Source organism: Chrysemys picta, chromosome 3, assembly GCF_011386835.1.
Source record: "Chrysemys picta bellii isolate R12L10 chromosome 3, ASM1138683v2, whole genome shotgun sequence".
Taxonomy (NCBI): domain Eukaryota; kingdom Metazoa; phylum Chordata; order Testudines; family Emydidae; genus Chrysemys; species Chrysemys picta.
In genome coordinates this window covers 155,646,772-155,897,741 of record NC_088793.1, presented here as the reverse complement: position 1 = coordinate 155,897,741, position 250,970 = coordinate 155,646,772, and the positions used below count along the sequence as shown (strand labels likewise).

Sequence of the window (250,970 nt, the reverse complement as noted above, 5' to 3'; positions counted from 1 at the left end):
ACTTCTGGGCTATCAATTCAAATCTAAGAGTGCAAGGCCACCTGTCCGAGACAGCCTTCACCCACTCGCACCCTCTCGGAGCTGTGTGGGGTGCTACACTGACTCAGAGTCCGTTTCTCCCCTTCACACCATCCGTCATTTAGTTCTGTGTCTATCAATTTCTTGCTATAACCAAGACTACAATTTAGTCATGGGAATTTTTAGTAAAAGTCATGGACAGGTCACGGGGAATAAAAAATTCATGGCCCATGACCTGTCCATGACTTTTACTATAAACAGGGCCGCTGCTGGGTGGCTGCTGTTGGGGGGGCCTGGGGCCAGCGGCTCCAGCTGCCGGGGACCACTGAGCAGCAGCTGCTCCGGCTGCTCTGGGACTGCTGCCAGGGTCTGCCGACAGCCGCTGCTCTGGCCTCCCCCCGGACTGCTGCTTGGGCGGTCCCAAGGGGCCAGCTGCACTGGCCGCTGCTTGGGCGGTCCCTGGGGGCTAACTGCCTGGGGCTGCCTGAGCAGTGGCCGGGTCAGCTGGCCCCAGCGCTGCTCCTGCAGGGGCTGATGAGGCTGTTTCTCTCTCTCCTCCCCCCTCCCCCCAAAGCAGCAGTCCTGGGGGAAGCCAGAGCAGCTGCTGTCCTGGAGCCAGCTGCTTGGGCGGCCCTGGGGTCAGCCACACTGGCTGCCACAGAGGTTGCAGAAAGGTCGTGACTTCCGGATCCTTGTGACAAACACAGAGTCCTTGTTATAACCTCACCTCTCTGGCTGGGCCTGACGAGGACACAGCCAGAGCGCTGTGGTTATAACAAGGGCCCTTTCACCGTAAATGAATCAGAAGGCCCATGGCTTTAGCACAGGGTAGTCTCTGACTATGCCTTCTGTTGGAGGTGATGGGGGACCCCCACCTTCCCACTCCACTGGTTTCCAACTCAGAGACACTGTTTGAGCAGCTAGAACCAATGCCTTGCTGCTCCCTACCTTATCTCCTCCGTAGGTTTTCCCTAGATTCTCATTCTAGGGCTCCCACTCTGGAAGACCAACTTCCCTAGCAACTCCTTGTCAATCTGTTGAAGGGAGCTCCACTCTCTGGTGGTCACCCTGCCCTTCTGCCTTGAAGCCCTTTTATCTTTACAGCTGTTTTGAGGCCCCCAATCAGATGAGCAAGCAGTTTTCAAATAAACCCTGTAGGTGCCAAGGCAGCATGGGGGCTATACACCCCATGACTCCACCAAACAGCCTTCAGACACTGAATGCTTCTGGCCAAATATATAAGATGAATTGGTGGTTTTCAGGCTGATTCCTATTGGTTATAGCATGGGATCAGGGAGCTGGAGAGCAGAGTCCTTTTTCTGAATACTGTTGCCTCGCTGTGTATCTTTGGGCAAGTTACTTTTCTTCTCTGTGTCTCAATATCCCCATTTGTAATAACTCATGCACCTTTCTTAAAATCACTTTAAGATGCTCGATGGAAGACATTGTATGCATGCAATCAGTTATCACATACACCACCATCACCGTTTTCATATACATTGACACAGTAACAGACTCTAAGGGCATGTCTACACTACCCGCTGGATCGGCGGGTAGTGATCGATCTATCGGGGATCCATTTATCGTGTCTAGTGTAGACGTGACAAAATCGACCCCAGATCGCTCTGCTGTTGACTCCGGAACTCCCACCGCAGCGAGAGGTGGAAGCGGAGTCGACGGGGGAGTGGCAGCAGTTGACTTGCTCCCATCCTCACGGCCAGGTAAATTGACCTAAGATACGCCGACTTCAGCTATGCTATTCGCGTAGCTGAAGTTGCAAATCTTAGGCTGCCCCCCGCACTCCTCCCCGCTAGTGTAGACCTAGCCTAATGTCCAGAAACAGGTTTTTCTTCATTAGAAGACTTTTCATTAGTAACGAACAGTAATATCTCCATGAATTACACAAAGCACCACTAGATGGTGCTCCATCCTTAGGGGGAAGACTGCCAGTCTGCAAACACAACCAAGGAAGTATGAGATCCTGAGAAAAATGTTTTCCCTTAGGAAATACAGCTGGATGGATGGACGGACATTTAAAACGACAAGGTATAAGGTATCCTTTTCCTTTTGCAGCTTAGGAAAAGTCAGCTATGGGGTGGATCAAGAGCCTGGTGATGGGATATGAAATACAATATTGCCAAACCCAAACATTCATAAGGGTCAGCTCCCCCATGAGATTTTAAAAATAGTAAAGGTTGGGTCCTTTTAATTTCCTTTTGGGGCTTGGGGCCTTTAGGGTCACTGCCTCCATAATGAGGGATAGAAACTTCCTTGGTTTTAAAAATGAAAGTTGCAATTCTCCCATAAAATGCTTTAGGAAAAACACCCAATAGCACAAGATTTGCAATAAAATCGCATGAGTTGGCAACGCTGGGCCTCGTTGCATTTCTGAGGATCACCCGTATGAATCCTGCCCAGGCTGGTACTGAATGGCCGCCACTGCTATAGACACTGCGAAGCAGGGCCCCATTGCTCCCATAAAGTGCTCCAGGGCTGACCTGAAGGAGGTGGTGAGACGGTAACTCCCACCCACACTCCCCTCTGTCTGTGGCCTCCCTGCTACATCTGCCAACGGTGCGTGCGTGGCCACGTGCCCATTGGGAGCTGGGCAGAGAGAGTCTATCTGCTTGCAGGATGACTGTTTTCTTCCCAAGCTTTGTGCTGCTGCTCTGACTGCCCATGAATGAAACACAGGTGCAAGTAGCAGAGGGGTGGGGGGGGGGGAGAGGGGAGGGACAGGGCAAGGGTTCCCACAAGGGATAATATTTAGAACTTGAAATCAAAACAAGTTGTGAGTAGCAAAAAAAAGCAGAGTCATCATTATTATTTATACTGGAGTAGCACTTAGGGGCCTGACTTGGCTCAGGACCCTGTTGGGCTAGGCACTGGTCACAGTCCCTGCCCCAAAGAGCTTACAGTCAAGATAGCAGAAGGGTGGGAGAACAAAGGTATTATTAGTCTCTTTTTACAGCTGGGTAATTGAGGCTCAGGGAGATTAAGTGACTTGCTCAAGGTCACCCAGGAAACCTGTAGCAGAGCCTGCAATTGAACCTAGCTCTTATGTGTTCCAGTTCAGTGCATTAATAACAGGCGTATTCTTTCTTTCTGTAACAGAAAGCGCTCTCAGAGTTGAGTTCATCACACTGTTACGAGCCCTGTTTTCCCATGGGCAGTATCCCCTCTCTCTAGGTTCGGCTACATTGAACACTGCTGGTGGGGGGCATGTAGGCTATGTCTGGCTAGTGGCCAAAGTGAAAAGCAGGCTGCATCCAAACTGCGGCGTGTAGCTACACGTGGCAATCAACAGCAATGGCAGAAGCGAGGCAGCGGAGAAAGGACTCTGGCCGCGGGGATGCTGGTCTTATGTGGATACTGCCGGAACCTTTCCCCACTGCCTTCCTGCAGCCAGAGCCTTTCCCCTGCTGGAGCCTTTCCCAGCGGCAGGGAAAGACTCAAGCAGCGGGAAGGCAAGTGGGATGCTACACTGCTGAAAAATAGCAGCCTAGCTGTGGGAGGCACAGCTTGGGTGTGTAGAGAGCTGTGTAGGGTACATACACTGGGGTTCAGGTGTGTCTTTACTCACCTAAGCAGTACTTCACCGTCTATATTACTAGTTATACCCGTGCTGGGGGCCTATGTGGGTATGTACTCAACACGCTGCCATAAGGAGTGTTCAGTACAGACGTCCCTTCTAACCCTAGCACCTGGTTTATGATCCCTCACCTGAGAATGGGGAGGGGCAAGGGGAGCTCATTTTAAATTAACCATTGTTCAGCAGGGATCAGGGAAGGCCCCTCCACCCGGCTGTGCACACAGACAGACAGACAGAGCTTATTACATTTCTGAGATGTTGTGACACAAAAGGGGGGAGGGGAAGGGAAATGTTTTTCCCAGCAAGCTGCTTTTCACTAAATGAGATGCTTCTCTTTGCCTCGGCTTCTTGCTGTGTCTTACACTGGATTACACCTGCGAAGGAGCCTCACCACGCTGGAAGTTCAATTTAGCAGTGCAGTCGGGATTGATTTGTTATACCACCTATTCCAGGGGAACGAATGTCTCCCTTTCTGGGCACATCTCTGTTTTTCTCCGATCATCTGTGTAATGAAAGAAGCTGACATTCCACAGATGAAGGAAAAAAAGCCTATAAAATACAACCTCACTGTCCCCAGCAAGGCAACACCAGAGATTAATGCCACATGGAATACAAAGCAAGGCCTAGGACTAGGCTGACCAGGTAGCAAGTGTGAAAAATCGGGACAGGGGGTGAGGTAATAGGAGCCTATATAAGAAAAAGCCCCAAATATCGGGACTGTCCCTATAAAATCGGGACATCTGGTCACCCTACCTAGGACTGCCCATGCCTGGCACTTAGGTAGCTGTAGCTATCTGAGGTGGGCAGATTACCTGTTTGGTAATGTAGATTTTTGTTGCCTGCTGGTGAAATGTCTCAGATGAATGAGAATGAAGTCCCCTGTTTATCAACTGATTACATAACATACAGAGAGTGAGGCAGATCCTCTGATCCAGGCAAGCTGTGTTCAGCACCAAACGGAGAGTGGGTTTAAGTCACCCTTTTCACTGCAGTGATCCTCAGGCTGATCTGCTCCCTGGTGCAAGTTAAAGCTCCCTGAATGGTCAGCTGTTTACAGTCCAGGGAGCTGGAACTGTATGACAGCCCTGCAACAAAATGGTTGGTGCCGTCATTCTGAAGCCGAACCCACCCCCTACCACATAGGCAGTGTGGCCTAATGGATATGGTACTAGAGTGGAACTCAGGAGCTCTGGGTTCTATTCCTTGTGCTACCAGTGACCTCCACCTTGGATCACCATGAGATTTAGGCTCCTAACTTCCATTCATTTCAATAGAAGTTGATTTGTGGATGTTGGCGTTTGCCAGTCTGTAAAATGGGGTTAATGATACTGCCCTCCTTTGCAAAGTGCTTCGAGAGCTAGTGCTATAAGAAGTCAGCGCTATTATTTTTCGCAAAGATTTCCACACTCCCAGGCTGACTTTCAATGCAGTGTGGGCTGGTTTTACGGGAGGGAACAATGTGATACATTGTGGTTTCATCTTGAAATTATGTAAAACTAGGCAGCATTAGCTGAGATCTGCTTTGGGGCTGGGGGCAGGGGGATTCCTTCAAAGCAACATTCCAGGTGTGAAAAATAGCGCTAGTGAAAAAATGGGATTTTTCTCCCTGCAGAAATTTTCAATGCAAAATTATACTTCATGAAAACATCATTGTTCCCTTGAAAAAACCATTCTGAATGAAAATTTGCAACCAGCCCTAGCACAAACCCACAAGAATGAACCTCTCTACCCACAATAAGGTTTGCCAAATTAAACATTGGTCCAAACCATAATCATAAATGCAACCCCCATCTTTGAGGAGGGCCCTGGATCTGAACCTAGGTGTAGATCCAAAGAGAGTACATTCCCCTCTTCCCCCACCAAGACAGGCATGAAGAGGTTAATCACCTGCAGAAAGAAATAAGGAGATGCTCCTCCTCACCCAGCAGAGCTGCCAGTTATGAAAGAGGAAGATGCTTCCAGGTGATGCTCATTAAGGCTTGACAAAATAAAGAGAGGATCCCCCAACCAGTAGCTTTCTCTCTTGGGAAGATGCAGAATTTCTCTCCTTTTTGTAAGACACCTATGGGTATAAACCAGCTGTTGCTGTATAGAAGGCGAAAGGAAGTTGAGAAGACCCTGAGCACATGGTGCAGGAGTTGAAACCAGTGAGTGAGAAAGTGGAGATTTCTGATCAGTTTGCTCTGACTTTGGCTGAAGGAAACTCTGATGGTGCTGTTCTTTTGGATTGTGGTTGAAGAAAACTTATTGTACCTGGGCCTTTAAAGATGACTCATAAATAGTCACCCCTTTCTCCCCCCCCAAAAAATAACCCCAAGTCTTAATTTTTTTACCAGTAGAAATGCAGGACTTGCCTAGTCTAAAAGACTCCAAAGCTGTGTCTGCACTAGCCTATTCCCCTTATATGTAACTGCAACAATGGAAAAATGTAAGTGCTAACCTGGATAAGGTACCAATGGATGCTTTAATTTCTTTAAACACCTTTTTATCTAGAATTATGCCAAGTAAATGAAAGGGGAAAGAACTCCTCGGTCAGACTACTTAAACTAGTTGTTTTTGTTAACACCTATTTAACTCCATTGCCTGATGAACACTCTGGAGACATGGTTTCGCTAAAGATACAACACCCAGGTCCCTTTGTGACACTGCACCCCATATTTTTAATAGAAATATTGTTATGATATGAATATCCCCTAACTAAAATGTTTTGTGCAAGATGGGTCGTGAGAGGTATCACTGAAAAGATTATGATCTACTGAATGTGTTTATCCAATTTGTATGCATGTATCATTTCTGTATCTCAGGTTAGGAATATTGATATTGTAACAATTACAACTGTGCGGGCATTTGGGGGAACGCCCACCAGACAGTAGGCAATCAGCCTCAATGAGCCATTAAGAAGAATAATAAGACTTGGAAGATACTAATCTCCTGCCTTCCTGAGAAGTTGCCAGGGTTGCTGCTTTGACACTACAGGGTCAGGTGATCAGGTCATCTGGTTCTAGACCGCCATCTTGGACTTTCAGTGTTTTTCCATTAAGAGGGGATGCGGGGGGAGTTAGAATGAGAAACAAAATATTCCTTCCTAATGTAAATTCTATTTTAAGGCTGGGAAGTAAGTCAATCAAGACTCTTCTCCAAGAAGGAGAAGACAGGACCCTTCCTGTCCAAGAAGGAAGATTGCTAAAAACATCTGAAGGAAAAGGAACTAAACTGAGGGAAAGGCAAGGGCTGAGTCTAGGCTGAGACAGAGATCTCTTCTGCAAAGAGAAATAACTAGAACTGTAAGCTACAGAAACTCTGCAACCTGCCGAAAACATTTAAGGTGAGAAATTACATTTTGTTACCTGTTTCTTGAGGGTATTAAGCTTCGTTTGTATGTGTTGTTTTATTTGCTCAGTGATCTGCTTTATTCTGTTTATGATCCCTTATAATCATTTAAAATTTGCCTTTTGTAGTTTATTACAAAACCCAGTTTGTGCAATTCATATCTGAGGGGAGGCATCAAAAAGCTGTGCATATCGCCTTCCACATTGAGAGAGAGAGGGTGAATTTTTGAGCTTGTGCTGTGCAGGTCTTTTTTTATACAGCACAAGACAATATTATTTTGGGTTTATACCCCAAAGGAGGTGTGCATGTGAGTGCTGGCTGTTCCCTTAGCTAAACTGTCCCACACAGAGCTGATTTCAGTCTGTGCCTGCAGCTGGGTGTGGCCTTACCTGTGTGTGCTGGAGAAGGCTTGAGAGCCTAGCACAGAGAACAGGGTGAGGAAACCCAGGCTAGTGGAAAGGGTGGGCTCAGTGAGACCCCAGCACATCAGGTGGCACCCTATGAGGGGGATTCATAGAATATCAGGGTTGGAAGGGAGCTCAGGAGTTCATCTAATCCAACCACCTGCTCAAAGCAGGACCAATCCCCAACTAAATCATCCCAGCCACCTGACCTTAGAAACCTCTAAGGAAGGAGGTTCAACCCATCACACCCTTCAGGTGAGAGAGCTCTTGTTGTGCCTTCTCAGGTACCCTACAGGAAATCCTGTGGCAAAACCATGGGGGCTAAGGACTCTAAAATTAGAGTTTCCCACTCTTCTTAACCTTCCAGGCTTTTTGTAGACCTCTCTAAAGAGTCACAAGCCCAGTTTGCTAAATCTCCTTGGCAGGTCACCTTTAAAGAGGGAGGCCACTTGCTTTTCTCGGGGTGTGTTAAAAATGAAGCCCATTGTAAACGCAGGTAAACTCCACCCCACTGCTTGTTTCTTTTCAATGAACCACTGTAGACCATTACCTCATGTTGGAGAGTCAGTCATTGTTGCCAACTCGTGCAATTTTATCACAAGTCTCCTGATCTCTGTGGCCTTCTCTTAAAGGCCCAGCTCCTGGCATCAGGTGAGCATGAGAATCTCTGTTTAAAAAAGTAAGCTTTTAGCCCTTCTCTTGCGAGGTGGGGGGAGGGGAGTGGGAACATGAACCCTAAATGCTCAAAGACCAGATGGCAAACACAAAGAACCTAAAACTTTTGGGTTTAAAAATCGTGCGCTTTTTTTCTAAAGGTGCATTAATTTTGGGGCCGGACTGTTGAGTTTTGAACACTTCAGGTTGGCAATACTGATTTAATTTCCACCTCCCCATCTGTGTACATGACTGAACCAAACCCCCAGATCTGAGCCACATTGGACATCCTTGTGTCTGAAATCTGGATGAGCATTTTGTAACTTGCATGACCATCTGACGATTGAAATTGCTGAGTTTTTCACAGCTCTAATTGCATCAAATACAAGAAGAAAGGAACCTTCTATCAAACTCAGGAACAGGGAATAAACTGCGGGGTGTGTGTGTGTGGTTTTTTGTAAAAGTTGAACAATTAACCTGGGGAGAGAGAAGAACATAATTTTGAGCCATGGCAGTAATTCAGAGGGGAGGCTGAGCATCTGTAGTACTCCTGGTTAAGTATTTAAGAGTATGGGAGCACCAAACCCACTCCTGCTATAAGAGGATGAAGCCAGAGGGCTCATAGACTGGCTGGGATCTGGGGCAGAATGAAGGTTGTGTGGCCTACCCTAACTCTGCGTTTCCATACTTCCAGCTTCTGTGGGTTTTTTGGGGTTTTTTTGTTTTGGTTTGTTTGTTTGATCTTAAAGGAGTATGTCCTGGGTGTGTGGGTGTTGGACTCATTTACAAACTTCTCTCCAATAAAATTATTTACCTGGAGTTAGTTGTGAGCAGCCAGCAAGGAAACAAGACTGGTCCTATGGAACTTTTTGTTGTCTGTCTTTAAAACTTGGATAATACATGGTAACTACGTGATGAGACTTAGGTTGGTCTCCTGCTTGAATTGTGTGAAAACTGCTCAAAGCTACGCTTGCAGCCTTCCTAAAACCTTTCATTCCCATACAGATTCTCTACTGTGCTACAGCCCATTGCACCGCTCAAGTGGTACAAAGCGGTTGTTACCTGGCTGCAAATGCCCAGCAGAGTTGTCAGAGGAGAACCACCTGTTGGTATGAGTATGCCAAGGCCAGATCCTGCATCTGTGAAGGGGATGTGCTGAAGGTGAAAGGGAGGCTCAGGGAGGGGGTATGGTGTCAGAGCCTCCACCAGAAGGTCCCAACATGAGTGGCACAGCTTAGAGCAGGTGCTGGGCTGCTTAGTTGTCTCAGGGCTGGGGTCAGCCCTGAAAACCAGGAAATATATGCAACTCCTTGACTCCCCCAGCCCTGCCATCTCCCTGTGTTGAGCAGAGTTCTGGCACAGAAGAGAAGCTAGCCTATTAGCCAAACCATTCTTGTGTGTGTGCTTTCAGAAACCCCAGACTTTTTTCCATACATGAGTTCAAATTTCTCTATCCCAGAAAGAACTCTTCTGATTTTTCCTGACACCCACCTCTGTTTGCTGAAACTTGAAGCTGAAAAGACTCTATGTATATATTTTAAAACAAGCATTTTTACTGGCTGTCAAAATCAAGCACCTACTACAAAGGTGACTATTACCTTAATGATGGGGAATATTTACCCTCTCCATAATGAGCAAACTCCAAATGAAGTAGACTGTGTGGACACACCCACTGATTAATTAGATAAATGCACGTGAGCACTTTGAAGTGCGTAAGGCATTAGCTAAGTGCTAACTCTTACATATAGCTTAGTTCTAGGCCTTTAGACACATCTTAATCTGTTTTTATAAACAAATAACACATTCATTTACATGAATAATCCACATTTCTTATGCAAATCATCTTCCCTACTGCTGTTCCACTGAGAATGATAGTCTGTATAATTGCCACATCTATTTACTGAATCTGTTTACCCAGGGTAGCTCTGTCCATGAACATTGTTTGCCAAAGAGGCCCAAGGAGCATCAGGGGAGCCCAAACTGAGACTCGCGTGCTCCCTACTCCTCTTGTTTTTGTTCTAATGAAGGATCTATGGGGGATTTGTGATGTCCATGCAACAGCAACAGGATGGCAGCATTTCCTCCTCCTCCTCCTCCCAGGGACTGCATCTGCTGCTAACTGAAGGCAACCCTCCCCTGTTTCCTACCCTGCTGCTTGCGCTAACTATAATGAGGTAAGACACTCTGAATAATAGCCCGACACCCAAAGGAAGGTTATTTTAATTTTTTAAAAGTTGGTAATTGCCATGGAGTTTGGAAACCTTCCAGGTTTTACCGTTCTTAGATGATGCATATGCTTGAGCATCATTATCTGCCCATGTGCTCATTAGTGCAAGGAGATCAGAAACCAACATTTTGGAATGGGTTCCTCTGCATGTCTCAAATGTCTATTCCTGTGAAACATCCCCCCCCCCCCTCCCCATAAATGGGGCAACCCACTCTGGCTGGAACATATTTTGCCCGCTAGAGCAAAATCCTCCCAGTGCAATTAAGTCCAATCGGCTTCTGCTTTCTTGTCACCCTACCTAGAAATCCTCCTTGTCCCGTATCACTCTGTTTAATTGCTTATTCAGTGGAATTATTACAGTGCCCTGCTGGGCTTTATTTCAGACCTGCTAGAACACTGATTGCCTGTCTTTACCTGCTTTGTTTGTATCTGTTGATCTTTCTGGCTTAAAAAAAGAACAGCCTTTGGAACTAGCAAGTTCTAACAGTTCTGTATGTTAGTGAAGTGTTTTTATGATGATTGATTGAGGTTTTATGGTTTTAATTTAAAAAAAAAAAACACTGTTGGATTCCTAACTTTTTTTAATTCTTCCTCAGTGACTCCAGATCAAATTCACACTATTGGCAAGTTGAAAGATAATTTTATTTTTCCTAACCAGTAGCCCTGAGATCTCAGCCTGGGATCTGAAAATCAAGCTCTGTTTATGCCTTGGCTACACTCGGGAATTCACAGCGCTGCCGCGGCAGTGCTGTGAAGCGCGAGTGTAGTCGTGCCGCCAGCGCTGCGAGAGCTGTCTCGCAGCGCTGTATGTACTCCACCTCTCCGAGGGGAGTAGCTTGCAGTGTTGCGAGTGAGCGTGCAGCGCTGCAGGCTCTGATCACGCTGGCCTTGGCTACACTTGCGAGTTACAGCGCTGTAAAGGCTCCCCCAGAGCTGTAACTCACTCCCCGTCCCCACTGGCAAGGGATTTGCAGCGCTGTATCTCCGTGGTTGCAGCGCTTCATGTACTCCACCTCTCCGAGAGGAATAGCAAGTATTGCACTGCCGCTGCAGTGCTGCGGCGCCAGTGTGGCTGCCCAATGCGCTGTGAATGGCCTCCAGAATTATTCGGCAGTATCCCACAATGCCTGTTCTAGCCACTCTGGTCATCAGTTCAAACTCTAGTTCCCTGGCCTCAGGTAACCAACCATGTGACCGACCCTTTACATTCACCGGGAATTTTAAAAATCCCCTTCCTATTTGCTCAGCCTGGCGTGGCGTGGAGTGCTATCAGCAAATCTTTCCAGGTGACCATGCCGCCATGCGCCAAGTGAGCCCCAGCATGGAGCAATGGCGAGTTGCTGGACCTCATCAGTGTTTGGGGGGAGGAAGCTGTACAGTCCCAGCTGCGCTCCAGCCGTAGGAATTACGATACCTTCGGGAAGGTATAAAAGGACTTGATGGAAAGGGGCCATGACCGGGACACCCTGCAGTGCAGGATTAAAGTGAAGGAGCTGCGGAGTGCCTACCGCAAAGCTCGCAACGCAAACGGCTGCTCGGGTGCTCCCCCTGCGACCTGCCAATTCTACAAAGAGCTGGATGCGATACTTGGGGTTAACCCCACCTCCACTCCGAGCACCACCATGCCCACTTCAGAGGTGGGGGGGGAGGAGGAGGAAAACGGGAGTGATGGTGGTGGGCCGGATGGAGACACCCCGGAATCCCTGGAGCCATGCAGCCAGGAGCTCTTCTTGAGCCAGGAGGAAGGTAGCCAGTCGCAGCGGCCAGTACTTGGTGGAGGACAAACAGAAGAGCAGGTTCCCAGTAAGTGTTTTTTTTTTTTTTTTCGGGAAGGAATTTTTTCAGTGCGGGCTCTTTGGGAGAGGAAGGTTAGGCATGCATGCCTAGATGCGGAATAGTGCATTGATGTGGTTTATCACATCGCGGTAATCTCCTCGAATGTCTCATCCAGAATGTGTGCAATGCGCTTGCGCAGGTTTATCGGGAGAGCCACTGTGGTCCTTGTCCCAGCCAGGCTAACGTGTCCACGCCACTGTGCTGCAAGGGGCGGGGGCACCATTGCTGCACACAGGCAAGCTGCATATGGGCCAGGGCGGAAGCTACATTGCAGTAGAAGACCTCCCTTGCTTTCCAGGTCACCCTCAGCAGCAAGATATCGTCCAGAATAAACTCCTATGGAAAATGTTGGGACAGTGTTCAGTGTAGGTGCCCCCTGAAGCTGTTGGCTCTCCCCAAGGCACAGAAACCCAGAGGACAGTGCAGCCCTGAAACAAGACCTCCCTTGCTTTCCAGGTCACCCTCAGCAGCAAGATATCGTCCAGAATAAACTCCTATGGAAAATGTTGGGACAGTGTTCAGTGTAGGTGCCCCCTGAAGCTGTTGGCTCTCCCCAAGGCACAGAAACCCAGAGGACAGTGCAGCCCTGAAACAATCAGTCCCCCTTACTCACCATTTTGCTATTGTGTAGACCCTGTGTGTTTTCTACTCCTTAAGTGCAGGGGGAAACATTACTCTGTCTGGTATAAACAATGCTGCCTCTGTTAAATGTTGCATTTTGCCTATACAGCTTCATCAACCTTGAGACCTCAGCCGTCCCTCTTATCGCCTGCTCAGAGACTGCAAAGACTCAGGAAGAGACCATGAAAAAGCAAAGAAGACATGCTGCAAGAAGTGATGCGGCAATCTATTAAAGAGAATGAGAAAGCAAAGAACTGGAGGGAGAGAGAAAGCAGGATCCGCCAGGAAAACTCAGCACACCGGCGGCAAAGCACCGCGCACCGGCAGCAAAGCACTGATAGGCTCATAAGCATCCTGGAGCGCCAAGCAGACGCTATCCAGTAGCTGGTAGCCATGCAGAAAGCGGAGAGGTACCGCAAACGCCACCCCCCCGCCACAGCCCTTGTCCCAAAACTCTTTCCGTTGTGCCCCACTGTCATCTCCAACCCACTTTCCCCAACTTCTGTGTTCTTCACGCCACCTGCTGCCTCCAACACCAGTATCTTCACCACCCAGCCCTGAAACCCACGACCCTTACCCTCTGCACTCAACCCCCATTACCATGCAGTATAGTTGTCCTGAAGTGCAGCACTCACTGCACAGCACACCAGACAGGACATATGCGAATCTGTGATTGTAGTGTTCCCCACTCCACCCCCTTGTTTCTTTTCAATAAATGGATTCTTTGGCTTTGAAAACATTCTTTATTGCATAAAGTAAAAGATTCCTTAGCCCAGAAAATAAACAGGCACTGCAAGTCTGCTTGTCTGCTAAGCAGACACTGATTCCTAACGATTGGAACTACTGCACTTCACTCCCGTGCAGGGCACCAGATATCACTGCTGGTTTTCAGCCTCAAATTGCTCCCTTAAGGCAGCCCCTCAATGGGCCCCTGTAATAGCCCTGCTCTCTGGCTGTGCAAATTCAGCCTCCAGGTGTTGAACCTCAGAGGTCTATGCCTGAGTGAAGCTTTCACCCTTCCCTTCACAAATATTATGGAGGGCACAGCACGCGGATATAACCACGGGGATGCTGTTTTTGGCCAAGTCCAGCTTCCCATACAGAGATCGCCAGTGGCCCTTTAAATGGCCAAAGGCACACTCCACAGTCATTCAGCACCGGCTCAGCCTGTAGTTGAACCATTCCTTGCTGCTGTCAAGGCTCCCTGTGTAGGGTTTCATGAGCCACGGCATTAACGAGTAAGCGGGATCTCCAAGGATCACAATGGGCATTTCAACTTCCCCTACCGTGATCTTCCGCTCTGGGGAAAAAAGTCCCGGCCTGCATCTTCCTGAACAGCCAAGTGTTCCGAAAGATGCCTGCGTCATGCACCTTTCCGGGCCAGCCTGTGTTAATGTCAATGAAACGCCCACGGTGATCCACAAGCGCCTGGAGAACCATAGAGAAATACCCCTTCCGATTAACATACTTGGATCCTAGGTGGGGTGGTGCCAGAATAGGAATGTGCATCCCAGCTATCGCCCCTCCACAGTTAGGGAACCCCATTTGTGCAAAGCCATCCACTATTTCCTGCACGTTACCCAGAGTCACGGTCCTTCTGAGTAGGATGCTATTAATGGCCTTGCAAACTTGCATCAACATGATTCCAACGGTCGACTTTCCCACTCCAAACTGGTTTGCGACCGACCGGTAGCTGTCTGGAGTTGCCAGCTTCCAGATTGCAATAGCTACCCACTTCTTCACTGGCAGGGCAGCTCTCAATCTCGTGTCCTTGCACCGCAGGGTGGGGGCAAGCTCCTCACACGGTCCCATGAAAGTGGCTTTTCTCATCCAAAAGTTCTGCACCCACTGCTCGTCATCCCAGACTTCCATGACAATGTGATCCCACCACTCGGTGCTTGTTTCCCGAGCCCAAAAGTGGCATTCCATGGTGCTGAGCATGTCCGTGAATGCCACAAGCAATTTCGTGTCGTACGCATTACGCGGCTTGATAGCATCGTCAGACTCTTCACCCTCACTCTCACTGTCACTTTGGAGCTTAAGGAATAGTTCGACAGCCAAACGTGATGTGCTGGCGAGACTCATCAGCATACACCTCAGCAGTTCGGACTCCATTTCCCGCAGACAGATCACGTGGCACAGAAACCGTTGAAAGATGGCGCCAAAGGTGGACGGAAACAATGGGATTTCTGGGATGCGAAGTGATGCATCATGGGGCATTGGGACAGGACCCAGAATCCCCTGCACCCACGCCCCCTTTCCACAACCCACGGCGCCAGAATGGGAAAAGGTGCTCTGTGGGATAGCTGCCCATAATGCACCGCTCCCAATAGCACTGCAGTTGCCGCAAATGTGGCCACGACAGTGCGCTGGGCAGCTGTCAGTGTGGACAGACTGCAGCACTTTTCCTACTCGGCTGCACGAAGTCAGGTTTAACTCACAGTGCTGTACATCTGCAAGTGTAGCCAAGGCCACTGGTGCTCTACAGCGCTGCACTCACTGTGCTCGGGGGGAGGGGGGGGGTGTTTTCACACCCCTGAGCACAGCAAGTTGCAGCGCTGTACAGCGTCAGTGTAGCCAAGGCCTTAGACAATGAGTAGTAATGGCCCTGCAATCAGAACTTAGCTGTCAGTTCTGATGAATATGCATGAGCCCGAATAGAATCCAGCGTGTTCTACCGTAGCGGTACTGGCTCTGCAGAGGTAAACACTTGCTTATGCCACTAAAATAAATGGATGTGACTCAAAGTTGCATGGGGACAGACTGACACCTCCTGATTATCCCTCTCTTCTGATCACAGCCACCTCTGGCTTGTGTGTGCCTTTCAGGGAGCTGAGTAGTTGGGTTATACATGTCCGTTACTAGCACTTTGAAGCTGATGCTTTGAGAAAGCAAGGGTGGTGTGATCAGATGGCAGGTCACCCAGTCTTTGCACTTACACAGCTTTGATAGTATCAGACAAGAGGATGAGCGGTTAGTCTCATGAATTTTTCATCTAAGAAACAAAGTGCCTGGATGAGCTTTCAGTTCCGTGCTGTGTACAGTGTGTCAGTCCATTGATCAAAGGGATAATTAGTTTTCAGCACTTATGAAGATGGCTTAAACTGGGGTCATGTGCGTTTCCTAGAGCTAGAAGCTCCGGAGCTTAAAAACCAACAGGCGTTTATACATTTCAGCTCTGCCCCTTGTGTATTCGACCTGGCCATGTTCTAACCCAGGCAACATCCAAGCAACGTGGATGGGACTGAGTTCTTATCACTGACTTATAAAGCCATGAGTGAGTCCTGGAAAATATCATCTGCTCCCAAGCAAGAGTGCACTGTTTGTTGCATGACTGCTCCCTCCCTCAGTGCTTAATTTGTGCTAGGGCTGAGCCCCGGCACCTCTGGGCTTGGCAGTTCGTAGCCCCGGCACCTCTGGGCTTCCCGCATCAGTTATGAATGTAAAAAAAATTCTTGTGCCCTGGTACCGCTTTCATTACAAATGAGGCACGGTCGAAGCTTATTAAACAATTGCATTTACAGTCAATTTCATAGTGTAGCTAGGGCTGAGAGTTGCTCCTGAGTAGATAGCTGTCTCAAAGCTGCCTAGCTGGGCTATTTGATCTCTCACTTTGTGGGGAGTTAGGGGGCGTGAATCTCTTCTGACTTTTGCTTAAAAGTGTTTATATATAATAATAATAATAAAAAGTTTGGGTGCTTTGTCACCTGATACCTTAAGCTTTTTTTGTCAGGATTGTGCATGCTTGCAAGCTTTTCCAGGAGGAAGGTGTGGGGTGAAGCCTGGTGTCCAAGTGTGAAAACACTCCTATCTACAAACGGGAGATGTAAAGCTACACATTGCCAGCTGTGTTAACTCAAGCCTGAATGCTCACCGGCATCAGGCCAAAGAGATGCCTGTGGTGATTGGCCTCCAAACACTACTCAGCGTCTGCACATGGGATAGTGATAAAGGGACAACACCCAATTAAGATAAAAATGTTTTGCTTGGTTTCTTTAGTCTCCTGTCTGAATTTCACCTGTCTGAAGTGTGATTCTATTTCTGAATGTGGCTAATGGATAATCATGCAGCCAGATGAGAGACTGATGAGCTAATGCATTCACATCTGGATAAGCCTTTGATCTGCAATGTGGCTCAGCTCTAATGAACATTGTCTATGTGCAGTGTGGGGGGGTATATGCACGCCATTGCCCTCTACTGGATGGAATCAGAACTGCTCAACTGCATCAGCATAAGCCCTGTACTGCTGTTAAACAAGATACTCCGTTAGCTCAAGTGCTCTTTTTGAGCAAGAGAGTTCGAGAACTGGGCACAGCTGCCAGGGGCCATGGAGTGCAGCCTAATGACAACTGTGATGTCAGTGGTGACAGATTCACTACGATATTGGTAGGGAGCTGTCAGCAGGGTGCGCCCCGTGATAAACGGACCAAGATGTACTTGCGCCGTCTTGTAGGCATATTACCCTCTCACTGTTGCTCCACCAGTGCTGCTGGGTCCTTCCATTGGTCTGACCTGGAATTGAGACACCAGGCTTCTCAGAGGCCTGCTCCTGTGTGATGCTGAGCTCCCACACAGAAGTCTATGAAAGCAAAAGGTGATAGCACCAGGCACTGGGTGAGTAGCTTTGATATAAGCGGCTAATTCTGCTGCGCTAGTCTACAGGCAAATTGATAGCTGTAACTTGGCACATAAAGGAAAAAAGATGCCATTCACATTTTCCCCTGCTCAGCTGCTGGTGACTTCCTGGCTGCCTTGAGTGGCTTTAATTCTCTGGCTATTGCCCTGATTCACAGTCAAGTCTGCCAATAGCCCAACCCAGCACCTCCCTGAGCACTTGCCATCCTTGACCTTTGCAAAATGCTTTTCCTGTCCTTCTGGGCAAGAAATTGCACTGAGGCTCTGTGCTTTGCTTCACTTGACTATTGCTTAATGTAGAAAAAAGTATCTAGTTCAAAGAGGTTGGGCATCAGGACCTGGTTATTGGTTCCACCACATCTTGGGGCACTAAGGGAAAGAGACACAGTCATGAATTTAAACCCCACGTACGACTGACTTTAACGCAGTTAGATGCAGAGGCTGTTCCCCACTGGATGACTTCTTAAAACATCCCCCAGTTGTGCAGTGATCTTTAAAGTGAGTTTTTTTTCCCCTTAGTCTCCTCCCATTGCTCTAAAGCACTTGTGCAGCTCCATCAGTGCCAGCAAAGGTGGGAATGTGAGAGTAGACTGATCATTAGCATCCCTATCACTATGACACTGAGACCTGCTTGGAACAGGGTTAAATGACACTGGTAAAAATGCCTGTGTCTGGTCTACTTCATAGAATATCAGGGTTGGAAGGGACCTCAGGAGGTCATCTAGTCCAATCCCCTGCTCAAAGCAGGACCAATCCCCAGACAGATTTTTACCCCAGTTCCCTAAATGGCCCCCTCAAGGATTGAACTCACAACCCTGGGTTTAGCAGGCCAATGCTCAAACCACTGAGCTATCCCTCCCCCCCGCAGGAGGCTAATCAGTTACAGCAAAGGGGGGGGGCAGCTATGAGCCTGAACGGCACTTCATACACATCAGTAATTGGACTACCAATGCTAAAGATTGGAAAGCTTTAATATATCATCAAGGACTGGTTTGGTTTTTTTACCCCTCTCTGTCCATGCAAACAGGGTTTATAAAAGGCTCTCCAGACAACTTAAGTGCCACTAATACCTTTTATAAAGATCTTCCATGATGGAAGTTCTTGCATTTACCTTCTACAGTGGAGGAATTCCTACATTAAGTTCTTAATTAGTTCAGTGTGAATTAGAATGAAAGCAAGAGTCCAGCTTCCAGGCCTATTAGACAATTCTGTCAATTAACCCTTGATTGAGTCCTAATCCTCCTGACCCCATATGCGTGGAACAGCCCATGTTACTGTGGCAGTCTGAGGAGATCTTCAGTTAACCATCACTACTAAAGAAGCTCTCCTCTTTAATTTTTTTATGCATAGCATCTCCTCACAGCTTAAACTTTTTAATTAACTGGAGACGTCATCAATGAAAGTTTGCCAGAGAAGAATGTTTGTGATTTAATTAAAAAAGATCCTCAATAGTTGGGGTGGGGGGGAAATCTATTTGCAATTTATTCCTAATAGTGAAGAGAAGCCCATGAGAATTCCTCCATTTCCATCTTTGATGCATTTAATGCTAACATGATGTGCAGTATTGACACAACAGCTCTGGTGGAAAATAAAGCACTTTAAAGTATCACATTTGAATCTCCAATTCAGGCTGCAGCTGTGAAACAAGCTAGAATTCAGTTAGCCTGACAATGGAAAAGGTACTGAAAACTTTCTATACACTAATCAGTCTGCTAGCTCATAAACAGAAGCAATTGTTTTGTACGATTTCTCCTTGGGGATACCTATTTGGAGAATTCATTGCTCTACGTAGGAGCTACCTTCTGGAAGGACTAAACTAAACTGACTCATAGGAACAAAGAGAAATGCATTTTGTATTGCATTACAAAGACACTGCAAAGGGTGAAGCGTATCTTTCTGGCATGTATTTTTGGTCCAATCAGCAGAGTCCCTAGGCATCCACTCCAAGACTTCCTGAAATGAAGTCATGTTCTACGCAACACCTGCAGCAGAGCTAGTCAACTGTGCTGAAGATTTCAGTGCCTTCATCTGCAGCCCTTGATGCAGGAGTCTTTTAAGCTTCGATGTGGCTGTGGTTAGGAGCAGGCTTGAGATGTTTTTCGGTGTTTGTCTAAATCTATGGGATTTAGATAGACACATACCTTCCATGAAAAAGAAAAGTCTGTCTGTCTGTCTCTGTCTCAGATGACTTTGGAAATATCCACCATGATTTCTGCTTCACTCTATGGTGTGGTTGGTTTTTGCATGTGATGTGTCCCCTCAAAGGAGAGGCAACACAAAGAGCACTCTTTCATTGCACTGGGAGGAAGGCAGCGCTAGAGTACACTGGAATCTCTTGTCAGACTCCCACAGCTGGGAACTCTTCCTGAGGAATGACTGATCTCCCCAAAGGAATTAAAGGCAGCTAAACTTCAACAAAGAAATAGTGTCTTTTGTTTTTTAAATGGGGAATGTCCTTATGGATATCTGAGCACTCCTTTGTGGCAGCAGCATCTCTCTTAAGGTTGCCTAACACTGTCTCTCTTCCATTGCTTTTAATCCTAGCAAATCTTGAGCATTCAGTCTGAAATTTTCTATGAATGCTCTCTGAGGTTGAGATTTAAAAGAATATTTGAAGAGGCCTGAACCATTTATGATCAGGACAGAGGCTAGGAACAACCGGTAGTTCTTTTATTTATTTATTTATTTTAAATTTAACCTTTTTCTGAACTGGTCTGAAAACTACATTGAAACCAACCTGAAACTTGGCAGGGGGTATAGTTGTGGGCTCATAGAAGTATCTGTTACTGTCCACTTGAAAATCCAGATCTGGTCAAGTTACAAAATCTGAGGGGGGGGGGGGGGGAGAACCACTGGCTCCTCCAAATTTTGTGACCTTTCCAATTGCACTATCCCAAACACTCCAGAGTCTTTTGCATCATCCTGAAGCAGCCACAGACAAAACAGACCATTTGCTTGTGCACTGATTTAGGCAGGGCTCCTGTGGAAAGAATAGTATGTGATCCTGTAAGTAAAGATTGTATAATAAGGCATACGGACAAGGAGCCAAACTAAAGTTGTGAAAGTAACCTTTAATTCTGGCATTTGCTAACTTTGGATTTTGCAGTCTTTATAACATTATTTTAGCAGCTCTTTGTATGTGCTCTGTAGCGCCTTATCGTAAATGATCTTAAAATGTGTGTGTGTGTGTACAGGGATTGCTCAGCCACTTCTATGGTGGAACTCAGCCGTGGTTCAGCACTATTACATAGTAGTTTAGGGCAAGAAATAGACAGCAGTATCCAGTTATAGTTGAAAGGTGAATTTAGGTAGGTAAAATAAGAATGTTAGTGTCCTCTCCAAGTTTCATTTAAAATCCCCGCATCATACAGGAGGTAGTGACCAAAAGTAAGCCATGAGATATTGGTGTATCACTCAAGCCAACAAAACTAGGGCCTGTTAGTTCAAGCGGCCAACTCGAGTGCGATTGCCATACTAGATCATGGAGTGTGGGTGTCACTGGGTTTAGACATGTTAGTTTAATTGGCCTCACTCATTGTGAGCCCCTTGGACACTGTGTGGGCCAGATCCTCAGTGGGTGCAAACTAGTGTTGCTCTGACTCCAGTGGATCTTATGCCAGCCTACACTAGCTGAGAATCTGGCCCAATGATTGAAATCTGGGCACACATCCTCAGTCCAGCAAGCTTGCATATCAAACACGTTGCCTGGGTCTTGGGAGGGGGCTGCACTGATGGTTAAGCACATTTGTTGCAAGTTCAAAATGTCTCAACTGCTGTTTGTGTAAAAGATTTCATGGGCCTGGGCTAATTCCCCACTTACAATCACTTTCAAGCCCGTAAGCATTCTCAGTCAGCTAAGGTCTGGGATTCCCTCTCCAGGGCTGTAGGTGAGGGCACATTTGGGGGGCTTGCTAGTCTAGAGTATGATGTTGTGCGGATTATTTAATGTGATTCTTCTAGGAAAGCTACAGTGCAAGGGCATTTGGGTGGGAGAGGGAGCACAGAATCTACCTTTTTCTAAGGATAGGCTTGTTTTGGAGCTCTTCCAGGATTTCCTCTTTCCACAGGCCCTATAACTAATCCCTCCTCTGGTAAAGGAGGGCTGGATTCCTCTGAACTCGGAGCATGTGTCAGAACAGGCTGCTTAAAAGCAACTTGAGATGTGATCTGTCTCCCTCCTCCCATCTACCTCCCCCCCCCACACATAGCTACCGCCTCAGGTAGGTTGAGTGTGCAGTAGAACCAGTATGCCTCTGCTCAGGGGCTGAGAGGGAAATGGGTGAAGAGGGAAATATCTACTCACCTTTTTTCCCGCCCACCCCCTGGGCTCAGATCATCATGGTTCTGCTGCACTCTTATCAGGAGCTAGGGGATGAAGGAATACCATCTAATCCCCTTCCTTGGCTATGTCAGCAGGTTGGCACTTGGATAGGTATTCCCCGTCCATGTTGTCTTTGCTAGCTTGGTCTGTATTCATGTGGAAGGAGAAACTCTTCTGACAACCCTCAGCCCTGGCATAATCAGCAGAACTGCACCCCCTTAGGCCAGTGGTGACATCTGGCCCCTGTGTTCTCACTGATTCACTGTCAGATTCTTTTTAGACAGCAAGTTCCCAACATCCTAAGAATTGTGCTTCAGTCTTGCCCTGCTCAAACTGCAACAGGTAGAACAAGTGGCAATATTTAGCCAGAACTCTCCAGCAGGCCCACACATCTAGTGCTGTCTGGAGGATGGGCATTCCATTTCATGACCACTTTTCAGGGTTCAAACTTTATTTTCATTCCTCATTGGAGCAAACCCAAAGCCTGTTGAAGGCTTTGGAAAACAGCCATTGACGCAATTCTGTTTTGCGAATCAAGAAGCTCAGCCTTTTGATTTGGGGGGGAGAGGGGGTCTCTCTGGTCAAAAGTGAGCAGAGAGCCCTGGACCTCACAAACCTTTGGGAGGGAGGGGGGACAACTCTGTCAAAACCAATCTCTCCTTGAAATGTTTTGCTTTTGATGGCACAGCTTATTTTGTTGAAACTTAATTTTATCAAACATTCCAACCAGCTCTGCACAGTCAGACATTGAAATGCTTGGAAGCAATTATTCTTTTTTTCTCCACCCACTCCATGACATTCACAAAGCACCACTGGTAGCAACTTGAAGCCTGAGCTTTGAGACTCCTCCTCCCCATTTCCACCCAGAAAATCAGATCCTGGTTATACTCTCCTGATTTCCCCTGTTCCTGGAATTAACTAACAGAGTGACCCATTTCTAAGCTGACCACTTCCCACTCCTCAAACTTGCCTAAAGTTCCTTCTTTCCAGGCCCTTATGGTTGTCTTTGGCTCTAGGTTGATCTAAATACTGTACACCCACCTGTTGCTGTAACAGCTTTCTGAATGTGTGGCTTTTCTGCAGTCTCACTGCTACTACACCAGCAGAGGAGCAGCAGATTGGGAAAAGGGACATGTCCACTACTGTAGTAGCGCAGTAGAAGCGTGCTGGGCCCATAACCCAGAGGTCAATGGATTGAGACCATCCTCTGCTAGCTTGTCTTTGGGGGGAGGGATAGCTCAGTGGTTTGAGCATTAGCCTGCTAAACCCAGGGTTGTGAGTTCAATCCTTGAAGGGGCAAAATCAGTACTTGGCCCTCCTAGTGAAGGCAGGGGGCTGGACTTGATGACCTTTCAGGGTCCCTTCCACTTCCATGAGATAGGTATATCTCCATATATTAAGAACTGCTCTTGACAGTTAATCCAAAATATTCAACCTGTTTGAAACAGCCCCAAGGTTAAAATATTCAGAAGTAGGCAGGTGCCCTCTTATTGGAACACACCAAGCTTCACTGGACCCACTCTTTCCCATTGCTATTATCTACCTAGATACAAAGACCAAATTCTCCTAGTTGCTGCTACAACTCATTTGGCATCAATGCAGTTGCAGCAATGTATCTGAGGGGGAATTGGTTCTCTCGCTCTGTGTGTGTGTGTAAAATCAGCCTGGCTCTAAATATAACTTCCCAACTAATGAATGTATTTTCTCCTTCTCCTCCTCTGAACTGTTTTTTTGTAGCTTGCATGATCACTTGCTAAATATGTTACTGTGTGCCATTTGCCTCAGCCTACAGATGCAAGACCCTTGCATGGTCCATAGGTCCACCATTAGGGATTTCCTTGTACTTTGCAGAGTCACTGGCATCTGTGCAAAGCAGCTATAGAATGTAATCAGATTGGAATTCTGCAGTCTCAATAGTGGTGTTACATCCATCTTACACAGGTGTAAATGACCACATGAGGTGCAAGGCACTGGAGAATGGGCCCCAAGCTACTTATCCGACATCAGGGGTCTCAAACACACGGCCTGGGGGCCACATGCGGCCCGCGGGGTTATTTTCTGCGGCCCGCGAGCTCCTCGCGGCCCCCCCGCACTCCCCCAGCGTTTACCTACAGCGGCTCCGGCCCGACGCGCAGCAGGGGCAGGGCAGGCTCCCTGCCTGCCTGCTCTGTCCCTGCGCCGTTCCGGGAAGCGGATGGAACCTGGGGAAGGAGGGGCACAGGGGTGTGTGTGGCTGTTGCTTCAGGCACCGCCCCCAGCAGCTCCCATTGGCTGGGAACGGGGAACCGCAGTCAACGGGAGCTGCTGGGGGTGGTGCCTGAAGCAACAGCCACACACACACCTGCGCCTCTCTTTCCCCAGATTCCGTCGGCTTCCCGCAGCAGTGCGGGGGCAGGGCAGGCATGGAGCCTGCCCCGCCCCCAGTGCGTGTTGGGCCGGAGCCCACCGCCCAAACCCCTCCTGCAGCTGAACTCCCTGCCGCACCCAGCACACACCCCGACCCCCTGCTGCACCCTGCACCCCTCCTGCAACCCAACCCACTGCCCTGAGCTCCCTGCTGCACCCTGCACCTCTCCTGCACCCCAACCCCCTGCCCTGAGCCCCCTGCCGCACCCTGAGCCCCCGCCATACCCCACACCCCTCCTGCCCCCCTGGGGGCAGGGAGGGGGCGGAGTGGGGGTGGGGATTTCAGGGAAGGGGTTGGAATGGGGGCAGGGAAGGGGTGGGAAGAGGCGTGGCAGGGGCGGGGCCTCATGGAAGGGGTGGAGTGGGGGCGGGACTGAGGGCAGCAGGGCGGAGGTGTCAGTAAATGCGGCCCTCGGACCAATGTACTTGTCCTCATGTGGCCCTCGTGGTCATTTGAGTTTGAGACCCCGTCCTACATAAATCACTGGCTATTTATTGCATTAACTGGGCCCTGTCAATAACTCTTTCCCTCAGTAGAGGGAGTTGTTTCTCAACATAATGAGAGAGCATCATCTGATTGCATTTTTTGTCAGGATTGTCTTATTTATTACCTTTACCTGTCATCTAATTTGTACTGTATTTCCTTTGCCATTCTATATTGTTATAAACTTTTTATTGAAGTTTGTACTGTAAAAAGGACAAGATTTTAATCCACAAGTGAGTTGTCCTGCTTAAGTTCCTTCTGCATATTTTTTAACCTTTTGACCCACTGTGAAGTCTTCTAGAAAAATGTTGATGACCAGGTGGGAACAAAATTATTAACTTCAATTAAAAACTGCAATAGCTGTGTTGCATTGACAGCACCACAGGATCTATGCCCATACCAAAGTAAAAATGGTGGTTGGTATGGTAGTACTGTATCAGAGCTCCAATGTGCCAGACCCTGTACCTTGATCTAATAAAGAGATGGTCCCTGCCATAAAAGGCTTATAAACAAAATGTGTGACAGTCGCTGGATACATTGTGCTCCCCCATCTACTTCTTGTAAGTGAGAAGAATATGAATAGAATCATATATCTGTAGGCCTCAAGAAGTCAAAGTCCAGCACCCTCTGCTGAGGCAGGTCCAAGTAAACCTTGACCATCCCTGACAGGTGTCTGTCTAATCTGTTCTTAAAAAGCTTTAGTGATGCGGATTCCACAACCTCCCTTGGAAGCCTATTCCAGAGACTAACTACCCTTATAGTTAAACTTTTCCCTACTATCTCTCTGCAGATTAAGGTAAGATGTCTTACCCTCAGTGGACATGGAGAAGAATTGATCGCATCCTCTTTATAACAGCCCTTAATATATTTGAAGACTTTATCAGGTCCTTCCTCAGTCTTTGGTTCTCAAAACTAAACAGCTCGAGTCCTTTTTTTTAAACCTTTCCTCATCGGCCAGGTTTTCCAAACCTTTTTATCACCTTTGTTGATCTCCTCTGGACTCTTTCTCCAATTTATCTACATCTTGCCTAAATCGTGGCAAGCAGAATTGGGCACAGTGCTCCAGTTGAGGTATCACTAGTGCTGCCTGGAGCAGGACAATTATTTCCCATATTACACTCCTACTCATACACCCCAGAATATTAGCCTTTCTTGCAGCTGCATCAGAGTGACTCCTATTCAGTGTGTGATCCTCTCTAACCCCCAGAGGCTTTTTGGCAATACTACCACCTAGCCAGTTATTCCACATTTTGTATATGTGCATTTGATTTTTTTTCCTCCTTCCTACATGCAGTACTTTATCTTTACTGAATTTCATTTTTGTTGTTTTCAGATCAAGTCTCCAATTTGTCATCGTCATTTTGAACTCAAATCCAATCCTTCAAGATGCTGGCAACCCCTCTCCCCAATGGTGTTGTCTGCAACTTTTATAAGCATGTTCTCCACTCTATTGAATAGTACCTAACAGTGTAAGATGGGAACCTGAGAATACTCTGTTTTTGAAACTAGGGGGAAGTTTATAAGTAAACAGAATCGCCCCAACTGAAATCTTGCTAGAACATTGGACTCTTTAACCATGTTAACTGGCAGAAGAATATTAATTTATGTTTCACAAGGGGGAAAGAATCTCTGTATTGTCTCCTGGAAAAAAAATGGGCCTCTTCACCTGCTTACAGCCTGCTAGGAGAATGACTCAGTAAGAAGAGTGGTAGAATCACATTTACTAACCCCACTTCTTGCAGCACCTGTGTTTTCCTTTCCTAAGCTCAAGCTTGCTTAGCTGCAAAGACAGTCTTCTCTACATTAGCACCAACTGCTTCTGTCATTGTTAAAGACTTCTGCATATGGATATGGATTTCATCACTTTATCCTTCCACAAACCCCCTGGACAGAAAAGTCTCACAACCTTAAAACAAAGAAAAGATTAAATGTCTCTTTGTTGTTGTTAATGAATTTTTTATCTGGGCATCTTTCTAAGCACATCAGGCCTAAGAGGCATGGATTACATTAAGAGAAAGAGAGGAGTCAGTGAGCCTTGGAATAAATCAAAAGAGGACAAAGGATGGAGAATGGAAACAGTAAATTTAATAAGTGACACAAACAACTGCAGGAAATCATAAAAACAGGAGAAGTGGGAAAAATGCACAGGAGAGAGTGTTTGCAACATGTGCAGTGGACTGCCCAGCTTTCTGACAGCTTATCTCTGATTCCTTCCATATGTTGCTTTATGCATGGGTTCCTGTTTTTATAGGGTTTTGTTCTATAGCTTTTATACTAACACGAGTGCTTCACATCTGCTCTGATGTCTAATTTATTCCATCTTCTCTGGCAGGGGAAGGGTCGGCTTACTCACTTCTGGCCAAGGTTAGTAATGGAAAAATAGGAAGTTGGGGAAGGGGACTGAACCAGGTTCTGAAATGTGACTTTGTTGTGTTTACTATTGTCTTTCTAGTAGTGTGTGTGATCTCAACTGAGTTCCAATTCCAATATTCTATCTTAAGCCCTTACTCTGTAAATTGTTCACTGCAGGTAAACCCCTTTATCTCTACACAGAGCCCTATTGAAGTCATTGGGACTCTGGCTGAGTGCAGATATCCTATACCAGGGAACGACTTGCAGGAGCAGGGCCTTAGCCTTGGGCTTGTTCAGCCTGAAACATGCTCCATCCATGTGAAGTGACCTACCCCCACTGACCACAACCTACCCTGCTAGTGTCCTTCAACTGCTCACTTGCAGGTACCAGGGTCCAGGGCTGGTGGTTTAACAACAGCAGACCTGCCCTGCCCACTGCACTTATGCACCTGAGGTTGTTAATGAGAGCTCAGTAAAAGAACCTCTGGTTCCAGGTTGGTAACTTTTATGAAACATTCTGATTCTCACAAGCTGTTGACTTTAGTGCTGTAATCTTCAAGGAAACACGCCCCCCTCCCCACCATTGAAATACCCCCCCCCCCCCCGCTTTAAAAACCCTAAATCATCCTAGGCAGGAGGGTGGCCACAGGCTATCACCCATGAACGAGAAGGCTACCCGCACACAGACAACCTGATTCTCCTCTTATTCAGCACACCAGCGTCAGGCAGGCGGTAGCTCCACCGCCTTCCCTGGAGTTACCCGGGTGCAGGAAGCGGAGAATCGGGCGCACTGTAATGGGCAGAGTGGCCCTGATGGAGTGTAAATCTCCTGCCCCTGGAAGTAGCCCCCTTCCCATGGTGGGCTGCGAGCAGCGCCGTGCACAGCACTAGCCGGGCGGCCTGGCACGAGCCGGTCAGCTCAAGCTTGCAGCGAGAGGCTACCTGGCTGCAGGTTGCCCCTGCCCCGGAGACTTGAGCCAAACCTGGAGGCTTCCCGCTCAGCTCGGAAGTGCTGGAAAGTTGCAGGGCCCCCGCCCCACAGCCCGGTTCGCCAGCAGCTCCCGCGGCCGGTGGGCTCGGAGCTTTTCCTATCCCCGATCTCCCCGGACCCGCCCCGCTCCGCAGCGGAGCCTTGTCCCAGAGCCGAGCGCTCGCCCCGAGCCGCAGGGCCCGGCCCAGCGGCCGCAGAAGCCAGAGGGCTGAGCCGGTGTGATCCCGGCGGCGCTGGGGGAAGGAGCCGTGGCTGGCAGCGGCAGCGCCTCCCCCTGCTCCCGGGGGGCTGCCAGCCAGGGTGACACCGTCAGAGACACACCGACACCTTCCTGCCTCCCGGGGAGCCTGACACTGTCTGGCGCCGCAGCTCCCTGGGTGAGCCGCTGCCGCTTTGAGCCAGCCTCTCCCTCCCCGCTCCCCAGCCCTCTCCACCCCCGGTACCTCCTCCTCCCCCGCCCCGCGCAGCGCCCAGCCCGGGGCTCGCCGCTCTCTGTCTCCGCCCAGGCTCGGAGCAGCCCCCGCTCCAGCCATGCCCCGCGCAGGGGAAGCAGCCCGCTGGTAGTGCTCCCCCCGCCCGCCGCGAGGGTGCCAGCCCCTCTGCCCCGCGCCTCGCCGCCAGGCGGGACTTTTGAGCGATGAGACGGCCGAGTCGCCGGCTGGCTTTGTCTCTCTTGGGGATCCTGTGGATCGCTGCTCTCCTCTTCTTCTTGGGGGCGAGGAGGAGACTGGAGGTGGCAGGACCCGAAGGGCAAACGCCAAAGGTAACGAGCACCCGCTTCTCTTCGGGGACTGGTGGCTGGGGTCCAGCCCGGATCGGCGCGAGGGGGCTTTGCAAGAGCAGTGTGGTGTGCCCAGCTGTCCCGCGGGCTAGAGCCCCAGCAAGTGGCCGCGGGGAAATGCCCCGAGCACACGTGCAGCTTTGGGAACAGTCACATGTGGGAGAACCGCTTGGTTCGGTGCCCTTCCTGCCCCTGTGCTCATGCTGTACGCCAGGCTTGGGGAACTGGGTGCCAACTTCTTTGCAACAGTTTCACAGTCAAGTCCTTTAGGCTCTTACTTCCCTTAGAGAAGGCAACCAAACCAGGGCGTGATGCACTGAGAGCACCATCACCAGTGGCTTACATTTGTCCATTAAGCCCCTGCCACCATCTCTTCCTGCTCCCCCAAGGGGTTTGAATGTGTGTAGGGCTGGAGGAACGAACAGGATTGTACGGCAGCCTAGCGATAGCCCAAAGGCAAGCAGCGTTTGCTGTGATGGGACTGGAGATTAGCTCGCTGGTTTCCTTGCAATCTGCGGGACTTTTGCCCGTGTAAAACCTGCAGGATATGACCCGACCTGAGCATTCGGTCATTTGTGAACGCTGAGATAAGGACCCCCTAAGACATGTTTGGGAGCGGGGTGGGCGCCAGAAAGCCCCTCCCAGATTGCTCCCTCTCCAGAGGTTTTGCAGTTGTATAAAGTACATACAGCAAGTATTTTCTCGTCTTCGCTATTTGCTTAATTCCTTTCTCCGAGTCAGATTAGTGGCGCCTATTGCTGCCTCTGAGAGTTTTTAATCTGTGTATTGTCTGCTCAGGATGGACCCGATTCTCCTCTTGCTTACCCCAGGTAGCTTTATATCAGTGTAACTTCATTGCTCTCGATGAAATTACTCCTGATTTATACCAATGTGTGTGAGTCAGATCAGAATCCTGCCCCACATTCATAGAATCATAGACTTTAAGGTCAGAAGGGACCATTATGATCGTCTAGTCTGACCTCCTGTACAACGCAGGCCACAGAATCTCTCCCACCCACTCATGTATCAAACCCCTAACCTATGTCTGAACTACTGAAGTCCTCAAATCCTGGTTTAAAGACTTCAAGGTGCCGAGAATCCTCCAGCAAGTGACCCTTGCCCCACCCTACAGAGGAAGTTAAAAAAAAAAAAAAAAAAAACACCAGGGCCTCTGCCAATCTGCCCTGGAGGAAAATTCCTTCCCGACCCCAAATATGGCGATCAGCTAAACCCTGAGCATGTGGGCAAGACTCACCAGCCAGACACCTAGGAAAGAATTCTCTGTAGTAACTCAGATCCCACCCCATCTAACATCCCATCACAGGCTATTGGGCATATTTACCCCTAATAGTCAACGACCAATTAATTGCCAAAATTAGGCTATCCCATCATACCATCCCCTCCATAAATTTATCAAGCTTAGTCTTGAAGCCAGATATGTCTTTTGCCCCCACTGCTCCCCTTGGAAGGCTGTTCCAGAACTTCACTCCTCTGATGGTTAGAAACCTTCATCTAATTTCAAGTCTAAACTTTCTGATGGCCAGTTTATATACATTTGTTCTTGTGTCCACATTGGTACTGAGCTTAAATAATTCCTCTCCCTCCCTGGTATTTATCCCTCTGATATTATGGAGAGCAATCACATCTCCCCTTAGCCTTCTTTTGGTTAAGCTAAACAAGCCAAGCTCTTTGAGTCTCCTTTCATAAGACAGGTTTTCCATTCCTCGGATCATTTTAGTAGCCCTTCTCTGTACCTGTTCCAGTTTGAATTCATCCTTCTTAAACATGGGAGACCAGAACTGCACACAGTATTCCAGATGAGGTCTCCCCAGTGCCTTGTATAACGATACTAACACCTCCTTATCGCTACTGGAAATACCTCGCCTGATGCATCCCAAGACCAGATTAGGTTTTTTCATGGCCATATCACATTTGCAGCTCATAGTCATCCTGTGATCAACCAATACTCCGAGGTCCTTCTCCTCCTCTGTTACTTCCAACTGATGCGTCCTCAGTTTATAACAAAAATTCTTGTTATTAATCCCTAAATGCATGACCTTGCACTTTTCACTATTAAATTTCATCCTGTTACTATTACTCCAGTTTACAAAGTCATCCAGATCTTCCTGTATCATATCCCAGTCCTTCTCTGTATTGGCAATACCTCCCAGCTTTGTGTCATTAGCACATTCCCACTTTTTGTGCCAAGGTCAGTAATAAAAAGATTAAATAAGATTGGTCCCAAAACCGATCCCTGAGGAACTCCACTAGTAACCTCCCTCCAGCCTGACAGTTCACCTTTCAGTATGACCCGTTGTAGTCTCCCCTTTAACCAGTTCCTTATCCACCTTTCAATTTTCATATTGATCCCTATCTTTTCCAATTTAGCTAATAATTCCCCATGTGGAACCGTATCAAATGCCTTACTGAAATCGAGGTAAATTAGATCAACTGCATTCTTGCTTCAATTCCTGTTATTGGTTGGATGCCTTCTCTGAAGTTCATGCCACCTTGTCAGTGTCTGAAACCACTGTACTCAGCCTTGTAGCCCTTAGCTGTTCTGTTGGCCTTGGGAATTAAAGTATTCTCTCAGAATGCCAGCCTATGTTTCTATGATCTTTTTGACTAACCAAGATTCTCAAGTCCATGTATAATTTTTTCTGTCTGCTGTGTCATCTTCCTTCCTATGCTACTTGTTTTTATATGCTGACTGTAACTGCGCTCGGTGTTCCAAATATGACCTCACCAGGCCTTACCACGGCTAGATAGTTTTATCATGCTCTAGTTTTCTGCTTATACGATCTGTGCCAAAAGTTTTAATGTCTCTATCCACTCCCTTTCCCCTATATCCGTCTCAAGTTTAATATTTGCCTGTTAGAGGTATATAGACTTTTCTTGTTATTTGGTTTGCTGTGAGCACACTACCTTGTACTCTAAATTTAAAATAGTAATTGAATTGAATGCTCTGGATAGCTCTGTGCTTGGTGTATAACTAAATTGGTAAGAAAATGATGCACTCAGCATAGTAATGAATACAACTTTGCACACTTGTAATGGTCGTCATCACTAATGACTGGAGCTCCGAGCTAAAAGCATGAGTCTCTCTAGTGTGAAATGAGCTAAGGCCCCAATTCAGCAAAGCATTTCAGCATGTGCTTAAATCCACCCCTATTCAGCAAAGCCCACTGGGACTTAGCACATACGTAACTTCGGGCATGTGTTTATGTGGGGTACAGATGGGCTGCTGAATCCGGGCCAAGTCCCCTAGCAGGGTATTATAGCAGACCTGTGTCTTCTGTGGATCAGGCACAAAGGGGGACATGTAGCACACAAGGAGAGCTGTTTACACTGTCAGTTTTCATCTGTGGATTTCTAAGCACTTGATAAACAATAAGTAAATGATGCTCACAACCCTCCTCTGAGGTAGGCATGACTATACCCATTTTAAAGATAGAGAAGTACACAGAGAGAATTTAAAGGACTTGTCCATCATGGTGAGTCCGTGGCAGAGCCGCAGATGCCATCAACTGGTTTAAATCACTACACTTATGTAGTTAAACAAAAAAGTCGGGGTCCTAATATGAATATAAATATTTCAATGAAATTGGTTTTCGTCTCAGTGAAAGCTAGGGTGACCAGATAGCAGGGGTGAAAAATCGGGACAGGGGGTGGGGGGTAATAGGAGCCTATATAAGAAAAAGCCCCAAATATCGGGACTGTCCCTATAAAATCAGGACATCTGGTCACCCCCGTGAAAGCAGTTTCCGGTTGGACTTGAGCATTCCCTTGCAGTGTCTGAGCCCAAAGAACAGCACTGTACAGTGCATGAGACTGCAACCTGCAACTTACTTTAAACAGAAACTGAAACTGACCAGTTTAGTTTCACAGTCCAAACTGCATGAAATGCAAAAAATACACAAGCTGCATAAACCAGGAACTTTTTCAAAATTCTTTCCATTTTAATAACCTATGGTGGTACTAACATTGGTAAAGAACTGACAGTTTGAAATACATGGGACCAGATTCTGATTTTAATTATACCACTGTACATCTAGAATGACTTGGTCGAAATCCAAAGCCAATAACGTTAACGGGGATCTTAAAGGGCTTTAGATCAGGCCTTCACTCCAGATTTACACCAGTGTAACTGAGATTGGCATCTGGCCCATGATTTTTATATGAGCTGTGTCTGTGTAAGCTATTCCTCACAAATGACCATGTATATGCCAACTCTGGAACTTTAAATCCAAATCACTGTTTGAAAAATTCTTAAATTGGTAAAAATACATTGGTTTTCATGTGGCAAAAGTCACTGGTTTTTCATGCTTTTTTTCAAACAAAAATGACTGAATGGATTTTTTCAGGCTTTCCATAATCTCACCTATCTAGGATGAGAGAATGAGCTTGTGCAATTTCAGGCCCAAAGATCATTTTTGTGGGGGAAGGTAATAAGTCACTGGAAACAGAGGTTTAGAATGAAAGTGCTCTCTTAACCATAACTATCCCTTTGGGTAAATAGGCTTGTATTGAAAATGCACTCTTCAAAACTGCAAAATAAAAACTCACTTGTCAGCCATGATGTACTGTATTCTCCTTCAAATGAACCTTTTTACCTAACAACAGTTGCAATAGAATTGATTCTTCATTTTACAGCCCACTTTGAATATCCACAGAACACATACAGATGTAGTTCTCCCCTGCTCTTTGGACGGCTAACCTTGTTACTGGCCTGATCCTGTTCCTATTGAAGTCAAGGGTAATTTCCTCATGACTACAGGATCAGGCCCTAAATTTCTAAGTTACACCTGCCAAGTTGCCATAACTCCAGAAATCTGACAGCTGAAATTGCCTCTCCTTCATTTCCTCTGAATTTTCCATCAAAACAGTTGCATCCCCCTGAGATTCATAGAGTACAGATTCATTTTTTAGTGCATTACATTTTTGGCTTTGGAAACTACTTTTGAGTAATATGAAATATGAGCTAGTTGTGAGAAAAGGAACATGATGTCACTTCATTTAACCCCTCTTAAGGGATCCAAATCTGGTTTCATATATATGCATCAAAGCCAGTGAAGCAGCAATAAAGGGAGAACAGGTGATTGGGCATAGGACAGTACAATCCTCTGGCCATGAGGTTATGTACTTTGGATTCTGGCTAGCTGCTAACCCAGTAGCAAGCAATACTTTTGAAATATGCAGATAGTTCCTCCTTACCCTCTCCAACTTCCTAGAAGGAGCTCATATTGTAATGGCAGAAACATCATTTGTAAAATAATGGGATAAACTGGATGTGCCACTCCTAATGGAGAAATGAGGTGTTTCCATTCATCAACCTCCATGGCAAAGCATTCCTGATCTACACTGGTGAGAAGAGCATCCTAAGGAATCTAACCGAGTCTCTTACGTGGGAGTCCAGGACATTATCACCGTGGCTAGGCTTTCCCTATGCTGATATTCTATTGGCAGAATGGATAGGAGCATGCTTGTTTTATTTTACCTGGTTTCATCGCCTCTTTCTTCTTACTTTTATCTCCCTACACCACACTCTGAGGCTCCATCTACGCTGCAGCTGGGGCCAGACTTCCCAGTATGGGTAAACAGACACGTGCTAGCTCCGATTGAGCTAGTGCGCTAAAAATAGCAGCGTAGCTGGCGAAGCACGGGCCGCAGCTCGGGCTAGTCACCTGAGTACAAACCCGTGGAGTCCCTATGTATGTACTTGGGTGGCTAGTCTGAGGCACCGCCTTTGCTACCCCTGGCTACAGTGCGTATTTTTAGGGCACTAGCTCAAGCAGACCTAGCGTATCTGTCTAGCCATACTGGGAAGCATGGTTCAAGCTGCAGTGTAAACTTAACTATTACCTTATTGATCCTCTCTCTGCTTCTTTCCTAGCCTTGCCCATTTTTCTTCTAGTCACTTTCTTCATTCCTTCCTAATTCAGAGCGTCACTGGCTAATGGCTGCATCAAGCCAGCCCTTTATCACATTCAGGAGCTGCCATGGAACATTTCCTCCATCCAAGGAAGGCCAGCCGTGCTTTACTCAAGCAGGGGACTTCTTGCTGAGGCCTTTATTTTAAGCAATAACCTCATAGTAACAATGAGGCACGGAATTAAAAATGTGTCCCACTCAAAGTTATAAGCGGAGTCTCGCCTAGCTGGTTATTGAATGAAGTCCCGAGTCCATCCAGGCTGTTATTACTGTTGCCACTTGCATTTGCAAAGGACAGTTTGAATCTTATTTGCCTGGCTAAGGAAAACGTTCTTGTGCTTCTCTTCTGTTCTTTTTGGAGTCCCATCAAGTTGTGAAGGAAGGTGGGTGCGCCGAGCGCCGCTGGAATGGTGTGACTGTCTTCTAGTATCTGCTGTCTAGCAGGCACCTAATCAGGTGAGCCAGTTAGCCAGCAAGGGATTAGTAAAATTAATCCTGTCTGCTGGATGGTTTACGAGGGAGCAACTGTACAGCAGTTCTGTGTTTCTGATCAGCTGAGGTTCAGTGATTATATTCTGTACTTACAGAGCCTTTCATTTCAGGATCTCCAAGCACTTCACAAGCATTAATCAGTGCCAGTCAATGCCCCCTACCCCTTCTGTTTTCCAGAGGAGCAAACTGAGGCCTTCAAAGGCGCTAAGCATGTCCAGCACCCATTGACTCAAGGGAGAGAGAGTGGCTCAGCACCTTGGAAAATCAGGTCATCCATGACTTGCCTAAAATCGCCTAGTGTGTCAGTGTCAGAGCTTGGAGCAGAATCCAGGAATTCTGAGTCCCTGCCCCTGTTCTAACCACTAGACAGCACTGCCTCCCTGTGTTTTATACAGGAGTTTTGTCTTTCTCTCATTTAAAAAAAAACACATAGAAATTAATAACTTAATTATATTAAGAAATAATGAGAGGAATTGAAATGCTGGATTAATTACAAGTAAATTCCCAGATTGGTTTGTGAGGAATACGTGCAGTGGGCTCTGCTTAGTGGCACTGAGCTGGCAAAACCAATTCCCAGTGCTTGTGCTGATGCTGGCAGTGGTCAGGTTTCCAGCTTGGTTGGCCTCTCACTTTCTGGGGCAGGCAAGGCTTGGGAGGGCTTTAAAAGGGAAAGAAGCCCCCTGTTACTCCTGCTGGTGTATGGATGAAGCATAGCTGATGGATTCTGGAGGAGATCAGGACCTTTATGAGTGGGGCTGAACCGTGAAGGAAGGAGACATCTGGGCATTCCAGAAGACTCTCCAACTATCAAAAATAACAAGGCCTTGTTAATGTTATGGTAAGAAACATGGAATTAAAAACCTCCTGGAGAAACAAATGTTATTTTCAAGTTTCCAAGGAGGAGTTACAAACACTGGAGAGTATAGAAAAATAAACCACAAAATATGTGACATGACATGTCCTGTTACTATTATTGTAGATATAGTTTGTTCAACAAAAGGGAATGGTTAATGTTAAAATGCAGTGTGTGTGGGGAGCTGATCCTGTGAAGTGATCAGAGCATCCTATAAGCTGTGGAGGATCCACAATTCCTTCTGGAAGCAACTGGGGCGGGGGAGGGTGCTGTGCACCCCCCCCACACACTTCTACAAAGGTTCCAGCACCCTTGCTCTGCACCCTGCAAGGTTGGGCCCATAGTCAGAAAGGCGGTTGCCAGTTCTGCATTTGGGATCTGAATAGCACATTGCATTCTTTCTGCATCAGCACCAGCTGGAAAGATTCTGCATCCAGAGTTCAGCTGATAATCTTTCTTCCTTTAATTTCTCCAGGTTTTACAGCACCAGTCTCCTGGAGGTGTTTAACATAGATTAAAACAACAATGTACACTGCCAAAATTAAGATCTTAACACATTAATTAACTGAACTGCCTATTCCAACATGAACACTAGCCTGCCAATTTAACATAATAGAGGGCTTGATCCTGTGCCTGTTGAAGCCAGTGGGGGATTTGGCACTGACTTTGATGATCACAGGATGGGACCTATAATGACACTTGTCAATGAATGCGCTCCCTGAAATGTCCAGGAGTAAAGGCAGGACTAGCTAGAACACTAACAAACTGGTGATGCGTGAGCCAGAATCAAATCTAGTTTGCGCTCCCATACCTGTATTTCAGCTGCATGTCTAACAGTGATAAAAAACAACACACTCATTTTTGTGTTCGTGTGACTTAGGCAGAGCCAAGGAGCAGACCTGCTGAATAAGAAGGAGCTGTTTTCTCAGTCATTTTCCTAACTGTAGCTAGGCTTTGAAAATAGTTTTCCTCCACAGTATCCACCCGGGTTGCTAACAATTGTGTCTTTGTTGAACATTGAGCAGGACACAAAGTTCCATCAGAATTTAGCAATCCAAGTGGTCAGGCAAAACTCAGGTGACTATAAGAATAATAAAACTGTCATGGACAAATGGTGTCAGGCTTATATTATCTGTATTGTTTAATTAATCTATTGACTGCACATGAGCGGTCTCTCTGAGATATCTGAAAAACAATAGTCAGTAAATGAAAACCTTGTTAATTTTCCACTGGTAATTACAATGAATGAATTTACCCCCATTCCATTCCAGCTTCATGGGGCAGCTGTGAGTGATAGGGGCATAAATATTGATTGAACAAGGCCTGTTTGCTTTATGAAGTGATGAGCATCAGGGCATCCAGGAACCTTCCATTGCTTTGTACTTGCAAAACAAGAAAAATTTTAAAAAGGTAAAAAATTGCTGGCTGTTTACTCAGAAGAAGCCCAATAAATCTTGGATGCGGTTAAAACCTTTTGTTTGACATTTTAGAGGAAGGAGAAGAAAATTTTCTTCCTTCTCTGAGAGAATGCACAAAGATTTTGAGAAGTCCCAACACTGCCAAGAAAATTCAAAGCCATTCACTCTTGGACTGAGATTGGAAGGCCACTGAATCTCAAACACAGACCTACAGAGCTGCTAATGAACACCTCCAGGTGGCCACCCAGCAATGGCTGTAATTATGGTAATTTGTGTCTCACTACCCATTAGCTTCTGTGGACACAGACCATGGGAAGTCCCACCTCAAGGGGTCTGACAGGCAGAAGCCTCATGGCTCCTGATTGGCTCCCTGCCCTATACAAACCTAAGGGTCGTTCCAAGAAGGTTCCAGGCAACAGTGTGAATCTGCTGTAACTACCATGACCGTTCTTGATCCTGAACTCCTGGCTTTGACCTCAGCTCAGTTTGGACCTTGTCTCCAGCCCCGGAACCTGAAATCTGACTCATACTCTGATCCTTGCTATTGACCCTGGCTTGGAACTTGACTGCAAGCTTCCCTGCTACTCTCAGCCTTAGGTTTGACCCTGCTCTGACTTTTGGTCCTGACTGCCCTTGTCAGGACCCTGGTAGAGATACTCTGAAGATATGGTTCTGATCATTGGGAAGAAGGCAGTTGAACTATTTAAAAGAACTTCTATATATTCAGTGGCAGGAGGGTTAGATTTATGTCACTTCCTCCCGTGTTTCTTTTTATCTTTATTCCTTCGGGGCTATGCAGTTGTCTGCTCTTCTGGGTTAATCCTGTCAGAATTCCTAATCTAAGTAGCTCTGAACTAGAGCAGTATGTGGATGGGAGACCTTCCTGAAACACCTGGATCGGCAGTGGCCAGTCTGAGGGCCAAATGTTCTTTCAGAAAGGTCAGGTGGTTACAATCAGCACTGTGGGGCAGTGTCTGGCCTGTTCTGCTCTCTTTGTGCTACGCAGCCAGAATGCTGATATTTCAGGGGTTGCTGTAACCTGTGCCAGCTGGCAACAGTCCATTAGGGGTCATATGCCAACCGGGGATAGTCCTAATGCAACATGCTCCTGCCTCTCTACCTTTGCACGAGGGGCTGTGGAGAGAGAGAGAGGTGTAGGTGCTGGCTCTGTGCCTGCTAAGGACTCCCCAATGCTGTGAGAAACACTGGGAGTGGAGTTGCAGATGGTTTCTGCTCCCTTTCATCTGTCTGGTGTTGGTTCTCAGCTTCTTCTTTTCTAGGGTAACCCGAGTGGCTGTGTTGAGGAGAGGACCTTTGTCAGGCATTCCCCTAAGCTCTAGCAGAACTAGGAGAGCTCCTAGTCTCATCTTCTTGGGACTTCCATATTCCAGCGGCTGATAGCGCAGCAAGAGCTACTCTTCTCCTTCCCCAGCCATGCAGAAGGGGGCCAGCAGGGGGGCTGGTGAGCAGCTGCAGCTGGTGCTGGAAGCACTCCTGGCTTGGCTCCTACTAGAGCAGCAGAGGAAGCTCTCGGAGGTAGTTAGGGAGGCAGGGCCCTCTACTTCCTCCTCAGAGGGATGCAGACATGTCAGCTAAAAAATCACAGGGTGAAGCTCAGCGAACACACATTTGGTTCATAATCAAATATAGATTTTCTTCTTAACACAGTTGGCCCTGGACGTCCCTGATTTAGAGCCATGAGGGATGCAGTGAGCACCACTGACCTAGATGCTGCAGGAAGTGCTGGTGGCAGTTTAGTAGGAGGCATTGTCCTCTTTGATTCAGTGCTGAGCCTTGTATCTGACCCGAGTACTGGGGGTGCTGTCCTGCAAAATCTCCTGGCATCTTTGCAACCCTGGTATCCTGGTAAAATTCCGAGAACTGCATCCCGCCTACCTAAACTTCCCCCCTCAAGTTCCAGGTGGAAATAGTACTCTCCATTTCTTGGCCTACACTATTGCACGGCAATGCTGTGTGCAGCTAAACAGCTGCTCTGTTCCATCTCGGAGGTGGCAGGAGAAGTGACTGTTCGTTTTATTCCAAAGACCTTAGGGCCAGTTTTTCAAGTGCTCAGCACGTGCAACTGGGGCTCAGCTCTCACTTAGGCCCCAAATCTGTCTAAAGTGCTTGCTGCTCAGCAGCTCCCATTGTGACCCTGATGACCAGATTGCCCTAAGAGCTCTGAAGAACCCAGCCTGCAGAGTGAGCTCTTCTGAAAATCTGTCCCCAAATTGCTTTCAGCTTATAAACTCTTTGGGACACAACTGTATCTATCTGCATGTCTGGAGGGTGCCTACATATATAATGTATATGTTGTAATTTGGTGCAGTGGCTTCATGCCTTTCATAAGCATCATCTCTGTGGGAAGATCTTCACACTAGTTTCCATATCAAAGAGTGAGGGTGATCACCATCAACTGAAGTCCCTGTTTTCCTCCCCTACCACAGTAGTTTGTCACAGGAATAAGATCTTTTTGCAGAAAATATAAGGTACAGTCTATTGAACCATTAAAAAAAATTCTCAGTGCTTTATAGTGATATTTACAGGCCAATACCCGGGTAAATATGCATGTATAAGGCACAGGTATGTATACAAATTTTAGGTCTAATACCTGGAGCAGTGTTGTTCTGCATAACACCACCATACAGTGAAGTATATACAATGTATTTGGTACGTCATTGTTCTATCCTGATAAGCTGAGTAGATTTTTTTATACAAAGGTGTACTTGGTGCAGCGTTGTTGTTCTTTGGGAAGGACGCACGTTGTTTACTCAGGATATAAATAAGGGAATGACAACTTTCCAGATATAGGACAGCTGTTTGGAAGGAGCTGCCTGTGCAGCTTTCGTGACCAAAGAACCACAAAGCTTGGCAGAAGGCACTGGCTGTAATGAGTGTTGGATTTCAGCTCCGGAGCGAAGAGCCCTGCTTTCCTCTAGCACCAAGACCTGTGAGCAGCCCCATTACAGTCAGCCCTTTAGTCATTCAGGGGCTGAGCCTGGCCCACTGAGATCAATGGGAGTTTTGAAGTGACTTCAGCGGCAGCAGGATCTGCCCCTAGAAGTGGTGCTACCTCTCAGCTCAATGTCGTAATCCCCGTGGCGGGTGCGGTATTTTGCACACGACTGAACAAGCTCTTTTAAAAACACAGTCCCTGTGAGCACGCATGTTGCTTTATATGCAAGCTCTGCAGATGGTATTAGGGTTGGCAGCGCACACGCCCCTGGAGGATGCCAATTTGGTACTTTTTCTTAGCTCGAGTCTCTGTGCGGATGGAAAAGAAAACATGGGAGAAATAATAAAAAATGCACAGGCAACGTGCTGCAGCTGTGCAAGAGAAATGTAGTTAGAGCCATTCCCCTTCCACGAGGACAGCCCAGCATTTGGTGCAATAAAACCAATCACTGGGATGTATCTGCGGAGAAGGCAAAACTGGGATCTGCTAAAGAGAGACGCTTTGCATGAAAGGGTAATTACGTGTCGGATAACAACAAAGGGTGCAGTGGATTGACTATTAAATGGAATAGTACAAGCACAAAATATCTACCACTAACTGTGTGCCTCTTGAAGGCTTCCTCCTGTTTAAAGAAGGGGAAGGGGTGAAAACCAGATGACAGCCTGGTAGATTTGTCATCACCCCACTTTCCCATGCAATGAAAAGAGCCATTCCCCCCTCCCCTCACAATAAAGTGCTCACATTTTGCCAGCAACACTTAGCACATTTGCTTACTAAGCTGCAATTAAATTGATTTTTCTCTCCCTCTTCCTCTTCTTGGTTCCAAAGCCGCTGCGGGAGTCAATGTAACAGGAAGATCAGCTGGGAAAGAGACCCTGGGCCAGATCCTCAGCTGGTATAAATTGGCCTTGTTCCATTGCCTTTAGTGGAGCTGTGCTGAATTCCATCGGTTGTGAATCTGTCCCCTCATTAATTTATAAAGGGATTTATAAGGTCTCTTCTGAACAGCATCGTCAAAGTGCATGTGCGGTGATGCCACTAAACTGCCTTTGCTATGGGAGATGAATGGGATGTAGCTGAGAATGTTTTACATCTGACTTCTGTCCAATTCCATTGGTTAAGAATGGAGACGGCAGCCGTCTCCCTCCCAATGGGGCTCGTGTGATTGCTGATTGCCTGTCTGTTTACATGTATTTTGCTGTGTTCCAGACACTTATCATTAGATTCCAAGCACATGCACAAGTCAGTATTTAAAAAACGTCTCTCAGAGCAATCCAAAGCGGAATCAGTGACCTTCCTGCAGTACCCGCCTGCTCGCCTGTTTAGCTCCGCCCCTCGGGCTGGGCCTGATCCTGTCAGCCCTGCTCATGTGAGTAATTCTTACTCACGGGAGTACTCCTGTTGACTTCTATAGGACTGTGCATGTGTGTAAAGCCTACTCACCTGAGCAAAGTTTGCAGTGCAGGGTCCCTTAAGCCTGGATCAAGGGATCTTACAATGTGCCCTGAAAGCCAGCTCGAGCGCTGTTTGGTTGGGTGGCAGTTGAGAGCTCTCCATTGAGTCTCCTACCTTGCTTGAGCATCCAGGCTCATAATGCCTGCTGGGTTAAAGCTCAAGAAGAAAAGCAGGTCTCTAAGATATGCATGTCCCAAACTCTGATATAGGGTTTCCTAGGTCACACATACCATCTTGAGTTGCACCCAGTAACTAACTAGAAGCCAGTGGAGCCACTTCAGCCCAGGTGTAAGGTGCTCCTTGCAGAACTGTGGCCAAGTAACCAGGCAATCTCATTCTATATTGCTGTTTCCAAGTGGCGTGAGAATGCAGCCCTAGACAGAGTGTGGTACAGTGAACCAGTCTAGAGGAAACCAATGCACAAATCACTCTGCTGAGGTCTCCCATCTGAGAAAATGGATTCCATTCTCCTTGCTATAAGCAGATGATGGTTGGGAATTACTCTTGGTCACTGCTGTGATCTGAATAGCCAGAAGCAACCAAGGATCAGACATGACCCCAAGCTGTGAATGTAAGTCACAAGAGGTGGGCGAGTCCCTTCAAGGTGGGGTGCAGCACAGATACTACCTCCATCATTGTTAGCTGTTGAGGAACACTTTAGGTCCCAGCTCTTCATAATCTATTTCTCCCTTTCTTCTGGCCTTTCCAAACCAGGCTACTTAGTTTGACTTTTTTCATGGCTTGTCTAATGAGTTCCCACATGGGTCATCAGTAGGACTTGAAACCAGGACCTTCAACACCAAAGCACAGATCTCTATCACTTAAATGAAAGGAATTACTCTATTAGCTAGTAGCAATTGTGGGCTATTATCCACTACTAGGTCAGCCACTAGGAGGGGATGCACACTCTGCCAGCAGTACACTTGCAGCTGTAGCATATTATTCTGAAACAATAAGTGAAGCTGACCAATCTAGTGGAAGGCAGAATGTAAACAAAGGATAACTTATTTCAGGACAAATAATCTATGGTGTTGGCATTAACAACATATACAGTAGGTTTTCTGATTCTTGGATCAAGCTGTGATCTGGGTGGCATATCTCACACAAGGTCTCTTAATCATCTAATATTTCTGTGAACTGTTGTCCACGAGGCTGCTTAAAATGTTGAAATTCCAATTGGCATCATAAGTTCCAGAGTCAATATGCCACTGAGCTGATGGACTGTTTGCTCTTCCCAGAATGGCTGTTTCAGGGTATGTCTTCACAGCAATGGGGAGGTATGCTAGCAGCATGTAGACAGACCTGAGAGAGCTTTGCTCTAGCTAAGGTGGCTAGCTACTGTTAGTCAAACGAGTACAAGCTGCCTGGGCCACTGGGTCTGTACTCTGGCAGCTCGCATGCGGCTGCACTGCCATTGTAATTTGAGCTAGCTAGATCAAGGCTGGTTTGGGTATGTCTACACATGCTGCAATCACACCTCCTGATTGTAATGTAGACAGACCCTAAGACTGTCTGTCTCCAGACTAATGAAGATAGGCCTGCACTGGGTCTGTATCTGGACTCATTAGACAAGAGGAGATGTACCTCCATGTCAGCTGCTCAGCTGTGGGTAACAGACTATGGCAGTGGGGCTGCTACTTTCTTAAGGCAGCTTATTCAATTGAAGGCAATAAAAGACTGTGCCACTAATGGCCCAGTGTATACGTGTGGCTCCTGGAGCTTCGTTTGTCTGGGTATCCAGGCTCCAGAATGGCTCCACCGAGCTCTTTTCTTTGTTTTCATATGGTATGTGCTGAGCGTATGCGCTGGGAGCAGGGATCGATCATGGTTAACATTTGCATTCAGAAAATGAGCGGTGATGACATCTTCATCAGGCATCCACTGGTTTATTTATCAAGGCGCTATTTGTAATACTAATCATTTGCCTTTCATCCAAATATATCAAAGCTCCTTATAAGCCTTAATTAACCCTTACAGTACCCTCAAGAGGAAGGTAAATACAGTGTTCTGTGCTTTTCACTGTTAACTTTTAGTTCAGAAATTAATGGGTTGACTTGCCTCAGAGTACATGAATATGATCTAAGTTGGGGCAATATGGGTGCTGGATCTGAGCCCGGTGCTGGATCTGAGCCCGGTGCTGAAAGAATTGGGCCCCTCAAAGTCTGAGTTACTGTGTTGTAAGCAAAAATGATCTTTGGAACAGCAAAAATTGGTGACACATTAGCTGTCATAATGTGTTAGTCTGCAGCTGTCTCTAAGAAGACAGAGGTAGTTGTATAGGGCAGCAGCTTGGAGGATACTTCAAAGCAGACCGAGCTGTCTGGAATCTGGTTACCCTGCTGGTTTGTTCACTCACTCTTTGGACTCTGTTTTTGTTGTTTTATCACAGTGAAGCATTTTGTTGAGGAAATACAAGGGGCTGCTTGTGATTCACAAGTACACAACAACATTGTCATGATGTCATCCCATTTTACAGCTGGGCAAACTGAGGTACAGAGCGGTTCAATTACTTGCTCCACCTTATGTACAAAGTCAGCAGCAGAGGCTGGAATAGAACCCAGCACTCCTGACTCTGGGCCTAGCCTTACATTCTGACCACTAGATCCCACCCCTTCCCCTTCCTTCGGTATATAAGTTGAAGCTGGGAATTTACCATAAACAAGGTTGAGCTCCAAACCTAATACTATTTGTGGGAGCAAGTGAGCTAATCATTGCCTCTCGTTTTAAAAAGAACTGCAGCAACAGCAGGAAATATGGTGTCAGAAGAAACAAAATTGGTTCATTTGAAGATCAGGCTAAAAGAAAAGGAAAAGATTGTATTATTATTATTATTTATTTACTATTTCAAGTGGAACTGAGGCTTTTACTCGTCAGTTTTATAGTCCGAGAGGCTGACAATAAAATATTAGAAAATGATGTGAGGAGAAAGGGCCTTGTGCACTGCAAAAACAAATGAGCTCTGAAATCACCTTCTATCCTCTAACTATTGTTTCCAGAGCCAAGGCAATTGAGATAGATTCTTTCTTTTCTTTTAAAGCCATGGAAGGAGTAAGTTCAAAGGCTGTAATTTGGCCCATGCAAGAGGGAGAAAGCTGCTTTGTCGTGGCTTCCTAAGGAGCTTTGTCTGCATTTAGACACACACCATTTCCTTTTCAAGGACCAGTGCCAGCATCAGACAATTACAAACACACCTCATAACACATTATAGAGACGCACGGCTCACAGATAAGACAAAAAGATGTTTAATGGTCATGGTGCATAGTGGCAGTTACAGCCTCTTCACACTGCAGGGTTTTGTAGAGGTGCCATTTTTATGGGTGCACATTTCATTTTTGCTTAATTATAATTGGACATAATTGAGCAAAATCAAGGTGAGAACAGAATCTTAGATGACGATGGGCTCATTTGAACTCGTTGAGCCAAATTACTCTCTCAAGGAAATCTGGAAAGATTCTGCTGACTTTAATGGAGTGCTTCCAGATGTACACAGGTGTCACTGAGAAAAGAATGTGGCCCCTTTTTGTAGCCCTGTCATTTTCTCATCGCATTCTCTTCTAAGCTGTGTCTATACCAGGAATGATTGGTGGTTTTTGTAAAATCCCCACTGCTGCTGTCACTGGTTGAGAACCCGAGGGCAGATGAATCTCTGATGGCGTCCAGCTTTTTTACTACCGTATTAATTTGGCCACTTGGGCATATTTTCCTATGGAGTCAGAACATAGCCTATAGTTGGTAAATTGCTTTGGGATTTTATAGGATGGAAGGTGCTGTATAAACTGTAAGCTCATTTAAAATATGATTATATGAAATGCGAGCTATCAAATGGGGCCTTTCTTTTCCCAGGGACAGACTGAGGGAAGCTTTTTCCAATGAGCATAATCTTTCTGGAGTTTCAGCCATTCAGTTCTAAGCTTCCACTGAGCAGTGAAAAAGCAAAATGTCCTTGTCCTTTCCTTTCAAGAAAGCAGACATTGCAATTCCAGATGGAAAACCAGGCCCGCTCCTTCCTGAGGATGTTTGCAAAGCTATAGTTCCCTGTACTTCCAGCTTCTAAAACTTGGAAAAATGTACTGTTCACACTTAATTCATATGTTTCTTAGTCTTTGGCAATGGAGCAGCTTTTGAAGAATTTATGTTTGGATCTGCCACTTAAGTTCCCAAGAGTTATATTTGTGGGGGTGTGTGATGACATGAGATGCGTGTCCACTCCACACAAGACCTGAAGTAGTTAAGGTGGCTAGGCAGGCCAGTTAAGTGCCCAGGCTGCCCCTGGAGGAGGAGCCAGGGAGCAGGGATTAATCAGAGAGGAGGCTCAACTGGACAGGAACAGGAGGGGCCTGTATGAAGCCCAGTATCTTAGGACAGCTGGGGCTGCAGCGAAGCAGTGTGTAGCCACTCCCTGGGTGAAAAGCATGCTTGGGACTACACAGAATAGTATACATTTGCTTGCAGGGAGTTTGGGCTGGTAAACCTAGAGCGGGGGAGAGCCAGAAGGTAAGGTAAGGCTCAGGGGAAAAGGCAGCAAGGTTCAGGAGGGTGCAGACCTTAGCTGCTGACTAGAAGGCCCCTGATCTAGAACCCAAAGTAGAGGGTGGGTCTGCATTCCTCTCCTGGCCACTGAGGAAGTGGCACAGGCTGGACTGCTTGAAACAGTTTGCCTTGAAATCCTTTGATACCCTGGGAGGGGAGGACCCTAGTGAGGTGGCTGGAGGGCCAAGGGAAGCTGCAGCTCCTGGAGTGAGAGGGGCCACAGGGTGAGAGAGAGAGGACAATGGGTGGAGAGACCACCAGAGGAGGGTGCAGCACCTGGGAGGAGCTAATCCCCAGCGCAACCATGAGGAGGTGCCCCTGGTAAGTGCACCCTGTGACATGGTGCTAAGCCACTGTAGCCCCTTATGCTTTGGGCTTTGACAGCTGCAGTTTGAAACCCAGAGTTCAAGTTTGGTCAGTGACCTAAATTTAGGCTCTGCATGTGTTGAGATTTTCATGATCCCGCATACTAGCTAAGGAACGCAGAGTATTCTCTCAGCTGAGCGGACAGTGATTAGATCCAAGAGAGCTGTCTGACTGGATGTTTTGGCATTGAAGCCAGAGAACCGAAGGATTTGGTCATTTTGCAGGAGCATGCATTTGCGTGGGAGTAGAGTGGCAGTGGTGGTATTTTAATGCCCTCAGCGATCTTCTAGCGTTTTAATGCAGTGCAGCCTGTGAGGAGGATAAGGGGAAAACAGCCTGAAACACAAATTAACCAGCCATCTGATTTCCTGTGGCTAAAATCAAAACAAATGGATGAATTTCCAAGTAACAGTAAGAGTTAAAATGCATACAGCATGTAGATTGCATACAGCCCATTCCTAGCATCAGTCACGTGAAATGGTTCGTAAAACGCTGCCATATTCTACAGAAGGATCGTCTGGTTTAGATTTGTTTAAAGTATTAGGCCTTGTCTACACTGGGGATTTATCCCAATTTCAACTGTTGGTAGCAAGTCACCGGTGTAGCTGAGCTGGAGCAACCTCCTAGCGTAGACAATATAAACTGCTATGAATTGTGACTTGTGCTGGTGCAGCTGGCTACTACTTGAAACTGCTTTGCTCCCCCCTCCCCCCCTCCATGGGATGACTCTCACAAAAATGTTGTCTGACTCTTCCTATGGGTTTTCTGCAGGGAATGAAGGTATGATCCAGGTCTCTAATGTAGAGGCATTAATAGCCACTCCATAGTTAAGCTGAACGGAAACCTACCAATAGTCAGAGGATGACTGAATTAGCCATGTCATTTTTTTGTAGTAACTGATATATTTTATTACACACACATAAAACTACATTAAAAGAACATTATTAAGGTTGCAAAGTCAAGCACTCAGAAATAGGAAATGCCAGTATTAAGGTTCCCCGTGCAACCTAATTCAGCCCCCTTGTGCGTATGCATTATATCACAGTCTTTAATTACATGATCACATACTACTTTTCCGCTAGACCCCTGTGTCATTCAATGCACGAGATGGATGGCAGTCATAGAATGAGCAGCTATTTAATGTTTGCTTTTATCCCCGTTGTTTAATGTGTGGTCCCAGGCCTTATTCACTTCACACTATTCAAATCCTGCTTTGAAGATAAAATTAATTTCCTCATAGGCTTTTCTATGGTGCTAAACTATAAGACGTTCCTACTGAGTATGTGAGAACTGAGATTTTTTTTTTTCAAGGGCTTGTAACATGGTAAAATTTGTGCAGATTTTCACAAGACCAGCACAAGGCATATCCCTGACACACACATCATCCTTCTGCCAAATTTCAAGCCTCTGCTAGAGCGTCTCAAACAACAGATCACCAGAACATCGGCAAAACAATGTTATTTCTCCCTGGCCTTGCTCTTGGAAACTGCTGAACTGTGTTGGCTGAAATTTCCCCCCAAAATTCTGCCTGAGGCAGATACTCAGCATGGGAAATTTCAGCCCAATAGTTAAAGTTTGGCAAAAATATTAAAGCATTTGATAACAAGATCCTATAATGGGAAGTATTGGGCAATCTTAATAGGCAGTGCCACAATCCTTGCCTATCGTAATGCATGTACACATTAAGGAATTCCGTAACAAGGATCGCCATGATACAGCCAATGAATCCAAGAAACAAGGAACTTTCAATTTGGCTTTTCCGACCAGATGCCATGCTGGTCTGTAGCAGCAAAGGGTAAAAATTATTAGCACTCAAGAGTGTTGGTTTTTGAAAGATGAAATTTGGTCCATATACCTGAATAATCAGAACTGGTGTTATGGCACATGGAGAAATCCTGTTTTCCAGACCTCATCAGACCCTCATTCCATCAGGGTTGGTATCAGGCCTGCATGCCATGGCCAAATCCCAATGCTGCAATGAAACATGCCACTTAATTGAAAAATTCCTGCTGAGATAGGTGTTTTTTTTTTTAATCGACACCTCTACCCCGATATCTCTACTCCAATATAATGCGACCCAATATAACACGAATTTGGATATAACGCTGCGCTCCGGCGGATCAAAGAAAGTTCAATATAACGCGGTTTCACCTATAACGTGGTGAGATTTTTTGGCTCCTGAGGACAGCGTTATATCGGGGTAGAGGTGTATATCACTGGGCCTAATTCACCACTGGAACTGCATTATGATAAAAAGGAGTAACCTAGTGGTAAATCAAACCCTTTGACTCCGCTCCATGACCTCCTCCTGCAGCGGTGAAATCCACAGGTTGGTTATATGCTGCTCAAAGTAGTAAAACGTATTTACTACTTGTAAATCTAGGCCTTGTTTACACACAATCTTGTCCCAGTTTAACTAAAGGTGTGATTTCAAACTAATTTAGTTAAACTGGTGCTGAACTGTGCATTAGACACTCTTCTTTCAGTTTGAGTGGTATATGTGGATTTAGCCTTCACACAAACCGGAACCAAAATAACAACAGAAGGTGTTAATTAAGCCTTATCTTTATTTCTATACAAGTCTGTGTGGACACTTATTTCATATTGAGTGTCCTAATTCAATCTAATTTACTATTGATTTAAGTTAAATCAAAATAGGACTCTTTTAATTGGGGAAACAATATCGACACATGGTTTTTGCTCTGCAATTACTACAGGTGTGAATTAAAACCCATATAGCTATTTCAGTACCAGTTAATGTGTAGACAAGTCCTAAGCTGATTCTTTGCTGATTTAGGCATCGTCTCAACCTAAAGCCTTAGGTTGACCTAGCTATATCGCTCAGGGCTATGAAAAATGTCATGCTCTGTGCAATGTAGTTAGTCAACCTAACCTCCATTCTAGATACAGCTAGGCTGACAGAAATCGTCTGTCAACCTAATGACTGCCTCTTGGAGAGTGGGGGAGAAATTTCTTCCATTGCTGGAGTAAATGGCTACAGCACCACACCTGTAGACGTACCCTTAAACCAAACCAAAATAAGCCTTTCTTAAACTAAAATAAGAGTGTCTACACAGGGTTTTGTACTAATCTAATTAAATCAGTTTTAAACCAATTTAAGTTAAACCTGTGCAACTTTCTTGCATGGACAAGCCTCACTTGCCATAAATACCACTGACCTGATGAATCCGATGAAGTGGGTATTCACCCACGAAAGCTCAAGCTCCAATACGTCTGTTAGTCTCTAAGGTGCCACAGGACTCTTTGCTGCTTTTACTGACCTGATGGTATGCACGTTCTGGGACAGCCTAAAAGAATGGACTGCTCAGATATGTGCAGTATGGATCTTCAATGGGACTTAAACCTATGCTTAAGTGCTTTGCCGAAGAGACTAGACTTACGCATGTGCTCAGAGTTAAGCGCTTGCTTAAGTGCTTTGCTGAATCAGGGCCTAGTATGGTGTCTGTAAGAAACTAGTAAGAATGGTGTTTATCTTAGTTGTCAGGTCACTTCATTTTTTTTGCATCTGGGGCTGATTTCTGATGCCTTAGCAGGTTCTGCAAAATGTAAAAGCTGGCATCTCAGTTTAGTGCCAGCAGTAGCTTTGCCTGGCAAAGGTTCCTACTTAGAAGCCACAATGTGATTACAAGGGCAATTAAGAGCCCCTAATATTCATGCTGTTTCAGAGACTATTTACTCCTGCAGGGTCTGCTGCTGTCTGCAATAGCGTTAAATTGATGATTAAGTCACAAATACTACACTGAAATAACATGCAAAGCCCCAGTGGCTGGGAGACAGAGAGGTAAAATTAAAGCTCTGTCTGATGCCCACCACATTTTTCCAGGGGCTCTGGCCACCTAAGTGAGGGTAAGGGTGTTTCAAAAGACAAATTGGAAAGAGTTCAGAGGAGAGCAATAAAAACAACAAGGGATCGGGGGGGAAGGGTCTTTGAGGAGAGGTTAAGAGAAGTGGGCATGTTCAGTGTAAGGGAAAGAACCCCGAGGGCAGTTAAGGTAACAGTCTATGAATATGAAAAGCGATGTTACTGTATCTAGAGTACAAGGACCAATTATTTTCATTAGTCAGCCAGGACAGAACAAGAAGTCATGGGGTTAAGCTGCAGCAGGGAGAATTCAGACGGTCTCTAAAGGACGTGGCAACAGAACAAGTTGCCAGGGGAAGCTGCCTTGTCACTAGAGATGCTCATGGTCAGACCTGGAACCCACCTACAGCTCACATCCAGAGCCCATATGAGTCTAGTCAAGCCTGTCGGATGATATGTGCAGTGGGGAAACACCAGGGTTCCAGAATTAACACCACTGATGGTGACCAGTGAGTTTACAATAATGATAATACAGTTTGTCATTGGTGGGTGGCTTTTTTTTATAAGCACAAATCCCCATTAGAATCAACAGTGCAGGGGCAACATAAGCTAAAAGCAGTAAATGCTTATTCTTGTCTCTGAAGTCAGCATATGTGACCCTGAATACTCCTGGGGAGCAAGCTTGCTGAGTAAGAAGGGGCCATTTTTATATAGTCACGTTACAGGGCACAACTGTGCTTCAATAATGGTAGCACCAAGGGGTACGGATGTGATGGCTAGGGCTGGACCTGGTCCCTGTTCACATATCTGGGTTGTAACCACGGTAGATCTTCACTGGGTTCCCTGGGTCTTAAGGAGGGAAACGCTCCCAAGTGTTAGTGCTTTATATGGTGCACAGGCTGCACAGAGTCATAGATTTGAGAGTTAAGAAAGATTGATCTGGTCATCAAAGCCCTCTGTCCTAGCCCATGGAGGACTGTCCCTAGAGTATACCCTCCAGTCTACATTTAACTGACTCAAGAGTTGAGGTTCCCATCACTTCCCTTGTGGGGACACTCAGCAATCTAACAGATCTCACAGTGGGGGAGCTTGTCCCTAATGCCCAGCTTGTGTCCCTATGCATAAGGCCTAAAATGTGTCAAGCGCTCTACAGAACCCATGGGAAAATTGCCCCTTCATTTGCTCAGTTTCGCCCCATTACTTCTAGTTACACCTCTGTCTATCAGGCTAAACCATTTTCTCCATTCCTTCATACTGTGTAGTGGCTTCCACCGTCAATGAACATCGCTTCCTTCTGGCCATCAGGAATGGCTTGCTGCAGAGGAGTTGACTTGATGTTGCTCTAGTTTATATATAAAAAAAAAAAGCGGGGGAGGGGGGGAAATCTCAGATGGGATGCACTACCTCATCCAGCGGACAGCTTCAGTTTAGCTCTGCTGTCCCAGAATGTAGTAAAGTTGGGGATTTTCAAAGGCAGCTAAGTGAGTTAGGCACCTAAATCCTGTTGAATTTCAGTGAGACTTGGACACCTACCTCCATTAGGCCCCTTTAGGTGGTGGGGAAGAGAACCCAAACCCAGCAACCTTAATTCCTACATTTGAATGAATGTCGGCAGGTTTCCTAGTGATGATGACTACCTGAGATGACCATGTGAGGTGGACTGGGGACAGCCAGTGTATCCCTCTGCAGCATCTCTCTCTTTCCACTCTTTCTGAGCTGCTACTCTCAGGCCAGGAGAACCCCCTCGAACCAGTTTTTTAAATGCTGTTTATTTTCTTCTAAGGGATCTGAGGGAGAGAATTCCAGTGAGGTGAACGTTAATGAACTTGTCAGCTAATCATTGCCCTGTCAGTTTCAGTTAGAAAGAACACCCAGGTGGGAGTAGTGGGAGAGGCAGAAAGTTAGGCTGCAGCAGAAGGCCCTTCTCAAGGTTCAGTGAATTTCAATTGATCTTGAGCAAGTCATTCTGTCACGCTGCTCATAAGTATATTGAGGCTGGATCTCTTCGGCAGTAAAAGTACACCAAGTTCATCAGCATACTAGGAATTTCTCTGCTGACAAGTCAAAAACCCAAACATCCCCCACAACAACTCTGTCACCTGATCAGCCTCATTCTTGGAGGGATATCAGTGCTCATCCGTTGGGTGCGAAGCTATCCAGCCAGGGCTAAAGAAGGGAAGGTGATAACCATCTACAGCCACCTGAAAGCTGCAAACATCAAGGAGGGAGAGGAATTACTTAGGGTGACCCAAAAAGTCTATGCTCCTTGAATAATGGGATAAAATTGAGCACAGGAAACTGTAGGATATCTTAGTGGGGTAGATGGTGACTTGGGTTATTTACCTGTGCAAGGGAATAAGAAACTCCCCACCCATGTACCCCTATAAGAGCTACCTGGATGTTGGCACACAGGAGTAAGCAGGGTTATGTGCCTATTTACTCACTCCCTAGAGCAGGTAGGGGTGGAGCAGGTGGGGAACAAGGGGTTCCACTGCTACCCCCTCACTGCACAGCTGACTCAGCAGACAGTGGGTAGTAACTTACTGCTGGGTATGGGCTATCCCATGGAGTGAGAGGGAAGCAGGGGAGTAATTGTAATTCGGAACTGTGTCTGAGTCACAATGCCTCCTGGGGCAACTGCTGCAGTTGTGCAGTTTATGCACTACCCCTTGTTGAGAAGGCACCATTTATCCCACTGCGATTTATTGGGTGGTGGGACTGGTGTCCCAAGGGAAGTGGCAGAAACTCATCATTTGAGTCACTAGAAATTAGATTAGATAAAGCATTGGAAGGAATAATTCTATACTGGTGAGGGAGTCTCGGTGGGCTAGGCATGCTTAACCTTTAGAATGTAATAAAAGGAGATGCTTTCTGTAGCTGTCTTGAGCCATCCGATAGAATTCTACCGCTGGGATATAATTTTCTATTAAATCCTGTAGAGAAGTTAAAAATTTCTGTTAATTTGGACTTTTCCATAAAGGAAGAAAGTTAAATGGAGTTCCTCGGTTGCTTTCTGCTTCATTAGAAATACAGGAAGGGACAGGTGGGTGGAATCAGTGCTTACTCAAGAGAGAAGGGTAAAATCAGGACATGGTGTTGGGGTACTGGTAGGCACTGAAGGAGTTAACGTTGGCAGAGGTCTTGCTAAACTGGGAAGTAGTGCTGCTGACTGCTGTGTCACTAAGGCTTGCCATCAATAAAGCACTTACCTTTGTGGTAACCACATGGGCCTCTACCAGCCCAGCCACAGCTGGGCTTGCAAAACCAAAACCAGAGGCTGGCTCAGATCCAGAAGCTTATTTTATCCCCCGGGAGACTGGCTATCAGGCTCCGGTTCTGGCCCATCCCCATCTTTCCCATAAGAGGGAGGCAATTAGCCCCTGTGGCTAGACATCTGGCAGGGGAATCAAGGGGGTGGAGTTCTGTGCCATTGACTAGCTACCTGACTTTGGGCAAGTCACTTCTCCGTGCCTCAGTTTCCAAATTGGCAAGATGGGGGAGGGGGCAATGCACACACACCGTTTGTATGCAGCTGTGGGGACTATGGATGGAAAGCACTTTAAGAAGTTCTCAGTATTGTCATCATCACAAACAGTGGAGAGTTTGTGTGTGGGTGGAAATATAGCTATCACAGACTATTTTAAAACCCAGCAGTTGACATGTGCTCCTTTTTAATTGTCCTGATTTAATCAGACTGATCAAATGCCACAAGAAATCCACCCCTACTGCAGTGGCTGCCTGGCGTTGATATCTGTCCTCCTGACCCCTGGTGTTATTACTGTCAGTTCCCTTATCTCCTCCAGCAGGCCTGGTTCTTTATTCCAATGTATTCCCTACACAAAAGCTTAAGTTGATTTATTTTTTCCTGAATCCTTTAGTTTCTGGCTTTAAAAAGGGGGAGGGGGGAGAACCAACAAAAAAGCACTCCAGCTCATGTTGCCTTCTGACAAGATGTCCCTGTGTATTAGATGCCACACGTCACAGGAGCCTTAATCCAGTGTACCAAAAAAAAAATACCTTGCACTAAAATAATCCTCTCTGAACTGCTGCTGCTTTTTGCCAGTGGGATGTGGGACTGGCGCCTTCTGATGGGTTTGTCTCTTCTTTTTAGCCTGGAGGCCTTAAGATGAGCTCATGGTTGTTTATGGACATGATAGGGAATAAAATTGCCCTCTTTTGATTTGTTTATGAAATAATTTTCTATTCCTCCCCCCAGCCCGGCCCCACATTCCATTCCCTGCACTCTTACGTGCCCAGACCCTTGTTTCATGCCAGCTTTGATCCATCCCTTTTTCATACAGCTTGTGCCAGAGCTGCGCTGATAGAGGCAGTAAATCAACGTGGGCACCATGGAGACAAATGGCAGCTGCAATGTGAACTGAGGGGGAATCCGATTAAAAACCCTAGAACGATCATACCCAAGAAAAATCCATCTTGATCAAGGGCCCTTAGCAGAATGGGGAGGAATTGAGGGTAGGAGAGCACTGGACTTTTCTCATGAAGTTCTGGGATTGGAGCCCCACTGGCAGGAAATATGCCTGCATCTATCATGCTATATGCTTGTTCACACACACACACACACACACACTCTCCGACATGCTTCTGCTTCCATGTGCCCCGGGCAGACATATGTGCACTAGCACCCCGTTTTATTCCTTCTGCTACACACGCACATCCCATGCACACACGTATACTGTCACATACTCCGGAAAGCACCCGAACACACACTCACCCTAAGTTTCAGAGTAGCAGCCGTGTTAGTCTGTATCCGCAAAAAGAACAGGAGTACTTGTGGCACCTTAGAGACTAACAAATTTATTAGAGCATAAGCTTTCGTGGACTACAGCCCACTTCTTCGGATGCAGTCCACAAAAGCTTATGCTCTAATAAATTTGTTAGTCTCTAAGGTGCCACAAGTACTCCTGTTCTTTTCACCCTAAGTTCTTCACTTTCCATTTCCAGGCAACAGCTGTAAAAGATGAAGGATATGAGTCTGTTCCCACAGTGTGTGAGGAAAGGAGGGATTGAAGAAAGGCCACTAAATGGAGCTAAATCACAGCCCAATTTACACTCTCGCTGTCTGTGGCTGCTGGAGAGGTTTGATCTGAGATACCATTGTTCAGATGCCTCTACAACTCGGAAGGTTGCAACCTTTCCATTTGCTACCTGGCTTAGCTGGGTTTTTTAATGACTTTAAGTGGATTCAGTACTGGGAAAAGCCTGACAGCCCTTAAGACTGAAGCCCTGTATTTATTTACAGAAGAGGCAGTGACAGTGTCAGTTTCCCCCCATTACCCTGCCAGTGTGCTCCAGACCTGGCATGCCTCTGGGTGGGGAAGAGAGTTTGGAGTTCAGTCACTGGCTTCTTTGCTGTGTGGACAATTATCCAATCAGAACTGAATGGAAACCAGCACTTCTCATTAATCACACAATAGCTGTCAGTTGACAATGATTTACAGCCACTGTCATCCTGGATACAAACCAGTGATGATGATTAGCTCTATTTTACAGATGGGGGAAATTGAGACACAGTTTGTTAATGGGGCTGGATTCTAAATTAGCTGTAATTGCTCAGGGATGGGGTGCTATAGTGGACAGATCGATGAAAACATCAGGGGTGATCAAAAAGCAACCAGTATGGTAGGGTAATGCAAAAGGAAATAATGTTGATAATGTTGTAAAGCCATGATCGAAATTGATGGTATGCGCTCATCTTGAATACTGTGTTCCATGCTGGGCACCTCATCTGGAAGGGACTTATGAAATGAGGGATTGAGATGGACATGTAAATGGAAAGATGTCTATAGCAGGAGGGATAGAATTAAAATTAGAATGAATAGAGGGTACATGGTAGATATATAGGAAAAGTCATCAGGATGCTCCATTTTATCATCACATGATACAAGAACAAGGGGATGGACAATGAACTGGAAAGGCAACAAGTGCACAACTGATAGCAGGACATAATGCTCATTATGTAGCTAACCTGTGGAACTCATTGCCACAAGATAGCCTTTGGATCAGGAGCTAAGTAGGAATAAAAAAAAAAGACTCACTAAGCATTGGTATGCTAAATGCATACATGGTTACATTTGAGAGGATATACCCTCATGCTTCAGGGTATAAATCAGTCTGTCATGGACAGGAGTTAGGAAGAAACTTCACCTATGGACAGCTTATTACACAACTTCCCATTATGGATCTTTTTGCACCCTTCAGAGCATCTGGTACTGGCCACCATCAGAGCCAGGATACTGGACTAGAATGACCATTGGACTGATCTGGTATGGAAGTTCCTATACTCCTGAATGGCTTGCTTAAAGCCTCCCCGAATTAGTGGCAGAGCATGGAGTGGAGCTCAGATGTTTCAAATACCCAGTCCTGTGCTCATTTGAAATGATTATTTCTACTACAGGAACACTTAGGGTAATCATTCTGTCCAATGCAGATTCGGTTGGATACAGTATTCTTCATTCCTTTTGCTAAATCGGTATGTAGAGTTGCTGTGCCCTGTTAAACAGTTGCTGGGTTCTATCCCAGAGGTGGTTGCATTCTACTTGTGCGTAAAGTGATTTCTGTGCCAGGGCTTTTGGATCATTCAAGAGGAAGTATATAAATGTAAGGGATTTGGGGCAGGCAGTGATGCCTGTGTGCTGATTTCATGTCAGTTTTCAAAGCTTTAGTGAAGGGAGAGCTGTGATTATAATTGCTCATTTGTTTTACCTTTGCTAGCTAGGGCACAAAGTAGGCCCTTGTTGTTCTGTGATTGTTGGATTGGAGGCTTTAATGTCTCCTGTGTATCACCTGTGCACCAAAGTGCAGATCCTGGTTTGTGTGGTGATTTGTTAAAGCAATTCTGTAAGTGCAGTTAAAATAAATTTTATTAAGAAGATGTTTAAAAAAATATTGAATGGTACAGAGTTTAAGTGTAGACGTTTCTGGTTATCACAGTTTTGATTGGAACACCTGGTTGAAAAGGCCACTGACCGGGCCATTAAAAATCCGGTCAGTGGCGCAGTGGGGTTTAGGCTGGCTCCCTCCCTGCCCTGGCTCTGTGCAGCTCCCAGAAGCGACATCATGTCCCTGCAGTCCCTAGGTGAGGGGCCAGGGAGGCTCCATGCACTGGCCCTGCCCCAAGCGCTGGATCCGCAGATGCCATTGTCTGGGAACGGTGGCCAAGAGCTGCCTGGCCATGCCTCTGCCTAGGTTGCTTCCAGAAGCAGTGCGATTGCCAGGGCAGGTAGGGAGCCTGCCTTAACCCCGCTCCGCCACTGATCAGGAGCTGCCTGTGGTAAGCACCGCCCAGCTGGAGCCCGCACCCCAACCCCGTGCCCTCGGAACCCTCTCCCGCACCCAAACTTCCTCCCGATGTCTGCACACCAAACTCCAACCCCCTACCTCAACCCTGAGCTCCCTCCCGCACTCCAAACCCCTCGGCCCCAGCCCAGAGCCCCCTCCTGCACTCCAAACGGCCACCCCAGGGCCTGCACGCCCAGCCGGAGCCCTCACCCCCTCCTGCACCCCAACCCCCTGCCCCAGCCTGGAGTCTCCTCCCGAACCCCTCATTTCTGGCCCCACCCCAGAGCCTGCAACCCCAGCTGGAGCCCTCACCCCCTCCCACACCCCTGCCCCAGCCCAGTGAAAGTGAGTTAGGGTGGGGGAGAGTGAGCAATGGTGGGAGGGGGGCTGGAGTGAGTAGGGGGCGGGGCCTTAGAGAAGGCACAGGGCAGGGCCTTGGGGCAGGGGGCAGGGCAGGGCTGTTCAGTTTTATGCAATTAGAAAGTTGGCAACCTTACTGGTCCTGCTCCCAGCAGAAGCAGCTCAGAATTACTGAGGCGCAGGACTACCACAGCCACATCTTTCCTCCCTCAGCATAACTTCTTTCTTTTGGCCTGTCCCAGAAAACCTCCTGGGCCTGGGAAGATAGGAGAGGAGAAGCACAGCTGATGTGGCAGATCTGGCTGTGTGGCTGGCATCAGGGTCTCCTGGGCTGTCTCCTAGGGGGCTTACACTTGCCCTACTCCCTCTGAATTGAGCCCTGGTTTTTAGGAAGGCGAAGTGCAGAAAAGCCTCTCTTGTTGAAACCACAAGGGGATTGCAGTAGGGCCGCTGCAAGTCCCTATGTTGAAATTTGGCCAGGACACTGGGGCGAATGCACCTAAGCTTGTGCAACGTGTCATGGGAGTTTTAATGAGTCAGGGCCTAGTTTTCTTACAACATAACGACATCTCTCTGAAGCCTTTAAACTACCACAGAGGAGAGAGAGAGATCACTGCAGAGGGCAGGACACACTTTCTTCTTTCATCCCCTTTTATTTTTGAGAGCAACATGCCTGGGGGACGTTATTCCTAGGGGAGAACTGGTTGTACATTGGTATTTTCTCTAACTACTGCATTTTCTAGGAGTCAGCCTCTTGTAGCTGGACTTTTCAGTGGCCCAAGCAAATAGTTATAGTTAGTTACAGTTTAGCCATAACTGGGAAGCTTGCAATCACTATACAGCCTTTGTTGGGGTCTAGCTCTCATCTGTAGATTAACACAAATGTCTCTGATCTATAAGAAGGAACCAGAGACGTAGGTTTTGTTTAGCCTTCACACCGTTTTGATAGCCGGATGAAGCACAGGGTCTTATTTTCCCACTGCAGTGAGGAGAGAGAAAGAGATCAGGAAAGTTTTGGGTGGAATTTAAAGCTGAAGCCATGAGCACTCTAGGTCATTAAAGATCCAGCAATGTTTGTGGAGGAACAGGATGTTAATCCTGGCAAACGGACTAAACTACAATTTGCGTAATTATATTCCACCTACCTAGAAGGCTATCCTTGTGGTGTTCGGTTGCCGAAGTTACTCTTCACAGTCTCCTCCAAAACAAAGCAAAACACAAACCTTGTGGTGCAGATGGCAGCCGGGGGTCAGTAATCCTCATGTACATTCAAAGGCCGGATTCTGATATCTGGTACACCAAAGTACATCAGGTCCCATTGATCTACTCTTGATTTAAGTCTCTCTTGTATCAGGGTAAATCCATTTCAGTTCATTGAAGTCAGTGGAGTTACTGCAGGTGAATGGGGCAAATGAGAACATAATTAGGCCTATTGATGCTAAAACTTGCCAAACTGGCTGCTTTTTAGTGGTCAAAACCAGCAAGGAAAACTGGACTTGATCCTTGGCCTTGCTCCCTGGCCGTGGCACTGTTTTGAAAGTGCAAAGGGGAAAGCGAGCCTGTATAAATAGCTACTTGGGGATTCCCCTGGGTAGCACAGGAACTGGTATAGCCTTGCTTTTGTTAATTTTCATTTTCGGTATCTTGTGTTAAGCTGTGACACACTGAGTACCTCATCCAGATCTGAAGAGGAGCTCTGTGTAGCTCAAAAGCTTCTCTCTCTCACCAACAGAGGTTGGCTCAATAAAACAGATTACCTCACCCACCTTGGCTTTGGTGCAAAGAGACCCCCAAACTGGGGGGCTGTGGACATGTTTCAAAGCCACTTTTGAAAACACCCCCAACTGTGCTGCATGCTCCTTGGCGTCAGCTCAGGATCTGACCCTTGTTTTTTAAAAACATATGGTTTATTAATCAGCGTCCCTTTACCGAATGCCTCACACTCTGCTCGAAGCAGGCAGTGGACAGATTGACTGAGTTATTTCCTAACTATCCCAGGTATGTAGTGGTGGCTCTGAGTCAAAATTCCAGCTGGAGCATTGGAAACCCTCTTTCTGTATCTGCACCTTCCTCTAAGACCCACTCTCCCTGCGCCCCCCCTGCTGCCCCCAGATTCTCTGACTGCATTTCCACCTGTCTGCACCCACTTCAAAGACTCAGTTTCCCAAGAGCCCTCCCTTTTGGAAAGCTGTACTTAAACTCCACTTCCTGGCTTGCCAGCCCATGTGGCTGACTGGGAAGGGCATCGAGACCAGGATGAGGGAGGCCACTGGCAGAGCGTGACTGGGGTCATAGGCAGGCAGAGGTGGCTGGTATGTGTGTTACATGTGCACAGTGATAGTGAGAGCCCATCATAGGGAGGGAACTGGATGGGGTCCAACACACACTGCTGCATGTAAGGCCCTGCAAAACAGCCCTGGGTTTGTGAGGGCTGGTGATTTCATCCAAACCTGGCCCACGGCTCACTGTAACACGCTGGCAATGCGTTGCAAATCTGCGGCAACCAACATAGTGAAATGCCTGGAAGATGGTGGAATGTGGCTCCCACTCTGTCACTTGTGAGGAACCTTTCTGGCCTTATTAAACGAGGCAGTCCCTGGCAGCCGGGAGTTTTGTCAAGCTCAGCTCAAAGGCGGTTGAATACAGCAAGGAAATGGACAGCAATATTTTCTGCACTGTGAGCCTCCTGGATAGGGTGACCAGATGTCCCGATTTTATAGGGACAGTCCCGATTTTGGGGCCTTTTTTTTATATAGGCTCCTATTACCCCCCCCACCTCCTGTCCCGATTTATCAGACTTGCTGTCTGGTCATCCTACTTCTGGAGAACATCTCTTTGTAACCTATTATAGCACGGCATTGGCATGGTTTAATCAATCACATTAGCATGCATGACACTAATGGGCCCTTGCTTTTGTTTCCCAGAATGCACTGTGTCTGGGCATCTCTTGCCAGTGCTTTGCCTTTGCAGAATGGCCTGGATCTTTTGCCCTCTCGCTCCTCATTGTGTCCTGTGAAGTTGTTAGTGGGAGGTTGTTATGCTGTAAATCTTCACGGCCTGTGAATACACATGAAGTTAAGCCGCAGGGTGGTGGTAGCCGGAGTGGTCTGAGTGGGTGGGGTTACCTTGTTATAGTGTGACAGAGGAGGAAGAATGAAAGGCAGAGAAAATCGTTAATCAGTGACTAATAGGGAACCATGCTAACTAGGGACTAGTATCTGAAGCATGTAAATGCGACAGCTGCCATCTTGGCCAACACACAAGAGATCGAAACGCTGTAAGTGTAGCTGCTGCAGCTTGAGCTAAAGAGGCAATGCTCTCTAGCTGGAGGCTGTGCTGCTCATATCCTCTCTGGATTGGCACAGAAGGGGTCTTGTAGCACACGCTCACCAATTGGCTACATAAGTGTGACGGGTTGGATCACAGAAACCCCCTTGGGAGCTGCCACCAGATGTGCAAAGACTACCCCTGCTTTTGTTTTCCCTGCCAGCTCAGGACTCCAGCACCCTGTCTTGCTGAGCCAAACACTCCCGTCTGGCTCCAGACACAGATCTAGGGTCTGAATCACTTGTCCCAAAGCTGCAAGTTTACCTGAAAACAGCTCACAGTAGAGTGCTTGTCTTTAGCACTCAGATGCCCAACTCCCAGTGGGGTCTAAACCCAGATAAATCCGTTTTACCCTGCATAAAGCTTATGCAGGGCAAACTCATAAATTGTTCGCCCTCTATAACACTGATAGAGAGATATGCACAGTTGTTTGCTCCCTCAGGTATTAATACATACTCCGAGTAAATTACTAAATAAAAAGTGATTTTATTAAATACAGACAGTAAGATTTAAGTGGTTCAAAGTAGTAACAGACAGAACAAAGTAAGTCACCAAGCAAAATAAAACAAAATGCGCAAATCTATGCCTAATCAAACTAAATACAGATAATCTCACCCTCAGAGATGCTTCAGTAAGTTTTTCTCAGACTGGACATCTTCCAGGCCTGGGCACAATTCTTTCCCCTGGTACAGCTCTTGTTGCAGCTCAGGTGGTAGCTAGGGGATTCTTCATGATGGCTCCTCCTCTTCTCTGTTCTCTTCCCCCCCTTTATATATCTTTTGCATAAGGCGGGAACTCTTTGTCTCTCTGGGTTTCCACCCCCCCTCACTGGAAAAGCACCAGGTTAAAGATGGATTCCAGTTCAGGTGACATGATCACATGTCACTGCAAGACTTCATTACTCACTTGCCAGCACACACATATACAGGAAGACTCACAGGTAAATACAGCCATCTGCAGACAATGGGAGTCATCAAGATTCCAAACCATCATTAATGGTCCACACTTTACACAATTACAATAGGCCCTCAGAGTTACATTTTATATTTCTAGTTTTAGATACAAGAGTGGTACATTTATACAAATCAGATGATCACACTCAGTAGATTATAAGCTTTGTAATGATACCTTACAAGAGACCTTTTGCATGAGGCATATCCCAGTTACTTACATTCACTTATTACCGTATTTTCTCTAAAACTATCTCAGTTACATTATATTGACTTATTATCAAGTTTTTATAAAACCATATAGACTGCACAACATCACAATAAGCACTAAGGGGAGGAATTATTTTGAATGGGAAAAGTGGCCATGGCTGGGCCTGGTGGGATGGAAGTGAGCCAGTCAGAAGAACGTAGGCTAACGATAAGAAAAAAGTTCAACTGTGAGATCTATTTTGAGTAAGGAATAGTCTAAGGATGTGGTGGAAGCCCTGTTCACCAATCATTTAAAACAGGAGTGGGCAAACTTTTTGGCCTGAGGGCCACATCTGGGAATAGAAATTGTATGGCAGGCCATGAACACTCACAAAATTGGGGTTGGGGTGCGGGAAGGGTGAGGGCTCTGTCTGGGGGCGAGGGCTCCTGGGTGAGGCCAGAAATGAGGAGTTCAGGGTGCAGGAGGGGGCGCGGGGATGGGGTGCACGGGTGGGGTGAGGGCTCTGGCTGGGGGTGTGGGCTCTGGGGTGGGGCTGGGGGTGAGGTGTTTGGGGTGTAGGAGGGTGCTCTGGGCTGGGATCAAGGGGTTCAGAGGATGGGAGGGGGATCAGGGCTGGGGCAGGGGATTGGGGCATGGGGGGAGGCTCAGGGGTGCAGGCTCCAGGCGGCACTTACCTCAAGTGGCTCCCGGAAGCAGCGGCATATCTACATGGAGGCACGACCAGGCAGCTCTGCGCGCTGCCCCATCCACAGGCATCATCCCTGTAGCTCCCATTGGCCATGGTTCCTGGCCAATGGGAGGTGCAGGGGCAGCGCTTGGGGCGGGGTAGCGTGCAGAGTACAGCCCCCGACTGCTCCTTTGCATAGGAGCAGGAGGGGAGCCATGCCGCTGCTTCCGGAAGATGCGTGGAGCAGCCCCCAACCCTACTCCCTGGCTGGAGCACCGGAGCAGGGCAAGCCCCAGACCCCACTCCCCAGCGGGAGCTCAAAGGCTGGATTAAAATGGCTGGTGGGTCACATCCGGCCCGCAGGCCATAGTTTGCTCACCCCTGATTTAAAACTAACTTGGTCAAAGTATTGGAGAACAGAAGAGAGGGGGCGGTCAGCCAGTGGTAGACTCCTCACACCCTAAGATTCTGTTGTTTGTATTATGGTAGCGCTTAGAGACCCCAACCAGGGAGGAAAGATGGTCTTGTGGTTAGCTTGGGATGTGGGAGATGCATAGCTAATTCCTTGCTCTGCCACAGGCTTTCTGTGTGACCTGGGCAAGTCATTTAGTCTTTCTGTACTTAATAGCACCGCCCTACCTCACAGGATACATACTCAGATGTTATAGTGCTGGGGGGCCTGATAAGTAGTTTAGCTAGAAACTGAGATCAAGACTGCATTAGCAAAGGATTACTATGAGGAAGTAGTCACTTGGAAGGGCAGCACATAAGTCTCCTTTAAACTTTCTAAAAAGTTGTCTTGCTTTGTGTGTGCGCACGTGCTCTCTTCAGCCTAGCCCAGCACCATCGTATTTCTGAGTTTACGGTGGTCTCTTCTCTAGGACTCAATCGCTGCTGGTCTGTATAGAGGATGCGGGGGAAGGGAGGAAGGGGTTACTTTGAGCAGTAGAGTAGAAAGCTAGTTCCAATCTTGTTGCTTGTTTGATAGAAACTTTCACACATCTATAAGGGAATCAGCCTCAGAAACACAGTTCCTGAGGTAAAAAGGCCAATACCATAGAACTTTTCTAACTTTTCATTTAGGGAGTTAGGACCAGATCATGCAGTCTTTATGAAAACCAACAACAGAAAACCCAAACAAACCTCCCACTGACTTTAGTGGAGCACTGTTCTGAGCAAGGACTACTGGATTTGGCCCACCAAAGATGTGGGCTGGACGGGAGGAGATCATGGTTAGTTAACACAATTCACTATTCAACCCTGGAAATCCTCTGCAGAGAGGGAGATTTCAGTCCTTGTGTGGGAAAAACACTCTAGGTCTTGCTCTTGTCAATCAGACCATTGGTCAATCTAGTACAGTGTCCTATCTTCATTCATGACCAATACTGGAGCCCTCAGAGAAGGCAAACAAACAAATAAACCCACCTGATGTAGCTGGTCAGTGCTACATATTGTATTCAGATATCCTCCTGACCTCTCAGCTGACAGCCTGAAGCATGTATATCATTTTCTGAGATCAGGTCAACCCCCTTCAGTCCCCAAAATTGAAATTCCCCTTACAGGAAGATAAATCTCATGCATCATCCCTGGAGGAGATGTAACTTTTGCTGCCCACTTCTTGTATTTGTGGGCAGCTGGTGATCCAGATTTACTTAGAATCTAGACTTCTGAGACAGTGCACAAGCATGATTATATCCCTGGGTCTGTGCATGCAAAGTGCGGAAGTAGCAAGAGGTCAACAAGACTTATTCCATTCCACAAGTGTCATTATTTTAATGACTTAGCTTTGTTGCTAATAATCTATGTGAAATAGTGACATTAAAGGAAAAGTCCTATTGAATTTAATGGACAATTATGGAAGCTGTCTCTGAGATTTTGAAACTAGCTTATAGAATTTCACAGAAGAGATCACTGTTCAATTCAGTATGAAGGATACCATTAACTATTACATTCTGTAGATTTATAGAGTAAACAGAATATAGAATCCTATTAGTTTCAGCCATATTAAATTCCCTAGAACATTCCTTAAAGAGACAGCGTCAAGATAATTACACAAATGTAATTGCCACCCTCTTCTGAACAGAATAAACAGATACAGGGTATGTAGTCTAAATGTATCCCCTTCCTGGGGTTTGGCTAATAAAATCACCAGAGGCAACATGTCCTGGAGGGGGTAAAGAGACTCACTCTGTAAGATGTAATAAGTTAGAGAGTGTATCTAATGGGGCCCTTCAGGGGTAATTCCTGTGTCCAGTACTAGTCAATATTTTCATTAATGACTTGGATAATGGAATGGAGAGTGTGCTTATAAAACTTGCCAACTACTCCAACGTGAGAGGAGTTGCAAGCACTCCGGAGGACAGGATTGGGATTCAAAATGACCCTAACAAATTGGAGGATTGTAGGGTTGCCAACTTTCTAATTGCTGAAAACCGGACACCGATGCCCCGCCTCTTTCCCTGAGGCCATACCCCAGCTTTTCCCCCAAGGCCCCGCACCGGCACTTCCCCCTGAGGTCCCGCCCTCTGTTCGCTCCCCGCTCCCAGGAAGCTGATGTGATTGAGCAAGATAGTGCTGATTCACGAGACTTAGAACAGCATGGGAGGTTTAAAAGAAGTGTTTGTTCTTTGCCTTTTGGAAAACGTTTTTCTCAAACTTGATTCCTTTTCTCAAACTTGATTCCTCCACAGAAAAATCATGTAGAAACCCCCTCTAGCCTTAGCAGCATTCATTAAATGTCTCACCTGTTCTGTAGATAGGCTTTCTCCACACATCTTCTCAGGGACTTCTTTATTTTTAAAAGAGAAAACTGTTTGCATGCTCAAATGAAGCAAACCTAATCAGCAGATTCAGTGTGGTTATACAAATACACATTGACATTTACCCAGTGTGCATCTATTTGCAATTGTGTCCTAATACTTAGGGCATGCCTGTATTAGGAAAGTTGTATAGTCTTAACTAAATTCATTTGAAGTCTGTGTTGTTAAATAGGGGTGTTGAGGGAGCAGTAACTGGCATTGATAGGATGTGGAGGGAGGACTAACTGGAATTGAATGGGCATGCTGTGGGTGGGGGCACTAAGTGGCAGAGCGGGGGCGCTGGAGTTGGGAGACCACTAACTGGCAGCAGGGAAGGGGGAGGAGAGAGGTGTGTGTGTGTGTTGGGGAGAGGTTGTAAGAGGCATAAAGGGGGGCATGCTGTATGTGGAGGGGACGGTAATGGGCAGCAGGGGGCATGTGCTATGTGTGGGAGAAGAGGTAGTAATGGGTGGGGGGGCACGTGCTGTGTGCAGTGAGGGAGGGGGCTCAGTCCCTGGAGCGGGGAAATCGGGGCAGAGTGGGGTGGAGGGGGGATGGACAGGATTCCCCCTTTCCGGGCAGCGGCAGCACCGGTCCCTACCTTTCCGCTGGAGTGTCTGGAGCCGGGTCTGGGAGCCAGCCAGTTTTCTCCATCATCATCATCATCAGCTGCTCTTCCTGCCCTCTTGGCAGGGTGGCTGATCGTGGTTACTCTGGTAACTGGACTTTTAGTGTCTGGTCAGCAGTCCTGACCGGACACTGCTAGGTCCCTTTTTTTACTGGACTTTCTGGTCGAAAACTGGACACCTGGCAACCTTAGAGGATTGGTCTGAATTCAACAAGATGAAACTCAATAAGGACATGGGCAAAGTACCTCACTTAGAAAATGAGGAAAAACTGGCTACGTGGTAGTACTGCTAAAAATGATTTGGGGCTTATATTGAATATGAGTCAACAGAATGGTGCTGCTGTGGAAAAAGGCTATCATTCTGAAGTGTATTAATAGGAGTATTGTACGTAAGACACAGGAAGCAATTGTCCTACTCTTCTCAGCATTGGTGAGTACTGTCTACTTCGGGGTGCCACACTTCAGGAAAGATATGGATAAACTGGAGGGAGTCCAGAGGAGAGCAACAAAAAATGATAAATGGTTTAGAAAACATGATCTATGACGGGTGGGCAAAATACAGCCCGCGGACCGGATCAGGCCTGTGGGATTGCCACCCCCATGGTGCCTCAGGCCCCGCACTGCTCCTGGAAGCGGCCGGCCCCACATCCCTGCAGCCCCTGGGAGGAGTGGGGGGCAGAGGGCTCCGTGCGCTGCCCTCGCCTGTGGGTACTTCCTCCCATAGTGCATGGAGCCCTCTGCTCCCCCTCCCCCAGGGGCCAAAGGGACGTGGTACCGGCCACTTCCGGGAGCGGCGCGGGGCCAGGTCAGGCAGGCAGGGAGCCTGCTTTGGCCCCCGTGCACGCCGCTGCCACCCCGGAGCCGCTTGAGGTAAGAGGTGCTGGGCTGGAGCCTGCACCCCAACCCCCAAATCCCTGCCCTGAGCCCCTGCCACACCCTGCCTGCACCCCAACCCCTGCTGCACCCCGCACCCCTCTTGCACCCCAACCCCTTGCTCTGAGCCCCCTGCCACACCCCACCCCCTCCTGCACCCCAATCCCCTGCCCTGAGCCCCCTCCTGCACTCTTCCCTGCACCTCTGCTCTGAGTCCCCTCCCACACTCCACACCCCCTCCTGCACCCCAGCCACTTCCCTGAGCCCCCTCGTACACCCCGCACCCCTCCTCTGCCCCAACCCCTTGCCCTGAGCCTCTTCCTGCACACCGCACTCCCTCCCACACCCCGCACTGCCTCCCGCAACCCAACCCCCTGCCACAGCCCTACATTCATGGCCCTGCATGCAATTTCTCCACCCAGATGTGGCCCTCAGGCCAAAAAGTTTGCCCATCCCTGATCTATGAGGAAAGGTTAAAAAACCCAAGTATGTTTGGTCTTAAGAAAATAAGATTGAGGGGGATAACTGTCTTCAGATATGTTAAGGGCTTTTATGAGGATGGTGATCAATTGTTCTTGGTGTCCACTGAAGATAGGACAAAAAGTGATGGGCTTTTAATCTGCAGCAAGGGAAATTTAGGCTAGATATTAGGAAAAACTTGCCAACTATAAGGGTAGTTGAGCTCTGGAATACGCTTCCAAGGACAAACAGGTTGGACAGACCCTGTGAGGGATGGTCTAGGTTCATTTGGTCCTGCCACAGCACAGTGGGCTGGGCTTGATGACTTCTCGAGGTCCTATGATTCTATGTAAACATCCTGTTAGAGATTGGATGATTATATTACTGAATAATGTTTCTCTAAACAAAAAATAAACTCACTGTTGTAATGATTGTCACTTTGTTTCTGACATTTACCGGGCAATTATTTGTAAATCTGTTAACTTCCTAAATAAATAAAAGCTATAAAATAACAAATGAACAAACTTCTACCTAAGTTTTCTCCCTAACATCAACAGTGCTTAGCTTTTCCCCTGTATAACTCTGTTTCAGATCTTAATCCCATCTGCCCAGAGAGAGACTCTAACCTTGTTGCAGCTAACAAGATCATCCGCTAATATGAGTCAGCAGTAATTTACCCTGTATCTTCATGCAGGGTTCAAACACCTGACATCCAGATGGCTTTACAAATAGCACTGCATCCGTATGCAGGGATCTTGGAGCTGTCTCCCTCTTTGTGTTGCTACCAGTCAACTCTTAGTTTATTAAAAATGAAAGTATGTAACAAATCTAATTTACTATGCTGATTGCTTTCTGCATTTCCCTTAGCTTGGACAGTGAAACTGGATCGGTCTGTTTCAACCTCTGCGTATGGTCACTGTCTGATTCTAGTAGCTTAAGGTTGCCATGTCTGAGTTGCAGACATGGTAGGGGACTTTTAAAAGTAAAAGCATGTTACTCACTGAAAGAAAGAAACATGAAAACATCTCTATTAACATTGAGTTTTGTGAAAGCTTTATAGGACAAACTATGTATATCTGGACACTTAAAGTTACGCACGATCAATAAATGAAGAGTGATTTCCAGCAATACCTTGCACTTGCATCTTCTAGTTTCGTTTGTGGCATCTGTTGGGGTTCTGCACTTCTGAAAACTGGGTCATTTTTAGGTACTGAACTTTAAAACACGATATTAATTTTTAAGCCTAAACTTCCTGACAATGTCCCCTTTAATGATTGGCCTGGATCCCACCAGTCTTCAATATGTGGCATTTCCACAAGTACAAGGTTCAGTTTTAAGGTGACATCACTGAAAAGAGGGGCTGACTGACACACTTCTGACCTTAATTGCAGGTGGCAAATGCAGTTTAAATATATTGAATCAGCCTCCGCAGAGAGAAATTTAGCCAGTTCATAAAGCATTTGTTAACCATTAACTGAATTAACGGAAGCCCTGTTGTTAACGATTCTTAATAGCAGCGACTTGAGTTCATACTCATCTCTTTTGATGCACTTTTTATGGACAATCAGCCTTAAACGTGTAATTCCATGTTGTAGCCACTTACGAGTTATATTGTGGCAAAATGAACTGGGTGTTATGCTTAGATTGATACTATTTCTGATTTCTGTCAGTTAATGTAATGTAGCAGTTTAATCTATCAGACATGTTCAGGAGTATTGGTGTGGTCACAGGAGGAGTTGTAGCAAGTACAATACAAAGCTTAAAGGCGAGTGAATGGGATAATAGATCATGAATAATGATGGGAGGAAGAGAGGGCCAGTAGTAAGGGTGTTGTTCTGAGACTCAGAAGACGTGAGTCTATTATGATAATACAAAATTTTTAAAAGGCCAATTTAAATGAGATGTTTTGATTGTTTGATTTTTGTTGAATCATTTCCATCAGCCTGAAACGAAACTATTTTGGAATTTTTCCTTCGCAGAGAATTTTTGAAATGTTTGGGTTTTGTTCCAATTTGGAGCAAAGCCAAATCTCAAAATCCTCCATGAAACAGAATTGCCATTCTTTACACAGCTCTCAGAAGCACTTTAATGTAATGTAGCCTATGGAACTTGTTGCTGGAGGATATTATGAAGCAAACTTTGGGATTCAGACACTGATTCCTTATACTAGCTAGGATAAAATTGCAGGGAATATCTGCTTTTATAATTTACAACATCTGTGGTGGTCTGGAACAAAAAATCCCTACATATTATATAATACCAGTATACATAAGAGGCATAACTGGGGCATTCCTTCCATCATCTATTCCTCTGAGGCAGCTGTTGTTGGCCACTGCTGGAGACAGGATACTGGATTTAGACTGACCATTGGTATGTTCCGGTCTGGTAACTTCTACAGAATGACCCACATCTGGGGCCAGTTTTTTCTCTGTCAGCTCTTCTACATCACCACTAGTGACGTTTCACTGAGGAGATGAAAGCAGATCTTTGGCCCATGGAGATGTTGTCAGAGTTACAGTAGGAAGGAAATAGTTCCAAGGTGGAACAACCTTAGCACCAGGTACTGGGTCAGATCCTCTGCCCTGCCTAAATCCCTTCACACTAGTCCGGTGGCATAGAGGGGACTCAGGCAGTGCTGGCAGAGGAGGTGGGAGTGCCAGGGTTAGGGCCAGAGTGTACAGTGATTCTTGGCCAGCAGAACAGTCTATATGGAATTGTAGCAGCTGGCATAACTTGGAGCAGGCTTTAGGCTACTGTCTATTATGCCAGAAGCTGTTGTAGGCCCCAGTGTCAGAGGAACAGAAAGGTCGCTTAGATCTGCCTCTTCTTCCCACGCCTCTGCTGCGCTGAATGTAAGCTTGTTGCTGCCGAGAATCTAACCCACTGCTAGTCTGGATATGCAATAGCATATGTCCCTTGACTTCAGTGGAGTGACTCAAGAATTGGAGCAGTGTAAACAAGATCTGAATATGGCCCTTAATGAGTTTCTTGCCATTTAGAGATGCAGTAGTGTGGGAGGAGTGGGGCGTGTGTGTGTGTGAGAGAGTGTCAGACCTGGAAGTGAGAAAGGGGAAGCTGCATCTTTGAATGAAGCCTGCTCAGAGCCCATCTTTTTGGCACTTTCCTTACTGCCAGCTTCTTTCACCTACTGTCTCTTACAAAACCTTGACAAAGTGACGAAGTGAATGTAGTGCTTGTGCCTCATTGCTAGCCCTGGAGACTGAAGGGTTCTGTTAATGCTGGGTAGCATGCACTGCCTACAGGCCTCCTTGCCAGTGTGCTTCGGTGTCTCCAGAGGCTGAGAAACAAGTTTCTCCTTAGTGCCCATTCAATCCTTGGCCTCTCTGTTGAGATGGTCATCATGGGCCCAGTTAGTGCCAGTCAAGGCAGTAATTTTTGTAACATGCCTTAGGCCGAAATCCCAACTTGTTTCAAATAGCTACACCAAAGGTGACTGGCATTGTATAACTCTGCTGGGGAGAGCTCTTAATTTCTGCCCTGTTTTTGGCAGACTTGATCTATAACAATCCACTTCAGCATTTATATGTTCTCCTGCCTCTGAGAAATAATCTAGTTCCTCACATCCCTCGATCATTTAAAAACAAGAGTCATGCTTGTTCCCGGTTCTGTACTGGCTAATCCAAACTGACCTCCAGGCTTTCTACCTTACTGTGCTTGTGCTGACTCAGAGATGGAGTTTTGATTTGAAAGACCATGGAGTACTGGTGAAAAGCACTAGACTTCGGAGACCTCTGCTTAGCTTCAGAACATGTACAGCATCAGACAGGGCAGGGGCATGGCAAACAGTCATCAGCCCACACACACTACTGATGTGGCTTGAGCTTGACCTTGGAGGAACCACATCTGGACATGAAAGGGTAGTTCTGTCCCTATGGCTTGCTCAGTTCTTGGACTCTGCTGTGACTATCCAACAAGTGCGTCAGCTAATGCCAATTGGGTTTTGTCCTATGGAGTCTGTGGTGTCCCTTGTAATAGAGAAGAGACAGGACTCAATTGCAATTTTGTTTTTTATTGAGGTTGCTGAGCAGAGACAGTAGTGTAGTTTTTGCTGTCTTTCTAGTTCCCAGACTTGCTTACTGTCTGTGCTGCCTGATGTCCCGTGGTGCCCCCCCTCCCCGCCCCGGGGTCTTGTTAAGTCTTGGCCATAACTGAGCAGTTATATAAGAGACTGCTGACTGGAGGTGGCTGGGAAATGTTATATTTTTCCACTGAAAATTTCCTGAATTGTTTTTCCTTTCGAGGGAATCAGCAGACACTTTAAGTGAAAATTGTCATTGTGTTAAAATCCAACTTTCCATGGAAAATGGTTGACCAGCCCCACACCTGACTATCTTAGATGCACCTGCCTATGAGAGAATGGACTGAGAGTACCTCCTCACTTCATGCAGCCCAGCAAACAGTCACCAGGCTACCAACCCTGTCTGGATTGGGACCAATACATACCTTCATAAACCAGATCAATGGTGATCTCTCCCTGACATCTCTGATGCTTCAAGTTTGCACCTTCACCTTGTGCATTATATGTGACTGAACTGTATTATCTGCACTTGAGTCTGAGATGGGTTTGGAAGACATGAATGTTTGAGCATGTTCAAGTCAGGAGGCTTGGCCCCTGAGAATGATAGGCTTGGGCTGTAAAATTCTCACCTAGGTTTGGGTTACAACCCTCACCTCAAATTTTGAGTGTATTTGGAGCCAGGAATTTAGCATGGGGTCACTTCTAGTTTGAATTGGACTGTGAGCCCTTTGTCAAGGACTGTCTCACTACATGTATGTACAGCACTGCTTTTTGTGCTCAGAAGGAAGGAGGGTCCAGTGGCTAGGGCACTTGCCTAGGACTTGGGAGGTGTAGATTCAAGTCTCTGCTCTGCCCAAAATTTGTGTGGCCTGGCCAAGTGAAGGCTGGTCTACATTGGGAATCCACCATACCCCTGAGAGATGTAGCTATGCTGAACTAACCCCTGGTGTAGACAGTGCTACAATTCATCTGTTGACCTAGCTATTGTCTCTTGGGGTGGTGGATAACTGACAGTGACAGAAAAACCCTTCGCATTGGCATAGGTAGTGTCTACACTGAAGTACAGCTGCAGCTATGCCATTGTAGTGTTTTAAGTGTAGACATACCCTTGGTTACCATCTGTAAAACGGGAATTCTTGTACCGCCCTACCTTACAGTTGAGACTGAATGCATGAAAGATTGTGAGATGCTTTGGTAATGGGGGCGACTATCAAATAGACAGGTGAGGCCGTAGCTTCTTGTAATCTCAAAATATTATGATGTTTCAGGGGGAGGGGAGAGAACAATACAAACCAAGCTGATTTATGATACTATATTTTTTCTACTTAGCGCTTATTAGAATGGTAAAGACTCACATGCTGTGCTTGTGACTTTTCCCCCACAATGCTACTTTTATTATGTAAATAAAAAAAATCACCTTCCTTGCAATTCTCGCCTTAGTTTGCTGAGTCAGAGGAGGTGACAGATTCCTTAATTAAAACTCTTACAAGCATTTCATCGTCATCATCCTGATTCAAGTGTGTGCATTAACTTGCTAGTCTTTGAGAGAGCCGCTTCCTTTCCAGTGTGTTCTCTGATGTGTCTGCATGTAAGGGTTCTATTCATCTGCCTTCTGTTGGCTTCAATCTGACAAAAACAGAAACCAAAGAGGACTGGCTGGCTCAGGGGAATGGCCGTGCGCTGCCGTCTCCTCTCTGTTAGTCGTTCTCATTTGGCTTATGTTGGTAGTGACTAGGTCTGTGTGGAACCTTTTGGCAAACTGAAAGCTGCTGTTGGGTTTGGGAAGTAAACCAGCCCTTGCAGTTTGAATTTGATGAACTCGAGGGGAAATCCTCCCTCCCCCCCCCCATTGAGTCCTCAGGCCCCTGCTTCTCACCTAAGGACTGAGGAGAAAGGGTAAACCAGGGTTTGTCTTGGAGAGTGGTCTGGCTGAGGGAAGGGCGGTTTGCAAAAAAACCTCAGCCAGGCTTTTGGGAAACATGTGCCACACTTTCCTGAGGATGGGCTCACATCGAACCGCAAACCCACAGCCCCATCTAGCTGTTTTGGGGGTTTGCCATGAATATTTTGCCTGTTTGAATACTACTGGAAAGGCATTTCCATCTAGAAGGTCCTTGGCCTTTGTGAAACAAATTGTAGGATATTAGTCCACTTACTAAGTAGACAAGGGTTGGAGAGACAAGGCCACCACACTAGTCTCAGCAGAGAGGCCCAGGACTCAATATTTATTAATAAGAATGTGTATTGCTGTAGCACCAAGGAGCCCCAGTCATGGACATGGCCCCTCCACAACAGGGCTGAGGGCAGTTTGGGGAAAGCTTGCCCTGCTGTCCATGTTAGACCTTCTCCGTGACTCAGATCTAATTTTTAAGCTGGAACTGGACCCAAGCCCACCTGACCTGAGCCCAAGAGGACTGACCCAACCCTTCCCCCTCAATCTGAGTAACCCTAACCCTGAGTAATTGCCTCCTGCCTCTGGGGCTGGCGGAGCAGCAGCTGCAAGTGCCCAAGCTGCTGCCCAAGTTGTGCTGTGTGTGAGAGGCACTGCAACTCCTCAGTGCGCTCGCTCCACAGTGCACACCGGGCAGTCAGGTGGCAGTGGCCGTCAGGAGAGGGGCACTGAGCCACCCCAATCTCAGGAGCAGGAGGAGGTGAGCAGAGACAACCTGACCCGAGCTGGAGCGAGTCTGCTTGTTTTCCAACCTGACCTGAACCTGACACTTGTAGTCAGGTCCCACTGGATTCGGGTCAGGTTTCAAGGCTCTATAAAGGAGCCCTGGTAGCTCTGTGCTTAAGGTTACAGTGAGATTTGAGCTTAAAGCAGGACTAAAACTCCTCATTTAATTACTGAATTTACTCTCCGTATTTAACACACTCACTCTTCGTGAGCCTGTAGTATTTTCTTGCTCAAATATTTACCCACATTGGCAGAGGAAACATTTAAGAATGAGCCCTTTGGGAGATATCTAAAACAGTAACGTTTCTTCGGGCTCCTCCTGCTGCAGAACCACAGTTGCTGCCAGCTCTAGCCTTCCCCACGTGTTTATTCCTGCCTCGGACAGAGGGCACTTTGGAAATGTTAAATTTAAACACACAAGCGTTATACGCTTAGTTCTGTATTAGCCTCCTTTATCACTGCAGGAAAAAGCCAATGGAACTGTCTTCCACTGGCTAATGCCATCTTCTGACCTTTGGGAGGAGGCTGGGCAGCAGGGGGTCATGATGGGGGATTCTAGAGGGGCACTGCGGGTGGAGTAGCTCTGAGAGAGTATGTGGGAATTAGGGAGGCCAGGAGGCTTGAGTGGGGATAGGGTTATATGTGCACATTGTTAACTCCCCAGACCTACATTTTTCATATAGAAATGACATGATAGATGTTACCACCACCTTCGTGTCTGGGTCAATCGAGCTGCTGTTAGTCAGACTGTTGAGGAGTTTGCATTGAGGTTGGTTATGTGACGGAAGTGCAAGGGGATTTGCTATTCCGGGGAGGAGTCAGACACTGTTTGGATGTTACGGCATGTGACTAATGCTTGCCTTAACTGGGGATTTCCTTGGTTTCTAGGGATTGTGTTGGTGGGATTGCACTTGAACAAGCTGAACTGGGGGCAAACAACGTTTGGTTTGGTGCGGGTAAACAGCAATCTCCAGTGCTGTCAATTTTCTACCTTTCCCCAGCAGTAAAACAGAAAGCTAAGAAATCACCATACTCCTAGTGACAGGATCAGTAGGTTTCACTGCATGTTGCTGAGCGTGACCAGGGATAAACCAAACCAAGCCTATTTGCTTACAAGAACTGTGCCCTGCTGGAATAATATAGCAATCATCTCTCCCCTGCTGAACATCTTGCAGACTTGTCCCTGATCGCAGCTCAGCAGAACTGCTAGTTGCTGTTCTCTGCTTCCAGCAGCTCTGCTAGATTTGAGTGACCTGCACCTGTTTTTTTTTTTTTTTTTTTTTTGGAATAATGAGACTTTCTCTGAAAAATCCTTCTCTGCCTTTGAGACAGATGACAGGAGCATCAAGGAGCTTCTCAGTTATGTCTGACATGTAACATGCTGCTGAGGAGTGTCCTCTGGATTCGAAACATCTCTGCACCTCTCTTATGGTTCACCATTGGGTTGCCAAGAAATTAACAAACAACAACCAATTGCCATTGGGAGTGACAACAACAAAAATAAGCTGTGCTGTGAGCTTCCCCATCCTGACTCTAACCAATAACGTTCTCAGAGCTGTAGGTGGTGACACTAGCTAGAAACCAAGCAGAAAACCAGATGTGTGTATACCAGCTTGCTAGAGACACAAGGCCAAGCAGGAACCAACAGACGTAAGCAATGTGGATTAAGGGCCAAATCCTCCTCCTTCTGCTGCACCTGCAGAGGGCCCCTTTGGAGTGGAGCTGGGGCACTTTTGCAGAGCCCACTCATGGGGTGTGCACCCGGCAATCTGCACAGCTCCTTGGTGGTTCCGTGTGTGCCAAGGCAAGAATTTAGGAGAGGGGCAGGACAAGTGGATCAGCCACCTCACAGGTTCACTAGCTGTTCCCCTCCCTGCATAGTAGGAGGGAGCATGATCATCATGGAGCCTGTTCTGTGGCTTGGGGTGGGGGTACAGTTTAATAGAGGCAATGTTGATTAGTGGATAGTGGGATGTATAGAAAACTGTATTAAAATTGTAGACCTAATACTTTAAATGCACAGGGGTTTCCTGGTCCTGCCTGCAGGCAAGGGAATCTCTGTAAGGAAGCAAGCATGCAATCAGTCATTCTGCAAAGAGCCAGCCTAGAGCAAGGTGTGGTGATTTGTGCCTCACTGCCTGAGGGGAGCAGCCTGTTTTTTTCCTCTCTGTTTTTGGGTTCCTGTGTGGTGGTTTAATAAATTCTAAGAAATAAAGTAGGGTTACACTGCAACTTTCCAGCAAGTGTATTTGTTTTTATTCAACTTCTCTGTCTGGAAGCTGTGAATGTCACAGATTATGGGACTGGAAGTCAGGAGACCCAGGTTCTAATGATGACTCTGCTCTGTGGCCTTGGGCAAGTCATGTTGCCTCTATTTCCCCTCTTGTCCTTTGTTTGCTGTGTGAATTTAGAAGCTCTTTGGAGCAGGGACTGTCTGTTATTGTGTGATTGTACAGCACTGAGCGCAGTCAGGTCCTGATCTTCAATGAGGCCTCTAGCTGCTACTGTAATATAAATAACTAAGGAGACTTTCCAGGTATATTATGGCTGAGGGAGGGTTTGTCTCTGTATGAGGGAACGGCAGAAATCACTAGGGGGTGAAAACCATTTTCATCTTTCTAAGATGGTTCTTGCTAGCATGAGTGAAAAACAGAACCATTAAACTGTCATTAAAAAAAACAACGAATGTCCCTTTAAGAAAACATTAGACACTAGATAAATATAGGTTTCAGAGTAGCAGCCGTGTTAGTCTGTATCCGCAAAAAGAAGAACAGGAGTACTTGTGGCACCTTAGAGACTAACAAATTTATTAGAGCATAAGCTTTCGTGGACTACAGCCCACTTCTTCGGATGCATATAGAATGGAACATGTTGGCTGCAGGGATATCTTGTGGAAGGGCATGTAATTCAGTGGTAAATCACCAAAGAGGGACAGTTCTGGGAATGAACAGTTAGCAACAGAGACAGCGCTGTATGTAGGTTAGCTGCAGGGCTTCTTTCATTGGGGGTCTGGTGGGGAGAGAACTGCTCCCAGAGGACACTACCTTCTGGGACAGAAACCTTTGAGTTTTGCCTTTTATCCCCCACTCTGGTCTGATCTCCCTCCACTGCTGTCTGGTTCCACCCTACAATGTGTGGACACTTTCAGGCCTTTTGCTCTGGATCTTTGCACTGCTGTTCTGAACGGAAATGCCAGCCCCTCGACAGCAGCTGCTGTGTCCATTCCCCATGGCCCCGCCCAGATCTGAAGCCATGGAATGCCACCCCACTACAAAACAGAAAGCCAAGGGGGATGTCGGGCATTGGCAGAGAAGAGGGAAGCTTTTAAAATAACCTGGATATGTTTCCTTTAGCATCAATAGAGATATTTTATTTCCATCCCTCTGAACACTCAGTTCCCGACTCAGGGGTTTTAAAGAGGTAGTTGGCTGACCTGGGAAAACAGCAGAGGCTGTGTGTCTAACTGGAGTAGGGTCTGCATGAAAATGCCAGGAGCTCAGCAGATGCGATGTGTTTTGATGACATGTTGGGGAAGCAAAAACTGTCAGGCTGATGGGGCAGAGGATGCATTGAGGCTTCTCTCCTTCTGCAAGTCAATTCTCAGTCTTCAAGGCATGGAGCTATTGCCAACTGTGGTCTGGAAGGAATTAAACTAATGCAGTTAGGTGAGGTCGGGTTGGATCGCCCCTTCCTTTGATGCAAGTGGCACCAGCTAGGGTTAGATATTAATCTGGATTATATAGTGTGGACTAGATTATTAGGCTCTCAGGTATTTTTTTTAATGATGATAATACCTTGCACTTACTTTGTAGCTTTCATCGGAGGATCTTAACACACTTTACCTGTATTAATTCACCATGACCCCGGGAAGTAAGTGAGCATTATGATCTGCATTTTATACCTGGCACAAAGGGGTCAATTGCAGAGCTGGGAAAAGTTCTCTAGAGTCTATAGACTCTCAGTCCTTCGTCCTAACTATCCCTAGACCACATTGCCGCCTCCTGATGTTCTTGCCTGAACATTTTCTGAGATCTTTTTCTTTTCAGCTGATGGAGGATTACTTTCACTGTGAATGGAGAAAGGTATGATAGTGCTGAGTTGTACCATAGTGAGTTGGATTTTTAGCTCTGGGGAGACAAAGGGGAAAGGTTTGTGTCTCTCTGGACCTCTCTGTTCATCTGGGCAGTAATATATACTGTAAAAAAACAAGCGGAGGAACCAATGCATCTGTGCACAGAACTCTCGTTGACTGCAGATGGCTTGCAGGATTGGGCCTTCTGGAGTTTGCCTGTCACTAGTTATAGGAGACCATACTCTGAAGATTCAAAGGTGTAATTCATACCTATGCAAAACAATAGTCTTATCCAAAGCTCTTTACTTCTTGTGAGACTTCCTTTGCTACCTAGTTCCAACAGAGGCAGAAATAATGTGAGAATATTATTTTGGCAATGCTACGGCTAATGCAAAGTTTGGAGCCAGATCTGAATTCTTGCAAAGTTTGGGGTGTGTTTGGATCCAGGATTTAGCCTGTCCCTGGTTTCTAGCGCCTGTATTTGCTGTGTTAATGATCTATATCGGCAGAGGTCAGGTTGCCCAGCTCTTGCCTGGTACTCAAAATGTTTTTGCGGCTTACAGATCCCTAGTAGGAAGGGTGTCCTGATCCTGGGATCTCAGTAAAACTACACTGTATGGCTAAGCCAGCTGACTTCTTTCGGACAGGGAAGCTCCTTCCACAGCTGTGCACACTCATTCTCTCTCTCTCTGTCCTTCCTACTCCCTCTGTTCATCTCACACTGGCCGCCTCCCTGTACCTCCCCACAATCTTCTCATTCTCGGTGCGAGAACCTTCACCTCTGCAGCTCCAGCTGTGCAGAACAGCCTCCGTCTCTCCACCTCATCTACTTTCCACCTCCTTTAAAATTTCAACTGCAGATGTAACTTTTTTCTCCTGTCTCTCCTGAACTGGGCCCTGCCCGCTGCCGCTGCTTAGTAGTTGAATGTAATTGCATTACTTAGCTCTGTAAGTGGTTTTGGAATATGGCTTGTACAGAGAATGCCGCACAAGATAAACATTGTTTTGATTGTATTAGACTAAGATGCGCTATATTCCTCTCTCTCTCTTTTCCCCACCCCCTTTACATAGCATCTTTATCTTTGGCTGGGAGGGCAAGTTCATGGCTTCCTTTGCAGCCAGTTAGCAGCAGTCTCTGATCTCGTCTGCAGTATTGTGTCTGATCTTCTTGGCTTCTGGATGCTACAGACTCCTAGCAACTTGAACCCATCCCCCTGAGAACCGAGGTGAATCAAGCATGTACACAGGGCTATGAATTAACCTTACAGAGTGACTGACTAAAACCAAAGTCCAAGCCCTTGCTCTATGCTCCCTGGGTCTTCCTCCCATCCCCAAAGAGGGTTTTTGAAAGCAAAGTGCTTAGTGCTTGGTAAATATTTTATAGCTTCTAATGGAGCCAACATGTTTACTCTGCAAGAAAAGCGGAAAAAAACCCTTAGTTAAGGAAAACAGCCGGCTGCCATGGTGCTGACTCTTCTAGTTTAGAAGCTGAGAACTTGAATGGTTTTCTACTTCAGGAGTTTCAAAGCCCACAAGACAGCCTGAGGGTCCTAGAGGTGACTGGTTTATAGACTGGCAGGGCAACAAGGCAAAGGGAAGGGGAGTAAACAGCTTGGGTGACCAGGCATAGTAGAGAGCATTCTGGGATAGACTCTGGGATATCCCAGGATGCTCTCTGCCTCTACTATGATTTTGCAGGCATTCAAAGAAGCAGGAAAAGAGGGGAGTAAGTGTATTAGCTAACCAAACACTTGAGTCTCCTGCCCACATGGCAAGATAGAGTGCAAATGGGGAGGGGAAAATGCCCCGGGAACTAGAAACACGTTCGAAGCTGGTGAGCAGTTTCTTCATTCAGATGTACTTTAAATATGGATATGTTTGGGAAAGCATAATCTGAGGTTCTGATGAGTCCCCAGAAGTTCTGCTTCCTACTCAGGTCTTTAGAACCTGCTATGTCCTTACCTTGCTGCACTGCTAGGTTGCTCTTGACCCTACATGGTTTTCTTTTCTACAGCTAAACGGGCGTGTGTGACCCCTCTGTTTCCTGCCTGTTGCCTGCAGTGGTTCACAGATGTGCTAGTCTTTCACTTGGGGAGCTCTGAGGCCATCAACCTTTTGTGTGTGTGTTGTTTTTTTTTAAATATCTAAGCAAATACTTCATGTTAAGTTGCTGCTTGCAAAAGGTGCTGGATTGGCAGTCCTGACAATCTGAAGGCCACCGCTCTAACTGTGAGCCTCAGCTCTAACTAGCAGGAGGGACCCCAGTGCAAGGTGTGGGGTGGTAGCTGAGTCTCCATACCCACTCCACTCCTGGGCATCTCTGCTGATGGTGAGTGCTGATTAGAACCAGTTGCATTGATGTAGATACTTGCTCAGTTGCAAGCTGACGAAGACCCACCAATTCACTTCACACAGGTCACTGAACATCCATCAAATGATAACTTTCAGTCACTGTTTACTAAGGGTGAGTGTGAGCATTGATATGCTTTGAATCCCAGACTATTACTAATCCCAGCAGTTTCCCTCTGGGGTCAAGTCTGGGGTCAGGTCTCAAGAGACAACAGCTTTGCTGGGTCTCCTCTTCATTCATATTTGGGCACCTCACAAAACTGCTGCACAGTCCAGACTGGCCTGTCTGAGTTTCCAGCGTCTCCCAGCTCCAAATGCAAATGATAAAAATGTACCCTCAAGCAATGTTTAAAACCTACAGGGGGAAAAAAACAAAACCAGGCCAGCTGTGCCTGTTTGCCTGCTTCCCTGGAATGCAAGCAGAGAGACACCTGGCAGAGTTTCCAAGCTGTAACCTACCTGCCTTCATGGTTCAAGGAGGCTTTGCAGCAAAGGCTCCATGTCAATCAAAGTGGCTAGAATAGCACTGGAAATGGACCAGAAATATTCAGGGAGTTATTAAACAAGCTGCATCTCATGTTGCAGCCTTATATTTTGGCTATAATGAAAACTCATTCCTGTGTCAGCAAAGGGAACTCATTTGTGCCTGAGCAGTAACTGCACATCAAGGTTTCTAGGCTGCATTCTTGTTACTGACAATGGCAAAATCCACTTTTCTTTATCGATAATGACACGTGTGGGGGTAATCAGTGTAAAATTAAAATACTTAATAACAAGAACAAAAAAACCTTCCACCTCTGGGTTTTCATCTTCATCCAGAACCACATGCTTCATGGGGCTCTTTCACCGTTGCCTTGTCAGATGACTATCAAGTGTCTGGGTTGGTTTATTTTTTGCTCCAAGTTTATAGGCATGTGCAGCGACATTGATCCCATCCAGACATGCCTGAGTGTGTGTGTGTGTGTGTGCAGGGAGGGTGCTGCTGCTGCAGTCTTTGACACTGAAATGCTTTCTGAATTTGAGCCAGGGTAAAAGGATTTGACAGCTCCAGTGTTTTGCCTTTGGTGGTAATGCAGCTGCGTTCCAAGTTATAATGATCTTGCGTTGGAGAATGTAGCCGAGTTGATTCCTGTGCTGGCCTGAAATATATTCTGGGCATTGCCCCTTTGGGAACCAGTCGGCTGCCAGGATCTTTTCTAATGCAAGATAATGTGTGTAGCACCTTTCTTGCAAATTCTCTCCCCAAGCCCTTGGCCGATGTAAATGATCAAGAACAGTGGAGAGAGTGGTGCCGACAGAGTTCCGGGAGAGATGTTTTCAGATTAGATTTTTAAAAGGGCTGAGGGATCAGTGAGATGGAGAGACCTGGAGAGGCTGTTTGATGGGCAGAAGAGAAGGCTCTCTCGCCAGCGGAGGAGAGATTGTAAGGAGGGACAGATGGAAGGCTGGTGGTAGGAGGACACATGGAACAGTGAGGGGAGCAGAGTGAGACAAGGTCTGAGGAATGCTGGGGCAATGGAGGGTTTTGAAAACCAGTAAGTTGTAACTGTGGGACAGAGGGGCCCAAAATATACACCGCTTCCTGTGTGTCCATTCCGGAGCAGTGGCCAATGATCTCTCCATATTCTATGTGTACCATTCTCCCACTCCTCTATTCGCTGCTGCCAGGCTCAGCGTCCTGTCACTCCTATTGTCTGGGGAAACCCTCCCACAAAGGAGCAGTAGAGTGCCTGGGCTGAGAGAAAACAAACTACTGCTTTACTCAGTGCACAATAAGGACCAGTGTGACTCTGCCCATCATCCACATGTCATGAAACCATTAGACTCCAGACAAGGAGGAGAGGGAAAAGGGGGCAAGTGTGACGGACCTGAAAAATACTGAAACGGATTTACAAAGCCATTTAGCCTCCTGTTTTTTTCCTTTGGATTCATCATTTAATTGGTGGTGCTGATGAACTGAGTCATCTGAGCCGAGCTGGTGGCCTGCCAGATCCCAACCTCCTCTTCCGATAAAATTGTTAACGCACCGAGAAGCAGCCGGGATTGTAATTGTCATTTGCTACAACGCCAATTAAAGCTTTTCTTGTTTTCCTTTCACATCTCAGTGAGCTTCCTAGAAATGCAGGGAGCTGCGGTAGGCGCTTCCTTCAAGTGAGTGTGGAGGCGGTGGCGGGGGGCGGGGTGTCTAGTTCTTTTGAGGAAGAAAACTCTCTGTAAATTCTGTCCCTCTAGGAAAGCAGGTGTTGCTTATGGTGGCGGAGGGGTTTTTTGCTACGGCAGCTGCTGTTATTTTTCCCAGCGTGATCTCCTACCTCCCCGCAGGGATGATTCTACACTTGTAGAGAATTCTGTAAGGCAGCCAAGTGTCGTTAGGTCAGCCGGTGACATTCTCTCACTTGGCAAGTTCCCTCACGTTGCTGCAGTGAGTTGCATGATTAAAGCAAGCAAGGAGAAGTCCTCTGGAGAGGCAGGGGTGCAGGGGGTGAGAGCTTCCTATGGAGAGGGAGTGGCCCTTCTAGAGGGGACCCTGAGAAGTTTGTCGCTCAGGGGATTCAGCAGCCTAAAGAATTAGAAATCCAGGCTTAGGTTCCAAACGCAGGGCCAGATCCGGAGCTGGTGTAAATTAGCACTGTTCCATTGACTTCAGTGGGCCTAGGCTGACTTACATCACCCAAGGAACCGCCTCAGATTTATAAAGTTGAATATGTCAAATGTGGCTCTTGAATTTTGGAGGTGGGCCGAAAGCAGGATCAAAGATCCACGCCGCCCCACACCCTCAAACTTGTCAACAAACCTTGTGGCAGTGAGCCTCTGAGCCCAGGTCGCCAGACTCAGGCTTGCGCTGTGGCACTGAAAAGAGCTCTGTAGATGTTGCAATTGGGCTCTGAAGCCGAGGGAGGGAGGGAGGGAGGCGTGTTATTTGTCTCACAGAGCGCCCCAGCGCAATCCCACAAGGGACCTTGGGTACATACTTGGGTTGCTAGCCCACGGCGGAGTCAGTGCCACCACATCTTCACTGCTGATGTTACCTGCACTATCTAGATTAACACTGGCATGGGTGTGCCTTCCTGTGCTGCAATTGCACCTTAATTTGTGGTCTAGATGTACCCAAGTGTTCCGGGGATTGAGACCTTAATATTTACTAATAGGGCTGAGCCTGTGGAGGTGGGCAGGACCTCAGAAGAAAGTGACTGGGGCTGCGGGCAGCCATGCCAGCTTTCTGTGCCAGGCTCTTAAAGTCTTGCATGTGGACTGCAGTGGTACGAGCTTTTGCCCTCAGCCGCCTCCTCAGCCTCTTTTTCCTGAGTTTCCTCTGCCGTGGCTCTGCTACTCCCTGGATCACTTCTCTTACTCCTGAGGGAATTCTGCACCCCCAAATCAAAAATTCTGCACACAATATTTTAAAATTCTGCAAATTTTATTTGTCAGTAAATAAATGTGGAGGCTCCTGCATGGCAGTGGGGAGCACAGGCCACTGGCTGCACAGAGGTGGGAGATCAACTTGCAGACCTTCCCCCCGCCCCAGGACAGGGACTCAGGGGTGAGGCTGCACCTTGACACAGCACAAGGACCAGGCCTGCCCAAAAACTCCCCAGGGCCCGACCCCTCCATGCCAGGGACAACAGGTGTGCACAGGCAGGCCCAGCCCAGCAGGATCAGAGTGTGGAGGGGCTTAGTGTGTGTCTGTGGGAGGGAATCCAGGTGTGGGTCGAGAGAGTTCTCTGTGGGGCAATCTGGGTGCAGGCAGCTCAGTGGGGGAACTGGGTGCAGGGGGCTTGTTGGGGAGTTCCGGGTGGTTGGGGTTCAGTGGGGGGAGGGTCTGGGTGTGGTGGAATAGGGCTCTACTGGAGAGTCTGGGTGTGTGGGGCTCCGTGGGGAGGGGTCTGGGTTCTGGGGGAGTGGGACTTGGTGGGATGGGGTCCCTGGTGCAGCTAGTTGGGGTTCGGTGGGGTGGGGGTCTGGGTGGAGTGGGCTTGTCGGGGTGGGGGTTTGATGGGCCTACCCTGCTTATCGGGCAAGCCCCACCTACTGCTGAGGGGACGCCGCATGCCAGGCTCCCGCTTCCCCATCCCCCACCCCACCCTCACTCCCACATCCCCTTCCCCCTGCCCCATTCCATCCCCCTCCTTCCACACTGCCTCGGCCCTGCTGTAGGCACTCACTGTTCTACAGAAAACAGGATAGTAGCCATGCATGGTGCCCAGTAGAAGGGGAAGATGACCGGCACTAGAACCCAGGAGATGGCGTCCAGCTGCAGAGTCAGCCTCCCTCACCTGGGTAGCTCTTTGCTCACAGAAATGTGGGGAAAGGCAGTGGCATGTGACCCCGCATGTCTCCCCCTACACCTCAGCACTGTTGGGGGGGGCAATGGCCCCCAGCAGTGATTTACCTTTCTGCGGGCTGCTCTAGGCACAGGAAACAACAGACCTGTGCTGCTGGGGACGGGTGTATGACTGCTCTTGAGGCTTCCCTTTGCTTCCCTGTCATTTTCTGTGGGGAAGCAAAGAAATCTGTGGGGGACGTGAATTCTGCACCCATGCAGTGGCACAGAATTCCCCCAGGAGTTCTCTGGCCCCCCCAGCCAGGGTCTCCTGGCATTTCTCATCAGTGAAACTTACCCCCATCCACTGGGTAAGCCTCAGAATTTACACAGATAATGCAAACATTTCTAGTGGTAAAAGCTCGTTCCACTTGTCATGACCCCTGAGTTTTCTCTGCGCTGGAGAGGGCAGACACTGCTCCAAGTACTTTGCCTGATCCCATCTTCTCAGTCTGCCTGAATGAATTACTTGGGCCTTCGCCTTTCCCCAAGCTGCCTGGCCGCTGCACCACAGCCACCTTCCCCTAAGCCCCTCATCTTTTCCACTGTCTAGGGCCCTTTTTGAGGAGCTACCTGTGAATTACATGGGGCCAAGAGTGAATTATGTGGCTCTTTTGGAACAGGCTGGTTTATTTTCCATTACTGAGGTGAGATAGGAGAAACTATAGGCTGACACAATTCCCTAAATTATGCCTGCTGTATTTTCTGTGCTGTCAGTCATGTCCCTTCCAGGCCTGGAACCTAGTGAACACTGCAGCAGCAGGTACCACGCGATCAAAGGTTTAGATCAGTTCCTGCTGTCACAAACATTTTACATCCAATTCCTTCTCCAGGAGAGTTGACAGGAGTGTGGGCTGGCGGCTCTTCCGTAGCTGAGCTCTGTAATACTATAGCTGTGACTTGAGCCCCATCCTCAACGTGGGCCATGGAAACACCTGTCCCTTTGCAAAGCCAGGTTGAGCCGGCATTGTTCTGTATGCTGGAGCCCTTAAGCTGTTTGTTTGTTTTCATTACAAGATGCAATGGATTCTAAGGGCATAACTTTCTGCTTGTCCCTAACTGGATTCCCATCCCCCTTTGATGCACCAAGGTTATTGGTGGATGCATTGGGACTTCCATATCTACGTGGCCTAAATTGCGCCCGCAAATAGAGACCAGATTTTCCAAATCTGGCCCTAAAAGTGCAAAAGCTATAGTTAGCCTGTCCAGTGAGCTTCCCTCTGCCAGTGCAGGACACAGCCACACAGTGCATTGTGCAATTGCCTTTAAATAGCACATGGGGGGCTCAGAAGGGCTCAGATTCTCCCAAGGGTAGTTAGGACAGCAGCAGTGCTGCCTTTATTCTAAACAGGGCCTGCTGGAAAATATGAAGATGGTATAGGCAGTGCCCCAGAGCTCTTTGGTACAGGTTAGTAAAAGGTGCTGTTTATAAACAGCACCTTTCACCTGATTATCTTACCACACTCGGTGAAAGTTATCACCCTGAACTCCTCAGAGCAGGGATCAGTGTTTGGAGAGTGCCTTGCACCTTGTGGGCATTACTGTACATAAATAATGGGGAAACTGAGGCACAGAGGTCTGGAAGGTCTTCAAGGTCAGTGGCAGAGCTGCAAATAGAACCCAGGAGTCCGGAGTCCTCTCCTCTACTATTTCTTATTTCTCCATGACGTGTGCCTTGCTCTTCTTGTTTTAGCATTAGCTTTGTAAATGTCTATTTCTTAAACCTTCTTAACTGACAAAGGGCCTAGGGAAAAGGACCTTTCTCAGAAAAGTCTAGAGCGGAAGATAATTGTCCTGTCATGTTGGACACTGTTAAGTATCTTTATCGTGAGCCACTTTTGAGGGGAAATTCAGGTGCATTAAAAATGTTGACTGGTAAAAAGAAAACCAAAGTTCCCTCAGTTGAGGGGACGAGGCGACGAGTAGCAAGTGCCTGGCTGCTCAGTGAGTGCTGTTTCAAGTCAATACACTGCTGTTGTCATTTGCCCCCCAATCCAGGCTGGGTTGGAAGGGCAGCCATCCAGGGGAATGATAGCAGCAGTAGCCTCTAAAGCCAGGTAAATATCCCCACAGAAGCAATTACCGGATGTATTACCGCTGGCTGCGCTGCTGTGAAAAGGCCACATCGGCTCGAGGATGCCAAGTGTATTAACCTCAAGATCTCTTTGCCTGAGCTGCAGCTGGAGGGCTCCAGAAGTGCAGTGGTGATTATGTGCTTTCTTTTAACAGACTCCTCTCTGAGCAGTGCATTTTCCTGGGGGGTCTCTTCCTCTGCTCCCCTCTCAAGACAAGAGGGTTGCTTTACAAACCTGTCCACCTCCCACTGTCCTCCTGAGACTGGAACATGCATCTCTGCAGGGACAGGCTTAACCTGCTCCAACCTCAGAGCTACTGAACCTTTTTTTATTCAGAGGCTTTGGGCTTAGCAAGTGATGGAGCAAATCCTGGCTCGAGATTGAGTGCGCCAGGCTCCGAAATAGAAAGCGTCTCCTGTTCCTACCGACACGCCGTTGGGGAGGTTGGTTTGACCTTGAAGGCTGTGAAGTGCCTCCAGTGTATCCCGAAAAGGCACAATCAGTGGGAAAGCTTATGACAAAAACAAATAATAGCATGTCTCGCTGCACAGATTCTTGCTCCCTCTGCTACCCATGGGGGTCTGGGCTGTTTCCAAAGGTGCTTGACCTCGGAAGATCCAGGGGAAAAGCCGAGCATGGCTGGCACGAGTGAGATAGCGCTGCCTTCCTGTTTCCAATTTCTGTGCCTCTTAATTGCTGCCAGCCTTCAGGGGAGTGAGACTCCGGCTTGCCTGCCTGCTGCTCGGTTGCCTTGCAGGAGTGCAGCAAGCCAGCTAAAGATGGCATTAAGCACTCACATTAGGCAGTGGAGGAGCTGCCCGCGGTGCTCCGCTTAATGAGGCGCTCGACAGCAGCTGAGACGCACTCTGCCTTCTCCTGACACGTTGGGGAGCCCGCCCGAGCAGAGCCGGAGTTTTGTTCCAAGGAGCTGGCTCACCAAGAGGGAGGACAGTAGAGAGGGGAGGGTGTCAAGGAGAGTGTCAAGAGGTCGGCATTGTTTGTGAGAGGCAGTCAGCAAATGTAGACAGGTCGCAAGGGTAAAGCTTGCAGCCCAGCCCAGTAGAAAAGGGTTCCATACAGGCTCACCGAGGGGATCATAGAAACCAAGGCTCTATCTGATCTGAGGGGAAATTAAAGTCCTGTTGTCCGTCTCACATAAGCCTAAGGTCTTTGACCAACCCTTCCCTTCTGCACTGCATTGTGTGCTGGAGAGTTTGCCCTGGCCCCCAGAGGTGAATTCCAGAAGTTGGAGACCGGAGAGGCCTAATGCAGCACCCAGCCCCTCCTCCAGCCAATGCAGACTTGTTCCCTGCATTCATTAGTCAGCAAGTGCTTTGTCCTGTACAGTATTAGCAATCCCAGCTAGTTTCCACTGCTTCCCCAGCTAGGGTTACCATACGTCCTCTTTTTCCCGGACATGTCCGGCTTTTCGGCAGTCAAACCCCCGTCCAGGGGGAATTGCCAAAAAGCCGAACATGTCCGGGAAAATGGCGGCTCTGCTCCTCCCCGACTCTTCGGCTCTGTTTAAGAGCCGGGCTGCCCCAGCGCTACCGGCTTCGGGCAGCCCCGTGCCTCCAGACCCTGCGCCGCTGGAGCCCGGGAGGGGAAGTACCCGGCTGGGGGCGCAGGGTCTGGAGGCACGGGGGCTGCCCGAAGCCGGTAGCGCTCGGGCAGCCTGGCTCTTAAACAGAGCCGAAGAGGAGCAGAGCCTCCAGCCACAGCGGCTCTGCTCCTCTTCGGCTCTGTGTAACTGACACAGTGTAAGTTATGCAGAGCCACCGCGGCTGGAGGCTCTGCTCCTCTTCGGCTCTGTTTAAGAGCTGGGCTGCCCGAGAGCTACCGGCTTCGGGCAGCCCCCGTGCCTCCGGACCCTGCGCCGCCGGAGCCCGGCAGGGGAAGTGCCTGGCTGGGTGCGCAGGGTCCGGAGGCATAGGCTCAGGCTGCCCAAAGCCCGAGCGTTACCGGCTTCACGGTTTGCTGGGCAGCCTCCAGACCCTGCGCCCCCAGCTGGGCGCTTCCCCTCCCGGGCTCCAGCTGCGCTGGGGAAGCGCCGGCTGGGGGCGCAGGGTCTGGGGGCTGCCCGGCAAACCCTGAAGCCGGTAGCACTGGGGCAGCCCTTTCCCCCTGGCTGGGAGTGGAAGGGAGGAGGGGGCGGAATTAGGGTGGGAAAGGGGCGGAGTTGGGGCGGGGCTAGGGGGTGGGGAAATGGGCGGGGCCAGGGCCCGTGGAGGGTCCTCTTTTTTTATTTATGAGATATGGTAACCCTAAGGAAGGGCTAGTCTGTAGCCTAATACTTCTAGGAAACGCTCCTGCACTCTGCTGTAGTTAGGGTTGCATTGCTTTCTGTTTAAAGGTTCAGAGGGGTAGCCGTGTTAGTCTGAATCTGTAAAAAGCAACAGAGGGTCCTGTGGCACCTTTAAGACTAACAGAAGTATTGGGAGCATGAGCTTTCGTGGGTAAGAACCTCACTTCTTCAGATGCAAGATGTCTTGCATCTTTGATGCAGATGTCTTGCATCTGAAGAAGTGAGGTTCTTACCCACGAAAGCTCATGCTCCCAATACTTCTGTTAGTCTTAAAGGTGCCACAGGACCCTCTGTTGCTGTTTAAAGGTTGACTCTTCTAAGTGCTCTAAAATCTGGCTGCTTAAACAGATTATCTTGAAATTGGTGGTGCCTTGTGGCAGCGCTAGGTAGTGGAAGTGATACAAATGTGGGGTCCTTTGAGAAAGGGGTTTCTGAGATACTGCCCCTGGAAAAAACCTGTATTTTACAAAACCATTTAATTCTTCCAATAGCTTAAATGCTGCCTCGCTGAATGTCATTTGATTACTCTGTGATAGCCATATACGACTCTATGGGAATGATTCCTTTCTCTCCCCTCCCTTGCAATATTTGTAGGCTGTTCTCATGCACCCCCTTTTAACCAGGTTCTATATAATTTAACTCTTTCAGTTTTTCCTCAGACATCAATTTCTCCAGCGCCGTATCCATTTTTGTTGCTTTACTGTAAACTTCCAGCTTGGGAGCATTTAATAGCAATCTACATACCAGTAACAAAGTACCAGTGGGATGGAGGTGCTATACAATAATAAGATAATATTTACTTATTCATACAAATCCCGGGCCATGTATATTTCAGACCCAGGAAAATTAGGGGGCTAATTTATCTGCTGCAGCCAAGTTCTCCTTGGGGTACCAGTATGTGTGTGGTGGGGGTGTCTGTCAGGGAACTGATAATGGCTCCCTGATTCTTTTCCCAGCTTTGGCGTAGGTTAGAGCAACCCCCAGGGGACTGAATGCCAGCTGGGGCACGGCACACTCCTACTCTGCTTTCTCCCTGCTGCTCCCCTTCCCAAGACAGCCCCGGCCACTGGAATGCTGGCTGGAGAGGAGGAAGAGGCTGGCTGTGCCTGCTCTCTGCCTACTGGGGACTCAGGCAGTGCAGAGGGAGCAGAGAGGGGCAATGAATATGCACTATGGATTTCAGGAGACGCAACCAAAACTCAGCTTGCTCCAGAATAATTTCCTCCTAGAGTTTGCCACTGGCAACTACATGAAATGCTCCCTCTCCTAGCCCTTCAGTTTTAATCCCAACTCTCTTCCTAAGCACACACAGTGCAAGCACCTCCTGATCACACCTGGCTTGCTTCACATAGCCCTTGCTAGCATCAGCGAGACACTCTCAAAGGTTGTGAGATGCTGCTCAGTTACATTCTGCTTCCGGAGGTGTCACTGGGGAACCCTCATCTGCTTTAAAGCAGGCATGAATCAGCCACAAGGGCCTCATTGGCAGAAGCATGGGAGGATAGTGTTCCAACAGTCCTATGCTGAATTTAATTCCTCCTGCTGAGGGAGAGAGAAGAGCTTAGTGCATTCAGAAGCAACCTTTCAGCGGCACGCATAGCTGCTGTGAAACCAATGTCATTTTCTTCTAGCCTTGCTCCCATCTATATGGGCGGGCGCTTTGACTCTTCCTCCTCCATTCTAGTCTGTCTTGAAGCAGTTCTTTGGAAACTCCACAACTCTCTTGTGTGCTATCCATCCATCTCGCTTTGAGTCTTCCAACCCTTCTCTTACACTGAGAAGTGGACAGTAACAACCTGTTTCCTGTATATTCTTTTGATCTTCTCTTCACATGCCCAAACCATCTAAGCCTGGACTCTTTCAACTTTTCTGTAATTGGTACCATCTTCACACGTCCCCTAACTAGTTCATTCTGAACATGGCTCATCATTGTAACTCCAAGCATCCATCTTCACATTTTCATTTCCACTGTGTTCAAGATCTGCTCCTGTCCACACTAGAGAAGGTTTGCTGGTATAGATCTATTGGCAAGAGACTTTAAACCAGTTTCCCAAATACAATAGGCTCTGCTGCTCAAAGGATTCTTTGCTGATATAACTGTGTCTGTACTAGGGTTTTTGCAAACATAGGTCTCTCACTTCTAATTGACAGCTATTTTGGCAAAACTTAGGTGTAGACCAGCCTAAATCAATGAGGGTTAGGGGCCTTAATATCTTCTGAGGATCTGGGCCCGAGTGAGTTGCCCTAGGTCACTCAAGAAGCCTGTAACAAAGCAAGGACTTAACCCAGGTCTCCCAAATCCCATCCTTTCTCACGGAATAGCAGCATAGCCCAGAACGTATCCAGCTCTGGGAACGTCAGTGCCAGGAAGATATCAACAAACTGGAGGGACCTCTGTGTAGAGCAACAACGAAGTCAAACAATGATCAGAGGGCAGGAGAGGTTGGCATACAAAGAAAGATGAGGAGTGAAATCTTAGATAGCTTGATTAAATGACCAAGTGGGCACTGGCCTGTCCACAGGTCCTTGAAAGGCGTAAACCCCAAGGAGCGAGGCGTGGATTGAGGTGGAAGGGGAGGGTAACAAGGAGCAAGAGATGAAATTCAGCAATAGGAAATGATATGTTGAGTATTAGGAAACATTTCTGATGGGGGGTAGAGTGTGGAATAGTCTCCCAACAGATGGGCCTTTTGGAGCTAGACAGGAGAATGTACCACAGGGAACAATCTCCCAGTGTGTGATTGGAGTAGGGGGGGAAAGAGATGATCCATGTAAGAGGTCTTTGCCAGCAGTGAAATGAGCAACCCCCCACCCTCCCATACCCACTGCCTGGCTGTGAATCTATACAGAGTTGGGTATTTTTTTCTCCAGGCAACAGCTTGCTTTATGCTGACCTCCTAAATATTCAGCTCATTATACAGTATCATGTATAAATAAAACAGAAGCAGGCAGAAGTGGTCTCCAGGAGGATATAATCGCCTTCCTTTTCTTTATAATTAAACAGGATTTGTCTCCATGTGTCAGGCTAGCCTCTGGGCTAATTTATGGTTTTAAGGAATTAGATACCGGGTGCTGGGCGCTCGTGAGTGATTCTAAATGGAGCTGGGTCCTATGTGCCTTTGGAATTCAAAGACCCCCTCCGCCGATACCAGGGGTGTTCTGTGGTGGTGTGAGCAGGGGGAGGCATTGCAGCGATAGGGAAATTCGTATCTGGGTATAGTTGTGTATTTCAGGCGTGCGTGCGCACACGTTTTAGGAACGTTTGGATCTGGGGAGCTCATGCCTCACAGTATGAAATTGCTGCTCATGCAGCTCCCACGCTTATCCAGGCTGCTGAGAAACTGGACCAGAGTGCTCTGCCTGCATTGCCTTGGCTTTAGGCAGAGTGAGCAGAGAGCCGGGCCGAGGAGCGCTTCCAGCTCCAAGCAGGGTGGGATGCACTGAGCCAAATGGACACGGCTGTGAAGGATGCCCGGTGCCCCTCCCACTACTTCAGCACAAGTAGTGGAGACCTGTATTTCAGTGCCTAAATTCCTAAGGTCTCACCTTTGGAGTCATCAGCAGGGAATGTCTCCACTGCAATCAGGAACTGTGATTGCAACAGATGAAAGAATCCCCAAGCTCGCTTGCTTAAAAAGAGCAGCGAAGCTGTGGTGGCGTGGGCTAGCTATCAAAGTACAAGCCTGCCTGGGATCTGGCCATGTACTCTGGTGGCTAGCCTGTGCTGCCATGGCTTCACTGCTATTATTGTTGGAGCTAGCTCAATCAAAGCTAGAATGGGTATGTCTTTGTGTTGCCAACTTTCTAATCGCACAAAACCGAACACTCCTGCCCCGTCCCTTCCCTGAGGCCCCGCCCCCAAGGCCCTGTCCCTGCCCCGCGCCTTTTCCGAGGCCCTGCTCCCCACTCACTCCATCCCCCCGCCTTGTCGCTCGCTTTCCCCCACCCTCACTCACTTTCAGTGGGCAGGGGGTTGGGGTGTGGGAGGGGGTGCGGGCTCCAGTGGGGGTGCAGGCTCCGGGGTGGGGCCAGAAATGAGTGGTTCAGGGTGCAGGAGGGGGCTCTGGGCTGGGGATGAGGGGTTCAGAGTGCAGGAGTGGGTTCAGGGCTGGGGCAGGGAGTTGGGGCGCAGGGGGTGCGGGCTCTGGCTGGGGGTGTGGACTCTGGGATGGGGCCAGGGATGAGGGATTTGGGATACAGGAGGGGGCTCAGGGCTGGGGTAGAGGGTTGGAGTGTGGGAGGGGGTGTGGGGTTCAGGCTCTGGGTGGGGGCTCAGGGCTGGGGAAGGGGGTTGGGATGCAGGAGGGGGATCGGAGCATGGGCCAGCCAGGCGGCGCTTACCTCAGGCAACTCCCAGTTGGCAGTGCAGTGGGGCTAAGGCAGGCTCCCTGCCTGCCCTGGCTCCACGCTGCTCCCGGAAGCTGCCGGCAAGTCCCTGTGGCCCCTAGGCGGAGGGGGCAGAGTGCTCTGCGCGCTGCCTGCAAGTGCTGCCCCCCGCAGCTCCCATTGGCCGGGAACCACAACTTTCATTTAAATCAGGCCATTGTCTCCCCTTCCAGTCTTGTTATGAAGAGCGGGATCTGGCAGTGAGTTTTTGCCATGCCCGCTGATCCTGCGGATGGAGAGAGGGCTAGCTTGTGGCTTGGTATTCCTGGAAAAGCAATGGCCAAGCATTAGCTTGCTTTCCTTACACTAGAAGCTGGCTTTGATCATTGTCAGAACTGGCACCTTTCCTGACAGTTTCAGCAGAGGCCAAAGACTGAGCAGGCCATGGGCACTGAAGTAGCTTCTACAGGTGTCTGCTGAAGGAGGACAAGAGAGGAAGAAAGAGCAGACAGCTCTGGAGAGGAAGTCACAGTAGAAGGCAGGCTGAGACAAAAGAAAAGGGGATGTCATTGCAGGGGGAGAGAGCAGCATAAGGCTGGGTGTGGGAGGAGGAAACTGGGGTAGCAGGAGCCACACACATGTTGGTTGGGGGACATGGATCCTCCTCCCTGCTAGCCCCCCGAGGGCACTTGCTGTGGAGAGGGGACAGGTTAGAGGGAGGACATGCAGAGATGAGCACATGTTGCACCCACAGTATGGGTAATAGGGCGGCAGCTGCCGCATCCCCAGAATACTGGACATTCTGGTACTTCTGGAAACAGCATGACCCCGCCCCCTCTGGTGTGACCTTGCACACTCCATTAAATTAAATGGAGCCATTTTGAAGAGTGTGCCACCTTGCCCCCACTGGTGTGACCTTGCACGCTCGGTGTGAGTGAAGTCATGCTGCATGGATGAACTCATTTTGAAGAGTGCCCCGCCAACACTCGTATGACTTGGCACACATGGTGTGTGCAAGGTCACGTAACACGGAGAATGACATTCTGAAGAGCACCCTGCCCCTCACCAGTGTGACCTTGCATGCACACTGCGTATGAGGTGGCAGCAGACTCCTGACGATGGCGTCATCCATGTGGCATGACTTCACTCATGCTGTATGTGCGAGGTTATGCCGGTGGGGGCGAGGCGGGTGCACTCTTCAAAATGGCATCCCCTGTCTGTGATACTGGACAAAACCGGACTGGGAAGAGAACCATAGGAAGAGGACTGTCTGGCTTCAAACCAGAATAATGGCCTGCCGTGGTAGTGCTGCTGCCCTGGTGGGGCTCCCAGTGAGCCCTCAGGAAGAAACGATTCATCCAGAATTCCTGCTGGGGAGTAGCACTGCTCTGAGGTACCCCCTCTAATGGGCATGCAAAAGGCAGAATGTAGCCCAGTGGGAGCAACATGGCGAGAAGAGAGGGCAGAGTGCAGGAATGAGGGGGGGAGAGATGAGTGTAGGTGGGAGCAGAGCCTTAACAAGGAGGACAAGGAGTGTAAACTTCAGGTGGGAAGAGACTGGGAGTCAGTGATAAGACTGAAGGAGGCCACATAGAGCCTGATGCATGTCTTTCCATTGGTTTTTGGCTCCGACCCAGGTGAGAGAAGATGAAGATTTAGTACCTGAATAATTCTGGATTGAAGGAAGCCAAAGCGCGCGGGGGGCGGGGACAGGAGGTTATTGCCTCTGGAATAAGTAAGAGACAAGTTCACTGAGGAACCCAAACAGACCTCACTGCCCCACTGATACAATGGGAGGTGATGTATAGCCTTTTTCTATTTGGACATGGAGCAGCTCGTGTGCTTCTCTGGGAGTATGCAATGCTCATTGGCAAGACAAAAGCATTAAAGCAAATGCTTTGAGGTTCTCTGGAGTGCCCGGCTGCAGGACAGACTTTGCAGGGAAGCATTTTGCTTTATTTAGCCATCTGTATGAATAGTCTATTTTAAAAGGGGTTTCCCCCGTCCCCCCCCCCCCATCAGGGGCAAGATCAATTTCTGATTTGCAACTCCTCTGGCATCAAAGATGCCCGCTCTGGGTGTTGGTGAGGTCTCCAGCCGGCCCTAGCCCACTGTTCATTCCACCTGGGTCATGGGCTTGAGCGCTTTTGATCCATCACGCTTGCTAAGGCTAGGCTGCGAGTTGCATTGGGATCCAGGCCTGCTACATATAGAGAAGAACCGCACAGCCCACAAAACCAACGAACAGCCCCCTATAAAAGTCCCAGTAGGGTCAAAAGACTGATTGCTTTAAAGGTGAATGATAACTTGAAGCCAGCACCTCATAGAAGCTGCCTAAAACTCTTTCAGAACAGAAGTCTGATGGGATGTTCATCATGCCCATGTTGTGAAAGGGTTAATATGGCCCAGAGAGGCCAGTTAACTAGCCTGCTAGCACCTGGAGAAATTTAGAAATAAAGCCCAGCTGGGGCAGAGGAGGGCGTGTTTCCATAAGGAGCTGGGTTGGAGAGGGGAGATGGAGAGTTCTCTTTCTCTGGGATGCACCCTGAAAGAAGGTGAGCAGAGCCAGGGGTGAGCTGAAAGCCTGCCTTGGTGCTAGGGGCTCTGAGGAGCTCTAGTCAGTCTAAACCAAAGAGCAGGTCAGCTGCTGGGCTGTAGGGTTTATTGAGGCATAGAAGTATATGGCGCAACAGGAGGACCATCCAGAGCAACAGAGGTATGCCTGTGGTGAGGTGGCTGCCACCTGGGCTGAAGGTTTGGATTTTGTATATACACTTTAGGACTTTGGGTAAAGGACTCTGGCTGGAGGGCCAGGATGCGCCTATGGCCACAGGAGGCCAAAAGACAGTTTTGGTGGGGGAGGAAAAAGGTGCTGCAGCACCATAGCCAGTCTGGAGGGGTGAGCTGGGGTGGCAACTTTGCCACAAGAAGAAATTCAGTAAAAATGGGCAGACCCTGGCTTTTATTCTGTGACTGGCTTGACACCATCCAGTTCCTGGTGCACTGTTGGTGCCTGCACAAAATGACCACCACAGCTGGTAGTCTCAGTACAGAGGCTAGCAACTCAGGCTCTGACTCAGCAAAGCACTTAAGCCTGTGCTTAACTTAAAACATGTGAGTACTGACTTCAAGGGGACCCTCCTAGTGCCTAAAGTTTAAGTGTGCACTTAAGTGCTTTGCTGGTTCAGGGCCTAAATGGTCCGTGGAGACAGAACTATCTTCTCACACCATCCAGATTAGGGAGGAGACACATTGCCAAGGGTGGCATGGAAAGGCTCCAGAGAAGAATCGCATGTGGTGAAGGCACTAGACTGTCTCTGGAAACCTGATTTGCATTCTACACCCTGTGTAACTTCAGGAAATTTGCATAGTCTCTCTCTGCCTCAGCTCCCCACCTGTTAAATGGGGATAACACATGCTTTCTCCCATGCTCTCTTGTCTATTTAGATTATAAACTCTTTGGGGGAAAGGACTATCTCTACTCGGTATATGTACAGCACTCCTGGGGCCCTGATCTAAACTGGGGCTTATGGATACTAACGTAATATATGTAATAGCTGTTCTGAGCCACACAGAGGAGTCAGGCTGTGATGCTGGCCCATTTTGCTGACATTGTACATAGAATTTACCCTCCCCTCACTGGATGGCCCTCTCAGCTCCCCTCGGGTTAACTGTGCTCTGAGGGGGAGGTACCTGTTATGTCAAGCTTGTTGCTTTCCACCAGCTGCCCCTGCTGGGGTTGCGTTCCTTCCTCAGAGCACACGCTGGCACCAGAGGAAAAGGTGGGATGAGCTTTTCTCTGTGTGAAGTGATGTAATCCTTTCAGCTGGCATTAGTGCCTCGGACGGTAACAGCTCTATAATTGAGCCTCCCCCGATGCTGCAGCAGATATTTAAATCTCGTTTGTATAATGCCTGGTTACAATTCCTGCTGAGAGATTACTGTCCGCCTCCAGTACCCCTGAATGGAAACAAACAACTTCAAGCCATCCAAAAGCGGGGAAGAGAGTTACTGCCCTTCTAACGAGCACAGGACAGCAGGGTCCCCAGAGGCAGGCTGTGCCAGATGGCCAGGAGTTCTTGGGTGTTTGCTGATGCTGTGGTGCCGTTGGCATATTATTATATTCATTCTGTAATGCCTCAGTCATGGCAAATACACAGGATGTTAGAGGCACAGGGTAGAATACCCCATGGGGGCATTACAAAGGCACACAGCACCCCATGCGGCTATTAGAAGCACATGATACTGTATACTCCAGGGGCTGTTACAGAGACACCTGACTCCCCATGGAGATACTGTAGAAGCACCCAGAATGAGTCAGGCTGGTCTTTGCACAGGGACTTCTCCCCACTCCCTTGCACACTTGTGCAAGGCATGGCACAATCAGTCTCTAACATGTCTGCCAGCTACACTGGCTCATTCTTTCAAACCTGTTGTTTTAGTCCCTTTTATGATTTTTGCACCAGTGTGACAAGGTTCTCTGCTCCAATTGGTTGGCTCTGTCCCGAGCTGGTCTCTGCAGGATGTTTAAGCCTCTCTTAAAGAGCCATTGGGTGACGGAGAATGTGACTCTGTAGCTCAGTGGTTAGAGGGGAAAGAGTTCAGAGCTTGGAGAGCCCTGTGCCATGTGAGCTTCATTCCTAGGGAGGGGTAACACACCCAGCGTTGTCCTTCCAGGAACGTGCTGGCTCTGGGCAGGACCATTTCCAAAGCCCATTGATCCTCAGACTGACAGCAAAAGCTGCTGTTCAGTCTCTAACCCCTGGGTGTCAAACACTAAGGGCAGGCAAAGCTTCCTGAGAAGGGATCTGCAGTAGCCCTTTGCCATGTTGCTCCCTCTTCATCTTGGGTCCAGTTGTCAAACATCTGGTTATGGTGCCATCTTGCTGTACCAGGCTATCGTGTCTTCTGTCACAGATACTCCACCTCCAGTGAAAGTCCGAACCCCTGTTGTGTGGAGCCCTGGGCCTTGACCCAGCATCCCAGACAATATGGTGCAGTGCTGCAGTGTTTTTTTTGTGATGCATGGCAGAAGAGACAGGCCGAGAGGAAGCTGGGTTCTTGACCCCCATCTTTGTTCTGGAGACATGTGATGGGCATGAGGCATAGAGCTGGGAAGGCCTGGGCCAGATTCCTGCTGCCTCAAAGTTTCTCAAGTTGCATCCTTCTTCCCCCACTCCATCTGCCCCCACCAACCCCCGCAAGCCCACTTGTCCTTCTGTCTCTCCCACATGCATTCTATCATTTCTAATACCCTGATACCAGAGTGATGGGGCATCAGACTTCTCCCTGCATGGTTGTGTCTGTCAAACTCATTCAGACTCTTCCTCTTCTGCCAGCACCCCAAGGCATGGGGATGTAAGAGGCTGGCATGCTGCAATGTGGATGGCACTGATTGGCCACCAGCTACTGCCCCATAATGGACAGCTCATCAACTGTCTCTGTCACCATGGGTGAAAAAGTCTTGGTGGCAATGAGAATTAGCCAAGCGCTCAGGTTTTTTTGGTGACTAAAACTGGTTCCTATAGAACAGCTGCCTGGTGTCTTACATGTAATGAGCCTAGTGGTCTCAGTTCAGCATTTAGTAATCCGATATCTGTATTGTGCAAACTGCCATCACAGGTCAATGAGTCATCTCAGTGCCAGCACTGTGTGAGCCATGGAAACTGACCTCCCCTTTCACCTCTAGGAGGTGTTTGTGGCTCGGGACAGCTTGGCCCACTGCTATCCCTGCTGCATTTTTTATCTTGAGGGGGAGGGATAGTTCAGTGGTTTGAGCACTGGCCTGCTAAACCCAGCGTTGAGTTCAATCCTTGAGGGGGCCACTTGGGGATCTGGGGCAAAATCAGTACTTGGTCCTGCTAGTGAAGGCAGGGGGCTGGACTCAATGACCTTTCAAGGTCCCTTCCAGTTGTAGGAGATGGGATATCTCCATTAATTTCTATTTCATTTCTATTTCTTGAGAATAAATAGAGGACATTGATCCAGTGCCTGTCACTGGCATGAACAACCCTTGGGATGTGTAAATATGATCTTAATCTTCAGATGAGCCCTGGGAAAAGGCAGCAGGAGGTGATGGGCTGTCTCCCAGGAAATGAGGCAGGAAAGAGAAGGATGGGGAGCCAGAACCTGTTTTCGTGTTTCTCAGACAGTTATACAATCTGATGCGTTTCTTTTACCTGATAATTAGTTTTTTCTAAAGAACGACAAGGTGTTTGCTTTCCTGGATACTCCAGCAGAAGTAGAATTTTAATGCTCTTTACAGGTGACAGGCAGCATATTTTGCAGACAGCTGGCATTCACGCTGCAACTGGCAGTGTGTTGACACTTGTCGAAGACTGGTGAATAGAACGGGCTGTGCCAAACTGAGGGGTTCCTTTTTATTTCTTAATGTCTTTCACACCTTACTGGAATCTTTAATTTTCAGTTTCAGAACATTTCCCCCAGACTCGGTATTTATAATTGTTGCCGCACATATTGTGCATTCTGTATAAGTCTCTGGGCTGCCTACAAGGGAACATAGTCAGCAGTTAAATTATACATTAGAACTTGGGACCCTCTTTTCCTAGAGCACAGGCTGTTGTTGCACAGGCTCCTGAAGAATCCCCCTTAGCATTCATGCTTTTTCTACTCCTTGCGGGACTGCTACTACCCCACAACTTAATTGCATGCACTTTGTGCAGGTCTCATTCCAGCCTGAAGAGGGCAGTGGTTTGCATGCTCACAGAACCTCTGGTTCTTGCCCAATTCAGGTCTACCTCTACAGCCATACTCATCAGTGTGTTTCTTACACCACTTGTTTTTGTTGCCTCTGATCTCAGCTGGTTGTGGGGACTGTGTGTTGTGGCTGTGATCGGCAAATGCATAATGAATGAATTGTGTGGATGGTATATAAACCCTAGGGATAATGCTCGGGGTTCTACTGATCGCCATATTTGGGGTCGGGAAGGAATTTTCCTCCAGGGTAGATTGGCAGAGGCCCTGGAGGTTTTTCGCCTTCCTCCGCAGCATGGGGCAGGGATCGCTAGCCGGAGGATTCTCTGCTAATTGAAGTCTCTAAACCACAGGATTTGGGGACTTCAACAGCAGAGTCAAGGGAAAGGGTAGGGACGGCTTTGTGGCCTGCATCATGCGGGAGGTCAGACTAGATGATCATAATGGTCCCTTCTGACCTTAAAGTCTATGAGTCTATGAAAGAAATGCAGTGAGAACCCTAGTACACTTTGAGGGTTAGATGTCTCAGGATGGGCAGTGGAAGAAAGCAACCAGGTGCATACCTTCTAACATTACAAGTGGCTAAAGCAGGACACAGCACCATTCAGGTTTGGCCCATCTCTCCCTCCGTAGACTGAGATAGAGGAGCAGAGGGACCAAACCTGAGTGACACTGTGATCCCATGCAACAGGTTGCAACACCACTTGATTTGGGGGTCCTCTCAAGTGGCGGGCCTCGGTCTAACTGCTATTTGACCAGGACAAGAGGGTTGGGGGTTCAAAGCAGGATAATCCTGGGCCCGTTGGGAGGTCTGAGAGTGTATGGCAGAGAACGGAGGCCCTACCTCATGGCTGGCAGAGAGAGAATTAAAAACCTTTAATCTACAGCAGATGGCTGCCCTCACGGCAGGCATTGCCAAGATTCCCAGCCAAGGGGGAATGAAGAGGGGGCTGAGCTGGGGTCTATGGCTCCTTTAGGAACTATAAAAAGGAGCGTGTTGAGTCGCTTTCTCTCTCTGAATTTGGACAGATCCTTGGGTCAGACTCACCCTGGGATAAGGGCACATTTGCCTGTGTTTGTTATATCTGGGTTGGATGCCCATTGGCCTTAGGTGTTGGGAGTGGCCCTCTGTAAACAAAACTTGGATTGGTTCTCCTGCATTGGGCCTCGACAAATGGTGTCGTTAGGCCTGCGATTGAAAAACCTCCCAGACTGTACTCCTGCAGATCTCACCGTATGCTTTTGTGTTGCCACTTCACCTCGTCTGATCTGCTGAGGCAAAGAACTGTTGCCTGGTCTGTGGTTTTCACTGGCCTTTACAAAGGGCTTGGATGTCCCTTGAGATGTATATAAAACAAGGGTTGGCCTGTACTCCCAGGGTAAAATTTATGCCCCTTCTCTCCTTGAATTAATCTTCTGTTGCCCTAAATGTAGTTGCAATTTGCAGATACCACCTCTGGTGCCATGGTCCTTTTTTTTTTAATTTAAGCTAAGCAAGGTTGGATGGCAGAGCTCCAAGGAAAACCCAAGGAGCTGTAGGTAGTGCTGGTGATCAGCGGTGGCTCCAGGCACCAGCGCTCCAAGCGCATGCCTGGTGTGGCACCCTGCCGGTCCCTGCGAGGACGGCAATCAGGCAGCCTTTGGCGGCATGCCTACGGGAGGTCTGCTGGTCCAGCAGATTCGGTGGCAATTCGGCGGCGGGTATGCTGAAGCCGCGGGACCGGCGCACCTCCCGCAGGCATGCCACCGAAGGCAGCCTGCCTGCCGTGCTTGGAGCGGCAAAAAAGCTAGAGCCGCCCCTGCTGGTGATTCAGCCCCTGAGCTCTGTTTATACTTTTCCCAACCTGTTTCTGTTGGGTTGGCATGGCCGCATTTGCAAACACTAATCTCCAGGATACTGGCTCTCATAGCCCTGGGGCCAATAATAAAAGCAGAATGGCCCAGCAAGGCTCATTCTTGCACACAGCACCTTTCTAGGTAAGGGGCTGGGAGGAGCAGGCAGGGGAGCGTGCATCAGCTCAGCCCACTGAGCTCTTCCTTACTGCGCGCAGCATCCCAGTGGGCAATGCACCAGGGGCAGGTTGGGTGACATGAACCTGATCCTCCTACAGCAGCGTTGATCATTGCATGCAGCACCACACTGAGTAAAGCCCAGCGGCAGGCGAGGCATCTCAAACCAGCTGGGTGAGGCACGCTGGGTGACATGCTCTTGTAACTGCATCCTTCTCCCTTCCATGGCAGCCTTGACCTGCCACTTACAGTACCTGTTACTGAAGCGGTTTCCACCCTCGTGGTGGGAGTGTGTGGATGCAATGGCGTGGTGGCTGGCTCACCCATGCGCCCTGGATGGAGATGGTGTGGATACCTGGCTGCAGCCTGAGCTTCCCAGGGGAAACTGAAGAACCCACAGCTGCATCGGTCTGAGCCACTCACTCTCTGTTCCTGCTCCAGCAATCCCTGCTGCACTGTAATCACACAATTATTATGCCATTAAAATGTCATATTCATAGAAATCCACATAAACAAAGCATTAACAATCTCTGGAAAATTGTAGTCTTTACTGCTAATGACCTGCTCTTTGCGCACTCTCCCCCCTTTCTTTTCTGAGCCTTGATTTAAGAGGCAGACAAGGAAGTACATCTCTGTGCTTAGACTCTCAATTCTTCATGTACTGTCACAGTGAGAGACTTCTCTCTCGCTTTAATAGGGCTACAGGTGGTTTGGAGAAGCCCACTTAGCAAGCTGGTAAAGAAGGAAGAGGCTGTTCAGAGTGTTCTCAGCTGGGAAAGTGTCAAATATCTGGTGTAATAAGGTAGATCCCCTTTGAATTGAATTTTGTCTCTAGCCTGCCTATGGCATTTTTTATTCTCCTTGTAATGTGCCCAGGGAGGTGATAGCTCAGGGTTTTGATTGGGGAAAGCAGGTGGGGGTCAGAGAGTGGGAGACTATGCTGATGAGACCCAGTTCATTCCTGGTGTAATGCCATTGACTTCTACCAGAGATGAACTCAGCCAATTCCCTTTAGAGCGAACATGCTTTCTCTCCCCGCCCCCGCTCCCTTGGCACTATAATTGATTCCCAAGGGCTTATCCAGGTGTGTTATTCCTGATGCATTCGGGCTGTTTGTCAGCTGGTCGCACTCTGACGCTTCTATGCGAGGACTAGTCTAATGTCTCTCGAATTAGTTTTTTGTTTGTGTGGGGTGCACCAGACACCACACTTGTTCATTTCTAACAGTGTCTCCTTGCTGCACACCCTTCACTGAAGCAATGCAGGGAAAGAACCTTGCCCTCCCAGCTGAACAGGAAAAGCTACTTGTAGGGGAATATTGGGGTCCAAAAACCTGGAAAGGGTCTATTTAAAAGTTGTCCACATCCGGTTCTGTTCAGTCCATGTATAGTGAAACATTAGAACTCAGTGGGTATTTTAAATTATAAATAATAATCTCGAATCCTGAAGGATCTGAAGGCACTTTTGAGGGACAGTTTTGCTCAAGTGGTCTGAACACAGGGATTGGCAGCTGCCAATTGTAGTAGGCTCTTATCCGGCTCAGCTATTAAAGGTGGACAAAGATGCATTCTCAGCCAGTGTGGGTTCCAGTGCTATCGGAAGCTCCACCCACAGCCCAAGATTCACTCACTTCTGCTGTCAAAGTGTTTGCACTCAAGGTTGTTTGTTCAAATCTTCATAATGAATCTAGTCTAAAGCCCACTGAAGTCAATTTAAAGACTCTGTCTTCAATAGGCTTTGACTCATGCCAGACGTGATCATGATTGTTTTTCTTTCTCTGACCAGCAGTGAAATAGTTACCTTTACTGCAATCTAAATTGTCATCAGTAAGTTTCAGAATTAACATTCCATTGATGTATGGCAGTTATTGGCATCCATTCACACCCTGCTCCCATTTGAATAGCTTTCTCCACAATCCTAGAGGCTGGAGGCTTCCTTAAAAAAAGTGTAAGTTCTAATACACAAGGTGGCAGCTACCGGGGACAAATGTTTGCTCACTGTGCTGGTTTCCAGCCCCATGGAATTACTAGAAATGTCACGACTATGCCTATTTAATGGTATATCCAGGCTAATATTGATGCCAGTTTGTATAGTCCTGAAAGGCTTTAGATGCAACTCTTCTAAACTGATCTCAAACTCTGTGAGTCATTCACCCATCTAAAGCACAAAAGCAGAGCTTGCTTTTCACAGCTGGTGAACCTGATTAACTACTGTAAGTGAATCTGTAACAGGCAAGTTTCCTAACCGAGTGGTTTGCCTGGTGCTATTGAGAGGAAGAGAGAAGAACCTATTTCATTAAAGTGGTAGGCTGCCCCTCCCCCCTTTTTTTAAACCAGAGAATGGTTATTTTTCTCCCTCTGCTGTAGACTTATTCAATCTCTCAAACTCTTCTGCCAAAAGAAGTGACTGTGTTTCCTATAATTAATACCAAACATTAAACTGCAGCATTGAAAGAGAAATTGCCTAATTGTGTAGGAAAAAAATTAGAATTTATTACCAGAACATGGGAGAAAATGAATGAGACGAAGAGAGAGAGGAGCCCTGCAGAAGATAAATAGAAAGGCAAGTGGAATATTGACTTGATCTTTCTCTAGTGCAGGGTAATTTGGCTTCTAAAGTAAGTTAGATCATAATAAATTAAATTTAGATTTCTGCACATCGGTTAAATAACTCCCAAGACAGAATTCTAGTGTGAGGAAGAGGTGATAATACATGGTGGAAATATAATGAAGATCTTATCCAATAATCCAGAACTGATGTGTGGTCCCTGCATCTGTGATAGGGCTTTTCCTTTCCTTTGTCAGTGGTCCAGGAACAGGTAAATCACCTACCTGCAAGCTGGAGAAGCCGTCTGTCAGTAAAACACTTGTGTATATATACAATGCATCCTTCCTGATATCCAGTGCAGATTTGCTGTCTAAACATTCTCATCCAATTGCATGCAGCCTCACAGGAAGTTTAGGAGAGGAGGTTAAAGAATACTGCATCCCAATGAGACTTCAAGGGGGTATTTAGCTATAGTAAAGAGAGTGTAATTATCCAATAGGAATTTGGCCAGGACACTGGGGTAAACTCTGCAGAATGTAATCAAGTGCTGAAGCTCTGCATCTGATTGCCACATGTGTGTCACCCTACACAGATGGGACTAGTGTGCAAGCCCCACGCTGTGCAGGAAGGGGTTAAGGAGTTACTCTGGGCTCATAGGTGGCCCTACCCTGCAGCACCTTCAAGGTATGCCAGGAGTGGAGGAAGAGTTTAAAAGGAGAGAAAGTCAGCTCAGGGGCAGGCAGACAGCTTGGGGGTGGGGGGAAGAAGAGGAGGAGCATGGTAATGACAGCCTGTTAGTCTCCCCAGCTTCCAGGGAGAGGCCAGGCAAAAGGCAGTGCTGCCTTGCCTGTGCGTGACCTGAGCTTCTGGAAGTGAAGGTGGGCTGGACTATAGTCTTTCTAGTGGCATTTCCTTAAAATGCAGATGGTCACCCTAGATGCACCTCCCAGCAGCACAGTGCCCCAAACTTGAAGGGGGAACATTCCATTTTAATTGCAGGAAGCATTCACTGTCTGATAAACCAGCTCTGCTTCTAGACATCAGATGCCTTCTATCCAAGGATCGGCATCTATAAATGGAAAAGTCCTATTCAGTCATCTACACTAGCTTGTTTCCTTGCCTTGTCTGCTGAGCACACAATCCTAGCTGGAGCACACTCAACCCCTGTACCCACAGGCTAGGCTGTTCAGAACTTCAGAGTTTAATGTTGCAGCCTCATCACCATATGTAAATGGCTGGTGTCCTTGTAATGCTGCAAGTACGAACAGAGGTGCCTAGAACATATGGCTGACGTCACAGCAGTTGCCTAATTGCATTGTCTTGGAACTGCATCTGTCCATTACGCCATGTGAACTTGGCAAGCATCAAGCTCAAGCTGGCAGAGACTGGCCCACACTCCCTTGCAGCATAATTATTCAGAGATCAAAGGGCCAAGCCGCTTAGCCATACCGTCCCAGGATAGGTTGCCATTCTGCCAAGGCTTTTAAAGGGATGCTGTACTGACAAATCTCTCAATGCAGGGCCTGATTCTCCACTGTTCTGCCCTACATCCACTTGAGCATTGCTGTAAAGGAGTACACAAGGTGCAGGGCAATGGAGAATTAGGCCCACACTGTATTACCTCTTCTATATAAAGCTGAAAGAAATTTGTAATATTTTGCAGATGGTTTAATTTTTGCTCTTCCCTCACTTGGCTGGTCAGTTTCACTTCCTGTTTGTAGTCCATTCCCTTTTCTGGGTCTCCTGTCTAGTTCAATAACACTGTTTCATATACATTTTTTTTTTTAAAATGACCTGTTTTTATGGCCATTTTAAAATGGAAACATTTCTATTCATATTAAGTTTTATACAACTTTTTTTTCAAAAACACAACTTCAGCTTGGGATCTAAACCGCTGACTGTTTCTTCAACAGAGCTGGAATCTCAGGGTCCTCTCCAACCCTTGTAAATTTCAGGGCTTCAGTGGTTCTGAGATGCAATCAGCTCAGTTTTTCCCCGATCTTTCACTGTGCTGGTAAATCATGTTTTACAAGATGCCTTAAAAAAACATAAACTATATTTATTGCACAATATTCTGCATTCCTACCAAGAGCCTACAAACTTTTATGGATAGCCTTCTGCTCATAAACCTCCTGATGGACTGGAGTGGCCTTAACATTTTAATAACTTTCCTTCGTTCTTGGTGGCCTGGGATGCTGGACGGATGTTCAGTAAGGTGGACTGTTCTGTGATTGTCCTCAGAGGCAGCCCAGCCCAGTAGAGTGGCTATAAGCAGAAAAGCAATTGTAAGAAATGACATTGTGGTGCACCATATTTATTCCCTCTGCTGAATGTGCTGCGTCTGCAAGTTAAAAGATGAGTTTTATAACTCTCAGTAACTGTATGCTCACCTTGGGATATGAAAATAAAGTCATGGTCGTCTTGCCTATTGCCGCATGGCTGGTAATAAAGCTTCTGCAATCAGACCAGGCCTGATAATGTGCTTAGATCAGGGTTGGAATAGAATTGGGCTTGCTTCTCTGTTGTTGCATGGGCTTAGTAGGTGCAAGAGGGGAATCGCTTCCTCTGCTTAGTAAATTGACCAGATGGAACCCAAAGGCCAAATTTCTTTCTGGGGTAACTCCACTGGTGGAGGTGGCCTCAGCTGGAGTTACAGCAGGGTGAATCTGGCCCCCAGGGAACAGAGAGAGAGTATTCTCCAGGGAGAATAATGACGTTACATCAGTGTAAGGTCAGAATGAACCTTGATGTCTCTGCCCTGAAGAGTTTACGTTCAACAGCCCAGACTCTGATCTCTGTGTCACTGATCAGTAGTAACATTGAGGATCACCGAGTTAGGTCCTGATTTAGGCTGGTGTAACTGAAATCAGAATTTGGCCCAACAGGGTGAGCAACAGTAAGAAATATTGGGAGTGCTCCGGAGGGAGGACAAGAAATAAAGCCGCCTTTGGTTAAAACCATAGAGGTCTTGAGGGACCTGGGAGTCTTTGTGCTGTGAAGCAGTGCCATGACTTTGGGGGTGGCCTGTGTTCCCTTAAATTTCACTCCAACGGCCTTGCAGCGGGAGAAGGGACATTCGAGGGGAATCTCGATCCAGCCCTTTTTGCTTAAACTGATGTATGGGATACAGGCTGTTCATTTGCAAGAGCCATCACTTTCCCCTCCCCCTTCCTATTAACATGGAGAATGTGCTGTCCGATGTGAATAAAATCAATTATGGGATAAAAATCGCCTGTTTCAAAAGCTTCATTTTGTGCCATTAGCAGGGGAGAGTGGCCATGAGATGGAGTTACAAAAAAAGATCAATTATTCGATAAGATCACAATTTTCTTTGGTGCTGAAATTACTGTACATGTTTGAATCACTCCGTATTACACATAGGCTGAGATCAAAGAGGTTGTGCTGCTTAACGATGTGATTTTATCGAGTGCACCTTGCGTTCGCCACCTCAGAGCCGGCCCAGACCCATTGTGTGCTGCTTAACGAAAGGACACTTTGACTCTTGTACAGCTGGGCGAGCAACATCGTAGCCCTGTTGCTCCTCTATACCCGAGCAAACAGTGGGGATGATTTATCCCCAAATGCCTTGCTTTGCAGGACCCCCTGCTGTCTGCAATAATGTGGAGGCAGGGGAGTAGGGTGACCAGATCACACAGGTGAAATAGCGGGGCGGGACGGAGCAAAAAAAAAAAAAGCCGGCGGCGGAGCCCCCCCCCACCAGCTTGCCTCCGCTCCGTCTCCACCTCCCTCCAGCGCTTGCACCGCCATACAGCTGATCAGCGCAAGCCTGGGAGGGAGGGGGGAGGAGGAGGAATGCGGCATGCTTGGGGAAGAGGCGGGGCCAGGGTGGGGATTAGGGGAGGGATCCAATGGGGGCAATGAGGGGGCGGGGCTGGAGGCGGGGCCAGGGCAGGGATTTGGGGAGGGATCCAATGGGGGCAGTGAGGGGGCGGGGCTGGAGGCGGAGCCAGGGCGGGGATTTGGGGAGGGATCCAATGAGCGGAGGCAAAATATCGGGACAAATAAGCAAATATTGGGACAGTCCCGATAAAATCGGGACGTCTGGTCACCCTACAGGGGAGTTACATCCAGGTGAGCGTTTCAGGACAGATGTTGCACCAAGCCATCTGAAAGGAAGTGCAGATTGAGCCCAAGTGCCCTTGCCAGGCAGTTGAATATTTGACAGGTGTGAGAAGACATTAAAATACACAATATAATTTAACCAAGCGAGTCATGGCTGTTGGATGGTGCTGAGGTTCGCCTGAAGAGCTAGCTGCCAAAGGGCAATGCTAAGGGTCCCTCGTGGTTGTGTCCTTTTAATCTGTAGCGGGCCAGATCCTCAGCTGATGTAAATTGGTGCACCTCCATTGACTTCAACTACTTTTTGTGAGCGGGTGTGAGAGAGCACACATGCTGAGGAGCTGCTAAGCATTTGCTGGGTGTCACTGCACTCTACCCAGAGACTCCTGTGACGTGCAGGCCTCCATGTTCTGACGGGGTTCAATGTTTGTGTGTGCAGGGCTCAGATGTCGACTGGGATGACCTCTGGGATCAGTTTGAAGAGAGAAGATACCTGAGTGCCCGGAAATGGAAGGGCGGAGAGGACCCATACCGCCTCTATGCCTTTAACCAGCGGGAGAGCGAGAGGATTCCCAGTGACCGTGCCATCCGCGACACCAGGCATTACAGGTTCTTGCATCCTTCCCATCCTCTTCCTTGATCAGGCACCACTAGTCAAAAAGGGACATGATTGGTCCTTCTTTAAAGGTGTGCACTGGAGACAAAAAACATATGCTTGAGGGGGGGAATTAATGGGCCAGAGATGTGGCACACTATGTTCTTGGATTGGAAACATACCTAGGGGATATCTTTGTCTTCAAAGAGACCCTGATGAGATAAGACATGTTGGTTTAAAAATAATTTCATTACATGCATTACTAATATCACCTTAGACAATTAATTTAAACAGCTTTTGTGCTGTTTGATACGTTGTTTGCATTTCACCAGGGCAGGGAAGCTAGACTGGTCAATTTTACTTCTTGTTTATAATCTGTTTCTACTCCTGGTTCTCTTGTGCAAACACACTAATGCTGTTTTAGTTTTTTCCCCAAATTGGAAGGGGATGTTTAAATCCTCAAAAATCCCTACTGATTGCACTGAAATTTTAAAAAGAATCATCATAGAATATCAGGGTTGGAAGGGACCTCAGGAGGTCATCTAGTCCAACCCCCTGCTCAAAGCAGGACCAATCCCCAACTAAATCATCCCAGCCAGGGCTTTGTCAAGTCTGACCTTTAAATGTTTCTTGATTTTCATGCTGACCTCCAAAAGCATGAGATGGGTCCACAAAATCATGAGATTGGCTTAAAATAAATGCTGAGTGCCTTTTATTTCCCTTCTGGCTTCTGCTCCTTTAGGGTGCATTCAAGTCCTGTTTTCAAGCTTTTCTCTGCAACCATTAGGGTTAGAAACTTTACTTTTTAAAACTGAAAGCCAATATTCTCTCCTAATCACCTCCTGAAGCCAGGGCTTTCAGAGAAGCACCAAATATCATGAGACACACAATAAAATCCTGAGAGCTAGCAACTGTGTGATTTTTATTCTATTTCTATGATGCTTGTGACCTCTCCCACTTTATTCAATATAAACCAAACCTAAGTGTTAGGCCTAAATTTATTGAGTGCCCCTTTCATTCGTTTTTGGGTGCTTGTGTTGAGTAAACAGTAGATTCACTGATCCACCCACAAATGAAGAGGAAGGGGTCTGATTTGGTCTGTATTTTCTTAAGATGAGACTTCCCCCTTTTGTTTGTCTAGTCTCATGTATGACGCCGACATCCTATCCACTGAAAACTTCACCTGCTCAGGAGGGTGAACGCCATTGAATTCCATTCAGATTCTCAAAGAAAAGTAGACCTCACCTTCTTCCAAGACAGGCAGAATTTTGAGTGAACAGGATCGTGTGTGTGTGTGAGCATACCACCAGCACTGACCCCTCTGGCCCTCGGAGATCTTGCGCTGCGGAAGAAACAATCAAATGAGGTGCCAAGTGCAGCACAGCTGCTCGCTATTTTGTTCAGCAGGACAAGGGGTTAATAAAGGGAGGAAGGGATTATTGCAGAGTGAAAATGGAGGGGTTGTGGGGGGGAGAGAAATATAAGAACTTATCCAGCTAGTTCTCCATCAGCCAAAGGAAAGGGCTCCTGAGTGGCACACTCAAAGAAACACGCTCTCTGCTTTGGAGGGCCATTTGGATGGTGCTTTGCAGGTGGATCTGGGGGATTGTCTTCTTTCATAATTACAGTGCTGCTTGACTTAATGGTGATGGAGTCCCCTAATGACAGTGGAAAACTGACAGGCAGCAGCTGAGTGCTTTCAGCTCTGGGGGGTGGGGAGGGTCTAGAAGGGCCTGATTTCACTATAGCTAGGCAAAGGATTCCGGCACTTTCCTTTACAAGAGCTCACCCAGTTTTAATCCCCATTTTCCCCATGAGGCTCTTCAGGGGAAAAGCTGCCATAGGCCATATCCTACCTGCTCGGCGCACGTTGTCACTTCTTCAGTCAGCTGCTTGTAGCAATAGCGGCCCCAATTGTCCCCTCTTGTGGGCAAACTTATGGTAGGGAATCTCCCTGAGGTTCTTCTGGCAAAGTGTTTTCCCTGGTCATTCTGATGGGGTGGGGGCAGCGTTTTCTATGGGGCCTGCCTGCAGTCCCTTGGAGCCCTGGGATCCTCTTAGATTTCAAGGACTCAGTGGGAGGCCAGGGCCGTACATAAGGCTCTGTGATCCAAGCCAGCTTCTTGCCGGTGCAATTCCAATGGGGCCACACTCATAGGGCTCTCTTGGCCAGCAGCAGTCCCTGTGACACTACCCGCTGCCTCTAGCTCTAATACCTTTCTCCTAATCCCATGTTGCTGATGGAGGGTGAGGCACATCCCACCCACTCCCCATGTCTGGATCCCCAGACCTGCAGAGAACCCTTCTCGGGGTCCTGCGGAAGGAGTGAATGCTGCCCAATGGAGACCTATCCTGTTGCCATCCCATCTTTCACAGGGGAGAGCTAAGATCTCCATGAGTGGGCATCTAGGATATACAATTGGGGTGGGCAAACTTTTTGGGCCGAGGGCCACATCTGGGTGGGGAAATTGTATGCAGGGCAGAGGGTTGGGGTGCAGGAGGGAGTGTGAGGTGTGGGTGGGGGTGCAGTGTGCAGGAAGGGGCTCAGGGCAAAGGATTGGGGCAGAGGAGGTGTGTGGGGTGTATGGGGGGCTCAGGAAAGGGGTGCAGCAGTGGGTTGGGGTGCATGAGGGGTGCAGGGTGTACAAGGGAGCTCAGGGCAGGGGGTTGGGGTGCAGGAGAGGTGTGGAGTGTATGAGTGGGCTTAGGGCAGGGAGTTGGGGGGCGGGGTGCAGGCGGGGTTGGAATAAATTGCCTAGGGAGGTTGTGGAATCTCCATCTCTGGAGATATTAAAGAGTAGGTTAGATAAATATCGATCAGGGATGGTCTAGACAGTATTTGGTCCTGCCATGTGGGCAGGGGACTGGACTCAATGATCTCTCGAGGTCCCTTCCAGTCCTAGAATCTAGGAATCTAAGCAGTATTCTTTTCAGTGCAGTGAACAAACAATCACTAATTGATTCTTCACCTCCTTGTGAAGTACCTTACTCACACATGGGGCAATACCCTCACTGAGGGACTTGCCCAAGGCTGTCTAGACAGCCAGGAGAAGATCCAGGATTAGAAACCAGGACTTCCTGGCCCCCAGCACTGTGCTTCTTCATGCAGGACAGTGACAAGTGGTGCAAAGAATTATTTAAAGGGTTTGCACTAGAAGAGACAGCAGAGGCTTGTTGGTTTGGTAGCACAGTGAAGGAGCTGCATCTTCTCCTGGATGGTATCACTTAGGGGTGGATTTGATGTATGGGGAGGGGATCTGGCCTGCCTGGAGCAGCTGGGGCAATCTGAACCCTTCCTTCCGAGAGCTAAATTAGAACTCCTTTCCCTTGTGTTCCCCAGTCCTGCTTCTCTCTCTGCAATTCATTTGGTTTGAGTTGCTTTCCAAGGACATGGCCCAACCTTCAGCTCCTAATATAGTTCCCATCCAACCGCCAGAATCCTTAGTACAGTAACTCCTCACTTAAAGTCGTCCCAGTTAATGTTGTTTCCTTGTTACGTTGCTGATCCATTGAGAATGTGCTAGTTTAAAGATGTGTAATGCTCCCTTCTGACATCGTTTGGCAGCCGCCTGCTTTGTCTACTGCTTGCAGGAAGAGCAGCCCGTTGCAGCTAGCTGGTGGGGGCGTGGAACCAGCGTGGACCAGCAGCCCCCCATCAGCTCCCCCTATCAGCTCCCCGCTCCCCTAAGTTCCCTGTGCAGCAGCTGCCCAGCGGGCTAGCAATTGCAGCTGTCCCTCCCCTCACTGCCATGTGCTGCTCCTGCCCTCTGCCTTGGAGCTGCTCCCCAAGATTCCTGCTTGCTGTGTGGGGGAGGGAAGGAAGAGGGGGGCTAATGTCAGGGTGTCCGCCTCTCCCTGCACTCCGCTTACCTCCTCTTCCATAGAGCGGGGGTGGGGGGGACACCAGGGCTCAGGACGGAGGGACCTTGCAGCAGCTGCGGTCTCAGGCAAGCTGATCTAATTAACAAGGCAGTGTACTTAAAGGGGAAATGTGCATAGCTCCCTCCATTCCTGCTGCCTTGTAGAGTGAGAGAGTTAACCTTTGAGGGCTCAGCCAATTGCCAGTTCATCATTTAGCAGTAAGGGAAATATCCCACCCTCTGACTCCTCCACCTCAACCAAGTTTCACAATCATCATCACTGTGTTCCAGTATTAAATTGTTTGTTTAAAAATTTCCCTGGAACCTAACCCCCTCATTTACATTAATTCTTATGGGGAAATTGGATTCGCTTAACATCGTTTCGCTTAAAGTCACATTTTTCAGGAACATAACTACAACGTTAAGTGAGGAGTTACTGTACTCTGATAAGTAGAGCTAGGCCTGCACCAGAGCCCTTGGTCTGAATCTGGATCAGAATCCAATCCTGGGTCTGGATTTGAAATTCCTAAATTGCCTCTGGGTAAAGAGGGAGAACCAAAATGTGGGAGCCAAACTTCCAGCAATCCAGCTCCTAGGGCTAGGGCCTGAACCCATCTCTAATGATAAAATTGCACCAGTTCTGTAGCACAGTTTCTGTTGTGATTTTTTTCACTCCCTTGCCTAGTGAGGCCAGATGCTCTTCCCTGTGAAGGAGAGCTGACAGCCCTGACGGACACATGCTATAGCTGAGCAGAGAGCTTGCTATTCCTGGAGAGAATGAATGCAGGGGATATTAACCATCTGCCCAGTTTTAAAGGGAAAATCAACGAGACTGACCCTTTCTCCAGGCCCTGTTGTGCTCTGGCTGCTGCAGCCAAGTGTCAGCTTTTTTCTGGGTGCGTGACATGGTGTCGAGTGCGTTGGAAAAGAAAAGCTCTTATTAAGGGAGGAAGCAAGGGCACAGCATGTGGAGGGGCCTGGGCTAATTACATTTATTTCCAATTTCCTTAACCTGGTAATTGGATTCTGATTTATTGAATATGTCTGGCTAATGGTGCATCATCCACTGCATTGTTCAAGCATTAGAGCAGCCACTAAGGAACTGGGGCTGCCTGGAGATTCAAGAGCACCAGACAGCTGGGAGGAGGGGGCTGCAGGAAGACCCGTCTAACAGCCCTCCATGGAAGGAGGTTTTTGTTCACTGTGCAGCTGTTTGGGGAGATGCAGCAATACGCCCTGGCACTACAGTGCGCTTTGTAAACAGACCTCACTGCTACGTCTCATTGGATAGAGGCACTGGGGAGGGTTTGTTTGATCTCTTAGCACAGCCTGGTGGGTAAATGGAAACTGTCATATCAGACTCTCGCAGCAGGGAGATTTTCAGCGGCTGACAGCTGCATGAGGGAAAGCGTAGAGGAGAGTCAGGCTGGGGTTGCACACTTTGGAAACTGGCGCTGTACCTCCTCACAGGCAGGAAGGGTTGAGCCTCCATAGGGCTGGATAGCTCCTGCCCGACAAGCATGGGAGACCGACCGTGGCCGTCACTAATGGAAGGTGAGCTGCAAAAGGCTCAGTTCGGACAAGCAGCCAAAGGACAACTTCGGTCTAGTGATCAGGCTCGGAATCCCTTGGGAACAGGCTTTCTTGGGAGCTTTCCACTCCTGTCAGGACCTGATTCTCCTCTCAGCCGGGCTGGTGTAAATCGAGAGTGACCCCCTGGGGGTCTACACTAGAGCCCTCTGTTACAGTACTGTTGTTAGTGTTAGTTAGATTCTGGGTAGCACCGAGAGGCTCCTGTCAGGAGTGGGGGCCCTTTGTGCTAGGTGCTGGCCACACGCAGAGGGAGCAACTAGTTTATTTCATTTATAGCGCACTGGCTGAAGGACAACAGAGTGTGTCCATGCTACTGACCCCAGGCAGTGTCAGGTTTGCCTTTTCGCTTCCCCCCTCAGGCAGCATGACGCTGATTCAGGTGGAGTCGCTGTTGTCTTAGGCGAGAGATCAAACTATCACCGGAAGGCTGGCGGAGAGTGGCCCTTCTGCCCCTTGCTGGGGGCCTTTCTGCATGTTCCCTCCAGTAAGCTCCTATCCCCAGGAGTGCAAGTCCTCAGCCAGTAATTCAGCTGTGGATTGCTGCCTGTGACAAAGTGCTTTCCTCCCCCCGCCCAGCCGTGCCCCTGCTTATGCCCCCGCCCCCCTTTCCAGCTCTGTAACTCCTCCAGCTGTATTGTTGGCTGTGATGAACCACAGGTGGTTTCTCAGAGCAATGTTATCAGCCAGTGGTCCACAAATGGGTCACCAGCTGCGCCTGCGGCAGGAGGAGTGGAAACGGGAGATGTCCTCCTCTCAGTCCCTCCGCTATCTGCTGGCCCCTTTCCCTTCCAAACCTGGCAGGGGGAGTGTTTGAATCTGGTGTTCTGGGTCAGCCCATTGAAGAGATGAGGAGCAGCTGTGAAGTTCACTCCTGGATCTGAACTTCCCCAAAATTTGCAGGGTGTGGGGGTGGATCCAGGGTTGAGAGTCATAGTGGGGGTGCTGTGGGCCCACATTTAGGACACGGTTCTGTTCGATCCGAGTTTCGGGTTGCTTCCTCTCCAACCTTTTTCTCCCACCCCTGACTGTAGGGCATGTGTGACTGCAGCAGGACTAGCAAACCTCCAAAGCACAGTAATTCCCAGCCAGTGTCACCTGCCAAAAGAAACGGGAGAACTTCCCAGCTCTTGTGCTTGCCGCTTTTCCACTCTGAATGTGATGCTTTCTCCAGGATGGTTCTAGAAAATCTCCCTGCTTCTTGCCCCAGCCCAGCTAAGCAGCTGGAATTGTCAGCAAAACCTGGCAGGCTCAGAGCAGCAAACTCCTGCTAAAGGGTCAAAGAAAAGGGGCAAATGTTTAGCGGGGGAAATCTGGCATCAACCTCCAATTGCTTTGCAATATTTGTTGTTTTTTCCCTTTGCTGACTCAGAGGTGGTGCCCTGTCTCAGACAATGAGGAACTGTAGAGTCAGTGGAATTAGAGCAGGAAAAGATCTATTAAGTCATTTTATCCATCCTCTCCCAAAGCCAGATTGAAAAGCAGCCCACGGGGAACAATGACTTGAGCAATGGGGCTTCCACCACTTCTCCAGGGAGACCACAGTCTAAAGGATCTCACAGTTGAGTAACCAGCCTAACCTTTCCTGTGCTTAATTGCATTCCTGGTTAAAAGTTTTATACCCCGTTGGATCACTCTAAACCAGTGGCTTTCAACCTGTGGTCCACAGACCCCTGGGGGGTCTGCAGACTGTGTCTAGGATTTCCAAAGGGGGCCGCACCTCCATTTGAAATTTTTTAGGGGTCTGCAAATGAAAAAAGATTGAAACCGCTCCTCTAAACAATGCCTCTCCCTGCTTTAAGCACTTGTAGATGGCATATGGCATCCCAACCCCTTCATCCTCATTTACCCAACCCTCGAACATTAAACATTTTACATGCCCACAGAATAAAGGCATTTCCACATGCTCTGCCCAAAGTTAGTAATTCCTCATTCTTAAAATGCTTCAAGTCCAAAGCATGGCTGGCTGGCCTTTGCCAGCCGGTTCAATCCGTAGCACTGTACGAGCGCCTCTAATGCACAGCTTCTTCGTGCAAGCTAGCTAATCCACTGAGGGCTGTGATCCACACATGCACTGTTGGATTGCAGACCTGTCATGTCCCACTTTAAATACCCACTAGCAAATGTGGTAATAAAATGGGAACCAAGGTTACAGAGAGTCAGGGTTGTGGGTCTGTGCTTGGTGTGGCGCAGAAGTGTGTGCTATTGCTCAGCAAGTTGGAAAACGGTCAGAGAGTAGGATATAGTACCCAAAGCCCTAAGAATGCTCAGTGATGGCTTTCTCGGTTTCTTCCAGCTGTAGCAGGCACCTCCCAAGGAGTGCAGACATTCTGGTGTTTATGGTGTTACTGTTCCATATGCTAGTCATACTGACTTCCACCTTCAGAGCTCCACAGACTGGAGCATGAGCACATCACCCTGCTATTTTGATCTGTCCTTTGTGTGGTGGTACACATGGTGTGTGGGGGGGTGTTGGGGATCTGTGCATGTGTGTATTTGGGTACGTGTGTGTGCCGGTAGTTCAAACGTTTGTGTGAATGGCATCTAAAAGGTGAGTGTGCAGTGCAAATGTGTGCTGCAGGGCATGAGTGGGGCAGTTGTATAGTGTCTGTGTGCGCTTGCGTGCTTTGGAGTTACATTTTCCTGTTGAGTTGATTATTGCAGTGGTTCTCAATCAGGGATACGTGTTCCCTTGGCGGTACTCAGAGGTCTTCCAGGGGGTACATCAACTCATTTAGATATTTGCCTAGCTTTACAACAGGCTACATACAAAGCACTAGCAAAATCAGTGCAAACTAAAAGCTCATAGATGCTGGTTTGTTTATACTGCGCTGTATGCTATGCACTGAAATGTAAGTACAATATTTATATTCCAGTCGATTTATTTTATAATTATATGGTCAAAATGAGAAAGTAAGCAATGTTTCAGTAATAGTGCACTGTGACACTTTTGTATTTTTATGTCTGATTTTGTAAGTTTTTAAGCGAGGTATAAATGGGGGTACGCAAGACAAATCAGACTCTTGAAAGGGATACAATAGTCTGGAAAGGTTAAGAACCACCGGATCATTACATTCCAGACTTGAATGCAATCCAGTGCCCAATCCAAGCGCTCTTGATAATTATATACTATCTCAACAATAGCAAAAGTCATAAATGGGAACAATTAGATTTTGACAACATCCCCTTGCCTGAAAGTTTTCTGTGACTCCCCAGCCCCGTTTGATTTCTCCTATTGCCTTGTCATTCTCCAAATCTAGTTACCTTCCTGAAGCCTGCTGCACTAAACCTGCTTAGAAATGAATCAAAATGAACAATCTGTCCTGACAACAAGAAACAATTTCAACACTGCAATATTTTGTACCACCAAAGGAAATTTTGGCTTTATGTCTTTTCCTTGCTCGGCTTCCTCAGAGCTCTTTGTAATGTTCTCTGCTATCCCTCCAGAGGATCCCCTGGAATCATTAGTGTCTGCAGAGTGACCTGTGTAGAAATGACCCCTTCTCACTCCGCTGAGCCCTGTGTGTATTCCGAGGCTCATATCTTGCTTACATTAGCGATAGAAAAATGCTTCCATTGCTCCTTTCAGAGCCAACACCTGTCTTTGGCTCTCTCTCTCTCCTGACTCTCACATTCTCATGACAATTGGTGACGCATAGCTGTAGAGCTGAACTCTACCCTCAGTTACTGAGGTTGCATGGGTAAAACTGAGGGCAGAATTTGAAGACAGGACGAGGGGTTGTGCATGTGTATGTGAGGGCAGAATTTAGCCTGCAATATCTTTATTACTGGCAATACAATAAGGGCCCTCTTGGATCCCAGGTGAGGTTTGCACGGCTAACCAATAGATAAATCCCTGTATATTTCAGAGGAGACCCGTACTTTAAAGCTGTCATGATTTAATTGCTGCCTTTCCTGTTGCTGACCCTAGGTGGTTTTTCTCTTTTGGTTGGCAGCTGCAGTGTAGCTGAGCTCGTTCAATGTCCTATGCCATGTGGACCAAGTCTTGAGGTCAGTGTTTACTCAGGCGAAGTCCCGTTAACTTTGATGCCGAACATGGCCCTCCATAAACACACACCGATACCTACCCAATCTGACGTGACTGGTGTAGTTTTTGCTCAAGGGACGCCTAGCCTTGGGAATAACAGGGAGTTCTAGATCAGGGCTGAGGGGCAATGGCAGAGATGTGTTAACCCCCAGGATGGGAATAATAGTGCTTGGGACTGAAGCGCTGTGTCAAAGCTGTACTGGGCCCCTGCACTGTCATAGTGGGGTGTGCTGCAGGTCAGCATTGGGGCACAGTGTCATCCACTGTTTGGTGAAGGTGGAAGAGGGCACTGGAAAAGCAAGGGGCACTAAGGCCTGGATTCAGAGCTCTGAGGCGGCTCAGTGCTGTGTGAGCAGGAGGTGCTGGGCAGTAAGTCAGGACTGAGGAATATTGGCTGAGTTGTAGGGTGGGGGAGCAGGGAGCTGTTGCCACACTATTGTGCAGGGGTGGTCCCAAACACTTCCTCAAGACAGAACAAGAAGCAATGGTCTCAAGTTGCAGTGGAAGAGGTCTCAGTTGGATATTAGGAAACACTATTTCACTAGGAGGGTGGTGAAGCACTGGAAAGGGTTACCTAGGGAGGAGGTGGAATCTCCATCCTTAGAAGTTTTTAAGGCCATGATTGACAAAGCCCTGGCTGGGATGATTTTAGTTGGGGTTGGTCCTGCTTTGAGCAGGGGATGGGACTAGATGACCTCCTGAGGTCCCTTCCAACCCTGATATTCTATGAGAATAGCATGGTGATTAGTGAGTTTGATGAAAGGGCACTCTCAGGTGCATAGGCAAAGCTGTGCCATGGGGCCAGGAATGGTAGGAGTGCTGCAAATCAGATTTGAGGGTGTATGGGGGCGGACGGGGAGACAGTGCTGGAATAGGAGCAGATGTTGCATATCAGGACTCAGGCGTGTTGGCAAAGCTTGGCGACAGGGCCAGGGTGAGGTCTGCTGGCACAGCTGTGTGTGGGAAGCTTGCACAATGCCAGCCTCCACTGAGGCTGACTCAAGGCAGTGAGTCGCTCACTGTACTGTGCGCTACATCCACTTTGACGTTATTATTCATGGGCCAGATCCTGAGGTCCTCCTGCAGGCAGACTCCCATTGACTTCACAGGGATTACACATGTGAGTAAATGCAACTTACTGTGAATAAGAGCTGCATAACTGGGCTAACAGTCAGCAGATCACCTGATGCATAAGCTACTGAACGTTATGGATTTGGCTCCCTCTTTGTCTCCATAGTTTCATTATTCGTTGCCATTCCCGCACCCCAGAGCCAATAATTCCCAGCAGGTTTGTCCTGTCCCTTGCTCTGCAATTCCAGCCGTTTGTGGACTCTCTGGGTGAACCCAGGAGATCGATTGTGTTCCCAAGTAAGATTTATTATGTTTGGGCCAAGTATCTGATCCAGCTCCTGTGTGTGTGGGCACCGTCACTTCAGCTCTCTGGACAACAGGGGATGTTTGCCTGCAGGAAGATCTGAGGTTGGATTGGCCAAGTGGAACCTGAGCTGGACTTCTCCTCCCCAACACTGTCTCTCACAGCTTGTGGCTGACCCACGAGGACATAGCAAAATGTGCTTTTCTGAAGGATGGTTGTGACAAGGAATAGCTGGGAATAAAGGCAAGATGAAAATGTTTCCTGCAGGAAATGGCTTAGTCGCTTATTTTTCCCAGTTGCTGGTGCCCCGAGAGCACAGCATGATTTTGCTTGGCAACTCTGTGCTTGTTCCAGAAACTGCTGGATAGTGAGGAGTGGGGACTCTGGAAACACAGACTCTGCATTGATGGGGACTGGCTTGTGCTTTGATGATGAATTGTGAGCAGATCAAATGGATGCAGCTCCATTTCTCCAGTCAACACTTGACTGTGACAGATTTAAACAAAATCAGTGGTTTTTAAACTTTTTTTCATAGAGTGGGCAACATCTTAACAGAGAGATTTCCCATTGGCACCTGCCCACCAATCACACTGTGACCCTTTGGTAATCACTGCAATCGCTTGCATGGAACGTTAACATTAGGAAAGGCTCTAATATATTTTTAGCTTCTTTTAATGAAGCTGAAAACAAGTTGGGGTGGCAGCACCATGTGGTCAGCCAGCTCTCTGCAGTCCACCCGCAAGCTCACAATTAACAGAGCCAGTTAACTATCTAGCCAGGGAGATCTAGCCAAATGCTACAAAAGAGTTCTGATGAACTCACCCTCCAGCCAGGAAACCCCTTCCCAGCTGTAACAGGAAACTACAAACAATATGCCATAGCTTATGCCTGTTGTCTCTCCCAATGCTGGGCTCTAGGATCAGCTGACTGAGAGGGTCAGATCCTGACGCGACTTTCACCTCAAAGGCTTCAGCAGTTATAACTCAGGTCAGAGTTTGACCCAGAGTTTGCTTCTTCCCCCAACAATGAGCTAAGGGGCCAGTCTAGGAAAACCCCGTCAGTGGCTTGAACACGGGAACTCAACATTGGTTCTGTGCTGCGAAGGAGTGGTGTTGGCATTGCTGCGTTCAGATACAGTTGTGATCTGTTACCTCACAGGTGTGGTATTCCAGTGGAAGGGGCCGTGAACTCCTCCATCTCATCTATTGTTTCTAGAGCCCTTGGGGATCCATCTTGCAAAAAGGGTGCTGTATCCGTCAGTGTCATTAGTGTTAGATGGGGAAGGATAAGTCCTGCTCGCATGACTGCACCCCTCTGATGTCTTGCCAACTGTGAATATCCTTTGTTGTTCAGAGAGCAGAACTGACACTGCTTGTGTGACCCGAGGTGTGCTCCTTTCATTGTCAAAACTGCCCAGGAAATAAGCCAGCAGCAGAACTGCACAAACATTCCCAACAAAGCCTAACACCCTCGAAACTCACCTGGTTCCGGATCTTGATACAGATTTGAAACTCAGACTGAATTTGCAGAAAGTTCCAAGAAGGTTCCTGGACCTTTCGGGTGACCCTGGTCTGCCTGTGATGGGCCCAAATCCAAATCCATAGATCTGAACATCCAAAACCTTAGGAAAGCTGAACTCTGGCCTCTCTAGCTTTGTTCCACCTTTAGTTCTGAACAAACATAGTTCACTGTCTGGGTTAGCATCAAAATCACTTTTCAGCTGAATTTCACATTGAGGTTTGGTTATTTTGAACTTGAAACTTGAAGTGAAATTCGGGGGGGGTGCACACACCTGGGTCAATCCTGGAGAACTTGTTTGCATGAAGCCCTGGGAACAGGAACCACTGAGCTCACACAACCCTACCCAGGAGTTTGGCTTTGGGATTTATCTGTGGCTAAATCTGAACCAATCTGAGATGCATAACTAAACACTAGTTCTTGTTGCAGTCTGTTGAGGCCTCAAGACCTTCTGCGTGTCACTCTTGGTCCAAAGCCAGTTCTGAGGCAGAGTTTTATACCAGTCAACATAATTGACAAACTTGCTTGTAGTGCACATGATTTGTAGTGCTTCTCTCTGAGCAGCTCACATTAATGTGACCAGAGTTTGTATAGATGTCCTTGCAAAACCCATCTCATTCCAGTTTTCCAGGCATTATAGGCCTGATTCTTCTCTCACTTATGCTGCTGTAAATCAGGAGTGACGCCAATGAAATCAAACACCACTGAATTGTAAAACTGGATTCAAAGAGAGGAGAAATAGACCAACATCAGGGTAAAATGTCTTTGGGAAGCCTATGGCCATCCCTGCATACCATGTGTCCCTCTCATTGTTAGCATTTATTTGTTCTACAATAGCCAAGATCAGGGTCCCATTGTGCTAGGTGCAGAATAAGTGACAGTCCCTGCCCCAAAGAGCTTACACTCTAAATAGATGGGGGCAGACAAAAAGTGAGAGAGAGGAATTATTATTATTCCCATTTTTACAGATCCGTTCCAGAGACCCAGAAATGAAGTGATTTGCCCAAGGTCACAAAGGGAGTTTGTGGCCAAGTCTGGAATTTATCTCCTGAATCCCAATCCAGTGTGTTAACCACAAGATCATTCTTCTTCACCCTCCGCCTACTCAGAGGGCTTGATTCTCTTCTCACCTACAGCTATTTCACTCCAGTCTGACTCCACATGATTTCATTGTGTTTACTCCTGACTTGCACTGGTATGGAGGAGAAGAGAATCAAGCCGAGAGATTGGGTGTGGCCTCTAGGCTAGATGACCCAGAATATAGCACTTCTGCATTTGCTCCCTTATCCTGCAATCTTCTGAGCACTGTTGCCCTCAAGACATCTCCTGTTGAACTTGTCACTGCTCTGCTATGAGCAGATCTTTGTCTTAGCATTTCACAGTAGTGTTAATAAAGGAGCACCCTGGTGGAGGAACTAGATGTCTCTCACCAGGTAAGGTCTGGGAGATCTTGCATCTTTTCAGATCTCTATGCTCTGCCCAGGTTAATAGTGAATGAAAATTGTTACCTGCTGCTGGGTGGCTGATGTGAAAACAGGTGGTGGTTTTAGTCCATTTCTTGGTGAGACCGGAGTCTGTCTAAAAAAACTCACTCTGCAACTGGTACCTTAGCTAGCAGAAAGGCTAAGGGTAAATGGGATTAATCGATTCCAAGGCTGGAAGGGACCATTATGATCATCTGGTCTGACCTCCTGTATTACACAGGCCATAGAACTGCCCTGAAATAATTCCTAGAGCAGAGCTTTTAGAAAAACATCCAATCTTGATTTAAAAATTAAATTGTCAGTGAGGGAGAATCCAGTACGACCCCAGGTAATTTGTTCCAATGATTAATTACTCTCGCCATTTAATTTTTTTCTCATTTCCTGTCTGAATTTGTCTAGCTTCAACTTCTAGCCATTGGATTGTGTTATGCCTTTCTCTGCTAGATCGAAGAGCCCAGTATTACCTAATTGTTCCCTATGTAGGTACTTATAGTTTGTAATCAAGTCACCCCATAACCTTCTTTCTTAAGCTAAATAGACTCACGGAGCTCAGTCTGTTACTATAAAACATGTTTTCTAATCTTCTCATCATTCTTGTGGCTCTTCTCTGAACTCGCTGCAATTTATAAACATCCTTCTTGAATTGTGGGCACCAGAAATGGACACAGTATTTCAGCAGTGGTCGCACCAGGGCCAAATACAGAGGGAGAATAACAGCTCTATTCCTACTCGAGATTCCCTTGTTTATGCATCCCAGGATCACATTCACTCTGTTGGCCACAGTGTCACATTCAGAGCTTGTGTTCAGCTGATTATCCACCATGACTCCTACATTTTTTTTCAGTCTCTGCTTTCCAGGATAGAGTCCTCCATCCATATGTTCTTTGTTTTTAGATATGTATATATTTACATTGAGCCATGTAAAAACACACATTATTTGCTTGTGCCCAGTTTACCAAGTTATCTAGATTGCTCTGAACCAGTGACCTGTCATCTTAATTATTTACCACTCCCTAGCAAATTCTAGGGGATTTACTCTCCTGCTTTGTGTAGAGCAGGAAAACTTGTGAAGCATCAGACAGCGCTTCTGAAAGCAACATAAGTCAAGAGACCCAAGGGAAAAGCAGTTGCTCTTCACCACCAAAGCCTGTTTTCCCCCCATCTTGTTCTCTTAGTCAAGCAATGTCATGTGTCACTACAGTCTCGCCCTTGGGATACAGAAGTTTTGAGATCTGGAGCCAATATTCCTCACATTTCAAGGGGTTTCAGATCCAGAGAGTTGGTTCAGCTCATGAAGGGCCTGGCTTTCAGAACTGTTGAGCCCCCGCTGTTCCAGTTAAAGGCAGTGGGAGCTGCAGGTCCTTATCATCTTTGAAGGTCGGGTCCTTCAAGAAAAGGGACCAAAAATGAGAGGAGTATTAGAGCTGGAGTCCTGGTTCAAGCTAATTTCCATACAAGACCAAACAATTGGTGCTGAATATAAAAGAGAATGCACAGACTGGGAGATGCAATGGGAACTCTGTATATACAGAAGGCCCCCGTCTTCTCTCTTACACCAGTACAAATCTAGAGTAATGTCATTGGCTTTGATAGAGGGTCTCTGGATTTACGTCAGAGAAGAACAGGGTATATAGCCTGGCTTGGTTTCCCACTAGGACTGGGTGAATTGATTGGAACAGAACAGGTATCCAGGTCCGTCCTGCCCTGCCTTTCCTATGTTAATAGATGAGATGGGGTCCTAGCCTGAAACGTCACTCTGGACAATGGAGTTACACTGGAATAAGCCAGAGTGAGTGAGTAAGGAATCATGGTCATTGCTAGCAAAATAAGAGATGACCCCAAACATGGAACTAGACTAGGTGCCTCTGTAGTTTGGATTTAAGTTTTCATCTTGGATTTATCTCCAATTATTTAATAGACATCATGAACCTTGATCACTGTTCAACAAAGTATTCAGTAAACTGCAGCCTTGAATAAGAGACAAATTTTAATCTCACTTACACCAGTGAAAATCTGGAGTCATTTTATTGATATTGAGTGGAGATTGTCTAGATTTACTCTAGTGTAACAGAGATCAGAATCTGGCCTCAGGCCTCCCAATCTTGTTGAAAACTATGTAGCTATCTGCTAGATTGCTATCTAATATGCTTGGTATCTAACTCCCTGGTTCATGCTCTTTGAGATACCTGGTGCTTATAACCAAATTCTGTTGTTCTCATGAACATGGGGCTGACCAGCTGAAAGGGGGTGTGGTTTAATACAATCTGTCTGACAGATAGCTTCACCCATTGTGCATGGCACAGTGTTAGGGAAAGTACATACGGGAAAATGGAGTCTCTGGCGTGATTCCTGGGCTGCAAACTGGTCTGGAAACACACATGGGTTAAAGCCAATGTCTATATCTAAGCTACCCGGAAGTGACTAATGAGTGACTCCAGCAGGCTGAGCTGTTCTAAACTAATTTCAGGGGTGCCTGGACTTTGCAAGCCAGTGGGCCACACTGGCAGTTTGCCAGGAGTCTACGGGCTGCAGGAAATGTGGAGAGAGAAATGTCCAGACTCGTATGTTTGTTTGAAGCATTTTAATTTTTAGTACAGTTAAGCAAAAAAAAACATGTAACCCATGCCTGCTTGGTGTGGTGCTCTGTCCCCCTCTAGTGGCACCTAGTCTAGCTAGAGATTTACGAGTCTACTACAGCCTTAGCTTTTAGCTCATGCAGTAGTGGCTCAGATGCTAAACTTCAGAGGTCTCAAGTGCGATCCCGCTTGCCAATCACGGGGTCTGTCGGTGTTACACTCATACAACTGATGGGGAGGAAGATGTGACAAAGGGAGTGTATACAATGGAGCACACCGTAATCATTATGGGCTCTTCAGGGCTTGCCCGGCATGGATGCCAGACAAGGCAGTTAGGCAGAGGGTCAAAGAAGTATAGCTCCTCTTCGGTAGCTGCACAATTGCCAGTCAGCACCTTTGTAAAGTGAAGGCAGCATCTGTGGTTGGTGGCCCCTGGGCTCCCACTGCAGCATAGTCCCCTGCTCAACAATCAATGGAGTTACACTGTGGTCAAACTCCTGTGAGAGGAGAATCAGGCCCTGTGCTGTTTAGAACACGTCACAGCACCTGTGTTTGGCCTGGGGTTCCTGTCTGGTCTGCAGCCTCCTAAAACCCAGCCTGTGGCTGCCCTCTCCCTATAACCGCAGGGGCAGAGGGTTTCATGACTGGTGAATTCAGCCAATGAGCAATGTCTAGTCATCTCTCAGGAAACAGATAAGGATAACAATTATTAGAGGGCTAAATTCCCTGCAGCAAAATGGCTGTGACACTGTTGTTGAAGGAGCTGCACCCACTGTGTACGAACGGTGAATTTGGTCCAAGGTATCTATGTATTATAGGTGGACCTAACCCACCTTGTAAATTGTGCAGTGAAATCAGCGTGTGTGTGTGTCGGGGGGACTTCAGACTTACAGTTGGGTAAATGAGAACAGGATCTGGCCCATTCTCAGCTGCTGCAGCAGCTGCTTTATCTCAGAGAGCTCCTTGTAGGGAAAAGATTGGCGTGGGGGAGGCGGGTGTTGGTGAGAGGGTTATAGTGGTAGAGAGGAGAGAGCAGGACTGGAAAGTAACTTGGGACAATGTTGTCCGGGAAGGGGGCTGGAGAGAGAGAAATGAATTGACATGGGAGTCTCTAGAGATCAGGTTATTTGTACACAGGGCACTGGGGCTAAGCCCTTCGTCTGCGGAGATATGGTATTCATAGGCAGGATCAGCTGTTCCCAGATCCTTTCACCTCTGAGCGCCATAGGGAAATGGTGGTGGAAGCGCAGAGTCTGCAGGGATGGAGCTGACTTTCAAAAAAAAAAAAAATCACGAAAATGATCCATCTTCCCCTCATCTCCCCCCCCCCCCCCAGTAAAAGAGAAAACATCATCCAGGGAAGGTGGCGACTTCTGGGAAGAGTTTGAGGCATGAGCCAGCATATAGGTAGATCTGAAGGAAATATATAGGCCATTGTTTTGACTGCATGAAAACACATTAGTTAAGTGGTTGAGTCATTCATCTTCCTGGAGGGTAAAGCTACTACGTTTGAAAGTGCAGGAAAGTGCTTTGCTGTGATGGCACCTGCTAGCACAGCAAAAAAACAAAAGTCCTGGCCTCTGTTCTTGGTAGGTATGCAGGGGTCAAGCTAGCTTACAAGGTATGTATAGTAGAAAGGGGCTCACCATGTAAAGTTGGGGTGAGTGACTTGCATGTTCTGTAGGAATTCTGGCTGTTTAAAATGAGGTCTCAGCCTTTTAAAATTATTCTGAGTCTGCAGTGAATTTCCTGGCCTATGGGTGAATTCTACTGGAAAATTGACTGTGATCCCGTAAAACAAAAAATAACCAGACATTCCCCTTCCTGCAGGACAGAGTGAATTTTAAAAGACCAGGAATGCAGGAGGAGGGGATCCTGATACTGGGTCAGAGTGATTCATGAGTAGTGGGCAAATGGAGGCTAGCAAAGGGATGTGTTGCCGGATGGGTGGGAACTGGAATGGTCTCCAAATGGAGTTCTGCCTTGGAGAACTGTGCTGTGTTGGATTTTGTGCCTTTAACAAGCCAGTGAGGCTCTGCACAATATAGGGCCCAGGGCAATGTTGCACTCATCTAATACATATAGCCAGCTCCCTGGTGACTTTTCCATGGGACACAAGCAAGCCAAACAGTGGAATGATTGGGAGATGAGGGGCAGATGGAGGGACAATTCACTGCATATTAGGATAATTCTGCAGCTTGTAAAAGGTAACAGTGGGACCATAGTTTTTTCACACATGCTGGCTTCTCCCAGCTCTGCAGTCCCTCTATGGGTTGGAAGGGTCCCTCTGTGCAGAATAGGCAACGTTTTCTTCTGAAGAGTTTGGTTCGATTCCCTGAGGAGCAGGAGAGCATTTCCTGACCTGTCACCTCTTAACACATGCTTGGATGCAGATCCTACGTCTGCTCTTTGAAGAATCACCACACAATAACTTAGGGTAACATTCTTCTCTCCCATCAATTTTTCCTTCCATAGTCTCCTAACCAGTGCAGATCTCCTGTTTGGTATCAATGGGAGATCCACTGGGGTAGGTGAGGAGTACTTGGGTCATCTCTTCTGTCATCCAGACCCAGGCTTTGAAACAACTGGGGAAGAGACTGTGTCCAGAGGATCCACCCTAGGTTTTATACTCAGCTCACTGCATGCTGAGGCAGGATTTGGGGTACACAAGGACAATGAAGCTCATGGTTAGGTGCCATCTAACGCAACATCTGTTGCGTCTCAGTGCCTTGATTTTTGGGTACCTCCTATAACTGCTGATTCTAACATAGGCAGAGCAGAATATCTGAGCCGAGCTGGCTGGGTGGACCTGCGAGCAGATTTTTGTTTCTGGTCGTTTCCTACTGCAAGTTTTTTTGGTATTAAAAAGTAACCACTGGCTGGATATGTAGCTAGCCCCAAGGATCAAGCACTGATCAACTTTCCATCAATTACTGCATGTGACTCTCCACATTCTACTGTCTCATTTGGGCACGTGGGAGGTCACAGAGCTAGTGCTGCCAAAGCTAATTATTCCCCAGGACAGAAGGCATGAGATAAAATATTAACCATTTTTTGAAACTGATCTCTAGTTAAGTAGCTGCACGTCTGTGACACATCCCCTTGGAGAATAAAGTTAATCTCCGAAAATCTGTTGGAGTCACCGGGATCTTTGGTCATGTCCCTGTCGAGGGGAGGGAGGGGGATAAGATGGTGACCTGGCACTTTCTGTAACCTAAGGATGAACTGCTTTGTTGCAAGAGGAATGACATTCAGCATGGTCACTGCTGCCTTCATTAAGGGAGATTGAAGCTTGGGGGAAAAAAGCTGATTAGCCAGGTGACAGCTGCTGTGCCATAAACTGCCCTGCAGCGGGTGGGGATTTGACAATGGGTTTGTTCACCTGTGTGGGGCAAAGTGGTGCGTCATGGAGTTTGTAAATATCCTTTGGAAAAACACACTGGTTTTAGAAAAATTAAAGCGACAAAATAACAGGAAGTTCCAGAAAGTTTCAAAAGAACAATATTGCGGTGCAAGGGAGGGCCCTAGAAATGGTATGAGTCCGTCCCCCACTCCCAACAGCTGTGGGTTGTCCCTTCCCACTTCCCAGCTTTGAGGGGCCTGTAGGTTGGCCCTGTCATGGTATCTTAGCTCTTCTACCTGAAATCAATGTCTCAGGCTTCATCTCAGGGGAATCTGGTCGTCTGGTCATCGCTCACAGCCAGTGACAGTTGCTTATGGAAAGGGCTGACCGGCACAAAAAGTGAGTGACGCCTAAGGCCATCGCTCACAAGTGGAGAGCATCCATGCCGAGAAACCAGCCAGCCATTCAAAAGACAGCTTCCAGTCATCCCCTAGGAAGGAAGCCATCCCCTCATCTCTTAAAGGGCCGTGTTCTTTCCCAAAAGGTGCAGCAGCAGTCTGAAGAGCAGCTCCAAGGAAAAAGAAATCCTCTGATGACTTTCCAGCCAACTCTACGGACTGGCTGGCGTTGAGGCTTAATGGGATGATACTTGTCAAGAGGCTAATTTAAATTAACTCTTTGACTATAGGAAGAAGACTGATCTTCTAAGGGAGAACAAGTGGCTATCCTAATAGAAACACAAAGAGAGAATGAGCTAATATTATTGAGTAGTTAGTTCAGTTGGAGACAATTGCACAGATACCACAGCCAGATTCCTAGGAGAAACCAGGCAAGTTAAAGATATATACCAGTGCATTCGCAACTGACAATCTAGATAACTTCCATAATACCATTCATAAAGCCTACCCATTCTGGATCATCCACATAAAGCAGGCAAGCAGGCTTGATCTTACCCATCAAGGTTACACTGAATTTCATAGCACCTTCATTATTTGGACTATCCCAGAGAAGGATGATACAATTAGCAAAGTCGGCCTCCTCTTTGAGCTAAAGTGTACGAGGACAAGCTAAGACTGCTTCCATTCGTCCCTCAAATGGAAAGAGAGGATTCTCGTTTTAGATAAGGCAAAGCATTGTCTTGATGTCCTTCACCAAGAGCAAAAGAACAGGCACAGTGTGTTAACTAAACTGTATTGATGCCTTTTGATTATTTCACAGAAGGCATATTGCTTCATCACTCTGTGTGCTGAGTTCTTTTAGTGTCATTGATCACTCTTTCTTCGAATTACTCTATGCCTCCAACCACTTTCATGTATTGATCATTTGTTATATCGTTATTGTGAGTCTTCGATTACTTTGATAACTTTATTCCATCAGAATTATTTGAGGCAAATTTGTTAACTTAAGCTTTGTCTCAGTGTCTCTGTTGGCCAATGGTATTTGCCTAGACTAAAATCGAACCTGAGTATTAGTAAATAGCAAAACTAATTCCTTGAGCTTCACTGCTATTGCTAGTTGAGTCTATCAGACACTTTCTTCCCTTAAGCTGTCATTTGGCATTTTCTCAAGGAAAAATACCTGGCTGTCTGAGCTATAGTTATTACCATCACCTTTCACTCGTATGTCCGTCTGTCTATCTAGGTATCTAGGCCCTATTGTAATCTACCCTGCAGTTACAGAGATAGGGTGGCCATTGGCAATATTTTTGTACTACTGTATCACATTTTAGCGTTTAGTGGTATAATGGGAAACCCTTTTAGCTTAGGGATTTGAATGGTCAGGGGTGGGTGCTTCTGAGTTTGTTTTTAATTGGTTTTCAACAAAAGGGATGATGTAGTGCCTCTGATTCAACCTAACAGGTGGAATCACAAAGCTTTGGTAGAAACTATTACCCCTACTGAGTCTTTGCATGGGTTGTTTTTAAACATCCCAAATGGAATTTCAAAGGGTTCCTAGCATCTGAAATCCTGACAAAAAGGTCAGAAGCTTTCCAAGTGGAGGCATGTGGCTAGATTATTTTCTTAATTACACAAAATGAAATCTATAAATCAGTGTTGTTTCTCCAGCTATATGCTGGTGAAACTGATATTTGAATCTGGCCAATACTCTAGATCCTATTGAAAACAGAGAAGTAATTTTTCCCCCACTCCAAAAAAAAGTAGGGTGGAAAGGAATCAAGCAAAACAAACCCTGAATCTGTGTGGAGGACCCTGGAAGTCTGAATTATTCACAAGCTGCTTTGAAAATCAAGGCACACAATCTGGTTAATCTTGTTTTTAAATGCAGCCATGCTATTCTCTCCTTCAGTTTTAATAGGCTCTCCCCCTTCTTTCCTTTTCCAAAGAATCCTGTGAATTTTTAATAAATGCATCATCTGACAAGTCTCAAGGTTCACAGGCAGCACATCACACACACAAGGTTATTTTGTTTCCTTCTGCATTTTCCCCCTTTTTGAAATTTAGCTGTTTGAATAATTTTTTAGATCTCTCTCTCTCTCTCTCACACACACACACACACACACACACACACACACACACACACACACACACACACACACACACACACACACCACTGCTTTTGCACTGTCTAAATATAGCGTGGCTCCCACTTCCAACATCTTAGCCTAGAAATTTCCCTTGCGGCCAAGCCAAGTACTAGAAAGTTCCACTTCATAATTTCATGATCTTCTGGGTGTTATTCCCTATGTGACTCAGCTCTGGGACTCTGACCCCCTTACGGTACTGCATGCTTCTTGTAGTAGCATATCAGCTGCACTCAGCACCACATGTGCTAGATAGAATCTCAGAAATGGCCAAGACTTACTCGCTCATCTGTTCCATCTCCCTGCCAGTGTAGGATTGTTCACTACATCCCATTTTCTAGTGTTTTGTCCCATCTCACGCAATGGGGCTTCTACTAGTTCTCTCGGGAGTCTATTCCATAGCCAGATCGATCTTACACTCCAAGCATTCTTCCTGATATTCTTTTTTTCCCTTTCTCAGTTTCATCCAATTAATTCTAGTTAAATGCTGCTAAATAATTCCTCTCCATCCTTGGTGTTAACAGCCTCCAAATATTTGTAGATTGTTATCATGTGTCTTCCCGCCCCCACCCAAGCCCCTTCCCACTCCCACAGTCATCTGTTAGCCTAGCTATGCATATTTAGCTGTTTTAATTTTCCTCATTCCTTCCAGCTCCTGATTGTTTCTGTTGCTCCTGTTTGAACTTCTTCTGATTTGTCATTCTCCTTCTAGTAATGTGGTATCCAGGACTGTGTGTAATATTCCAATTGTGGTTGCACTATAACTATGCAGAGAAGTGGTGATTACCTCCCTGCTCCACAATGTTTTGCCTGTGGGTATGCAGGCCAAAATTGAGTTGGCTCTCTTTGCTACCATATTATATTGCAATCTGATGTCTGATTAGCTATCCATTATCAATCTCTTTCAGCACTGCTGCTTTCCAGGTTCCTCTGTGACATCAAGAATTTGTTTCAAATTACTTTTCTGTCTCGGATCTTTCTAGGTCCTTTATTTCTTTGTCTTTACTAGAATTTGCAACTCCTCCCAATCTAGTATTAATCCTCTATGTTACCAGCTCATTTCATATCGCATCGTTCAGTCATTACTAACCTGAGGTGGATCTGAACAAACAATCTACAAATGAGAGGTTTTACATCCTAATAATCTCTGGAACTGTTCACTTCAGCTGGAACCGCTGAGCTTTAATCCATATAGGTTCTCATACATGCCAGGGTCATTGAACTTTGCTGTCTGCTTCTGGTTATGTTACAGTTTTGTACAAAGTCATAGCTCTCTGATTTACACTGAAATCTCTGGAGATTTCTGAGCTGTACCCGGTAGCCTCACCCAGCAGCCATAAAAGAAGGAAATGATTGTAACCAAAGCAGCAGAACCCTACATGCTGCAAATCCTTTGGGTTACAAAGACGTGCTCTGACAAGGCTGTTAAGGCAGGTCAGCAACTGTGCCTGACCTTGCGTGCAGGACTTGCTAACAGCCAGACAAGTAGCCAGAGTGCTGCACAGCACTACATGCCAGTCAGGGCTGTGCAGCTGCCAGGTGTTGAGACAATAGATTTACGGCAGTACAACGTACGGCCTTACAGAAACAGCAGATGAGCATGCTGCAAAGGACTCAGTCTGATGTGCCAATTGCCCTCCCTCTGTTACAGTCTTGTGCCATGACTTCTGGTGTTCTGCATAATTTAGAATCCCAGGTTAACCACACCTTCTCTTCTTTCTCTTTCCCCTCAACTTTTTCATATACTGACTCCATGTTACAACAGACAAAAGGGTTGAACCCCATAATACTTTTTATAAAGGAAGAGAGCAATGTGGCAATCACCTGGACTTGCCAATGACCCCCAGAGCCTGTGATCTAACTTATTGACCATCTGGTTTTCTTATTCACAGCTGCTCTGAATTAATTTGAGTTTGGGCAGCTCTGAGCTATGTTAAAGACACTCGGTATGATTCCTCTCCATGGGTGTTGTGCTTTTCATATTGGCTCGTGGGTTGTTTTTTGTGTGGATTCCTTTCCAGTATTTAGGTGATGTATCAGACTATGCATGGCTGTCTCCTTAGCAGGTTCACTATAAATCTTCCTGAACAGTGAGATTGGAAATCTAGTCATTTAAGATAGGGAGAATAATACTGGTTGGTGCTGGATATGGCAGGTCTGTCAGAGCTGCATGACAGAGGAATCTGAGAGGATATACAGGAAAGAGGACATAACCCTGGGGAGAGTCTATAGGTCAGAGTCGGGTAACACAGGAGTGAGTGGTGTGAAGAAAACAGCCTAGATGTCTTCATATGGGAAGCACTTGTGTCTACATAGATAGTATGTCATTTGTATTGTGTTACATGTGTATGCGGATTGTAATAAGAAAAGTGCCATTTGACTGTCCATCTGTTGAAGTCTTCTAATCAAGACTGGATGCCTTTCTGGAAGATATATTTTAGTGAGACACAAGCTATTGGGTTCAATACACAAATAATTGGGTTACATCTATACTCTGTGATGTACAGGAGGTCAGACTAGATGATCAAATTGTCCTCTGTTGGACTTAAAATCTATGAATTGTTGAACTAGTTGGCAAATGAGTTGCTAGATGTCTCACTGAAGTCCAATATCTACAGCATTCCAATATACGTCACACACCTTTGTGCTCCAGCTGGGTCAGTTGCCAAACAACATTGAGAGATTTTAGCAGTGTCTATCACTAGGGCAATGACTTCCTTTATGACCATTGGTGTCCTGTGGGTTCATCCCAAGTGGTGTTGAAAATGGCTGTCCTGCAGGAATGGAGAGGTCAGTCAAGTTCAGCACCTGTTCTAGCAAACGACAGGGGAATCCAATCTTCTCCTCCCCAACACACCAGGTGTCTAGCATGCTTTGCAACAATGGGTGGTGAACTCACCTGACCTTCTCTACAATTACTACAGAGCAGTAATTTTCACCACCACCTGCTATCGAGATTGGCTCACTTTTTCACAGTGTAGTCAAGTCTGCGGAGAGAAGAATTACAATGAAATAACAGAGGACACACTGCTACAGTAGCTGGGACTCAGCCATTGAGATTAGAGAGGGATGAACTGATTCACAAAAAACAACTCTCCCTTCATCCAGGACTGAATTGGCACCAGCCTTTTTTATAAATTAAAGTCCCCACCGTCTCCCCCCGCATGCCTGATGGATCAAGAACCAAAATAACATGAATGCTGCTGTTCTCACTGTGACAGAGCGGTCCACCCCAATCGCCAATTGGCTGGAGTTTAGTGTGGGTGGAGTACAGGGGTTATAAAGCTTCTCTCAGCTTTTGGAAGAGTCAGTCTCTCCTGGGAGCTTGGGTTGAGCAGAGGCCTGTTTCGGCCTGGAAAGATTGAGTTCAGCCTGGGAGCCTTTCAGAGGTCTGTGCAAGTCCAAAAAGATTTTGTTTAGGCTGGACAAAGAGTTGGGTGGCTTTTGCTTTAGCCGGGAGCTCTCTTTTTATGATGTTTCTATGGGAATTCTTGTAACTTAAGTTATTTCAGTTCCTATGGAACTGTGAAGGAGATCACTCACTGCAGGCACCATACAGTGGCTGGGCAGGTTCTCTCTTTCTTGGTGCCCTCTGTTGACAGCTGCTGTGGTTTTGCAGTGGTCTGCCCCTTCCATAACTCAGCCCTCTGGCCACGTTACGTGTTTGATGATGACTCTTTCTGGGGTATATAAAGAGTCCAGCAAACAGCTAACCCTCTGGGTTAGGTGAGGCTGTAACGCTGCCTGCAGTGACTCGAGTGTGAGTACCAACCTGAGAGTAGACTGTTAGGATCCAGGACACAACCTCCAAATTGGTTGTGAGTTCTGTCCTTAGATTTCAGCAACCTATTACACTGCTCTACAGCCAAAATGCTTCTGAAATAAATGTAGTCAAACTTTACTAATTCTGGGTCACTGAGAACGAAAATGATGCTTAAAATTGTTGATTGGCTCTAGTTTTACGACCCTTGACTTGGGAATGGCGGAGGATAAGTGAGTTCTAAAGGGAAGGGATCTCAATTTAAACCAGAAATGACTAAAATACATCTTTGACTGGATCTATGAATAAATCTATGACTGGGTTTGGACAGTACTTGCTTTTTAGGCAAAACAATGAATGATGCAATCTGAAGCTAGTATTGCGTCATACATTATATGAATTGCATCATGTTATTCCTAGAAGTCATGGATGATGCAATCATAACGAAGCTTACATCACTCTGCTGAAAAAATTGCCTTATATCAGCTCTAGAAATCATACAGTGTCGTGCTCTCTTATTTGTCAGTGTTTGATTTTGCAAAGGGACACATTTTCTGTTTAGCCAAAGTGAGCAGAGATGCCTCGTACTTGTGTGAACAGTGCAGATAACTTCTGCTGTGTTTGTGGTGAAGTGACTTTTGCATCACAAAAGCGCAGTATAACCACTATGGTTAAGAAAGCCTATCACCTTTATTTTGGCCGCAAAATTGGAGATCAGGACAAGAGGTGGGCCCCACACATATGCTGCAACACTTGTGCAACACATCTTTGCCAGTGGTTGAACAGGAAAGGGAAATCTATGCCTTTTGCAGTGCCAATGATTTGGAGAGAGCCAACAGATCATACCAGCAATTGTTACTTCTGCATGGTGCCTCCAGTTGGGAAAGGTGTGTCAAAGAAGAAAAAGTGGACTGTGCATTATCCAAACATTCCATCAGCTATACGCTCAGTACCGCACAGAGAAGGACTGCCGGTTCCTGATGCCAGAATCATTCTCACTTGAGTCAGACGAGGAAGAGGATGAAACTTCTGGTACTGAACCATCAATGTCACAGGACCCACATTTTCTCCCATCCTCCTCCTCTGAACCACACCTCATAACACAAGGTGAACTGAATGACCTTGTCAGGGATTTGGAACTACCCAAGAGTAAGGCAGAGCTGTTGGGCTCCAGACTACAGCAGTGGAATCTCCTAGCAGGTGATGTTCGGGTTTCCATGTTCCGTGACCGTCAAAAGGATCTTGTCCCATTCTTCTTCATGGAAGGTGATCTTGTAGCCTGCAACAACATCGATGGTGTGATGGCAGCCCTCAACATCGTTCACAATCCAGATGAGTGGAGACTGTTCATTGATTCATCGAAGACGAGTCTTAAAGCTGTTTTACTGCATAATGGCAATGTTTTGCCATCAATTCCAGTTGGTCATGCAGTCCATATGAAGGAAACCTATGACAACATGAAACAACTTTTGAGGTGCATAAACTATGACCAACATCAGTGGCAGCGTTGTGGTGATTTGAAGGTTGTTGCTCTCTTGCTTGGTCTGCAGACTGGATACACAAAGTACTGCTATTTTCTCTACGAATGGGATAGTCGTGCAAGAGACTCCCACTATATCAAGAAAGATTGGCCACTCTGACAGTCATTGGAGCCTGGGAGGGAAAGCGTTTAGCATCCACCACTTGTTGAATCAAGGAAGATTTTGTTACCACCCTTACACATCAAGCTGGGTCTGATGAAGAACTTTGTCAAGGCCATTGACAAAACACAAGCAGCTTTCAAGTACCTCCGTGGAAAATTTCCAAGGTTAAGTGACGCTAAGATAAAGGAAGGTGTCTTTGTTGGTCCTCAGATTCGTGAACTTCTTCGAGATGATGTATTTGACCATGCACTGCGTGGCAAGGAAAAGACGGCATGGAAAGCCTTCCAGTTAGTGGCAATAAATTTTCTCGGAAACAACAAGGCAGACAACTACAGGTGGTTGGTGGAAAACCTCCTCAAGGCATACAAAAGCCTTGGTTGCAACATGTCACTAAAGATACATTTTTTGCACTCTCATCTAGATTTTTTTCCACCGAACTGCGGAGCAGTGAGCGACGAGCACGGCGAGCGATTTCACCAGGACATTGCAACAATGGAGAAACGCTATCAGGGCAAATGGAGCCCATCAATGCTTGCAGACTATTGCTGGACAGTGACAAGAGATGCTCCATTTAATGAATACAAGAGACAAGCCATGAAGCACCGAGTAGACACTGAATAGGACTAAACTATGTACATAATAGTTTTTTGCCTTTTGTTTCATAATACATTTTATTTATATAACTCTTTTGCTGATTTTTAAAGTGTTACATAAACAGGACAGGTGAAATATTATCATGTAAAGCAACCATAAACACATGAAAAGACCTAGGTTTACAATTTATGATTAAAACTCTACTATCTACACAATATACATAGACATAAAATGTAAAAACTGAAATATCTTAGAAACAGTAGCCAATCAGTTGTTTAGTTGTCATATTTGAATTCAGCATATCAAAATACATAATAAATAGCACATTTTATCTCTGAAGCAGACGACTTCTCAAAAATTGTAGATTAGTGTTATCAAATGAAAACTCCTCAGGCACTCTAACAGCCTTAACATGGAGTCACAGACAGTCCCATTAGTGGGTGAGCTTACCTTTATGATGGACGGTCCCTTACACCATGAATCACAGCAATATTCAGGTTACTCCCTGTTCCAAAGAACTATTCACTTAGCCCAGGTTAATTGCACCTTAGACCTCACACTAAAGAAAATGCTTGTAACCAATCCTATAATAATCTATATGAAGATTTAATAAAACAGGAAAGGGAAAGAAGAGAGTTATTTACAAGGTTAAAGCAGGTAAGCATACATACACAAATGAGTTACAATCTTAAGTTTCAAAAGATAATAGAAGCGTCTGTGCTGAACAAGTTCTATATATCCTTTAGGGCTAACCAAGGCTAAGCTCCTGAGGATCTCTTGCTTATGCTTAGAAAATCCTTTTCCCCCTGAGAGTCCAAACAACATAGAAATAATCAGTTTCTTCTATTCCATCACTCTCCTGCCATGTGCTCTGAGCTGCAAACTCAGCTGATGGCAAAAATCCACTTGCATGATTCATTTTCATGGGGAGGAGGGAAGAACAACAGTCTTCTGCCCTCTTGTTAATGTTATGTAGGGAAATTCTAGTTGCAACATCCCACAGTAGTCTGTCTGGTATCGATGGACCTTTCCTTTTGGGAAGGGTGTAAAACCTCCTGTTGAAGATCAGCTCTCACACTAATTAATGTTTCACTCCTGTCTAGTTACTTACCCAGTCACTGAGGCACACAGAGCAACTGCTGAAATATCCCCTTACAATATGGGATGCAGATGTTATGAGATTAATGCATGCAGCAACACACAAGCATTCAATAAAGTCTAAACACATTCTTAGAAGTCTAGTAACTGTTTTAACAATACTAACACACGGGTGAGCCAGACTGATTCCAGCTATGTACTTGTCTGCATTCAGTTGAGACATGAGGAACTTGGCATGAGCTGGTCTGCCAGTGTCACAGAGGGGCTCTGGGTCTCCCTCTGGATTGACATCTTGGGATCTTGACCCGTCTGTCCGGAGTGCTTTCTCTCTTCTATACCCCCTCTATCGGGGTACGCTTCTGCCTTCAGCGCCCCCTAGAGATTGGTAGGGGAACACATTCTAGCTCCCTTCCACATCTTCTAATCCAGGACACAGCGTAGGCAGCTAAATCCTGCACCCTAAAGTATTATACTGCTGCCTCCCTGGATCACTCCCTACCAGTCTCTTCTTTCCTAACAGACAAGACGTTAAATAAGTGGAATCAAGGATAAAATCTCAGACGTTCTGCCTCATCCCTTTGGATCACTACAGCCAGGAGCTCAGAGCATAAGTCAGTTCCCCTCCTGTGTCTACTGGCCTGTTCTCCTTTTGAGTTCCTTCTACAAACCATGCATGCTCTGTAGGTGTGGATGGGGTAGGGTGGGGCTGCTTGGCCTCAGAACAGCTGTTTAACCCCTTCCTTACTGGTGTGGGGTTTGTGCACCCTGTCACAGAGACCTAAACTTAAAAGAAGTATATTTCTTTTCCAATATTTTTTTCTCATGAATCTTTTTCTGCCTCTGACTCAGTATTGGAGTCTATGGCTCCCAGTTCATGCACATCAGATCACTATGTAACACTCTCAACCTCTCTGCTCAAAAAGGTTTATTTAGTTTGGATATTCGTGCAGACTGGGGACTGTTCATCTGAACCCCCGACCCGGAAATGTTTTTAGGTTTGCCCATGTGTAGCTGAGAACCTGAGAGATACATTGTACTGCAGTTTGGCATTCTATGGACAACTCTGGTTTGGAGTGTGAGGGAAAAGCTGAGTGATTTGAGCCAAACTGTGGCTGAATCTCTTTTCCCTGTATTTCTGAGTGGCAGGGAGAGGAGGGGGATTTGCAGGGAGCTGAAAGATGGTGTAGCTCTGCAGACAGGGCCAGCTGTTAAGAATGAATATGCAGAGGACACTTTGTGAGATGTTGGCTGAGTGAGGGAGCATTAGGATCACAGGGAGAATGTTAAAAATTCAAAGCAGAGCTGCTGGCCACTGAGTGGTGGTGAAGCAGAAAGGAATAATGAGCAGAAACATAGCAAGTGGGGGCTGAGGGCTAGGGGGAGAAGGACAAGGATAGTCATCTTTTAAGAAAAGTTAACAAGGCACAGAGAGAGAATGTGCGAGAGAAGCAGACTTCGTTGTTGCTCTACAAATGAGTGCAAGCTGCAATTGCAGAGCACTCACACACAGAAAAGCGGGGAGAAAGAAGCAATTTGGAAACCACACCCTGGCTGACTGGGATAGTAATCTACCTTCTGAGGAACTAGGTACAAAGGTTACATACACTGTGGTTACCACTGGTGACCCCCCAGTGGCACCAGCATGGTCAAGTGCCTCATTGGTGTTTCCAGTATAAGCCCTTGCTGTTTAAGGTGGGGGGTAGGGCAGGGAAAGGGACTCTGTTATATAGCTGGGCCCAGGTCAGTAAGTCTTCTTTTGGATTTCAAACACCACAAGGTTTAGGAGGAGTTCTAATGCAGCGTCATGGTTTGGCTCATAATAAAGAGCTCTATTGTATATGGTAACTCAAAGGAGAAGCTGCTTTAATCATCAGCTCCTCTATTCCCTCTTCTGACCTACCAGGGTCCCTGCTGCGTCTTTTAGCATTCCCAATTCTCTATAAAGTCCCTGAACCAAAGACAGAGTTGCAATGGTTTGCACTCCCAGAGTGGGGCAGTGCCCACAGCAGACCCACACCTGGGTTTGAAGCAACAGACCGTTATAGAGAGGAGTAATCAAATGATCTCTCTCTGAATTGATTTTTTTGCTCTAAATAGCATAGTTAAAACCCCATAGTCTGTAAGGATTCCTGATTTGAGCACTGGGGCTGGCAATGAAATCATTCTCCATTGAGAAGGCAAGGATCAAATATGCATTGAGACTGATCTAGTGTGCTCCATGCCAAGACACAGTCCCTCCAGCTCAGGGTTGAGGCACGTTGGCAGGTGGATCCAATGGGAAGATGCAGTACTGCTGCCTGTGTCATACTTCTGTGGATGAACAGGGGTCTCCGGTCTCCAGGGCTATCCGTCTAGCACCCTTCACCAGCCTTAAGTTTACTTCTCTAATGATAAAACCTGTGGGAATGGATTGGGAACCCATGGATCCTGCCTCCATCCTCTTTGCAAGGACTTCCAGGAATATTGGTGTGAACATGTTGGGAGGTCATGGGTTGTGATGCCTGGTTCCTTTCCATACATAGGGAGGACTGGGGTTGAAATGGTGATTAACTGATCCCAGGATGTGTCTTCAAAGGGAATGACTTCTCAGATGAGTGGCTACAAATGTAGACCTGTTGAAATGCCTAGGCTTTATGGGAGAGTATTATGTCGCTTGCTCTTTGCACAACAATCAACCATATGAAGCAACCACACAGGCACAGTTGGTTCCCAAGTAACCCTGTTTGCTAACTATATAGGAACATGCAAGGCAAAGTGTATAACTATATACACACTGCTGCTCTGACTGGTTGCTGGTGGCTTTCAAAACATAGAACATGATGAGCTTACACACTACACAATAGAGGAGAAGAAAAGAAAAACAGTGAAGAGATAGAAGGCTAGTAAAGCTTTGTAGCATTGGAAGCTCTCCCATTAACATATGTAAAATCTCTCTCTCCCTTCCTCATGCAGTTTATACCATGATCATCACGGATATCTGAGCATTTTACAGACCTACGTGGGTCAGATCAATGCTGATCTCTGGTTCTCTGCTCCCCCTCGTCTCATGTGGGAGAGAAGGGTACATAATCATTTACCATTAGTTATTAGTGTTGTGGGCAATACAGCAGAGCCATGTTAATGAGATGAGTTGTGCATTTTGTCCTGAAGGCAGTAAGATTTGTGGTCACTTCAGGCTTTGGTTTTTAATGGTACCTATGGGAGACAGCACCCAGCTCCCAGTGAAATTCAATGGGAGCTGGGCACTGAACACCCTGAGGGTCCTTTGAAAACCCCAGCCTTATCTCTTCTGGAAGGGAGGTCCCAAGCTCTGGGCCAGCCACGGAGAAACTGCTGTCTTCTGCTCACTCAGATTTGACCCATGTAGCTGACAGACCCCAATAGTTCTGGTCATGAAGAGTGAAATGGTCCCCCAAGGGTCCCTGGGCCCAACTCATTGAGGGTTTTGAAGAGTAAAACCAGAGCCTGGCATTTGAGCTGTTATTCAATGGTGAGGGGAGTGCTGGGGATCTGTTCAGCTCTGTCTCTTTCTCCATAGGCTGACATATTGTTTGTGAGAATGGTTCTTCTCACGCTTTGACAAAACTATTAGTTTTATTTGGAAGTAGATCTGCATGGGAACAAAACCCAACAAATACCAAAATTTTCCATGTAACGAAAACTTTGAGAAGAGTTTCAACATCATCAGAACACTTCATTTGGATTTTTTTTAATGAAATCTAGTAGAAATCGGCGTATTCCTGCAAAATGTTTTGATTTTGATGAAAAGGCATTTTCAATGGAAAACTTCCATCAAAATTGTTCCCACCAGCTCTGCTTGGATGTAATTTTTATTTCTGTAATGAGGATTTACAAAAGAGGGGATGCAGAGTCAAATAATTAAAGGACAGATCTAGGAGTCAGCAGACCTAGGTTCTATTCCAGTCTCCAGAATTAAAGAGACCTCTATGTCGAACTAAATAGCATCGCAGTGTGGACGGGTGCAGGGTTAATTCGATGTAACGGCGCTAACTTCGACATAAACGCCTAGTGTAGACCAGGCCTAAGACATTCTGAGCCACTGTGGTTAAGACATGTGGAGGCTCATTTATGTAAATGGAACTCCTTGCAGGGCAATGAACTGCTCAGTGTGAGTAAGGCAGAGTTGAGCCTTTCATATCTCCTTACCTCAGTTTCCCAGGCTGAAAAATGGGGTTAGCATACATCATGGGGGGCAGGAAGGCTCAATTCATTAATGAGCAAGAACATAAGAACGGTCATACTGGGTCAGACCAATGCTCCATCTAGCTCCGTATCCTGTCTTCCAACAGTGGCCAATGCCAGGTGCTTCAGAGGGAATGAACAGAACAGGCAGTCATCGAGTGATCCATCCCCTGTTGTCCACTCTCAGCTTCTTGTAGCCAGAGGCTAGGGACACTCGGAGCATGGGGTTGCATCCCTGACCACCATGGCTAACAGCCATTGATGGATCTATCCTCCATGAACTTATCTAATTCTTTTCTGAGCTCTGTTATACTTTTGGCCTTCACAATATCCCCTGGCAATGAGTTCCATAGGTTGACTGTGTGAAGACGAATTTCCTTATGTTTGTTTTAAACCTGCAACCTATTAATTTCGTTGGATGACCCCTGGTTCTTGTGTTATGTGAAGGGATAAATAACATTTCCTAATTCGCTTTCTCCACACCAGTCATGATTTTATAGACCTCTATTATATCCCTCCTTAGTCATCTCTTTTCCACGCTGAAAAGTCCCAATCTTTTAAATTTCTCCTCATTTGGAAGCTGTTCCATACCCCTAATCATTTTTGTTGCCCTTCTCTATATCTTTTCCACCTCTAATATATCTTTTTTGAGATGGGGTGACCAGAACTGCATGCAGTATTCAAGGTGTGGGCGTACCATGGATTTATATAGTGGCATTATGATATTTACTGTCTTATTATCAATCCTTTTCCTAATGGTTCCTAACATTCTGTTAGCTTTTTTGACTGCATGTGGAATCTTTGCAATCTTGCGAAGGAAGGCCATCATGGCAGTACAAAATCATAATGTTCTTTTGGTCTGAAGCTAATCAGCATAGCCTGGGATCCCCTGGAGAATTCTCTTTGGCAAGTTGTTAGAACTGATTGTTAATTCTCACTATCCACAGGCATGTCTTGCTGCTGTGGGCTTTCATGCACCTCAGAGGCTGAACAGACCCCACGCTATGGTCAGCCAAGCTCGGCATGGGGTTGGCATAAGCAATAGTTCTACTAGTCCTTCTTCCCTGCCTTGTTGCAGGATTTCAGAGCATGGACAGAGCTCATAGACTGTGAGCTACATGGTAGTGCAAACACAAGCAATGCAGTAATTTATTTTTAAGGAACAATCTTGGTTTCCTAAAAATGTTGTGGGTTTTTTTTTTCCTTGTTGGCAATTGGATGACCTATGAGGTACCATAAGCAGCAGAAAGCATTTATCCAGTGACAGCCCGAGGTAGCACAGGCAGCTCTTAATGGGTTTATTTTCATTATTACAGCAATTTTAGGGCGGCATGCTGCAATTTTCACTTGCGGGGAGGTATTAAATTGAAATTACCCCAGATGTAATTGTCACACAGAATAAGCCTGGACATGCTGAATTTAATGCTTTTCCAAGCTGTGGTTTTTATTGCCCAAGCAAGTGCCAAAAAAACACTTGTAGTCAACAGCTTAAACTGTGCTCTGCCTCTTCAGGAGCCAGGGGGTTTAGCTGCTGTTACATTGGGAAACAAACATGGGGGCTGGGAGGAAGAACCTTGCTAGAACGTTTCATTCCTTTTTATCCGACTGACAAATTTCCCCATTCATCTGTGTTTCCTCTTGCTCAGACTGGTGTCAATCAGGAATAACACCACTGGAGCTACCTACCCATGTACAAAACTGGTGTGGAAGGAGACCTGGCGCTGTTTTGCTCGGTGTCAGATATACAAAGCATGACTTGAAACCTTACTTCCAGGAGCCATCCCATGCCCAACAACAGCTGGACCTGAGCCACAGAGTTCAGAGCCAGAAGGAAACTTTACCAGTGTAATGGTGCACTCGGACCTCGGGTCCAAGTCTCCACTGCTCTGCATCTTGTGCAGTGATATACACCTGGGCAACGTGGGTGTAAAACCAGGTCAGAACAGTGGCACTTCATACCCATTTGATAGGTGCAGGCTATGAATCAGGCCCCCGGGGTTTTGATTCAGCCCATTATGCAGAGTTAGGACCCAAGCTTGCAGATCTTGAAAGTATTTGGATTTGGAGTTTTGGCTGTTCTATCAACTTCCTGCCTGAAGAAAACATTGGCTGCTTGCTAATCAGATACTGTCCATAAGTGACTGTACTGTAACTGCAGCTGGCATTTTAAAGGTGTATGACACCCAAATACAAGGACTCTGCATCACGTCTCTTTGGAATTGATAAATCTGCGCATCTCCTAAACTGTCTGGGTGATGTATTTTGCAAGTGCTTTCCACACCCTTTCTTTTCGTTGCCAAAAATAGCATCCCTTGTATGATACACAGAACTCCTTGCTGGTGCCAGGTTCAAAATGGATGGAAGGACACACATCTGGGAGCAGTTAGGGGATAACTGTTTATAAGTAACGTGGAGAGAGTCATTATACGGTTTGTAACAAGCAAGCAGCATTCAGATCAAAGACCTGTCTTGTTTTAGTTCTCATATATGCCAATAGAAAAAACTACTGTGAGTGTGAGTGTATTACTGTAGGACACAGGAGACCAAAGTGACTTGGTATTGTAACTTAGGGCACAATATGATGAGTTGCTGTTTGGTAACTCTCTGCTCTCCGCATCCCTGAAATGTAACTTTGATAAACGAAAGGTGTTGTGTAACCCACACACCTCCTGGGTGTGGTGGTCTGTCCCATCTAGTGGCACTTAGAGAGAGATGCACGAGTCTGCTCTACAGCCTTAGCTAAGAGCCAGGTGGCTTTTAGCTCATGCAGTAGAGGCTCAGGCACTAAGTTCCAGAGGTCCCAGATTTGATCCCGCCCGCCGACAACCGGGGTCTGTTGGCATTACAGGTGCACATGGGCCAATGTCATCAGCCCTTCTCCTATATCCTGATGGGCTCTGCACTTTCAGGATCCTCGGAGAAGGGACCTATGGTCTATTTTGGATAGCGCAGCACAGGCGTCTGGCCAATGTGCAGTGCCAGTTATAAAAGAGCATACAAGCTGCTTGGGTGGGATAGAAAACCTGAGGGAAAATGAGATACAGATGACATGATGTTGGACATTGGCTATCCTACTGCATTCCAGTTCAGCTGTTTCACTTTAAGGTTACAGTAAAGGCTACACTCATCTGAGGACTCCAAAAGAGCAGCAAAGATGTTAGAGGTTTATCTGGATTTACTGAGCTGGATACTCAGCTGGTGTAAATCAATATAGCTCTATTGAAGTCAGTGAACCCAGCTGAGGATCACAATGATTCCAAGATCTAAGATGTTTTAGTTTGGGAAGGAGACCAGTAGGGGGGCTGTGATTCTGGATTCTGGACTCCATAGTCCAAAGACTGTAGTGAAAACAGTCTCTTCTTTCTATCCTGTCCCAGTGGCCACATTGATTGTTTCTAAATTCACAGTTCTTTAATAACACAATCTAGAACCTATGGAATTCATTGCCCCAGGAAGTCAGCGTGTTTCCTAGGGATAGGCCTGAACAAAAACTGCATGGATGGACTTGCCCCTAGACATTAGGCAAGTTCAACTAGGATCTTTGCTTTGTAGATTTGACCCTTCTCTAGTCTATTCTCTAGCTCTCACTTATCATCCTGCTGGTCTGTGCACTTACAGGACTAGAAAGTCAACAGACAAAACTGCGTGGGAGTTCAGACCCGTAAAGGAAAAGAAGAGAGATATCTTCTGAGATCTCCCTTTTTCTGCTGCTTTAAACCCCACCCCCACATAGTTTATTCTGTTTGATTTATACTCTATCAGTGATTCCTTCTTCCTGCTGGAGTAAATATTGACAGAAAGGGCGGACTCAGATTAAAAAAAGATCTCAGTGTGATTCTGCAAGCCTACCGAGACGAAATGAGAATTCCACATGATGCTCACAAAGCTGCTAAAATGGCACACAGAATAAAAATCTCACAGATGACCTCATGCCAGAAGCTTGTGTGTGCATCAGCATCTTCACTGAGGACCTGCTTTTGATCTCATTCGTGCTGGTGCCAATGGGGAATGACTCCATGGAAGGCAATGGTGCCAAGCTGCCGTAAGTCAGATCAGCATCAGGTCCTGGAGTTTCTGTGGCAGAAAAGCCAATGAGATATGTCAAAGGAGCCTTTTAAAAATTGTTTTTGTTGTAAGAGACCAATTAGTTTTCAGGCTCCGCAGAGAAACCCGTTGATGGTGCTGCAAGGCAAAGTCTTGGGGATTTAACTACAAAGCTCCTGCAGGCTGCGTGAAACATCAGAGGAGTGAGCACAGTGCGGTGCAGGGGGCTGGAGAGGGCTCGGCCTCTACACACTATGAACATTGGGAGATTGTTCTCCATTCATCCAATCACTGCTCTAGACTGACGTAGAACTTCACGTGCCACTTCTGCACTAGGTTATTTCTAGCGCAAAAGGCCGAGAACAAAGGGATACTCATGTATGGGAACAATGAGGTGGCCTGAATTTTTGGTTACATTATGGACACATCAGAGCGCCAGGCTGTATGAAATCGAGGTCCCATTGTGCTTTAAAAAAATTAACGAGAAAGAGGCAGTCCCTGCCTCAGAATGCTTACAAACTAAGTAGACAAGATAAAGGGTGGTGAAGGGATTTGCCCATGGCCCGGGACAGATGTAGGAACAGAACCCAGGTCTCCTAATTTTCAGAGCAGTGTTATAGCTACTAGACCAGTGGTCCACAAACTTTTCAGGGTTGTGTGCCCCCTTGCTCCTGTCTTCACCCCCCCAGTGGAGGTGGGTGGGGGGACACAGACAGGAGTAAGGGGGCTGAGGCTGGGAGTGAAGCTGCACCAAGGCTGGGGACGGGGCCAGGCGTGGGGCCAGGAGTCAGGGCTGTGTCTGGAGGCAGGGCCGGAGCAGAGCTGGGGGCAGGGTGGGGCTGGGTGGTGCTCCCTCCCCGCCCTCTGTGCAGGCTTGCCCCCCCCCCGTTAATTCCCCCCCCAAACATTCCTCTGTGCCCCTCTAGGGGGGCATGCCCCACAGTTTGGGGACCTAAAGTTTCAATTGACCACAGTTTTCTCCCCAGTTATCACTGAAATCCCAATTTCCTTAACTCTGTTTGGTTCTGTGAAACGCTATATACTGTGCACTTGTTTGTAGGTTTGGCTCACTCGTGTTAGAAACTGAACCGTGTAGCCTATAGGACTAACCTGCTTGCTTGCATATATATACAGTAACTCCTCACTTAACGTTGTAGTTATGTTCCTGAAAAATGTGACTTTAAGTGAAACGATGTTAAGCAACTCCAATTTTCCCATAAGAATGAATGTAAAGTGGGGGGTTAGGTTCCAGGGAAATTTTTTTTTTGCCGTACAGTACAGTACTCTAGTTGGGAGGTGCCCCCACCTTACCCCACACAGGCACAGCCTGGCACTGGAGACAATGAGGCAGGCAAGGAGGCTGAAGGTGCTGTAGGCTAGGAGAAGCAGGTTGTGCAGCAGCAGTGGCAGCTTCCCCTACTCTGCAAGCACCAGGGGCGGGGGGTTCAACCCTCGACCTGCCCACTCCACCCCTTCCCCCAAGCCACCACCCTTAAACCGCCTCTTCTTCTGCCCTCCCTTTACGCTGCACGCCGCGTCCTTGCTCCTCCCCCTTCCCTCCCCTGCCTTCTGCCCGCGGCAATCAGCTGGCTTGCAGTGTTCAGGAGGCAGGAAGGAGGAGTGAGGACACGGCGCGCAGGCTCCCGCCCCCGCCTTCTGAATGCCGCAAGCCAGCTGATTGCCATGGGCAGGAGGAAGGGGGGAGGAGCAAGGACTCAGTGCGCAGGCTCCCCCAGTCTCCCCTGCCTCCTGCCTGAGGCAATCAGCTGGCTTGCGACGTTCAGGGGGGAGGAGCGAGGACTCGGCGTGCAGGCTCCCCCTTCCCTCTCCTGCCTCCTGCGCGCGGCAAGCCAGCTGATTGCCGTGGGCAGGAGGGGGAAGGCGCTGATCCATAGGGTCTGCCGGCAGGTGGGAGGTGCTGTGGGGGGGGGTAGGGCGTAGGGGAGCTGATGGGGGGCGGCCAGCGGTGGACAAAGCAGGCAGCCAAATGACGTTATAGCGAAGCATTGCACAACTTTAAATGGAGCATGGTCTCTAATTGAGCAGGGACGTAAGATCGAAAAAAAGTTAAGCGAGAGGACATTAAGTGGGGAGTTACTGTGTGTGTGTGTATATATTCTTATAGTTTAAGTATTTGGTTTATTGTAATAGGTTTACAGATTTATATTAAAAATAAGTTTGGCTGTGATGCAAGAGACCTATAGGCCAAAAACCTGTATGTTAAGCAAAATTAGCATATCTATATTAAGACCTTTTACCCAGAAAGCAAAGTTGACCTATATATTGAGACTTGTTACCTAAATAGATAAGCACCCAGGGATCTGGGGCAAAATCAGTACTTGGTCCTGCTAGTGAAGGCATGGGGGCTGGACTTGATGACTTTTCAAGGTCCTTTCCAGTTCTAGGAGATAAGATATCTCCATTTATGGGGGGAGGGATAGCTCAGTGGTTTGAGCATTGGCCTGCTAAACCCAGGGTTGTGAGTTCAATGCTTGAGGGGGCCACTTAGGGATCTGGGGCAAAGTCAGTGCTTGGTCCTGCTGGTGAAGGCAGGGGGCTGGACTCAATTACTTGTCAGGGTCCCTTCCAGCTCTAGGAGATAGGATATCTCCATAAAAAACAAAACAAATATATCTAAGACCATTTATCTAGGCTAATAGACAATGGAAGAATGGCATGGTGCGGGGTTTCAATTTGTACCCACAGACTTAACAGGTACACCACAAGGAAAGAACTGAAATGACTAAAGAATAGAAATAATATATGAGCGTAGGTACACGTCATCAACATGCACAAACATACTAGCCTATGGGGTAAGTGTACCCTAACATTTTGTGGTTGAGGAATGAAATTTGAGCATAGGGGGAAGGATTTCTGGCACTTGTGCCCTATAAAAGAGGTGACCCACCTCGCTAGAGTATTCTTTTTCTACTCTATCTCTATTCCTCTTCCTCTTCTATTCTATTCTATCTACCTACTATGACTACGACTATTACTAGGCTGTACTTGTTCTTCTTAAACTTTCTAAGTTTCAAGGGAACTAGGCTAAGCTCGGTTTCCCTAAGCTTTTATTCTTAGTTTGTTGATTAGGTTTTGATTTTAAGTTTGTTAGTCAAGTAAACCGTAAGTTCGTTTTGATAGCTCTTAGCATTAGTTTCTTCTAATCAGTGAGCACTGCATCCCTCATTCAAGAATTGAGAAACCTGAACCGCAAGGCTGTTCCTGTGTTATCAAGGAAGGGTGTGAGTATATTAACTAAAGCTTTGTAGCATATAATCCTATATTACCATATGTATCTTTTGAATAGCAGTCATGCAATTGTAACTCTGATTATTTTACCATTTAATTATTATTTCACTGATTTTAATAAAAAGGCTTTAAGGCTATATCTGTCTCAGGGTGAGCTTCCTGTCATACCCCGGGGGGCCTTTGTAAATTCTGTGGAGCCTTATTCAGTATTGTCTAGTGGTTAGAGCAAAGGACTGGGGGCCAGGATACCTAGGTTCTAATTGTGGCTCTGCCACTACCTCAATGTGTAGCTTTGGGCATTTCACATAACCTCTCTGTGCCTCAATTGACTCTTCTGTAAAGTAGGAGGAATAATTCCAGCTGTACAGTCTTGTGAGGATAATAATTAATGTGTATAAAGTGCTTTTAGATCCCTAGATGAAGGGTGCTAGAGAAGCAGAAAGTCTGACCCTTGTACTGTAGCTGCATCTGAGAAATATTCTTTATGGATTTATTCATACATCATTCAGGGCTGGATGAGCAGATGTTTTCAGTGTGGTGTGATCACTTCTCAGTCAAAAGAGCCCCAAGATCTGGGAGCTCAGCCCAAGCCTTCTGGAAGGGACCAGCTACAGAGGGGAAGAATCCTGTGCCCTGGGTCCCAATCCCCAAAGTGCAGGAGAAGGATAGGTCTAGTCAGGCTGTTGGGAACTCTTCTGGGCTGGACCCACTGCATAATACTGTTTGTGTTGTGATGTAACAATATCTGTGCCAGGAATGCACATCAAAAGTCTGTTTGGGTTCCTCAAACACTGTGTCTATATAAGCTGAACCTCTTTGGGGATGTCCATTGCTAGTCACAGTAGGGTTACCCACACCCAGAAACAAAGCTGAATGAAAGGGGGATGGTAGAATTCCCAGGCAACTTATCCCACAGAGTAGAATGTTATAGATTCTGGGTCAAACAGAAATGAATAGTTCAGAAAACCACTATTTTAGTAGTGTCAGGAGAACATCTACCTTTACACTGTGCCTTTAATGTTTGTGTCTATTAAATAAGCTGCCATTTTACATTCCAGAACTATAGTGATACCTGTATCTTTTCCAACTTCTCAGATGTACAACTTTGCACTATCGTCCAGATCTGCCATCAACAAGTATCATCATCACCTTCCATAATGAAGCCAGGTCCACCCTGTTAAGAACTATCAGAAGGTAAGACCGACTCATGCAAAGGAATATGCGTGTGCAGCATGGTTTTTTTTTGCTCCTGCTCCAAAAACATGTGTGCCACTTTCCTCACAGTATGACAGATACTCCTTCAAATTTCAAAAAAGGTTAGACGTTTGCATGAATAATAGCATTTTCAGCTACGCTTACCAGGGTAAAATTACAAAGGCTACTAACCCAGGTCCTAAGATGATCCGTAGCTAAGGATAGCATGAGATCTGACTCCTGGTAAGTAGTTTTGCACAAGGAGGTGCATTATGGAGTGGCTTCCTTTGCAGTGTCTGACAATGGTCACTATCGGGAGCAGGTCACCAATCTAGATGGATCTTGGGATGGCAGTTTTTATATTAATAGACTCATAGACTTAAAGGTCAGAAGGGACCATTATGATCATCTAGTCTGACCTCCTGCACAACGCAGGCCACATAATCTCACCCACCCACTCCTGTAACAAACCCTAACCTATGCCTGAGTTACTGAAGTCCTCAAATCATGGTTTGAAGACCTCAAGGTGCAGAGAATCCTCCAGCAAGTGACCCATGCCCCACACTGCAGAGGAAGGCGAAAAACCTCCAGGGCCTCTGCCAATCTGCCCTGGAGGAAAATTCCTTCCCGACCCCAAATATGGTGATCAGTTAAACCCTGAGCATGTGGGCAAGACTCACCAGCCAGCACCCAGGAAAGAATTCTCTGTAATAACTCAGATCCCACCCCATCTAACATCCTACCACAGGCCATTGGGCATATTTACCTGATAATAATCAAAGATCAATTAATTGCCAAAATTAGGCTATCCCATCATACCAGCCCCTCCATAAACTTATCAAGCTTAATCTTGAAGCCAGATATGTCTTTTGCCCCCACTACTCCCCTTGGAAGGCTGTTCCAGAACTTCACTCCTCTGATGGTTAGAAACCTTTGTCTAATTTCAAGTCTAAACTTCCTAATGTCCAGTTTATATCCATTTGTTCTTGTGTCCACATTGGTTCTAAGCTTAAATAATTCCTCTCCCTCCCTGATATTTATCCCTCTGATATATTTATGGAGAGCAATCATATCTCCCCTCAGCCTTCTTTTGGTTAAGCTAAACAAGCCAAGCTCTTTGAGTCTCCTTTCATAAGACAGGTTTTCCATTCCTCGGATCATCCTAGTAGCCCTTCTCTGTACCTGTTTCAGTTTGAATTCATCTTTCTTAAACATGGGAGACCAGAACTGCACACAGTATTCCAGATGAGGTCTCACCAGTGCCTTGTATAACCCTACTAACACCTCCTTATCTCTACTGGAAATACCTCGCCTGATGCATTCCAAGACTGCATTAGCTTTTTTAATGACCATATCACATTGGTAGCTCATAGTCATCCTGTGATCAATCAATACTCCAAGGTCCTTCTCCTCCTCTGTTACTTCCAACTGATGTGTCCCCAATTTATAACCAAAATTCTTGTTATTAATCCCTAAATGCATGACCTTGCACTTTTCACTATTAAATTTCACCCTATTACTATTACTCCAGTTTACAAGGTCATCCAGATCTTCCTGTATGATATCCCAGTCCTCTGTATTAGCAATACCTCCCAGCTTTGTGTTATCCACAAACTTTATTAGCACATTCCCACTTTTTGTACCAAGGTCAGTAATAAAAAGATTAAATAAGATTGGTCCCAAAACCGATCCTAAAAAGATTAAATAAGATTGGTCCCAAAACCGATCCCTGAGGAACTCCACTAGTAACCTCCCTCCAGCCTGACAGTTCACCTTTCAGTACGACCCGTTGTAGTCTCCCCTTTAACTAGTTTGACTATCAACGCTGAGCTGTGTTTTGCCATAGTCAGCAAGGGATATCTGTGGCTTTGCAGAGGTCTGCTTTAGTATCATTTTTGAGCTTCTCCAGTGACACCTGAAGGCCACATGGGATGCCAGCAAGGAGAGTTAACTGAGAAGCTCTGATGGCTCACAAAGAGGCTGCATTTTCAAGGACAGTTTCTGAGCTCTTCTAAATGAGCTGTGGAGAGGTCTGGGCACATGGCCATTTTTCCATTTGTTGGTTTGTTCTTGGCTGTGGTTTACTGTAGGGGGATATAGTATATGCTTCATTTTCACTGCAGGTTTTCTAAAAGCAGCTTTGAATTCCAATGTGGGTCTTGAATCTACATAGCTCTTTGCTGTAGAATGGAAAGATTTCTTGTAACCTATCCACACCTTCTGTCCTGAGGGTTAGATCTGTGCACTTTCTCCAGTGGCTTATCCCATAGGAATGGTCAGATGCATTCAGTCCTGTTTCTATAATAAACATTTGACAGGTGGATTTCACACTCATGTAAGTAAGGGAAGGGGATAGACTCATCAAGTTTAAGTCCAGAAGGGACCACCAAAGCTTCTAGTTTGACCTCCTGTATATATATATATTACAGGAGGTCAACCCCATCCAGCCACCCCCATCCCAAGCCAATAACTGGAATTAGACCAAAGTATTACAATCCTCAGGAGACTAAACTATTATGTGCCCCAGGTAGAGAACAGGAGGGATCGAAATGCACCAATGCCTCAGACCCCTGCAATGGCAGGGAATTGATTGATATCACTGCCTGGAGCCAGGCAATAGTCGATGCACATATGCAACTCCAGTTCATCCTTTGATGGGCAATAGAGCCTGCACTTCAGGCCGATGCTGCGTAAACTTCTTTCTCACAGGCCTATGCCTTGGTCATTGTGGCCTGCAGCCCCTCCTGCTATCACGGTCCTGGGCCTCTCAGGAGCCGAGTCTGCCAAACGTGACTAATTGTACTGGCTTGGTGACGTGGACAAATTTCCACAGAGTATGACACACACCTGCAAATGTTTCTTTGCGGCCACTCCAACTCAGGCCACATCCCCAGTTGCTGTAACTCAGCAGAGTTCCACTAACGTCTAGACAGCTAGATTGATTTACACCAGCTAAGGACCTGGCCCCAGGCCTGCACTGGTGAGAGCCATGGATGTTAAAGAGCCCTTTGCCATCAGACATAGGTTGCTGACCGGGGGCCAGATTCGTCTTTGCTTACTAGACATCTCCTTCACCCCTTTGAGCCCCTGATGGCTTCATCTGTCTGAGAGCAGAACCCTTTCTCGGGAAGACACGTGCATACTAGGAGCGAGTTTGACCGTTCTGCAACTGAATTCCTGCTTTCCTTTATGGCATCACTCCCCATCCCAGCTCCTTCACATCTCACCTCATACTGTGTCACCACCTCCCTTCGTCTGGGTGGATCTAATAGACACACAGCACCATCTCTCTTCACTCTGTACTGACTCCTGTTGTGTTCATTTAGATGGAATACAGGTGTTAGCATAACCCAGTTACTGTCCAACATTAAACAGTGTTAAACAAGGCTCAGGGCTTGGTATACAGAGATCTCAGTCTCCTTAGTACCAGTAAGGAGCTGCTGGACTGGAACGCTGGGTCTGCAGAGCCTGGCACAGCTGATGTTCCCACATGCCCACCAGGAGGCCTCAGAGAACCATATGCAAGGAGCACTGGGGAGATGAAGTGTGTTAGGAAGAACGGCTCAAAGGGACCATAGCAACAGCAGCCTGTGACCTGATGGGCCCAGGCTCACTATTTAACCCAGGAGGGTGCCCCAGGAAAGTTGTCTGAGCAGCCATGCAGACTTCTGGTTTGCGGAGCTCTAGACCTCACCTTGCTTGCTGATCTCCAGTCTCTGACCTGGCCTGACTCTGATCCTGGCTTTTGCCTACTAATCCTGGCTCTAGCAATTACTCTGATCCCTCCACACTGACTACTGCCTCGTGACTGCCCTGGGCTTGGTGACAGCAGCCCAGCTGTGACTGCTAGGTCAGACTGCCTATGCCTAGGTCCCTTACAGTATGGCGAACATCCCATTAAAATCATTTTACCCTTTTACAGATACCAAAATAGATAAAGAAAAGAAGGAAAAATGTTCATTTTAACATGATTTTCTGTTACCTTTCCCTTTAGCTGGAGAGAGTTGTGGAGGGGAAAATATCCCATGTTTGATAGCTTCTTAGAGCGTATCAAAGATGGTAATAACTGTCCTTGGGGAGAAAAGAGGAGAAATTAGTTGAGAAGGGCTGGCACTGTTAACGTCTAGTCCCGTTTCATGTCAGGTGGTTGGGATTCCGCTGGAGTTGGTAGGGGTGCTGATGTCATCTGGGTCCCTCACTCTCTGGCCCACTCTGGTCAGGTCATTCCTCAGGATCAGGATGAAGAAGGTCTGGAATCCCAGAAGACAGTGGGGGTGACAGCTATGATGGTGATGCTCACTTCAGTAGCTTCTGTTCGTTCTTTCCTTATTTTTCCTCCAAAGTCTTTCTTTAAGGACTCACAAAGGGATTGATAGATGGAATGCCCCATTCCCTCATTATTTTGTCCACCACTTAGGCCTACTATCTGACACCAATTTTGGTTCATAAATTCCTGATTCCACATGTTCTGTTTTTACCAAGCATGATTTTAACATATTCCTTGAACCCTATCAGTAGGCCCTTTTGTTTAGACTAATTTAGTCTGTCTCCTTTTTGTACCTTTTCCCCATCAACATTTGTCATTATAGGGTACTGTGACATCTCACATAATTTTTACAGCTGAGCTCACAATTAGAGTAAATTTGTAGGCTCATTTATCACAACATTTCTGACCTGAGTTTGGACTGATCCAAGATCCAGTCCCTCATCTTTAAAGCCAACAATGGGCAAGGCTTAGTTCTCCGAGACCACCTCCCTGCCACTATCATGCATGACAGGAAGTCTCCAGGGGGAGGCACTGTGCAATTCCATGGTTCCTAAGGTCAAGATGAACCAATCTCTTACCACTTCTAAGGTCAGTTGATGAGCTCCTCACTTCGGAGTGGCTTTCCCCAGTAATGGAGTAGCAGAATGATGAAGAAGTGTTACTCCTGGGAGACAACCTCTAGGAGTGATGAGGACATGTGAAAGTGTTAGGATCACAATATACTCCTCATATTGTGCCTAGCTACTGTGGTGATGGGTACATACACATGTAGACAGGTACAGTCGGTTTATTATAATTATGGTTGGATTAGAAATGCAAAATAAATAGATTTCCCTCTTATTCCTTGTTCCTCTGTTATATATTTCCCATGGGATTGTCCCTGATTTCCATGTCATTTACAGCCCTTTCAGCCATCCTTTTTTTTTTTTTCTCCTTCATGGAGATGTTTTGTTTGATTAGATTACTTTGATTCTACTCTTGAACCATTGTGATTTCACTCACGGCTTCTGTCCTTGTAGCTCCTCCTCCCCTCCCACATCTCTCTATCCAATCTGGCTCACATGTTTTATCTGGTGATGTGCACCTCCAGGATTGGTTCTAATTACAGCACCTACTTGCCACAAAATGACCTCGAAATGTCACCATGGACCTGTGGGTATTTCCTTTCCAGCCACAGTGCAATGGCCTGGAATGGTCAGTTTTACTATTTGTACTGGATCAAAACCAGGGCTGGATAAATGTGGACAGATAAAACAAATTAAAGGTAAAGCAAACCCAATCCCAAACTCCCCCACCTCCCATTTCCTTGGGGTGGGTTCCCAGAGCTATCCTGCGCTGGTCCTTGGGAAATGACTGGCTATGCCCATGGGATTGGCTCCTGGAGCCAGTGCTGTCTGTTCATGTGGCTTGTGATGCTGAGGTTGGGTTCAGCAGACTCAGTCTGGATTCAATCCCGAACAGGCTGCCCAGCCGTAGACCAGGCCCTGGGGGCTTCAGCTGTTGTTAGGAAAGAGGATTGCTGACTCAATTCCTGCCCTACCTTGGTTCAGCTCCAAACATGCACACACCTCCATTCCCTGCCTGCCTTTGGACCCTGTTCAGATCTTGTCTCCTCTTAAGCCTTTGTAGGCTAATTTATCCAGCCTTCTGGTCTGTTTTTTCTCACTCAGCAAATGCTTGGCTTAATTAAATCTTACAAATCTCTGTTCTATGACATCGGTAACATCTTGGATCATTTTTTCATGTGACAGTAACCGTGAAATCTGTCTTAATACTACTTCATGCTTCTGTAGCAGCTTCCATTGAAGGATCTCAAAGCACTTTATGTGCAACAACACTAATAGTCATACCTAGCTCTTGTATAGCACTTTTCATCAGTACGTCTCAAAGTGCAAAGGCTGGTAAGTATCATTATCCCCATTTGTCTGATGGGGAAACTGAGGCACAGAGTGGTGACCTGACTTGCCCCAGGTCATCCAGCAGGTCAGTGGTAGAGCCTGGAATAGAGAACTCAGATGTCTTGAGTCCCAGTTGAGTGCTCCATCCACTATCTTTTTGAATTAAGCCTCTCACTAGCACTGTGAAATTAGTACGCACTATCTATCCTCCTTTTATAAATGGGGATAAAGTGGGGCAGGAAGAGGTTGTTTGACTTGTCTCAGGTCACAGGGAGAATGAATGGCAGTCAGGGAGAGAACTCTAATCACTAGGTAACACTGCCTCTTTGTTTCACTGTTTATCTTCTCTCTACCATGGATTTCTTCTTCCCTGCAAAGTTAGTCCTGAGCACCGTACAGTGCCCAGCACAATGGGATCCTGGTCTTGAACTATGGTTCCAAGGTGCTATAGTAATATAAATAATAATTAATAATATTTTGTGCCTGGCTAGGGGTCAGAGTGGTGTTGCTTTGACCCTGAGTTTGTCTGCCTGGCAGTGAAATAAGATAATGACCACTCCCAAGAGTCTTCATAACAAATCAATGGGCATCATCATCATAAACACGAGGAACAAGAATAGGAAAGAGAAATTGCGTCTTGTAAAATGCACAGGAGTGGGGATAGGCTGTAGTATCCTAATTGGACACATCAACCAATTGGAGCATGTTGCATGTATGTACTGAAGATGAACAAACAGTGGGAGAAATTTACCATTAATAATCTTTTGAACTCAAAAGTAAGGGTCAATTTGACCCTGTTTGTGGCCTTTTCCATAGACATCTGAAATCCTACTAGTTTGAATCCTCATCTAAAGTGGGGTTTTAGCTTGAATACTTAATATTCACTGTGAGCAAACTTTGAATTGGATTGTAAAATCTGCACATCCTGCTCAGTCTTCAGTGGCATGAGTGTTGTGTGACTTCCGTCACTGCTCAGTGTGACACACCGTGTGGATGTCACACTTTGAACATCTGCAGTGCACCATTTGTGAACGATCTGCATCCGAGAATTAGTCACTGACAAAAATTAGAAGATCATGTTGAATAATTACTTGGTTCAAGAAACTCATGGTCTGTTCCCACACCACTTGCCAACAGCGGGGAAAAAAGGAAAAAATCATTGAATCCATGAATCTGGGAATTATTTTATCAGCGTTACTATATGTGAACATCTCAGGGACTAGGTAGGTTCTTAGGGCCAAAGCAAAAAAACAAAAACAAAAAAAGGAGGAGGATGGCTAGGGAGAAAAAAAGGGCAGATGGGAAGAAAGATGGCATTGTCATTAAGGGTATATTTCACTGGGCATGAGGAGACCTGGGTTAAATTCCTGGCTCTGCCACATATTTTCTATGTGACCTTGGGCAAGTCACTTAATTTATCTGCGCCTCAGTTCCCCAGGTATAACATAGCACTGCCCTACCCCACAGGGCAGTTGTGAGGAGGATAAATACATTAAAGATTGTGAGACATTCACAAACTATGGTGATGGGACCATATAAATACCTGAAAACAGAGAGAGTGGAAAAGAAATTGGAACCCCTTTTCAGCTGTCTGCCCTACTTGCCATCCTTTATTTCCTTTCCCACAATCTTTTCTTTCTGATCTCTCCCTCTGCCTCCTACAAACTTGAATTAAAAAAGAAAACTCCATGTCGTTTTCCTGCCCCTGCTGCCCTGCTCCTCCCTAGGGAGAGCTGAAGGACATCCATAGTGGCACAGCAGTTATTGGAGGGTAAAGAGCAATGCTGAAGTGAAGGAGCTGGACTCGACAAGGCCTGGATTGACCGTAAAGGCTCTGAACAGTGATTACTGGTAACATCTTACCATCATGTAACCCTGTCTATCCAGAAGGACCCCGAGGTGCTTTGCAAGTGCATGTGGGAATACCTCCTGCATCTCCCACTGAAGTGCAGCCAACTCTGGGGTGGAACATTCTGTGCTTTATGGGCTTGATCCTGAGAAGCACCCAACAAAGTCAATGGTTGCTCAGCACCTTGCAAGACAAAAAATTGAAGATAAATCCTGCATCCACCTGAAACAATGAGGGGGATTTTAGGGAGACACAGTGGAATTCCCCAGACTGGAATCTGACTGGAACAGCAGGGTTGATGGGCCTATGCCTGTAAAATGGGTCACATGTCATCTTTAATGAACTCAGGTGATCAGGACCTCTGTTTTATGTCTCATCCCAAAGATAGCTGGGGCAGTCTGGGAAGTTTTAGAATCAGCCAAACTCTTGTAAGAACTCAGTAGGACAGGAATTGTGAAGTGTCAGTGACTGGCAGCCTGCCAGGTAAGGAATTGCTGCAATGTATGATACGGTAGGCAAAGCGCCCAAGCTCGCTGGGGAGTTACTGTCCTCAGAGCTGCAGGCAAGGCAGATGCCAAACTGGGCAGAAAGGAAAGAGGCAGGGATGCAGCAGGCTACGCCAGAGCCTGAAGTGAGGAAGGAAAGGAGGGGCATGCTGGGATATTATCTCTGCATCCACCTCCCTGCTCTGTCCTGTTCTAACCTCCCCAGAGCATTCTCCAGCCAATGGATGGGCTGTCCACCCATTGCTGAGGACTCCCCCTCAGTCTCAGTCTTGTCATGTTGCAGGACAAATTTCAGCACTGCCTGTAACCATCACAGTGTCTTTTATGCGGCATTTTATCACTAGGGAAATTTTCTTCCTGACCTCCACAGGTGATCGCTCAGCTTAAGTCTTGAAGCACGAGGGTTGCTATTCCTTTGGGTAGTCTTAATTTGTCCAAACTAACATTGCTGAAAATGTTATTCCATTCATGTAATGCCTTTAACACACAGGTCTGCGTTGGGGGAGCTGCTGATGGACACTGTCCCAGCCAGCAGTTCTGGGAGGCTGTGACCCTAAGCACCCCGCTATTCACGCCCTACACACTACTGCAATGATAGTTGTACAAAATATGCCTTGTGAGGTATCATTTTAAAACTAATAACGTACTGGTCAATTATATGATTGTGGAACATATGTGACAAGACTGCCTGTGGAATTACAGATGTCTTCTGCTATTGTGTTTTAAAGTCTGTATTTGAAAAAGTAGAAAAGAGGTCTCCCCAGGTTTCGGATACAAATGAAGCAGGGTGACCAGTGACTATGGAATTGCAATTTACACATGAGGTAAACAAAACCACAAGGTGATTGAGGAATCAACATGTCTGGGTCAGAAAGGATCATGTGTGTGCTTGTCTAACCAACCTGGACATCAGGCAGAGGCATTTACATAAAAGGTAAACAAAGTCATCAAGCCAACAAGGGGAAGAGGTAATGACTCATCTATCAACCGAGGATGGAGACTGCACCCTTGGGAAGACTTGCTGCTTCTTTAAGCAGGGTCAACGAACTGTAAGAGAGATGCTTTTAAGAGGTTTACTGGGCTATTAGGAGAGGGGCACCTAAGATGACAAGGGAAACCAGCACCTCATACTTCTGTGGAAGGATCTGAATGAGAGACAGCTAACCATGCTGGACCAAGAGTGAGCCAAATGATCTTAAACAAGTGGTGTAAACTGATGCAGTTCCACTGACTTCAATGGAGATATGCTTACACCAGCTGATGGTTTGGCCCTGAACTCTATAACTCTGTTAACATCCAAGTATGTAACCAAATCAGGACAGGGCTCAGTCCCATGTATAGTGTCAGTCTGATCAGAGTTTTAATGATGCTGTAACATAGGTCCCAATCGTGGTATGTGGGATCTTACCTTTTTCCGAGGATCTAATCCCTCCTATTTCTAACATCTGGCTTAGACTCTGTCTCTTCTCATTGCATAGCACAGCTCCTTCTCCTTTATTTAAATGCTTAGGTCCCATCTTGCTCTCTTTTTTTTCATTTCCAGAGCCAGATTTTCAATGATTTCACAACTGCCCCACTTTAGCCTTTAACCTCCAATGCGGTATGCTGTCGAGAATGCTTTCCAAACATAGGCTCCTCGTGTTGGGAGATGTGCAGTTTTACTCCGCTGTGTGGTCATTATTTATTCTTTACATCTGCAATCTGAATCTTCAGAGTTGGAATCAGGAGGCTTAATTAATTACCTCTTATTGACAACCCGAAAAACACCGTTGGGCAAAGATCTTGATATGGGCACTGCACATCCCAGATCAAATATTTAGGTAATTAATTAGTGGGTAGACTATCATGTCATTTTTCAATACCCATAAGTAGAAGCAGGCCCTGTCTGGGCAGTTAATGCCCTGCAACCTCCCCTCTCCATGTAATCTGGTGTGTAGACTACAGTTGCTGAGACAACTGAGTGGTGAAGCCATGCATCCAATCCCCAGGCAGTATGTAGGTCTGGTATAGAGGCTGTGCCATAGCTCAAATGACTCTGATTAAAAGAGCAAAAACAAGCCAGGTATTACTCTGAAACTGTATAATTAGCACTTCGTGCTGACTATTTTTTTCTCTCTCTTTTCCCTCCCCCCTACCAAAACCCTAGCCATTTTTATAAATTTGCTAATTGTCTCTCACAGTGAGTAAATATACAGTTGTGCATGCGCTTTTACCTTTTGATGTTAACATAAGAGAACTCTTGAATTACAAAGAGCTAGTGGGTATTTGAAAGAATAAAATGCGGAAGCTGCAGTGTAATCAAAGCTCATTATGGTTATTCTTGGTGTAATGTCTCTCTCCATCTCCTACATAATTAGTCAGTTTGGATTGTTGGAGCAGTTTATTTTAACAGGCATTGTCTCTTCTCTCTTGCTCTGTCTGATTTCAATAACCATCACCTCCAGCCTCTCTGGCACTTTATGATGTTGTTGGGTTTTTTTCCCACAGGCCCCATTATGTTGCCATGGAGAGAATTAAGGGTTCTTAAATACAGACAAATCGAGGTCCGCAGTCATTTTTATAAACCAGCAAGTATTAAGGGGTGACAAAAGTACACACCAGCAAAAGACATAATCTCAGGTCTGCAAATACTGGCCTCTCTTGTCTGCATCCACATTTTGCCTGCATCAGTGTTAATTTTGCACTGATAATTATTTACAGGTGGCATTTCAGACCTGATTCTACAAACACTTACTACTGTCCTGGGCATAATGAAGAGAATCCCGAGAAAATGCAAGCGACAAAGAAAGATGGAACCTTCTCCTACGATGAAAAGTTAGGGTCAAATTCTGCTTGGTTACACCAGCATAATCTTGATTAAACCCAATGAAGTCAAGGAAGCTACATTGGTGTCAATTCAAAGTAACAGAAAATAATCTAGCCCTTATTCGATAACTGACTTTAGGGAAATTCACTAGGCTAAATCCTGAGATCGTTCCCTTTGATAGCAATGGGTGTTTTTGTGTTGTAGGAATGAGTAAAGACCTTGGGATTTGACCCAAAATATTTTGATTTGTCTTGATTTTTTTCATTGCAATATATTTGCCTGTATTTGATTTCAGAAAGAAAAGTCTCTATAAAGAAGAAGTACTTCAAAGAGAGGCAAATCACCAAGTGCTTTTACGTGTAAAAAGCAAAAGGAAAAAGAACCAAAAAAAGAAAGAAAGCGGAGTGAAAGTCTGAATAATAGAAAAGCTGGCTTTCAATTTTTAAGAGTGCCTTATAGAGTATCTGATGAAATCCCTGTAACACCGAAAAGCTAAAGTGTTCAGTGTTTCTGTTTCCAGTCATTCTTGCAAATTGTCACACTGGGGCAGTGTATAATCCACTGTGTTTTCAGTGGTCTCGGTAACTTATTGTCCGATTAATACAACTCAGGTTGCAAATGTCTGTCAGGAATAGTGAATTTGGCCTTGCTGGGAAGTGAATGCATTTTCTCTCAGCCTCTTGGGGAAGTAACTTACTCTTCTATTACATTCAGCCTTTGTTGCACAACTCTTTATACCAGTGGCAGATGGTTGTTACTGGGCAGGATTTTAGCAGTGCAGCCAAGAACTCCAAAGCGGTAACGTTTAGGGCCTGCAGGCATATGATTCTGATTCATCCCGCACAGTGGGTTTAGACCAGTGTAGCTCTGCTGACTTTCAGGAATTTCTCCTGATTTACACTTGTGCAGGCAAATGGAGAATCAGGCCTTGGCTATGATGTAGGTCTTTAGCTAAGCAGTTTTGGGACTTGGATGGGAAACTTCCAAGGATAGGGCCAGGTGTTGTAGGAACTGATGTGGGTAATTCAGTGGGGGCGCCCGGTTCTGTGAGTTATAGTGCTGTGGATGGGTGCAAGGGGGATGCTGTGCTGCTGGAAAGTGCTGTCTTTCATAAAGAGGTAAAAATAAGGTGATATTAGGGCACGTTTGGCAAGAGTAGACTCGTTCTGGCCAGCCTGCATAGTGCTTCTCTAAAGTTCCCCAGGTGCTTTCAGTGGGATAATGTGTTCTTCATGCACTGTCCTGAACAGATGCATAGTGATGCTGTTGAAGAACAGCTGCCGCATTTCAATGATGGCTGAAAATATATACATAAAATCTTCATAGTTTAATGTGATCTGCTCTGAGTGTAGCAAGCAGTGCCATTCGGGGCATGTAACATGTTCATGCATGACTCAGTGCGACTGCCACCACCCACCCATTCAGGAAATACACAGAGCAAATCACTGCCAAACGGGTGGTGAAATCCTGATCATTTTAATGCAGGCCTAAGGGTCAGGTGCCTTTTTTGGAAGCCTGACACTCATGGTTCTTCAGATTGCGTTCAGGGTGGTCAAACTAAACCTGGGGAGGAGGGAGAAAGGATGTCCTTTCCTGTGGAAATTTTTGGAGATTTGAAAGAAATTTCCCATTCCAAATCAGGGCAAAATGTCGAAGTCTCAAAAATGTGTGTGAAAACGTGAAGAAAAAAAAATTCAGTTCAGGCCAATCAAAATGTTTTTTGTTTCGATAATTTTGAAACATTTTGTTTTGATTTTGACCTTTTTTTCTTTAACTTTTTTTCTTAAATTAAAATTAGCTTAATTTTTAAATGAAAAGTTGAAAAACTGTTTTTTTCATTTCAAAAATGTCAAGGGGACCTTCTGAAAATTTCAAAATTTCATGGTTGCTTTTTTTTTTCGAAGTTGGGGAAATTTGTCTAAACTGACCTTTTCCAGTCCAGAGGAAAAAAAAAAAAAAGTTTTGTTGAAAAATTCCCTCTAACGTTACTGTTTCCATCTGTGGTGCCCATACCTGTATGGTGTGCGTAATGTAATAATCCTGTAGAGTTCCATGGTCTGGTACAATCTCCTCCCAAAACAACTGGGCATAAAAACATTACCAGTCCCGAGAGCATCCCATGGCTTTTGGTTATGCTACGTATGTTCAGTGTAATAATCAATTTGCTTTGCTTTGCTTGCTGCTTGTCATTGTCTTAGGGTTAGCTGGTGTAGGAGGCAGTACTTGGGGAACTGTGCCACAATCTCTTCTGTTCCAGGGCTGATTGGTGCACATGGAGGTGTAGGTTGGGGACAGAGGTGACATTGGTCATCATCACACATTAACATGGCATAGACTGATTATGTTCTCCAAGGTGCTGGCCTTTCTCCATGGGCTGGTGTGGAGGGGATGGAATGGGCTCATGGCCCCACCTCTCCTCTCCCCTTTCTGAGTCATTTGTTTCACAGATGGACTGAGGGCTAAGCTGTCCCTTCTCACGTTAGATGCTGCTGCAGTGTGCTCTTGCATAGGCCAGCCTGAGGTGGGGGTGCTTCTTGCCTGTGTCTCTTTCCGCCCCCAGCACCAGAGTAGGACACAATCTGGCCCGTAGTCTCTCTTTATTTCCCCTCGGTTTGGTACCTTGGAATCTGCTCCCGCTTCCCTCAGGATAAAGATAATTCCTTTGACGTCCACAGAGTTACGCTGGGGGGGAAACTGGTGTAAGTGAGCAGGGATTCAGACCTAACTTTCTTCTGGTGTCCTTCAGTTTTACTTCAGTGTAACTCCATTGGGCCTGATTCTCCCCTGTTCTGTCTCCCTAACACTGAGGACCAGCTGCAGCCAACACTTAAAGCAGCTTCCAGGCTGCTTTTAATTTTTAGCACTGATGCAGGATCCTTAATGGACCCTACTCCAATGGAAGCTAGCCAGACTGGTGTTGCGCTCCACCCCTCCCTAGCCCCTGCTGCCCACAACATGCTCCCTACTCATAGAAGGAAGAGCACACCCGGCTTAAGGCTACTACTAGTTACTGTAGTATCTGAGCACTTCACAATCTTTAATGTATTGATCCTCACAACACCCCCGTGAGATAGGGCAACGCTGTGTCCCCATTTTAACGGAGGGGGATCTGAGGCACGGAGAGGTCAAGTGATTTGCGCAAGATCACACCAGGAGTCTGTGGCAAAGAAGGGACTTGAACCCAGGTCGCCGGCTAGAGCTCTAACCACTGGGCCATCCTCCCTCTAGCGATGGTGGGGAATTCTCTGCTGGTGGCTTGCAGCCAGTTCCCAGGTGGAGTGGTAGTAAGGGGCAGATCTGAGAATACAACTCACTCCGTTGACTCCAGTCAAGTGACTCCCACGTTTTGCTGGTATAAGTAAAAGCAGAACTAGCCCCACTAATGTTTCCCTCCTACCAGGTTAGGTAGCCTTATGCTGCACTATTCCCCCCCCCCCCCCCCTGCTCAGTTATCTATTTCTTTATTTTGCTGACTCTTTTACAATTCTTCTTTTCCTGCTGGGTCCCCGAAGTCTGGTTTCCAGGCGATCAGTGCCCGTTAACTATTCCACCGAGTGTGCTATTGCTCTCCTGTCTCTCTGTACTGACGCTCAGCTGCAGTCATTTGCTGAACTCAGCTCCTGCGTTTGGGCTTTTTTAGTATTTTTATGACAAACCTATTAATAATAATAATTGTTAAAAAGGATACTCGACAGGCAGGAACAGCACATGGAAATGGCTGCATGCAGACTCTGGAGGGAGGAGGGGTGGCCAGACACTTTTGCTAATGCTCTGTGGCTGTGTTGGCGGCGGGCGTTTGGAACTCTGTGTTGTCTAACCCCCGGGTGTTAAAAAGGCCAGCAGCCCTGGGGGCCTTGTCCGCATTAGTGCAGCTCCCACCTTTGCTATCACTGGAGGAGCTAGTGCAACAGAGTGGGTGGGAATATTTCCCTGATAACCTTATTGTGCACCAGGGCTGGGATCAAGGCTTTAGTGTCACTCAAATATCACATTTACAGGCTCAGTCCTTAGCTTGTGCAAACTGGCGTCCTTCCACTGAAGTCAGTGCAGCGACACTGATTTACACCAGGCAAAGACCTGACCCTACAAGGCTTGAGACCAGCTCTGCTCTCACATTCACTGGTGTAAATCCAGGCTAGCTCCTTTGAAACCAATGGAGTTGCTCTGATTTTATACCCATGGTGCTTTCAGTGGCATTAGTGTCAGTGATTGCAGAATTTAGCTCACTGTGTGCAATTCAAAGGCCTGATCCTGTGCAGGGTTGAGTACCCCCAGCTCCCATTGATTTCAATGAGATTTGAGGGTACTCAGCACCCTGCAGTATCAGACTCTCCGTAAAGGACAAGGTGGGTTAAGGCATCACTTCCTCATACAATGTTGTGCCACCTAGGAGGGGGTGAACTTATTCTGAACCCACTTGAACACTGTGGGTTTGAACATTCAGCTTGAACAGTTTTGTTTGTTTGTTTTTAATAAAAATGCTTTATTGCTTATCAGGTAGGAGAGACCTCAGCAAAGGGTTCAGAGAAAGAGAGGCAAAGTGTAGTGAACAGACAAGATGGGAGCCGAGCAGAAAGGGACAGAGAGTAAAGAAATTATAGGGAGTGTGAAATAAAGGAGTGGTGTGTGAGAGGGAGATTGTAATGAATACAGTGGGCCTGATTTTTATCTCATTGTCAATTTCTCCACACACAAACAGACTGACAGAAAAATATTTCCATCGATAATTGAAATCTACAAATAGGCAAAGGAAGAAAACACTGCTTGACAACTTATTACACTTTGATTTAAGGATATTTACTTTGCACATGTTGATATGTGATGTTGACAATTTGTGTTTTAACGGTTCTAAAGCCTGAACTTTTTGAATCTCAATATCTATTGTTGTTAAATAATTATTGTCTAAGCCCCCCAATAATTTCCCACAACTGTGAAAATTTAAATGGATAAAAATAAAAGATGCTTAAAATCCATAATTTTGCATAACTGAACATTTAAACCAATAACAATCTAAAAAGATGCTTACAAATAAACATCCATTTTATCCTCTCAAAATTAAAAAAGTAAATTCTGCCAAGCCTACTGCGGCACTCTGTACCTCAAAGCAGCACCCTGGAACCCATATTCACCCTGTCGTGTAATTATGATATATTTCATACAAAGCGTGCCATATAAGATATCATAAGAAACATGAACTGCTGAAACCCATTGTTCTGTCAAAAATACATATCATTAGTGTGTATGAAGTTTTGGAATTTTGCTGTATGGTTGTTACTGAAATATGTTATAAGTTTGGTAATCTTCCATTGCTAGTTCTCCACTGACAACAAAGGAGGTGATCCATACCCAAGAGGGCATTGAACGACCATTAATCCACAGGGGAGTTGTAAACAAAGGGATTTACAATTCTGTAAGAGAAGCACCACACAATGGGGATTGCTCAACCCTGTGACTCAGCAAGGCACTCCAGGCATGCCTGGGCTAGTGTCTTTCCAGGGACATGGACTAAGAGTATCAAATAAGGGACAGTGGCATTGTGCTTTTACCTTTCTCCTCCCCCACCTACACGGGAAGCAACAAGAATGCTGGAAAGACAAAGACCTGAACTGAGGAGACTGGTCCCAGGCTTAAAGGGAAAGCCTGTGTATTAAGACTGTAACCTACCTACAATATCCAATGGACCCCAAAATCTTTTTATTTACATATGATGATTGGGTTTTTTGTTATTATTTTCTCTAGAGTCTGGACTTTAACTATACCTTGACCAAGAAATTTGAACCTTGACAAAAAATAATCAACTTACCCCTGTTCTATACGAACGATCAATCCATCAGTTGCCAATGTCCCTTCAAAAAGTCAAGCCTGACTCCTTTCCTATAGGCAGGTTTTACACTAGTATAATTCCATTGACTTCACTGATTTATACTACTGTAAGCGAGGAGAGAATTAGGCCCTGCCAATGACAGAACATGTAGATGGTATAATTAAGAATAGATTGTAGCTTTCATCCCCATTTCACAATAACTATACTCCTGGAGGGGAGTTTAAACTATCACCTCCAGCTTCTTTCTTTTATTAAACAGGCAGGATACAAACCCGCTGTTATCCTCTCTGCAGCCTTTGAAACACAATCCGCTCACAGTAAAAACAGGACTTTTCCTCCCATGTCTGTGAGGTTTGAAAAGATGGGTTTTTGATAGGTAATTTTGCTTTGTGTTGGTCCCCTTGCCAGTAACCTAACATTAGTTCCAGGGGAGGGGAAGGGATTTTAAGAGGGTTCTACAACCCCATGTGAAACTTAGCTTGCAATATGCACGTTGTTAAACATACATTTCCCCCCTTCCCGTTGAGGTTAATGGCAAATTGTTTCTAGGCTTTTCAGGGCTGGGCCAGAGAGGGGAATAGGAACTCTGTTCTCTTTAGAATAATTAGGTGTGACTTCAGGTATCTGATGCTTGGGGACTGATTACCTATACATTGCTTCACAGGGACATCCATTGTCTACCTCTGTACTGGAAATCTGACTTTTTTTTTTTTGGTTCTTGTCAAAGGTCAGCTCTCACCTTTCCCCTTCTCGTAACTTGTTTAGCTGCTCAGGTACTATCATGGACTTTCTCTTTTCATTCCTCAGTGTTTTAAACCGCACCCCTGTGTACCTGGTCCATGAAATCATATTAGTGGATGACTTCAGCGATGATCGTAAGTGACTCTCCATATCTTAACCACCAGGAGACAGACTGCACACAAGGGGGCTGTGCTGGGTTGGGATGACAGAATAAGCGAAGGGATGGGGAATACACAGCCCTATGTTGGGTGATGGCAGTACATGGGAGCTGTATTACCTTTCACATATAGCCCCCTTTGCAATGAGTTTGGGATTCGAGGGTGTGGGGCTGGGCATGGAGCTAGAGACAGATTCTTTAAGCTAGAGGAACTTTATATATCTCATTTGCCTGTTTATGCTGTCTGTTTAATTTTTATGCTTTAACTCAGGATAGACAGTACAACGAGGCTGGTCAGCTTCATTTTCTGTTTCTAGTCAGTTTCCCCACTTTCTGGTTTCCATTCACTATAGGGCATTGGTTGAAAATCTGGCTAAAATTTAGGCTGTGTACTGGGAAGCTCTGAGAAAACCCAATGGCCAGTAGAGCCACGTCCGCAAGTTGTCTTTGTCTTAAAAAAGCTCTAATGGAAATAGTTTTTTTTTTGTTTAAACAAATAAACATTGCCATGCAGAGTTTGCAGTAGAACAGGATGGGAAATCCATTTTTCCAGCCTGTGAAAATTTTTGAGATTTCAAAAAACAATTCCAAGCAGGATGTGTGGACAATTTCAAAATGTTTTTTTTTTTTCCCCAAAAAAAATTTTGGAACAGGAAATTCATCATAAGTGACCTTTTCCCCCTGAAACGTTTTGGTTTTGAAGAATCAGCATTTTCCAACCCAAAAACCTTTCATTGAAAAATTCCCATCCAGCTTCAGTTTGCAGTCCATATGTTGCCACACAGTACTGGTGCATGAGACTCTGAAAGTCACTGTCTAAAATCAGAAGTAAAACTGACGTCTGTTTTCATTTTCCATGCGCAAAAAGTATGTAAGTAGCTTGTATGATACAAAATCAATACAGCTGTGTGAGAGTCTACCAGTTTTAATAATCTAAGGTGTTAGGAAGGGAATTTCTTTTTAAAAAAAAGATTTTGAACCACAGTTCACACTTCCCTTTCTACAAAGGGTGGGGTTGCAAATGCTGCATGAGAATTTCAAACTCCAAAAGAGAGGATCTGTTTTAATTGAAACCAAATAATCATTTCTATTCACAGCAGGCCTGATTCTAATCCCACACCAATTTTACACTGGTGGTGGTCTACTGTGGTAGATCTAATTCTCAGTTACCCTGCTGTAAGTCCAGAACACCTTTTGAGTTAAGTGGAGCTATTCTGGATTTGCACCATTGTTCCTGAGAGGAGAATCTCACTTCAAAGGAGTAACTCCTGATTTTCACTGGTGTAAGGGAGAGGGATTCAGATCCGTTTAGTGACCATTTGTAGCATAGTGAGCCAGCTACAGCTGTGTCATAAAATGATGCTGTAAATTACACATGGGACCTGATTCTCCCTCCATTACACCCATTTTACACAGTGTCACTCTGTTGAAGGATGTGGGCCAGATCTCAGCTGGTGTAAATAGGCAAAGCTCCATTGACTTCAGTAGAATTACGCCGGTTGACCCCAGCTGAGGATCAGGCCCAATGATGGTACACTGGTGTGACTGAGTGGAGAATCAGGGCTGTAGAGTGAAGTGAATAAGAGAACAGGTTTAATTGATACAATGAATGCTCATTGCATCACTTTAACTTGCACACCAAGGGGCTGCAAGGTGTAGCAGAAAAGCAACTAAAAGGAGGATATAAAATACACTTATACCCATTTTCCAAGCAATTTACTCTCTACCTGCCAACACTCTAAGGCTATAAATAGGGCTGGTTGAAGTGCATATTAAGCACAAAGGGTCCGATTCTGATCTCACGCTGGCATAAGAGCCTGATCCAAAGCCCACTGAAGTCACTGGAAAGACTCCTGTTGAATTCAGAGAGTTTTGGATCGTAGAATCGTAGCATATCGGGATTGGAAGGGACCTCAAGAGCTCATCTTGTCCAACCCCCTGCTCAAAGCAGGACCAATCCCCACCTAAATCATCCCAGCCAGGGCTTTGTCAGATTCTGTATCAAGAGCAACTACCCTGAAATCAGTGGAGTTACACTGATGTGAAACTTTTGTGACTGAGATACGAACCAGGCCTGGAGCTTTTCAGTCTGCTGGAAGAGATGAGAATAGGTGTGATGTTTGAGGGACAGAATAAACAAATGGCTAAAAAATATAAGGCACTTAACTTCCTAAAAGCAGAAAGTTGTTGGGCTAGATCTTCATCTGCATCAGAGCTCCACATGGGACAGGATGGGGAGAGGGACCAAAGGTGGCTGTCAGTCACCTTTGCACTCACCTTAGTCCTTTAGGTATCAGAGGTCACTTTGGTGCCTGCCTAACTTAGAGCAACCTCAGGACTGCTCTACATTGTACCCAGCTGCAACAGCCCCCAAGGAGCCATTCTACAGCTGAGATTGCCAGAGTGCAGTAGTGCTCCATTCATCCCTTCCTTTCACCTTGGCCATGCCCTTTAGGCCATCCAATGGTTTTCTTGCCTCATGAGGGAACAGAGACCATGGGGGTGAGGTAATATCTTTTATCAGACTAATTTCTGTTGGTGAAAGAGACAAGCGTTTGAGTTACACAAAGCTCTTCTTCAGGTTTACTCATGTGGCTGGTTATCTAGATTTACACTAGCATAAATGAGGTCAGAATCCAATCTAAGCCCTGATTCTCCTCGCCCACCGATTTTACATTGTAATTCTATTGGACCATATCCTCAGCCCTTGTAAATCCATCTAACTCCATTGAAATAAATGGACTGATTTACACCAACTAGGTAGCTGCTCCATTTACTTCAGCAGAGTCACTCATGATTTACACAGGTGTGCGATCAACATCAAGCCCAGTTTCTATCCAAGGTGCCACCCATGGAAAAAAATAATCCTTCCTGCCCTCTTAAGTACCCTGTGAGGCCCACGTCTGGTGAAAGTTATAGCCTCAACACTGATGTGTCGTGTGCTTCTGTTTGTGTTTCCAAAGCTGACGACTGCCGTTTACTGGGCAAGTTACCCAAGGTGAAATGCTTGCGCAACAGGCAACGAGAAGGTAAGATCCTGTTGGTGAGGACACAGGTGGGTGGTGAGAGAGAGGGAAGTTCCTAGAGGTGGGAAGAGAGATGGATGCCCAGTTGAGTTAGCAGGAGTGACTGTGTTGGGGTGATGTGGTCACAGGGAGGTCTGCCGGACTTCTGCAAATATCAGTGACTCTTGGCTCCGAGGAGCGAGAGCACTAATAAAAAGAGATGTTCAGAAGGGCCAGGAATCAAAATGGATTCCCCCCCACTCAAAGAGATTGGACCTATTAAGATATCCAATGAGGCTCAGCTGCAGCTTATTAGCCAGAAAATTAGAACAGGCAAAACAAAGCCCGGGGACTTCTTTTTAAAGCTGTTTGTTCTAATGAAACAGACGAGATCAGCTCCTGCTGCCTCCATGGGAATTAAAAAAAAAATGTAAATTAATTATATTTTAAAGATTAAGAAGATCTGTAAGGCAGATGAACGTATGCCCTGGGGGGCTATTGCTGGCAACCTCCAGATACACTTTGCCACCCAGCCCCAGAATCTAAATGGATATTTTCTAATGCTGCTTTACAGTATTAAAAAAAAAAAAATCAAAATGTTTTTAGTGGCAAGCCAAAGGCATGAGCTATAGGGATTTTGTGGAGTGGAGAGATAGGGAGGATGGGGAGTAGAGGGGGTTTATCTGAGTATTCTCCTGCTTGGCTGGATTTGCTATGTTAAACTGGGGGTGAAGCTTGTGTGGCCCCTTTGATGTCAGAGAAGTTCTCTGCATTGACACTGGTGTAAGTGAGTCACAATCTGGCCCTCTCTTTGGATTTCTGTCTCTCTTTCTCCCAGCCAAACTGTGACACCCCACCACATGCACTCCACATACAGACATGCTCCTCCATGGCATCAGAATGCCCTGACCCAGTGGAAATGGGTTCTGCTGCAGATGCAGGTTTGTAGGGAGTCATGATTTGGGAACCCAGCCCAGACGGGTCACATCCACTTGTACACCACAGAGTTATACTCCATTGAGGCTCTTTGCACGCTGCCTGTAGGCAGTTGGGGCAAGGGTGTGGTGGAGATGGTAGGCCCCTAGCTAGATGACAGAGCCTGGAGCTGCCATAGAAGTTGTAGAGTGCAGTCAGAGGGGATCCTCCATTCTCCAGTCCACAAGGATATCCCCAGTAAACCTCATAGTCATTCAGGTTGCCCCAGGTTCCAGGGTTTGGCCTTCTGTCTGTCTCTCGCTCTTGCTCTGACTCCATTCTTGGGGTATGTCTCAGTCCCTTTCCTCTAGGTTCTTGTAACATATTTATCAATGGGTTCCTTCTGCCTGTCCCTGCAATGCTGCTTCTTGCCTTTGTGATCTTCTATTTCCGAGCATCCCTCAGTTCCTTGTTGACTCCTTTCATCCCACCACTACTACCACCGACGGTGCTATTCCAGCACCTCCTCCATTCTTGTGTCCCCATTTAGTGCTCTCAGCTATCCTTGGTCAAGGTGCAGGTCCTTCCGTTTGTGGAGGGTCCATCCATTTAGTTAATGCTGCTGCTAATTGGCAAATGGGCAGTGTGCTGAAGGAATGAGCGGGGAGGAGCCATTTGACTGTAGTACAGATAGTAGATATCACATACAGAGACGATGGAGAGATGTAACTGGTGGAAGGAGGGCTTCGTGTTCATCTTTAGAGATCAAAAATTAACCAAACAATCCAGCCCTAAATCTGCGTGTCTGAGTAATTCCCCATAAACTGTAGTATCACAGCTAGATATACCCACTGCATTTACCTCTGTCTCTTCCTCACATACACAAATATCCACCTCCTACATCTGCCAACAGCCAGGTGTGGGCAAGTGCATTATAATGGACACAGCAGGCTTGTTGCTCCTTGGGACCAGCACTTGAGATGTCCCCCTCCTTGATAAAAGAGATGTTTCTGCTGAGCATCCTGAGCCAATGATCTTCGATGCCACAGAGGGCAGGACATCAGCGGGGCAGGAGATGGACCCAGCAGCGGGAAGTCAAGATGAGTTTTAGGGATTAGAGAGAGAGACCTATTCATGGATTGGCACTACAATTATGGACAGTCCTCCATCCCTACACCCGGCTTCCATGGACATAAGTGGGAACGTCGCTGGTGGATCCAGTGAACGTACAGACCGAAGCCACAGACTTACTAAGGAGACTCACTCACTCTGTGTGGCGGAGGATGGATGGGGGTTGTTGTTGTTGGTGGTGGTGTGATAAAATATTTGTTCAAATTCCCCTCTCCTTTGTCACTGCTGTTACAGACACATTCCGAGCTGAATTAAATTCACATTAGATTATTGTATCTGTGGGGGTTACTGAAGCATTTTAAGTCTTGTTTTTTCCCCAGGAAAGTGGCAGCAGAAATAATTGCATGAATTAAGAATTGGTGTAAATGCCATAAATCAGTAATCTAAATGGCCCCTTTATTTACTTTAATGACCTTGGAAAATGGAGGTGGCTTGCTCACACCAAACCCCAGGTATGCACATGTGGGATGGAGGATGGGTCGGGGCTCAAGGGTTTTGTGGGTGTAGAATGTGCTTCTGGGGAGTCCACTAAGCCCCTGCACAGAGATGCATGCAATCTGTGCTGCACCTGAGCTTGTGTGTATCTGAACAGGTTTGATCCGGTCCCGAATCCGAGGGGCAGACATGGCACAGGCAGGAGTCCTGACCTTCCTAGACAGTCACTGTGAGGTGAATAAAGACTGGCTGCTGCCTCTCCTGCAGAGGATCAAAGAGGTAAGTGTCTCAGAAAACCAGGTCACCACTCAGTTAGCACAAGTCTTGGCAAAATCCACCAATAGCTTCTCTTATGGCCAGTGGTGGACATGTGTCGGAACGTTCAGGGCTGACCCTCAGTGGGGTACCTGCCAAGGTTTTCTCTCTCTAGCCTTTCTTTAGCATGCACTAGAGTTTTCTCTCTCTCTCCTGCTCCGTTGGTGATCCCAGTTGGCCTAGTTCATCCCTGATGTACTGCTGCTGTAGTCGGAAGGATTATCCTGGCTGTGCAATAGTGAGTCAGTCCCACCAGATGATGGGTATGTTGCAGAGACAGGAGGCAAGGAACTGGCCAGTGTGTGTGTGTGCAAATCAAGTTAGCTGAACCCTTGGGTCCCTGTTGCAATTACTGAGAGGCAAATGCTGAGTAGTGCAAGGGGAATAGGTGGGCATTGCTCCAAGGGACTTTTCAATTAGGCTCATGTAAAAAATGCCCAATACTGATAATTTAGGGCTGTTTGAATAAGGGTTGAATTTAATTTCATGCTAATTAAACTTTAATAAATGGATTTAATAGGTTTAAATTCTGCTGATTTCACAGCAGACAATGATGTTCTCCTTCTACTAGAAACACCTTTCTCCTCGCCCTGCCCGCCACAAATAAAAGGTGGCGTGATCTTGTGGGTTCGGTGTAGCATCTGGGAACATCTGCCACTGACTCCTGTGACCTTGGACCTCACCGTGCCCAAATTTCCCCCTCTGTAAAATGGGGATAATTATACGTCTGCACCTCACAGGGACATCGCATGCAGATTTTAATTAGTTGGGTGGTTAACTGTGCTTGGAAGATGAGTGTTTATGGATCATTAGAAAGATCATTATTGTTACTATTATGTGTGTCTCCTGGTAAATACTATTATTCATGATTAAAACAGTTCTTTTTATATTTTATTATGAAATATATGAACCTATCTTTGGGGAACTGGCGCATATAGGGGTGAAATGCCTTGTGTAAGGTCACAATATTATGTAAAAATGGGCTTGTTTTGCCATAATCTTGCCCCTTGTCTCGGTCATCACCCTGCAGCATCTTCTCACAAACCTACCTTGCCCCTTGTCACAAACTTATGTTGTTCCATGTGAAGCTCCGGTGACGTGGTGGGGGCACAGGTCCAGGTTAATTTCCTAACCTGTGAGCTCTCAGGGTCAGGCCTTTTTACTGTGTTTGTGCAATGCCTACCCCAACGGGGCCCCGAACTCTGACTGAAGGTGGCACTAAAATACATCTAATAAATACTGATGTAATCACAATGACACTTACATATTATAAAGACTCCCCTCTGACCTGCCCCATTACAGGGTCTTCCACTAACGTTTATTTCACTGATTGTTTTTCACCCTGAATATGGCCTTTTAACACTCCTCCCCTCCACATTTTCCTTCTCCAGCCAACTCCTCCCTGCATTTTAACTCAAGAGCAAAGCATTTTTCCCGTTGACGTGTTCTGGCAGAGTGAAAGAGAGCAGGGTGGCAGTCAGGACTGCATTTCCCTTGCAGCGCTAGGGACCGTAGCTCATGCTCAGAGTCGATGTGATGGATGAATGTGGATGGCAGAGGCAGCAATGCCAGAGGAGTTTCATTACAACCAAGCAGCAGGAGCATGGTTTGAATGTAGCATTAAAGCCAAACATCACCTCTGCTAACTTCTGATTTGTAATTCTATTTTAAATATGTGCATGGCTTGAAGTAGAAGCTGGCTCTGTGGTTAGCACTCTCTGCTGGTCATGCTGCAGAGGACCTGGATTCAGTCACTCCCTAGAAGTTGACAGGGACTTTGTTGAAGGGTGTTGCTGACATTTTGGGACAAGTGAGATCACTGTCAAGTAGGACTTTAAAGAGCTAGAAGAAGGCTCAGTGGCTTAATCCACTGACAGGTCCGCACTTGTAGTGACCTGGATTTAAATCCTACTTTAGGACAAAGACAGCATAGTGGGTTCATCCTACTTCCTAGTGGGCATTTCCCCCAGCTTGCGAAGCCACCACATAGGCGTGGTCGATGCACTCAGTGGTCTCTGAGATTGGAGTAGCAGGGGTTATGGCAAGTCAGGAGTGAAGGGCATTGACCGAGCTATGTGTGGGGAGCCCAAGGCTGGATCAGCAGGCACTGCTATGGGTCAGGATGGAGATGCATTAGAGGAAAGGTGTCTGGGGTGTGCAGAAATGGAACTGTAGATGGTGCTTCAGTGAGGATTGAGGTGCACCTCAGAGCTGGGTGGGGACCTAGTTCTGGAATACCGAGGGGTGATGGGGGTGGAGGGGTGGGCAGTACTACAGGCCAGGATTGGAGGGTATTTTTTGAAAATATATTTTTTTCTTTTTAAAAATGTGACCCTTGAGAGAAATGTTTTAAAGGTCCAAGGGGTCCCTGACCCCCGTCCATTAGTGTCCTAGTTACCTGGCTCATTGCCTCCATCCTGTACACTGGGGTTAAGATACTGATCACGGAACTGTATGAAATGTTACTGCTGCCACCTTCAGGCAGGTGCTGGAAAGACAATCGGCCAATTCCCTGCCATGTTCTTTTACAGTGGTAATTAATGTTATATAAAAAGTCTTTTCTTGCTTTGTTACTGGCAGGAATGGTCTTTGTGGTAATAAAATGTAAGTCTCGAGCAAATTAAGAATGACTGGCCCAAAATGAATCTGACTTCGCTCCCAGCACCATTCCACTCTGCATGTCACTTCCCATTTTTCACGGGGCAAAGCAGCTGTTCAGGCAGGTTTCTGGGTGTTCGGCAAATGTCAAAATAAAAGGAGCTCTGTGTGTGTGTGTGTGTGTGTGAGAGAGAGAGAGAGAGAGAGAGAGAGCGCATGCACATGTTACAAGACTGTGTTTACGACTACAAATGTGTAAGCACACGGTCTCTCGTTTTTACTTATAGAGCTATATCTAAAACCATTACCCATTTATTTCAACTGAATTACTTTTCTTAAAATGTAATTATCAAGCCTAAGGCATTTTTACAGTAAGAATCAATCGTAATCAGCTCACCTGAAAATTGGCTTTTGCTAATGCCACTATAATGAACCAGCGGATGGCGACGTTCCGCTTCCATCTGAAGCCCCTGACAGTTTTGCATGTTCTCCCAGTCTGTGGAGAGAGCTCTAAGGTGGGATGTTAAGCTATAACTTTGCATGAATCCACCTCAAAGGGAGAAGGATGTCCACCGCCTTCTTGCTAACCATTCAAACTAATGAGAGGTCAACATTGGTAGTTGTAGCCCCAAATAGCTGGAATAAGTTTCCTTTTCCATTGAAATATTTTATTTGACTTTTAAGAACATTCTAAAGGGACAATGCATGATTGACTTGCAGATATAATTTAGTTTGTGTGACAACAAGATCAGTAGAAATGCGTTCATGAATTTTTGAAAATTCTAATTAAGAATTTGAGAATATGGGGTGGGGAGGTGGTTTAGAATATGGAGGTTTAGAGGTAAACATGCTCTTGAAATTTTTGCAACCCCAACAGTGCAGCATTGTGCTAGCCATGTGAGAGCCAGAAGGTGAAACTGACTAAAGTAAAAGTTGACTATAAATCAAATAGTAGCTATGCTTTTAAGAAGTGCCTTTCTTTTCAGGATCTCAAAGCCCTTTGTGCATGCTGGGTAAGATCATTATCCCTACTGTATAGATGTGGCCACTCGGGCACAGAGATTCTAAGTATGTCACTGAAAGCTAAAATCCCTGCAGTATTTCTCTCTGCTGAGAAACACAGAGAATGTTCATGGGGATTTTCTTGTAAGAATCTTTGCTTTGTAATGAGGATGAGGAGAATCCAATCTGGACATGAATTATGGCTTTCTAAATGTGTTCATGAGCAAGTTGCTCATGGTAAAATGTTAACATAATGACCAGACATAATCATTCCTCCTCAACATAAGTTTCATACACAGTATCCTCTGATTTCCTCTCCATCCTGGGTTTAAATCCTTTTGCCCTGTCTCATGGACACCTTCCTGCAGTGAGCTCATCAGTGCCATTCTTTGGGTCAACCAGAAGGGTCACTAGAAAGCAACCTTGAGACACCCTCTCCTCAGCCTCTTGCTGGTTCAGCCGTCCAGAAATCAGAGCTGAGAAATAGACAGAGATCGCTCATTTCATAGTGCAGAGTAGAGCTGGTTGGGACATTTTCCATTAACTTTTTTTTTTTCTTGGTTGAAAACTCCAATTCATCAAAACCAAAATGGTTCGTGAAACAGGGGCAGGTTCAGCGACTCTCCTGATTTGAAAAATGTTCAGACCAAAGGTTTCAAAATCATCGAAATGTTTCATTTTGACATTTTCAAAATTAAAACATCCAGGTTTCTGGTTTGAAAAAAAAATTTTGTTTAGAAATGTAAGCTACAGAGACTGAAAAAAAAAAAGGTTAAACAAAAAGAAAAAGGTGAAATCAAAATGAAATATGACAAAATGTTTCCACTGACCCCAAATGAAAAAAACATTTTTGGGGTTGTATTTGTCAGATTTTGACTTTTCGTCCTCATTTGTGATAGGAAAAATGTTGAATGCTTCAAAAAAAATATTCATGGGAAGGGAAAAAAAATTCCCGACCGTTCCTAGTGCAGAGCACTAACCTCTGGGGTCACTTATTTGGCTTTCTGTTCTGTATTGGTTGGATTCTTGTATTAAGGATTTTTCAATCAGTTTCAAAAGTTCATCATGCTGGGAAAAGAGGAGGTAGAAAAGCTTCCAGCAAAAAGGTGTGCTGTTTGAGGGGAAGGGTGATCTTGGGGTTCAGACACAAGTCTGGGTGTCAGAGCTCTGTGCACTGGCTTTGGTCAAGCCACTTAGGGATCAGTCTTGCTCCCATTGTAGTGATTGAGAGTTTTGCCATTGACTTAATCAGGAGCAGGACTGGGACTTTGTGACGGGGTCTCCAAGGTGCAACCTGGACTGTGGGACCGCTAAGCTCTCTGTCCCACCAACCTGGGCTGCCTCTCACACTGTGGTGCTGATGCCAAGGTACAAGCCTCTGATAGGCACTGCACTTACACAGCCATCCACAGGCAGGGACATGCCCAACTGAGTTACATGAATGATCTCCCAGCCTCTCATGAACTATCAATAGAGAAGCTCCAGACGATTCCCTTCAGCTCCAGCCCTATGCCCCAGAACCGTACCGTCTTGCCCTGATGAGAAGCCTAGCCAATGTAAATTCATTACCTAGTTTGCCACTCCGACAAAAGGGTAATGCACGTGCAACAGCCCCTGTTAACATGAGCTGAGATTTCCTAAGCACTTCAACCAAAACACACGGTTTTAGGTAAAATATAAAACAGATTTATTAACTACAGAAAGAGAGAGTTTAAGTTATTATAAGTAGCAGGCATAGAGATCAAAATTGGTTATTTAAGAAACAACAATAAATTCTCAGTCTAATTCTAACTTAAACAGACAATAGACAATTTGAATCAAACAGTCCCATGTTAACAGATGGTACAGTTAGCTTTTAGTTCCTCAGTGCACAGATTGGACCCCCTTACAGCCTGGGACCAATCTTCTTAGTTCCACGTTTTTTCTTTCCAGATGATTTTCCAGGTGTTGAGATGGGGAGGGGAAGAAGCCAAGTGCCACTGCCTCTCTCTTTATACCTTCTTCCAGTTGCTAGAAAGATCCTAGCTGTGAGGTGGGGTCAGGCAGCTCCACTGCATATGTGCCTTCTCTGAGAAGTCTCTGGGATAGTTGATTCTTCTTGATGGGCCATTAATGCTGTCTGGCCCCTCCTTTGTTGCAACTGAAAGGCTGGCTGTGGGCATCTCCCAACCTCACAGCATATTTCAGTAGCATATTTAGCAGTACTTCATAACTTCACATACAATGATAGCACGTACAATCTAACAGGATATTAATGTGCAACAAATCAAGACTTTCAAAATTATATTACAAAATATATCGTGATTATATGGCAGTGGTGAATATGGGGGTTCCAGGGTGCTACCTTGAGGTACAGAGTGTCGGTCTTTAATCTCTGTGCCTCAGTTTCTCCATCTACCATATGGGAATAACAATATTTACTGACCTGACATAGGTGTTATAATGCTTAATTCATCAATGTCCATACAAGTGCTTTGAGATTCTCGGATAGACAATGTCATAGCAATGCCAAGAATTATCATTCCGATGTATAAAGCCTGAGTCCCCAATATGGCCGAGCAGCATGACTTTCAGTGCTCAGCTCCTTTGTCCTATGACTGCTCCAGAACATAGCTCCTATTTGTTAGGACTGATTTCTAAAACAAAATCTTTTTCCAGAGTGAGAGAGCAAGCCTGCATGTGCTAAGACGCATTTGTCTGCATGGCTGTGAAGAGCGATTTGATCTGGTGAGGGGAAAAGCTTGAAGTTTGAGCTATAATTGGAGTTTGGGATTTTTGAAAAGAAAAAGGAAGATAAGAGACCCGTCAAAGCTGTCAAAATCTCATCCTCCTGTAGATATTTTTGTCCCTAACTGTTTGTATAATCTCTTTTCCTATAACAAGATGTTAATTAAATCGCTAGTACCAAATATTTAACATCATTTCATTCTATTTTAACCCTACCCCTCCTTTGACAAAAGCAGTGCTGAATGGTAATTTTGCGGATTTATGATATGTAGTGTTTTTCTGTATGTTTTAACTGGCTGGCTTTGTTTTGTCTATTCTTTAAACTGCTTGCTTGTGGCTTAACTTTTGAAATTCAATAAAAATAATTGAAAGGAGGAAAGGTGGGGGAAATTAATTGATGAATTTCTAAAAGAAAGATGGAGTTTTGTACTCAGCTAGAGATTCTTGAGCCAAGTTCGGTATAAAACCCACCCACAGCCTATGCAGTCCGGGTTTCTTTGTGAGGGAATTTAGAGCTAGTGAAAGATGCTGGCTTGACTGCCTTGGAGTCTGTTCATAATAGGGGAAGTATAAGCTTCCCCACACACCACGCTGGCAGTGTACCCTCAACCTTGTCCTCCAGGGATGAGCGGATGCTTCCATTCAACCCTTAGCCTTTCTGAAAAGACAGCCAACAAGGGTGAGGTTTGCTCTTGTGATATGGACACCAGTCCGCCAGAAACTGGATTGACATCAAGAGTTCCATCCAGTGAACACAGCTAAGAATTTGGCCCTCCCCTTGACTTGTCTGTCCTATGGATCAGTAGAGGACTCCAGACCTCAGTGGCAAACCAGCTTCCTCACATCTTTGCCCATAATACAGGATTTCCCACCACCCTGCTCCTGAGGTGGCTTCTGAGGAGAAGTTACACCAGGTCAAAAGTCATGGGTTGTTTTGTTCCTTGTTCTCAGGATCCAACCCGCGTGGTCAGTCCAGTTATCGACATCATCAACTTGGACACTTTTGCCTACGTGGCTGCTTCCTCGGACCTGAGAGGAGGTGAGTGTGTGTTGTGCTCACTCTCTGTTGGGTGATGCTGATCTGTCAGGCACTATGCTCAGCAGACACTGGCGGAGGGAAGTGGAGAAGGAGTGACTCAGTGTGAAGGAGGCACTGAGTCGGAGCTCCCTACTGTAAGGATTATTTATAACGCTCTGTATACACAGCTGGTTTGTGCAAGGCATGCTAAAAATACCCTGTTTCCCCCTCTATCGGTTTGCAAGGCTAGATTGGCCTTCGTACCACTGACTTGAGGGAATGAAGTTCCTTACTAGGGTGCTGTGACCATGCGGGGGAAGTATTCCATCTAAACTAACCCCTAGTAGCAGAGAAAACCAGGTGTCATTGAAGGGGAGGGATATAGAGGGATAGTATTGCTATGCATATCTCCACAGCTATAATTTGGTTTGTTAGCTGAAGTTCCCTTCTGAGCTTTGCACATTTCTGGTTGCCTGATTTTCCCACTGAGTCACTCCAGATATATGTCAGTGTAAAACCAAAGTGACACAGTGAAGAATCAGGCACTGAAATATGACTTCCCTCTGCTAAATGGCAAAATGACTCTTCCTTCCTTGGAGAATGCTGTTCTCTGATTACTCTGAGAGAGAGTGGCTCCTCTCCTTGTTTTTGCGTTGCACGCGCCCCTGGAGTTTTTTATTCATGTCCTTGGATTTCTCTAGAAAGTGCCAGCTAGTGCTCTGTGCAGGGACTATCTATCTACCAGGCTTTGTTGTCTGGTGGTTTTAACAGAGACAAATGGAAGCTATGATGAGACTAATGACAGATGAACAGGTTTGTGTGGGAGGAGAGGTGGCCCGTACTGAAGTCCAGTCTCTATAGCCTCTGCAGAAAGGGGCAACTGGGCTAGATGAACCATGAATGTATTCTGGTGTGGCAATTTATACAGTTCAATAAACAGAACCAAAGCCATTCTTCAAGTTCAGACAGGCTTGGCTCATTGCCTCTTTGCTACAATCTTTGATCCCTCTTCTCAAGATGGGGGCTCAGCAGATGAGGCAGCCTCTAGTTTGGACCTCACTGCAAACTTGCTGGTTCTCTGAGTTTCCTGTCTCTGGGACCCTTTCTGCTCTGCACCTCCCCGTCTAGAAGCCCCAGAACATGCAACATTTCCTACGAGCGTAGAGAATGAACCAGGGTTGTGCAGTGAAGGAGGCTGTTGTTTGAGAGCCTCTGTTTCATTTGTTGCAGAGTTGAAAGGTGGGTAGTGAATGAGGCAGGGGACTGCAGAAAGGGAGGGGAGAGTCTCGGGGTTTAGGCAGTTGAATGCTGCTAGGAGAATTGGGTTCTATGCCCACCACAGAGTTCCTGTGTGATGCTGCACCAGACACTTAAAGTAGACTTCTCAGAGATGGTCACTACTTGGGTGTTCCTCAATTTTTGGGGCCTGTCTTGATTTGCAGATGTGTTGAGCACTCACAACTTGAACTGAAATTGATAGGATCTGTGCTTTGAACATTCAAAATGCGGTGTAATGCTGAGTACTCTGAAAAATCAGGCCCTACGTCTCTCCAACTGGCCCCCCAGAGTTAATGTACACTTTGGACCTTTTTCAGAGTAGCAGCCGTGTTAGTCTGTATCTGCAAAAAGAAGAACAGGAGTACTTGTGGCACCTTAGAGACTAACTTTGGACCTTAGTGCCTCCATTTCTCATCTGTAAAATGAGGATAGAACATAGAATACCAGGGTTGGAAGGTCATCTAGTCCAACCCCCTGCTCAAAGCAGGGCTAATCCCCAGACACATTTTTGCCCCAGATCCCTAAATGACCCCCCTCAAGGATTGAACTTACAACCCTGGGTTTAGCAAGCCAATGCTCAAACCACTGAGCTATCTCTCCTCCCTAATAGTATCACCCCATCATCCTATAGGGGGATTGTGAAGGTAAATTTGCTAATGCTTGTGAACCCCTCCAGTATTACAGTGATGAGCACCATACAAAAGCCCATGAGGAAATTAATAATAAATAAATAAGGCCATGGGCCCACATGTTGAACGATGGTGGTAAAATGAAATATTAAATTGCTGATCATCAACTGAGCCCTGTCCATTCTGTTCACTGAATGAGGCAGGGCTCCTGTGAAGACAATAGTGTGTGCTCATGTAGTTAAAGACTGTATCCTAGTGCATATGCATAAGGGTGCTGAATTAAGTCTGTACAGGCCACCTTTCTTCTGGCACTTCCTGACTTTTGAGTGCTGGACATTGCAATGTAACTTTCCTTTAATGTAGTTTATTGTTTGTAATATTTAAATGTGTTAGACACTGGAATCGTCTCCTAAGAGAACTGGCTGCAGCCCCATTATCTGAGTCATTTGAAACTGGAGAATCAGAAACAATTCTGTGCTGATTAGGGGATGGGTTTAGTGGTCTCCTAGTTTGTGTCCATCTCCAAGTTCACCATGCTCCTTCTCTACTTTGTTTGTAGGGTTTGATTGGAGTCTACATTTCAAATGGGAACAGCTTTCCCCAGAGCAGAAAGCCAAACGAATTGACCCCACAGAACCCATTAAGTAAGTAGCATGACAGCGAAGGGGGGAAAACTGGGGTGAATGGAGGGCTTTCTCCTGTGGAAGTTGGTGCCAGCTAGGTCTGATTTTGCCCTTTTCACTTGCAGGGAAATTTGCACATTAAGGAGTAGATTCAAAGACCATTGAAGTCTACGGGAGTCTTTCCATTGACTTCACCAGCTGTGAATATGACCCTGACTGGAGATATTGCCCAATTCTGTAGATACAGCACATGGTTCTATTTAGCTGGTCCAGAAGGAAATCTAAGTACCTAATTAGGGACCTGGTTTAACATATATGGCCACCATGGAGGAGATGGATAGGTACTGCCACCCGTCCCATAACAGTCCTGAGTGTGATGGATCTGTCCTGAGTTCCAGTTTACTTTGGGTTTTACAACACAGGGTCACAATTATTATTATTATTGTAATAAGGAAGGGCTTAAGGGCTCCACATGTTTCCCTCCTCCCCAAAAGGCTAAGTAAAAATAGGCGAAGGCTCCTAGTTCATCCAGCCTTCTCCCCTCAACAAAGACTCTTACTTCACTTTTCACAACTCATATTTTACCCAAAAACAAGAGGAATCCTTGAAAAAGGGTGAAACCCTTGATGAAAGCAGGTGATCCAGATCACGCCTTCCCAACCAGCCTTGCCCTTCTAAGCTGCCTAAGGGGTGGACAGCAAGTCTGAAGGTAATAGGAAGTGAGTGATGAATCTCAGGAGAATTAATCAAATCAGGAAGAGAAAAAATCTGTCCTCATCCCTTGGGCTGGAGGGAGTGCCTCACCTTACTCATTATCACCCCTTGTTGCTGGCTGAGGTATGATTTTGTCCGGTCCTTGAATAGAAGTATTGTTGTTGTGATGTGCAGCGTGGAATAAGGAATGTGGTAGTGAAAGCTCAGAGGTCCAGAAATGATGCAGAGGACACACACCATGGGGAACCAAATCTTGTTACTTCTTACCCTGGATCTTGTAACGAGCTCATGTTCATCTCCCCATGCCCCATCTCATTTCTGTGATAGTCCTGCCTTGCAAAAACAATTGGCTCCCCCTCGTGGTGCAGCAAGACCATGAGACCTGAGACAAATCCATCTTAATAGTACATGTTTGCAGGACTTGGCACAGGCTCGTAGAAATGGGGCCTGCCCCATCAAATGGGTGGTACTCCTAAAATGATTTTCCTCTCTCTCTCCAACCCCTCCACATGACTTCTTTTTGATACCCTCAGCTAATCTGGAAGGCAAAAAGTAGCCCTGTTTTGAAATACAAATCAAACCAGGGGTTCTCAAACTTTTCTTGCTGGGACCCCCTTTGAAAATATTTCAAACTGTGACGACCCCCCCCCCCCTAAAATGGACAAACTACCCCCCTCCCCCACTCCACCCTTACTTCTGCGCTGGTGATGGTGGTGGTGCCTTCATAGCTGGGCACCCAGCCAGCAGCCGCTGCTCTTGCAACCTCCCCTACAATAGTCTTGTGACCCCCTTTTGGGTTGGGACCCCCAGTTTGAGAAACCCTGGATCAAACTCACAGTGATGGCTTTTAAAAATCCCCTGTTGAATAGGCAGAGGTTTCCTCTCCCTGTTGCAATGGTGCTCCTAATAAGATACGTCACAAAGGCCGTTTAGGTCATGTCATGTAAATAATCTCCAAGTGCTAAGTGCATTTTTGGTTCTGAAGCCTACAATTAGGGCTGTGAACTCTGGGCTTGTAGGAGTTGAGCTAATGGGTGCATTAGCCTGATTTTAAGAGCCAGGCAGTTTATGATTGACAGAAAAATACCAAGCTAATGAGTTAAATGGCTCTGCCATGTTGAGACGTGTGTCCTTGTTTCGAGGTAATAGGAAGATTCACAGATATATCCATCTGAGAGCAGAATAGGGAGAGAAAGGAGGTGGCTTATTGTGCATCTCGGGTTCTGCTCCAATGTTTGAGTAAGAGCTTGTCCCCTCTTCCCTTTGTATTTCTGCAGGACTCCGATCATTGCAGGGGGGCTCTTTGTGATCGACAAAGCCTGGTTCAACCACCTGGGGAAGTACGACACTGCCATGGATATCTGGGGTGGGGAGAACTTTGGTGAGTCTCTGTTGTTGCAGGGACATGTGGATCTTCAACCTCCTAAGAGATGGGGCTGGGTCTTCCTCTCAAGTATGGCCGGCGGGTTTCATGGGCCAGGGGAGGCTAAGCCTCCCGAAACAGCCAGGCATGGCCCACCCATGCTCCATCCTGAGGCCCCCTTCTGCATCCCAGTCTTCCTCCGTGGCCCCAGACCAGGCAGCTCCTCTTCCCGCCCTTGCTCAGCCTCTCCCCCAAAATGGGCTGGGGCTAGGGCAAGCTGGCTGGTGGCCTAGGACTTGGGGCATCTGGGGCAGGTGCTCGGACCAGCTGGCTGGGCTGGGGCCGGCTGGTGTTCCAGGGCTGGGGCCGCCTGGGGCTGGGGCGGGCCGGCGCTCCAGAGTTGGGGTGGGACTCCCCTGGCTGTGCTGGGGGATTCTGGTGGGGGAAGAGGGCAGAAGGGGCAAGATAGAGGCGGGGCCTCGAGTGGAAGGGGTAGGGCCTGGGGCTAGCTTCCCTGAACGGGGACGGGGGGGTGTTTCCCACGTGCCACCCATGCTCTCAAGTAGTGTCTGACTAATGCTGGGTTCACTCCAAATGTTCTGAATGGTTTCCCTAGTTATTTTCATCTGTATACTGGGCAAGTATGGAAGCCTTTCAATGTCTCAAAGTGTTCCAACACTGAAAGGGCTGCCATTATTGGTCTATAGTAGTCCATCTCCTCCATGGTGATAGATACAATGTTGCTAAATACGCTAAACCAAAGATTCTCAACCTGGTGATTGTGAACATGTTACTGGGGAACTGCTAGTAATCTCCCATTCTTACTTTTTTCTATAAAACATCCAACTACGTTTCTAGCTCTTACGTTCAGACATAATCTTAAGTATCAGAGGGGTAGCCGTGTTAGTCTAGATCTGTAAAAAGCAAGAGAGTCCTGTGGCACCTTTAAGACTAACAGATGTATTGGAGCATAAGCTTTCGTGGGTGAATGCCCACTTCGTCGGATGCATGTGACATAATCTTGAAAATGTGAATGAACGCATCAATACCTGCCTGAATTTGCAGTGTGCCTGAAATAGTAGCTCAGGCATTCTCGAAGGGGGGGGGGTGAGGGGTGTTGCAAACAGCTTAGGTACAAGTGATCATGACTTGATAACATTTATAATGTGCAAGCAGCATAAAGTGCAGATCAGTAATATATATAGAGTGCTTTAATGAGGCAGTTTCACAAAGCTGAAAACAATTATGAGCCAAATCAGCTGGGATGAAGAATTTATCAGAAAAATGTGAATGATAATTTGGAATCATTTAAGAACACCTTACTAGAGGCCCCAAAAGCCACAATCAAGGAAGAAGGTTTTACTGGTTAAAAGACCAAACTGGTTTAGAGGAGAAGTGAAGGCATCTGTAAAAAAATAAAATAATAATATATAACAAATTGAAGAAAGGGGAAGTTGATAGTAATTAATATAAATCAGAAGTTCAGCATTGTAGAAAATTGATAAGGGAAGCCAAGGGGTACAAGGAGGCATATATGGCCAGTGGAGTTAAGGACAATAAGGAGATATTTTTAAATATATTAAGAACAAAAAGAATCCTGGCAATGGTATTGGTCCACTAATAGATGGAAATGATAGAATTATCAATAATAATGCAGAAAAGGCAGAATCATTCAATAACTATTTCTGTTCTGTATTTGAGGCAAAACAGATGATATAGTTTCATCATATAGTGATGATCACACACTTTCCATTCCATTAGTGTCTCTGGAGAATGTTAACAGCAGCTACTAAAATTAGACATTTGCAAATCATCAGTCCAGTTAATTTCTATTCAAGAGCTTTAAAAGAGCTAGCTGAGAAGCTTGCTGGATTGTTAATGTTGATTTTCAAGAACTCTTGGAGCAATGTGAAAGTTTTAGAAGACTGAAAGAAAGCTAACATTGTGCCAATTTTTTAAAAGAGTAAATGGGATGACCTGGGTAATTATAAGCCTGTTAGTCATCCCAGGCAAGATAATAAAGCAACTGATACAGGACTTAATTAATAGAATTAAAAGAATTAAAGGAGGGTAATATAATTAATTCAAATCAATGTGGGTTTATGGAAAATGGATCCTGTCAAACTAAATCGGTATCTTTTTTTTAATGAGATTACAAGTTTTGTTGATAAAAGTGGTAATAGTGTTGATGTAACTGACTTGATACTGCACAACATTTTGATTTAAAAATCTAGAACAATAAAAAATTAACATGGCACACATTAAATGGATTAAAAACTGGCTAACTGATAGGTCTCAAAATATAATTGTAAATGGGGAATCATTATTCTAGTGAGGTCCCACAAGGATCAGTTCTTTTCTAGCACTATTTAACATTTTTATTAATGATCTGGAAAAAGACATTAAATCATGACTGATAAAGTTTGCCAATGACACAAAAATTGAGATAGTGGTAAAATCAAAGAGGACAGGTCATTGATTCATAGTGATCTGGATCACTTGGGAAACTGGGTGCAAGCAAACAATGTGTGTTTCTAATAGAGCTAAATGTAAATCTGTATATCTAGGAACAAAGATTTTAGGCCATACTTACAGGATGGGGGACTCTATCCTGGGAAGTAGTGACTCTGAAAAAGATTAAGGGGTCATGGTGGAGATTCAGCTGAACATGAGCTCCCAGTGCGATGCCGTGGCCAAAACAGCGATCCTGGGATGCATAAATGGGAATCTTGAGTAGGAGCAGAGAGGTTATTTTACCTCTGTATTTGGCATTGGTGTGACCGCTGCAGGAATACTGTGTCCAGTTCTGTGTCCACGATTCAAAAAGGATGTTAATAAATTGGAGAGGGCTCAAAGAAGAGCCACAAGAATGATTAAAGGAGTAGAAAACATGCTGTATAGTGATAGAGTCAAGAATCTCAATCTATTTACCTTAAGAAAGAAAAGGTAAGGGGTTGCTTTATTACAGGCTATCGGTGTCTACATGGGGCACAAATGTTTAATAATGGGCTCCTCAGCCTAGCAGAGAAATGTAAAATGTCAGCCAATGGCTGGAAGTTGAAGCTAGACCAATTCAAACTGGAAATAAGAGGTACTCTTTTAAACTAATCAATGGAACAATTTACTGAACATCATGGTGGATTCTCCATCACTGCCAGCTTTTGAATCAAGATGGGATGTTTGTCTAAAAGCTCTGCTCTAGGAATTATTTCGGGGAAGTTCTATGGCCTGTGTCATACAGGAGGTCAGACTAGACGATCACAGTGGTCCCTTCTGGCCTTGGAATCTATGAATCTATGAAAAAATAATCATCAGAAGGCTGTGACAACCCTACCATGCCTATACTGCTAAATCGGAGAGAGGTTCCCAGCTAGACTTTGGCTAGATGGAAGAGAGGTCCCAGCATGGAAAAGGTTGAGCACACCTCCCCTATATAGTTCGATGGCAAGTGGATTTGGGGCCCTGTGCTTCTAGTCATCTAAATCCACCTCTGCCTTCTGTGTTCACACCTGTCCGTTGGGGAGCTCCTAGCTCTGAGCCTCGATGGAGAGGTTAAATAGGTGATATACTGTCCCTGTTCACCATGTCAGACAGATAGATCAGGCTGGGCTTGTTTCTGTTTGCAGCTGTAACGATGCTGCAGATCGGATCGGGTAGGCTTGCAGTCGTGAAAGAAGAATGAGGCACTTGATGATAGGGAGACAGATCTTAAGCTGGTTTTAATACTTCAGCACCTCTGGGGACTGTGGCTAGCAACGAAAAAAAATCCTGTCTTAACAGATGTAGCAACGCTGTCAGGGATCCATAGGAACAGATGCTCGTGTTTTACAATAATCCCATCCATTGTCTAGTGCTATTGTTGTCTTCCATACACTATTTCTCTAAAGTATTTTATTTCTTTCTCGCCATGTAAAGTGTGTGCGTGAGAGAGAATTTCTTGCCAGTGGTCTGACCTGCAGCATCTGCTCTTGTTTGCACTGCTGTCTGAAGAAATTCATCACAAAAAGCCGCAGTGAGCCTTTTTCTCCCTCTTGGATTAATCGTCTAAAACATGGCTTTGCAAAGAAAACTAAGCATAAATGTAGGACGTGCCATGCTGGATCAGACGTGTGGTTCCATCTAGTCCGGTATCCTCATTCCAGGAAGGGACCAAAATGGACAGTTATAGAATAGCCTGCCCATAGGAGAAGTTGCTTTCTAACCCGTCAGTTGAAAGTTGGCTTACACCCTGAAGCATGAGGGTTTATACCCCTTATACATTGTTCTAACCTATGTTATGTCGCTGGCTGTTTTCATTATTAACGAAGTTCCCTTTGAGGCTGGCCCTGATCATGTAGTGTTCTTACCTTCCCAGTATCAGAGAGCAGCCATGGTCATGGAGTCCCAGGCAGCATTTAACCAAGCTTCAAACTGTAATAGACCCAAGTTTTGCTAGCCATGGGGCTTGCCCATCCCATTGGTAGAATAAGCTAGTCAAGAGTTGTAGGGGTCCCATGAAGTGCAAAAACGAGTGACATTGGCCAAGCCTGGATTATGATTATGGAGGCTGGAGGAGACACTCTTTTTGGAAGGCCCTGGACTGGCAGGAGACCTGGGTTTGGTTCCCAATTCTACCACAACCCGCAGCGTGACCTTGGATTACAAGCCACTTCATCTCGCTGGGCCTCCTGTAAGCTCTTTGAGGCAGAGAATGTCTCTGACTGTGTGTATATACAGGTCCTAGCACACAGGGGCCTTGATCTTGGTTGCAGCTTCTGGGCACTGGTGTAATAGCAGCAATAATCATCTCTTTGGTATCCTCCACCAGCAGAGTTCCTGAGGGTAGACAGGGTGGAAACCCCACCTGGACCACAGTGAGTCTCCCTGGCCCAGAGAGGGAAAGTTGGCTTCTCCCTGCGGCAACGATGATGTAACTGACCCTTCGTAACAGGCAATGACTGCTCGTTCAGCGAGCTGGGAGCACTCTGACACAAGGTAGCTGAGAAGCAGGACGACAGTTTGTGTGTAAAAAGGAAAGCAATATGACACAAAATGGACCAAAGAAGTTAACATAGTGACAGCAAAGCAGTGTACTTGTGCCTCAAGCTACGTGAGGTTAGCTCCTGCTCTCACCTTGGCACAGCCCCACTGAGGGAGGTCAGAATATGCCCCTCAGTGTCCTAGTCACAGAGCTGCTCACCTTCCAGCTGTGACAGAGCAGAATCTCCCCTGTGCCAAGCACTCATGGGGCCGGATTTTGATCTCACTTGCGCCAGAGCAACTCCATTGGCTTCAGGGTAAGTGACTGGGAAATCAGGATCTTGTGGTGCATTCTGCAGGACTGGAATGACTGATTGTTCCTTTCATTATATTTGCAGTGAAATACATTTCAGCCCTTTGGTGATTTACTCTTCTTCCTAATTAGATAGGCCACTGGGAATCCGATGTAGCACTGCAGCGGGGGTTTTTTGTTTTTGTTTTTTTCCCCCCAACATTAACAACTGAGCTCCACTGCTTTATGGCAGTGCGATTGCCAGCCAGAGGGGACTGCCAGACTCTATCGAAAACAAAAGCAAGTTGGAATCTGCATTCAGATTAGAGGGAGGGCTTTGGGGATGTTGTCAATGCCCAAACTGGTTTGAAACTTCATCTTGAGCTCTTTGTCAGTGAATGTACCGCAGCTGGTGCCAAGCTGCCGAGCGTCAGCCTGCAGATTGAAGTTGCTTCATCCCACTCCAGCATACCTCAAACCTGACCTGCAGGGACCATGGCTAGGACTGTGGCAGGGGTGGTTAGTCCCCCTGGCCATTCGCTTTCTGTGCCGAGAGTGCCAGCAGAGATGCTAAATGGGATGTGGACACTTAACTGGTAGTATTACAGTGAGACTTATTTCATGTAGACCACTGAACATCCTTTGGATAGTGGTAACGTCCATTGAGTACCAACCCTGAATGGATTCAGGCTGGAGACCTAGCAAAGAACGGCTTGGTAGCCCATTAGCAATCCCTTCCACCACCCAGTCCACCCTCTGCTTTGCTATCTCCTTTTGTCTGCCGTCTTTCCCACTCTGCAGACATTGCAGTTCCCCTTGTCAGGCCTTGGTTCCATGTGCCATGTAACTCAGGTGTGCAGAGTTGTAGCTGCGTCAAGAGGGTGGCAAACGGTGACAGTAAAAATAGGAGGGAGTCGTGGTACAAACAGAAGAGTGTTCCCCTGTCAGGACAGAGCCCTGTGTGGCTGAGCTGGAGATACTTTAGAGTCTGACACTTTCTGTTACACACCAGCTTCCTGAAACGTGTTTAACAGAACATGGATGGATTTTAGTAGTAACAGAGGCAAAAATAACAATACACCAGGGATTGGCTTTAAACTCCAGAAATGTTTTTTAGGTTTAGGGACAGATCTAGGTACCAGGGCATCTGGCTTCTATTCCTGGCTCTGTGTGACTTGGATACATGCTTTAACCTTGCAGTGCCTCAGTTTCCCCATCTGTTAAATGAGCATAAAACCACCTCCCTCGGGCGGGTTGTGAGCATTACTTATTACAGTAGCACTCTCAGATCCTTGGAGGGAAGGAGATATAGATAACGCCAAGTATTATTTCCATACCCAGTAAGCTGGGAAGAAATGAAGGCTTTGAATTGCCCCTGCTGGGATTAGGCCCGGTATCTGCAAGGCTCCTAGATGTTTGGAAGTTGATTCTTTGCTTACAGAGCGTCTCCTGCAGCATGAGTACTATGCTTTCAGTGCTTTGAAATGACATTGTCCTTCCTCTTCATTGTGCCTGAAGACACAAGCAAGCAGGGAGTTGAAATATACAGCCCCCTTCTCACTAAACCCTTCAGAGAACCATAGTCCGTGGCGGGCTGAACAGAAAGGGGAGGGAAGAGGGATGAATGGTGCAGCTGCTTGGGCTAACTGCATTCATCAGTGCCCCCTTTCGATTGCAGCGATACTCAGCACGCGACACAGAGGTAAATGAAGAACAGCACTCGGATGTGAAGAGAGCTGAATGTAACAGCTTAGAGCCTCCAAACCCCTCACTGATCTCATTTCCTTTCTCTTGCGATGAAGGTGGCTCCCAATATAGCACTAAGACATGGCACAAGGGCACGTTTTATTGGCCCATTAATACCCGCCTTGGGCGAGTTGTGAGGCTCCGCTCCTCGCTGGCACTTTCTCCTCAATAAATGCCGCAGCAAAAGGGAAAGGGGTGGGGGGAGTGGCAGCAGGGAGGGGACCTCTGAAAGGAGGCACTCGCATCTGTTCCGCCTGCTGTGCTTCCTCTTCCAACCTATGGCAGCACCTCCTGCTGGGGCCTTGTCGTTAGAGATGGGCTCAAGCCATGAAATTTGGATCCAGATGTCAAGCATCCCAAAGTCAAGACGGCTTTGCAGCTAGTTTAGTTTCTCCTGTGTTTTCCCAGAGAGAAGCTGCGGTGTGTGGTGAGGGCTGGGAACAGCTGTGTCTGGACAACCCCCAAAGCAGTTCATATGCGGCTCATTGCTGTCACATGAGTGCTATGATCATGACTGGCTGTTTTGCCCTACCTGATAATATTATCACCGTACTTAAAGGGATACTCACCCAATTTTGCCCGCCAAATTTGAGTTTTATATATTAAAAAATACCTTTTACAAAAGTTGAGTGATTGATACATTTCCATGAATTAGAACAAAAATTGTACAGTAACCATCCCAATGCCAAGTGAGAGGGCATACAGGAGGAGTCCCTCCCTATTAGGGAGCTCAACCCTCAAATGGAGAGAAAGAGGGAAAGCCTTGTCTGATGGTCTGAGACCCAGGGACATCTCGAGATCTGGTGCTGGCTCTGTCACGGACTTTCTATGTGGCCTTGGAGAAGTCACCTAACCTCTGTGCCTCAGTTTCCCTCATCAGATCAAAGAATCCTAGAATATCAGGGTTGGAAGGGACCTCAGGAGGTCATCTAGTCTAACCCCCTGCTCAAAGCAGGACCAATCCTCAACTAAATCATCCCAGCCAAGGCTTTGTCAAGCCTGACCTTAAAAACCTCTAAGGAAGGAGATTCCACCACCTCCCTAGGTAACCCATTCCAGTGCTTCGCCAACAAACTGATATTAACGAACTGAGCATTCTGAGGAGAGCAGCAGAAATTATCAGGGAAAATGTTAAGAGCCAAAGATTGTTTTGAGAGCTTGATCACCCTGTGACAAAAGTGGGGACATAACCCTCCACATATACTTGCAGGGTGTTCACAGGGAGAGCGAAGAACCATTAGAGTGATGCATGAAGTGTAACTGAGAGTAATGGGGTGGAATTAAGAAAGCTGAATGTCAGGTCAGACCTCCTGACAGTGAGATGGATTAATCTGAGGAATAATCTCCTAAGCGAAGAGGTGGAAGAGTCGTCTCTTAGGACTTTTTAAACTAGGCCAGTTGAGGGACATTTCAAAGGTACAAATGGCAGATAGGGGCCGAACTCCCACTGACTCTATGGGAGTTAGGCACGTAATCACCACCTGTGCCTTAAAAATCTGCCCCGTTGTTATTGGTTGTTATTTGTATTGAAGTAGCCACTGAGCAGCACCATTGTGCTAACACTGCAAAATGGAGTGTAAGGAACAATCCTGCATAGACAGGGCAATGGACTGGATGATCTAATGGGCGTCTTTCATGCCCCATTTCTGTCATTCAACAGTAAAACAGGGGAAACAGTACTTTCCAGTCTTCCAGGGGAGGAGCGAGTCAATGTTTGTAAAGCTTGATGAGTGCTTAATATTGCACTACAATTTCAAAAATCACCATCATCACCCAGGATACAAGAAACTGTGAAACTGGTTTCTTCTTATTTTCTTGCTGTTTCCCAAGGGGTGTGCGAATCCCTATTCTGTCTAAAGGTGATGATCTGGCAATGAGGTGTCAGATTTATAGATTTTAAAGTCAGAAGGGATCATAAGATCATCTAGTCTCATCTCCTGCATAACACAGCCATAGAATTTCACCCAGTTACTCCAGTATTGAATCACTGATCCACTGGGCGTATAAATGCTTCCAAAAAGGCCCACCCAGACATTCAGAAACTGGCTGTGGGCAATTTGGACTAAATTTCCTGACACCAGTAGCTCTGTTTTCCAGGCTGATCCTGCACGGAGTTGCGCGGGCAAATGTGTGTTTGAGTGACCTTGTTGTACGTGTGCATGCAGCACAGGCACCAAGGGCCCCATCATACAAGATGCTGAGCACTTCCTGGGATACATCAAACACCCTCAGCTCCCGTTGAGTCCAGTGGGAGCTGAAGGGTGCTCAGGACCTTTCATGATCAGCTCAGTTCAGGATCAGGCCCTGATTCATAAAAATGTGGGCCTTCTAAAGGCATGTTACAATAATTAACAAACTGACTTCATACCCTTTCTTGGTGAGCCCCCGTGGAGGGATGTGGCTCTGAATTATGCAGTGCTGAAGTAATTACAAGAGGAACAAACAGCAAGATGCTTCTGTGATGTAAGCTGTGCTGCATGTCTTACAGTCTAGCTCTTCCCGCTGTGCTATAGGCTGGTTTCAAGTGGGCTAACTTCAAACAGAGAGTAAGTAGCTTTGAAATGCACTTTTAAGAATGCTGAGCCTAGGAAAGCCCCTCCAATAATGGATTTACCTGCATTTGATGTGGCAGAGGGTGAAGTGAGAGAGAAAACCAGGATCCACCCTGCTCTGGGAGTCAGGAAATAAAAGGTTGAAGCTGATTCTCTTGCAGAAATCTCCTTCCGTGTGTGGATGTGTGGAGGGAGCCTGGAAATTATCCCCTGCAGCCGGGTTGGACATGTGTTCCGGAAGAAACACCCCTATGTCTTTCCAGAGGGAAACGCCAACACCTATATAAAGTAGGTATTGCGCTCTGGCCTTCTTCATGTACTGCTGAATGATGTGAAAAGGAATTGGGTGTTACTGGGAGAGCTCAGCCCACATTAGTAATGGATGAAGGGGGAAAGATTAGACGTGTCAACATTTCTGTTTTGGGCTGGGAGACTGTTGACATAAACCTAGTGCATTTGGGCCCCTCAAGATTTCCCCAGAGCAGGGGATTCCTTCACCATAGTGGTAGTAGTTCCTGTGCCACCTTTCCTGTCCCCTAGCACCAGGGGTGTGGTGGGGAATGCCTCTTCACCTAGCTGATTCCCAGATGCCACCAGGCTGGCACCTAGCGGTTCTGAAATCAGGGGAACATAGAAGTGTTGTAATGCTATCTTGTCCCCACTGATCCTGGCCTGGGGCTGAGGATAGCTCCTCCAGACCAGAAAATCTGGGCCAAATGCATGCAAGAACATCGCGATAATGGAGACCAAGTCAGAGCAGTGTGTCAGATTCCCTCCCCCCAGTTGAGGCTGCCTCCAGAGCAGACCCTCAGGAATGCTTGGAATTCTGACAGCTGGAAGTGACTGGCTCCACTGTGGTTGGCTGCTTAAGATATAGGATGCTGGGTGACAGATCAGGACTTGGGATGCCTGATTAGAGGCCAATAGACCCCAGTTCTTGTAAACCTTTCAAACACACGCTGATGTGGGCAAAACTAAGCACTCCATTGCACAGTCAAGATGGCCAAGTTATTACCCTGTGAAGGCACCATTCACCGTCTGGGAAGGTGTTGGAAATAGTTAGCCAAGGAGAAAGTGCAGAAGAGCCAATGGAGTCAAAAGGGCTTTTTCCCCTTTCAAGTTTCGAAGCTGAGGGCTGTCCATTGATATGTTAATAAGGAAAGCATTGTCCACAGATGAGAAGAGTTGTGTTTATCACCAGTTAGTTTCCCAGATAAGCTGTGTGTTTGTGAGTCCCTTTTTTGTGTTCTAAGAATAATTAACAACAAATGTGAATACCCAGTTGCCTGCGGCATGGTCACCTCTTACGTGTCCACTATACATCTGACTTAGGCTTATCGTGGACTAATGGCATTGGAAGAGGGTGAGACTTACAAATCAGTTATGTTTTCATTTCCAATCTCAGTTATAGCATGTTAGGTATGATTTTCTGGCATGCAGCAAAGTGGGTGAGGAAAGGGCCTTCACAAATAGGTGCCCAGAAATGAATACATCACCTAGCTTCAAGAAGGGAGCAGTGAAGGAACGGTGTACACAGAGGTTTAGTAAATATAAAGGAGAAAGGAAACCAGTTTTGAGGCTGATCATGGATGGAATGGCCTTGCCTTCAATAATTACAAGAAGTCTGGACCTTAAACTAAAGGACAGGAAGTGGCAAAAACCCCATCACTGGAGTCATTTAAACCTGGAATAGGTAAAGTATTTGATAAGGTGCTATAGGGAACAAACTTACACTGGTCCCTGTTGGGGATGAACAGGGTGAACTTAAACAGGTTCTGGCTCTAATGTTTGTAATAAAGAAGAGAAGCTTTAATGAATGCAAGAAGAGAGGAGCCCAACCTGATAGCTCATGTACAGACACCCTTGAACTTTGGGAAGTTTTGGCTCCAAATCCAGATTGCAGCTTTGCCATTGTCCCCCATTTCTATTATAGGCCAAACCAAACTCTCAGATCAGAATGCCCTTGACCATAGGGGGAATTCTGGGAAAATAACCCAAGATGATGTTACAGTACCTGCTGTAGACATGCCTGGCAACCCTGAGAACCAAAACAGCTGAATTGTATACAGCCTTTTAGAGACTCCCACCGGCTGTGAGACCAAGCCCCAAGCAGGCCTGTCTGGGATGTTACTGTGAAGAGAACTAGCTGTGCTTCCAGGCACAACAGATGCAAAGCATCCAGTGATCTTATTACACCAGCCAAGATGAGGAACTCCCCTTCTAAGCTGTCGCCTAGATTGTGTATAGCAATTACAGAAACAGGGAACAGGGCCGGCTCCAGGCACCAGCCAAGCAAGCTTGTGCTTGGGGCGGCAGATTCTACGGGGCGGCATTCCACCCAATCCTAGGGCGGCACGGCCGGTTTTTTGTTTTTTGTTTTTTGTTTGCCGATCCGGCCGCCCTGTAGGGGGCGGTGGCAAGGAGGAGGGGAGCGCCCTGCTGGAAGCGGGCTGCGCGCTCCGTCTGCCCCTGCCGGTGCCAGGTCTGTAGCAAGCCCGGCAGGGCAGTCCGCGTCCTTCCCTGCCCGCCGACCGGAGCGGCGCGGGGCCCTCCCGGCAGACGGCGCGGCGGTTGGGGCCATGTGGCGAGCTCCCCGCTGAAGCCCTGGCCGTCCCCCTTCTCTCTCTCCCCCGCTCTCTCTCCCTCCCCACCCCCCCACCCCCGCTAGCCAGGGCTCGTCTGCAGTGCAGGGAGTCCCCCTGCACCTTTGCTCCGGCCGCCCTGCAGGTTTTTTTTCCCTGCTTTGCCACCTCTGGCCGCGCCGCAGGTTTTTTTTTTTTCTGGCTCCCTTGATAGAATGTTGGAAGTCCCTTTATACGCTTCATAGGTTTTCACCTCAGCCCTTTGTTGCTCCTCTAGAAATACCAAGCGCACAGCCGAAGTGTGGATGGATGAGTTCAAACAATACTACTACGCTGCCCGGCCTGCAGCACAAGGGAGACCTTACGGAGAGTAAGTGGTGATTCTGGTGGCCAGTTGAAGTGCAAAGAGGTCTGTGAAGTGAGCCTGATGCAATGAAAAGTTCAAGATGATGATACAGGGGCATTGTATGCAGCTGTGGAGATGTTGCCATGTAGTTTCTGTGGTAACAGATAATTAAGTGCTAATAATAGGTAGATGCTAACATGTAAGGTGATACAGTCCCAGCTCCCAAGCATATAACCAGTTTGTTTAGAAGGGCTGTCAATTAATTGCAGTTAACTCACGCAATTAGCTAAAATAAAAAATAATCGCAATTAAAAAAATTAATCGTGATTAATTACAGTTTTAATCACATTGTTAATCAGTAAAATACCAATTTAAATGTATTCAATATTTTTGGATGTTTTTCTACATTTTAAAATATATTGATTACAATTACAACACAGAATACAAAGTGTACAGTTCTCACTTTATATATTATTTTTATTACAAATATTTGCACTGTAAAAAGATAAACAAAAGATATAGTATTTTTCAGTTAACCTCATACAAGTACTGTAGTACAATCTCTTTATCGTGAAAGTGCAATTTACAAATGTAGATTTTTTTTTTTGTTACAATACTGCACTCAAAAACAAAATAATGTAAAATTTTAGAGCCTACAAGTCCCCTCAGTTCTACTTCTTATTCAGCCAATCACTAAGAGAAACAAATTTGTTTATATTTACAGGGGATAATGCTGCCCACTTCTTATTTACACTGTCACCTGAAAGTGAGAACAGGCATTTGCATGGCACTTTTGTAGCCAGCATTGCAAGGTATTTACGTGCCAGATATGCTAAACATTCATATGCCTCTTCATGCTTCGGCCACCATTCCAGAGGGCGTGATTCCATGTTGATGATGCTTGTTTAAAAAAGAATGTATTAATTACGTAGTGACTGAACTCCTTCGGGAAAATTGTATGTCTCTTATTCTGCTTTACCCGCATTCTGCCATATATTTCATGTTATAGCAGTCTCGGATGATGACCCAGCACATGTTCATTTTAGGAACATTTTCACTGCAGATTTGACAAAATGCAAAGAAGGTACCAATGTGAGATTTCTAAAGATAGCTACAGCACTGGAATCAAGGTTTAAGAATCTGAAGTGCCATCCAAAATCTGATTGGGACGGGGTGTGGAGCGTGTTTTCAAAAGTCTTAAAAGAGCAACACTCTGATGTGGAAACTACAGAACCCGAACCACCAAAAAGAAAATCAACCTTCTGCAGTTGGCATCTGACTCAGATGATGAAAATGAACATGCATCAGTCCTCACTGCTTTGGTTCATTATCAAGCAAAACCTGTCATCACCATGGGAGCATGTCCTCTGGAATGGTGGTTGAAGCATGAAGGGACATATGAATCTTTTGCGCATCTGGTACATAAATATCTTGTGACACCGGTTATGACAGTGCCATGCAAATGCCTGTTCTCACTTTCAGGTGACGTTGTAAACAAGAAGAGGGCAGCATTATCTCCTGCAAATGTAAACAAACTTATTTGAGCAATTGGCTGAACAAGAAGTAGGACTGATTGGACTTGTAGGTTCTAAAGTTTTACATTGTTTTGTTTTTGAATGCAGGTTTTTTGTACATAATTCTACATTTGTAAGTTCAACTTTCACGATACAGAGACTGCACTACAGTACTTGTATTAGGTGAATTGAAAAATACTATTTCTTTTGTTTTTTACAGTCCAAATATTTGTAATCAAAAATCAATATAAAGTGAGTACTGTACACTTTGTATTCTGTGTTGTAATTGTAATCAATATATTTGAAAATGTAGAAAACATCCAAAAATATTTAAATAAATGGTATTCTATTATTGTTTAACAGTGGGCGATTCATTTTTTTAATCACTTGACAGCCCTATTTAGAAGCTGTTAGGTGATGCCAAGGAGAGGACTGAATTCTTGCTGGGGAATTCCTCCCCCCACCCCCCGAGCCAGATTCCTGCTCTTGACTTCAAGTACCTCTAGTCCTAGAGATGGGCTTTAACATTATAGTTTAGAAGTGAAACCAGCAGGCAAGAAAAATAATCAGCATGTTCTGGACCCCGTCTTGGCAGATGTGGATTTATGGAAGCTGAATTACTGCTTTATACTCCACCAGGACATTTGTGATTCTTTCCCTTATAATCGTGGCTACTCAGAAATCCTCCTTATTAAAAAAAGGTCTGTATTCACAAGCAGCAAACTCTTAAGTTCAGATAACAGCCAGCCTTGCATTCTAATCCCCTAGTTTCACATGCTCCTTGCTTTCCCAGAGATTCTCCTTTCAAGCTGAGAATGAGCCTGCAGGGTCTCAGTCCAAAGGTGAATTGTTGGAGCAAATTCTCTCCTGCTTTTCAATTTTCAGGGAATCTAGATTATTAAAATACCGTGCAGCCTGACTTGTTTAAAGTCAGCCATATCCTCTTCTCTGCTACCAGCACGGAGGGAAGGAAACGCTCTGAAACACTAGGAAAACTGGACTGCAGAGAGGACAGAGGGTTCTAGGAAGGGGAAAGCAAACTATGTGGGATGCTTCCTACTGCTTCATAGTTACTAACAGCCCACATGTGCTAGCTTGACCCTTGCTCAGCTTGACGGTTAAAAGGGAGCATGGCCTGCCCAGGTAGTGGGCTGGAACCAGGAAACAGCCATTCTGTACAATATGCTCCCCCAGCTGGTAAATTTGGCCTTGATTCAGCAAAGTACTTAAGCGGGGGGAGCGGGGGGGGAATTGTCCCTGTCTTCATTTGAATCCCGGGTTCAGTAGCTCCTCCCTTTAGGCTGGGGGAGGAGCATTCAGATACAAGCAGGCTTGAGCCCACCTGCCTCCCAGACTTCAATAGGTGCTTAAGCATGTGCTTAAATCCTACTGACTTCAAAGGGATTTAAGCACATATTGAAGTGTTTTGCTGAATTAGGACTTTTTTTATTATTATTTTGTTAGCATAAAATATATATTCATTTCATTTCAAAATTCCTATATTAATTTAGTACATTAAATAGCATATATTAAATATTTTCTTCTTATAGCAGCCTGTTCGTCCTTCAATCTCAAAGCACTGTACAAAGGTGGAGAAGTATCATTAGTTCCATATTACAGACAGGGAAACCAAGGTATAGAGAAATGAAATGATTTGGGGGAGGGATAGCTCAGTGGTTTGAGCATTGGCTTGCTAAACCTAGGGTTGTGAGTTCAATCCTGGGGCAATAAATCAGTACTTGGTCCTGCTAGTGAAGGCAGGGGGCTGGATTTAATGACTTTTCAGGGTCCCTTCCAGTTCTATTAGACAGGTATATCTCCATATATTTATTTATACGGCATATTAGTGGCAGAGTCAGGAATAGAAGCCAGGTCTCTTGACTCCCAGTCCTGCATGTTATTGGCTTGGTACATATACAAACCTTTTCTTCCTCCCTTGTGACTTGGATCTGATCTTCGTGACTCAGATTTGCCTCCGTATGTAACATCTATGTGTTCACTGCAATTGTTATAACTACGTCATGTTTTTCCCCCACAGCATCCAGAGCAGACTGGAACTGAGGAAGAGCTTGAAATGCCAGACCTTCAAGTGGTACCTGGAAAATGTTTATCCAGAACTTAGGTATTGGCCAGTTATTATATTCTTCTTCATAAAGATTCATCGCCAGGTGATTGGTATGTGACCGATACGTCACGGATCTCCATTTTCACCAGTGCTTTCAGGTTCTGTGGGAGAGGGGAGAACTCAGAAATCATCATTGAGAACCTTTTTTCAGGAAGTTGTTCTCTGCCTGTAGGCAACAGCAGATGCCTGAGGGCTGCTGAGCCAGAGCTCATCTCACTGTGTCTCAGGTTTTCTGCTAAAGTTGTTTTCTTAGCTACTTTCAACTGGCTCCCCCACAGGCACCAGAAGTGCCCCAGAAGCCATTGCAGCAATTCCCTCCATGGCTACCATCAGCCATCTTGGGAAATGGTGCAAAGGATTCTGGAGATGCATACAGGAACCGGCTGGGAGTGATTGAATGTGGAGTCAGAGAGGGAAAAAGACTGAGAGTTAGGCTTGATCTATACTAAAACGTTCAGTCGATCCAGCTACGTTGCTCAAGGATGTGAAAACTCTACGTCCCGGAGTGACGTAGATAAACCGACCTAATCCCTGGTGTAGAACGCACTAGGTTGATGGAAGAATTCTTCTGTTGACCTAGCTACCACCTATCGGGGAGGTGGATTACCTAAGCCAATGAGAGAACCCCACCCATCAGCCTAGGTAATATCTACACTGAAGTGCTAAAGCGGTGCAGCTGTGCTGCTGTAGCATATCATGTGTAGATGAGCTCTTACTGGATAAAGCTTTCTTCATACAAAGAGGCATTGCACTGAGAGAGAGACTGGTGGGCAGCTGAATTTGAGGTTCTCTCACACTTGTGAGTCAAAGACAGACCTTTAACAGGCACCCAATTTATTTCTGTCTGCTGTATTTGCCGTATGCCATGCTCTTAGTCTATCTCCTGTAGTGATGCCACATAGGAATGCTCAGTCCATTATGAGATACCTGTTCTGCAATGGAAATATCCGTCCTCTGTAATACGCATAGCGACTCATCACTGTGATGGGCCTTGCAGTTCTTCGTTTCAGAAACGAATCCATCCAACTAGGTGAACAGCCTCACCTTTCTCTGAATGCCAGGCATGTCTACAGCAGGTACTGTAACATCATCTTGGGTTATTTTCCCAGGATTCCCGAGGAATCACTGTATCAGTCTGGAATGATCCGGCAGAGACAGAGGTGTCTGGAGTCCCAGAAGTCTGAGGATCAGGAGTTCCCCGTCCTCAGCTTAAATCCCTGCATCAGCAGCAAAGGTGTGGCAGCAGTGGCACAGGTAACTGTTTTAGGCCTGCCCCTCTAATACAGATGAAAGGAAAGCTGAGCTACACATCAGAGTTCACCTGGGATCTTAAAGCTGATCCGTCAGGGGCCCTGAGCCTCCAGTTTATGGGGGCAGCTTTGCCCGCATAGTCGGCTGCTGGAAGATTGCCCCCTGCAGGGCAATCTCTGAGTGGCACTGAGTACCACTTCCCTTCCCAGTGGTTGGGAAAAGGGGGTGGAGGTGTGACGAGGGACTCCTGATCATCCCCAGTTGCCAATCAATCAATCAATCAATCAAAATCACTTGGGGCCATTGGCAGTCCCTGTCAATTGCCGCAGCCACCAGGCGACTAGCCCTGCAACCGGACAGCCCCAGAGTTAAGTGAATGCAAAGATGACCTAAGACCACCTTTGCCCTAACCCGCCTTTCCTGAGCTGCACTGAGCACTCTTCATTGGCAGCTCAGCTCACCCAGACGTCTCTGCTTTTCACATGCAATTCAAATGCAGAGATCAGAGGAAGAAAATGAGAACTATAATTTCCCCTCATCTTTCCGACCTATTTACTCCTCTTTCTATTTCAAAATGTACTGAATTGAGATGGTATTTATAACTTCATAGTCTGCATTCATTCAATATTAAATTGCCCATTAAACTAGCAAGAGCTTAATGAGCGTGACCTCATTTATTTTTCAAATTCTCACTGAGAGAAGAAATATGCAACATCAATCAGCATGTGTTCTCTGCTCCAGATTCTCAGATACATTCGAACAGAAAGGGTGATCTTCTGCTGAGGTCTTTGGACTCAGAAGATCTGGGTTTAAATCCCGTCTGTGCCACTGTCTTCCTGTGTGACCTTAGGCAAGTCATTTAATCTCTTCAAGGCTGAGTTCCCCCTCTGTTAAACAGGGATAATACACTTCCCTACTCCACAGAGGTGCTATGAAAACAAGTTCATTAAGGTCTATGAGGTGCTCAGATACTCCAGTGATTGGAGGGGGAGGGATAGCTCGGTGGTTTGAGCATTGGCCTGCTAAACCCAGCGTTGAGAGTTCAATCCTTGAGGGGGCCATTTAGGGATCTGGGGCAAAAATCTGCCTGGGGATTGGTCCTGCTGTGAGCAGGGGCTTGGACTAGATGACCTCCTGAGGTCCCTTCCAACCCTGATATTCTATGGGAGCTGTACAAATAGATAGTATGCAGCTGTACACTTACTTTGTGCACACAAATGCAATAATTGCAGCTCTGTCTACACTGTGAGCTAGGGGTGTGTCATGGGGAGTATATACCCCATGCTGGCCCTGCAGCCAAGGGGTTAAGTACTGCTGCCCCAGGTTGATTGGCTGCTTCACAGCAGCTGTGAGAATAAAAGAGCTGGGAGGCACTAGGGCAGGGCTGCTGCCAGAGGAGCGAGCAAACTGGAGAAGGAAACTCCTGCCAGCAAGCTGCTGAGGAGCCTTGCAGAGTCCACATCCTGAGAAAGGACAACTGGACCAACAGGCTGAAAAGCCTATGGGAAGGTAGGAAGGAGCTCAGGGTGCAGCAGGAAGAGTTGTAGAGGCCCAATTCTTCCTGTTTGGCTTAAGGGTGCTGAGCTGCAACCTCATGGAGTTGGCAGTCCTGGGTTCCCATACTAGCCCCTGAGAGACTTAAGAACTGAGGGAGAATCCAGACCCCCTGGATACCAGGACCAGCTGACCCCACCAAGGTTAAAGAGAAAACCACATATCCCAGCCAGACTGAGTGAACTCTGGTGCAACACTCTACGTGGCCAAAGGAGGCGCTGTTGCATCAACGTACCAGCCCGCATGGTGGGATTCCCCTGCTTGTGTACACATACTCATGCTAACTCTCATCAGGCAAGCATAAGTAGAAGTGTAACTACAGTAGCACAGGTAGCAGCAGTGGAGGCACAGTTAACCTGCCAGTACCCATGCTACCATAGCTACACTGCGATTTATGGTAGCTGGTGCGAGTATGTGTACATGAGCAGGGGAACCACACCTCTAGCTTGTAGTGTAGACATAGCCTAAGTGTGTGGGGGTTACACATGCACAGTGGGTAATTAGTCACATAAGTGACCAACAGTGGCTATATTGCTGCAGATTTACCTAATTTGCATGTGCAAATCAGGCCTGCCATTGTATATGCATTATACCTACCATTCTACATCTCTAATACATGCAAAAAGCCTACTTTTCTGTGCTGTTAAATAGACAATGGCAAGTTGGATTCCAGGTGTTACCCCAGAATTTCTGTGACAATTTTTATAGTATAACAGTCACATTATCCTGGTTTTAAAAATATTTTTCTTTTGTTTGCTGCTGTGTAGAAGTTCCACACAAACATCAGGGAAAGGCTTAACCAGAGCTGGCTGAAAAACTTCTCTCAGAAAATGCGTTCTAGTCAAGCCTGGAATTTTCAATGCATTTTGATGCCATTTTCAAATTTTTCCAGTTGGGAAAATCAGAATGAAAAATGTTGCTTTAAGCCAACATTTCAAAATGAAACACCATTTTCAATGTCATGATATTTTGAATGAAAAACGACGATTTCATCATATCAAATTAACATTTTTGATCAAAAGGAAACGACATTTTTGTTTTAACGTTTCCGATTAGATACTTTTCAGAATTTTTTGTTCCATAACACTTTGTGACATTTCGACTTCCCGCTGTGATTCAAGGTGCAAAATAGTTTCAAAATGTCAAATTTTCCTGTGGGATGAAAATTCCATTTTTTGTCTAGCTCTAGGACTAACTCTGCAGAAAACAGTGAAACGGATGATACACAAAATAGTAACAAATGCACAAAGCAAACAGACAAAAATAGAAAAAAAATGATTTGCAATCTCTGGCAGTTGTAGTGATCGTAGGTGTTACTTGTAACTAAAGTAGGTAGACACAAAAATATGATTTGTGAAGTTGACAGTGTTCCTTCATAGTTTAGATTCCCACAAAAATGTTGGAAATTACCATACTCTGTCCCTTAAGGCTATCTGTACACTACGGATCCTGACAGTGGCACTGTCTGTACTGTTACAACTGTGTTGCTATAAGATCTCCCATTTAGCTACTCTTTGCCAGCAGGAGAGAGCTCTCCTGCCAGTATAATTAAACCACCCCAATGAGCAGCGTTAGCTATGTCGGCAGGAGAACATCTCCTGCCAACATAGTGCTGTCCACACCAGCACTTTTGTAGGAGAAACTTGTCAGTCAGGGGTGTGTTTTTCACGCCTCTGACCGACAAAAGTGCTAGTGTAGGTAAAGCCTAACTGTGTGCATTGCCGTTGGGACTGCCATTAACAGATCGCAAAATATAGAATAGGCAGTAATTCAAAATCCTGCTTGTGTGCATTGATGGCTGTAGAAAACAGTGCAGTTCCTGTCAATTATATCCTATCATAGTTGAATCCAATCTTGTTTAATCAAAGCTTGATTATTTGGAAAATGGGTTTATCCAAAACAAGGGTGTGTTTCTCAATGTGCACCAAATCCATTGCAAGGATCCTGTCTGTCCAAGACCTTTCCCCATGAGTATTAGTAGTAGTATATTGGTTACTTATTTGCACTTCCATGGCTCCTTCCATACAATGCTCTCAAAGGCCTTGGCAAACATTAATGAATTAGGAGCCAGATCCTCAGGTGGTATAAACTGATGAAGCTCCATTGAGTTCAGTGGATCTAGGAGCTAGGCAGATTTACACCTTTTGAGGATCTAACCTTAATTCACACAACACCCTTCTGATGTAGTATAGTATAATGCCTATTTTAGAGGTGGAGAAACTGAGGCACGGACAAATTTGTCACGTGATAATTAAGCCCCTTTGAAAATGATAGCCATGTGTTGATTTGTCACAGTGAATCAGTGGCAGAGCCAGGAGAGTCCAGGCCGCCTCTCTCTTGGGTCCCATCCCTCCCTCCCTGCACTGTGGCATTCTCCCCTCTGGTGAGGAAGGTGTAGCATCACTCCCTGCTGAGTCCAAGGATGCCAGACCTTAATTCAGCTGTGTGGAGGGAGTTCTGTGGAGCAGGACTAGATGCTGATTTCCCAGGGCTGAGTGTGCTGTCTCTACAGTGCTCCCGGCCAGAAGCTTGGTATTTTTCCATCTTGTGTCTCATTTATTAAAGGAATTGATTGATTTAGCTCTTCACCAGCAAAATGCATTAGGGAGTAAATAATTGATCGTAATTTTGCCCTGGATCATCTAATGAAGATGTCACTGGTTGGCTTGTGCATTTGTTTTCTGTTGTAATGGAGCATCAGTTGATATTAGGCTGTGCAGGAACCTTTTTGGAATAGATTTCTGACTCTGGGATTCATTTAATAAACCCATTAATCATTAGCAGTTCCCGGCAGCCTGACATGCTTGAGAACAAAAATCAGAAGCCTCTTAGGCCTCGATACACTTGAGCACGTCATCGGCAGCAGCAAGATGACTGTGCGTTAGGAGAGGGAAGCTGCCACTCTCCGACAGAACACTGTGATGCTGCGTCATTGCGTCCAAATACGAGGGAACTACAGCATGGTGACCTGACGTGGCAGCTTTGTCCCAAAGTTCGCGGTTCACTGCTAGCCATCCGAGGGCAGGACTAGTACTACAAAAACTGTGGATCCACCAAAACTTTCAGGGTCTGAAAAACATCAGAACCATCCCCCCTCACAGAGTTTTCCTCCTAAATCTTTGCTCTGCCTCTCAGACTCTTCCTCTCTCTGTCCCTCCTGAATGAGCTCCTTGATCTTCCTTGCCCACGCCCCAATGAACTCTGCCTCCTTGCTCAATCCAACCTCACCTGATTAGAATTTTTGATCTTCCCCATTGACCCCTCCTGGATAGACCGGCCGGTAGTGAAGAGACTCCCTCGTACTTAGGACTTAGGACCTTCTTGGACCACTGAATCCAGGTCCCCAGGATCCTACTGTAATCCTGCTAAATGCAGTGGTCCCAACTCTGAGCTGTGCCTCTCAGGGTGCAAGTGGGGGGAGCAAAGATGACTTTAAGACCTCAGTGTTTGCCCTAAGGGGTGTTCTAACTTATTGCAATTTTGAATGAATAGCTGAGAGCAGAGCACTCTGCTCATAGCGCCTCCCTTTCCCAGCATGCCCTCTCCCTCTCTTGCTGCTTCCCTGGCATTCCCCTACACTGGATACTGCGACAGGGGCAGTGCAGGGCCACTGAGTCACACACTTCCCAGGGAAGTGCCCTACACCTGGTATATTCACTGGGAACAGTTAGGCCAACTTAGCTGTGACTTGATGGTGGATCAGTCGCAGCAGAGAGGCAGCAGCCTAGTCCAGAATTGGGGCCAATAGATGTGGAGAATTAAGGCAACATCTACTTACTGAAAACACATGCTCTGGCTTATGTGGCAAAATAGGGACTGGAGAGCTAATGGAAGTGTTGAGAGCAGCTCTCCTTTCACCTCACTTGACTGCATTGGCATGTTCAACACATCTTCTAAAGTGGCCCCTGGGAGGCTCTTGGCATTTAATATCAGCCTTCCCGGGGGACTGCAAATAAAGGCTAGTACTTTAAAGGTGTGGCCTTAGATGGACTTGGTAGAGGGTAGCACACAAAGGATTCATAGAATCATAGAACTGGAAGGGACCTTGAGACGTCATCTAGTCCAGTCCCCTGCACTCATGGCAGGACTAAATATTATCTAGACCGTCCCTGACAGGTATTTGTCTAACCTGCTCTTAAAAGTCTCCAGTGATGGCGATTCCACAACCTCCCTGGGCAATTTATTAAGTATACTATTGCACTGCCCCTGCTCTGGCCATGTGAACTTTTTAAAACAAATTAAAAACCAAGCTGCTCACTGTACTGGGAGACAGTGTAATGTAATAGTTAGAGTAGGTGACTGGAAGTCAGCCGACCCTGGGAGTTCTCACCCCTGCTCCAGTGTTGGTGCCCTAAGTGATCTTAGTTGAGACATGTCACCTCTCTGTACTTCAGCTTCCCTCTTTGTAAGATGGAGATTATAATACCTACCTCACTGGGGCATGAGAAAAGCTGATCGACTAATAGCAGTGAGGCACGTGGAGAGCCTTGGATGGATGGGCCTATAGAATGCTAATTATAATGTTACATTGAGTTATTAATTATTCATATTAATAAGATAATAAACTGAGATCATCTCAGGCTTCTCCACGAATGATTTGCTTTAACCTTTCCTTACCTTGTTCCTTCTCCAGCCTCAGGGCACAGCTGCGCTCTTGTATCTCAATGGTAGACCCTCTCTAGGCTTCCCGCATTATCTAGGGCTTCCAGCTGGCTGCTCTCTGATTGGCTGAGAGGCGTTCTTTTTATATGTCAGCCAGCCTACACTAAGCCGAAGGTGACGATTTAAAATCATGTTGTTAATTCATAACGATGCTGAGTAGCAGTGACAGATGCCTCCTTGAATGATGTTAAAGCTTTGAAAAACAGTCCCAAGTCTCAGCTGGAGTTAGTATAGCTGGGATTTCAGAGGAAAGCATTTAGCACATGGGGTGCATCACCATTTATTGTGACCAGCTTGTGACCCTCTCTGCTCTATCCAGCCCCCTCTCCCCCCCGCCCCTCACTAACAAACACAATTCCACCACCTTGTAACAAGAGGCTGGCTTGTCTTTGAAAAGCTGTAACTGTAGTCTCTGCATCAGCTCATGTCTACTGTCACATCCCATCCGTGGTAGGCCCTCAGCCTGCAGAGTGGCCTCTTCTGGACAATCTGCTGCCTTTACATCTGGTACACTCTATGGGGACTCCCCTGTTCACAGCTATCCCAGAAAGCTCTGCGCACCTCCAGCCCTAGATCATATGAGAGTTGAAGCTTGTACTCAGCCCTACTGTGTACCTACCTTTACCTGATCCATTAAGAACCTGAGGGAAAGATAAAATGGTCTATTGTGAAGAAGTAGTAGGTATACTTACCTGAAATGATCCAAACAAGGGTTGTACAGGATGGGATAAAATAAGAACCCACATAGGCCTTTGCCCACACCCATATTTCAAAGCAAAGCATCTTGCAAGTTCAAAAGTGTTCAGTTCACTTTATTTTTTCCAGTATTTTTCCTTTTCTTGCACCTTTTCAGCACTAGGGCTGAAAGTGAAAGTGCCATAATGCCACGAGAGAAGCGGTTCTCAAAGAGTCTGATTTTTTTTTTTTTTTTTTTAGTTGACTTCAGCTCAGGCTGTGGGAGATCATCAGGTCTAAAAAGTCAGGCCCATGGAGTTGTCTTGAGATTTCCCACCTGATATTCAGATAGTTCAGAGGGCCCTCTGAACATTTACGCCCTTCTGTGAGCTCAAATCAGCCTCTATACCCGATGACTGAAGCATAGCTAATGCAATGCCGATTTTTAAAAATAGCTCCAGAGGCAATCCCGCCAATTATGTCCGGGTAAGCCTCTCTTCAGTACCATGCAAACTGGTAGAAACTACAGTAAAGAACAGAATTATCAGACACATAGATGAACACCATATGTTGGGGAAGAGTCAACATGGCGTTTGTAAAGAAAAACCATGCCTCACCAATCTATTAGAATTCTTTGAGGGGGGTCCACAAACATGTAGAGAAGGGTGTTCCACTGGATACAGTGGACTTGGAGTTTCAGAAAGCCTTTGACAAGGTCCCTCCCCAAAGACTTTTAAGCAAAATAAGCAGCCATGGGATAAAAGAGGGAAGGTCCTCTCATGGATCAGTACCTGGTTAAAGATAGAAAACAAAGGATAGGAATAAACGGTCAGTTTTCACAGTGGAGAGAGGTAGATAGTGGGATCCCCCAAGGATCTGTACTGGAACCACTGCTATTCAACATATTCATAAATGATCTGGAGGGGGAAAAGGAGAAAACAGTGAGCTGGCAACATTTGCAAATGATACAAAATTACTCAAGATAGTTAAATCCAAAGCTGACTGCAAAGAGTTACAAAGGTATTTCACTGTACTGGGTAACTAGGCAATAAAATGGCAGATGAAATTCAATGTTGATAAATGCAAAGTAATGCACATTGGAAAACATAATCCCAACTATACATACAAAACTATGGGAGCTAAATTAGCTGTTGCCACTTCAGAAAGAGTTTTTGGAGTCACTGTGGATAGTTTTCTGAAATCATCTGCTCAAAGTGCAGCAGTGGTGAAAAAAGCTAACAGGATGTTAGGAACCATTAGGAAAAGGATAGATAAGACAGAAAATACTATAATGAAAATATATAAATCCATAATATGCCCACACCTTGAATACTGCATGCAGTTCTGGTAACCCCATCTCAAAAAAGATACATTCGGATTGGAAAAGGGCAACAAAATGATTAGGGGTATGGAACAGCTTCCATATGAGGAGAGATTAAAAAACCCGGGACTGTTGATCTTGGAAAAGAGAATACTAGGGGGGGATATGATAGAGGTCCATAAAATCATGAATGGTGTGGAGAAAATGAATAAGGAAGTGTTATTTATCCTTTCCTATAACTCAAGAACCAGGGGTCACTTACTGAAATTAATAGGAACAGGTTTAAAACAAACATAAGGAAGTACTTCTGCATGCAGTACACAGTCAACCTGTGGGACTCATTCCCAGAGGATGTTGTGAAGGCCAAAAGAATAACCAGGATCAAAAAAAGAATTAGATAAGTTCATTGAGGATAGGTCCATCAATGGCTGTTAGCCAAGATGGTCAGGGATTAGGGTGACCAGATGTCCCGATTTTATAGGGACAGTCCCAATTTTTGGGTCTTTTTCTTATATAGGCTCCTATTACCCCCCACCCCCGTCCCGATTTTTCACATTTGCTGTCTGGTCACCCTATCAGGGATGCAACCCCATGCTATGGGTGTCTCTAAACATCTGACTGCCAGGAGCTGGGACTGGATAATAGGGGATGGATCACTCAATAGTTGCCCTGTTCTGTTCATTCCCTCTGAAGCAGCTGGCTCCAGCCACTGTTGGAAGACAGGATATTGGGCTAGATGGACCTTTGGTCTGACCCAGTATGAGCATTCTTATGTTCTCCCATTACCAATCCAATCCTTAAGAAAGGGGGCTTGGATCATGATGACTTTGAAACTGGTTCTTATTGCCCCTCTCCTTCCCCCATCACAGTTTCAAACCGGTTGAGGATTCCCTATTGTGTTGCTGCTGTATAAACCTGTTTATAAAGGGCTCATGTCTACGGCTTTACAAAGAGTAGTGGATGAGCGTCTCATCACGGGGGTCATCCGTTCCATATTGCTAAATGGGAGGCTAGTCCCGTTTAGAGGGGAGGTGTGTAAGGAGGTGGGGTTGCAGTATAGAAAGGAGCTCCTGGTGTGGAGAAAGCTGAGACTCACTGGAATAGTACATTTTTCTAGTAGTCCAGTTGAAGCCAATGGGGCTATTGGTGTAATAAGGTAATACTCTGTGAATCAGTGGGGGCCCAGAGCAATGACTTGGAGGGGCAAAGTTAACTTCCCCCAAAGTTAGGCATGTTCAGAGCCATGGTTTGGGCTTGGGCCTACCTTCATTTCAAAGAAGAATTGGTTAAGAGAGTGACGTCAGTTTTCAGAGCAGTTTATGGGAGGTACAGACGCCAAGAACAGGTGTTGGATTTGGCCCCGGGGGCTTGATTCTTGACAGATGCAGGACTAATTTGGCACACAATTTCCCAGGCTGGTAGCTTGCACAGCAGCTGACAGCACGTACGGTAGAATGTTTGGGATTCAATAGCTGTAGGATGAGGTGAACTCTGACAAAGAAAAAAGAGCTGCCAAAAGGCCCTTTGGGCGCAGTATATGTCTCCAAAATGCATGCTTCTTGCTTGTGTTGAAATCCTGGGCAATTCTCTCCGACAAGCCTGCGGGCAGCCTGTTTAAGCAGCCAGCTTTGATTTCTGTTAGAAGATGGTGGACGCTGGTCCTAAGAAGCACAAAAATGTGAGGCAAAGTGTAAAGTCTTTGTAAGCTTGGGCCTTTTGTACCATGCACGTTTTTCTTTTCAGGTGGCTAAATGCCGAGATCAAAAAGAATTTATATGCCCAGGAGCTAAAAACCTGTTGCTGTCTATCTTCATATCAAAGGGGTTAGAACGGCTGACCATATTGTGTTGCAATATTGAGGGAAGAAGGTGTTCTCTCTCTATAATAATGCAAACTAATGCGGCCTGAAACCTTTACAAATCAAAGTCAATGGGAGCTGCAGGTGCTGAGCACCTCTGAAAATCAGGGCATTCATTCTCCATTAATTCCCTTTGCATTAACAAAGCGTTGCAGGGCTTCATGGAGCAGCCTTTCCATCTTCCAGTACCAGCCTGGAAGTCACTGCTCCAAGCACTGGAGGCTTCTCCACTGACCCACTTCAGTCTAGTACCTCTCATATACTGGGTGATCTGTAAACAGCTGCGGCTCCTCCCTGCTTCTCTCTAAGTCAACATCAGCTCCCTCACACCTCTCCTGTCTTGTTGCCTCCCTCCCACCTCTCCTGTCTTGTACACCCGGTTAACATATACATAGAGGCAAGCAATGGATGAGACCCGAATAAAAGGAACCCTGCCCAGAGAGGGAAACGTTCCTGGGAGAAAGCTTGCCACAAAAACAGCGAGGGCATTAATGGGCCAATAACTACTAGCACACTCGACCCTCCCCTCTAGGGATAGCAGTAAGTCCCATTGAAGCCAACAGGAATTCCTCCTGAATGGGAGGGGGAGCACCACCCGACCCAGGCATCTCACGCTCCTATTACTATCTATTTGGCGGTCATGAAACAGGCGCTGTACAAACATAACAAAGAGACAGTCCCTGCGCCAAATAACTTACAACGTAAGTAGAAAATGAGAGACCACAGTTGTCTACAACAAGCAGAGGGGGTGGGAGAACCACAGGGAAATAATAAGATGATACTGATCAGCAAGAATGACATGGTGGCAGCGCACCATAACTAGTTGTTAATGTGTGTGATCGCTTTAAACCTTTGGGGCTCCCTTCTGCACTATTGGCATCAGGGGGAGTTTGGCCATTGAACTGTATGGGAGCTGGATTAGACCCCAGGTGACTAGCAAAATCTGCTACACCTCATGTCCTCCTCCTCACCCCACCCACACCATAGGGGAAGCATCCTATCCCACTTAAAGGAAAGGGCACCATTTCTGTCTCTCTTCCTCTACTGGAGAGAAGGGATCATCTTTTCTACCGCTATTGCCCTCACCCCTCATTCTCTTTGAGCCCCTCCCCTCACAGGGCCTTTTCCCAGCAGCTCTCCCTAGGTCTTGAGACTGTTTCGTTTCCAGCGTTCAGGGTGAAAGGATGCTAAAAAATGAGTTTGATTTTGTCCTGGTTTCTCCTCTCTCTCCTTCCAGGAATGGACGTACACATACAACCATCAGGTCCGCCAGCAGCAGCTCTGCTTGTCAGTGCACACCCTCTTCCCGGGCTCCCAAGTGCTGCTGTCACCATGCAAAGAAAGTGACGGCAAACAGGTGAGTCTTTGATTGATCTGTTGCTGTCTTTGACAGCCCTGGAGTCCTGTTTATCCCCAGAGCAGGTACAGCACTGGCGATGGCAGTATAAGCTTCCCCCACATCATCCCACCAGTGCGTTCTGGGTCCTGGAGATACTGCGCTAGCAGCAGTGGAGTCTCTATGGCCCATTCAATCCTTGGCCTCTCAGTTGAGTGTGTCAGTGAGCATGGCTCTTAGTGCCGCTGGCCATGAGGACATTGCCCATTAGAAACCCAACTGAAACCAGCAGCTCACTGCACACAGGCTGCCTGCCAGCCATCAGATGCTACCATGTTTCAGGAGTTAATGTTCTGGGTGGCGTTTGAACCACAGACCTAGAGGAGAAAACCTTTGTTGATGTATTATTTTTTGAAGCCTGGAGGCTAGGAAGAGGCTACCACCTAACATGAATACTGCTGACAAGGATTGTGAAGTGTCCTCAGTGACTTCAGTGGGAGCTGTGGGTGCTTAGCGCCTCCTAGGACTAGGGCAAGCAGAATCGAATGATTTCGTTGTTTAAATATCTTCTGCCATCTCCTGGTATTTGCTGCAGCTTGGGTTGAGCCACCAGTATATCTAAAGGGTGATTATTGTTATACAGCTGTTGATACTGCTAGCGCCAACCCCTGAGCCCTCACTCATATCCCTCTTCCCATGTCTCCCTGCACAGCGATGGGGTAAAGTTGGTTCTCATATTGAGCACATGGCCTCGCGCTTCTGCCTGGACACTGAAATGATGGGGGACACCAACGAGAGCACCAGAGAGCTCGTCATCAACCCCTGTGAGAGCACGGCCATGAGTCAGCGCTGGGACATGGTGATGTCCTGACCGCCTATGGCAGTCATCGAGCAAAACCAGCCACGAGAGCTTCATTGGAAGCAGCCATGGCACACAGCAGAGGCTGTTGGGAACTCAACAGCAAAACCATTGGGCGCCCTTGTTCATTGTGAGGTGGGAGCAGGAGTAAAAAAGGGTGAGGCAGGGGAGCTCCAGGTGGAAGAAGGGATGTCAGCTGTGACCTGCAGTTAGTGGCCAGTTGGGGTGATAGAGTCAATGAGTACACACAACCAATCCCTAAATGTCTTTCAATAACACTGAGTCCTGGCTGAGGCCTGAGGACGGCCCTACTGAAATACGGTGTGTACAGTATTTATTGTTTTACTGCAAAGATGGAAACTTTGGTGGAAGAGCCTTGGAGAGAAAGTGGAGACCTGGACACAATGAGACACATGTCTAGTTGGCCGCACGGGTGGCGGGGATGCTGGTGGGTGGGGGAAGGAGATGCTAAAGGGAGACAAAAATGGTTGCCTGGGGGACGAGCGGAAAATGCCAAGTAATCTTTGCACTTTTCATGAATGTGAATGAGCTTGACTTCTGCAGGCAGCTAGAATGAAGCTATATTGCACGTTCCTGTTTGTACATAGTCTGTACATATGGCGTACAGAGAGTCCATGCTGTCATCTGATGCGTGACACCAGAATTAAGATGACGGGGGGAGGTTGCACTGCTCTCTGCTCTCCAGGCATGGAACCCAGCAAACCACACCGTGGGGGCCGAATATCTGAGCGCACTAAATCTACAAATCTTTCTGACAACATGAGGGGAGCAATAACAATGTTACTTCTCCTGTCTGAATGGCCCGGGCAAGCCAAGATCATTGAGTATTCCCCATTAACCTCAATACATGTCTCGTGTTTCACATCGGGCGTAACTCAAATGTCCACACTACATCACCCAAGTAATATTTTGCTGTTTGAAGGTAATTGTGCCATATTTGCGTTTTCCAATCTGCTTAATACAAAAGCTGGTGCTAGCATAAGACCCTGGGGCCTGAGGGGATGGGGCTTCTTTCTGCATGGTACAGATGCAGGTGGGAGTCACGCAGAGGGCTTTTGTAGAGAGCAGGAGAGAGGAAAACCACCCCAAAGCTGTTGCTGCCTCCCAGAATGTGAGTGTTGAAGGAAGGATTTGGGATTCCCCCAGCTGCATCACTGAGCAGGAAGCCGCAGCTCAGGAGATCCCTGAGGGTTCTCTCTCCCCTGTGGCCATTAGTGCTCATGGGTATGGTAGAGGTGACATGTTTAGGTTCCAGGAAGCAGGCATTGGCCAGAGGTAAAATGCCAACATAATGGTTGTGTGGGGTGAGGGGATTCAGTGGGAGAGGGAAGTGGAGACCCCAGGATGTGAAGTTGAGGGGAAACAGTCCTTTCTGAGCCAGTCTTCAGGTTAGGTCCCAGCATAGCAAAAGGGGATGGAGGAGTAGGACTTTCCAACAGCATAGGACTCACCAAGTCATTCCACATAGGGCCCCACACAGATGTCTTCTGAGAACAAACGTTGGGTGGGATTTTTAAAAAGGTCTAAGTGACTTGAAAGTCAATGAGATTTGTGCTCCTGAATCACTTAAGCTCCTACAAAAGTCCCATCATCTGTGCCGGCTTCAAACCTGTGACCTGGAGGTGAAGCACCCCATTATCCAGTTTGCCCAGCCCATCTTCTTGGATATAGTACTAGGGATAGGATTTCTCTGCACTAGCTTCTCCCATCCAGGCATGGAGGGAGCCATGCATGTAAATCACCTGGGCATCAAGCGCAGCACCAGCATAGCTCTTGTTATTTACACATGGTCCCAGGGTATATCTGCTTTTCCATCTGCTGCAGACTAGGTTACTAATCAAATACGCCATCATGGGGTGAACCTCAAGGACTTGAATTGTGAAAGGGTTCAAGGAAGCCGTCATTTCACAGCAGTGCATTGCACCATTTTCATTGCTTAGCTTTCCGATGGAAAACGAAACAATTAAAAATAGAACTGGGGAAAAAAGAAAACCCAATTCACAAAGCTGTCAATGACCTCGCTGGTTACCTTATTTAATTGAGCCAGTGACTATTGTAACTGCTTTTCCCGCTGCAGATGACAGGTAGGCTGTAATAATTCACCGTCTAATAGTGATGGGAGGGGCCAAGAGGCGAAGCAGCCCTCAAATGCTTGGGTTTTACCTTGAACCCACCTGTGTCGTGTTTGCACTGTGATACCTGGATGCTGCATCGTTTCTGCTCCCTGCAAAATAAGCAGACAAAATGCTGCCTTTGACTTTTTTGGTAAGAACTGCTGCTGCTCTCCAGCGTTCTCCGGGCAATCGATTTACAGCTTGGCTCTGGGTTCTAAATCTGGAGTTCTCTGCTTTAGCAGGTTTGCTCCCGCCCAGAACTGGGTGAAGAAACTATTGTGCAGCTAACAAATCATTTTCCACCGTGGGTTCAAAACATCCATTTTGCTGATGGCCAAAACCAGTGTTTTGGACAACAAACCCTGTTTTTCACCTTAGCAGAAAATCAAAGCGCTACCTCACTGCACATGTATACACGTGCATTTGTGTATGTGTATATGTGTGTGTTAGTGTAGGTGTGTCCATTTATGTGTAGGTACATATGTGTGTGTGCATCTGCATTTGTGTATAGATGTGAAGTGTAGGTGCATTTGCACTTATGTATAGGTGTGTAGATGTACGTTCGAAGAAGCTCTTGGTTCAAATTCACTTCACTTCCCTGATATGGTGAGGTGGATCTGAATACTATTCCAGGGGCCTAACCCTCTGGGCCAAATCAGGTCTGTAGAAGGCTCTAATTGCAGTGCAATTGCTGTGAGATGGCTGGGGGCAGGCGACAGAGAGCATAAAGATAGGGTCTGCATCCCCTGTGACTGTGGAGCTGTGCTACACAGGTGCTCCATCAGGCACCAGTGAGGAGGCTTGGCACAGAGAAGCTGGATGTAGGTGTGGAATTGCAACAATGCATCAGCCAGCCCTCCACCCACCTACTGTAGGCACAGCAGCTGCAAAGTATATTGCAGTCCTGAGGCTGCAGAAGCCACCACAGAGCAGCCTGGAGGGATGAGTCCATCCCCCACATCCACCATGCAGCCCTTTATCTGAAGCCTGTTTCGTGGCCCAGAGCGCGAGATCAGCCCTCTGATCAGCAGCATATTTAGAGCAACGTCAGCACGACTCCCATGAAACTCAGTATGAGCAGTCATGCAACTCTCCAGCACTTTGCGAATGTTCTCTCTCATGAAAAGCCTTGCTTTGGGTGGCAGTAGAAAAGCAAGTGTTGGTGAAATCCAACTCAGCCCCACAGGTTTAATTACCTTATTAAAATATTCTGGCTACTGATTAACTTGCTTTTTTTATGTTTGTTTTTTCCCCTTCATATTTATTATGATTCCACCTGCCATAAACCGGGAGCTGGGAGCCTTTTGACAAGGTGTCTAAGTAGGCTCTAATATTTATACCTCTGTGCTCTCAGCAGCAATGCTATTTGGCAGCTTTTTACACTGATCGAGGAAGAGAAGATAAGGTTCTAATCCTGGCTGGGCTTGTGACCTTTGGGTAAGTCACTTGTCCTTGTGCCTGAGTGGAAGCCATCTGGAAAATTGGATCCAAAGCGGGAAACTCAAAGAAGGACAAAGCCTTCTGCTGCTTTTAAAATGAGCTACCCTGGGTGAACAAGTTATGTTAACAATATAATTATAAAATAAATTGATGTCCTAATGAGAGCTAATCTGAAAGATGTTGTGAAGCGGGGAAACAAACACTCCCCACCTCCCCAAAATCATAATTTGGTTCCCCTGATTTCAGGCCATTTCGCCTTACGGTGACCAGATGTCCTGATTTTATAGGGACAGTCCTTATTTTGGGGGCTTTTTCTTATGTAGGCACCTATTACCCCCCACCCCTGTCCTGATGTTGTACATTTGCTAGCTGGTCACCCTATTTTGCCTTCACCTTCTGTCAGTAGCATAGCAATTGAGTTTAAGGCCAAGAGCAGTGGCTGAAACACCACATTTTACTCAGTTGTCGGGGAAAATAAATGGAAAGTGAATTTATAACTCAGAAATGAAAGGGCTACACAGGAACTCTGATTTGAAGATTTATAATTATCCAGTCATGGAAAAGACTTAACATGGAGTGGGAATGTGGTCCCGAGGAAAGTGCCTAAGTGTCAATGTACTGAGTTCTAATCCTGCTTCTTCTACTAATTGCAGTAGTGGTTTCAGTGCTGCCTGAGTTCCCCCATCTGTAAAATAAGAATAATATATACCTATCTCACACAGGTTTTGCGAGACTTACCGTATTAATGATTGTAAAGTGCTTTGAACAGGTAGAGTGCTAGCTAAATGCGAAGTGTTATTATTTATTATACCATATGTTGGCAGCCACCCCCTTGTCCAGCACACTATATGAGCAACCTTCAGAGCTAAAGGATGCTAATCTCTATAGCTTGAGCTAAGGAACCAGGTTCTATTGCTGTAACAGACTCGCATCCTTTATGGATCAGACAGATAAACCACTGGCCACAGGGGTTACAATGAGGAGCCGCCCTAGGTGTTTTGCACACACACACACCAAAAAAAAGCCAAGTGGCACGGCACCCGCTTGAAGTTGCCACCCAGCGCAGCTGCCCTCATTGCCTTCCCCTAGAACTAACCCTAGTTACAATAGGACTCATGTGTCCTATCAAATTTAACCTGCCCCATTCATATTTTGGACATTGGCTATTCAGACATCAAACTACAGACCAAGAATTATTCATAGACATTATAAAGAAAACAATTCTAATAACAAATTCAAGAGAATCATGAACTGCTAAAGGTAAGGGTCAATTCACATGGATAAATTATTCTTAATTACATTTTCAGCTCTGGTTTCAATGTTATCTACATAGAAACATTTTACACAATGTTTAGTCCATCAGCTGTTGGGTTAAATAATACTGGTACGTGTGCAGGTAGGTTAAACCAGTGTTACTCTGACAGAGGCTTGGGAGCCACAAGTGGCTCTGTGATGAAGTGGGAATGTTCATGTTTTCACTGAATACTGTGTGGGTGCCTCAGTTTCCCCTATGCATTTCTTAAGTATCTAGGGTGGTGGAATAAGGGGGTGTGATTGTTGCAGAGCTTGAGAAGGCCAGTGTGATGGTGTCTGCACAGAGAATGGCCGACACCCTGGTGCCAACTGAAGGTGTTGGAGAACAAAGGGATCAGGTGACCTCCTGGCCTGGGAAAGAGACAAAGGCCGGGGAGAGGCTGGGGAGTTTCAGTTTGGAGCTGGCTGGGGAAATGGAGTGAGTGCCCCATGGCTGGGGTCTAAGCTCCCTGCCCCCCACGATGGACCTGACTGAGGGGGTCCTGTTGTCCATACCTACAAGTTCTGTTTTGGACTGTTTTCCTATTGTCTAATAAACCTTCTGTTTTACTGGCTGGCTGAGAGTCATGGTGAATCGCAGGAAGTGGGGGGTGCAGAGCCCTGACTCCCCCACACTCCGTGATAGGCTCTTTTCAGCACATGATATTAAAACATTGTGTGATTTAATTATTAATCAATTAGGATGCTTTTACTATGTTAATAGCCAATTGTAGAATACTTGGTCAGTCATTTTGCTGTGAGAATTATACATATCTAAATAGTAAATGAAACAATGAATTGACACCACTGTGGCTGTTTGGGGTAATGTCGGTCACTAATTTGGCTCCTGAAGCACTGAGGCCTGAGTATCACTGGATTAAACTGAAGCCCAAGGGGCCAACTTTAATGGAGTTAGAATTTCCAAGTGTCTGCTGTGTTATTGGCTAGAAGTGCCTAGGAACCATTTAAGAGTAAAACACTGTCACAGCTGATGGTTTGCACATGCTCTCTAACTGAGTCTAATGAAAATCTGGATTAGGTTGAAGCCGGAGGTGTGCTTGAGCTGCTGGGATGTTTGCCGGTAAGACTGCTGCTTTTTCTCTCTAGCTTCTTTACATCTTTGGTGCTAAATAACAGCTAGCCCAATTAAGGAAATCCAAATTAGTGCTTTGTGATTGACAAAAGATATGGTCCACATTCACGTATATGTTTGTTCAATCCCCTTTCAAAACTCCTCTCCACCAAACACACACCTGTTCTTTGTATATGTCGCCATGTTAACTGATGTCTCCCCCTGTATATAATACACATACACAGCCATGTGGTAGATTAATGTGAAAAATTCATGTAAATATATCTCTGCTGAATCTAGCTGTGCACAACAAAAAGCACACAATGTCATATGAAACATGTATTTAAAGGGAGGACAGTGTTGGGTCAGGTCTGGTCCCAAGTTAATAGCTTTCTGAAACCCTAACACCAACAGAAATGTTGCCTCAGTCCCCTAGGTAGGGTCAGCTGCAATCTGTCCCTGTAGCTATGGATTGAAATCACTTCCACCTGAAGCCAAAATTCAGTCCTGTTTCAGTCCTCCCATGGTCAAAATGAACTTGGCCCAAGTTCCAGGTTTGTAACGAAACTCCAATTCTACTTGATTTGGGGTTTTGGTCTGCATTGCAATGCCTCCATTCTTAAAGGTACAGTATGTTTGCATCACACTTTAATCATGCATTACTGAGCATGCTGCAAACAGACTGTGGCCAATGAGACCGTGATTTGAACAATGAAAGCCCCCCAAGTGTGTCTTTGTGTCTCTCTGCAGAGGACGCTCGGTAATGCAGCTCCTCATCTCAGCTTTGCAGAAATGATCCAAGCCTGTTCAGAGGTCAGTTTCCAGTATTTTCAATGATGTATTTTAACCCCCAGCGTTGTGGGGGTTAAAACCCGACCTTGATCTGAGCACAGCACATGCATGGACATGCCCTTTACACATTCAGGCTACACAACGCCTCATCCCCACCGCTTAGCACATTTGCAATGGATCCTTAACTTGAAAGATCACAGCCATTGTAACCTGAAATTGATTTTTTCTTTGCGGAGAGACGTTTGAAGCAAAAACCAATTTGGTTTGTATAAAGTACATTAGCTATAAGAAGATATCCCTCGGAGTGCACGGGATCACCTTTGAGACTGTTTTCACCCTAGCGTGAATAACAAGTTGCACAATAAAGGGAATTTCTTACAGCCGATCTGATCTCTACCCATCCGTGAGCCAACTCTGAAATGAGATGCGTCTATTTGCTCTGATTCAGAACTTGTGTGTCATATTTCCTGATCTGGTTACAAAGACTCCCGATGTCTGGTGTCACAACCCAGAGGATGTGGAGGTTTAACCATAGCAATCCATTGAGACAAGCGCAACTCTGTAACCTCTTGTCATGGTCAGAAGCTGGGTCCCAAAAGCTTGGTCTAGACTGCTAGAAATCATTTGAGAAAGACTCCCATAAGCAGCAACTAAGAAGGGGCATGTGCACACCCTGCTTTTCTCCTACTCCAATCATCTCCTATCTGCCTTTGCCTTTTCCCTCCTCCAGTCTGTCCAAAAGGCTGCTGCTAAAGCCATCTTCCTCTCTTCCTCCTCCCACCCCTTTTGAATCCCTCCATTGGCCTCCTAGATTTTAACATATCTGATTTAATCTCTTCGTCCGCGCAAGTCTCTGCACAACCTGGCCCCATCTATCTCTGTTCTCACCTCTCGCTTCCCATTCTCTTATCTCACTCCTCCAGCTTTCTTCTTTTCCCTCTCAGTAGGATAGAAGGTACAAAGCTATCTCCTATACATGGAATGATCCCGCTCCTCATCCACCAAGCGAACACCCCCTCCTCCAGCAATCCCTTCTTTGTCTTCAAGTAGGCCTTCCTCCCTTGAGTCCATCGCAACTCCACATGGCCTCTCCTGATTCCTTCTTCTGCCCTGTTGTCCTGTATCTTGTCTTGTTTGTCTGTAAGGTCTTTGAGGGCAAGGAATGTGTGGTTTTATATCTGTTTGTAGAGTTCAATTGAAATTTACTAACCCACATAAATGTTTAATAAATAATAGTTTCTGTCAACAGCTATCTGAAAGGTCTAGTGCCCAGGAGGTGAAAGAAACATTTATGGTGGTTCAAGTGACCCTAGCTAGGAGCAACTGGATGAAAAGAGGGTCCTTAGCCTGATGTCTTTCTGCACTGGCAAATAATAGCTGGTACAGTTCTGAAGGGTGTAGATAGCTACAGCTATCCAGGCTGGGAGCTAAAAGACGGGCCCTACATAACTTGCATAGTCAGTCTGAGGCAAAACTGGGATTAAAAGCCGAGTCTTCAGACTCCCAGTCGTGTGTGAGATTGCTATTATGTTCATAACCTCCATACTGAGGCCTAGTCTCTACTCATTAACTGTAAAAGCACAGGGGCATACAAAGAATTACTCCCAGCGAGCTGCTTTTGAGTGTACTGTGAATGTTAGGCAGGCAAATGGGAGTTTTGCCTGAGTAAGGACTTTGGATTTGGCCCATGGTTTTTCAAGGTAGCCCCGGTATATAAATCCATTTATTTGTTCACAGCCACTGCCCAAGGAACAGAGTTCCTCTACTGATCAGCCGCTGAGCCAGCTTTCCCACAGTGCCCTGCTAATAATGCCTCAAACATGACCTGGAAGAACCACCCCCATGCTTGTTCTGTCTCCAGCACCCATTCAACCTCTGACCTCTCTGCAGAGCCTGTCAGCAAAGGTACCAATGTTTGTGGCACTTCTATGTATTTTTATACAACCATCCACTTAGAAATGGGTGGATTAAGCGCAGATGGAAATAACTTGGTTACACACTCATTGCTGCCTGGGGCCTGTTTGAGCCAGTGAAAGGCATCCTAGTCCGTTACCAAGCACGTGAACTATCCACTCCCCCTTGGTAACGTGCTACCCAGGGTAAAATGGTGAAGAAATAAGTCACCGGGGGCCTGATGCCCCACTGAAATCAATGGGAGTTCCACGGAGCCCTGCATCAGGCCCTAGATTTTTGCTCCATCCAGTTCAGCTAATGAAGTTGTATGTTTCAGTCACAGGCTGCAGGGCACACTCGATTCACACACCCTGCAGCCCACCCAATGGCTTTTTATCACCTAATTTGAAATGACTTCCACTGCAGGGGTCTTGAGCACCGGTGTACCTTGGTCCATCCTAGCCTCTCCCTGTGGCATGTCAGAGTCTAGTCTCATGTGGGCTGTGATACTTTGGGTTTAGTGTGGGGGGGATGGGTGGTATTGGTGACCTGTGATATACAGGCTGGCTGGTCTGGTGGTCCGTTCTGGCCGTACACTCTATGACTATGACTCAGACTCTGGTTAGTTCACGAGACCAAAGGATATTCCTGGGCATGATGACAAGCAAGACTTTTATGAGCCACTTCGTAAAGCCAACTCCGCAGGAGCCACTCGAGCCGTAATTAGATTTGACGATAATATGATTTTTCCCTGCACTCCGTAGCAAATCAAGGGAAAAATTAGAGCACTCAATTCATTCCAGCGGAGTCAGAGCTTGGCTACAGGCTCTTTATTAAATAACATGGATGTGATACAGCTTGATAGGTAGATTTGGGAGTGGGGGAAGGGGGGAGGTTTTTTTTTAACAAAAAGAAAAAATCCCACAGGTCCCTCATTGATATGCCTCGAAACTGCCTCCTTTATGAGTGACTAATAACGGGATAAATTAGTAATGGGAGCCAAAAAACAAAGGGTAAACTGGCCAATATTTTGTTATGGTGTGAAAATGAGCAAACCAGCAGGGGGAATAGCTTATTTTAGAGACCAACACGTCTGATTCATGTTGTCTTTATAATCTCAGCTAAAGTTTTAGCAGCCCAGGAAGATGAATTACCCACTCTAGCCAATGCATGGATCAGCACGGGGTTTATTAGAAGCAGACTATCATTGAAAAATGTCAGGAATGTATTTATTATTAAGCAGTACACTACACAGTCTAAATAGAAAACCATTATTCTTCCTTAGATGCTGAACAAGGTGCATTTTTAAAGCTGAATGGCCAATGTATTGCTTGCTTGCATGAAGGCAAATATAGGGTCCATTTTACAGGACCTCTGGGCTTTCTCTGTTTGGCTAGAGGCAAATAAAACTGAAAATTATGCTATTCAGGAACAAAACTATACAGCAGAGGTATTAATTTTGGTCCCATGAGTGACCCATAAACCACTGAGCTAATTCCCAGAGTGACTCCATGAGAAAAAGAACAAAGGATTCTGGGTACAACAGAGACCGTGCATGTGGGCCATGCTTTGTAAAAAGGCAGAGAGCGGGAAATTGAACCTGGGTCTCCCACATCCTATGCAAGTACTGTAACTGCTGGGCTAGAAGCTATAAGTAAGGCTATGTGACTTTGGCTCACAGGGCTGGGAACTGCAGGGTCCCGCAGCCAGGGGCAGCAGGGGGACCCCGCAGCTTTGAGCCGTGGGTAGAGGGGGATCCTGGAGCTCTGAGCCCCCATGGGTGGTGGAGGCCCCTGGAGCTCCTAGTCGGCCCCTGCAGCTGCCCAGTGGCTTACTAAAAATATCCATGACAAAATGGGAAAAGTCAGGGACAGGTGACGGGCCTTTGTGAATTTTTCTCTATTGCCTGTGACTTGTCCGTGACTTTTACTAAAAATAGCCATGACAAAATCTTAGCCTATAAGGCAAGCGCTGCCACAGTGCTTTTTGAATGGGGCCTGATCCGGTAAGTAGCCTCTGAGCATGCCCACCCGACTGGGCCCCGCATGCGATTAGGCAGGTGAACAGGTGCATCATTCTGGGGCTTAAGTGGCAGATAGGCACCCAGATGCCTAGAAGGCGGCAGCAATGCACATGCTCAGACACAGAAACAGAGGCATCGAGGGAACTTATACCCTGAAAACTTAGGCGCTGAGTGAGTTTAGGAACTCAGTGGGAGGGCAGCCTCGCTCTTCCCGGCCGGCCGGAGCGCCAGGGGGAGGGCGGCGAGCCCGGCTGCGGCCCCGCTCTCCCCAGCTGGCCGGAGCGCTGCCCCCCTCCTGGTGCCGCCCCAAGCACATGCTTGGTAGGCTGCTGCCTGGAGCCGGCCCTGGCCTCCAGGGAAGAACGCAACAGCCATTTTGTTTTCACCCATCACTGCATTAAGACGCCCTGTCTGGAAGCAGAAATACCATAACCCAAGGAGAACAGCTGCTCTAATAGCATTTCAGGCCTCACTTGTGGGGGAGAGAAATGGGTATTGCAGATCCAACAGTTTGTATGGTTCATAAAAGCTGCCAATTTCCGGATGCTTATCGTAATCAAAGCTCTGAGCCCTTTGAGTTTTCCCCCATCATCATAGGTTCAAATTGGTGAATAAAAAGACAGTCTTTTGCTCTGTACAATGTGCACAGCTTCCCAAGTTAGGATGCCTGATTGACATGTGATTGGCTGGATCCATGAGCACTGTATTGAACTGGGCGGTCAGAGCTGGCTTTTGACACTGACAAGTCCCTTTGTGTGATCTACGACACCTTATCGTAATTTTTACCTGTCTTCACTACTGAGCTGCTGGGAGATTTTTTGAAATATGACAAGCTGGCTTTTGAGAACTTAGAAGCCAAATTAGAGAGGGGCTCAGGGCCAGGGCAGACACAGTGGAAACACAATGAACAGGATTTAATAGGGGCCCTTCTTCGCTGGCCATTGAAAAATATGTAGCTCTCCAAAACATGGAGAATTCTGTTCCATGTCACCTTAACAGCAATATCCTGAGATCAGGTCATTTTTCAATGCATTTTCTCACCCAGCAGCTTTGGGGGAGGAGAAGGCGGCTTGCATTGTGATTAAAACACAGAGTGGGAGTCAGGTGCTCTGGCCTTTAGCCTCATCTCTTCACCAGTCTTGCTGTGTAAGCTCGAGCATTTCAGTTCACTGCTCTGGGCCTCAGTTTCCCCTCATAAATTCTGCGAGTCAGGTTGCCAGATTGACTGAGACCCTGAAGTGGATTTCAGGAAGGAGCAGAGGCTGGATTTGGTTGGTATGTGGTAGTACGACCGGTCGTGTGGGCTTTGGGAGTGGATAAGGAAGGTATTTTACCGTACCCAGACTTCTCATTTTCACTGGCCAGTTTGTCCATCCCTGTTCACAATCCTGCTGTGTTTCCTCCCTGTCCCCAGTAGCCTGGTTGTTATCACCAATGACTGCTGGTTACTATTCTCAGAATTCCTGCAAACTGTTATCCATGATCAAGTGGTAAAAGCAGAACTGATATGATCTCAAGAGGAATAATTTTCATCGAGTCATGATAAACACCTCTCGCACTTTGATATCTTGGAGTTGAGCCATGCATAATCTTTACATTAATTATATCATTACAGTTTAATTGCTGCAATTACTATTCACATTGCTTTCTCTCAAACCATCACCGTCATTACGTGGCCTTTCGGTTCAAATAAACATGATCACTCATGTCACCAGCTCCCTGCCCAGCAGAGGCAATGTTTTCCCATTCCCCAGACAGAAATGCATACCTGTAACATGAACAAGCGGCACATCACATTGTCTATTGTAGTGTACCCATATAATGAAAGACCTTCTCAAGGGAGCAGAGTTCAATTAACAATGAGATAAAATGCTGGGCTTGATTCTCCGTTTTGTGTAGCTTTTCACATCTGTTCATAGTGCATGTGAAGTGGGTGTGAAATGCTACCATCTGAGCTGGTCATATTTCACTCCTCCTTTGCACAGATGTAAAAGGCTATGCAAGATGCAGGGAGGTGGAGAATTGAGTCCCCAGAGCTTATGTTTGGAGCATATAGAGTCTTTCATCCTCCAGGATTCCAAAGAGCTGCCTAAATGTATCACAGAGACCATTGCTTCCACCCATGAACTACCATATAATCATAACAGCCACTGAGGACAGGAAGTGAAGAATAGCTGCGGGGAGGAGTACAATAGGTAGGCTGAATATGGTGTACTTAAGTCAGAACTTGTCAGAGACAGCAGGCGTGGCACATCTACTCATAGGAACAAGACCTTTAATAACCAGGAACGTGGATTGGTGTTCTAGCCCAGAGGGTCTTAAACTGTGGACCGTTCAGCTAAGCTCCATTCAGGTGGTTCGCAGATAGTTCTCTGTAAGGTGCACCCCTGGGCGGCTGCACATGAGAGAATGAGGGGCCATCCACCTAATTAATGTAGGGTTACCATACGTCCGGATTTTCCCGGACATGTCCGGCTTTTGGGGGCTCAAATCCCCGTCCGGGGGGAAATCCCCAAAAGCCGGGCATGTCCGGGAAAATCGGGAGGTCAGCCGGGCCGGCGGGGAGCCGGGCCGGCGGGGAGCCGGGTCAGGCGGGCCCGCGGGGAGCCGGGTCAGGCGGGCCGGCGGGGAGCCGGGTCAGGCGGGCCCGCGGGGAGCCGCGTCAGCCGGGCCGGCGGGGACCCCGGCCGGCGGGGAGCCGGGTCAGCCGGGCCGGCGGGGACCCCGGCCCGCGGGGAGCCGGGTCAGCCGGGCCCGCGGGGAGCCCGGCCGGCGGGGAGCCGGGTCAGCCGGGCCCGCGGGGACCCCGGCCGGCGGGGAGCCGGGTCAGCCGGGCCGGCGGGGAGCCGGGCCCGCGGGGCCGGGAGCCGGGGGGTGCGCCGGGCCGCCGGGGGCCGGCAGTGCTGGGCGGGCCGGGGGTGGTCGGCCGGGGCCGGCACCCCAGGGCCCGAGCTGACCCAGGCTGGAAACGCCGGGGGGCCAGCCTGGGCCGCGCCTCCTCCCCCCACACCCCCCTTACCTGCTTCAGGCTTCCCGCGAATCAAATATTCGCGGGAAGCAGGGGAGGGGGCGGAGACTTTGGGGAGGGGGCGGGGTTGGGCAGGGGTGTGGGCGGGGCTGGGGGCGGGGCCGGGGGCCGTGGAGTGTCCTCCATTTGGAGGCACAAAATATGGTAACCCTAATTAATGGTGCAGTGCAGGCGTGGCTCCATTAATTAGGTGCCTGGACACTGGAGAAGACGCACATGTAAGGTGAGGTGGTGGCCTTGGGGGGAATAGGGATAGGTGGGAGGGGGCAGTGGGGTGAGAAGAGGGGGTGGGGGAATTTGGGATGTGCAGGGCTGCGACGGTCAGTGAAAGAGGTGACTTTCCCCAGCTCAAGGGCTGCAGCTGTCGGGGAGAGATGGCCTCCTTCCCAGCCTCAGCTCTGTGTCTGCTGTGGCTGGAGAGAGAGAGGATCCCCCTCCTTCCCAGCCTCAGCTCTGTGTCTGCTGTGGCTGGAGAGAGAGAGGATCCCCCTCCTTCCCAGCCTCAGCTCTGTGGCTGCAGTGGCAGGAGAGAGACCCCCACCCCTCCTTCGCAGCCTCAGCTAGGGGGCTGCTGCAGTGCAAGAAAGAGGGAGAGACATCCCCCTACCTCCTTCCCAGCCCCTGCCCGGGGGCTGCCGCAGCAGAGGAGAGAGGGCACATTCATCGCATTCGAAAGATAAGACTACTGATATTAAAATATGAGTTGTGTGCTTTTATTTGTAGAACAAAAAAAATTAATTATTAAGTTTTTTTTTTTATATAGTGCTTTTAGTTAGCTAACGGTACAAACAACATTTGGAAAGATCATTAAGTGGTCCGCTGAGACCCTCAGGAATTTTCAAGTGGACCGCGGAAAAAAAAGTTTGAGAACCATTGTGATGTGCTGAGACTCTGGCTGAGTAGTGGCTCAGAGAAAAGAGTGACACGTATTGAGTCGCTACCAACATTCTTGTGCCATCTAGGTGTTCTTTGGGAGTCTACCTTCTACTAACCCACCTCTGAACCTGCTACCAGGTCCATCTGAGTGGGTCCATGCAGATTTGACTGCAGTATCTGACCTTTATTTTGGGAGAGCGGATGGGATTGCAGCGTGAGGGGCCAAATTTAGCCCTGGCACAAGCATTCACAATTCCATTGACTTGCACCTTCCTACAGTGAGGCTGAACTTAGCCCTGATGTTATGGCTTCAGGCCTCAACTCTTCCTGTATTGATTCTGTGAGTTGAAATTTTCAAGCTCTGCATTTCATTCTACAAAAACAACAAGGAGTCTGGTGGCACCTTAAAGAGTAACAGATTTATTTGGGCATAAGCTTTCGTGAGTAAAAACCTCACTTCTTCGGATGCATAGGTGCCACCAGACTCCTTGTTGTTTTTGTAGATACAGACTAACACGGCTACCCCCTGATACATTTCATTCTAGTTAGTCTTTTGCAATGAATTAAACTCCATGTTAGATAATGTCACCCCACCAGCCTGCTACTAGAACACCCCCAGTGAAAACTTTTTGTCCCAGATTTATCTAAGGATGCAGCACTTCCATTCTGCAGAAGAACGAACTTGGTGTGTTGAAGTAATCCACTTTCTAGAAAGCTGGAGGGCTCCCAGAGACTTCATAACTTAAAACAACAGTCTGAAACCAATTTATTTCCTTCAACGGAATAATTTGAAGTGTGTTTTTATGGATCAGCTGGTTTCCAATTGGCTAAAACACTCAGTCTGAGTCTCTCTCCTCTAGCCCAATCAGCATACACCTATCCAATAACAGCAGTGTCAACAATCCTGCACAACATCCATCAGGCAACAAACCTTGGCATTTACTAGCAGCAGGAGATCATTATCCAGTGGCAATGTTCTTTATTCCACTGACATTATCTCTTCAATAACAGTCAGCTATCCAGCAGACTGTCTAGAGCTGATTTCACCCTGGGTGCTAAAAATAATTTAAAATCTTAAAAATTCATCCACCCAAATCTCTTCCAAATTTCAACCTCAAGCTTTTTGCAACTGATGAGGCTGTACGTGTAGATCTGGAGATTTCCTTATGTTAGCAATCACTCCACTGGGAGTTGTTATTGCTTTTGTTCCACTCATTTAAGCTTGCTTACACAGACAAAAAGTCATTCAGACAACATCACTGCTGATGGCTGTGCCAGTGGGAGTGATGATAAGGTGGCACTAGCAAGGCTCAAATGCATGGGTCTGAACCAAGTTTAGAGTACAGTACTGTAAAGCTGCCTTGGGAGAGGCTCATTCTTTGCATGTTTGCTTTGAAGTGGTTAGGAAGAAAGCCAGCAATTACGAAACATGGGTTGGGGTCATTTAAGTCATCCAATGATGAACATTTATGCCAGGTATTACTAGCTTTTTAAAAGGCACTGTTCTGTGCCAGCGGATACCCGCTGAATAGATAATTGTAAAACAAACTCTATACTCCAGTTGACACCCTTTCTAATTACATCTCACCTTCATTAGGCTATTAAAGTGATAAATGCAGGCAATTACACCGAACCCCAGTGAAAACACTGTCTGTGACATGCAGTGACTACAGCATGAGTTATTTGCCGAGGAGGCCAGCAGAGCTCCGCTAGAACAGGGAAGCAGTGCACAAAACAAAGAGCCAGTAAAACAGAGCCCAGCTGATCAGAGTGTGGGTGACTGTAATTCATATCGGGTGTCAAACATTTCTGCTGGAATGGACCAGTCCCCTGCGGGTGAGTGTCAGGTTCTCCTCATTTTAATTAGGTCTGCATGGAAACCAGTAAGGGGATTTGGAGTGGCAGAGCTTGGGAGGCAGAGCTGTCAGGTTTGGTCTGAAGCATAATAAGGAGTTCAGAGATTGCAGTATATCTTCACTTCATGCACACGTACATGCGTGCTCTCTCTCTCACGCACACGCATGCTCACACACAAGTATACAAACACGCACATGGCAGCACACACTGTCACACCTGCACTTAACTCACATTATACAACAAGACACTGCTGTCCCTCATTCCAATATGACATGATGCATAGTAATTGACATTCACAGATAAGTTTCCAATTATAGCCCAGATCCCTAGGGTCTGACAGCCTGCTACAAAGGATTTCTAGGTGCTGGGGAGAGATGGAAGCACTGGGCTCCCTACCTTCCGTTACTCTTGAGTGACTCCTTTTGACTGGGCCTTGGAAGTGTCTTCTCTTTATAGCTGGCAGGAGGGTTTCTCTGAAGTGTTGGCTAAAAATGTGAGCGAGGATAAATGGAGAAGAGAATACCCCTGCCTCAGGGAAAAGGACTTCCTGAGCTGATCCACCTGTCAGAGGCTCAAGTTCCCTTAACACTGAGGGGAGCCCAGGATTCAGAAGAGAACATGGAAGGGGAAGATAGGGCTTGGCAGGGGAGAGTGAGTGGCAGAGGAACATAGGAAGTGGCAAGGCCCTTTACTTTCAATTTCAATATTTTTAAATGTTTCCTAGGAGTTTACAGGGATTTATTCACAACTTTTAAAAATTGGTAAAAATCAGTAAAAAACAAAACCAAAGGGCAGTGAGTGCCCGGTGCTCAGTGGGCGCGGGAGAGAGGGGTGGCCAGTGCTCAAGAGATTCAGCGGGCGGGGAAAAGAGGGATGCCACTGCTCACAGGTGCAGTGGGCGGGGGAGGGTGGAGTGCCCATGCTCACAGGGTACAGCCTTCCACTCCCCCCTCTCCCCAGCCCCTCAGAATGTCCCCATCTGAAAATTCCAGGGTTCCAAAACCACCAAAATGTGGGTGAAAATCGGTCATCCCGAATGCTGGCTTTGTCAAAGCCTGGGCATTTTTTGGAGAAAGTTGGTGAATCCTGAAAATGAAGGGCCTTAGAAGGACCATGCTGGAGGAAACTAGTGTTTCCTCAACTGCAGTTTCCCAGCACCAATAATGTTCAGTACCCTGCAATCGGGCCACCAGACAGCAGAGAAGAACCGTAAAGGAAGAGAGCCCATAGTGCAGGTCCAGAAGCATTTCCTTACCTACGCGGTTAGGCCAGTGAGTCATGTCTGCACTGAGCGTTCTGTGAGCTAGCATAAAAAGCCACCTGTGACATCCTTACTCACAATGAGGTTAATGGGACTACTTGGGGAGTAAGAGGTGAGTTGCTGAGAGTGAAAGAACCAGAACCACAATTTAGCCCAAAATTAACTCTCTTGCAGCTGTGATTGGCCATTCGATAGCCTGTGGAATGGCCACGCTCTATGAAGGGAGCTGAAAAATCGAGGCAGGCTTCTGAAGTTTCATTGCTCTCCCTTGAGTTGTTTTTTTCAAATTGTTTTCTAGAAATGTGCTGTGGAGCAGGGACTATGTTAATTTGGAAGTGTGCGATAGGAGGTGTTGTAGGATACCTGTTCCATGAACTTGTATGGTGTGGGACAAAGACCAAAAAGAACAGGGGCCGTGGGGTGCACAGAGTCTTGTACTCCTGGATAGAAGCTCCACTCAGACTGCTCAACAGGAACCTGTAGTATGTGTGTGTGGGTTGAACATGAAGGGTCATTGTTCGGTTCCTGAGGAGACAGGGGGCAGGATCACAGAGCAGGTCAAGGACCTAGACTGTGATGGGGAAGAGAAGCCCAGAGGTCTTTGTTAAGATTAAGTTTTCCCTCTGGGTGTAAGAAGTAGAAGGTTACTGAATGCCGTTATGTTCACTTTGTGGTTTTTCAAACCCACAAGTCAGTGGCGTAGTCAATAGATGGGTTTTGAAGAAATCTGCACGGCCCTCAAAAAGAAGTTAAGAAAAGCAGCCGGGATCACCTGATACTCCAGGGGACTGTCCTGAGAGGAAGTTTAGAGGGGTAAAAGGGCTGTACTAGCAACCCAGGGACATTGATATTTAACATGGTGTGTGTCTACAAAGGGGCAGGTCATGACACACTGTATTTGCAGACTTGCAGTCTATTGGGCAGCATGTCAGGTCTGGGCCAGCCTGTGTGACCATCTCCCTCAAGAAGCTATCCTATAGAGTCTGCAAGTCCTAATATTGCTATTGCTAATTAAGAGAGTGGCCTATTGCTTTTGAGACCTACTTCACCTTTGACGTCAATGGACATTGGATCAGGCTCTTGGAGCAGAAGGTCCTGAGTTCCATCGCACTGCTGACTATGGAATCCTTTGCAGCCAAGGGATTTTATAATTTGGTAGAGTTGACGGCCAGACAGGACCATTAGATCATGTAGTATATCCCATGCCTCCTGTATGTCACGCACGCTCAACTTTCAACTGCACTGAGCCCAATAACTTGTGTTTGACTAAAGCACAACCTGTTGTTAGTACGCAATTAGTGCAGTTGGAAGAGCTGAAATCCTGTGCTACAGTGCCTGATGATTAACCTTTTATTGGGTATGTGTCAGTTTAGAACAATAGCTTTGAATATCTTCTTTTAACCTCATTTCAAAATCCCAGCAAGTTGGCTGAGATTTTGTTATTGCTGTATATTTGATTCTTCTGAAAGATCAACCAGCCACTGAGTAGGAGCGGAATGACTCACTCCTACAGGAAAGAAAACATGCCTAGCTTTGGTGTTATGCTTTTGTTTTAAAAAAAAATGCATGAATAAGTTAGAATCTGCAGCCAGATACGACACTCCTCCTAGAGACTGTCTTGCTGACAGCCTATAAACCCTAGCATTGCTACAGCTAATGAAGTCTCCGTAGGGGACTGTGGGTTTGGAGCAGAAAGTCCTGAGTTGGACTGAGCCGTATTTGTGGTAGTCAGAAAGTCATAATACAATAACCATCACCTCCCTCTGATGTGGAGAATCTAGGGGCAGACCAGGACGATGGCTGAAATGGAAAGGTAGCTGAGAATTCTCCATCTGCTGACGGCTAGTATCCTCAGATATTGCAAAGAACTGGGGTCTTGTTTCATGAAGTCATTCTGTCAACGAAACAAGATGATTGGATCCGTAGATAATAAAGATGGATAAAGACTTGACCAAGAACAATTTCACCTCTTGTTGTTATTGGTGACCTACCTGTGAACAGATTGAGATTTTCTCAAATTATTTGGAATTATTTGCTGAATACTATCAACTAGTAATTCTTGGTCTATAGATATTTCTTTAGTTCGTGAGCAGCTCAGTGCAACTATTCAATATGCAAAATTTCAGCTGTGTTGATTAGCTTGGCTGAATGAATTAGGGCACGTGATGTGTTTCCTGATGAGTGCAACTCTTTAAATATTTTGTAATATTAAAATAATTACAAGGCATTAAAACCCGCATGGTTCAGGGTATAAGCCAACAACCTGGGGTTAGGAAGAAACAATCCTCTATGGGATGGTTATTGCGAAATGTCCATTGTGGAGTTCCTTGCACTTTTTAAAAAAATTTTAAGCATCTGCTACTGACTGTCTCAGACAGGACCACTGGCCTGAGCCATCCTGCCAAGTCTTAATACTCCTCATCTCAGCTTTATGCTGTGATAATCACAATTACATATTCAGAATTGGCTCTCTGAATATTCTGCAATGTTTGCTTACAGTTCACTGTGTCTGCAGACATCCCTGCTAGGAAACTCATTCGCAAGCAGGTTCATGGAAAGCTAACACAAAGGCAGCCTGAACACAACCAAAGTGAATCCACTGAAAAATATGAGAGAATTAGTATTGACCTAACACCATTAAATACTGTCACAGTGCTGTTTCAGGCTCCAGCATAGTTTGTGCCCCTTGTGGAGCTGTCCTCAGTGTTGGCTTGCAGATTGTGGGTGAAGTGAAGTCTTGGGATGACCCCAAGCCCTGTCATCTCTTGATAACTTAGATTTCTTTGGCTTCCCTATCATAGCATGAAGTGACAATGAGAACTCCATGGGTGCATTCTAGGGTAGAATTTGGCACTTACACAATACTCAGTGAAACCACAGGCCCAATTCTGACCTATCTCACATGGGCACAACTTCCGTTGGCTCATGGAGAATAGGGAATAACCAGATCAGTTCCAGGGGCCTTCGGGGGGTTTTATCTGGCTCATTCCCATGAGGGGTTAATAGAGCGGTGTAAAACATGGCAGAACGGAGGCTAAAGCCTAAGGTTTGAATTTGTGCTGGTGAGACTCAGTGTGCAGTAAGTTAGTATCAACATGAAAATGAAGCTACAATCCCCTTCTGGGCGCCACAGGTCAGTTTCCATTACTTTCAAAATGTGCCGAATGCAGCGTGGCATTGACTCGCTTGTGCTCTGGTTCAGAAACCTGACGCACTGTGCATCAGGGAGAGCACAAGCGATAACAGCAGGCAGGTTAAGTGATGGCTCGAACTGGATCAAAGGGAAAGTTTAAGGCTGTTGAATATTTGCACATATTTATTTTTCAACAAGTTTAGACATAGGCTTTGGCGAATGGCTTTACATGGGTACAAACACAGGGCCAAGGGAAAGGAGGAACAGGCCTAGGATGGAGCATGTGAGTAGGGTGGCAAAAGTGAGAGATGGCTCTGTCTTGAAAAGTGGGTTGCATTGGTGGGGGAGGAGGTTTCTCTTCACCGGCTCGTGATAGAGGGGAGCTGGTGCTGCCAGACAGGCTGAGAGCACAGCTGAGATTGGAGGAGTGGAGGGTGGTGGCTATCAGACACAAAGGAACACCAGGACAGCTACCTGCCTCGTGGTGAATTAGCATCAGAACTGACAAATACAGCGTAAAGACCATGGTCAGACCTGAACAGCAGGATCACGCGTGTATTAATGTGACCCTTGCATCAGGCCTGTTGAGAGAAGACACTAGGTCCAGCTGACAAAAAGCTCCTTAAGACCCTTTGCCAAACTTCTCCATTATTGTACAACTTGCTGAGCATAGTTCTCTGCCTGACCTGACTGGTGTCAACCTGTCTCTGCCTCCCTTATCTCCCCCACCCCATCCAACACATTCACGCAAGGTTTTGCGGTGGGATACGTCTGACTCTTTTATGTATCAGAGTTTGGGGTCCTTTGTGATGAAAGATGCAGTGTAAATGTAAAAGATCATTTTTAATGATACAAGACTGCATGGACAAAACTGGTCCACTGCCCAGAGAAGGCTGGAGTAGGAGGAGTATCTACCATGGAGTTCTGTGGATTTGGAACACCATGATTTTCAGCTTTCACAAATTACCCCAGGATATGCATCCCTTATCATTGCTCCATGTACAGAGCGCTTCTGGCAGCGGCAGACAGATGGGAGGTGCTGGTTTCTTCCTGTTCCCATTCAACAAGGAAGGGGGCTACTTTAGAACAGTTACTCTTTAAGCTTTGTTCTCTAGGACAAAGGCACTGGGTGTCATGACTAAATGGATTGGGGACTGGTCATTGAATGCAAACTCTTTCACCTCTCGGAGTGAATAATTCGCGACAAATAACTTCTCGGACACATTTCACCAATTTCTGTTCATGAAATTTGTCTCCTCTAAATTCTTGCCTTTTATCTGTTGTTTGATTGTCTTTCCATTGGCTTCAGTGGCCTTTGGATAGGACCTAAGAAAGTTCAGGAGGAGTATTCAGTAATCTATGAGCTGTTCGGAATGGTATGTTTCTGTTCTTTGACTGGACAAGCATAACTCTGTCCTGTTTCTGCCTCAAATTTTTGCAGTTATAAGCTCAAAATTAATTTTCCAGCTAAATATTTTCCAATATTTGTTTAAATTTCTCTGATTGTGTGAGTGTTCCTTGCAGGAAATTCACTTGCTGGAGTTTTTGTGGGACGCAAACCCAAAAGGTCCAAGTAAATTCATCAAAAGTTCAAATCAGTATTCATGAGAAACATTTAGCTTGTATTCACCAGTCTCTCGGTGTTGGCTTGAATCTTGCCCAGGCCATGTAGAGTCAGAAAGTCATTAACATTTGATTGCAGTCTGATGTGTCAAATGAGTGGGTAGGATCCAGCTTCATCACAGAAACACCACAACGGTCATCTTTGTTGGCACTTTTAGCCCAGCAATTAAGAAGTGAACGGGCCGTAGAGAATGAACTGCCTACACTCCCTTAGTCATACTTCCATGCGTAACTGCACGTAGTGTCCCTGTTCTGTGGAAGCAAAGAGGACGCCAGTGCTGCTAATCTGGCAGTTTCATCAGCTAGATGTTTAATAAAACAAAAGAAAAGGAAACCCGACGAAACCTGGTTTGTTTGTTTGTGTTGTTTTAAATGATGATCACTTGTGGCTTTTTTTTAACAGCATATAACAACTATGCTCATGAACCAAACTCCCAGAGATTTATTAAGCCGGTTTGGTTAGTAAAAAACAAAGATTAACAGCTCTGCGACTACCCTGTGCTTTTTCTATACGCAGTTGTTAAAACACAATTTAAATGTTTTTAGTCACATATCATTTTGACATGAAGTAAGTGTCTTCTACTACTTATATTAAAGTAGCTCCTAGAGGCCCTGGTTGGGGATCAAGATCTTATTGAGCTAGGTGCAGTACACAAATAATAAATCAGCAACACTGTCCCAAAGAAATTACAGATGCAGGAACTTAGATTTAACCATTTTCAGTTTCTATCTATGACAATATTGGTGCTCCCTCTCACACACTCGCTCTCCTTGCAGCAGAGTGACAGCCCAGCTGTTCAGTATAAAACCACAGCCCTGTTGCCTTTCGTGGGTTAAGTTGCGATGTTCTCCACAGCTCATAGTTAATAGGAACAGCTCCACTGCCTTGCTAGTAGGTTAAAGGGAGCAGAAAGCTCTATCAGAAAGGAGGAAGGCAATTCTTTGTTCCTGGAATCTGATTCATCACACACTGCGGTATTTCCTCCTCAATACCATTCCTGTCACTCACAGGAATACACATCGGGTCAAACTCATTACAGTTTGATTCTTCAGTTAATGGCTATGGGGGTTTGGTTTAGTCCACTGTAACGAAGACAGTAATTGAAATTCAGGTGTAGGAGAGTAATTGCTTAGTCTTCACTTCAATGGAGAGAGGGAGAGTGTCTCTTTCTCTCTCATGCGCACATGCAGAATTTTGCCTCTTGCAGTAAACAAAGCCTCTTAGGGTGTTCTGATAAATTTTTCAAGCCACGGATGTCAATTTTTTGGCTCCAAGTCTCATTTTCCCCACCAAAAATGTCAGTGCTGCAAACATGAAAGACTAAGGCAGTGCCGAGGCACTGTCACGTTATCTGCCGGGTTATCTGACCGAGATCTCCACCTACTTCCCAACATGGCACCTTCCAAATTCCACTCCCCCAGATATAGGACAACCTTTTCTAACCCTTCGGTGACTATTGCCTATTGTGTCTCTCTTGCTGCACCTGGTCACTTCCCACACTCTCTCCATGTCCTTAGATTAATAGATTCCAGTGATGGAAGAGACCGCGGTGATCATCTAGTCCAGTGAGACCCAGGCTGAGACTCGGGAGCTGCAAGTGGCTCTTCAGTCTGGGCTCCTGCAGCTCTTTGCAGCACATGATATTAAAACACCATGTGATTTATTTATCAACCAATCAGGATGCTTTTACTATGTTATTAACCAATTGTAGTTGATAAAATTAATACACGGTCAGTCATTTTGCTAAGGGGATAAAAATGAGATCTATGTCCCATCATACTGTTCAAATACTACTGTATAGTCATATAGTAAATGAAACAATGAATTCACACTACTGTGGCTTTTATGGGTAATGCTGACTTGGTTTTAACAAATTTCCTGGTTTTTTGAAAAAAAAATTGAAAAGGTTTCACAACTGTCAAAGTGTCCCATTAGCCAGTTTTAAAACAAAAGGTTCATTTTTTTTATTTGATACAACTTTTCATTTAGAAATTTAACTTAACTTATAGTAAAAAAGAGAGAGAGAGAGAGAGAGAGAGAAATGTTTGAATTGATCCAATTAAAAAAAAATTGGGGGAGAATTTATTTTGCAAAATTGTTTTCCAGAAGCTGGGAATGGGCAACAGGGGATGGATCACTTGATGATTACCTGTTCTGTTCATTCCCTCTGGGGCACCTGGCATTGGCCACTATCAGAAGACAGGATACTGGGCTAGATGGACCTTTGGTCTGACCCAGTATGGCCGTTCTTGTGTTCAAATATTTGACTTTTTGTCCCAATTCAGGATGGGAAAATTGTTTTGAAATCTCAAATTCTTGCAGATAGGAAAACCATTTTCCAGCCATCTCTATTTGTGAGTGCTACATGCAGTGTCACAGTCAGTGCTGCATGCTTGATCATGAAAGAATAAAGGTTTATAGAGTTTTTTTCCTCCAGTAGAGAAATCAGTGATATAATGTATGTACTGCAGTTACACTGATAAAGAAGAATGTATCAACAACTTGGTTTAAAGGATGATGAGTTTCCTTAATCCATTGTAAGTACAAGTTACCAGGAAAAAACAGAATTAGTTGAAATGGCTGCGAGGAGGGTCAGAAATGTTGACTAGGGACAACATGCTGATCTCTGAATTTGATATCCTGCTCTTTCTACGTGCATAGAACCCAAGTTATTTGGTTTATCTCTTTACTTAACTATTTAACGCAGATCCAGTACCAGTCATTCTAGTATCTAAGTACTGATAGTACATAGAGAGCAATACTGTATTATCAAAATCTACCATATTGTTTTAAAAGGAAAAGAATCCAGCATTTGAATTGATCTGAAATTGCTCCCGTGTGTAACCTGAGAAACCCTGTTACATATGGAAAAACAAAGAACAACCACCCCTCCCCCCCCGCAACAATAATGAGAGTGAGGAACTGGAATTGCAGCCAGACTAGTTATACATGAACATGCAACAATAGGCTGGAAAATCAAAGCCAATACACATACTGCTTCTTTTCATTGGCCCAGCATGGGCATGGGTTGATTTATTTACCCGCGTCATTAGGGTTTTACACAGTTGACAGCTGGTCCCATTGAGCTTTGGTTCCCGGAATTTACAGTTTCAGGCCTTGTGTACACTGGGGGTTTCAGCGACTGGGGTAGTGGGGTCCAGACTAACCTGCACTTCAGTGGAGTAAAGACTGTCTGTGCTAAAGGTACATCTACACCACACGCGTACATTCCACACAGCCTCCCCGGCCCCCCCGCACGGATATAGCAGCATAGCCAGTGAAGCGTGGTTTAGGCAAGTAATGACACACCTGAAGGGTGTGGCTATGTACGCGAGTACATGCCCTACGCGCTCTCTACTCACCCAAGCCATGTCGCCCCATCTGCTCTGCTGCCTCCCTGCTGCCGAAGCCTTTCCCTGTTTCCTCCCCTCCGCCAGAGCCTTTCACTGACACGCGTAGCTGCACGCCGCAGTGTGGACCCAGCCTGTTTTTTCACTGCGGTGTGTAGCGACAGGGATCTTGCGCACTGCTGACACTGGTCTGTAGTGTAGACGTAGCCCAGAGGTTTGCAGTGGTGCTGCTGCACCAATGGCTGAAATCCCAGCACAGAAAGGGCCTTAGTTTAGAATACCGAAGATTAGTTCCTGTCCTTTGGATCTTCCTGATTTTAGGCCTCCGCAAGACAGGTAACGTGCTGGCCATAAAAACACAGGAAGGAGGGAAATCCTTTAATTGAGCCTGACGCATGACACCCCACAAAGGAGTAAAAAGGTGCTGTAGAGAGTGGTGAACAGGGGACGATGGAGACATTTGGATGCGGAGGTGAAATGGGCAAGGTGAGAATTCAGGAAGTTCTGAAGGATGTATAAACATTTGTATTAACCAACAAGTTGCCTGGACACAACCTCACTCCATATTTGCTTGTGAAGGATTTAACTTTTCCCTTGTTCTAGTCTGGCAGGTTGCAGCCACCCTGCCCAGCCAGCTGTATCCGCTGGGTGACCGTAGCGCTACGGTTCTAGTCGCTTTACTGCATTGTGTACAACATTTCTCTTTCCTTCCCTGAACTGCTGTTGATTTTGACACCTCATCCCAAGTCAATCACGTGGCTATTTGGATACTTATTGCTTCACACCCCTTCTTGACTGCAGCCATTGGCACCACAAATGGCTAGATTATGTGAGGGGTTAGATTACATATGCTAGTCAAATCCACTTCTGGGGGCTTCCTTCATGTTTTTCCTCCATGACAAAGTCTTCCCTTCTCCATCCGCCTCCAACATCTAATGATTAAAGATCTTGGATCAAATTCTTTTCTTGGGTATACTGATGCATGTACCTCCATTAATGTTAGTGGTGTTGCCCAAACGTAACCATGAGAAGAATTTGGCCGTTCTTTTGCTGCTGTCAATGCAGTATGTTTTTTTTCCTCATCTCAGTTGGGTGAGCAAGCCTGAACAAAAACTTACCCTCAAAGGCCTCTAGGTACAAATTCCATCTGTACAGTAGAAGATGACTGTAACAGGCTGGCACTGTTTGCCTGATGTGCCCCGTCTTGTTGGCAGGCATTAATGCTGCTGAGAAAGGGTAAAGCAGGGTCTTCTGACTCACTGAGGCAAGTGGCTCATTAAACCACTTGGATATGAGGGAGATGAGTGGCTGTCCAGAGAGAGAGGACGGAGAGTGTGAGCTGAGCACTTCTGGAGGAGGAATTCTAGTAGCAGTTGAACTTTGTGTTGTATTATTGTTAATTTTTATGCTACTGAAGTTTGGGCTCTGCGCAGTGTGTCTGAGAGTGGTTTGGGAGAACTCAGTTTGTCCCACTTAAACAAAGTTTATCCAGTTGTCATAGATACTTGTCTCTCTAACTGTAGCTGGCAAGGCAATTGCCCAGTCGCCTTTTTCAGAGAAAGTCAGAGAACATTGGTGCTGAGCAAATTGTGACCGTTTTCCACAGTAGTAAAACCTGTAATGGTAAATGACAGTGGAACTTGGGCTGAAAGTCATCCCATCAAAGCAGTTTGAACAAGTATAATCCTTGTTAATGCAGCAGAACACTCAGTCAGTTTAACAGGAGAACTCCAACCTGGGGATCCCCACAGTAAGGGCTGTCACTGTTACTAGGCTAGCTGCATTTCTATCTCCTCTCTGAGTGCACCCCCTCACATGGCAGGCCTTGTGCCTTTTACTTATCTTGAGACAGAATCCTGCAATGCTTCCACTGTCAGACCAGACCCTGGGCTTACAATACCCTGTGCATCAGCTGTGCTTACCCAGCCTGTCCGGTGGTTTGGACATGTGTGGTTCTTCCCTTTGGGAGTATGTGACTGGTGCTATCTAGAGTGACCAGATATCCTCCTTAAAACCAAAGCATTGTTTGCTTTCATGGGAGGATCAAAGCATTTAGAGAAAACAAGATTTTTAAAAACTACAGCTACATGCAGGTCTATCTTAAACTAAAGCCCTACCATTCCCTCTAGTAACCTAACTCCTGCAGGTGCCCCAGTATGCCTCTGTCTCAGTGAGATTCGCCCAAACACAACCTCCCTTGCATTAAATTGCTATAATCCTTTTGTTCTTCTGGGTTCTGGGGCTTTGGCCCTTCTGGACAAAACCAGCCCTGCAGACTCAGTGGGAGATTGGACCAGAGTCCTCAGAACCAACTAGTGTTTTCTCAGGTGTGGCTTATCTAAAGCCATTCTTTCCTTTCCAGCTTTTGTCCTTACGGCCCAATATATTCATAGAGTAAACGTCCCCGTTCCGCACACAGCAGGCATAAACTATTACTGAGCAGCTCCAGTTCTGCATGGGGCCTTTCACCAGACTAAACAGAGCTGGTGTCAAGAATGCTATGGTAGTGACTCCAGCAGCCATGTAGATTAACCCACCCCAGGCTGACTCATAGCCTCACTTCCACCATGGTAACCTCAGGACCCACGAGTCTTACCAGGTTAGATAGTTGTAAGCTGTATCTAATCTTCAGGGTTTGAGGATACATTGAGGATGTCACTATCATGCCCTTATTATGGTCCAGTCTCCACTTCCTTGAGGGACAGGCTACCTCTCTCTCTCTCTCTCTCTCTCTCTCTCTCTGTTCAACCTGGAAACAGGACCCAACCATAGAGCTCTGCCTAGGAAACTCATGGACTCCAGTGACGTGCAAAGCAGGAGTCAAAGATCTGGTAAAAACTTAGATCACTTACAATCCACAACATCACCACTCTGTCTCCTGAACAGCTCCTAGCACCACCCTGCCGGCAGAGGACACTGGGCCTAAGCCCATTCAGACATTGGAACGGTGCTGCATCCCACCGCAGCTCGCTTTTATTTCAGGCCAGCTGCCCTCCAGCAGCTGAGAAAGTGCATAGCCTTTAGAGCCACATTGGACCCACCCCTGACTGTGGATGCCCCAGAGTCCCAAAAATTGCCTTCCAAGCCCTGGAGCTTTATCATCATGGATGCTAATGAAAAGCAAACATTAAGCCTATTTTGTATTTGTTTCTAATTGAATTATTCACTCAAAGCTGGGAGTAACAATGGAGTCCCTGGAGTGACCTACCTGCAGCATTTGGAAGACGCACCATGCCGGCTCATATTTGAATGGTTGGTTTTGCAAACAGGAAGGCTCGGGACTTGTTTTTTGAAACAAAAGCTGAAATTCTGCAGAAATGGATACTTTAGGGCCCTCACTTTTCATGGAAAGTTTCATTGTGAACTAGAGCTGGGTGGGAACCAGATTTTCAGTGTTGTGGGAAATTCCACGAGTTTGAATAGGTTCCCCCCACTCTGGAAGAAAGCAAAATCAAAAAATTACCACTAAACCAAATTCCCACCCAGTGCTAACCTTGGTGTATGACCAAATTCCAACTCGGGCCAGACCAGGCTGTTTGGTTTGTAAGAACTGACCAGTGAAGTTCAGAGTCCAGTTTCTAAGAATAAATATCCACCGATGGCATGATATATCTGCAAAGAGTTACATTTTCATGACAAATTCCTCCTATTGTTGCAATTGGATCCTACTCAAAAACTGATGTGCACCTTCATTATGTACTGTTAAATGGTTGCCATATTTCACGTGAAAAGTAGCTGCATCTAATTGCTCAGCAAAGTGACTCATGTGCTTAAGGCCAAATGCTGAAGTCCTTCATCTGTTTTTACTCAGGCAAACTCCTTCGTGACGAGTGAACACTGATTAAGGGCCTCATAATTTTCCCCCCAGTTTATACAGTCAATAAAAGATTGTGTTTTAGAATGAAAGATGCTTTCATATAAACATAAGATTATAAACAGAGCAAAGAAGATCGTTTCTTGCCTATAAATAACAAGTAGAGGAACTGGTAACATGAGACAGGTATACAAAATAACAAATAGGTTAGTAAAATTGATTGTTAGTTCTCTCTCATTCAGCCCCATAATACTAGAGCAATGGGACACTCAATGAAAGTGACTGGTGGCAAACGTAAAAGCAGAGGGATGGTTTTGTTGTGTGTTTTTCCTTCTTTTTCTTTACACAGCATGTGGTTGTGCTCACCGTCCTGGGAAATTACTGGCCCTGATTTTCCTCTCACTTACAGCCATGTAAATCAGGTGCAACTCTGATAATGTAAGTGGATTTACATCGATATAAAACAAAGTGGAAATGAGAAACTTAGATGTAGTCAGAAATATATCACAAGGAATAACAGTCATAATATCTCAGAACATGAGCTCTGGGGGTGGAATGAGGATGCTTAAGCATACAGAATTTGTTGGTTCCCCGCATGATGATGTTTTTCCTCCAAAGCATGATGAACAGGCCATTGCTAGAGGAAGTATATTGGCCAAGACAAACCACTGGGCTGTCCTACATAGAGACGGTTTGTGGGGGAAAACGGATATTTCATAAAATTATCAAACAAAAAAGGGGTGTTTACATTAAATGTTTCATTTTATCCAACCCCCCCCACAATTTTTCATTTAAAAAATACCACTCTCACTTTTTTGTGACTAGTTTTTAATTGACTTTTTTAAAGCTATTTATTTACAATGTTTTAACATGTTTACAAATCCTTGCCATGTAAATATCAGAAACAAAACAATCATTACAACGGTTAGTTTTTGTTTAAAGAGACATTACACAGGAAGAGGGTCATCAGATTTTTCTATTTAACAGGGTGGTACCATATAACAGGGTGAGCATCATTACAGCACTGATAGTATTGTTTCTAGAGATTTTATTACATTGAGTGAAATTTCTATATACACATACAAGACCAGGCATGTCTATCAAATGTCAATATTCAAAACATTTGGATGGGTGTGCTGGTTTTTTTGCTGGTGACTGTACTTTGAGTATTGAATAAAAGGTAACCAAATATCTATCAAATATCAGAGTCCTGCACTTAGGAAGGAAGAATCCCGTGCACCGCTACAGGCTGGGGACCGACTGGCTAAGCAGCAGTTCTGCAGAAAAGGACCTGGGGATTACCGTGGACGAGAAGCTGGATATGAGTCAGCAGTGTGCCCTCGTTGCCAAGAAGGCTAATGGCATATTGGGCTGTATTAGTAGGAGCATTGCCAGCAGATTGAGGGCAGTGATAGTTCCCCTCTATTTGGCACTGGTGAGGCCACACCTCGAGTATTGTGTTCAGTCAGTGCTGGCTCCAGGCACCAACAAAGGAAGCAGGTGCTTGGGGCGGCCAATGGAAAGGGCGGCACATCTGGGTCTTTGGCGGCGGGTCCCTCGGTCCCTCTCGGAGCGAAGGACCCGCCGCCAAATTGCCGCCGAAGAATGAAGTGGAATGGTAGAGCTGCCGCCGATCATGGTGTTATCTCCCCCTCCCCCCCCCGACTTCGTCGCTTGGGGCGGCAAAAAAGCTGGAGCCGGCCCTGCGTCCAATTTTGGTCCCCCCACTACAGAAGGGATGTGGACAAATTGGAGAGAGTCCAGCAGAGAGCAACAAAAATGATTAGGGGGCTGGGGCACATGACTTATGAGGAGAGGCTCAGGGAACTGGGGTTATTTAGTCTGCAGAAGAGAAAAGTGGGGGGATTTGGTAGCAGTCCTCAATTACCTGAAGGGGGGGTTCCAAAGAGGATGGATCTAGGCTGTTCTCAATGGTGGCAGATGGCAGAACAAGGAGCAATGGTCTCAAGTTGCAGTGGGGGAGGTCTAGGTTGGATATTCTAGGTAGGAAAAAACTATTTCACTAGGAGGGTGGTGAAGCACTGGAATGGGTTACCTAGGGAGGTGGTGGAATCTCCATCCTTAGAGGTTTTTAAGGCCCAGCTTGACAAAGCCTTGGCTGGGATGATTTAGTTGGTGTTGGTCCTGCTTTGAGCAGGGGGTTGGACTAGATGACCTCCTGAGGTCTCTTCCAACCCTAATATTCTAAGATTTTATGATCTAAGCATTTATCTGTCCTCTGTTTATTTTTCTGGGCACGTATAATTGATGTGTTAATAGTTCCATAACCTCCCATACTTTTTGGAACCAATCCTCTGTGGTTGGGCTATTTTTCTTTTTCTAATGAGAGGCTACCAATAACTGAGCCTCTACTAGACGATGAGGATGAGAGATTAATTCTTCATTTTCTTTTGTAAAGCCACTTCCTCTAGGAAGCCCCAGCAGGATTACCAAAGGATCATTTGGTAATAAATACCCAACAATTTCCGATATTTGGTTACAGATTGTATCCCAATGCTCTCTAATGACTAGACATGTCTACCATATATGCATAAAATTTCCTCTTTCACCACAATTTCTCCAACATTTATCCCCATTCAATTTACAAATATTTTTTAACCTGACTGGCATGAGTGGGAAACAGTATTTTAAAGAAATTTTCTTTGATTATTCTATAGGCCAAGACTGCTGGTCTTCTTTTCCAGATCAAATCCCATTCCTTTGGGTATAATTTGCCTATCCAGGTCCTTTTCCCAGCAGGACATATATGGCATTTTCTTTTCTTTTCTTTTCTTTTCTTTTCTTTTCTTTTCTTTTCGGCTAGGAGAGTCGCCTGCAAAGAATGTTATAAATTATTTATAGTGAAATTTTTTTCCCCATAGTTGACCAGATTCCATCACTTCTATTAAAGTTATCTGTCTGTATAAAACAGGTTTTCTAGAAAGTTGAGAAACATAAAGCCTGATTTGAAAGTACAGGTACCTAGGGAGAGTGGACCAGTTAAAGTCAGTTTTGATCTCCAAATAAGTTAGAAAAATTTCTTTACTGAGTATCTGGCCAACCGTGTGTATGCCACGGCTCTCCCAATCTTTGAAGCAATCTGGTTTGTAATTTTAGTTAAGATCTGGATTATTTGCAATTGGTGTCATTGATGAGGGAAAAAGAACCGATCTTTATCTGTAGTTCTGTCCCAAACCGATAGACAGGACCGGCTCCAGGGTTTTTGCCGCCCCAAGCGGCGGAAAGGGGGGGGAAAAAAAAAAGCTGTGATTGCAATTGCAATCGGCGGTGTCCGGCAGCAGCTCCACCGCGCCACTTTCTTCTTCGGCGGGAATTCGGTGGCACGTGCTTCCCTCTGAGAGGGACCCGCCACCCAATTGCCGCCAGACAGCCCTACGTGCTGCCCCTTCCCCTTCGCCGCCCCAAGCACCTGATTGCTGGGCTGGTGCCTGGAGCCGGCCCTGCCCATAGAGTAGCCTTTGCTAAAGGATGTGGGTAAATTTCTGGCAGACATGAGTTATTATTAATCCATGGTAGCCTAGCAATGTTTACACGGTCACAATTTTCTTGTTCAATAAAGGCCCAGTGTTTGGCTGGGTTAGAGTCCCCTCAGTCCACTGCTTTGAGCTGGTACTCTAGTACCATAGAGTATTTGGAATAGCTCGTC

General features: G+C 46.4%; 1 protein-coding gene and 2 long non-coding RNA genes across 3 annotated transcripts; 2 read left to right on the top strand and 1 right to left on the bottom strand.

Moving 5' to 3' along the window:
• Window positions 1-5,641: 5,641 nt before the first annotated feature.
• On the top strand, window positions 5,642-12,358 carry LOC135982064 (uncharacterized). The gene is made up of 3 exons (XR_010599271.1): window positions 5,642-5,757; window positions 6,718-6,935; window positions 9,004-12,358. It is a non-coding gene; the product is annotated as an uncharacterized LOC135982064 (long non-coding RNA).
• Window positions 12,359-28,337: 15,979 nt separating this feature from the next.
• On the top strand, window positions 28,338-221,072 carry GALNT14 (polypeptide N-acetylgalactosaminyltransferase 14). Its single transcript, XM_008175015.4, has 15 exons — window positions 28,338-28,634; window positions 110,003-110,172; window positions 152,181-152,279; window positions 170,237-170,304; window positions 173,291-173,356; window positions 175,971-176,092; window positions 183,407-183,494; window positions 185,940-186,024; window positions 187,995-188,098; window positions 197,791-197,917; window positions 200,489-200,581; window positions 204,110-204,193; window positions 205,306-205,450; window positions 216,755-216,874; window positions 217,566-221,072. Exons 1-15 carry the CDS (start codon window positions 28,509-28,511, stop codon window positions 217,722-217,724), a joined length of 1,656 nt encoding a protein of 551 aa, XP_008173237.1. The 5' UTR covers window positions 28,338-28,508; the 3' UTR covers window positions 217,725-221,072.
• Window positions 45,048-62,748, bottom strand: LOC135982475 (uncharacterized). The gene is made up of 3 exons (XR_010599861.1): window positions 62,078-62,748; window positions 59,281-59,527; window positions 45,048-52,684 (listed from the first exon to the last, which is right to left on the bottom strand). It is a non-coding gene; the product is annotated as an uncharacterized LOC135982475 (long non-coding RNA).
• Window positions 221,073-250,970: the final 29,898 nt, after the last annotated feature.

Bases quoted from the DNA above. Each gene is read 5' to 3' on its own strand.
- GALNT14 (XM_008175015.4), top strand. From the start codon at position 28,509: ATGAGACGGCCGAGTCGCCGGCTGGCTTTGTCTCTCTTGGGGATCCTG. The intron at 170,305-173,290 runs GTAAGTGACTCT...GTGTTTCCAAAG, and splicing joins GGATGACTTCAGCGATGATC to CTGACGACTGCCGTTTACTG. The intron at 197,918-200,488 runs GTAGGTATTGCG...TTGCTCCTCTAG, and splicing joins AACGCCAACACCTATATAAA to AAATACCAAGCGCACAGCCG.